Raw genomic sequence first — 288,358 nt, 5'->3', positions numbered from 1 at the left:
CTAATTTTCACTGCTGAAGCCTTGAAACGTTGATTGGCGGTATCGTAGCATACGAAACGTATGGTACGAAGCTACGAAGGTTACTGGACGTAGCACATTTCCGAAGTCTTGATTATACCACAAAGTTGTCACCAAGTGGAATGAAATCGGTATGGTCGGAAAAATACCAAATTATCATTTATGAAATGGATAAAAGGCATTATATTCCTTGTGGGGGCATAAACGGTACATGACGTATTACATTCTTTTATGACGTCATAATGAGTGATACAATCAGTTGTCACAAAATGAATACTCACAGATATTTATAGGGGATTTCAAGGTTGGATTGGTATCGATCGATTTCTTGAGCCGAGCTGCCATTTCTGCCATAGGAAAGTCTGTTGATTGGCTTGTCACCTACAGGTTTCCGTGTATCATCTGTATTAGCAGCACCTGTCGAGTAAAATAATTAACTGATACAATTAATCCACAATAGCAATACATTTGTGTTGAGTTGGAAAAAAATCAATCCTTTGCAAGCGTGCATTAGGTTGAAATGTGGATTGGTCGGTTTTCTTCCTCCATATGACCACATAAAAAGTAGTACTTTACTCTCAGAATAAAACCAGTCAATCACTCGAATTTGTATAGCTAGTTGGCGACCTCCTGATGTGGTACAAATCATCATCGGCAATAAATCAACGATCAAGTTACAGTACAAAACTCTTGAATAAGGCCCCAAAAAGTAATTTTCACAAGTCACAATGAAGGGATTTGACAAGACTGTTGGAGGCGCGGAACTACATTATATGATTGAATCATGTATAGTTATTTAAATCAGGGTTGTGATGACTCGACTCGAGTCTGACTCGAGTCATTTTTTTATGACTCCTTTTAAATACCAAGTTCAATGTTGAGAAATAATGACGAAACCCAACTAGGTGTCCACTCCCAACCCATGTCCATTCTTGTCATAAATTTCCGGGGATATTTATTTGGGTGTGGCTCAAAATGCATTCTTAGTTTGGCTGTCAAAGTCGACGTTTGTGGCTGGACTCAAATCTACAATCTTGTTGGTTTTCAGAAATAGGTTTTCGAGTTGTCAAGACAAATTTCTCATTCAGTTCAACATGTAGGCAATATAGCTAAACTAATAATGTAGTTAGTTGAAGGTCAACTAACTATTGTTAACTTGACTAGTTCCAGTTCTAATTCTAGTTGCAGAGTTTCAAAAAATTTAGTTGCCAAACAGCTACAAAACATGTGCCAACGTTTGGCGTGAATCGCGATACCGGTGTTCTGTTGTTTGATGTTCTTGCAGCCATTGCTAGATCAGAGACATAACTCCTATAAGTGAGGGAGGCTGGGGGTGAATTTCTGGGGTCAAAATCAGTGCATTCAGAAGTCGAAATGCCGATTCTATCTCCAATATTTCTCAGCTCATTTACAATACAGTAATTTGCATTATACGTTATTAGTTAGTTGTATGTATGTTTGTTAGTTGCAGATTCTTAATGTTCGTTACGGTAATTATAGCTCTTATCGCGCGTTTTGAAAATAGAGTAGTTTGTACATATCTGGTTCCTGCAACGCTGCAAGCCATGTTACCTTGATATCTCTGTGAATGATCTTACAATCATGAAGGTAAACAACTCAAAGCACAATCTGGTCTATATAAGAACGAGTATCTGGTTCTGTGATGGCGCGCCTTCATTTGTTGAGTTCCATCAGCGACAAAAATCAACACTCATGGGATTGCTAGAATGCAAACAACTACAGTATTTGTCAGGCACATTCAAAGCTGCACTTCTCAACCTGTTTCGACAATTAGCGTATACTTTCAGTGTTGCACGAAAAAATAATCTCTCACTACTCAACTCGAATCATTATAGTACATACACGATTCAGTTCGAGTCCTGAAATCAGAGTGCCCAGCCCTTGACAAGTGATCAGAGTAATGTAACTAGAAAATTTTCGGACATTCCAAACTAGATAACAATTACAATTATAGCTACACATTTTCCTCAAATTAGAAAAGAATAACGGATTGGTGGTAGAGAACCTGAACACAGCGATTCGGTTTCAAATCTAACCTGTTTTATGTCCTTTATCATGCCGGTCGCTCTTGATAAGAGGAACGCGGTAAGTTTTCCGAGTCAATACACGTTACTGTGAATGCATAGTTGAAAGTTGTGAATTAGATTAGAATTGCTTAATTCATGAAAGCAACACAACAAAAATCAAGGTAACTTGACATCAGTTCTATATTCCCTGTCATAAAGTAACGGAATACAAAATGTATGTACACCAAGCTTTGCTAGTTACGTACTATAAAATTCTCCTGCAGCATTTTCAGGAAACCAGAAAATTAATCACAATAGAATTAAGAGCTTAGAAACATTCAACAAATTAGATTACAAGTAGATTACCAGTATTTGGTTCTAATTAGTATTATTAGACAACAATAATTGTCTAGTTGTTCAAGTCTGCTAGTAGGCCTAATGAACGTTACAGGGCTGATGAATTGTGACCTCCACCGTTTGGAGACATTACAGTTATATCATGGAAATACTTTTACCTTTCTTTTGTACAACTCGAGAGCGATGTAGACATAATCATTGTCTTGAAAAAATCCATGAAATCCAGCAACATGCTTGTGATTCAAACTGCGATGAAGATTAAATCTCTTGACACATTTTGTCTTTCTCATGCTCATTCACGAGCAGTGCCTGAAATACAGTTTTGTCCAAATTACCGAGCTCGATAGTAGACGGTCAAATAACCAACTGTTTTTGAGTACGGCTAGTTTTAGTTAGTTTTGAAAACTGAGTAGTTCTAGTTCTATTTCTAGTTTCTAGCATTCTGATGTACAGCAGTTTGCACAAGTCAGATGAAATTTGCATTGTATTCAGATACTGTTTTATATGCGGAATGAGTTTTGAACTAGGAAGAAGCTGAAATGTACAATCAGGAGATATTACCAGTTCACGAATGTTCACCTGTTATTTTAATAAGGTACCATGTAATGAGAGCACGACTGATTATATGGATTGGCCAAAAATGTCGAGTCTATCGTAGAGTTTGAAAGGTATTGCCCATTATAGGTAAAAATATCGACAATTTTCGTGACGTGACAACATGGTAGCGTGCAGTCAGAGGACTGAAATCTGCACTAACGTGGAATATTCTTATAACTTACAAGTGGTTAAAATAGTCGTCGTTCGAACTCGAGTATAGAAGTAATGTCGTAATTTCTACTCTATTATAAGCAGAAGTTGCGATTTACAAGGAAGGTAATCAAGTAAATATTATACGCCTAGTTTTGCATGAACACTGAACTGTTACATAGGAAGTACACAAGTCGTCTAAAATCATTTGAGTGACTTGAGTAAATAATGCAAGTATATGGCAAAACCTACTTGAGTACTCTGAGTAAGTATAAGTAGTATTGTTACTGACTGCCTCTGCTTACAAGCGTCCTTTGTTGTTTAATTCATGTCTTATCATAGTAACAGCCGCCAGTTGTTTGAATAAATGATCTGAAGGTTTGAAAATGTGCCTTAAGCTAGTTGCCATATTATTTCAATAACAGATGAATACGTCGGAGATATCAGTGAAAGTGGTACTTATCGCTATTATCTTAAAAATACGATATAGGTTGGGCTCATGTTATCATGAATGAGACTCGATTCAGAATCGAATCACTTAGGAACTCGATTTTGCAAAGACCTGCGAAAAAATCTTATTGATCAAACTCTGCAGAGGACTCCTTTGCTGTAGTTGGCTTTCTGAAAGTATGGGCAAGCAAGCTGTTCAAGCAGTTTGTGGGTAGCTTCTGTGGAATGAAGCCCTTGAAATATTCACTGGCCCGCACTTTCTTTACAGAGGATTGTTGAGATGGGTCGCTCGCCAACATTCTGGTGAAAATCACAAATAGTAATAAAATCACAGACATTAACTCACATTTTGTAAGATTGTTTGGTAACCAGGATTTATGGATTTAAAACTATCATATGAATCAAAATTTTAATTTCAAATAGGGAACTGTTTCCTTATTTGGATAGGAAGAGATTCAAGTATCATGATTGGAACCACACTGACCATTGAACTTGGCCCTCGATGAATTCATCCTTCGGTAAACTAGGTCTATAGTGAATTTGGTAATATAAATCATTATAAACGTTGTGAATTGCATTAGGGTAATTTGTTATTGGAGACAATGGTGAATTGGTGTTGGTGGACATGTCGTATGAATGCCATTATATTCAAGCTCCAAGGAAGTTTTGTTTTGCACACACTGTGGTAGATCCCGTGGAGACGTCGCACTTTCATGGAGGTGTGCCATGCTGAGGCAAGGTGAGTGTCTGATTAAAAGACTTCACCAAGTCGTTTCGGTCCCCTCCTATCTTGTGATGCATTGATTTGATAGAAATTTTAATAAATTGATGTCTGAAACATGGGTGGCCATACCAAACACGACTTTATCCGTATAATCCACCCATTTGCTAATCAAAATACTGGTAGTGGTACGGCTGCTGTGGCTCTTCCGCCTCATCTGTTGAAGTGAAAGCATTTTTGATATACATAAATTACACATTGGTCCAGTGCTAACAATCTTAATGACAATGTCATTTAAGAGCGAGAGCAGTTACTTGCATCTATGATATTAGAGGAAACCGATATGGACCGAGGATACCTAATAACTTTGAATTTCAACATTAGTTTTGACTTTTACTGACATTTGTAAACGGGAATATTCAATGGACTATTCTCTAATATCTGTCAACTTGATAAGAGAATGGAATTCCTAATCATTTTACCATTTGGTAAAATTTCAGACAATTCTGCAATTATACATCAGCCATCTTCATGCCACACAGTAAAGACTGTTCGTGAGGTTATCAGGGGTTAGCTCCAAGCGACGTCCATTGTTAATAATCACTTATATGTAGCATCTTGTCATTTCTGAATCAGGTGTTAGGTTTCTAGTCGAGATTCTCTCATTATCACGTCGTAACAGTATGGATGACGTGGAAAGTTTATGTATCTGCTTTTTATACGACCACATACAATATAACGCCATTTTACAGCACATTAAAATCACTGGTTTGTAGAAGTAGCTTACATTTCATATGGCAATTCAACTTAAAATCAAACCTTGTCAGTGGTTATAATATAGGCCTAAATACCAACTTATATTTACAGCAGACTTCTGCCTGGGATTGGCATCAATCAATTTCTTGAGCAGAGCTTGAAAGTCTGGTGATTGGTTGCTGCATATGATAGTCGCTCTGGCTTGTCACCAACAGGTTTGTGTCTCTGTAGTAGCGCGCCTGCAAAATGAAATACGAGGTACTTTAAAATATACAATAAACAGTATAGTAAAATATAAGAAATTCACAATGAAGGTAATTCCTATCAAACGAGTTCTTGCAAGCCTGGGCCGCTTGGTTTCTTACAAGATTGCTAGCGCCAGAGTTGCATAACTAGAGAATTTTCAGCTTTTTTTGCTTCGGTTAGAATTAAAAATATAGCTACACATTCATTTCAAAGATGGATTAGAATTTGACGATTTTGTGATAGCTACAAAGCTTTTTTCCAAACCAGAGCACATTTAGATTCGTAACTATGCAGCTTTTCCTAATTAGATTAGAATTGGAATGAGTGAGATCATGAAAATTTGGAAATTGAATCAATATAACTTCTTATCAGGTTAAAGTTGATTCTCGTATATGTGAGAATGGAAAATGTCGGTACTGCAAGTTTGGTTCATTTTGCATGATATGATACAGTTCTCTGGTAGCATTTTAAGGATAACCCAGAAATTAGATTAGGCTTGATATGAGAGCATAGCAACATGTCATAAATTAAATGAGAATCTGATTACCAACATTTCGCTCTTCTAAATAAACTTACACAACTACAATTACCTGATTGAACCAATTGGCTGATGCTTTAGAGATAAACAAATGGAGGTTAATTGAAAACCGATCCAGGAATTATGACACGACAGTCTCATGCATAAGTCACTTTGAGAGAGAGAGAAAATACCAAAAATTTACAAAGTAGCCTACTTTCGGGGACCACAAGATAACATCAATGAGTAGGGCTGGCCACAACTATCCACAACTTCAATTCGACTTCAATATCAAATGCAATGATTCTGCGCCAAGCAGTGAGAGCCGATTTTTCGAGTAAAAAGCTGATCAACATTCACTTTATTTCTACTTTCCGAGTTCGCATAAACTCAGTTAGCCATATCTTGGCATAAAAAAAGGCTGCTCTTATTCTAATGCTTATCTTATTCGGAAAAGAAGAAAATCTTTTATTTGTCCGACTTCGCTTATCGGTGAAGGTGCTATAGCTATCGATTTTATCGGTATTGGCTCAAAAATCCAATTTTGGTTAAGATCTAATCGTAAACTTGCTGTGGAATTGTAAAAACTCACCGGTGAAGATTGTCTCGCGTTGACATTTGTGATAGGCAAGCAGATGGTCTGTAGTTTTTGAGGTATGTAGAGGTATGTAGCTGGACGCAACTCGATTGCGCAGAAGGTCGTTGAGATGGGTCAATAGACAACATGCTGTGGACAAAAAAAATCATGGTAGGTTAGTGTTGGTATCGTGTCGCTATATTCGTATATCTACTGAAAATATACACTTGTTGTCAGTAACAGTTACGGTAATTTATCAATGAGAATTATAGTTTCAATGGCATTTCCACTGTGCAAGGCTGTAAACCTCGATAGGCGGTATTGCCTACATTGTGATCAAGCCACAGCATTGTCACAGAGTACAGTGAAATAGATATGGTCGAAAAATGACTAAATTATCTTTATAATGAGATGTAGTACCGGCATTATATTCACAGTGGCAGGGCTGTAATGGCTAGATTCATGACTCGAAACCAGTCCTTATTTTCTAGTGACACGACTCGAGTCAAATTGTGTATTGACTCAAACCAAGAGTATTACGGTTCGAGAGCACCCCTGTTTCAAACTCGAAACCCCACAAATTTGAGATGTCAATTCTATCCCCGATACAGCTCAGCTTATTTGTAAATTAGCAACCTAAAAATCATTAGCAAGTTGTGTATTACAGTAAGCTAGTAGCAGATTTTCAATGGTCGTTGGTTCTAGTGGAGAATTATGAAAAGTGAGCAGTTCTCATTCTTGTTGCGTATGTTGAAAATACAGTAGTTTGTACAAGATCACTTTAGAGAGCTTGTAGCGCAATCAATGATTTACGTTAGTGGTATATAAGGTGCATAGTTTTATCCCCAAATTGACAAACCAATAATCGGTCGGCTCTGGTACTGACATAATTTTCGAAGATTATTTACGAAAGCACGACTGCATACAATGTTACCTTGATATCTCTGTGAATGATTTTACAATCGTGACGATAAACAACACCAAGCAGAATCTGTTGCGTGTGATAACGAGTCTCTGGTTCTGTGATGACGCATCTTTTTTTGTGAACTTTCATCAGCGACTGACAACAAAAATAAAAGGTAATTGGATCGCTGGAATGTGAAAAACAATAATATTTGTTAGACACATCATCTAAATCAGTGGTTCGCAACCTTTCTGAGTTAGAGGGACAGTCAAATTTGAAGACAGTTTTTGCAGACCGGTGAACCTTCCAAACTTTATTTAATCCTTGCTTTTTGATACTGAACGTGAAATAAATCGGGCTGGCTAAAATAAAGTACCTGAGTGATTTGCTTCTGAATCGAGTAACGAGTTTGAGTCACTCATGTTAACTTCATAGCAACACCACAAAGAATATGATACCTATTCTAGTCATATTATAAAGATTATTTTGCACTTTTTTTACCATTACTATTTCATCACACTATGGGACAATGCTTTAGGTTGCTCACAACTTCACAGACATGTCATTTTCAGCAACGTGCATAGCTTTGTATTACATATTTCGTATACTGCGATACGACCAATCAAGGTTCACAACTTTTCACAGTAAGAAATATAATTCTCAATTGTTCAATTCAGCTCATGGTTAATATAATTTTTCCATTTTGAGACATGGAGCGTATATTGTCAGCACTCGAAACAGTCATTTCTTACTACTCGACTCAAATTATTTGAATTGATACTCGATTCAGATTTGAGTCATCAAATCATTGTGCCCAGCCCTAGTGATCACAGTTGTGTCACCAGAAAATTATCACATTATTCAAAGTAGATTAGAAATATATTGAACACCCATCCAAATTAGATTAGAATTTAATTACTCAGTTGGGAAAAGAAATCATCAAGTTCAGTTCATGTCAAATTGGATTTGATTATCATAAGCATGAGAATAGTTCACCAATCCTGACTCGTTTCACACTATATATAAAGAATTAGTTGATTAATTAGATTGGAATTACATTACAAGTACTTTGCCATATTTAGCCCAATACATTATAGAAAAACAATTATCTGGTTATCCAAGTCTGCTCGTAATGAACATGACAGATCTAATGCATTTTCGACTGGCGCCGTTAGAGGTACATTACGTTTATAATGAGGAAATACTTTTACCCTTCTTCTGCACTACTCAAGAACGACGTCGACAAAAACATCCTTGGGTAGAAAGTGCATTCCCTTACTAAGACGCTTGCTAAGAATGGAGAAAGAACGTTCAACAGCAGCAGTTGTTGGCTGCGTACACTGTTGGTGACACACCGTGTTGCTTCATTCTGAAAATGTAGTCTACATAACAATTTTTCATCATGCGCTCCTTAATATAAGAATGATGCAATGCCCAAGAAGTCTTTCTTCACTTAGGATATTGCGGTACCATGATCAAAACACCATGTTTACCTATTTGTTTTATTTGACCGTTAATAATTCACAATGTGCAAACGATTGGCCGTTTACAACGGTAGGCCTATAAAGTAGGCTACAAGTTGTAAAATATCAAATGTTAAGTTCACCAACAGTGCAAAATCTATGATACAAATGAACTGCATACGTCAAAAATTTTTCGACTTTGTGAACAATTTTGACAAATTTTGACATGTCGAAAAAAATCGCCTTATTACTGATTATTCATATCACGATTTACCTCAGTTTGCCTCCTTAGTGAACAGGGCTCATGAGTTCGTCGTAGCAGCTTCAAGGTTTCATCAAACAAAACAAGGTCAAGAGCAATGCGGTGCAGTGTTGTAGCAATATGAATTACAAATAATCTGAACGAAACAAAATCATATATAGGAACGAAATTGTTGACAACATGCAGCGAGTGCATCACAGAAATACACACAAAATTTATCGGGTATTCAATATATTTTAAAGCGAAACAGAATAAAAATAATATGTGATGCGGCTGACTGTTCATACGGTAATCATATATCACAAAGGATAGATATCAATGATGTGCTAATGACCTGTATCACAAATATACGGGGATCCATTTCACGTCGTCTTTGCATGGATGCTGGCATGCTGCTGGAATTAGGAGATACTACTAGTAAAAAGCTGACAGAACATCATATCAGACTATAAGGAGCTTATTGCAGCTCCATGATTATCCATAAATATGAACGGATTGAAAATGAGGAAGTGAAAATGTCGACAAATTGCCTGAAATGAATGACAGGAAGAAACACATATTTACAAAATGGCCACAACATTACAATTTGAAACGAAATCGAAAATAATATGCGCAGATTGCTAATTACCCGAGAATGTGACAAAGGATAATGCGCACAAAGCCTAAAATTTAGGTGACATAAACTATAGTATTAGCTCATCGCACTGTGATACAAAGATTTGAATATCCAAATCAAACATCGCTGACCAATATACCCCGCGCAAATTCCCACAAAGAAGTCTTCATTGAAACTGATTCAGGCAGTACCGTAATTTTCCATGTATAATGCGCAAAATTTTCCCGAATTTTTGGCCTAAAATCGGGAGTGCGTATTATGTATGGGTACAAAAAGCCTTGAAAATAATCTACCTCTAAACATAACTTGAAATCTCCCTTTCTTCATGTTTGTTTTAATCGCGCAACACATTCAGCCAACATACCCGGTAATTAGTATTATCAGTGGTACGCGCTGCCAATTAGCGAGAAGCCTGTTGCCGATTAGCGTCTGCGCTGTTCCGCTGTGCAACAGCAAGCGATCTCCTGGTGAGTTGGTTGCCGTTTGTACGCGAGCGAAATTAGGTCACCGGATTGCTGCACCCGCACGCAGCAATTCTCGCTAATTGATCGCGTCAACTACAGGCCTGAACAATCGCATTAACAGCACGCCATGTGCGCAAGACGTAACCGCTGGCCTACCCACTAGTCGCATCTCCAACAGGCCTAATGCGCACGACATAACCGTTTGCCTGAACAGTCGCATCTACAGTAGGCCTTGTGCGCAAGATATCGTCCTGGCCTGAACTATCGCTTCGCGGGCCTCGCAGGCATTGGCTGCTATCATCGTTAGAGACAATGCCGTTAAGTGTATAATGATTAGCGATGGTTATGTCATGATTGTTCAACAGTGACATCGCAAAACAGAATGACATCGAATACTAAAACATAACTATTCGTGTACTGCGAATGCAGGGTGCGTACTATACATGGGTACAGGCTTTTCCCCAGAATTTAAACGCCAGTTTAAGGGTGCGTATTATACATGGGGGCGCACTATATTCGGAAAATTACGGTAATTAAAATATGAAGCTAGGAGAAACATTTTGAAACTGAAAAAAATCAAATGAGAAAAACAACATATACAGAAATTTGTTGTGGCAGTAATAAATGGATATGTGCAAGAGTCTCAATAACAATAAGCCCATTTACATGGCCGTTTGGGTCAGCTTCGAAGCTGACTCGTCAATCCAACTCTCTCGTTTTTGAAAAAGAGAAAAAGGCAGACGGCTTCAATCCGTCTTGAGCTCAATCCGTTCCGCAGAGTCGCTTGGAGACGACTTGAACAGTACCGGTACTTGAAAACGAATCCAGACTACAGCAACATACCAACATTTCATGTTCATATTTCACGAGACCGGGACGTATTTCAACTGGGTGAATATGAAAGCTCTATCAGTACATGATACTGCTTTTATAATATGCACGTGGTCTTATTTGTTCAGCGTCACAACTTATGAAGCGAGTACAGCCAACAATATAACTTGCCCAACTCACTATCAGAAAGAATGTATACACGGTGTATTTGGTCATTCTAGAATTGTATTGAAGTATTTCTGGATCTCTCAACTGCCGTAGCATATTCCCGAGCTGAATCCCAAAGTGCTGTGTATCACTCGAGCTGCGATAAACATGACCATGTTGTACACTATGTAAACTCGATCAATTTGGCAAGCCGTCTCATGACGTCACTCCAAGACGACTTGGCTTCAAGACGACTTGACCATGTAAATGGGCTTACTGAGATACAAGTCCACCGCCATTTTTACACACACCCGACACATTAAACATTTAGCCGTAAAGGTGATTCAAAGATATATGTGTTGAGTACTCGTAGAGATTTGATCGCAATATTAAATCGTATTGTCAATACTCTTGATATGATAGCAGAGTGAATAGACGTCCACTCTAAGTAACAGCATATTTTGGTATTTCTGTCAATATCACTGCATCATGTTCGAGATCATCTTTGTGAGAAGAAAAAGACATGCGTTCCGCTATTCTCCTGTATGTGTATTTCCATCTCTTTCCAAGGCGCCAAGGTGGGTAAACGCTTTTCCGCATGTCTGCCATGCAAATTTTTGAGTCCCTAATGTGTATGTCCATGGTTTTTGTGGTCACCAAGCTGGGAAAAAACATTTCTGCCGATCTGACATGCATAGTTTTTGACTCCAGTATGTGTATTCTCATGCGTTTTCAAGTCACGAAGCCGGGTAAACGCTTTTCCGCATATCTGACATGCATAGTTTCCGACTCCAGTATGTGTATTTTCATGTTGTTTCAAGTTACCAAGACGGGTAAACGCTTTTCCGCAGATCTGACATGCATAGTTTTTGACTTCAGTATGAGTATTTCCATGTCTTTTTAAGTAACCAGGCAGGGTAAACGCTTTTCCGCAAATCTGACATGCATAGTTTTTGACTCCAGTATGTGCATCTCCATGTCTTTTTAAGTCACCAAGCCGGGCAAAAAGTTTTCCGCAGATCTGACATGCATAGTTTTTGACTCCAGTATGTGTATTTTCATGTCGTTTTAAGTTACCAAGATGGATAAACGCTTTTCCACAGATCTGACACTCATAGTTTTTGACTCCAGTATGTGTATTTCCATGATCTTTCAAGTGACCAAGCTGGGTAAACGCTTTTCCGCAGACCTGACATCCATAGTTTTTGACTCCAGTATGTGTATTCCCATGTCTTTTTAAGTCACCAAGCTGGGTAAACGCTTTTCCGCAGACCTGACATGCATAGTTTTTGACTCCAGCATGTGTATTCCCATGTCTTTTCAAGTCACCAAGCCGGGCAAAAACTTTGCCGCAGATCTGACACTTATAGTTTTTGATTCCAGTATGTGTATTCTCATGTGTCTTCAAGTGGCCGATCTGAGCAAACGCTTTTCCGCAGATCTCACATGCATAGTTTTTGACTCCAGTATGTGTATTTTCATGTCTTTTCAAGCCACGAAGCTGGGTAAACGCTTTTGTGCATATCTGACATGCATGGTTTTTGACTCCAGTATGTGTATTTTCATGTTGTTTTAAGTTACCAAGATGGATAAACGCTTTTCCACAGATCTGACAGTCATGGTTTTTGACTCCAGTATGTGTATTTTCATGTGTTTTCAAGTCTCCGATCCGAGCAAACGCTTTTCCGCAGATCTGACATGCATATCTTCCAGTATGTATATTTCCATGCATTTTCAGGTCGCCAACCCGCACAAACGACTTTCCACAGATGTCACAGTCGTGGTTTTTGACTCCAAGGTGAACAGTACGTGTATCCGCATGTCTTTTCAAGTGACCGATCGGATTATACCCTTTGCCAATGCCCTTGCGTTCATGATTTTTCAAATAAGTGTGCGATATTAAATGTTTTTTCAATAAAGTGATTGCAGCAAAGGTTTTTCCGCAGATCTCACATTCGGTATTTCTGTCTATATGGTGGAATCCCAAGTGAGCTTTCAATCCGTCCTTACAATGGATGTTCTTTCCACAGATCCAGCACATCTTCCTTGTCATTCTTCTGGATTATCTGTATATTACTTTACTTCTTCAAGCATCACACATCAAACGCTCTCTGCTTGAAAACGAGTATTCAACGATAGCTTGGAATGAGCTATTACATGGTAATATAATTCCTATATTATAGCAACCCGGTCTAAAATACAGGAGGTATTAGCAAAAACGGACCAGTGTAATAAATAGCAATACCCCATACGATAATCTGCAAGCCTTCAGCAAATCACAAATTTTGCATAATCACGAACACCAAAATCTATCACGTTACACAACTGATGAATTATTATAGAATACTGGTGCACCAAAATCAACTGTGCATAAACAACAGCGTCAAAATTACAAAAATATTACACTGGTCAACACATTTTTAGGCAGACAAACGTAAGAGTGGTTTTGGGGGTTCTGAAGGGCACTGATTCCAAATATGACCTTGGTTTTTTTCAAATTGGCTATTGTTGTGGAGATAACCCATGGGGCTATTTTGACCAAAATCTCCCATTTTCGCGGTAATGACCTGATATAAAATCGGCTCAGTCGTACTATCAAGTTTAGAAAATCAATTTACTTGTTATTTTTACACGCAGAAGACTATTTTAAATCACAATACAGCAACATCACTATATTTAGGGGTAATAGATTCATCATAGTTACAGATTTCCAAGGATATCATCATGTACATAAATAAACTCCAATCATGTACATAAGTATTCACCTATATACTCAAATAACGTGGCATTAATTCAATCAGTTTTACGTCAACCACCTATTCTAAATTTCAATTAATCAGTTGGAAGATAATATTACTGATATATTTCAAATCAAAATTGTTTTTTTGTAAGATTTTCGCCTGTAAGCTATTTCAATACAATATCCATTGTATAATACTATTTATTAACTCAAAGACTTTTCAGGTGCCTCTTTTCAAGAGTTAACGGCACACTAAAGGGATTTAAACAGATTTAAAACCAAAACCAAGAAGGCAAAGTATGACGCAACAATCAAAATCACAAACACTGAAATTTGCATTGTACTAATGGCAGAATAACAAAATATGAAGTATACGGACATACAGTACTATAGGGTTGCCAGTAAACTCGGCCCGCGGAAAATTCAGCCAGATAAATTCGGCCCATGACATCAGTAAATTCGGCCCTCCGAGAATACTGTATTAAAATGTATTACCAACCGTTAACATGAATTAATTACATAATTATATTATTATTAACTGATTTGGATGTCAGGGTATGCGTAGATCGCGTAATCACGGGAGATAGCGCGGATATTCACGGGGACCGAATTTACCGACGGCCGAATTCACTCGGTCAATTCGTTCCTCGGAGAATTTTTTATAATAAAACTATTAATGTGATGTAATTTCATAATTATATTATTATCAAGTGATTTGGAGAACAGGGTATGCGTATAAATATGTATATGTATATATATATGCCGATGTTTACGGGGCGGAATTTACCGACAGCCGAATTCAATCGGTATATTCGGCCCTCGGAGAACTTTGTGTGAAATTGTATTACGAACTAATTATGTGTATTAGATTACATAATTATAATATTATCAAGTGATTTCGAGGTTAGGGGTTAGGTTTAGGGTTAGGATTAGGGTTCAGGTTAGGTAATGGTATTGTAACTTTTATTGTTACTCTGGCCCTGGCCGAATTCACCGACGGTCGAAGTGACCGGGGGCCGAGTTTACTGGAAATCGTACTATAGTAGCAATGCAATTCGTAAATAAACAGTTACACGCACAAAACACATGCACTAATGAGAAATTTGTAGGTTATAGAGGAAATCTTTTTGTCTACATAGAATAGGTTTGTTCAACTGAATAATAGTAGACTCCAGCACTTTTAGATGAAACAAAGACCTACCACGCGCAATGACAGTGAACATATTGTCATCATAGTGCTGTGCACAGGCGAGATTTTCAATCAAATGCTGACCGATTGACGAAACATATGCTTGGTAACCGTCATAGCAGTCTATTTTGGCAGTCAATTCGCACTGACGTGTAAGCTCCGTGCGAGTATTTACGCATGCTTTTGACCGAATCAATTTTGGGATATGCTGCTTAATACGCTTAAACAATCTTTGAGATGTACGTCCTACCTACATACCTACTATCACAGTGGCACTTGTATTGGTAAACAACGAGCGTTATCTTAGCAGCATGGAAATATCAACCCAATTTTCAAATAGCAATAGCTCTCCTAATTAGATAGATACATGACAAGGAAGTGTTTGCATTTTCAGAAGAAAATTTAGCTCACAATGACTGATTGCTTTACTCACAACAAATAGAATCAGCTATATATGGTAGTGATAATATATCTATTAATATCAAGGAGTGTACGATTACTGTACTTGAAAAATGATCTTTCACTACTTGACTTCGAATCATTACCAAAATACCCGATTAGGATTCGGGTACTCGAACCATTGTACCCAGACACGCTAATGACATTTGTACAGTATAAATAAATGAATATATGAACCAACGATAAAAAGACAGTAATCAAACAGCTCTATGTTGGTGTATAATACAAATCACAATGTGACTTTACCCAAACAAAATGTGAGACGAACATCAATACTTCCTGACACCGGACTGAGATGCAAACTTTACGGAACAATAATTAATTCAGCGACTGCGACTAATTAGTGTTCCCTATGAACATACCGACACGTATGGTGTTTTGTGGGATTGAAAGACTTTTCACTATTTCAGCTATACTCACTACACCCGGACATTTCTCGCAGTTGACATGACAATTTCTGGCGTGTATCTCGTCGAGTGAGTGGCCGTTGGTGTGATCTTGAGAACAGACTCGGATAGCTACATTATTCTAGTTGACTAATTGGAGAAAAAAGCCGGTAATATAGTTCTTATCTAATTTGTAAAATATGTTTGTATCATCTTATTTTAATTCCCATCTAATGTCTGGTTTTCTTGAAAATACTACAGGAGAAATGTATCATGCGGAACGAGGCAAGCTTAGTGTACAGACGTTAGCCATTCTCGTGCCTGAACTCTTGATTTGGTATGAACTGAACTTGATTATGGTTGCAGTTTGATTCAATTCCATTAGGCTACTAATTTTTTTTCAAAGTCAGACATTCTAATTCTAGTCAAATTTGGATATAACTGTTAGTATATTTCTGATTTTAATCTCATTGGGAAAAGCCTTAAATTTTCTAGTCGTCGAAATCACGTTGTGAACATACAATGCACCTTTTCGAATTTCTTTAAAAACAATACAGCATTTCCGATTGCCACACAAGATTGTGATAGTAACACATATTTCGTGTAGCGAGTTACAAATTCAAAAGTCACTGTATTTTGGCCGGAAACACGGCAGACACCGATTAGTGATCAGGGAGAACACTTCTCAATGTCAGGGGCATACCGATGAATTGCTGAAGACTGTCAGTGAAATTATCATTTTTGTGACTTGACTCGTGACTTTTGACTGAAAATTTTCTTAATGGCAAACACAAATTGAGTTCAAAATAGCAGTGACTCGAAATGACTTTTGACTTGATCCCAATGCTATGTCGACAACTGATAGCAGGACTAACTATCAACACTCTGCCATACCCACACAAATTACAAAATAAACAAGCAAAATATGGTGGCCTACTGGTACGATAACATGAAAAACTATCTCTCAAATTACAAAATCCGATTGCACCGTGCATTGTATTCCAAAGGTCTTAAGATATCACTGCTCGAAAACATCACACAGAATCGGCTGATTGCGTCAAAAGTATATCAGGCCAGCATAAACAATAAATCGCTGTTATTTTATAATCGTGTTCATTGTAACTCTACAGAATGTGCCAGACTTGTACGAACAACCATCCTGGTTAGTTGACGGAAACTGATTTATGTTTTAGGCAGTTCTTATTCCAGTTCTAGTTGCGGCATTTCAAAGTGAGTAGTTCTAGTTGCGGATTTTGAAAAGCCAGTAAACAGACAGATGGCAATTTAACACTCATCACAGATAAATGAATATGAATGAAGATGATGATATAACCTGTAAAGACCGTATTACTCATCTAAACATAACAGTGGAGTGACACAGTGCACTCATGTTACCGTAATAGAAGAAACACAAATAAATAACAAGACAGCAGTCGTGTCAACGTGCTAGTCATAGCAATATAATGTTGACATCACTAATCAGAGGCAAAAGCATGGAACACTGTACCTGGCAGGAATTAAGATATTCAAGATATGGTATTTTTAATCCGTGCCCAGCCAGAACTTTGATAATATCATACTATCAGGAACAATGTTCCGAATTGTTGATCCCATATAGCATATTCAATTGACTGTTGATTCAATCTAGAGTTAATGCAGTGTACCGTACATAAACGCTGAGTCAGCTGACTAGATTACATTCTTGTGATGCAGTGGAATAACAGGCAAACAGGCACAGTACCAGATTGTCTTGGTACACGACTGGAAAGCACTGTATCACAATGCAAAACGTTCCACAACAAGCTATCAAGATCAGCCTGACTACTATTTACTGACAACTTCCCATAATACCCACATACCAATGTCTGTGCTAATTTCCAAACCTTGCCTACAGCCATTACTACACGCATCGAGCGCATTCGTCGGGCAACTCAAAATGGCGGAACGAGCGGACTGCGGAACTAGTGGAACTTGCGATACTAAACGGCGGACCAAGCAGAACTGCGGACCAAGCGGACCAAAACGAAATGGCTTAATACTAAACGGCGGACCACGGAACATGTAATACTAAACAGCGGACCGAGCGGGCGGACCATACCAAAATAGCTCAATCATAGTGTCCTATCTGGTGTCGACACAAGCAAATCGCACGGTTCAATGAAATTGTATCACGTCACAGTTTCCATTTGGGTACAGGCAATTTGACGGTGATTTTTGACCGACTTGGCCGAGCATTTAATTTGATGAATCGGGTTTCAATCGGAAGCTGACGCTGTACTGCTTGCGAAAATATAAATTTTATTCCACTCATGGCCCTGGAACCCCCACAATCTGCCCCAAATTATTCATTGTCGAGTAGATTGGCAGTGTGACGCAACAATGATGTCTGGCGAAACGAGAGACTAGCTCAAGAGCAAGGATGCGGCCGAGCGGCGAGAGTGGGATCAGCTGACGTCGCGGCAATAGCAATGTGCAACCGCGCCACAGAGAAACGCTGCGCTGTTGATACTTTTTCTCTGCGTTTCGGTACAATGTGAGCACACACCAGCCTTTCCTTGACTTGTAAGGGTAGAACTGGGTCCACGGAATGTATTAGGGCCCTACCAATATTCGCGCAATATCCTTCAGCTGATAGAGGTATGTAGGCTACGTCTAAGTAGTCTACATTGGATATGTCAGATTGTTATGATATGGATTGCCTTAGCCCGCTTGTTGCGTAGGGCTCCAGAGATGCGTGGCGCTGTTGATACTTTTTCTATGCGCTTCGCTAAAAGCGAGCACACACCAGCCTTTCCTTGACTTGTAATGGTAGAACTGGGTCCACAGAATGTATTTGGTCCCTACCAATTTTCGCGCAATCCTTCAGCTGTTAGAGATATTTCTAGTAAGAAAAATATACTTTCATGTAATAAGATTCACTCAAGACAGCAAATTTAGGTAAAATGTAAATATATCATATTGTAGTAATACAACTACAGTGTTGAGTTTTCACTCTAGTCCCCATAAGCACCACGTCGGTGACCTTGCCAAATGCCGAGAAGGCGAAAAAGTGCTTGTAATGTATGCTCATTAGGGCTGTTCAGAATTGATCGACTTTCAAAATGTCGTGGTTTTCAGTCCGATTCCCATGCCTTATACCATAAAAACATATTCTAGGTATTTTTTTCGTAATTCATCCCTTGCATCCGTGTGCTCATTGAGCTGGAAGAATATCGGCTAAAAATAGGGGATTCGCCCAAAATTTGACTGTCGCTATTCGGACTAGGCTAGTAAAACGTCATATATAAGCTGGTTTTATGTAGCTATTGCGGTTGGAGTGCTACATGACCTCACTATAGAAAGTATTGTCAGTTCAGGACACCATTTTCATGTCCCACACTGCCTTAGAACTCCTCACAACTGCCTAAGACTGATAGTCATTTTGTTGGATCACCTATCCTTGGGTCTTGGGTTTGGTTTATCACCCTTTGGGGGCCCAAGACCAACGTTTTTTGGGGGGGTGGGACTGACGAAGTGTTGTTACGGTCCTGATTGGAGTGAAGTCGAAAAAATCACTTTTTTTAGTCAAATCATGAAAATTTAGCTGTAAAAGTGTAATATCGAGTTCGAGCCGAAAAGTTGACCTTTTTTTATTAGTCAACTCGCCAGTGATACCAGTTTGTATGCCCATTTTTCGGTTCGCAATATTTGGGGGGCGATGATCGGCGTGGAGCTTCAAAAGGGGGCGATGAGTCGAAAAAGGTTTGGAACCACTGATATATACCATGTCTGTGGTGTGTTAGTAGAATACTGCATTGCAACCAGGACATCATGTCAGGGGAATTTTTGGGGTGTGTTCGTACTGTGGTACAACCCGGACATCATGTTTGAGGTGTGGTCGTACTGCATTGCAACCTGTCTGGGGTATGTTTGGGGGTGTTGGTACTACGTTGCCACACTTGAAGACACCCCATAGTTACCCTATACACCATGTCCTTATGTTCTGTTTGCTCCTTATTGCCAAAATGAAAGGCACCCTTTCAGAAATTAGGAGTATTGCGACATTTGCGAGTTGCGCCTGAGCCACGGTCCGCTGTTTACATTGTGGTCTTTGTAGTGGTTCGCTCGGTCCGCCGTTTAGTATTGCAAGTTCCGCTGTTTAGTATTGAGCTATTTTGTTACGGTCCGCTCGGTCCGCACTCCGCAGTTCCGCTCGGTCCGCCGTTTAGTATTGCAAGTTCCACTAGTTCCGCGGTCCGCTCGTTCCGCCGTTTAGTATTGAGCTTTTTTCTTATGGCCCGCTCGGTCCGCACTCCGCAGCTCCGCTTGGTCCATCGTTTAGTATTACATGTTCTGCTTTTCCGCGGTCCGCCGTTTAGAGTTGCCCCATTCGTATCGCTTTCGAAAGTGATGTTTGTCGACTGTCGAGCCGAGTTTATAACCAGGCCGTTTTACGCTTAGTGAATGGGTGTGATGGAGGTGTGTCTGTGCCCGGCAGTCAATTAGAAATACGGCGCTTTCGGAAGCTTTACCACCGTGCCTTGCTTCTTGGTTGCTCCATTGTTCAATTGTGGCATTATTAGCTAAGCTTTGGACTTTAGCACAGATGTTGTGGGAATTTGTCAGTCAGTACTGTAGTCAGGCTCATTCAGATAATTTAGTATGTGGTGTATTTTGCATTGGGATAATAGTGCTTTCCAGACATGTAGCCTACGTACTAATTAACTGAGCACGGGATTTTGAAAATACGCAACTTGAAGTGGAACTAGAATTACTGAGTCTCGATTAGAACTAGACTTTATTCAGTAAAATCCGTAATCAGTTGACCATCAACTAACTAGAATTGTAGTTCCTGCAATCTACAAGTCTTGAGCTTTATATAAAATTCAAGTGATCGTGATTTCAGAAGGTCGCCTATCAAACAGACGTATGGCTCACGGAGGCCTCACCCATATATACTTTTGCTGGAACCTGCCCATTTTTTGTGATAATCATATTCCGACATTGTCATCATAATCATTTATTAAAATACACCACAAATTTGCGATATACTGAAAAGATACGAGGGTGGCGGAACTACTATAGGAGCAATCCTTCAGTCAGACACCCACCTCGGCCTTTATCATGTAAATAAATGACATGTACAATGAACTTTAGGAAGGATATCCAATGATACCTTCAAAATATCATGTTAGATAAAACCTGATATTGTGTTGTGACAGACAGTTTGTATATTCTCGTAGTTGTAGCATATTTGCTGTTTGATTGTTTGCATTTTTATTATTATTTTCTCAATGACTGTGTAAAGTGTGCTAAAATCTTGAAGTTCAGTCTTACCATCCTTTGTAGCCAGTGCTGGGATCAAGTCAATATCTCCGAGCCTTTTCCTATTCATACCTACTTGATATCCATCACCAATCAGTGCTCCCCACAAATTAGTCGAAGTCATGGGGTATTTATAATTGGTTTAGGGCAGTCTTGGACAACCAGAGAACTTTCAGCTTTTCTAAATAGACTAGAATTGAATTATAGCTAAGCCGTCACATTTCTTTCCATATAAGATCAGAATTAGTATTTCTGAATTCGCAAAAACTTGAAAATTGAATCAAGTTAGTTCAGTTCATATAATTCAGAATTGATTCTCATGAGCATGTGAAGGCCGAATGTTTTTACAGCAAACTTGAATTGTGTCGCACTATACAGTTCTCCTGCAGTAATTTCGAAGAACCTTGAAATTAAGTCAAAAAAATGAGAGCATAGAAACATTTCACATATTCATTTAGAATTATAATTATAGCGAACAAATTAGATGAAAAATTAAATTACCGGCATTTCGCTCTAATGACTGTAATCAGACAGCTAGAATTATGTAGGGGTCCAGGTCTGCTTTAGCGATAGGGAGCTGCATTAGTCAAATGAGACCTGCCGAGGAAAATAATGAGCCCCCGTGTCGAAATGCAAATTTGGAATGATGTTCATCTCTCAGAAGGGGATATTTTTCAGTTTCGACTGGTGGCAAGGGATTCCAAGATATCTGGAGCAATGACAATCTTTACCTCGCACGGAAAAGCAGCTTTTCTTCGCCTCGCACGGCTACGCGCTTTCGTGACATAGTTGTTACGGATTTTGATACTTATTGAGATAAGTTTTGTTTTTACCGCGACGATATCCAGCTCACTTCTAGGTTGCGACTTGCTGGTCACAACACTAAACACTAGGGGAGTAGAGAGTGGGAAGAATTGCAGAACTTTCTGCCCCTTTCCAAGCTCGAATCTAACCCCTTTTAAAAGCCCCAATAAAGCCCGATATCGCCAAATTTCAATTTGCTACGAAGGACGTCGATCGAACGATGCGAGTACTGTAGTTCATTGTTTTCTCGTCGTGACCGCGAGAGTAATAAATTCAATCAGCTCATCCTCTTATATTCTGAGCGTATCGCACAAGCAATAATTACATTTGTCACGCGCTCGCCGAGTTGGTTTTATTATCAACAGTTTATTGTAAGGGAACATGTAGCCTATAACATGAAAGTAACACCTGATTGAAAGTATATTTCAAAGCAATCACACATCAATCCTTAATCTGCGAAAAGATTTGTAGACGAAATCCCTCAAAACATCCGACTTGGATATTTCGATGCCCCGATGTCAAAGCCACGCAGATGTCCGTCGATGAGGTCTCCACCTGATGACCAGATATGCCCCTGGCCTGATGTTAATCGCTAAGGTGCTTTGCCTAACTCAAAGAATGAAGAAGTAGCCTGCAAGCCCGGAGAAACAATACCTTCGATTAACATTTTATTTGTTGACGCCATTGATGTGCCGTGTGCACTCTCTTAACGACCTCAATCTTTAAAATTGACCATTTGTCATACTAGACTAGACTATACCATTCGTGATGGGTATCCCACCGGGACCCATTCAGCCACGAATAGCCGCACCGAAACTTGTTCGCGATTTCCTCACTTTGCGAATAAGTCATTATTCACATGCCGGTATAATTAGTATATGCCCCATGTTCGAAATCAATTGAATTAAAACGCCGAACAGACGTTACTCACAGGCGAACTGAATCACTTCAAAATTCGTCACAATATCTGTAGATTGTTAGTTATGAAATGGTGTTCTTGCATTGTTTCAAGGCCGATTACTTATTTGAATGCGAATGAGATCTGCTGCACTTGCGCTTTGCAACATGATCCCCGTTCAAGTTGTTGATTGCTAAGAATGCTAACTCGCATTGAGTAATTAGATTCGCCTATTAGTCAGGCTTTCCAAAGCTTTATTCAGTTCTGCCCCTTTTTTCTTGGCTGGCTACGAACCTGGTTACATGTATGTTGTATAATATGGTGTGCGTTGTTATTAGTTGACCTACATATATATTTGTTATAGTTGAGAACAGGGTGTGGTATTCCGGCTTTATTACCTAACTAAATTCAATGTAAGCATACACCCTAGATTTACTAGTCGCATAAAGCAAAACAAAACCCAATACAACTTCACCGCATCGCCAACAGCAGGGATCGAATCGAAATGTGTAGCCTGTACAATGTATAGTACAGTGTACATACATTGAGCTCGAACCCGATGTATGAGCATGAGCCCGTAGGCCTACCCAACAGACCACGGCCGCATCGTCTTTAGGACAACTCCCAACCCCAACATGTGGGAAGGAGACGTCAAAATCTATTTAAAAAAAGGATTAGACGTGCAGGATAGAGTGAGTGAGAGAGGGAGAAAGAGCTTTGGTGTCTGACATGCTGAGGTTAAGCCACTGTCCACTGATATCACAATAACGTCTATCAACTAACTCAGTGCTTTCAACCTGTGAGACGGTTCATACTTGTGCGAATGAAAAAAATTGCAGCGCGAATGATAAAGGTGGTGCGAACGGTGCGAATGAAAATCCCGGATGAGTGCGAATGAAAATCGTGGATGATAATTGTTAATTTTTCTGACCTGTAATAATTCAAATAAACCTTACAGGAAATTCAAGGGCAGTGTAACTTTTGTTGTTAAGACGCGACCGTAAAAACTTGTTTAACTTACGACGCACCATTAGTCGTAGCCGTAGTGCATTAATATCTTCGCACTACAATTATTACGTAACCAAAAGCCTGGTTTGGAAGATGGTGTAGTGGCAGACATATAGTATATCAGCCAGTCTGAGCCTCTGACAGGCTGGGAAAATGACGTTGAATTGACTTTCTGCTTACTTTGGCAAAATAATCATCATACTTCCGTGAGAAAGCGAGACTATGAGACTCATTCATTTCGAGGCCAAACCCTTCAACATGAAGACGGAAAGTTTTGGCCAACAAACGGCTGATAAAATGTGGTGCCAAACATAAGCGTCGACAAAACCTTGGCCAAAAATGACCGATACTGGATGGCCAAACCATTCGATATGGATATGCTCCATTGTCGGCACGGAATAGTCCCGTTATCGCAATCTGAGTAGAGGAGACAGTAGTAGGCCTACAACTGCGACAAAGGAATTTAATTTACCCTAATTTGAAATGGCGTGCGTCAGACATATTTTGTAGAGCTGTGTTGGATAGAATTGTGGTGTGCTCATTCTGTATGTCATGCATGTCCGTAAAATCATAGCAACTACTGTAATATTAAAAATGAATTCCTTTTCATGGGTGAGGCTCGGATCGTGAGATGCCACAAGAACTCAGATTTTGGCTGTAGTATTAAAACTGCTTTAACGCTATTGAAATGTCATGAATTCTCAGGTTAGATTGAGCTAAAGAGCAGAACACACAGTGTCGTAACTTAATTTCCTCTTACCACATACTTGCGAGACAGAAAATGGGAAATCGAAAAAGCAGTTGGAGCAACGTATCATAAAGTAGCGAACTCTAATGTGCCTACTCTCCGTGATCATTTGTCCCTTATTTTCCAAGACATAGGGCAAAAACCTCAACACAGACAGGTGGGGTTTCACCCTTTCGACACACTGGAGCCTCCTAGACCTTTTTGTCGGCTCTCAAAATAGATTTTTTTTCCAGCAAGCATTTTTCACTCGTGAAAAATACACTCTATGTTGGATAGGAGTGCAGAACAGACTTCGAGACCTGGCCCTCCCAGCACTAGTAAAATGGTTTTAGTAAAATAATTGAAATCAAAACGATTCGAGAATAGCAGCTTTTTCAACAGGGTTGTAATCAAGTCAAGGCTTCGAGTCACAAGTAAACCTCACTTTTATAGTTTTGACTTCGAGTCAAGTCGAGTCATTTTCAATTCACCACCGAGTCCAAGTCAGCGAGCATAGGTTCGAGTCCGAGTCAAAGTCATTGTGTTGACTGCTCGGTTTCCAGTTAAAGTCCTGTTAAACCCACTTGCTATATCTCTGTTTGGTGATATCAAATGGTTCGCATTCATAATATACTACACAATAGAAGAAATCCCAATAGTGTGGTTATTTTCTTTTCTTCGAAATTACATGGAAATATCAGTCTTGGCCGTATGAGTCTCGAGTCATACGCAATGACTCGAGTCCAAGTCGAGTCAACACACAGATTAACTCGATTCGAGTCATTTCTGTATTTGGATAAAATGACTCGAGTCCTCAGAAAATCGAGACACTTAATAGCTTAAGATACATAGTAGCCAATTTGTTGCAAATCAAAGCAAATAAATGTTGTATTTTCATCTTCTTTTTGTATAACAATAGTCGGTTAGTTTGTGCGAATAAAATTTATTTTACAAAAAAGTGCGAATGAAGCTCAAAAAGGTTGAGAAGCACTGCACTAGCTAAACCTTTTTTGGCTGTTTCCCATTTTCCGGTTTGAAAATGTTCTGTGGCCCACCTCATATCCTAGAGTCATAGTCCTGTTCAACGTGTGGTAATCGCCGCTGCCGATATGCCTATTTCTCTAAGATATGCGCAATTTCCTGTTAATGATCATATTCATATGCAGACCTACAAGCACGGGAAATCGCGCGAAGCGCTAAATAAATTTTCAAGTTGAGTAAATCTCCTCCAACAAACAAACAACCAGCCAACGAAATAATTTTGGGCCCGTTTGAGCTCCCCGCAATTGAGGGTTGTGGGTACGACAGTTACGGCTTTGGAAGATCGTATAACTCTTGTGTATATCCGCTGTTTCACTCATGTCGCGAAACCCAATGATCCAATCCCAACTATGGTTGGGAATAATATAGCCATTCTGGGCCCGCTTCAAACAATTCTTTGGTGAATGGGATACTTAGGGAAGTGGAGGAAGAATTTTGTAATATGCAACATAGTATGTCTTGTACCTGTTGAAGCTGCGGTGTTAGCACATTAAATCCAATGATACAATCAATTCATGTGACTCTTACATTATCTACAATGATTACAAGACCAGACAATTTTAGACCTACTCCAAAGATAATGTGTTGCTCTAAATCAGAGGTCTCAAACTCGAATGTGCTCGCGGGCCAATTTCATAGTTTTGATGACGCCGCGGGCCGCATCACCAATAATAGGGATATTTAACGCAGAATTTCCAAGTATGCCTTGTTTGACGGGAGCTTGAAGACAGGCATTCCACAAACTTCATGAAAATGTAATTTACTATCGTGTTATTCACGCTTGACACGAAAAAATCATATTTTCAAATATTTGAATAAAATTGTTTTTATGCCGGGCATTATTTGTTCAAATATTGAGTTCTAGACATCATGCGAGAGGACGAATCATGATCATCACATCGTCAAAATGTCGGGTTATAATATTGCAGCTAGTGGACCTTTGACCTGCCACAATTATATGTAGAATATTCTAAAATCTATACTGAAGATTGTTCTGATAGCAGAGCATTTGAGCGGTGGAGCCTAATCCGGGTTATGATATAGTCGTGATAAGTTGGATATTGTTACTTTGCCATTGCCGAAGTCAAGAACTCATGGAATAGAAATGTCCAATCGCCGATGAATTCATTGGTGTTAGGGCTGTGGAGCGTACTACTACCTTACTCGACACCAATAATAACAAGGATAAAGAGATCGGACAACACCCAGCATGTAACCAACTATGCGTCGCGGGAGTAACATAATGCCGATGGTTGCCATACTGTCCTGATTAGATAGCTATATACACCCTACGCAACGCAATCTACGATCTTTTGATAGATTACTATTCCCCATGACAGTTTCATAGATTGTTGCATCCGTAGAACTGCCAAGTCACCGTTCCAAGTCACAAGTCCTTCTCCGATTTTAACGTTTGATTCGACTCGAGTAATTTTTGTTTAATCACCCAGTCAATCCGAAATCGAGTAATTTTACGAAAGATCGCACAAAATCAATTCACAATTTCCAGTCACGAATCATTAACGGATCATGTTTTATCATCATAATCTAGATATGTGACGTAATAGCTGATCTTCTACCGCATGGTAGCTTTTAAAAGTGATGTGATAGTGAAGTTTGTTGAGATTTCAATGTTTTCAAAGCAGTTTTAGGGTGAACTTCAAGTTCTTATATCTAAAAAGATATGTGGCACTGGAATATATTGTCGAATACTTGACATTCCAAAATGCCGTCGCGGGCCGCACAAAATACTCTTGCGGGCCGCATGCGGCCCGCGGCCCGCGTGTTTGAGACCTCTGCTCTAAATCCTCGATCCATTTCGATTCGTTGCAATGGAGCCGTATATTTCCACAAGTAGAAAATTGATAATAAATTACAATTGTGGCAATTTTTATGTTACTATAATACGACCTACCGAATTACGTAAATCTATATCAAATGCACTTTAGTGTGAGTTTAATGCATATCGAGATCGCATCCTTTTCAAGGTAATGCGACATATACCACGACCAAAAGACTTGATCACTTCAGCATCAACTTCCAGTTATTATATATTCGAAAATAATTTCAGTGCTTTTGGCTGTAGGTTGTCATAGCTGCCATTTCCCCTCCCATTTTCGAGTTGTACATTGTGAATCTGTACGAAGTCTCATCAGAGTCAAATGAAGAGCTTTATGTAGCATATGCATAATTCGATAATTGAATATATTTTCCAATAACTGAGCATAACATATATAAATTAACTCTCACTGCGGTAATTCTACAATTTTCCAAATAGTTCTGTAGCCCACCTCAAAATACTCCTGGGGCCCACCCTTTGAGAACCCCTGCGACTAGCTTGTCATCAGTTGATGCTGAAGTGATTGCGATTGTGGGATACGAATGTGGCAAGCAGACAATAATTATCAAACAAACGAGAAAGCAGGCACCCAATCAGTGATTGTTCCCATGACCAAGACAATAGGTGTCTTACTTCGTATTGAGTAGGTCGCATCGCTGCAATTGTTTGCTGATCAAAATGGTGATTTTGTCGTCTCTAACATTGTCTTGTCTTTATCTTGTTGCATCGGTTTGTTTAATTATTATTGATTACGCTGATGTGGAAATTCGATGTATGCCGCATAGCCACAATAATCACGCCTATGTGCTCTTTCTTTAGATTAGTATACTGTTTAATACATATGGGGTGTGGGCTGTTGCCATATCGCTAAGCTTTATGTTCTGAATGCACCTTGTGACAATTTTTTGAGAATTGTGAAGTGTGTGCTAGAGCATCTAGTCAGAAAGTTCACGTCAAGGTTCATATGGATATGCATGCTGGCATCAAAAATCATGAATGTGATATATGCGGAAAAGCATTTATACAAAAGGGTCATCTGAAGGGTCATTATAGTATACATGCTGGTCTTGAACATCACAAATGTGACGTATGTGCAAAAGCATTTATTCGGAAGGGTGACCTCCAGATGCATTCCAAGATACATACTGGTGTCAAGAGTCATAAGTGTGATATATGTGGAAAGTCATTTAAACTAAAGAGCAATCTGAAGTGTCATTATAATATGCATGCTGGTCTCAAACATCACAAATGTGAAGTATGTGGAAAAGCATTTATTCGGAAGGGGGACCTCCAGAAGCATACAAATATACATACTGGTGTCAAAAATCATGAGTGCGATATATGCGGAAAAGCATTTATGCAAAAGAGTAATCTCAAGTGTCATTATAATATACATGCTGGTCTCAAAAATCACAAATGTGATGTATGCGGTAAAGCGTTTACTGTGAAAGCCCGACTGAAGAGTCACATGCATATACATGCCGGCATCGAAAATCATGTTTGTGAGTTATGTGGGAAAACATTTACCTTAAAAAGTGGCCTTGCGCGTCATATGGATGTGCATGCAGGAGTCAAAAATCATGTGTGTGACATATGTGGGAAAGCATTTACTGAAAATTGTAGCCTCAATCGTCATATGGATGTGCATGCTGGAATAAAAATTCATGAATGTGAAGTATGTGGAAAAGCATTTTCACAAACGCGTCAGCTCAAGCTTCATTCTAATATACATGCTGGCATCAGAAATCATGTTTGTGATATATGCGGGAAAGCATTTACTGGAAAGAGGAGCCTCAAGCGTCATGTGGAGATGCATGCTGACATCAAAAATCATGAATGTGATATATGTGGAAAAGCATTTACACTGAAGAGCTATCTCAAGCTTCATGCTAATATGCATGCTGGCATTAAAAATCATGAATGTGATATATGTGGGAAAGATTTTATTGCGAGAACAAGCCTAAGGAGTCATATTTATATGCATGCTGGCATCAACAATCATCAATGTGATATATGTGGAAAAGCATTTACAGTGAAGAGCGACCTCAAGGATCATATGAATATGCATGCTGGTATCAAAAATCATAAATGTGATATATGTGGGAAGGCATTTACACAGAGGAGTAATCTCAGGCTTCATTCCCACATGCATGCTCGCATCAGAAATCATAAATGTCATATATGCGGAAAAGCATTTACACAGAAGAGTCATCTCAACTTTCATTCTGATATACATGCTGATATCAAAAATCATGTTCATGAAATATGTGAGAAATCAATTCCTGACAAGAGGAGCCTCAAGCGTCATGTGGATATGCATGCTGGCAACAAAAATCAATAGTGTGATATATGTGGAAAAGCATATTTTCAGAAGAAACATATCAGGCTTCATTCTATCATACATGCTGGCATCAAATAATATATTTGTGATATAAGCGGGCAAGCATTTACTAAGAACACCAACTAACTACAAGCGTCATATGGTTCTGCATCCCGGTATCAAAATAGGAAATGTAAAACTTCTTGAAACGGCTACCATCAAGCAATATATGGATTGACATGATCAGTTCAAACGTGAGGTGTTTATGGAAAAGAACGGCCCTTGAAAGAATAGTAAAGTGTCATATATATATATGGTGACGTTGATTGAAAATGTGGTGTTTGTACAAAATGTGTAGATTGACTCGCAACATCAGGATTCATACCGATATGCAAACTGGAATGATCACATCCGAATGCAAAATGTGTATGGAAGTATTTACTCTGAACATATGATGCTAGTGTCATGTCACTGACATGTTTAGTTCAGGTAATTAATAATATCATCATTTGAAAACATCACGCAAGGTATCGATGAAGTGAAAAAAAGTTCGGAAGAATTCGAAATGACCTACAGTATCCTTCTAATCAAAAACTCTCTTTTGCTAGAACATGTAAAAATGATCAATCACCAATGTGTTAATGTAGGAAAGCATTCTTGGTGACTTATCGAATCTTAAATAGATGACTGTCATTGTAAATTTATTGAGTTGCTGAATTATGTATATTTCAAGAAGACAACGGGAGAGGGACATGATCTAGTACCTGAGGTAATATGAATAATGTATGTGCTGTGCAGTAGGTAGCAACCTAATCATTTTTACGATGCCAGCTGTGCTAGGTGATTGTCCTGGAGTGACTGTATTACTACATCTGTCTGACTATCATCATACTATATGAGCCCCATATTTTCGTGCACATTTTATGATATTTATCCGACCTATTGCATTAACTCGGCCAATCTGAAAGAGACAGCTATAGTTTTACATTTGTTGAGTATTGATGTAGCCTACATTTGTTGACTGTCGTATATTTTTTGAATATCGACGTGATCAGTGTTCTTTCATGTGATGGTCTTGCGGCCATTGATAATTGCTTAGTTTATCCAGTATTATGTTAGTTCTGTCTATCTGATTCTTCAGTAATTTGATACTGATGTTCGTGTTGAAATTCCGGTTATACATAGTTGATGAGTTGCTTAGGAATTGATTATATTTCGTTGTGTTTTCGTTAGATGCGGATTTTTAAATGTCGTTCGTTCTAGTTTAGTTGTGCATTTTGAAATCCAGTAGCTTGTGCAAGTCTTGTGCACATGTGGTAATATGCGATATTTCACTTTGCCGATTTGATATCATGATAATGCTGAAAGAATAGACGTCACTACTAGAAAGATCTTCGAACTCCTGTTGGATGACTGTACTGGGGAACTACACACGAGGGGTCCATTTTTGTTGAAAGGCAGACAAACTTTCGCTTGTAAAATTGTACCAAAGGTGAGCAAAGTTTGTAGACATAAGGACTTTATGTGACTGATTATATTTGTTGCTCTTACCATTGCCTTTTTGGAAATACTCATGTGAAATCATAAATATTGACAAGAACTTGCAAGTTGCCATTCTTACATGCCTATTATAAATAGAGCCTGACCGATATCAAGTTTCTGAGCTGGCGCTGATAAAACCGATACCTAGTACCTTCACCGATAACCTCAATATTCTTCTAGCGTTGGGCACATTTTCAAAAAAAGAACAGGTTCGCGGTCATTACTTTGATTGATCATGAAGTAAACTAGAAAGACTGCAGCTACACACTTGTAAGCTATCAGAGGTCTATCAATATCCCCAGTCTAGCAGTCGTAAATTATAGTTCTCTGACTCCCTACTACTATGTTCGGGCATCACGAAAATAGCTGACATCTTCTTGTCTCTCATAGTGAGATGCCGATATGTAAGATATCGGAGTGTGATATTGACACGGTGTTATCGGCAAGCCTACAATGGGCGGTGCTGTGATTTCATGTTAATTTCAGGTACTGCTCGTGAATGATCACGAGACACTAAATGTGTCAAGAGATCAGTCTCCATCGCAGTTTGAATCACACTCATTTCCTTACTACAACGGCAATGTCTCTCAAGTTTATTACTAACAGCTCGCACAAATATTTAATTCTTGTTCTCCAATTAGACTAATTGAAGTGAAATGCTGTTGATCTATTTCTAATCTGATTAGAGAGATATTTCTGTGCTCGTTGTAATTCTAATCTCAATTCTGGTTTTCCTGAAAATTCTACAGGAGAACTTCATCGTGCGAAATGAGTCAAGCTTGCTGTACAGGCATTTGTCATTTTCGTGCTTATTAGAAATGGCCCTGTTTTATTATTAGGTACATACTTTTCCCATTATCCGTACTGGCATGGCCCCATAATAACTGACACTCAACTACAGAAGCCTAATACTCGATGCGCAATCGAATCACTCAATCATTCGATTTTGCCAGCGGTACGTTTATCGTGTCTAATATCAATAAGGCAGCATTAAATGAAGTATCAAACTTGGAATATTCACCGATCTGCTAAATTTGTTGTCAAATTCTACCTGTCCGGGAATTCGAAGAGCTTGAGAACCACTGATTCAGATGTGTCCAACAAATATTGGTATTGGTTTCATTCCCTCAATCCAATAAGCTTCAATTTTTGTTACCAGTTGGAGGTTTACAAAAGAAGGTGCTTCATCACCCAAGCAGAGACTCGTTATAACATACAACAGATTCGGCTTGGAGTTGCTTATCTGCAAAATTGTTCAACTCAGTATTACTGTAATCAATAATCAGACACCCTCTGATACCAAGAGTTATATTATTACTGCCATACGCCAGTGATTGAATTTGTTGCAAGTAACACAATCAGCTATTATTGCAAGCTGAATTTCATTTGAAATACAAACAGCTCCTTATTGTGAATCTGTATAATTATGAGGGCTATATCTATTTGATGGTACTATTTTTCATATTGACAAGACCATTCTTGTAAAAATGATGAATTGAAATGCAAATGAATTCACAGCGAGTTTTAACCTCAACTCATTAGGTTGGCTTACTTGGGTGACTGCTTGTTTATTAGCGCTACGGCCGACTTAGACAACTAGATAATTCCAGTTGTCTGACTAGATCTAGTCTATAACCTAGTATATGACCTACATGCAGGGTTGTGCTTCCGGGCGCTAATATAAAATCATCCACTATAGTACGACTAGGAAGTTATATTGTAGCTCACTAATGCATGGATTTAGTACCAGTTTATCATTATGTCCAAAAGGCTTCAGAGGGCTCTCCCTGAAGTGATGCCGTGCCGATTTCGAATCATTCTGCGCGGCAGATTCAATTACTAGTTCGAAACATGTCGACGAAACAACCCTATTTTGTGTGACCGAAGTGTGCTCAAGCCGAATTTGCGATTAAAAGCAGGAGCATGATGTACGTTATCTTCATTTTACATCAATGCAGTGTTGGGATCAAGGCGCTACCCTCGACACGAGTCACAAGTCATTTTGAGTCATTTCACATTTTGTCTCGAGTGAAGTCAAGTCAATCGATTTTTGAAAGTGAATCGAGTCAAGTGAAGTCACCCGATTTTTGGAGGTTATTCGAGTCAAGTCGAGTCAAGTCACAATTCAAGTCAAGTTGTCTTTTCGAAATACGACGCAAGAATATGTCAACTTGCATTTTGCTAGCTGGTAGATTAAATCGCCATTTCAAATCGAGGAACAAATATAGAATTAAATATACATGCAAAAAAGCATTGTATAGCATAGCTCACTCATGCTTAAAAATGCTGAAGTAAGTAAGTAACTATTGTATATCTTCAGTCTATAATAGATTGGTCGTTGGTGCTGGGTTCTCACCTTAACTAAGCCGCATGTATGGTTGAAGTGGAATCCGAATATAGTTTACAAGTCGACCATTGGCGCAGGCGTAAAGTGTATCCCATTGATATCTAAATGGGTAGTGCATCTCATAAATTAGTTTCTGAGGTTTCGTATTTATTCTCTATTTTGGCGGATAATCATATAGAGAGGATAGAGATATATACTTCGCTGTTTTTTTACTTTACTACTAGTTACCGTCAACGTGGGCTGTAGGCTCCGACCACTACGTTAGCGGTCAATTGATTTGTGATCGAACGATGGAGGTTCAGTAAAACGCTAAACCACTGCGCTATCTCGCCACTATCAACGAGCTTTCATCTTGTTCACTTCTCTAACAACATCCTGCAGAGTCTCATGTAATCTGTCGCGGAGGTGCTTTGCCGCTAGATGTTGTCTGTGAACGACGCACTGTATCGTGAATATGTTCGGAACTTCGGAACTTTTCAAATGTGCAATGAATCCTCGACGCCGTCCAACCATTGATGGTGCGCCATTTGTTGCACACGTAATGATATTCGACATGGGGATATGTTTCTGCTTGAAAAAATTTTCGACGGTCTTATAAATCAATCAACCAATTCAATTGATTTTCGAAGGTGACACGAGTCAACTCAAGTCTAGGGCTGGGCACAATGATTCGAGTACTCGAATCTGAATCGAGTATTGATTTTGATGATTGGAGTCGAGTAGTAAAATACGATTTTATCGAGTACTGAAATTATATGCTCCTGACAATTAAGAGGTAATTTACTAACGACAATTATACTTTCGATATTATTTTTCACTGAGGAAGCCTTGAAATCTTGATAAGCGGTGTCGCTACAGACGAGGCATAGTGCAAAGATACGGACGTTAACGGAAATAACATATTTTCGAAGTCATGATCATCCCACAACATTGTTACAAAGTACAATGAGCTCGGTGTGGTCGGAAAAATACCGAAGTATCTTTATTGTGACGGATAACAGGCATTATATTCTTTGTGGTGGCATAAAACGTACATATTTTAACTTTGACATAATATATTCTGTTGTGACGTCATAATGAGTGATACTCAAATACTCGACTCGACTCGAAGCGAAATACGTGATTCAGAATCGAATCACTCAGGTACTCGATTTTGCCCAGCCCTACTCAAGTCACTCGATTTTTGGAAGGGACTCGAGTCAAGTCGAATCAAGTCAAGTCACAAACTGCAACAGAAGGAACTCGTGTACCACCTAGGAATAGTGCCCTGAACGCTCTCTCATTCGAAGTTTCATGCTGGTGACGTCATTTTTTGTGATACGATTGTTGATATACAATGTTCTTTCTTATTCTCTATTAGTTGCTGACGATTACCCCTGACGAGTGTCAGCCGAAAATATTCGGGTTCATTTCAATACGAATATACCATTCCATTTTCAAACAATATAAAAAGTAAAAGTAGCATTGTTAATGTGAATTTTATTACCGAGCAAACTACTTCAAGGCATATTGATTGAAGCTGCTCAATGTTTATGGTCAGAGGTATATATATAACTTTTTTATGGTTCTAGAAAAATTCAACTAATAATCCAATTGCAGATATGCATCAAAGTGCGCTATTGTCACTCAGCGCTGTGTTTTATTTCTCGTGTTATGAATTATTTGTTACTAAAATGATCGAAACTTGTTATACCAATCCAATAGTGCTATTGATGATGTCCGACTAAATGATACAATAAGACTACATTAAAATCCGGGTATCGTGATTGCTCTGTCTACAATCTTATAATGATCTTTGTTTAAAATAGTTCTACACTTTCATGCATTGCAGATGTGGCCATACTATAATTGTACTGAGTTTATATGCTGAAAATATGTAGGTCTTTTTTTAGTGTCATAAAGAAAAGCCTGCTGTGGATCTAGTATTAACTATTGATCACGACTTGAAAAAACGCCGATTCGAAATATATTGGAAACTGGAAAGCATTTACCGGGAACAGTTACCTCAAGCATCTTATGGATATGCATGCTGGCGTCAACAACGTTGAATGTGATGTATGTGGTAAAGCATTCACTCGGAAGGCTGCCCTCAAGCGTCATGTGGATATGCATGTTGGTATCAAAAATCATACATGTACTATATGTGGTAAAGCATTCACTCGAAAGAGTCACCTCAAGCGTCATGTGGATATGCATGCTGGCAGTAAAAATCATGAATGTGCTATATGTGGTAAAGCATTCACCCGACAGGGTGTCCTCAAGCTTCATATGGATATGCATGCTGGCATCAAAAATCATACATGTGCTATATGTGGTAAAGCATTCACTCGAAGTAGTCACCTCAAGTTTCATATGGATACGCATGCTGGCATTAAAAATCATACATGTGCTATATGTGATAAAGAATTCACTGAGAAGGGTACCTTCAAGCTTCATATGGCTATGCATGCTGGCATCAAAAATCATGAATGTGCTATATGTGGTAAAGCATTCACTGAAAAGGGTGCCCTCAGACATCATATGGATGTGCATGCTGGAATAAAAGATCATGAATGCGATGTATGTGGTAAAGCATTCACTTGGAAGGGTCATCTCAAGCGTCATATGGATATGCATGCTGGCATTAAAAATCATACATGTGCTATATGTGGTAAAGCCTTCACTGAGAAGCTTGCCCTCAAGCGTCATCTGGATATGCATGCTGGCATTAAAAATCATACATGTGCTATATGTGGTAAAGCATTCACTCGAAAGAGTTACCTCAAGATTCATATGGATATGCATGCTGGCATCAAAAATCATGAAGGTGCTATATGTGGTAAAGCATTCAATGCAAATGGTTCCATCAGACATCATATGGCTGTGCATGCTGGAATAAAAAAATCATGAATGTAGGTATATGGTAAAGTATTTACTTGGTAGGGTCACCTCAAGCGTCATATGGATATGCATGCTGACATTAAAATCATACATGTGCTATATGTGGTAAAGCCTTCACTGAGAAGCGTACCCTCAAGTGCCATATGGATAAGCATGCCGGAGTCAAAAATCATGTTTGTGCTATATGTGGTAAAACCTTCACTGAGAAGTGGACCCTCAATTTGCATATGGATAAGCATGCTGGAATCAAAAATCATACATGTGCTATATGTTGTAAAGCATTCACTTGGAAGGGTGCCCTCGAGCGTCATATGGATATGCATGCTGGAATCAAAAATCATGTTTGTGCTATATGCGGTAAAGCCTTCACTGAGAAGTGGACCCTCAAGTGTCATATGGGTGTGCATGCTCAAATAAAAAATCGTGAATGTGATGTGTGTGGTAAAGCATTCACTAGGAAGGCTCACCTCAAGCTTCATTTGTATATGCATGCTGGAATCAAAAATCATAAATGTGATATCTGTGGGAAAGCATTCACTCAGAAGAGTACCCTCAAGCTTCATATGGATATGCATGCGGGTATCAAAAATCATACATGTGTTATATGTGGTGAAGCCGTGACTGAAAAGCGTACACTCAATTTGCATATGAATAAGCATGCTGGAATCAAAAATCATTCATGTGATTGGGATATATGTGGAAAAGCATTTACTCGGAAGGACCACCTCAAGCATCATATGGCTGAGCATGCTGGCACCACAATATAGTCCAACGATTAGGCCTATATCATGCGCACCAGGCATGTTGAAGATGCGACTGTTACTGCTAGCGATTATATCTTGCGCAGATGTCCTGTTGGAGATGCGATTGTTCAAGCCTGACGTTGACGCTATAAATTAGCGATGATTGCTAGCGCGCGCGCGCGCATGCATCACCTCTCTCTTCGATAATTGGCAACACGCACCACTTATATCACAAATTACTGGGTACGGTGGCTGAATGTGATGGGTTATTGACAAAAAACATGTAAAAAAGTGTGATTTCAAGTTTCATTCCGAGATAGATTTTTCAAGACTTCTACCAATGCGTGAAGTGCATCCCCAGATTTTTGGACAGAAAATAGGTTAAATTTTGGGCAATATACATGTCAAATTACGGTATGTGGTGAAGCATGTACTAAGAAGACTAACTGCAAGCGTCATATGCTTCTGCGTGTTGGTATCAAAAATCTTAAATGTGATACTTTCTGAAACAAGCATCATATCCATATGGATTAGCATGCTGAGTTTGAAAGTCACGCAAAATCACGATCAAGGGGAAAAAAGGTTGGAAGAATTCGAAATGACCTCCAGTACCGGTGTCCTTTCAATGAAAAACTCATTTTTGCCTAGAACATGTTCATTGTTCAATCACCAATGTGCTGATGTAGAAAGGCATACTTGGTGACTTATCGAATCTGAACGAGTTGAAAATTTATATACTTGCTGAATTATATGTATTTCAAGTCGACAACTGTAGCTAGGCATGATCCAGTACCTACCTGAGTGATTCGAGTCATGCATGATGCAGATACCTCAGCGTTGTTTCGCTGCTAGCGGTGGCAAATGATTGCCCTGAAGGGTGAACCAATTACTACATCTCTCTGACTATGATACTGTATGAGCCCACATATTTTTCATGTACATTTTATGCAACCTATTGCATTAACACTGGACAATATGAAAGAGACAGCTATTGTTCTACATTTTGTGAGTATTGATGTACATTTGTTGACAAGCGTTTGATTTCACGATTATGTCTGAAAAAGTATACCTTGCCACGAAAGAGATGACTCTTCTGCAGGGATTCTCAAAGGATGGGCCACAGGAGTAAATGGAGGTGGGCCACAGGGCTATTTGAAGAATTGTAGATTTATAGTGAAAGTTTAATCTTTGGAGGTGGTCTGAAAATCTCCGGCCTTGAAGTCATTGTACATAATGTACAATTGTACATGAATTGATTGTATCATTGGATTTAATGTTCTGACACTGCAACTTCAATAGGTACAATACTTACTATCAAATTGTACAGCTAGTATAATGAAAGTTCTTTTTCCGCATCTCTGTAGTATCCCAGAATGGTTATATTATTTCCCACCATAGTGGAACTAAAACACCAATCACAGAGTGGATGCAGAGATTAGACATTGGATTGTTGGGTTTCGCTACGTGAGTGGAACAGCTGAGGTACACAAGATTACCGTAACTGTCGCACCCTAAACCCCCGAATGAGGGTGATCTCCAAGGGGCCCAAAATTACATCGTCGGTTGTTTGTTGGAAGATATCTATTTAACTGGAAATTTGCGTCGCGCTTGGCGCGATTTCTTGTCCCTACAGGCCCACATTTAGATACGATTATTAAGAGAAAATGCGCAAATTTTACAGAAATTGGTGGCGATTACCACTCATTGAACAGGAATATGACTCTGGGATAAGAGGTGAGCCACATAACAATTTCAAACCCGAAAATTGGCCACAGCCAAAAGAAGGTTGGGGATCCCTGCTCTACTGGGAACCATACACGAGAGGTCCATTTCTCGGCAAAGGCGTAGTTGCCAAATGCTTTAAACTCACTGGAGTCGGAACAAAGCAAGCTTTCGCTTGTTAAAATGTGCCAGAGGTTAGTCGTCTTTATCGACACTTCAGAATCTGTGTGAAGGATTATATTTGTCACGTGTCTGTACTAAAACCATTTTACAAATACAGTTGTGAAAAACAAGTATGGTCAAGAACTTCAAGTTGCGATGTCTTGCATCCTTTTTCAGTAGGGGTCTCAGCTTTCCCGTGGCCACTTACGGCCACGAATATCTCGTGGCTGGCCATGAAAAAGCGTTGTCTTGTGGCCGGCCACAGTGAATTTCATGGCCGGCCATACGAATTCATCGTGGCCAGCCACGAGTTCATGGCCAGTTCGTGATTTTGGCACATCTAGTTGGATCAAAATTCGCCCCTTGCATCCACTTTGACTATACTCCAATATATCTTCTTCTTTTGCTCTACGAACTTGCTGGCGGTTAGGTTTGTAGACGACTTCCACTATTATTGCAGGTACTTAAGTTACGTTATTGCTTTATTGAGTAGTTCGTGTATGGGTTGTAAATTACCATGACTTCACACATGTTTATTGTCTGTGTTCCTTCATTTTTTACATAAGGAAACCGTCATATTTTGCTTCAAAAAGTTCGTTTATTCCGTTACCAATTTCACAAAATCGAAAGCAACTGAAGATATGATCGCAATCATTCATATACAAGTATAGTTAAATGCAATATGTCGAATATATGCTTTTCACAGAACACGTCAAGGGCCCTCCATATGATGATAAACCGAAATTCTCGGGGGCTTTGCTCCCCAGCCCCCCTCACGCTAGACGCTGTTTACCGCTACTTATTTTCTACATTGGGCTCCGTTTAATAGGTCGGCTTTTCCCGTGTAAACGCGCCAAGCGCGAAAATTTTTATAATTCATGATTGAATCTGTCAATATGACCGGGAATTGCATATATATTGCTATCATTTTTTATCCTCTCTCCGTTCACGTAATCAGATTTACAGGCAGAGTGGAGGGAGGCGTGTTTGAAAAGGTAGGATCCCTCAATAATAATTAAACATCTCCGGGCGATACCCGTTGGCAGGAACGGAACAGCACTTCGTCAGCCCCCCCCCCCAAAAAAAACTACAAGTTGGGTCAATTTAGTCTCGGGCTCCCATAGGGTGGTAAACCTACCCCCAACCCATTGTTTGCGAAAATCTTCGATAATTCATGATAAAATCGGTCAATAAGATCGAGAATTGCATATATATTGCTATCAATTTCTTGTCCTCTCTACTCAAGTAATCAATTTACCGGAAGAGCTGAGTGAGGTGTCTTGGAAACTGTAGGGCCCGTTGGTATGACTCCGTGACACGGTGTTATTTTGAGACCTCCAGTCTGCTATATCAAAACATAAAGAATCGGCCAAACGTAGGCTACTAAACTAAAAGACTGGTATATAACTTTTTTCTGCGGTATGCTATTTGTCTTGTGAGGTTCAGATTGCCAATACAGTATTTTATATATACAACGAAGTTTTGGGTCAGCATAAGGGCAGTCCTTTTCGGCCAAGGTTTTCTCGCTGCCGCTCGTTCTGGCACACTTCTTGGAGTAGCATGTTACATGGCCTAAAACTCTATATATGGCTTTGTCCGTCGTGTCGCGGTAATGGCCAACGCCGATCTGCTCATTTCTATAAATCGTGCGTATTTTTTCTTGGGGAAGAGTACCCCAAAATTAAGATATTTAGCAGCTCAAAATTTTCAAAAAATACTCTGTGTTTTATCCTAATTCACGAAATAATTTTGGGTCCCTTCGACTTCGCCCCTCCCCCAATTAGGGGTTTGGGGTGCGGCAGTTACGATCCTGGATGCACTTTAGACGACGATAAGTGTTTGCACTGCATTCAGATGTTGAACTATCATTAACGATTGTAACTTGTCCGTGTCATTAAGATTGTTCCTGAACATTGATTGGGGGAAACATTCCATTGTTGTTCGCATCAACGACAAAAACACCATGACTATTATTCAATCGGAAGGCTTGACATGGGCATTTTTTATCGATCGATGCACCTATATGGATATATATATATATATATGAACAAATTATATGTGATCGGAAACGTGATCAAACTCGAATTTCTGCGAAAAAAGCTCCACATTTCATCAATAGTACCGGTAGTTTAGGCTACATCGTTGCCTTTTTCTCATATGCAGCAAGTCTGCAGTGTGTCCAGTTCAAGTGCTGCATGCATATATGCATGGAAATATTCATAGATTCATCGACACAATTCTTATTGTCCAGCAATATGAGTGCTAGCTCCATTGATGTTGAGGATAGCGAATGTCGTATGTATCGCAGTATGAAAATCAAATATGTATCAGGGTTGTAACCAAGTCACAAGGCTCCGAGTCACAAGTCAATCTCATTTTCATATTTTTGACTCGAGTCAAGTCGAGTCATTATCAATTCCCACCGAGTCAAGTCCAAGTCCAAGTCAGCAAACAGAGGATCGAATCCGAGTCATGGTATTATGACTCGAGTCCGAGTCCAAGTCATTGTGTTGACTGCTCAGTTTCCAGTTAAAGTCTTCTTAAACCCACTTTTTTAACTCTGTTTGGTGATATTGAATGGTTCGCATTTATAATATATCAATTTTCCTCACTTTTAGCACTTTCTGGTCGCATTTTCAAGCACCAGTACCAACAAACGAAATCCCAATAGTGTGTTGGCTTTGAGATTACGATGAGATGTCGGTCTTGGCCGTCTGAATCTCGAGTCAATAGGCCTGGTTACATGTTCGACTCGACTTGGCGTTCAAGTCGTCTCCAGTGACGTCACATCTCATCTACAAGCTGACTCGTTAAAGGGCACTGTTTACATGATCCTTCAGGAAGCTGTATCGTGGACGACCCGGTGTCGCTTTACCCTAACAAATATATATTCGTAGTAAGTTTGGTGGGCAAAGGTACAACGACAATGTGTGTTTGGTGGTACTCTGAAACGTTTCTTATCCTCGAAATTAACGAGGATGATGAGATACTCATAATAACGATATTTGTAGAGGAAAATAATCTTGTTCATATCATGTTTGTAGAGGAAAACAAAAAATATAAGTGTGGCGAGATAGCGCAGTGGTATGATCCGCGGCTGCAACACCAATGGGTGCGGGTTCGAGTCCGACTTCCGAAACCTAAGTGTTGGAGGTTTACCTAGGCTCCTCCTCGCCACCTCATCCGCGACAGTGGTGTCTTACAAAAGCCTGGAGGTGGGCCGTGCTATAAGTCGGCAGTTACGGAAAATATGAATAATATCGGCCTGGTGTAAATGACCATAGCAGTCGACAAACACCATGAATACCCTACAAAAAAACAAATATAAGTTATCAGCTAGCTTTTTCGGCGTCAACGAAGATGAGTATAGGCGGGAGTAACGACTGTTTTGATATCCCTTGTCGATGCGATTAAAATAAGGTCATCAACACTCAAGTGACCCACTTGCAAACTCCAAGTTGTTCGGCCGCTCCTCTGTAACAGACTACCCCATGTATGCCGGTGACTTAAGCGTCAGTCACGATACAGCAGTGGTTCCCAACCTGTGGTACGCGTACCACCGGTGGTACGCGAAGGTCTTCCAGGTGGTACGCGAGTGGATTCTGTTTTTTTTTGACTGAAGGAAGTTAATAGTTCTGGTGGGGTTGATTTTGAATTTTTTGATGTTTTTTGACATGCGCTGAAAAAAGAATTCCATGCATCTCATCAACCCGGGCTTATAATACCAATTTCAATATAATTTATCGATACTAGGGCAATTTTTTGAAAAAGTCGAAGAGCTTCAGTGTTGTCAGCGATCAACTGCTGCTGTTGAACGGTGTTTCTCCAATCTTGGCAAGCTACTTAGTAAGGAAATACATTTTCTACCCGAGAATGTAGGAAAGTATCTTTTGTTGTACTACAACAAATTTTAATTAACTTTACCATAATACGTGGTATAACTACTGGGCCAGATATCGTTGAAATAAAGTTTTTTCATGTAAAAATTTTTCATTTTTCAATCAAAAACGCTTTTTCAGGGCAAACTACTTCGTAAGGACAGACAGTCACAACCAGAAATGAACATAAGTAGTGCAATTTTAACAGTATGTGCGAAAACACCTAATTTGCGTATACGTGAGGTCAAAATGTGGTCAAAATTATTTTTTTAGGTCGAAACCCTCCGATTTATAGGTAAAAAAATCGTCCTATTTCAATGGTGTCAAATTCAAATTACGTCGCGGGCCGGATTCGAGCCATCTGATCGCTCGCAGGCCAGACCAATCAAATTATTGAAATTCCATACCCTTGTTTTTCGCTTGAATACTATATTATTAAGCCCACACAATAAGATATTACATTATAACGGTCGTAGGGTTCTGCTCTAGCAACACCTTTATGAGCGAACACTGGAATTTGCAAAATTGAAATTATGGCCGGTTAAACACGGTAATATAAACTGATAAAAGAGTAGCTTTAACGACGATATACCTCATGCGTACGCGTTATGAAGAATACGGTATGAAGAATACTGGTTCAACTATTTTATCGCGATTCTAGTTTCTCCGTATGCAGAGGTGCTGGTAAATCATAAGCGAAATTGGGGGTGCGTCCACGGATATTGGAATTATATTTTAAGTAACAATTATATTCTCCGATATCCATGTAACTTGCATATACCGGTTTCTCACTATAAAGGGGGTTCCGTTTCGGTGAATAACTACTTTTAATCCATTTTTCCGTTAAACTCGGAACTGAGAGTGCATTTTATCCCCTCTCAGAATTGGGCGTAAATTATGGCTCTTACTTGCTGGTGGTGACTAAAGTGAAACCACGACACCACTTTCGGATGGTTATAATGTGGCCTATGAACAATTAAACATACTCGACATTTTGCTATCGAGGTATAATTTGGTGATAATATTTCGTACAAAATCTCAACATTTGTAGGAAATGTGCTGGATAATACAGTCATTTTCAAAATAGCATCGCGGGCAGGATGAAATGGTCTGGCGGGCCTGATGTTTGACACATCTGCCCTAGTTATTACACGACACATATGTCAAATACGTGATTATGACGTCATAAATGATGAAAAGATTTTTGACCGCCCACGGCGTGCGTAACTTATGTAGCTGGTACGCTAACATTGCATAAAACCTCGAAGTGGTACGTGGGTGGAAAAAGGTTGGGAACCACTGCGATACAGGAACTACTGCAGAGATTTTATTGAAGCATCTTGTCGGCATGATATACCAAATAGGAAGTTAACATTACCAAGAATGTCGATAAAAACTGTCTTAAAGAGCAATATGGAGCACTACTACTAAATTTCTACCCACCAATTAAACTTTGAGAAGTGCCAATTTCAGCACCCTCACAAACACGCTACCATGAATACAATATCAAAACGGCAAGCTGAAAATCGTGAACACCCGCACGACCGCATCATATCAGCAGAACACTATAACCCACAACTAAAAACAAAGTAATAATCCTAACACCGCTGCGCTTCATCGTCACCAGGAGAGTCACAAAGCTCCATATCATCCACCTGGGAGAGACACCAGCTCGATCCCATCACATGCGCGCTCACACCAGTTTATCCAGTGGAACAGTAGGCCTATGTACGAAATGCAGCAATCGTCCCCGTATTCCCGTGTCGATATAGCACACTGCAAGGCCGCTTCTTCCAAAAGTTCACTATGCATGTCGTAGTCGAATTGTAGTACCGGTACAATCCACATCCCTTCCGAACTGTAGTCTGAGAAGTTGAAACACAGATGCAACGTTTTACCTTGTTAGCCATTTTATGTAGCTGATGACAGCAACTAGGCTTCTACAGATCGAAGCGTCGCGGCCAAATATCAAATATAAAACTGCCCTTAAAGAGCATGGTTGCTACTCCGGTCCTGGTGTACTACATATGATATTCCATCGTAAACAAGCGAGCACTTACAAAGTAACCCACTTTTCCTTGCCATGTTTGCCCAGTTTCTCAACATCAGATGAAAAACATGAATTACGATGCCAAGAGCCCGCGCGGCAAAAAACAGCGCAGTCGAACGAAAATCGCCGGACGCCGATGACTAAATACTCAAGCCGATCGTAAACCACATTACACAACAGCTTGAGGCTCGAGTCGACTTGAAGCAGTTTGCCTTTCACTTTTCATCGAATACGAGAGAGTCGGATCGACGAGTCAGCTTCGAAGCTGACTTAAACCGTCATGTAAATGGGCCTAATGACTTGCTTCGAGTAATGCGCAATGACTCGAGTCCAAGTCGAGTCAATACACAGATTGACTCGAGTCGAGTCGAGTCATTTCCGTATTTTGAGAAAAATGACTCGAGTCGAGACGAGTCATCCGAAAATCGTGACTCGAGTCGAGTCATGACTCGAGTCATTACAACCCTGATATGTATATTACTGTATATCACGGACTTCTCATAGACCCGATACAGAAAGGAAGGATTGTATCAGCCCAGCATTATTCAATTCGCAGCTATTCAGCTATACGAAAGATGACAAAGTATGGACTTGTTTGCAACTATACACATCATGTCTATACCGTTGAAAAGAGATATCAGTTCGGGGGAAGCACCGGCCACAGCGAGCTGCTCTGTGGCCGGCCACAGAATGTTATGCGATCGAGTTTCATAGCTTTTCTGGAACTTAGAGAGTATTTTCTACATATTATTTGCTCTTTGATTCCATAATTGTTTCGTTCGGGTACTATATGCAGGGTTGTAACCAAGTCACATGGTTCCGAGTCACGAGTCAATCATACTTTTGTGGTTTTGACTCGAGTCGAGTCGAGTCATTTTCAATTCATCACAGACTCGAGTCCGAGTCCAAGTCACCGTTTAAAGGGTCAAGTCCGAGTCATGGTGTTATGACTCGAGTCGAGTCCAAGTCACAGTATTGAAGTCATGTTCAACTCATGTTTTCAATCCTGCTTGGGTGATATCGAATTCCCTGTTTGCGAAACATGCTCATTTTGTCCCTATCAGAGTCTTGGCACGTGCATGTTTATTTAGGCAGATAACGGACAGGTCCTGGCCTCATTTACCGATGCTAAAGATAACTTTACTAATCTTAGAACTTAAAATCAAATATCTCTCTTGTCAGTCTGATACATCACCAATACAAGCATTCAGTTTTTATTATGAACACATCGACGATAGCTCACGAATAGCTGATAGAGAACCAATGAATTCACGTCTAAATACTATCTGATAGAGAACCAACAAATTCACGTCAAGATACTAGTTGATAGAGAATCAATAGATGCATGTTTATGTAGAGGTATTTACAACAGGCCAGCATGCTGTTAAAGCGTGCATGCAACTATGTGCATTGTGCAGTGACAACAGAACAGATACCTTTTGATTATACTAAAGGTTTTCCCAATTGCATTACCGACTACATCGCAGTTACAGCATTGGAGAAATAATTGTACAATGTGGCTGTTCAAAAACATTTGTTCAAATTTTCTGGCTACTTCTTAGAATTGCTAGATTGCCTAAAAATCAAATTTGGCTCAATTCCAACCAGTAGAAAGCAATGCTATGAAAGAAAAATTTAGACTAATTACAAATAGAGGTTTTCGAATTTTACCGGCTATCTCATGATATTGTTACATTGTGTAAAAATATGATTCATAGCAAATTTGACTCAATTCCAACTAGAAAAAGTGAAGTTATTAGAGTAGAATGTTTTGGATATGAAAAAATAGTCGGCTTACTACTATGTAAATATATTATATGAAAGAATTTCTTACTAAAATACTCCATTTATTTTCAAATCCAGAATATTCTCCTCTCAGATCATTGATTCCACTTTTTTCAAATTAAGCCAGATTCAGTGTTCCTTTTATGCAACATAACAATTTTATCATGTAACCACTCAGTAAAATAAAAAGAAGTTATTTTAGAACAGCCATATTGTACAAACATCACACAACATTAGCCATTCATTATTACTCACGTGCACAATGCACATACCTAACAAAACGTCAAATGGACGAAGGGCATTGTGTGTTTTCACAGACAGCAGATCAAATCAATGAGTTGCACCTCAAAAATACTAATGTGGACAGGAGATCCTCAAATATGTTAAAGCGGCATGGCCGTAGAATGAATCCACATCTACTGAATACACGTTCCACTAGTGCACTGGATGCAGGAATTGACAAGCATTTTTAAACCACACTGAAGAGCATTGAATACTCATTCTTTCTAGTCGCCCAAAAATGCAAAGAATCATCGCCTTCAAATCTACACATGAGCTTATCAGTCTCTTCACCATCTGAGTCATTTCATTGGCTCTAATTGAACTTTGATTCAATTGTTTGCTTGTATAATTGAAAAGTCTTGAGTACTTTAATTGCGGAGGATCTATTACCTCTTCATCACTGAACGATTTTGTACAATGCATTGCTACTATGTATCATTTTCTGTTGTTTTTACGGCGGCATATCTGATATATCAGACAAGTGCAACGAAAGCAATGGTGACAAATAGCGATGTCGGCAGAATTCGTCGGATGCGTTGATCTAGCCATTATGATTCGCAAATTTCTTCATCTTCAAGTCATATAAAATAAGCCGAGTCAATGACTTGGGTCGAGTCATGCGTAATGACTCGAGTACAAGTCGAGTCAATCCAAATATTGACTCGAGTCGAGTCGAGTCATTTTCCCATTTCAAGAAAATGACTCGAGTCAAGTCGAGTCATAAAAAAATCGTGACTCGAGTCTGACTCGAGTCGAGTCATGACTCGAGTCATTACAACCCTGACTATATGGTTACCGGATTTAGTACTGAGAACGAGAAAAGAGGTAAAATGACCGCATAATATTGACAGATCAAGTACTTCGATGAAACATACGCCTACATATGCATTCTAGGACCAATAGTTGAGTCTACTTAAGCGTAAATCGAAAAAAATCTGCAGTGAATTAAGACAAATTTCCTGTAGAGCATTGTTTTATTGATAAATTCATCAGGGCAATTCACGAAAGATTGTAAACTGCCCCTAAATCCTTAGCTACATGATCAAATATGTATGAATAACTTCGCATAGCAGACTTATCATAAACGATTAACATGGTTGAAAATGAAGGATATTATCAGTCTCATATTATATATTCGCAGGTATGCATATTTACACAATAAAACCAACCATACAATCGATTGCAACCGCACAATGCACATCAAACCGTAGAAAATCAATATCAGAACGGGGGAAGCACCGGCCACAGCGAGCTTCGAGCTGTTCTGTGGCCGGCCACAGAATGTCATGTGAATTTCACAGCTTTTGGGAACTTAAAGAGATTTTCTGACATGTATTTGGTATAAATTTTGCTTTCCAATCCTACACAGTAGCTGACGAATAACCGTGGCGAGTGTCAACCAAATATTCGGGTCTATTTCTACATAAAAAAAACATCCAAATCAACACTTACCAGTTACCAGTTCTGATACTGTCTTCATTGCTTCTAGCTTTCTATGCCATTATTTCCTGTTTTATTTAGAGCGTATCCCCCTTTTATATATGCTCTTCACATCATTTTGTGTGGTTTTATATGATATAGAGACGCTGCCAGATCGTTTCGACCTCTTCCTATCGTTTCATTGTATCGCTGTTCTTATGGTATTTCGGATGAAAATGCTTATAAACTAAGCTTATAAAATGAGCCGTCTCGTGAGCTAAGCTCAAAAATTTCTCACCAGTAGTCAATATCTTAGTAGTACTTGTTATGACTAGTCGAAGTCTCACCCATAAGCGAACACACATTACACTTTTTATTCACGATTGAATGAAGGCAAAAAGCACTTGTGCATTGTCAGGCACAAGTTGCAGATTGCAGACTTTTGATTAGAGTTGACTTCCTGGCCTTCTTGCTGTCTCCAACTGTCTTCCTATGCTGTTCCAAAGCAAGAAGCAGACTGTCTCTTTGTTGTTCATTGTCAGTCAAGATTGCAGCATAGTATGTGCTTAGCTTTACTCCTCGTTCTGCGGCATCATTAACGACTTTGACGGAACTGATGTAGGAGCTCATTCTGGTGTAGTTGAGTTAGCTACGCCCCGTAGCATTCAAAAACATAAAATATGTACCACGACTATGGCCCAGTAAAATCAGACAAAGTAGTGTCCTTGTTGATCTGTTCAGTTGCATTAACGAGGGCGGGCCCCTTATGAAACTTGAATTTCGCTCTACCTGCAGGAGCGTATTTGCCTTATTTTTTCGGGTTACATTGCTTTCAATCGGTGAAAACAAGGCATATACAGCAGAGATGGATCAATTACATTATTTCAGTTCAATTACAATTACAATTACAATTACTTTCATCCCAGCAAACACCCGATCTCCCACGGACTTACGGGTACGTCCACAATTGTGCCCAATCGTCCCACGTCCCACGTTTAGTGACTGAGGACTTGCTAAGTAAGTCACAAATTGACGTCCAATTATGTAACTCCAAGTGACCCCCAGAGGAAGTAAATTTTAGAGTGCTCCTATGCCAGTCACCAATGACCATTCCAGTGGATGTCATAATAGTGTGATGCCTGGATGCCACCTACACAGGAGTTGATTTGGATGTCCCTGCTGGGAAATCGTTTCTAACTCAAATGTGCATTATTCTGCATGCAGTCAATGCTAAATAAGTTGTGTGAATACACTCATGATACATGTGAAATCTAGTGGAGTGAAGCCGTGAATGTTGATATGGTGATGACTTTCCCATCGCGTGGAACTTCACAAGCCCGGCTATCGATCATTGCGGTCGCACAGTGCTAAAGAGACTCTCTGTAATGTGCGATACAGAGACACAGCAGCTTATTTTATCATGACATTACTGGGACGAAAATGCCCACATCAGAACTTGATCATCGTCATGATGGGATTGTGATGACTATTCCAATCGCGGAACTACGCAGTATGCAATCCTCACGGCTATTTCGATAATGGAGTCGAACACGCCTGTTGTTTGAGATTCATTCGACCATAAAACAAGAAGTCTGCCTTCTTCTATTTGGCGAGCATCGCGCATGCGCGTGTAATTCAAGTTGATCAGCGTATGTAGCAATGGCGGAGGGACGAATTTATCACAGTAATGGTTTAGTTCATAATTGGAAACGTTAACAGCGTGGATTGTGAGATTTCTTTATCATGAGTACCGGAAGGGCAGGAAGCTTGGTATTTGAGTGCTATATTTATTAAACAGCAACGGTCTCGATCATCATGAACTGCTGATGCGATATTATGAATTCGACTATATGATTATATAGTGACACGGCTGTAATATCACCTACAAACGAAATTGATCGACCTGCTGCTAATCGGTAACTCATGCAAGCCGATAATTCTTGTAGTACATTTGATACTATACGATAATGTATTGATCATAGAAGTCTGATTTATTGTGCTCTGTTGCATAATGTCTCACAAGCAATAACTTGACATTTTATGTGCATCCTGTGAAAAGTTTTACAAGGATTTCCTAGGGCTGCAGGATCCAATCAGCAAACCAGATGCCGCTATATACTGAATTTTGAAATGTTATGTAGGCTAATAGAAATGTGGAATGTTCCTTTATGGAATGTGAGATTGCTGCATGAATTTGTGGATGCATGAAGATTATTGTAGCATCACATTAACATTTATTTTCGTATTTTTGTGACCACAACAGTATAAAAGTAGGCTGTGGATGGGCCCTAAGGAAGGCTGATTGCTCATGGTCATCTTGCCATCGATAAGAAAACGCAACCTTATTATCAATGGATTATACTATATGGATGGGACATATCTGTGTTTGTGTATACAAAGTTACTTCATTTCTACCAGGAGACTAGATATTGAACAGGCAATGTTATGTAGTTCTAAACTTCAGAGGAAGGCGCCGCAGTGGTGCATTGTTCATGGATCAAGATGTTGAATTATGTAAGTTGAAGTTACGAACTATATATGATGATTTATGATTGTTCATTAATAAGCAATTTATTACCCTGAAAAAAGTGCCATCGATGATGCGGGAATATACTATTGATGGTGGTTCGCAATCGGGCTGCTCAAACGTGCTGGGTGAAACTATAATTTTATTATCAACTGCATTCTTATAGTGGCAAAGAGCGTGTAATTTCAGTAGGCTGTCTTGAAAATAGTCACATACTTGGCTCGAATCATAAGAATTGATACTCGTTCGAGATTTGAGTAACCATACCAATGTGCTCAGCCCTACTGATTAGTCATTATAGTGAGTAGAATGTGGGAATAGTCTAGCTTGAACTTCATTGTCTTTGTTTTTTTTACAGGATATTCTAGATTCCTATGGCTTGGCTTCTTGACAAATGGCTTCACTACAAACATTATAATAATTTTGATTATTTAGATCGGCAATGTCTTCAATTGATAGTGTTCAACAACGTCAAGAACACGGTACAAAGAATGTCTTGTTGACTGGAACCGAAAACATTCGGAAGAACTATTGCCACATGGAACAACCATTGCTGCAAAATCGGTGCTGCGTCATCCTCGGGGAAAAAGTCAAAAAACTATTGAAGGTATAAAACATTGAATGCACTTCATGGAAACCAGAGGCTGTGAAAGTAATCTTCTTTTGAACTGAAGTAGATGTAATGTTATGGATTTATACACACCTACAGGTAACAAATTTGAAGTTGCGTCAAATCTACTCGAAATGGAAGTAGATTATTTTATATGAAACAAAGACCTACCACGCGCAATTGGTCAGCATCTGAGTGAAAACCTCGCCTGTGCACAGCACTATGATGACAATATGTTCACTGTCATTGCGCGTGGTAGGTCTTTGTTTCATCTTAAAGTGCTGGAGTCTACTATTATTCAGTTGAACAAACCTATTTTATGTAGACAAAAAATTTTCTCTATAACCTACAAATTTCTCATTAGTGCGTGTTGTCTCGTGCGTGTAACTGTTTATTCATGAATTGCGCTGTTACTATAGTACTGTATGTCTGTATACTTCATAGTTTGTTATTGTTGCCATTGGTACAATGCGAATTTCATGGTCTGTGATTTTCATTGTTGCATCATACTTTACCTTTTTGGTTTTGCTTTTAAATCTGTTCAAATCCCTTTAGTGTGCCGTTAACTCTTGAAAAGAGGCACCCTAAAAGTCTTCGAGTTCAATAAATATTATTTTACAATGGATATTGTATTGAAAAAATTTAAGCTGTTATTGATATGTTCCAATAATAATCGAAGGCAACATCCTAATTCTGAATTAATTTGACTTCGGCGATGACAGTAGCAACAGCCTACTTATCACGACTATATCAAAACCCGGATTAGGCTACACCGCTCAAATGCACTGTTATCAGATCAATCTTCAGTAGATTTTAAAATACTCCACATTAAACTGTGACACGTCAAAGGTCCACTAGCTGCAACATTAACTCAAAGTTTGACGATGTCATGATGCATCCTATTTCATTATCTCTATAACTCATTATTTTAACAAATTATGCCCAGCACAAAAATAATTTTATTGAAATATTCAAATATGTGATTTAGTGAATAATACAATAGTAAATTACATTCTCGAGATGTTTGTGGAATGCCTGTCTGCAAGCTCCCGTCAAATAAGGCCTACTTAAAAATTATACATTGAATATCCCTATTTTGCTGCGTCGTCAAAAATTCGGAAATTGACCCGCGACCACATTTGAATTTGAAACCTCTGCTGTATATGATGTGACAACAGTATGAATAAGTAAAAGTTGAAATATCTATCTCGTATGCGACTTCAAACAAAATGAATACCAGCTCTACCTCACATCGAAGAATATTTTTTTAGATTTGAGATAATTCCTATTTTATTGTACTTTGAGACAATACATTTGTCATTCACACGATCGTGCGTAGCTACGTCCTGCATGTGCCGTGTTCTGCGATATTACCAATCGATGTTTTTAGGCCTCGCAGTGGTACATAGAATCAAAATTCTAATTCTTGTTGATGAATTAGCGTACAATTTATGTACCCGAAAATATCATCTGTCTTGACTTATCGTTACTCTATTCAGATTCGTGGCAAGCCCTAGTTGTACGTGGTAACTTCCAAATAAAGATGGTCAAAGTATTCATCGTTAGTATCTTACTAGACAGTATAAATAGCGATTTACAAGACATCAAACTACTTCCAACTGTCGACATGGTCAAAATATGGAGACTTGTGGAATGTCGTAGTTGTATGCTGTTAAACAGAGATAGGGAAAGTAATCATTTTCAGCACTCAAGTAGAAATATTTGTAGTGTCAGTAGTCTAGTAGAAGTAAGAGTAACGCAATGTATTTCTACTTGGGTGCAATCACTCAAACAGCGATATACACGGCTTATCAAAACTATTTTAGGTGAAAGTAGAAGTTCTGGAAAGTACTGAAGTATGTACTTGAGGTGTTTCCACAATTTAATTTGATTGACGGGTTGCATACTCCGTATCACAACGTCAGAAGCTCTCCGCACGCAAGTAGACATGGTAGTATCGTCATAAATTATCACTCGAGCACAAGTAGAAGTAGCAGTTCACAAGACATGTCACAATTAATGCATGAGGAAATAGAAATTGAAGCTCTGACGCAAATTATGTCAGCAGAGTGGCTCTACAAATGATTTGCTGACATTGTTGTATATGTTTCAGGTAATACAAAGACCAAGAAGAAAACTGTTGTTGCAACCAAGTTTATTGCGAATACGCGCTTCCGCTCTTAACATGATGCGGTGCAAATGATGCATCGTTTTGTAATATGCAAAGTAAATGATTACTTATGATTGCTCCATGCTTATCCCTGTTTTAGTTGTATTAGCAGTTGTACTTTTTCAAATTCTTGTGACACGTTTCCTTCTAATTTCTCGTATGCACTTCAATTGAAATGTTTGTAATGGTAATTTAAAATTGACTTAGAACTTGCTGTTATATTCAAAATCCCACTGACACATTTATTGATAGTGATTTCCAGATCGATATTTCACGTAAGCCTGAACTTTGTTAACGAATAATAGTTCATTAGTTAATGTTGTACATTGTACTTGTATTTTGGAATTGTCGTTTTCCAGTAACCCAATATAAACAGTTTGTTAGCTTATATGATGTTGAATTCCATGTAGTTGCACCAGGTGTGGAGGAGGTCGTCATGAAGATGATAAAGCGGTCTCCATAGGGAGTCCTGATTTGGTAATCCTGAGGAATAGAACAGGTGGCAAATGACATGTCCATAGGGAGTCACGTCACGTCCACAGTAGGTCTGACGCATCCATAGGGAGCCACGTCACGTTCACAGTAGATCCGTATGGAGTCACTTCACGTCCACAGTAGGTCATTTTAGACGAACTCAGGAAGTGTTTAGGACGCTCCTAGTTGTCGACAAATCCACTCCAGGGAAGTAACACTGGGCGCCCTGCGGCTATTCCGCAGGAAGTCAACTGGAAATCGAGTGTTTGCTGGGATGCATGTTTCAATTACATTACAATTACAATTACTCCATGCTAAAAATATCCAATTACAATTACAATTATAATTACTCCTTGCATGCTTCAATTACATTACAATTACAATTACAATTGCTGCTGTTGAACATGTAATTGGATAATCATAAATTCAACCATGCTCCTTGACAACTGTAGCGTCGTATTTAACAACAATTCAAGTCTAGTTCAGATTGTGTAGTAATAAATGCGTTTATGTGCGTACATAGTATGCTATGTAAGATGTCATTGTGACGTAATATAAGCGTGTTTTGTATGCTCGGTAATTATGGCTCACGTAATTGGAAATGTAAAATGTTATTTACCTAATTTCCTATGGGTTCGGATTAAGGATAGGGTGTAGTATGTCGTTGAAAAAGTATTATAATATATGCACGTGTTGGATTTGCGTATATAGTATATAATTAAAGAAATAATATTATTTTTATCGAGGGACGTAGGAATTAGGATGAGGAGTAAAAACAAAACCGTGCTTTGTCAGATAAGACGTTATATAATATCCAGTGGTCTGGTTAGTTAGCCAGACGAAGTAACGATGCAGCATCGTGATCTGAAATCGTATTGTAGATTGCCAACCCACGGATAGATGCGCAAGATGTGAGTCACGGATGAATGCACCGACAAACCTACTGCAGAGCCGGCTAAAGGCAGCAAACTTTGTAGTCCTAGAGCTGGCGATCCATGCGTCCAAATTTGATGCATCTGGTCTTTATCGTAAGCTATTGATGTACTAATTCCGAAAATACAAAATAAAATCTCGTCAAGACAACGTAACTGCTCCAAAATAGCCGTTTAAGGCCGACTGTTCTGAAAAGTGAGAGCGCTGCAGCAGCATGACCACAACAATTACCAATTACGCCCAGCGATTGTTCAGAACAATGCCGATTCCCAGACTTTCACGACTATTTTGGGATGGTACCATTGCCTGGAAATATACTTTTATTGCGGAATCAGTGCGACACTAGCTTTCGATTAGGACCATACATATCAAATTTCGACGCTTGGATCGCCAGCTATGGGACTATCAATTCTGCTGCTTTTAGCCGGCTCAGCAGTTCGCTTCTAGGCGTATTCAATCGTGAGTCACGTGTTGCGAATCCATCCGTTGGTTAGTAATCTAAATATTGTATACAATGGCAACCGAGGCCAGCATAGCGGTAAAAATAAAAAAAAAACTTCGCCCGCAAGGGCGCAGTCAAGGGCTTCCGCGAATGGATCCACCAAATTCCTTGTCGACATTTAAAGAGAATGCATTATAAGTCAATTATTTTATGTTGTGCTTGTCAGGTCTCAATAGCAATTTAATGTAATTGAAATTGTAATTGAGCAAAATTTTTGTCAAATTAGAATTACAATTACAATTACACAAAATAAAAATGCTTCAATTACAATTACATTACAATTACATTGAAAAATGTAATTAATTACATTCAATTACAATTACAAATTACAATTGATCCAACTCTGATATACAGTCGGGCTATTCGAAAATAACTTTTTGTTCGGATTCCAGCCATTTCACTGATTAAATTGTCAGGTTACAATAACAAAACTTGCATACCAAATTTGATTCAATTCTAACAAGTCTAAGCTTCTGCATAGCCAATTAGGTTTTTTAATTTGTTACGTAAAATTAAAAAAAAATCAATTTTTTTTGTCAACTCCATGAAATTGTCGAGTTGTCTTTAAAAAGGATGCAAAACGAATTTGTCTCGATTCCAACCCGTACAAGCGGAGTTATTTGAGTTTTTCGTTGGTAATCCTCGGATTATCCTTGATCGGTGATAATCCGAGGATTATCAACGAAAAAATCAAATAACTCCGCTGCTACGTGATGGAATTGAGTCATATTTGTTTTGCATCATCTCTGAAGACAGCTCAACAATTTAATCGGGCTGACGAAAAAATTTAAAATTATTTGTTTTTAAATTTTTTATTGTAAATTAAAAATTTTAATTGGATCTGCGGAGCCTTATACTTGTTAGAATTGAACCAAATTTGGTGCGCAGCGTTTGTTAGGGTAACCTGGCAATTCTAATGCCTGAATGGCTGGAATCCAGATGGAAAAGTTATTTTTGAACAGCCCTAATATACAGCAGTTTCCTCCTCAATAAACCAGTCATGCTTTAAAAGCTTTCGTGAAGCAGCTTTGAAAACTTGTTCATCATGCTCCTTGTAACTCAACATGTCCTGGATTAATCTTAAGTCATTACCGGCTGCATCACGACCCAGGCAAGGATATAAAAGAACTAAAAATAAATTGAAGCGATGCAGTAGTACCACTTCTTCAGATTTGTAATGTAACTGATAAGCCCACATGAACATCTGAGCATAAAGGATTGCTGTCATCCATGTAGCATGGTGTGTTGCACCATGTTTGTGATGATGTATATCTTCACCTGCACCGAAAAGAGCAAGAGCATTAGTCACACCGGGGCCTACGATATTTACGGCCTTATCTGGTACATTTCACTTGCAAGAGCTAACAGGCCGATGCTCACAAAACAGAAATTCGCTATTACTCTTGACGTAATAATGGGCGAAAGTTTTGACAGGACGATTGCTCTCAACGTGACAATCGGCGATTGTCTCTATTTCGCTTCTCACTCCGGACTCTTCGCATTTTGAAGCGAGTTTTCGAGTTGAAGGTTGACAGCTATGTTTAAGCTGCTGTTTTACCGTCTTGTACTATTAGGCAGGCTATAGTAATGCGATTGAAATACTCTGTAGCAGACCCCTCAAGTTTGAGTTGAAGTTTTTGAGCTCGTCGCCGCGTTTGAATTGTTACAGGATGATGCCGTGATTTGCTAAATGCTCCAGGAACGATATTCCGTATAGTGGAAAACGTTTAGCTGTCGTTTTGATCGGATTACAGCGAGACGTAGGATACCGCTATGCAGTGGTTTAATAATTCTTTACGGTGCGTATTATGTATGTGGTGAAGAATTGGTGGCGAGCTTCATGTGGCGTTTCTTCCAGTTACTGTTTGTATGTATTGTATATACTTGGTGACTCAGGTTTAGCTTAAAGTATAATAATTGATAATGGTCAATAAATGCTATGTTTATGGTTGTATGGCTGGATATTTGACAACTAAACAAAAAGTTTCAATTTCCATTTGAGGATTTGGAGGTACAAAAATGGATATCTTTCGTGGATGGACGTGATTGGAAGCCAACGAAGAATTCTGTAATTTGTGCGTTGCACTTCGAAGAATCAAAATACATAAAGACTGTGGCTTTCGAAAAAAAACTCCTCTTGGATAGAAAACCAGTTCCTATCATCCGATCGGAGCCTGAGCTGCAACGGCCTTCATTGATCCCTACTATGACCCCTTGCAGAAAACCACCGAAGAGAAGGATATTTCAGAATGATCAGTAGAAAGATTTTGAGCTGTCTGATAAAATGAGGAGTTTATAAGATTTGACCGTGTCCCACACTCCAGAAAGCTATATACCGTATACAGAAGAGGGTAATCAATATGTAATTTTCTACCTTATGGACTTCCCGAAATATCTCAAAAATGTATTATTAGACAAATCCGAGCACAATTTACTGGAAGAACTTTTCGAGCCAACTTTTTAGGTGCATCATCACCCGGCGGATTTATTGCATGGAGCGATCTTCACAAAATCAGGGAATCTCATGATAATGATTCGAATTTGCGGAAAGCGCCAAAAGTGATATATATGCCTCGTTACATCCAAGCAATAACAAGCAGAATGTCAACTTAGCTCTTGCTCCATTCTATGAGTCGACTATTGCAGCTTGCAAAAGTTACTTGCCTCTCACGGAAGATATGGCTTCATTCTTGAACCTGATTAATGTGTGGGGGGAGGTTTCTGGTTGGGCAACAGAAGTTACCAATTCTGAACAGCTCTGTTCCATCCTAAAAATTGACGTCAAGCTCAAGTCATTTTTACCATTTCAAAAAAGTTATTGAAGAAGTGGCTATTGAAATTACCGAATCATTTCTATCTCCTTACAGTGAGACGGTGTCGTGCGTAGTTGCTGGGTAAATTGTAAGCAAGTTCATGCTATTCCGACTTACTCGATCGTGGGGGACTGCTTACTCCCGCAGAACCACTTGCTGTGTTTGTTTCATCCAGTTTTTCTTATCCTAGATTGCTCTGATAAAATCATCTTCCCTCACCCTAAGTCACAGTGAATAAGTTTTGCATCGTTTTTTTTTTTTTTTTTTTTTTTTTTTTTTGGAGGGGGGGGGGGCTTTGCACTTTGCATGTTATGATCATCGAGATCAAGCTTTGAAATTGACGACAAAATCATTGCAATAACAAGCAGAAGCTAGTTAATGCCTCTGTGAGAAAAATGCTTTAAAAACGGACTTTAAAACAACGACAGTTGAGCAAGACGTTGCTTGCATTCTTCGGTGATGCATTTTATTCTCATTACCGGTACTTATGGCCGTAGCTTGTATTCTGCAAGTTTGTTTTTGATACAAGTTGGTTATTGCAAGTAGTTTCTAATATGACATGTGTACCAATTATTCTTCACGTGCTTGAATTGATTTTACAATGCAATAAAATGGTTTACATGAGCAATGAGCATGTCGGTGTATTCTCACTACTTAGCCTACTTCTGCAATCGGTGGATAACTGCATCCACGAGGCTCTCTCTTGTCACTTTCTGACGGTAAGGTACTGATTTGACCTGTTGTACGAATATACATACAGCTTATCTGAGGCGATGCGTCTGGTAGCGAGAAGCGAAATCGCGCAGAATCGCGATTTTACGTTTTGTGAGCAGCAGCGTGTTAGCTCTTGCAAGCATAATGTACCAGATAGGGCCGTGAATATCGTAGGCCCCGGTCACACATTGTCTGTAGTTGTCCCGTGTGAAGAAATCTTTTCTGGTCAGTAGTAGCTTGAAATCAACATTCATTGCTGCTCATTCTTTAAGACATATAGGAATAGTCAGAGTCTTGAATTGCTGTTTTCCGTCAGTACTGCTCAAGCTCTTCTTAATGTGGGCATACCATGTGATCACGCCATCTTTCGTGCAGGCTTTGAAGTGATCGCACCAAATGTGATTTCTGCATTTTCGCAATTTTAGCTATTTTCCACACTTCCATTACATCATCCACCTCCACATTGCATAATTCGCGAGTAGGGGATGACTGAGGACAATGCTCTTTCAGATCAGGGATATATAGAACTCTATACATCCCTGTTTCAGATGCAGAAAGTAACTCATTACTGCTCGTATAGTAGGTAATCTCGAGCCACAGATGTAATCGCCAAGTATATCCGACCAAGTACCGGTACATGCTCAGATTTAGATCTTGTTCTTCGCTGCGGCACGTGTACAATCTCTCACCGTTTTACCCCTGCCATGACTGCAATATTGTTGCTCCAAATCATAAACTACTGCTAACGACTCTAAAGCATTCGAAGAACACGTGTTACTGTAGTACTAATGATTGCTGTGATATAGCCAATCAAGGTTTACAGATTTCTGCATTGAGAAATAATATCAAAACTATAATTCTCAATAAATTACCTCTGTTCAGTTGTGTTCAGTTTATTGTTAATCCTTTATCGTCAGCAAGGATCGTATCATACCAGTACTCAAAAAAATTATGTCTGGCTACTCGACTGGGATCATTGTGCCAAGTCCTAGTGGTCAAAGCTTTGTAATTAAAAAACGTTCTTATTTTCTAGACTAGGGGGAGATGTGGTACCGATGGATCAAAAATTGCAAAATGATCTCTGGCCCTCAAATCTTCAGCCGAGAATAGCAGATCTTTTGCTGTCTCAACACTTCGATACAAGCTCTACCTATCGCGGACATTTGCATGAATATCCGCCGTTTCCAAAAATATTTATAAACGTTTAAAATTTGTTGCTCGAGCGTGTCATCGGTCCCCACCCGGTGGGTCCAAAGGCACACGACCATGGGACCTATAAGACATACGCTCAAAAACTCAAATTTGTTAACTTGTTTTGTTGTGTACCATAAGCTAAGCTACAGCAAGCGAATGAAGAATGTTTCGTCACGACCTTCAAGAATAAAATAGATTATATCAACTCAAATGTTGGCATAAATCATGTTTTGATTTACGCCCGAACTTACAAAATTAATTCCACATACATATTACCCGCAAATCGACATTTTGACTTTCAAATACCTCGTAATAGCGACAAAACACCACAGGTAACTATATGATTTACAGCCTATATATATATGTAGGAGAGTTTCTGTTTGTTAATCGATTAGTTGTTCCATCTATTTTGCTTTATTTGGCTATGGTGGCATAGGTCCCCCTCCCCATAAATATTGTAATTGAATTGAAAATAGTCCACTCGACGATGGTATTGATTCAAAAAATATGTGCCATTATATACCCTGATACAAACCCTATACTTCACATCAAAAATTATGGCGGGTTTGTTAGTCTGAAAGGTGATATAGAAAAATGCAAATGTCGATCCGAATTTACTTTACACCCCCTAAAACGTAAATCATTCGTCACAGACCCCATAAATCACGCAGGTCGAATTTTTGTGCATGTGAGGAAAGATTCTGTCAGCATGTAATTGAAGACAAATTCCCGGAGTGTGATGATCGAATTATCATGGAGAATTTCTCAAGTATTTTCGGTCCCAGTGATCCATCGGTACCACATCTCCCCTACATGTACGATGTAGTTTTTTTCCTAACTAAATTGAAATGATAGTTTTTCAAAATTATATTAAAATTAGGATTACTCGATTCGCTAAAGAGATAGAGCAAAAATCTAGTACAGTGCATATCATATCTGAGTTCATTCTTATATGAACGAGAATAGCAAATGTCTGCACAACAAGCTTGGTTAGTTTTTCACGGTACAATTCTCCTTTAATATATTCAGGGACAGCAGGAATGGGATTATAATTAAAATGAGAGCAAATGACATTTCACAAATTGGTTCGAATTAAATTACTGGCATTCTGCTATAATTAGTCTAATAAGACCACAAGAATTATCTAGTTGTCGAATTCTGCTGGTAATGAACATGGCAGAGCTTATGCCATTTTCAACACCACACTTTGTGAGACATTACAGTTGTTAAAAAAATTGCTTTTACCCTTCTTTTGCTCAACTCTAGAGCGATATAGACAAACTTCCTGCCTTTGAAAAATTCATGAAATCAAATGACTTGTTTGTGACTCAAACCGCGATGAAGACTGGTCTCTGACGCATTTTGACTTTCTGATGCTTATTCACAAGTGCCTGGAATGAACGCCAAATTAATGCTCGCATTTACTGCCGTGCCCGTGATACGTCTGCCATCGTATCGATATCACATTTCGAAAGATATACCAGCATCAGCCATGAGAGGCGAAAAATATCGACAATATCTGCATGGACACAACGTGGTCACTGAAAACGATGCTACTGCTACACTGGAAATATTGATAGGCTTCTTATATCTTACAGGTATCCATATGTACCCTTTCTAGTTTATTTCATGTCCAGGCATAACATTGACTGGAAGCTGTTGTTTTAGAAATATGACCTAATCTAGAAGAATAACGAAGTTATCAGTGAAGGTGCTCGGTATCAGTTTTGGATCAAAATCCCGAAATTGGGCTAGCTCTAGCTATAAAAAGGAGAGACGGACTTTCAGCATTCCCGTGGCCACTTACTGGCCACAGATATTGCGTGGCCGGCCATGCAAAGTGCTATTCCTTGGCCGGTGCAGGAGCTCGTGCTCTTTCTCTTCTATCTGTTATTGAACAATATTACATCACGTTACTTATCGCATAGTTATAACCCAGTGGGTTCTAAAATTGTCATAAGAACTGGACGAAACACCTGCATCACGGTAACAGAATATCTCCCAAAAGTTGCAACTATTCGTCATTTTGCGTTTTCCCGAAAATAGAAACTGCACATAACTGCTCATTAGTAGACTACTGGGTACCTCCATCAAATCAACTTTCCGAAACCACAGAATTAACTGGACTACTTTTCAGGTCTGTGAGTTGTCTTCAAAATCGCTAGCTCCACTCGCAACTCGGTGGAGATTTATCTCGTCACTTCTACTTCAAATCGAGTAGCAAGATCGGACCACTTTTTATCGCTCTGCAATCATCACGCCTCGGAACTGTCAAACCAAACACTATGTTTGTTGTACAAATTCAATTCGACACATGATCTATTTCGATAAATACTATTAGCTCGATTCACAAGAGAACGGCTTTCCTGCCAAACAGACACAACCACCCGAAGACATTTTACACAAATTCAAATAGTCTGCATCAGCTCCACGTGATACAGAGTTGGCAACGAACAATACATTCCTATCATGCATTCATTTATAGACTCTAAGCTCAAAAAGAGTGAATTGAAAAGCTAGGATGATTTAATTTGTAGAAAATAGATACAAATGCATTGCTCGTTGTATCACGCGTATAGTCTTCATCTTCAAACACGAGTGTTTACAACATACAATCTTTGTATCGCAATCCAGCAGCCACACTTTGATTGCATCCATATTGTTGTAGGTTGGGATTAGGAATTTTCGCTGCTGGTCGATGTAAGTCACGGCTTCCATCAGAGGACACAGAATCACTTTGGTGAGTTCCTGCTGTCCTGCATGTTTAAAAAATATATTAAATCTTTCGCACAAGTGATCAAAGTAATCAGAGTTGCTGGTCAAATAGAAGGTACCTCATAATTTATCTAAATTGCGATCAGAAGTAGTAGGTGGTCAAAGTAGTTACCGGTGTTACTCAAGTAAAAGTGACATAGTTCATTTCTACTCAATTGCCAGCAGAAGTAACTTCGTTCATTTATATTCACTTTCTTCTCAATTACAAGCAAAAGTAGAGATTTCAAAGTCAGGTCAAAATTACTTGGCATTATTCAAGTATAATCAACTCGTCCATTTCTACTCAAATACAGGTAGAAGTGTCCGTTGCAAATAGGAGTGACGCAACCGAGCCGTCTGGGAGCAGGTGAGGAGCAGCGCGACCGCAAGCATATTGGTGATTGTTGCGCAACCGATTGAGCATTCACACTTACTCTTGTGCGGACTTGCTTCCGAGCTGCTCAGACGCCATGGTTGCGTCACAATACCTAATGCCATTACAATGCAACATTCGATGCTGATTTTGGGGGTTCCGGGACCACGAGCAGATTAAAATTTATATTTTCGCAATCGGTACCGTCGTAGCTTTCGATTGATACCCGTTTTATCAAGTTTAATGCTCGGCAAGCCGGCCACACATCAATTATGGCCGAATGGAAATAGTGACGTAGATCAATTTCACTGGGCCGTGAGATTTTCTTGTTTCTACACCATATAGGACACTATGATAAAACATACCCATCGCTGCTTAGTTTTCATACGCGCAAGTTTATCAATACGAGAATCTTTTATAATCAGCATTTACGCATGTACTCTACATGTGATGCAAATGCAGGGTGTTGGCTTTTCCCCCCATAATCTACCTGTCATTTTTATAATGCGTATCATACATGTGGGCGTATTATACATGACAAATTACGGTAGTTTCAGTTAAGTTACGCATAGTGAAAAGTGAGCAGTGCTAGTTCTAGTTGTGGAATTTGAAAATTGAGTAATTTCAGTTGTCGTTGCAAATTTTGAGAATCCGGTAGTTTGTACAAGACACAAAGATTCCCATACCCAACCCCGCTTTATCCGTTAAATCCACCTATTTGCTAATCCAATGCATCGACACCGTGGCTGGATCTTCTGCCTCATCTGTCAAATTAAATAGAGTTTTCAAATACAGAAATGTTACATAGACCAACTGGCAACAATATTTATACTAACGTCATATACCGGCAAGAGTCCTAATCTGTATCTATGATATCTGCTTAACACGATGTGCATATGGAATTCAGAATTACTCAAGATGTTAAGATTAGCACAGATTTGAATTTCGCGATATTGGCCAGATTAGTGTCGATGTCATTTTACAAATCAGATTTCAACACGAAATTTCTGATGTTCTTTAGAGCGGACTTGGACAGCCAAATAATTTTATTCTAATTTGTGGAATGTTTTATGGCATCATTCCAATTCTTATCTAATTTCTGTTGTTCCTGAAAATGCTACATGAGAACTGTACCGCATGAAACGCGCCGAGCTCGGTGTTCAGACATTTGTCATTCTCATGCCTACGAGTATGAACCCTGATTAGGTCGATATTAAACTTCGTGATATGTCCTAGTTTTTGCAAACTCAGTAATTTTAATGTTAATCTATATTTGGAAAAATTGTGCTGCTGTAATACTAGCGATAATCCCAATTTTTTTGAAATATGCAGCTATAATTCCAATTGTAACTAATTTGGAATAAACTTTGTAGCTATCCCAATTGTAGCAGTGTTGGGATCAAGTCACTACCTTCGAGTCACGAGTCATTTCGAGTCATTGCACATTTTGACTCGAGTCAAGTCAAGTCATTCGATTTTCAAAGGTTACTCGAGTCAAGTCAAGTCACTCGATTTTTAGAGGTGACTCGAGTCAAGTCGAGTCAAGTCAAGTCACATTTCAAGTCAAGTTGCCTTTTCGAAGTATGATGCATGATTACGTCATTGCAATTAGCTAGATGTCTGAAATACAGATTGAGCGGCCATTAATTCCTAACAGTTGAACGAATATAGAGTTGAATATACTCGCAAGAAGACACTGTATCGCTCACATATGTGTAGAACTGGTGAACCTCGTATTGGCATAGCCTCAGTTTAAAGTTACCAGCCAAAATAGAGAATAGACAAACGAATTGATAAGATACAACACGTTACCCATTTACCAATTGATGATACAATTCGAGCCTGTGCGAATGGTTGATAACTATATTCACCATATTCGATTTCAAAAAGACAAGAGGTTTGGTTAAGGTAAGAACAGAGAACAGAAATAGACATTTCGCTATTATATTACTTTACTGCACGTCAAGTTAAGACAATGTAAGCTGTAAGCATCGATCACTGCGTTTGCGGTCAATTTATTTGTGAGAGAACAATCGAGACTCAGTGAAATGCATAATATTTGAATGATTATTCGTTCTCACGGGTTACACCAGCGTTTCGCGAACAATCCGAATATATGCAAGATACAGTGATTTTTATCCACACCGATTACTTGATGACTTGAAATTGATTCGTGAATTTTGGTCAGAGTCACGAGTCATTCCACATTTCTGATACGCCGAGTCAAGTCAAGTCATTTCAGCAAAGTGACTTGAGTCAAGTCAAGTCATGCGAAGAAGGTGACTCGAGTCATCCCAACACTGAATTGTAGAGTCCAACTTGGAGAAACCATGTGAAGCTTTGATTCTACTCATAATCCAATTTGGAAAAACTGTGCAGCTATAATTCTAATTCTAGTCAAACATGACAAAAACTGTGTAGATTCAATTGTAATTCTATTCTAATTCGAATAATCTGAAAATTTTATCATTGTCCAAGTCTGCTTCAGAGTTGTCGCAACACTCTAGAATGGATTCGAGTCATTAGCCAATGTCTATTTTAAAAAACCGAATCTCTGACTTGTAGAAATCTACTCAAAATCAAAACAATTAGTGATTATATCGGAACTCACCATATTTATAGCAGACTTTTGGTATTGCTCAATTTCCCGAGTAGTATATTCAATTATGCCGCCTGTCTGGTGATTGATTACTGCTGATGATGGTTGGCTTTAGCTTGTCACTTAATGGTATTCAGTGTATCTGTGTTATCAGGACCTGCATCATACATCATCTCGTCTCGATAACAACACTATGTTTTTGATAACGAGAGTGGAAATATCACTGGCGATAGAAAACTGGAACATTTTCAGCTTGTACAATTTAGGAATCTTTTTCAAGTTGAACTAAAATTAGAATTATGACTACAGTTTTCTTACAAATTATATTAGAATTATTAAATTCAGGCAAACTTGGAAATTTAATAAATTTCACTTGATGTCATATAAAATCAGGTTGGCATGAGATTACCAAATGTCTGTACAGTGTACAACAGGATTTCGCACCATACAATTCTCCTTTATCATTTTCAGGAAAATTAGAAATCACAATTGAAATGAAAGCATAGACAAATTTCATGAATTGAATAATTTGTAATTAGTTATAAAATGACCTATTGGTCCAGGTCTTGCTGATGCATCAACCCAAGGGGGGTTGATTTAAAACCGATCCAGGAATTACGGAGCAACAGTTTCGAGTACAAATGACTTTAAGATTGTCTCAAGCTACATACATGTCTGCAAATTACAATGCTTTACGAAGTAACACTGGGTGCCGCAAGATAAAACTACAGGCTTGAAGGATAGCGCCAAATAGTCGGGTCGGACGAAATCATCACACAACTTGAATTCAACTCTATTACCAACTGTAATGATTTGAGTATTGAGATCATATCACTTTGAGTTAAGTATTGAACGCCTTTCACGTCACACTAAGATACATAAATGCAGAGCAAAATCATAGTGTCAATAGCCTAATTTACTTATACTTTCGGAGTCCACAAAACCTCTGCCGCATCACAGCATCGGAATAAAATGTTGCATAAGGCTATACATATGCACCAAATACAGATTTTAGTCAAATGGTTATCAATCCCAACAATGGTCATCTATTTCCCTAAAGTGCAATGAAATAGGTAAAGTCGAAAAAATAGAAAACAATCTTCAATGTGACGTGGAACCGCGTAATATTGTTTGTGGTCGCAAAAAGGTACATATTTGAACTTTGCACATCTTTTACACTGTTGTGAATTCTTGAACCAGTCAGGCGCTTGGTTTTGTCCAGCCCCACTGATTAGCAAGGTTGTCCCTGCAATCAGACTGGGACAAGTGCATAATGATAAATATCCAATTACACTGATTGGAGTGAAATGAAATTTGTGAAATGTTTCTATCTCATTTTAATCCTAATTCAATTTCTAGTTTTCCTGAAATTGATACAGAAAAACTGTACAGTGAGAAACGAGTCAAGCTTGCTGTACAGACATTTGCCATTCTCATGCTTATTAGAATGAACCATGATTTCATGTGAATTTAAATTCAAATTCCAATTTTCGCATATTCCGTACTGTAAAATTAATTCTAATTGAATTTCGAAGAAACTGTGTTTCTAATTCCAATTGTAATCTAACTTGAAAAACTGCAAATTATCTAGTTGTCCAGTCTACACGCAACTTCGTCTTTGAATTGTAAAAATCTCACCGTTGAAAGTGGTTCTGAGTTGAAGTGTTGTGAATATATGGTTGTAATATGCAAGCAGGTGGTCGGCGGTGGTTGAGGAATGGAGTCCTGCAAAAAATCAATATTTGAAGGGCAATCGAGTCAAGTAAGTCAATTTGTCTAGTTGACACATTCTGATATCGACTCGTGTCAATCAAGGTCACCCGATTTTCATAGGAGACTCGAGTAAAGTAAAGTCACTCAATTTTTGTACGATAGGTGAGTCAAGTCTTTAGATTTTTAAGGTTACTCGAATCAAGTCGAGTCGCTCAATCTATAAAGACTCGATTTCTGTAGCTTACTCGAGCAAATCAAGTCACTGGCTTCCAGTTACAAGTCGTATCGAGTTATTATACACTCCGACTCAAGTCAAGTCACTTGAAAAAGTAGATTCGAGTTATCGCATCGCTACGGTACACATGAGAGAAAAAGCAAAATATCAAATCCAATTCGCAGATATAACACACCTTTTGATAAGATCACAAGTTGGTGGTAATAATTATGTGGAATATCGTATTCGTTCTTCTCCTTTCCGGAGAATGTTTCCAGCAACGTCTGGACTTCGAACGGTAGTTTACCCAGCAACAATTCCTACCTACAAATAAAAAAACATGCACCAAGTTATCAACTGGGATGTTTTGCTCAGATAACTCTGATGGCAGTAGTTATCAGTGGCGCTGGGTACAATGATTCTAGTTAATTTATCAAAGAAACATGGTTGCGATAGTATTTTCCCTTGCGTAATGTTGGAAACTACAATTGTTGATATCGCAGCATACAAAGCATGTAGTAGAAAGCTACACGTCAGTGGAAATGGCATTTCCGTGAAGCCATGGTCAGCCCGAAGCATTGTCAATGTCACCTACTGCAAGTGGATAGGTATGGTCAAAAAATACATAATTATCTTTTTAATGTGACGTAGAACTGGTAATATAGATTCTTCAGCTGTCAATACAACTTTCACATTCATTATCACAAGTAGGCCAATACAAAATTGTACCAACTAATAATGTAGTTATTTGATGGCCACCTAAGTCATTCTTTTTGTTCTAGTTTTAGTTGTAGTTGCGGATTGGAAAAGTGAATAGTACTAGTTCTGGGTATGCATTTCCAATACAATTAGTTGCCGCCTAACTAGAAAACGAGTGTCGTCGTTTGCCATGAATCTTAATACCTGTGTTCTGTTGTTTGATGTTCTCAGAGTCATCAATACAAAAATGGACGTAGTCAGGGGTGAGATTTTGGGGTCGTTTCACATTTCCAGGATTAGCTACGAGTTGTACAGAGTAAGTAGTTCTAGTTCTAGTTGCGAGTTTTGAAAAGTGATTCGCTGTAGTTCTAGTCGTAATTTCGAAGAGTCAGTAATTCTAGTTGTAGTTGCGCATTTTGAAACTCCAGTAGCGTGTACGAGTCTGCTTCCACCCCTAAAATGTTACCTTGATATCTCTGTGAATGATCTTACAGTCGTTATGATGAATGACATCCAGCACAATCTGTTGCATGTATTAACGAGTTTCTGGTTCCGGGACGACGCGTCTTCTTTACTAAGTTCCATCAGCGACTGAGAATAAATATAAAAGATAATTGTGTGGCTAGAATAAGAAAAACAATACTATTTATTGGACAATTCTAAATCAGTGATTCTCAACTATGGACTAGCAGGTCGGAAAAATCCGACAAGAAATTTTGCAGAGTGGTGAACCTTCCCAATTAACATAGTTCGTAATACTAGCCTTTTGCAAAGTTGCAAAGTATTTTCTACCAATACACCACTACTAAGTTACAGTGCATAACTTGAATTAGGCTTCTAATAGTACTTTTCACAATGACAGTAATTCATATTTAAGTATTTGCTGAAAGTTTTGCTTTTTTAAATATCGCCGGCGTAATACCGAAAAACTAATAAAGGTTTATTTGGAACCAGTCAAGAAATGATGACGCAGTAGTTTCAATTGATTGACTTGCCAACGTTGCAGCGTGGTCTTTCCTCACAAATTCCATTCTACTCTGAACATCCCTGCATACAAGTGTATGGGTGCAGCTTTACTAGTTTATTTCATGCAAAAACTTAACAGTGGCTGTAAAGCCGTTCAAATCAATGTTCTGAATTTTTGAAAATGCACATTATGCTAGATGCCATATCTAATGAATATCGACTGAATATAGCCGCTTCATTGGTGAAGATACTTGTTATCGGTTTTATCGGAATCGGTCAGGATTGTAACCAAGTCACAAGATTCTGAGTTACGAGTCAATCTTACTCCTATGGTTTCTACTCGAATCATATTCAATTCCCAAACAAGTCAAGACTGAGTCAACGTGCAAATGGTCAAGTCCGAGTCATAGTGTCTATACTCAAGTTCGACCCCGAGTCATTCCGTTTATTACCACTGTTCAGTTTCGAGTTCAAGTCATGTTCGACTCATTTATCTGACACTGCTCGATTGAAACGGACAACTGGGATTGATAAAATAGTTGTGTGTCTCCCTCTTAACCAGAGAGGGTCAGTAAAAAAGTACTTTTGCTTTGTAAAAAGTACTCGTGTAGGTTTCGTCTACTGGCACTAATTAAACAAGCGGTTATGATTGTAGACGATTTCTGCTTCTACATCACTTTTTCGAGTTTCCAAGCCGAAACTAGGCCTGGGATGATGAATACTTTACCTACTAGGAAATCACTACTTTTAACTTTACTTCAGTGAGAATTTACATCGTATCATAGTTCAAGTTTCCACTTCTTTCTTCCCGTTATGATGTCATTATTGATGGTACTCGCATACTTGACTCAAAGTCTAATACTCGATCCAGAATCGCTCCACTTAGGTTCTCGATTTTGACCAGTCGTAACCATATTATACAAACGTGAAAATCTCACCAATGAAAGTTGGATCCAGTTGAGTTTCCGATATCTGGTTGTGATAGCCAAGCAGGTTGTCTGTAGTTCTTTTGGAATGGAGCCTTGGAAGAGCACACTGGACGGTGCTTGCTTTATGCTGGGTCGTTCTGATGATCAATGGACAACATTCTGTAAAAAATCACGGTGGGTCAGTGTTGGAAACGAGTCACTATGTTCGAGTTACAAGTCATATCGAGTCACTGCATATTTTGAATCGAGTCAAGTTATTCGATTTTTCCAGGCCATGTCAACAGTAGGAGGTCTAGAGGTCGGAGAAAGTCACTCATTTTTTATTGTGACTTGAGTCAAGGTAAGGCTCTCAATAGTTCAAGGAGACTTGGGTCAGATGAAGTCACTGGAGTTGAGTCAAAACACTTAAAATTTCTCACCAAGAGTTAAATTATTAACGAGAATTATCGCTTTGATATTATTTTCCACTTAGGAAAGCTGTAAACCTTGATTAGTGGTATCGTAGCGTAAGAACCATGTGGTATAAAGGCAAAGCATTACTGGTAATGACATATCGAAGTTTAATACCTCGATCAGGATAGAATCTGCCCGCCACTTGATTCCGCCAAGCCCTACACCTAATACCCTTGCAGCCTCCTTTTATAAAAATCCCTTATCAATGTTGGCTGATATACACAAAACACAACTCAGTGACCAGGTGTTCACTTTGAAAGTGTGTCTATATTTGCCGACAACTTCCGGGGCAATATACTTACTTATGTGTGCTGCAAAAAGTATTCTTTGTGTGGCTGTCAAAGTCGACCTTGGCAGCTTGAGCGAACTCTCCAATCTTCACATCCATATTATTCAGGGATAGGCTCTCCAGCTGTCAATACAAATTTCACATTCAGATACACAAGTTTACGAACTTGTACAAACTAATAATCGAGCTACTTTATGACCAACTGAGTACTTTTTTTGAGTAGTTCTAGTTTTAGTCGCTGATATGAAAAGCGAGTAGTTCTAGTAGGGTAATTCCATGTCTGATCAACCAAAAAAATGGATTTTGTCACCACATAGTGTCAGATTTTGCTGAAATTTGGTTCAAAACATCATGAAGTATAGCTCACTAAATCGCAATTTATTTGAAATCAATTACTTTAGTAGTTTTGAAGTTATCGCATGATGAAAAACATGCTTTTCATGCCCATTCAACCGTGAAATTGAAGGGCTGTTTTTAAGTATATTTGGAATTGTCTGTAAATGAGCTACTTTGACCTGAAAATGTTGTTCACTTTGTTATGTTGTAAAAATTGATCTATTCTATCATTCAAGTGCGAAATTAATGATTTTTGGTGCACGCCCCAAAATTTAGCTCAAGTTGAAAGACGGTGCCTCTGGAAATCACTCAAGCATGACAATATTTCAGGAGTCTCCCTCTCATTTCTGTCTACTTGAAAAAAGTTATGAAGGGTGGCATATGAAAGCTGTTGTAGTATAGATTCCTTAGAAAATAAGTTTTTATGTAATATTTACTTACGAAGTTTTGAAAACAGGGTATATTTCAGGTCATGAAAATGTAGTGATTTTCCTAAAAATTGATTTTGATATTGTAGTTGCTGTGTTACCTTGAGACAAACTCCAGCATGTTACTCATTTTCTAGATATTCATTTTTCTAACAGCTTTCATATGACACCATTTACAAAAATTTTGAAGTAGACAGAAATGAGAGAGACCCCTGAAATATTGTTGTTACGCTTCAGTGGTTTCTGGGGTTAATGAGTGACATTTTGGGATGTCAATCAAAAATCAGTAATTTTTGTCCGGCATGATAGAATAGATCAATTTATACAACATAACAAATAGAACAACTCTTTAATTGTCAAAATAGCTTATTTACAGAAAATTTCAAATCAGCCTAAAAAATCACTTGAATTTCGCGGTTGGATGAGCATAAAAAGCTTGTTTTTTATCATGCAATAACTTGAAAACTACATATGTAATTCATTTAAAATAAATTGATATTTACTTGGATGTACTTCATGGTGTTTTAAGCCAAATTTCAGCAAAATCTGAAATTTAAGAGATACCCAATCTCTCTTTTGATTAATCTCAAATTGAATTACCCCATGCATTCAGAAATATTTATGTAAAGTTAATTTAGAGCTACTATCTGTCAAATATTAGTTAGCAAAACATGTCAACCATGTTCCTTTCCAAACAAGCTTTCATATGATATGTTACTTTCCAATTTTCGTGTAGACAGAATTACGCTAGATATAATTCAAGTTCATGTTACGCATGAACGATTTTGAAAAGTGTCGGTTTATGAGGTGGGTTTTAACCCCTGTCCCCATTTGATTAAATGACAATTTCCCTTCAATAGCAAGAGTTTCTTCTATTCTATCATTAGACATCATGATCCACTCTCAAGTACTTGACTATGCTGTTTTATAAGCGTTACTGTAACAGGTAATGTAAAAGTAATTAAATTTCATGGTTGGGTGAGCACAAAATGGCCATTTTTTAAAATGCGATAACTTTGTGATGGGTGGACCAATTTTGACAAAATTAAGTTTGCTGCAGTCAGAATTGGTTACCTGATTTACCCCTCCATTTTCATTGCAATCTGGTGACGAGTGCGGTTAATTTGACGTGGACTTACTCAGTAGTAGTTATGAAAAGTGCATGGTTATTGATATGCGTTTCCAAAGCAATTTCCGTACATCTAGAAAACATGCGTTGTTGTTTGGCGTGAATCGTGATACCGTTGTTCAGTTGTTTGACATTGCAGCCATTGCTAGATCACAGTCATAACTAGAAACAGTGGCGTAGGCAGTAAGTGCGTTCTGGGGGTTGACACACCTGTCATTTTTAAACAAACCGCCTGATACTGATTCTATCTCCGATATTTCCTAGCTCATTTGTAATTCAGTAATTTGTGTCATCAGTTATTAATTACTTGCAGACTCTTCATGGGTATTAACTCCGGTTTAGAATTTTGAAAAATGAGTAGTTTGTAGAAGTCTGACAATACTGCCAGAAATGTGGTCTTGATATCCATATGTGAACGATCTTACAATCGTGAAGATGAAAAACTACAAGCAGAATTTGTTGCACTTAGTAACGAGTCCCTGGTTCTGTGATGGCACACTTTCTTTTGTCAACTTTATATAGTATTGATAGCAGCAAAACAACAATATTATCTGTTGGACACATCTAAATCAGTGGTTTTCAAACCTTTTTGTGGTCGCGGGCCAGCGCGCAAAGTTGTTCAAATAAATGCTCTGAAGCTTTAGGAAATGTGACTTAAGCTAGATGACATAATATTTCAATATCGGCTGAACATATCGGGGTTATCGGTGAAGGTGCTACTTTTCGTTTTCGACTCAAAGTACGATATCGACCGGGCTCAACTTATAATGTGTGAGACTCGACTACGCGGCTGGAAATGCAATACTCGATTCAGAATTGAATTAATCAGGAACTCGAGCTTGCTAAGCCCCACGAAAAAAATCTTACCGTCCAAACTTTGCAAAGGACGCTTTGGTGACGACTTTCCGATAACCTGGGCGTCATGGTCAGTCCGGTCGTGCGCAGTTTCTGTGGCATGTAGCCGTTGACGAATTCGGTCGCCGGAGGTTTAATGAAACGGGTCGCTTGCCAACATTCTAGTGAGAAATGCACAGATAATAATCAAATCACAGATACTAACTCACATATATTTTCCAAATATATTTAGAAATCAAGAATTGTGGAGTTAGAACTATAATAAGAATCTACATTTGGATCGGATATTGTGAACGTATTCCGTGGATGGGAAGAGATTCAAGATTCAGAGCTTGGTTATTTTTGCACGATACAGTTCTCCTGTAGCAATTTCAGGAGAACTAGAAATGAGATTAATCAGAACATAGAAAGATTTGACCAATTAGATTACAGGCAGCCTCTCTAATTAGTTTTATTAGACAACTACACTACAATTATTACCTTGATACCTCTGTGAATGATCTTACAATCGTGAAGATAACGACGCCAATCACAATCTGTCGCATGCAATAACGAGTCTCTGCTTCTGTGATGACGCGTCTTTTCTGTAAACTTCCATCACCGACTGAAACATAAATTAAAGGTAATCAGATTGCTAGGATGAAAAAAACACAAGATTATTTGTTGGGAACATCTAAATCAGAGAATCTCAACCTACTTGAGATAGCGGTCCGGTAAAATCTGAATAAAATTTTTTGAACCGATGAACTCTCAAATTGAAAACTGCCTTTCATGATGCCTTTTTGATATTTGAGTTGTCATACGTAGGGTATGGTGAAATCGAGTGCTTCACTGATTTGAAATTAAATTGAGTATCAGGCTTCGAGTCGAGTATCCGAGTATCACTCACTAATTATGATGTCATACCGGTATGGATGATGCGGAAAGTTAAAATGTGTAGACTACCTTTTAAGCTTTACGATAATTTGTAAATTCTGTAGAGCATACCTATTTCATTGCACTTTGTTACAATACCGTGAGTTTATCACGACTTTAAAGATATGTCCATTCTAGTAACTAGTTCATCTTTGTGCTACATGTTTCGTATGCTCTGTTACGACCTATTAAGGTTCACAGCTTTCCGCAGTGGGAAATACTATCGAAGCCATAGTTCTCATTGCTGAATTTACCCTCACTTCAGTTTAGTTCAGTTTATTGTTAATAATTTACCACTTGGGGCAAGGAGCATATTATTTCAGTACTACAATAAAAATCGTATTTCACTACTCGACTCTGACTATTAGAATAAATACTCAACTCAGATCCGAGTACTCGAATCATTGTGACCCTCCCTAATGTTCAAAGTCGTGTAACTAAATTTCCAGCTTTTCAATGCTAGATTAGAATTAAAATTATAGCTACACAGCTTTTTTTCTACGTTAGATGAGAATTACAATTGTAGCCACTGTGTCTTCCAAAGTGTGATTGAAATAAGAGTTACAGCTTCATAGAGTTTTTACAAATTAGACTAGAATTACGGAATCCGCAAATGAAACACACCAAAATCAGTTTACTTGATATCAATTGGTTGTCCATGTCTACCAGTAATAAACGTTACAGAGCTGATGCATTTGCGACCGGCACAGTTTGAGAGACATTACATTCGTAACAATGAAATACTTTTACCTTTCGTTTGCACAACTCGAGAACGATGTCGACAAACTCCGTGAAATCCAACGACGTACTTGAGAGATCAACCTCCATCGCAGTTTCAATCACGACACATTCTGTCTTTCTGGTGATCATCCACGAGCAATGCCTGGAATTCAGATACCGGGTACTAGATTTAGTTGCGGATTTTGAAAAGTGAGTAGTTCTAGTCCTAATTCTATTTGTGAATTTAAAATAATTTCAGCTGCCAATCAACTAGAAAACACACGTCTTCATTTTGAGTGAATCATGACATTATAGACTTGACCAGAATTAGCATGATAGCTATACAAGCCTTTCCAAATTAGATTAGAATTTTAATTACTCTATTCATCATAGAAATAGTGCGAAAATCAAGTTTACTTGATAATAATTCCAGATTTATTCTCATATAGCAGGAGAATAGAAAATAGCTGCACACCAAGCTTGGCCTGTTTCATACGATACAGTTATGCTATATGAAATTAAAATGTGGACGTAAAAGCTTTGATAAACCAGGTTAAAACTAGATTACCAAGATTTGGTTCTAATTAAGATAATTCGATAAGAATGTTCTAGCTGTCCAAGTCTGCTAGAAATGAACATTAGGGCTGATGCAATTGCGCCACAGTTTGGAAGACATTACAATTGTAACGTGGGAATGCTTTTACCCTGCTTGAGCACAACTCAATAACGATGTCGACAAATTCTTGTCTTGGAACAATCTGTGAAATCCAATGAAGTGCTTGTGATTCAAAACGTGATGTAGATGATCTCTCGACACATATTGTCTTTCTGGTGATCATTGCCTGAAATTGAGATTCGTACAAATACCAATCTAGTTTCGTGACGTGCAACTCACTACGTCTTTCTCTGACTAGTTCTATTTCTAATTGTGGACTTGGGAAAGTAAGTAGTTGTAGTAGTAGTATATACGATCGCTCGCGAACGGCTATGGGACTCTTATGGCGGGGTGGCACGGTGCCGAGAAAACCGGGGGTGGCACGGTGACCCTTATCTCTTATGGCGGGGGTGGCACGGTGCCATTGTGTCTTATGGCGGGGGTCGCATGGTTACCTTTTCGGGTATAGGCTGCGGCGGCACGGTGCCGTGAAAACTCGTGGTGGCATGGTTACCTTTTCAGGTATAGGCGCGGTGACAGGGTGACCTTTCAGGAGAGATGATTTGACTAACGTTGTGGGTATAGGCGCGGCGGCACGGTGTTGAATATGTATCAAGTAAATAGTCACGTGATTGATTCTTAGTTAATGTGTATATTACAAATTAATATATATGACCGATTCGAGTTGATCCCAACGTTTACGGCGAGTGCGACTTTAATATATCGTTATTCTTATGGGCGCCGCGATGATTCGTACTTTCGTTGATAGAATGCTAGCGGCATGTCGTACTTTCACCAAAAAGGGTGTGAAATAGTTTGCTGAATCTAGGAATCAGTCGCTTGGTTATTAGTTTACCACGGAACCGGCGTAGACGGCGATTCCAATACCAACAATTGCCGCGTTCACATATTAACACTCCAAATAGGTGTGAAATAGTTTGCAAACCCTGCGTTCGCTGACAAGATAATGTCTCAGACATACGCGACTTGATGTTACAGGCATATCGATCGCTCACGCGGTGAAATTTTCGTAAGCAGTTTGGCACAGAGCTTGATTTCACTCGTACGATTTAATAAGTAACGAATAACAGACCGCCAGTGTCGGTAACTTGAATAGCGACAAATTGTCACTTATTTCCGCTCTAACCCTAATCCTTTGTGAAGTGAACGCTTATTCAAAAGGGTGTGATATCATTTTAAAATCCTACGACACTCACAGGGTAATGCTTCAGACAAAGCGATCCCTCATGCCCGCTCACAAGGTAATATTTCCGTAATTAGTTTGTCACAGAGTCGTCGCAGACGGTGATTCGTAAACCAACAATTTGACACTTTCTGGTATGGTCGCTATATGTTTTTGACACTTTGTCCGTGTTTGACTTTAGTTGTATGATAAGAATCATGCGAATATTCAAGCAATGTATCAATCGAATGGAATGAAACTTACTACACAGCTCAAGTTGATTCGTATCTGAATGTGTTAATTCGGTACAATTCTAATTAATTTGAGAAATCTTTTTAATGTGATCTTTTGATTCGACCGTAATCTGAATATTACTGACACCGACTTTCAGCCACATTGAATTATTCACACATTCCACGCCGCTGTTTTAACAGTTATAGAATCAATACCAACTATCTCTAACCCGATAATATTCAATCATTTTGGTAATTTACCAACTTTAAATCCATTCGCGGATGTACTAAAGGTAAATCCAAATAATCCAAAATGAAATATTTGGACTTTGACATAGTCTGAATTGAAATAGATTGACAAACATGACTACCAACTTTCCCGCAGTCCCATTTCGATATTATATGCACATTGATTTGAAACAAGTAATGAAACATTGCAACTCTATTCGCGATCCCGCTTTCCGTTTGTCAAAGAGATATTTTAGCATCTTACCATACTCAAAAGAATTCTTCACAACATTAACAATTGTTAAAAATCTAGTTTTCACTTACTTGATTATATCACTACAACTCACAAACTTGAATTAATTCATCCTGGCTGTATTCGTATGATCGGTCTTTTTTATTCGATTGTAAAGGTCGTTACTATTCTGAAGACAAAGTATTTACTAATCGGTACATATACGATTTGACTTGGACATATTATATTTTGAGTATACGAGATTTGAATGTCCGAACAATAACTGAGAATTAATTTATCACAATTAAATCCGTATATTACAGCGTAAAAGATATTGGGGTGTCAGCAACTCTGTACGGTCGTAGTTACAACCACATTAACTAATCTACCCAGGCAACTCGTCATGATCATTCCTGAAATCAACACAAACACGACCACTGACTTGAGTTAACCACGAAACAGCATCAAGTTTTAAATCCGCTTGCAGCTGACGGATTATTCGAATGCATCGATGGAGAATATTATTGAACTCGTCGGTATTGTTACTTCAACAAATTACACCGACTGCGAAAGTTAATATCGAATGGTAAGACTTGATCACATATTTGTTGATCACAGACATGACAAAAAAAACATTACCGAGATTTTATAAACTAGTCATATTACTCTACACATCTATCAATATCAAAATGCGAGTCATCCAATTTTTCTACTAAAGTAACATTGCACTTTCGGATTCGGATTCGGTATAGTCATACAAATTGTATTAAATCCAACATCAAAACAAAAGGAATTTTTTTAGTTTATTGAAATCAAATCATTCGTCTTCGACTTGTGCTTTTCTAGATTGCACGCAACAATTCGTTACGAATGAGCTGTAACCAAAGTTAAGAATTCTTTGTGTCCACAGATATAGAAGATGAATATAGCTAACACAATCACGAATCGACGTTTCAGAGTATTTCACGGATGTAATAAACTTGTTAGTGTCGCCTATCTAAAAGTATGCATGCGTTCGATTTCCATACCGACTGTTGCGATGTTTAGGATTCGCTTACAATGACAAAGAGTGAGGATTTAACATCAATGTCGTTACTGGAGGTATTCACAACAGAGAATCGAAACATTACACAGTGTGAAAATATATCTTTGATATCAAAGCACTATCCCAAGTACACGATTAATACTCAACTCCGTTCACACTTTCTATAGAACGTGCTAAATGTAAAATATCACGAGGTTGCACTCTAAGACTTTGATCATTACAAAAGTAAATTGAATATGTTTGCTCGACGCATTCAATTCAACTAGAAATGTCTAGTGCACAACAATCGTAATATTAAGGAAGTACTTGCTACACTGTAATTCACTAAACGTGTTTTGCATTGTTGTTCATTTGTAGCATTGATTGAAATTGTTTTTTGAACCCTCAAATAATAATTCCCGACATGAAACCAAACCGCTGAAAGTCGTTACCAACACAAAGAAACACTTTGTACGATGTTTGCCAAATGTACCCTATGGTTAGGTGTACTAGAATTATTTGTGTAACACATACACCGACAATGTAATCGAGAATTTTTCCGTTGTCATTCGCTAAAGTAAATGTCATCACAATACTCTGTCACTAAAGATCTTACTTGTATCTGATTGAATCACCGATAATTAACTCGCTAAATCAAACCATAAGGAAATTTCACTCACTCATCAGATATGAAACAGCGTCGCTTAATCGGTGTAGATCGTTTTTCTAAATGCAAATCATACCTGACCAACAGAAAACAATTTTCACTCACCTTGTAATGAAACCAAGTGGTGGACCTTCGTTCAATATTTTGTTTGTGTCAAATACTTTGCAATAAACACAGTGGAGTGGTCGAGCTTTACATCAGCAGACTGTAATCTGTAAATCAAGCTTACATCCGACTTGTAACTGTATCGTTTACCTAACCGAGTTGTATGCACAGTTTGATATTTTTTGTTATTTGGTAATTGCTGAATATACTACTTCGAAATACTCCCTTGAACGTAATTTCCATCATCGTAATAATCGAAGTACATTTGTGTCGAATTCGTAACAGCCGACTATGACATGATAAATTTTTGACAAGTTATGCTTGGAAGATTGGTGCATCTCTCGAAAAATAATATACCACTCATATTGATACTGTTACTCCATTGACCGGTATTTTCAAACGAGTCGATTTTCAACCGAGCAAAATTTATTACTTGAGTTGTCCCGCTTACTATATTTAAATGTAAACTCACCCGTCTTTCAACAACAAACAATGATAAAAAGTACACAAGCAAACACAACAAGTTTTACTTTTGTTGGAGACTAATTATTATTCCACACATCTCATTTCATACTATGTGTTTATGAAAGATATTCACGGCACACGAAAATATTCGATATTCCATGCTACGAACATACGCAATGATTGGTGACGCTTTCACACTATTTCGATTTAGTGTAACAAAAACAACAACAACAATTTTCACTCTCTTGACTTATGAAAACAACAGACGAACCTTCATTCAATATTTTGTTTTTGTCAACTAGTTACTTTTTCATGAGACCCCCACAACTCTTACAAAAGTACGAAAGATATTTACATCGCACAAAGTAATCAACTTTACTCGATATTCTCACATTACGAAACTAAAGAATGGTTGGTTTGACTCTACAAACTGTTTCGTTACCTCAAGAACTTTATTGTCTGAATGGTTGTTCATGTGTCTTAAGAACCAAATAGTTCAACACAGCACTAGTACCAACAGAAACACCAGAGTTGTTAACACAAAAGTTTGCATGTGCGCAGTATGCGAATACCGCGTGTAAGTCCAGCACAATTGCAGTATCCAACCGAGATTAGTTAACACCAATTTATTACAACGGAGCCACGTAAACTTTCGTGAATGTAAGGCATACTCACTTCTCGAGATTCTGTCAATGTCATAGCAATAAACCAGCTACTCCAACAACAGAGTACATACGTTTTCTAGTGACGACTCTCGAATCTTTCACATAGATCAAACTACTTTGCTAACGAAAAGTGCTGAGTCATCATATGGTTATCCTCACTAGTAAAACATACTATCATACAAAATGGTCGTTATAGTTTGCACACCAACGGTACATCGTACAAGTAACAAGTCTCGAGAATCCAGTTATTCAAAAAACGTGAAAGTATTTCTACACCAAGTCGTTATGTTGACGAAAGCGTATATTGTAATATCATGATCGATTTGCATTCGTTGGCCACAAACTGTCACTACTCTAAATAATTCTTTTTCACTCAAACACAAACGCATATTTGTCACCATTCGTTTTCATCAAGCACGGGTTCAGGAAACTTACTTACTACGACATGAATTTTTATGTTGTGTAAATAGGTAATAATTAAATCAAGTAACGCTATATCAACATCATCGACTTGTGCTAATAGATTTACATGCGGTCTTGTGGTTTTCGTCGGGACATACAGCACGAACTAACTGTAGACTCCTCTCTGTTGTACAACTACTCGGTAATCGAAATGCATTAACATGTAAACAACGATCTTGTTTCGTCACACCAAAAATATGTTCACTGTCGCGATACTCCGCACAAGACGTGCATAACCTTTTCACACTCGTAATAGTATACCAACGTCAAGCGATAACGTTTAACAAGACCAACGACACTGAACCCACAACGTTTACCTATGTAAAATTAGCACTTTCACTTGCCAGTCCATCGTTTACCTGACTAAACATATTATTTTCCTTTGGAGATCTGACGTTTACCCAGAGTAAGAAACCATTTTCACTTGGAAATATATTTTTTCTCTGGTTAACAAACCTTTTTTCACTTGGAAATATATTTTTTCTCTGGTTAACAAACCTTTTTCCCTGAGCAACACACCATTTTGACTTGGTGGTCGTCGTTTACCCGAGTAAAAATATCATTTTCTTTGGAGATCCGGCGTTTACCCAGTGTAACAATACATTTTCACTTGGAAAAACACTTTTACCTAGAGTAACTAATCATTTCTCCTGTGTAACAAACCCTTTTCGTCTGGAAAACTATCATTTGCCTGAGTACCAATACAGTTTTCACTTGGAAATCTATCTTTCACCTGGGTAACAATACCATTTTCGTTTTGAAAATTGACAACCACACCGAACAATTTGATATTTTTGTATATTGTTACAACGGGCAGTGACAAAATATACACCAACAACGACTCCGATACATTTGTCTAATCAAATATTCACTTGCTCTGATGCATCCCATCGAAATCATTGGTTACTCGCATGCAATAACAATGTGCTGTTGTACATCGACATGTATGTTTTCGTAATTGGGGAATAAAGGGGTTTCCGATATGGCCGCGATATGGTTCGCGCTTTGGATTTTCCAGAGTCAAAATGTCTGAATAAAACACCTCCTCGACTTTGGTAACTGGTTGGTACACGGATAATGATGTTCGGAAAACGGATGAATTTATGTTCCCCATCGCGCTGACAACTCCGGGTTACTTGTGAGTTTCCTCAGGTCTGTTTACTATATTGTGTCTTTACCGGTCAATACATGTCGCTCCAGTCAGCTGAAACCGGATCACTAATATGAGAAAGTGTGTGGGCCTGATCCGGATATTCACTCATGAACCAACGACCAATATTCAAGTAAACATGTTACAGACCGTGTTTTGTCTCCATGAAAAATACCAATGCATACACCATCACATACAAGTAACGTCACGATTGTTCACAAGTATTCGCGTAAACGAGGTGTACATACAATGTGTCGGTGTACAAACATCATGGAAAACAAATTCATGTTCTCAAGTATCATCATGCGACGACTCTGTACATTCAATGTGGGCATAGATGACTTGGAGACAGGCAAGCAGCCATATTTGGACGTAACATGGTCTTAGTATGAACCGACCTCCACCCAACTTGTGAAAAATCAATCTCACACGAGTACAGTCCTTTCACGGGTTCACACCTTGATTTTGCAAGATTGTTCGGATTCTCAGGTAGACTTGTATCGTGATCCAGACTTCGACATATAGTAAAATTGGGTTGCGTAACTCGCTCAATCCCACCACGTATTGTTCGTGCTAACCTGCGAACTTTTTTGCTGAGGCCGCAGTGTTTCACATGGTATAATGTATTTGGCGATCACCGTCGTTATCAATCTTTCACGCGATGAATATGTCAGATGTCGCTACTCCCACATAACGACTACAGATAAACATCGTGAGCAGTGACTCCGGATTGAAATCGTAAACAGGGACTCTGTGTGTGTGTGAATCTCGAGTTCGATTACGATTAGATAATGTAATCCAAGGTGTGTCTCTGTGAGTTGAAGGCTTATTTCGTGTTAATCACACCGCAAGAGGGTGCTATCTCGTAACTCGACAGGTCAACATAAATCACTGTTGGAAACTTTTGGTCTAGTTGATCCAGCTACGTATTGAAACGGTTCACCCACGCAGACCACTGAGAAAGCGTTGTCGTTACCTGAGTATACCCACGAGTAAATATGGGACTACGCGTAACTGTCCATAGATTCCTCTGGCCCCACACCGTTGTTTTACGACACAGACAAGATGCAGCGGTGGAAATATTGAAAATGAAAAACGATACCTTGGTGACATTTGATTTGGATTTTACACCTGATGAACCATACACTCGATAGGTACATTGGGATGATAACTCTATCGTCGAGGTCGAGGGAAAAGAAATGTACAGATTTGTTGGTGTTGTGGATATTCAGCGAAAATCGGGATGCGCGATAGTACACGGTTCGCATATTTGACTGAGAATATATCGGTATGCATAATGCACTGTCCATTGTATCATGTCGTGTGTCATCTATGCCAACATTGAATGTACAGAGTCGTCGCATGATGATACTTGAGAACATGAATTTGTTTTCCATGATGTTTGTACACCGACACATTGTATGTACACCTCGTTTACGCGAATACTTGTGAACAATCGTGACGTTACTTGTATGTGATGGTGTATGCATTGGTATTTTTCATGGAGACAAAACACGGTCTGTAACATGTTTACTTGAATATTGGTCGTTGGTTCATGAGTGAATATCCGGATCAGGCCCACACACTTTCTCATATTAGTGATCCGGTTTCAGCTGACTGGAGCGACATGTATTGACCGGTAAAGACACAATATAGTAAACAGACCTGAGGAAACTCACAAGTAACCCGGAGTTGTTAGCGCGATGGGGAACATAAATTCATCCGTTTTCCGAACATCATTATCCGTGTACCAACCAGTTACCAAAGTCGAGGAGGTGTTTTATTCAGACATTTTGACTCTGGAAAATCCAAAGCGCGAACCATATCGCGGCCATATCGGAAACCCCTTTATTCCCCAATTACGAAAACATACATGTCGATGTACAACAGCACATTGTTATTGCATGCGAGTAACCAATGATTTCGATGGGATGCATCAGAGCAAGTGAATATTTGATTAGACAAATGTATCGGAGTCGTTGTTGGTGTATATTTTGTCACTGCCCGTTGTAACAATATACAAAAATATCAAATTGTTCGGTGTGGTTGTCAATTTTCAAAACGAAAATGGTATTGTTACCCAGGTGAAAGATAGATTTCCAAGTGAAAACTGTATTGGTACTCAGGCAAATGATAGTTTTCCAGACGAAAAGGGTTTGTTACACAGGAGAAATGATTAGTTACTCTAGGTAAAAGTGTTTTTCCAAGTGAAAATGTATTGTTACACTGGGTAAACGCCGGATCTCCAAAGAAAATGATATTTTTACTCGGGTAAACGACGACCACCAAGTCAAAATGGTGTGTTGCTCAGGGAAAAAGGTTTGTTAACCAGAGAAAAAATATATTTCCAAGTGAAAAAAGGTTTGTTAACCAGAGAAAAAATATATTTCCAAGTGAAAATGGTTTCTTACTCTGGGTAAACGTCAGATCTCCAAAGGAAAATAATATGTTTAGTCAGGTAAACGATGGACTGGCAAGTGAAAGTGCTAATTTTACATAGGTAAACGTTGTGGGTTCAGTGTCGTTGGTCTTGTTAAACGTTATCGCTTGACGTTGGTATACTATTACGAGTGTGAAAAGGTTATGCACGTCTTGTGCGGAGTATCGCGACAGTGAACATATTTTTGGTGTGACGAAACAAGATCGTTGTTTACATGTTAATGCATTTCGATTACCGAGTAGTTGTACAACAGAGAGGAGTCTACAGTTAGTTCGTGCTGTATGTCCCGACGAAAACCACAAGACCGCATGTAAATCTATTAGCACAAGTCGATGATGTTGATATAGCGTTACTTGATTTAATTATTACCTATTTACACAACATAAAAATTCATGTCGTAGTAAGTAAGTTTCCTGAACCCGTGCTTGATGAAAACGAATGGTGACAAATATGCGTTTGTGTTTGAGTGAAAAAGAATTATTTAGAGTAGTGACAGTTTGTGGCCAACGAATGCAAATCGATCATGATATTACAATATACGCTTTCGTCAACATAACGACTTGGTGTAGAAATACTTTCACGTTTTTTGAATAACTGGATTCTCGAGACTTGTTACTTGTACGATGTACCGTTGGTGTGCAAACTATAACGACCATTTTGTATGATAGTATGTTTTACTAGTGAGGATAACCATATGATGACTCAGCACTTTTCGTTAGCAAAGTAGTTTGATCTATGTGAAAGATTCGAGAGTCGTCACTAGAAAACGTATGTACTCTGTTGTTGGAGTAGCTGGTTTATTGCTATGACATTGACAGAATCTCGAGAAGTGAGTATGCCTTACATTCACGAAAGTTTACGTGGCTCCGTTGTAATAAATTGGTGTTAACTAATCTCGGTTGGATACTGCAATTGTGCTGGACTTACACGCGGTATTCGCATACTGCGCACATGCAAACTTTTGTGTTAACAACTCTGGTGTTTCTGTTGGTACTAGTGCTGTGTTGAACTATTTGGTTCTTAAGACACATGAACAACCATTCAGACAATAAAGTTCTTGAGGTAACGAAACAGTTTGTAGAGTCAAACCAACCATTCTTTAGTTTCGTAATGTGAGAATATCGAGTAAAGTTGATTACTTTGTGCGATGTAAATATCTTTCGTACTTTTGTAAGAGTTGTGGGGGTCTCATGAAAAAGTAACTAGTTGACAAAAACAAAATATTGAATGAAGGTTCGTCTGTTGTTTTCATAAGTCAAGAGAGTGAAAATTGTTGTTGTTGTTTTTGTTACACTAAATCGAAATAGTGTGAAAGCGTCACCAATCATTGCGTATGTTCGTAGCATGGAATATCGAATATTTTCGTGTGCCGTGAATATCTTTCATAAACACATAGTATGAAATGAGATGTGTGGAATAATAATTAGTCTCCAACAAAAGTAAAACTTGTTGTGTTTGCTTGTGTACTTTTTATCATTGTTTGTTGTTGAAAGACGGGTGAGTTTACATTTAAATATAGTAAGCGGGACAACTCAAGTAATAAATTTTGCTCGGTTGAAAATCGACTCGTTTGAAAATACCGGTCAATGGAGTAACAGTATCAATATGAGTGGTATATTATTTTTCGAGAGATGCACCAATCTTCCAAGCATAACTTGTCAAAAATTTATCATGTCATAGTCGGCTGTTACGAATTCGACACAAATGTACTTCGATTATTACGATGATGGAAATTACGTTCAAGGGAGTATTTCGAAGTAGTATATTCAGCAATTACCAAATAACAAAAAATATCAAACTGTGCATACAACTCGGTTAGGTAAACGATACAGTTACAAGTCGGATGTAAGCTTGATTTACAGATTACAGTCTGCTGATGTAAAGCTCGACCACTCCACTGTGTTTATTGCAAAGTATTTGACACAAACAAAATATTGAACGAAGGTCCACCACTTGGTTTCATTACAAGGTGAGTGAAAATTGTTTTCTGTTGGTCAGGTATGATTTGCATTTAGAAAAACGATCTACACCGATTAAGCGACGCTGTTTCATATCTGATGAGTGAGTGAAATTTCCTTATGGTTTGATTTAGCGAGTTAATTATCGGTGATTCAATCAGATACAAGTAAGATCTTTAGTGACAGAGTATTGTGATGACATTTACTTTAGCGAATGACAACGGAAATATTCTCGATTACATTGTCGGTGTATGTGTTACACAAATAATTCTAGTACACCTAACCATAGGGTACATTTGGCAAACATCGTACAAAGTGTTTCTTTGTGTTGGTAACGACTTTCAGCGGTTTGGTTTCATGTCGGGAATTATTATTTGAGGGTTCAAAAAACAATTTCAATCAATGCTACAAATGAACAACAATGCAAAACACGTTTAGTGAATTACAGTGTAGCAAGTACTTCCTTAATATTACGATTGTTGTGCACTAGACATTTCTAGTTGAATTGAATGCGTCGAGCAAACATATTCAATTTACTTTTGTAATGATCAAAGTCTTAGAGTGCAACCTCGTGATATTTTACATTTAGCACGTTCTATAGAAAGTGTGAACGGAGTTGAGTATTAATCGTGTACTTGGGATAGTGCTTTGATATCAAAGATATATTTTCACACTGTGTAATGTTTCGATTCTCTGTTGTGAATACCTCCAGTAACGACATTGATGTTAAATCCTCACTCTTTGTCATTGTAAGCGAATCCTAAACATCGCAACAGTCGGTATGGAAATCGAACGCATGCATACTTTTAGATAGGCGACACTAACAAGTTTATTACATCCGTGAAATACTCTGAAACGTCGATTCGTGATTGTGTTAGCTATATTCATCTTCTATATCTGTGGACACAAAGAATTCTTAACTTTGGTTACAGCTCATTCGTAACGAATTGTTGCGTGCAATCTAGAAAAGCACAAGTCGAAGACGAATGATTTGATTTCAATAAACTAAAAAAATTCCTTTTGTTTTGATGTTGGATTTAATACAATTTGTATGACTATACCGAATCCGAATCCGAAAGTGCAATGTTACTTTAGTAGAAAAATTGGATGACTCGCATTTTGATATTGATAGATGTGTAGAGTAATATGACTAGTTTATAAAATCTCGGTAATGTTTTTTTTGTCATGTCTGTGATCAACAAATATGTGATCAAGTCTTACCATTCGATATTAACTTTCGCAGTCGGTGTAATTTGTTGAAGTAACAATACCGACGAGTTCAATAATATTCTCCATCGATGCATTCGAATAATCCGTCAGCTGCAAGCGGATTTAAAACTTGATGCTGTTTCGTGGTTAACTCAAGTCAGTGGTCGTGTTTGTGTTGATTTCAGGAATGATCATGACGAGTTGCCTGGGTAGATTAGTTAATGTGGTTGTAACTACGACCGTACAGAGTTGCTGACACCCCAATATCTTTTACGCTGTAATATACGGATTTAATTGTGATAAATTAATTCTCAGTTATTGTTCGGACATTCAAATCTCGTATACTCAAAATATAATATGTCCAAGTCAAATCGTATATGTACCGATTAGTAAATACTTTGTCTTCAGAATAGTAACGACCTTTACAATCGAATAAAAAAGACCGATCATACGAATACAGCCAGGATGAATTAATTCAAGTTTGTGAGTTGTAGTGATATAATCAAGTAAGTGAAAACTAGATTTTTAACAATTGTTAATGTTGTGAAGAATTCTTTTGAGTATGGTAAGATGCTAAAATATCTCTTTGACAAACGGAAAGCGGGATCGCGAATAGAGTTGCAATGTTTCATTACTTGTTTCAAATCAATGTGCATATAATATCGAAATGGGACTGCGGGAAAGTTGGTAGTCATGTTTGTCAATCTATTTCAATTCAGACTATGTCAAAGTCCAAATATTTCATTTTGGATTATTTGGATTTACCTTTAGTACATCCGCGAATGGATTTAAAGTTGGTAAATTACCAAAATGATTGAATATTATCGGGTTAGAGATAGTTGGTATTGATTCTATAACTGTTAAAACAGCGGCGTGGAATGTGTGAATAATTCAATGTGGCTGAAAGTCGGTGTCAGTAATATTCAGATTACGGTCGAATCAAAAGATCACATTAAAAAGATTTCTCAAATTAATTAGAATTGTACCGAATTAACACATTCAGATACGAATCAACTTGAGCTGTGTAGTAAGTTTCATTCCATTCGATTGATACATTGCTTGAATATTCGCATGATTCTTATCATACAACTAAAGTCAAACACGGACAAAGTGTCAAAAACATATAGCGACCATACCAGAAAGTGTCAAATTGTTGGTTTACGAATCACCGTCTGCGACGACTCTGTGACAAACTAATTACGGAAATATTACCTTGTGAGCGGGCATGAGGGATCGCTTTGTCTGAAGCATTACCCTGTGAGTGTCGTAGGATTTTAAAATGATATCACACCCTTTTGAATAAGCGTTCACTTCACAAAGGATTAGGGTTAGAGCGGAAATAAGTGACAATTTGTCGCTATTCAAGTTACCGACACTGGCGGTCTGTTATTCGTTACTTATTAAATCGTACGAGTGAAATCAAGCTCTGTGCCAAACTGCTTACGAAAATTTCACCGCGTGAGCGATCGATATGCCTGTAACATCAAGTCGCGTATGTCTGAGACATTATCTTGTCAGCGAACGCAGGGTTTGCAAACTATTTCACACCTATTTGGAGTGTTAATATGTGAACGCGGCAATTGTTGGTATTGGAATCGCCGTCTACGCCGGTTCCGTGGTAAACTAATAACCAAGCGACTGATTCCTAGATTCAGCAAACTATTTCACACCCTTTTTGGTGAAAGTACGACATGCCGCTAGCATTCTATCAACGAAAGTACGAATCATCGCGGCGCCCATAAGAATAACGATATATTAAAGTCGCACTCGCCGTAAACGTTGGGATCAACTCGAATCGGTCATATATATTAATTTGTAATATACACATTAACTAAGAATCAATCACGTGACTATTTACTTGATACATATTCAACACCGTGCCGCCGCGCCTATACCCACAACGTTAGTCAAATCATCTCTCCTGAAAGGTCACCCTGTCACCGCGCCTATACCTGAAAAGGTAACCATGCCACCACGAGTTTTCACGGCACCGTGCCGCCGCAGCCTATACCCGAAAAGGTAACCATGCGACCCCCGCCATAAGACACAATGGCACCGTGCCACCCCCGCCATAAGAGATAAGGGTCACCGTGCCACCCCCGCCATAAGAGATAAGGGTCACCGTGCCACCCCCGGTTTTCTCGGCACCGTGCCACCCCGCCATAAGAGTCCCATAGCCGTTCGCGAGCGATCGTATATACTACTTGTAGTTGCACATTTTGGAAAGCGAGTCGTGCTATGGTTGCACAGTTTGAAAATCCAGTACGGCGCCTTACCGACCAACCATGTCTGCATACCTAGGGCAGTGGTTTTCAACCTTTTTGTCTTCGCAGACCCGCTCTGGACCTTCATGGACCCCCGTGGACCCCCAAGTGTTAGTTTAAATTGACCTCTATTATCATGCAACCGTCATCTGCCGGGGGAAATATATTTACTGTAGGCTAGTATTAAGAAAGGGAAAAGTGACTTTTCTTGAAAATATATTATAGGCTTACTATTTATATAGAAATTGGGAAGGTTTTTTTATATTATTTCAAAGCGAATTATGTAGATGCATTTTTTAAATACGGGGTCGTGTCTTGAAAATCCGCGACGTTGTTTTGATAACACTGGGTGCCGAAATTTCATTTCCACAAGTACGTATGGGTATGGGTGGCAGCTAATGCAATGATAATTTCTGATGACACCTTTTGGTTAAGATCGCAATATACGTGGACCAATCCAACATCCAGTCTAGTCATTTCAATCTAGCAGCTCATCTTGACGTTATTCTAGAATAGCGGTCATGCATAACAAGGAAAAAAATCTTTCCACGCCACTTTTTTCCAAAACCCCAACAAAACACCCCCAACAGTGAATTGTTAGTTTTAGTATTCCGTTGATAATTTGCCAATTACAATGAGTTTGCACAGTGGAATAATTCATCACAGACAGCCGTTCTGTTTATGTGATCCTGAAATTTTAGCAGTTATGTAGCGAAAGTGCTTCGTGATTTCTCTGATTTAAATCCAAATAAAGAAAAAAAGTTATCAACCCTTTTGCAAATTCGGACGCTTCGCGGACCCCCGGTTGAGAACCGATGACCTAGAGTAAACAAAAAATGCATCAAGTTATCAAGTGGGACGCTTGTGGCTAGGACTGTCATAGTGATTCGGATATTGGTAAACTGAGTGAGTATCAATTCTAAGGATGGAAGTCGAAAATATTTTTAGATTTAAAATGATACATTCCTGGCCAGTGAGAGGAAATCTATCAACGAGAATTATAGTTTTGACATCATTTCCCGCTGTCAAAGCCATGAAATATTGATTGGTCATATCGCATCATACGAGTTATGTCGTACAAAACTACACACATTTGTGGAAATGACATATCTCTGAAGGAATCAACCCACAGCATTGTCACCAAGTGTAATGAAATTGGTATGGTCGAAAAAATATAAAATCATCTTTACTATGATGTAGAACTGGCATTATATTCTTTGTGGTTGCATAAAAGGTACATATTTCAATTCTGCACTTCAATCATAATGTTGTTAACACTGTCATGAATGCGACTCAAATACTCGACTCGATTCAGATTTGAATTACTCAAGTGCGCGATATTTTCCAGCTCTACATCTAAGACCCTTACACCCCAATGCTGCATCATACTCACATAAAACAACACATCGACCGGGTGTCCACTTTAAAATTGTGTCTTTATTTCCTTAGAACTTCCGGGGCAATTTAGTTGGATGTGCCGCAAAACGTGTTCTTTGTTCGGCTGTCAAACTCAACTTAGGTAGCTAGGTCAAATCTCCAATCTTCATGTTGTTGCTCAGGAATTGGTTCTCCTGTCAATACAAATTTCACATTTAGTTACACAAGCATCCAGACCTGTACGAATTACCAATCTAGTTGGTTGATGGCCAACAAACGACTGCTTTTTTAGTGGTTCTAGTTGCAGATTTAAAATGTGAAGTTGTCGGGCAAGTAAAAACACGTTTGGTGTGAATCGTGATACCATTGTTCTGTTGTGTGATGTTCTTATTTCTTAGTTCATTGCAATTCAGTAATTCATCTGTTAGTTGAGTAGTTAGTTGTGGATTCCTAATGGGCATTAGTTCTAGTTGAAAATTTTGGAAATTGCGTAAGTCTAGTTGTAGTACTAGTAGCACATCTCAATGAATCCAGTAGTTTGTACAAGTCTGGTATCACAGCAACCCCGACTCCAAGCAGAATCTGTGGCATGTAATAACGAGACTCTGGTTCTGTGATGACGCGCCGTCTTTTGTGAAGCTCCATCAGCGACTGGCAATAAAAATCAAAAAATTGAATTGTCCTAGTGAAATCACCAATATTATTCGTTGGGAACATCTGAATCAGTGGTTGTCAACCTGATTGAGCTAGTGGGACGGTCAAATTTGACAACAAATGTTGCATAGCGGTGAACCTTCCCAATAAAAAATTACAGGAAATGCTGCTATTTTCATGTTCTATGTAGGTCTGGGAGAAATCGAGCACCCAATTGATTCGATTATAAATCGGCAATCAGTCTTTTAATAGAGTATCACTCATTACGGCATGACAACGATATGGAATAAGTTTAATGTTCAATTTATCTACCTTTTTTGCGGCCACTACAAGAATTATTCTTTCGATGCAGTTTTACACCGTAGAAGGATGTAAACCTTGATGACATATCTGTGATTCGTGATCGCGGCATGATCAACCCTCAGCATTGTCACAAAGTGTAACTGGCAACTTTCCACGTCTTTCATACTATTATGACATTATTTTCGACGTTACTCCCATACTCATCTCAAAGACTAAATACTCGATCCAGAATCGAGTCTCTCAGGAACTCGATTTAGCCCAGCCGTAACCAGATTATAAAATGGTAAAAACCATACCGTTGAAACTAGGCTCCAGTCCACTTTCCGAAAATCTGGGCGTGATAGCCAAGCAGGTGGTCGATAGTTTTTGTGGAATGCAGCCTGGAAAATCTCACTGGACAGTGCTTGCTTTGCAGTGACTTATTGTGACTAGTCAATACACAACCTGCTGCGAAAAGCATGGTATAGCAACGTTGGAAATGTGTCACTGTGTTCGAGTCACACGTCATATCGAATCACTCCATATTTGATTTTTCGAGGAAAGTCATGTTACTCGATTTTTTAATGTGACTCGAGTCAAGTTTAAAGTCACTCGATATTTGAAGGACACGAAATGATACGATTCTTGCCACAAAAAGTTAATATGAATACAAGATTTATAATTTCGGTACAATTTTCCACTGCAAAGGCCAGTGTATACCTCGATTGGTCGTATCGCAGCATATGAAATATGTAGTATAAAGGTACAATGTTAGTGGAAATCATATTTCTGTGAAATCGTGATCAATACACAGCCTTGTCACAAAGTGCAAGGAAATAGGAATGGTCGAAAAAATAACAAATCATCCTTAATGTGATCTGGCATTCTATTCTTTGTGGTCGCATAAAAGGTACATATGGCAATTTTCACACCTTTCATACTATTATGGCGTCATAATGAGTAATACTTGAAAACCCGAGTCGAAGACTAATACTTGATTCAAAATCGAATTACTCATGCACTCGATCTGACAACTTCTACACCTAATGCCCTTGCAACCACTTTTATTAGGTCCCAGAGTAGTGTTAAATCATACTCACAAAATACATCTCAGTGACCAGGTTCCATTTCGAAACTGTGTCCATTGTTACTGGGACCTTCCAGGGCAATATATTTAGGTTTGACCCAAAAAGAGGTCTTTGTTTTGGTGTGAAAGTTGGCTTTGGTAGTTAGGCCAAAACTTGCAATCTTCCTCTCCATGCTGTTGTTGAGGAAGAGGTTCTCCAGCTGTCAAGACAAATCCAGTCACACAACTATTGAGACATGTACCAAGTACCAACCTAGTTGGTTGATGGTCTACTAGCTATTGTATTTGTGAGTAGTTCTAGTTCTAGATGGGCATTTCTAAAAAATTAGTTTACGAACAACTAGTTGACACAAATCTTGACACTGGTGCTTTGTTGTGTGCTGTTCTTGCAGCCATTGCCAGGCCAGAGTCATCAATACTAACAGAGGCTTAGTCATGGGGAGGGTTTTGGGCTCGAAAGCTCTCTCATTTTAAACTGGAAATCCTGTCCTTTTGAAATACTGATGCCATGTGTGATATTTCTTAGTACGGTCGCCCGTTTGCAAATCCGTTATTCCTTATTCGTACTGTCAATTGTTATTATTATCTAGCAATGTTTCTAGTTAAGTTAGTTGCACATATTTTAATTAGCTAGACGACAGATTTCGCATGCTCGGAAAGGGTCATTCACACTTTCATTTGTGTGCCTTGGAGTCGACTTTTATCAAAATACACCAGCCAAGGCTGTGTCAACAAAAAGAGTTCGTGCATCATCTAAAATAGTACATTGAATGCTCTCGTATTCGACATTTCATTCTGGTGACGTCATATTTTGTGATGCGATTGTTGACATACGATGTTCTTTTCAATTCTCTACTAGTTGATGACGATTACCCCTATAAGTGTCAGACGAAAATATTCGGGTTCACTTCAATATGAATATACTACTCAATTATATTAGGATTAGATTGACAGCTACAAAGTTTCTTCGAAATTAGATTAAATTAGAATGATAGTTTAAAAGTTTATGACGAATTAGATTATACTTATAATTGAAGCTAAACAGTATATCTCCAAATTAGACTATAATTAGAAAGGTTTTTCAAAATTAGATTATAATTGGAATTACTGAATTAGCGAAACCTTGGACATTCAATGAAGTTCGGGTAATATCAAATCGGAGTAAGCACGATAATAGCAGATGCCTGTAAACCAAACTTGGCTCGTTTCGCACGATACAGCTCTCCTGTGGCAATTTCAGGGAAACTTAAATTATATTAGAATTACAATGAGAGTACATTTGCAATTACATTAGAATTAGGTTACTGGCTTTCGCTCGAATTAGTTAAATTAGGCAACTACAATTATCTAGTTGTCCAAATCTGACTTGATGCTGTGAAAAACCAGAAGCACTTCATTACGGACCACCTCTGACAAAGTACTCTGCACTACTGCAAGCAATGTTACCTTGATATCTCTGTGAATGATCATATAGTTGTGAAGATAAACCACTCCAAGCAGAGTTTGTTGCATGTAAGAACGAGTCTCAGCTTCCGTGATGGCGCGTCTTCTTATGTAAACTTCCATCAGCGACTGACAATCAAAAATCAAAGCTCATTGGACTTTTAGAATCAAATCAAGAGCAATATTTGTTGGGTACATATAAATCAGTGGTTCTGAGCTTGGAGGCAGGTAAAAATCGACAACAAATTTTGCAGATCGGTGAACCTTTCAAGTTAGAAAGGTTATTTCATGGTGCTAACTTGATATTTCGACTATTGGGCTTCGAGTTAGAACTCGTTATGTCGTACTAACACCAGGAATGATGTATAAAGTTCAAATATGTACTTTTCATGTGACCACAAATAATGCAATCCCAGTTTTGCAGCTTTTTGGACCACACCTATTTCATTGCACTTTTTGACGATGCTGTGGCTTGATCACGACTTCACAGCTATGTCATTTCCACTAACGTCAGTAGCTTCGTACTACATATTTCGTATGCTAAGATACGATCAATCGAGATTTGCATCATTCCACAGTGAGAAATCCTTTCGAAAACACAATTCTCATTGGTAAATTACCTCTCAGGTAGGTTTAGCTAGGTTTATTGTTGATAATTTTTGACTCTTATGGTAAGGAGCATATCATTTCAGTACCGTTTTAAAAACCATATCCCCCTACTCGACTCGAATCATTTGATAAATTACTCGATTTAGATTTGAGTACTCAAATCATTGCGACCAGCCCTTGTGATCAGAGTTGTCTAACAGCTTTTCTTAACTAGCTTACAGTCACACAATCTTTATTTAAATTTGATTAGAATTAGTATTATAGCTGAACAAGTTTTTTCCTAATTAGATTAGAATTATTGCATCGTTTTTCCAAATGTGCTTCGAGTTAGAATTGCAGCTTTTTACATAAGAAATGCTGTAAGTCAAAATCCGTTTACTTGATATCAGTTAACAACATAGTCAAGCTTTTACCCTTCTTTTGCACAACTCGAGAACGATGTCGTCAAAATCCTCGTCTTGGAAATATACGTGAAACCCACCGACGTGTTTGTGATCCAAACTGCGATGGAGACGATCTCTCTACACATTTTGTCTTTCTGATGCTCATTCATGAGCAATGCCTGAAATGAAGATACTAGTTTGAGTTGCGAATCTTGAAAAGTGAGGACCAACTAGTACTAGTTCGAATTGCACATTTTGCGTCAATCCTGATACCAGTGATCTGTTAGGTGATGCTCTTGCAGTCAGCTAAACAGAATAAAAATATTATGTGCTGCGGCTGACTGTTTACAATCTCATCATCACAAATGATAGCGAACAATGATGGGCTAATCACCTGTATCACAAATCATACAGGGATCCATTTCACATTGTCTTTGTAAGGATGCTGTATACTGCTGGAATTGGAAGATACTACTAGCAAAAAGCTGACAGAATATCATATCAGACTATAAGGAGCTTATTGTAGCCAGGGATATCTTGAAACTCCGGGATTGGACACCTCTTTTCAAGGTGCCCTGAAGTAGGCCTATGTTGATGCAACCAAGCAGCTGCAAAAGACTTCGCAAAACATCAAGGACGTGTCTTTTGTACATATTTATTAGGAAATAACACAATAAATAACAATAGGGATGTCAGTTGTCACGGTGACGTCACAGTCAGTTGTCGTGGCGACGTCAATATGACACCATTTAGCATTTTGCAGAAGCCTTCGAAGTCAGTTTGCAGATCTTGCGAAAGTTTTTCTTCGGTGCCTCTTCAAGCATCGGTCTGGCATTCAAACGCTTGAGGTGATTTTTTGCAAAACAATTGAAAGCACTTTGCACAATAAGGTTGAAGTTCAAATGGCTAGATTTACATTTGACATGCATGAGGTGACGAAAACGAGATGTAGAAGACACAACATAACGCATTGCATTCAAAAAAACGTTGCGCTGATTCATACAGCACATAAACTTTTTTAACGTGTCTTCATCTGCTGAAACAGCTGAGAAATACTGCACAGCCAATAATGTAATGGCAAAGCAAATTTCAGTTGGTTCAGCAAGTCCTCCACGATCTGCCATGTCAAAAATCGTTTTATATCTCTCAGGAATGCAGCCATTAATATCTGGAACATTATTAATACCGGATATGAGCACGCCTCTGCAGTCGTCACAACGCCTACGGCGGAAAATTGAGCGACCAATATATCCACTAACAAAGACTACAACAGATGCATCAGTATCGTCCACATCATTTGTGACGACAGTTTTCATGAAGTCAGCAAGCCACTGGAAATCTTCGTGGTTTGCTGATGCATCTTCCTCGCCCGGTTCACAACTGATAATTGCTCTGGACAGTCCATCCCGCTGCAGCAGGCTTAGACACCGAATTTTTTTTTCCGCCAGCAGCAATTGCTTCACAGACATGAAGAAATTACCGCCATTGCTCTGCCGATACATCCCAAATCGGGCTTCGATTGGGTCGGACATTATTTTCCCGGATAATAAATATTCCACATTCTGAGTTACTTGCAGATGCTCCGTCAACGATAGCACAGCCCCCATTGTCTGAATACAGGCCATGAATGTTTCATTGCTGAGACCAGCACAGCCCGACTTTTGCCAATTCTTGAAAATGTTGATGGCTCTTCTCAAATAGGTAACACCGGGATGATCCTCACCAATTTGCAGTGGCGTGAAAAATGAATTTCTTTTCCGCACGGCTGAAATGAATATTTTGTCGCATCAGATAAAAGTCAAATTGCAGCAAGAAACCTATGTAATGGAAGTTTTACCTTTACTTGGGCTTTTAACAGACATGATATTCCAAATGGTTTGGATGAATTCAACATATTTTGCAGTTTGCAGAAATTCTGGATGTCCTTCCTTTGCGAAGTGCTTTAGTCCCACTACTGTTGAATCACTAAACACACCTGAAGAAAAGGGCAGCAATCAGGTCATGATCTTTACCAAGGATTGTTCAAAGTCGAGACGGCGAGCTAACATTGATATGATACTTACTCAAAGCGTGCTGAGGTGAAGTTCGGGCGATGCTGCTGGGATTAAGAGAAACTTTTTTGAGTTGATGTGCAACTTTCAATGTCTTGCCTTCTTCCAGAGCATAGAGGGTTTTGATATGAAGGAACTTTGCATGGCATGACACTCCCAGTATATCCTCATTGTCTTTAGTAGGGGGGTGCATCTGCTTCTTATTCACAAAATGGTTGAAGATGTTTTTGAAGTTGTGAGTGAAATCGAAAATCAAAAATAATTTTTCTCGGTGTCGATATGGATGTTCGATGCTATGACGAAGTTCTCCATTACAGAGATCCATGAATAATTTCCTAAAAATAAGTATTAAATGCCTGTTTAACAACTTCAAAAACCAACAAGGATATAAAAACTCACCGGTTACAGACATGGTTGTCTGTTGATATTGCTACCACCCGTAGTATATCGTTGATCTTTTCCATCACTTCATCAAACCATGTTCGCAGCGTCTCAGTGTCAAGTTTGTCAACCGGAATGAGACAAACCACATCCTTGTACTTCCCAAAAAGTGATTGCACCATGAATGTTAACACCGTCTTAGCGGGATTGCCACTTTCCGTTAACCCGATGAAAGAACCATTTGTATATTCCACGCGCTGTGCGGTATAAACCTCGTCTATCATTAAGGTTACAATTTTTTCTCGGTCGGATAAAGATTTAGTCCTTTCCTTCAAATACGTCATATCAAGTTTGCCTGGCGACACTGTCATATCTTCACATAATCTGCGAAGGTGGCGTACTGATGGCAAAGCAAAAATGTTCAGAAGCTGTGTATAGAGAGCTGGACTTGTAAATTTCCACATGAATGCAGTGGTTAGAAGATCTGTCGAGTATCTCCGGGAATTGCGGGTCACTTGACAGAGTGACAATTGCTCAATAATAAATCTGATCAACATTGGGTTGAAATCTGCACAGTTAGTAGATGACATCTGCACAGTCAGGTACTCCTCCAATAGAGATACAGTAAATTCTATGTGGTTGAAATTACTATCGCCGCTGGACAACGACTTGCATCTGGCAAGAATGTTGTTCAATTCAGATGTCTTCTGAACGTAACTTGCACTCAATAAATCGTCATAATTGGAAGGCGGAACAGGGGCGCCTTTAATGAATGCACGAATCTTCATGTCCTTCGATACTATCACAGAAGCTGTGAGTATGGGCGTCTGATGAATATCATTTGACGAAGTTATAAGGTGGAACTGCAATGTTTCATCATCAGTAGAATAGACATACCCAGCAGGTAGAAGCTCTTTCTGAAACTTTTCTTTCAAAGAGAGTAGGTCAACCACACATTCTTGCTGAATAAACTCCTCATTGCATTTTTCTCTGCGGGAATTCTCGGTGGAAAGGCGAGCAGAGGAGGAGCAGTTCTTACTTCGAGGTCTCGGATTGGGGCTTGTTAGATAATTTGGCAAAGTTGAAAAAATATGAGGCACAGCAGTAGATTTGAGCCGTTGTCTCGATAATGCTACACAACCACGATGTTTCAAGCGCCGAGACTTCTTGTCACTTGAAGTATATTCGAAATCGTCATCCGAAAAGTGTAAACGGCAAACTTTTTGTCCAGATGAAGCAACTAGAGCTTTTCTTGGGATTGTTTTAATCCATTTTTTGCGCATGATGGGATCAGATGGAAAGCTATAGCATGAAACAACAGTGCTGTTGCTGCTTTCCGATTCATCTTTTGTCTTTTTATATCCAGATCTGCATCCCGGAACACAACATTTATAGCCCATTTCTATACTGTATCATTTAGCTCGTATAGTATAGTGCTGCAATAAAATGTGCCAATGATAAATAATCTAGCGCGAGTTCAGACGGCAGAAGACTTCCCTGATGCAAACTGCTCTAAAATAGCACGTTGTTTAGACATCTAAACACCACAAACCTACACCTACGTACCGGAAATTGTACAACATACCGGTACATCTAAACTCCACCAAGCTACAAGATCGCGGAAATTGTACACCGCATAAGCACTTCCTTCGCTTCTGACAGCTGATCGCATGTGAATCGGCCGACTTTTGTCCCTATCTACAGCAAACACGGAAGCGCTTCTCACGGCTGATCGCAGACTGTCGGCCTACTCCGGGCCGCGTTGTCTGACGTCACGCGCATATTGTCCAATCCCGAGCTTCTAGATATCCCTGATTGTAGCTCCATAATTAACCATTAATATGAACGAATTGAAAATGAGGAAGTGAAAATGTCGACAAATTGCATGAAATGAATGGCAGGAAGAGACACATATTTACAAAATGGCCACAACATTACAATTTGAAATGAAATAAAAAATAATATGCGCAGACCGCTAATTACCCGAGAATATGACAAAGGATAATGCGCACAAAGCTTAAAATTTAGGTGACATAAACTATAGTATTAGCTCATCACACGGTGATACAAAGATTTGAATATCCACATCAAACTTCTCTGAACAACAGACCCAGCGCAAATTACCACAAAAAAGTGTTCATTGAAACTGATTAGGGCAGTGAGAAACAAGTTTTCAGACAGTAATCATACGGTGTGATTAAAATATGAAACGGGAGAAACATTTTCAAACAGAAAAAAATTAGGTGGAAAAAACAACGTGAACATAAATTTTATTGTGGCAGCGATAAATGGACATGGGCAAGAGGCTTAGTAACACGAACATACAAGTCAACCACCATTTATTTCTACACACCCGGCACACACAGAAATCATTTAGCCGGAAAGGTGATTCAAAGATATATGTGCTGAGTATTCGCATAGATTTGATCGCAATATGAAATCGTATCGATATGATAGCGGAGTTATAGCATATTTTAGTATATGGTATTTCTGTCAATATTGCTGCATCATGTTCAAGATCATCATCGCGAGAAGAAAAGACTATTCTACTGTATGTGTATTCCCATGCCTTTTCAAGTTACCAAGCCGGGTAAAGGCTTTTCCGCAGATCTGACATGCATAATTTTTGAATCCGGTATGTGTATTCACATGGGTTTTCAAGATACTAACCGGGTAAACACTCTTCCGCAGATCTGACATGCATAATTTTTGACTCCAGTATGTGTATGTCAATGTCTATTCAAGGTACCAAGCTGGGTAAACACTTTTCCGCAGATCTGACATGCATAATTTTTGACTCCCGTATGTGTATGTCCATGTCTATTCAAGGTACCAAGATGGGTAAACGCTTTTCCGCACATCTGACATGCATAATTTTTGACTCCCGTATGTGTATGTCCATGTCTATTCAAGGTACCAAGCTGGGTAAACACTTTTCCGCAGATCTGACACGCATAATTTTTCACTCCAGTATGTGTATTTTCATGTGTTTTCAAGTCACCAAACCGACCAAAAGCTTTTCCGCAGATCTGACATGCATAGTTTTTGACTCCGGCATGTGCATGTTCATGTTTTTTCAAGTCACCAAGCCGATTAAAAGCTTTTCCACATATCTGACACTCATAATATTTGACTCCGGTATGTGTATTCACATGTGTTCTCAAGTTACTGAGATAAACAAACTCTTTCCCGCAGATCTGACACTCATAGTTTTTTACTCCAGTATGTGTATTCTCATGTGTTTTCAAGTCACCAAGCCGATTAAAAGCTTTTCCACAGATCTGACATACATAGTTTTTTACACCAGTATGTGTATGTCCATGTGTTTTCAAGCGACTCAGTTGTGCAAACGTTTTTCCACAGATCTGACATACATAGCTTTTGCTTCCAGTATGTATATTTCCATGCGTTTTCAGGTCGCCAACCCGCATAAACGATTTTCCACATATCTGACAGTCCTTGTTTTTGACTTCACGACGAGGAGTACGTGTATCCGCATGTCTTTTCAAGTGACCGATCAGACTAAACTCTTTGCCATTGCCCGTGCGTTCATGATTTTTCAAAATGTGGGATAGTAAATGTTGTTTCAATAAAGTGATTGCAGCAAAGGTTTTTCCGCAGATCTCACATTCGGTATTTTTATCTATAAGGTGGAATCGCAAGTGAGCTTTCAATCCGTCTTTGCGATGGAAGCTCTCTTCACAGATGTTCCTTGTCCTTCTTCTGGATTAGCTATATATTACTTTACTTCTTCAAGCATGACACATCAACCGCTCTCTTCTTGAAAACGAGTTTTCAACAATAGCTTGGAATGAGCTATTACACAGTATTATAATTCTTATATTATGACACAGTCTGAAATACAGAAGGAATTAGCAAAAACGGAGCAGTGTGATAAACAACAATATACAAGATCACAATTACATTTCAGAGTCCTTTATGGAGATTGGCTGCGGATAGAACATTTGGGACGTTTATAGCAGTGGTTCTTGACCTTTTCCAAATAACCTGGCGAGCCCATACAATAATCTGCAAGCCTTCGACAAACCACAAATTTTCACCTAGTCACGAAGACCAAAATCCATCACATCACACAACTGATGTATTACTATACAAAACTTGTGCACAAAATCAACTGTGCATAAACAACAGCGTCAAAATTACAGAACCAGGCGCGTAGCCAGGGAGGGGGTTTCGGGGGTCGAAACCCCCTCCTTTAGAAACGCGAAACCCCCTCCTTTAACGCGAAACCTTGCTCTTTTTAAATGACCGCTCTGACGCTAATACTCGTTTGCAATTCAATAAGTCATATTATCTAGGCTTACCATATTTCGGGAATGAAAAAAGAGGACACTTTTTCAGAAATTTCAGACATGCAAAACTGGAGAAGAATTCTCAAAAACCGGTAAATTTTTCCCACTTCATGATCGGTTGACTAAAAAAAAAAAAAAAAGGTCATCACTTCCACTCAGAGCTCAAAAACACGTTTTTCACTCCACATTACCAGGTGGATGACTAAACAAAAAAAAAAAAAAAAAAAAAAAAAAGGTCTTCTTTTCGCTCAGAGCTGAAATCACCACTTTTCCCTCCGAAATACCCGCCGGAGCTTCACTTCTGCGCTAGTTTGCGGCATATCACTCGCAATTTCCTCTAAATCTGACCTAAATTTTCAAAAAAGAGGACAAAATCTCAAAAAAGAGGACAAAAGGGCGTCCTCCGAGGACACTTTCAAAAAAGTCAAAAAAGAGGACAAATCCTCTTAAAAGAGGACGTATGGTAAGCCTAATATTATCAGTATTGCGCGCGGCGAATTAACTTAAGGCGCGGCCAATTAACGAAAGACGTGTTGCTAATTAGCGAGATTCGTCTGTGCGCATTGCACTGCACAGTGTAACGGTGCTCTGGACTAGCAAATGGGTGGATTATACGGATAAGTACGGCCTAGGTATGGAAATCTTGGAATCCTAAATATCCCTGCCTGTATGCACAGTAGCGATGCCAGATGTGCCTTTTCTGTATTATAAAATGGCTGCAGAATGAAAATAATTGGTCTCTAAAAATTGGTTCATTATATCGCCTGAAGTGGCAACTCTAATATTTCTATCTGACGCTAATACTTGGTTGCAATTCAATAAGTCGTAATATCAGTACTGCGCGCGGTCAATTAACGAAAGACATGTTTCTAATTAGCGAGATTCGTCCTGTGCATTGCACTGCACAATGTAATGCGACACGATCTCCCGTTTAGATGATTGGCGAAATCAGGTCATTTATTGTCGCGCGTTCGGCAATCATTACTAGCCTGATTTACCGCGTCTCCAACAAGCCGAACTCCGCTGGCTTGAATGATCACATCTGCAATAGGCCCGCGGCGCACGATATAGTCACTGGCCTTCACAATCACATCTGCAGTGGCATTGTGCACGATATCTTCGTAGGCCTACACAATCGCATCTGGAATAGGCCTCGTACTAAAGATATCGCTAGCCTAACTGCCGCGTCTTGGGCCTACCATGCTTTGCCTCGTATTTCTAGATGACTTAGATAAAATGCTATTAAGTATATGCTGATTAGCGATTGTGATTAAAGAGTTACATCTCGTAACTGAATGACATCGAATGTCCGCAATCATGTTCGACGCGTGCGTACATGCGTAATTGATTTCCACTAGTCTTCAGCTATAGTCCAGTAAGCTTGAGTTATAAGAGGTGAAGGTTTGAACCACCTGAAATCGGCGTCATTATAGCACATATTCCATAAAAACTCGTACATTTTTACTTGCCTAAATCGTCGCCGAGGCTACGTAAGACGCAAGACGCATTGATGAGCGGGCGTATTTAATTGTTGGACGCCTTGACAAGCGCGCGAATTTAATTGTTCAGCGCGTTGATAAGCCGCGTATTCAAATGTTCGACGCGTGCGTATTTCATTGTTCACGACAGATCAGGGAGTCGCTAATTAACAGCACTTCCGGACTCGTCGAAAAGCTTATCGTACGCCTATAATCGCCAACACGGGGATGTTGTATAATCGTTATTTACGCATCGCATGTACTTAACCCTAATGAGTCAATGCTACGTTACTAAATTCTGAAAAAATCGAAACCCCCCCCCCTTTTATTTCAAACCCCTCCCTTATTTTTCGGCTGGCTACGCGCCTGTACAGAACCATTATTAAATGATTTTCACATAAAACAAAAAATGTTAATGAAGATTCAGTGCAAATAAGGGTGACTTCTGCTTTTCAGGCTCTTGAATATTCCGTCAAGAATATCATGTAGAGATAGAATACAGATATTTCAGTATTTATTCAATTCTATAAACCAACTTGTGCTAATCTTAAACCTGTCCACACACAATTCGAAATTAGCAACTCTTCGTAGGTTTTACGGCACCTGTACTAAAGCTGATTTAGGCTTGGTCCCAGACTTGGACATTGCTTAGCGAAAATGGAAAATTAATTTCAAATACTGTTCATTAGGAGTAATTAAAATGTGCTATGTAATAAAGAGTGGCATTCTACAAAATGTGTCCTCGCCAGGCTTTGTGATTTTTCAGAAAATATCTCAACAGATAACAGGCAGACTTGAACACATAGATTTTCAGGTTTTTAAAATTAGATTAAAATCAGAATTCTAGTAACACATTTCTTTCCAAAATAAATTACATTTATCTTAATTCGTGAATACTTGAACCAAGCTCACTTCATATCAGAGTCCATTCTCATAAGTTAGAGAATAGCAAATATGCCTGTCCGTCAAGCTTGACTCGTTTTACATTAAACAGAACTACTATACCTGTAGTCAAAATCAGTCAAAATCAAACATCGTTAATGATCGATGGATGTTGCGACACAATGACGACATTTTAAATCAAAATAATATTGGGATGATTGCCATTGAAGAATTTCAGAACAACACAAATTATGTTTCCAAATTAAATAAGAATTACTGAATTTGCAAAAGCTTCAAACTTGAATTAATTTCCACATCACAACGAAATGAAGTTCAGTAGATATCAAATCAGAATTCAGTCCCATAAAATCGAGAATATGAAATGTCTGTAAATAGAGTTTAGTCGATTTCGAACAACATGGATTTCTTGTAGCATTTTCAGGAACAGCAAAAACTTGAGTAGAATTAGAATACATTAACATTTCACAAATTAGATTCCAATTATATAACTACCATACTATTTTGCTCTATTTAGTCTAATAATACAACTAGAATTATTTAGTTATCCAAGTCTGATGTAGTGCTAATAAACATAGGCTGTTACCCAGTATCTCGGCAGCAGTCGTTTGTAAGTCTCGCTATGAATTTATTTGCATTTCCACTTATCATTTTTACGGGCGTTGTGTTGGCAGCATGAAAAATACCAAACCAATTTTCAAATAGTAATAACCCTCCTAATTAGATATAAACATGATAAGGAAGTGTTTGCATTTTAAAAAGAGAAATTCAGCTCATCATAACTGATTGCTTTACTTCCAACAAATTCAATCACCGATGGCAGTAATAATACAACCCTAAGGGCGGAGATAATAAAGTTAGCTGATCCGGAATAATGCTAATCATGTGATTAAAAACTGCTCATCTGGATGCATTTTAGGTGGAGATAATAAAGTTAGCTGATACGGCAGAACGCTAATTGTGTGATTAATCACTGCAAATCGCGACGCATAAAGTTGGGAAAGGTTACGCGCGATGGATAGTCGAGATGCCGCGAGTTTTCAATCAAGTAACGTTATCTGTTGCATCATAATGCGAAAACGAGTTATACGCTGTCAGTTGTTAATATGTTGAATTATAGAATGTACAGTTGAATGAAACAGCAGCCTCGGTTGATAACGATACTTCAATTGCAGGTAGAATTATCATCATCGCGAAATGAAAGTCTTGTCCAATTCGAATGGTACAGCTACCAAACGGATTATAGAATATTGATATCGCTCTGCAATGGCGGGTACATGTTTCGTTGATTGTTTAGTGAAGCCATTACCTAGGAGATAGTCGGGTTGACATGGTCATTATCGGAATTATTTCTGCGTAGGAATGGTATGCAGCGTCCGCAGTTGCTATAGATAACTAGTTATCTATAGTTTGTTCGTTTTTTTTAAATCATGAGATTAACACTAACTTTATGCGTTGCGATCAACCGGTTTCCTTAATCCTGGGTTGATAAATCCTGACAAACGCGATAATCGACTTTGTTGCTAATCGAACTTTATTATCTCTGCCCTTAGTATCGCATCAAGGAGTGTATGATTACAGTACCGTACTTGAAAAAATCATCTTTAAATACTCAACTTGAATTATCACAATTAATACTACATTCGTGTACGTTACTGGAATCATTGTGCCTGTGCCCATCGGTACTAGTGACATTTTCAACAGTGAAAATATGAATATAGGAAGTTAGGAACCAACAATAAGAGACCATAATTAAGCAGCTCTATATGCTTCTAACACAAATCATAATGCAACTTGAACCAAACAACATGAGACAAACATCAATACTTCCAGGGATACAAGCTTTATACAAAAACAATAAGTTTGAAGATTTTGACAATTAGCCAACTTATGCACGTGCTGCAATATTTTCTTCGGTATACAGCACACATTGGGAAATGTTCCCCATGATTACCTCCGATCAATATACCCCATGGACATGCTGACAGTTATGGTTTTTGCGTGATATTTAAGTGCTCCCTATTTTCATCTCTTCTGTCTTTACCTGGATATCTCTTTCAATCGATACGACAATTGAGTTGCATTTGACTTGCGAAATACAATGCACCTTTGGAATGTGCGCAAACAATACATCATTTTCGATCGCCAAAACGAAAATGTGACAGTGTCAGATATTTCATTTGCGTTTGTGTACCATAGTCTGGTATTTTTGGGAACGCTGATAGGTGTGATCATGGGGATCACTTCTGAATGTGTAAAGGCGTACTGAACAAGTGCTGGAGAATGTCAATACTCGGTATCATAACCTTTTCGGAGATATATCTTCATGCAAACTCTATTACAGGCCATAGTTAAGATATGGATGCATGCATGGAAAAAGCACCGTTCTCCATCAGACTTGTCCAACTACTGGATTTTCAAATTGAGTAACCAAAATTCGAATCACTCACTTTTAGACACGCTAGAAAAAACTCTTCCAAGTTCCAACTATAAAACACAACCATATTCAATCCCGAATAGACATCATCTCTACGGTATCTTATTAGAATCGGCTTTCTGCATGAACAATGACCATCAGTGCAAGTTTGTTGATAGATGAGAACAGACTACTCCGTTGGATTGGTATCGTTAAATCTGATTACGTGGGCAGAGAGAGGATAATAATTGATAACAATATATCTTCAGTTCCCGATCATATTGACCGGTTACATCATGTATTTTGAAATTTTTTGCGCTTTGCGCGTGTGGACGACCAAAGCTGCCCCACTAAATGGACGGTGAACACAGATGATGAGTAGCGGTACACAGCGGTACACAACTCAAAATCACCCACACCTGTACTACTAACTACCTTCGATCGAAAATAAAACAGAATCTACTTGTGTACCACCTGGAAGGTTGGGAACCACTGCTCTATTGTTACATCACAAAGACATCGAGCTATTGACCACAAATGAAATGATCACAGCTTACGTTGTCGTAGTAGCAGTATAGATTAATCCAATACAAAGATTATGAATCGAGGGTCCACCAAACATTTTCGGGGGGTCCGCAAATCCTCCAAATTTGCAAAATGGTTGAAAACCAAATTTGTATTTTTCAATTAGAGAAATCACGAGGTAGTTTCGCTTCATAACTGTTCAAACTTCCGGACTGACATAAACAGAATTACGGTCTTAGACGAAATATTCTACTAGGGAAAATCATTTTGGTAACCATTAGTCTACTCAATGATACAAAGATATTGCTGGTTAGAGATGTGTTGTAGGGTTTTCAAAACATTCTATTTGCAAAAACCCTTTTCCATCTGGGATATAAATAACCGCTATTCCATATTAACTTCAAGATGAGCTGCTAGATAAAAATGAATAGGCTGGACCTTGTATGTTCTGTTTCTCAATATTGATGCAATATATATCATAACAAAAACTTGTCTTGTGAAGCGCTACAGTTATTACATCAGTCACCAGCTATTATTGTAGAAATTGATTTTTGGCACTCGGTCATGTCAAATCAAAGGTGTGGATTTTCAAGCGCGACAGCGTGTTCCAAGAAATGCAGCTACAAGATTCGCTACAGAAAGTCCTCCCAATTTGTACATCATTGGTATGATGTTATTTTTGATGATCTTTATTACTAGCCTACAATTGATATTTGAGTCATGGTAGATTAGGGTTGCACGATATTTGAGGTAAATTTGAACTAAAAGTCGGCGCATGTTGTCAGTCTAGTACGGTATTCTATGACTAGTTGCGGTCGAATCACATCGTATATGTTGAGCTAATTTGTGAAAAAACGATATAGGCTGAGTAGAAGCACGCATCAAAATTGTCAAATGAGTGGTTGGTACCGCAGGTCGCACCAGCTGGTGACAAGGATTAGCTGGCGGCTATTTTCATATGCAAAGGATGAAGTTCGGGAACACGTTGTTTCTAAAAATAACGAGCTGTATGTATGATACCGACGGACTCAAAATCTGATATACTGGATTTTATTAGCTTCCATAACAATGAGGCATTGCTGGATGAATAATCCCCTCGTGACTACTGTTACAGTGAGGCTTTTCCGCAAATAACATATCTTAAAACTTCACCCGCATAGTGATGAAATTATCAGGTTGCCTAACAACGTTAGAAACCAAATTTCGGTCGATTTCGACCAGCAAAAGTAATGCAATCAATATTTCGGCCATTTTTTCAAGTAATAGTATGTACTGAGCTAATTCCGACACTAAGCCGTAATCAAACATCACGTTCCAAGCATTCCTGAATATAGTAGAGTGATGTTTTTTTCCTAATAAACGTGTTCTGGGTGATTTCTAACAGATCGGTGCATCAATTGCAGCACTGTGATGACGATTTAAAAAAAAAGAAGGCGGTGTTCTAGTTCTGTAGTTAATAAACAATACTCCCACCTCTTACATTTTCTGATTACGAAGACATCAAATATATATTTATTCAGCCAACTGGAAATTTAACGCAGACTGGCAGTCGAGAGCCACTGATGAATGTGATGCAATTTACAGACAGCCAAAAAGCATTACAATACTACTATGGAGAAATGTTTCATGGTGCCTTACACACTTCTTCCCAAAGGGCATTCTATGTGGCCCGCAATTTTGATAAAATCAAAGTAAAAATGAATGACGATTTTAAGCCATTATGTGCCTCCATAGTGTCGATTGCCACATAAGATTAGTGCTATGTTGTCAGTACAATTATTCATCACAAGTTCCACGCAGAATATCATTTCTTACCCAATCATGTTGGCTAGGAAGTGAGACTGGTTTTGCTCTACAGTTTCTGAGTTATTGGAGAAGCAACCGTTACGAATCAAACAATAAATATCTGGCGTGGTGGGAGAGAGGTGAAACCACCGACCAAAAGTGATTTTCCGAACAGCCTGCAGCTATAATCGAGCTCTCGCTAACAGTGTCGGTAATGTCAGTAGCTCCGGGTAGTTCAATTGATATGCCTAATGATTATTGATATCACGATTTACCTCAATTTGCCTCTTTAGTAAACAGGGTTCATGAGTTCGTCGTCGCAGCTTCAAGGTTTCATCAAACAAAACAAGGTAAAGAGCACTGTGGTGCGGTGTTGTAGCACTATGAATTACAAATAATCTGAATGAAACAAAATCTTATGAAGGAACGAAATTGCTGACAAGATACAGCGAGTGTATAACAGAAATACAGACAGAATTTATCAGATATTCAATATATTTTAATGCGAAACAGAATACAAAATAATATGTGCTGCGCCTGACTGTTTATAATCACATTATCAAAAAGGATAGCGATCAATGATGTGCTCAGCTTGTCACCTGTATCACAAATCATACGGGATCCATTCACGTCGACTTTGTAAATTGTAAGATGCTGCATATTGCTGTAATTAGGATATACTAATAGCAAAAAGCTGGTTGAACATCATATCAGACTATACCGAGCTACTTATTGTAGCTCGATGATTAACCATTAATATGAACGGATTGAAATCTCATGAGGAAGTGAAAATGTCAACAAATTGCATAAAACGGATGGCAGGAAGAAACACATATTTACAGAATGGTCACAACATTACAATTTGAAAACGATATGCGCAGACTGCTAATTACCGGATAATGTGACAAACTGACAAAGGATAATGTACACTAAGCTTAAAGGTCAACTGCATCTTCATAGACAACTTTGCGGAATCATGTTCAGAATTTTTTTTCATACCGAAATGGCCGACTTTCCGTATTTCAAACTAATCGGAAATTGCCGTAATTTGGACCGAAAGTCCCAATATTGGTATGTTTACAGAAAAAGCGGAATGTTCATTGTGACGTCATGTAGTTGACATCTCTTCTGGCCGCTGCAGATGTATGCTATAGGGTTGGCGGTCTTGCAGTAGCAGGGCGCTTATTTTAGTTAGTTATGGCGGAGGTTTCGCTTGTAATGGATTCACCAGGCGAGTCCGAGTATTCAGATGTCGAATGTAAGTATGCTTTTTCCTCTCACTTACGAAAGTAATGTTGAAACGAGGATACGTTTCAAGTGTTGATGTGCTCGATCCCATATCAGTGGAACTTCTTGCTGCTCCGAAAACGAGGGGTCGTTTGAGTATGATTATTGATGACTATAACCTAAGGATGTTAGTGATATATAGTATGATCAGCCTAGCTTGTTCAGCTTAAGCCGCTTGTATAGACCAAATGAAATACACCGGTATGTGTAATGTGGTGGAGAACCTCCTTCAGTTATTAATCTTGGTATTATCAATTACAGTTGAGAGGATGGAGGTTGCCAACTTATGCAAACTATCAGGGGAGAGTTGAAGTGCTGCAAACAGGTCCCTCGAGCAACGAATGAATTATTAGTGCATCACAGCATTATCAGGATTTCGATCAAGAGTATGTATTGGAGATTGTCTCGCTATAGATATCAACAGGAATATTGTCATATAATTATAACATCCAGTTTGATGCATGAGCGAATGAGTCTCATTCACATAAAATTTTGAGTCGGGTGCCAAATAATTACCCGTCAGTAATACAACAATTACGCTTTTCAGGAAGCTGAGAAAAACTGTACACGGAAATTTTGTTGGCTGGCCACTGGGATTCTGCAACAAAAGCCAACAAAAAATCCTGTCTGCGCATCCGATCAAATCCAGTACTTTCAAAGGATTTCAATTTTACAATGCTTCGTGAAGGAATAGTTGTATTGAAAATAATAAATGCAACATAACCAATCCATCAACAGTACTACTGTGTCAGGGAGAGAAATATAGAGTTTTGTGTCCAGCAATAGCTTCTTTACACTAATTTTGACGATGCCGTTTGTCGAATGAGGATGAATCATCACAATAGACTTGGTCGACTCGGCCGTTTCTGGTCTTGCTTTAATGAATGCGTCAACTTCATCATTGCAGGAATCTAGAGCAGGAGTAAAAATATCACTGAGTTTTATAACAAAGTCGCACCGAAGGCAGTAGACCTATATCAAATGCTGTTCGGAAGTATCATAAAAATGAAGGATTGCCAACTGCATCCTACCTAACTTTACGACTATTATGATGATAGTGATAAGTTTTTATCTTTTACTGAGCGGTCAATATTGATAGGCTCAGTCACAGATATCTGACACTCCTCATTCAATAACTAAAGTAACTAATATGATTACATGACCGCACATGTACCGTACACAAAAAGAAGTGTATTGTCAAAAGTAATAGCAACTCTTCCATTAATAGGAGGTCAGCGATATATAACCATTATACGTCATGAAGTCAGCAGGTTATGAACTCCCTTTATAGTAACTAATGCATTTATAGATCTTTTTTTCTTAATTGATTTTCAAGTGTTTTTATTTCAGACTATGTACACTTCTACTTACAAGTTTTTCAAGGCATACATATTTCAGTTATTTGCACATGCACGTGAGTGTAAAGAATAATAATACTTCGATGACTACCATACCACAGTCAATACTATTATAAGCGGTTAGTTACACTCTTACAAAACTATAGCTGACACAGTACATTTTCACTTACCGATTTCGGACACTTTGTATAGCTTTAGAAGTGCGTTCCTCTGACATTACCACAATTTCACTGGTGCGTGGAAATAAAATATGAACGGCACTACTGCAGTACGTCGGCAAGAGTTGCCCGTGTTCAGTAGTCAGTTTTCTTGCGTGTTGCGTATCTCGGATACTTCATTGAAGCAAGATACTTGTTAGTGATTCGCATTTGAAAATGACTCTGCCTTTGGTTGTCTATAAGTCCGCACTTTTGGTCTTAATGGCGTCCGGTCGTCTGTCGGTATATGGATGGGTTTTGGCAGCGATGTCAATGCAATGTAGGTACGGCATATTGCGTATTGGACCAACCATACGCGACATAACATCTGACTCTATGAATTATCTCCTTCACAGCTTTCATGATCCCACTCAAAGACCCAAATCCACAGCAAATCTAAGCAATAATCCCACCTAACAGCCAACAGAAATAACAAGGACTTTTGTTGTGTCAACTACTTGACGTCATTTCACGGCTGGGTGATTTCGTTTCCGTTTTCCGGAATTTCGATTTGTAATTCAAATTACTTGAAAACTATCAGGTAATTTCAATTTTCATTATTTTATTCATATTCCTAACCACATATAATGTACGAAATAAGGTGAAGTCATTTTGAAGATGCAGTTGACCTTTAATATGCAGGTGACATAAACTTAAGTATTAGCTCATCACACTGTGATACAAAGATTTGAATATTCCCATCAAACTTCTCTGAACAACAGACCCAGCGCAAAGTACCACAAAGAAGTGTTCATTGAAACTGATTCAGGCAGTGAGAAACAAATTTTCAGAACTATTCATATTCTGTAATTGAAATATGAAACTGGGAGAAACATTTTAAAACTGAAAAAAAATAGACGAGAAAAACAACGTACAAAAATTTTATTGTGACAGCAATTCATGGACATGTAACACGAAGATCACCACCACCACCATTTCTACACACCCGGCACAGAGATCATTTAGCCGGAAAGGTGATTCAAAGATATATGTGTTGCTGTTGAGTACTCGTACAGATTCGATCGCTATATTCAATCGTATTGATATGATAACAGAGTGAATGGACGTCTACTCTAAGTAACAGCATATTTTAGTATAAGGTATTTCTGTCAATATTACTGCATCATGTTCAAGATCATCATCGCGAGAAGAAAAAGATATGCGTTCCGCTATTCTACTGCATGTGTACTTTCATGTCTTTTCAAGCCACCAAGCCGGGTAAACGCTTTTCCGCACGTCTGACATGCATAATTTTTGACTCCTGTATGTGCATTCACATGGGTTTCCAAGTTACTAAGCTGACTAAACGCTTTACCACAGATCTGACACTCTAGTTTTTGACTCCAGTATGTGTATTTCCATGTCTTTCCAAGTCACCAAGCTGCGTAAACACTTTTCCGCAAATCTGACATGGATAGTTTTTGACTCCAGTATGTGTATTTCCGTGTCTTTTCAAGTTACTGAGCTTAATAAACGCTTTTCCACAAATTTGACATGCATAGTTTTGGCCTCCAGTATGTGTTTTCTCATGTGTTTTCAAGTGTCCGATCAGAGCAAACGCTTTTCCGCAAATCTGACATGCATAGTTTTTGACTCCAGTATGTGTATTTTCATGTTGTTTTAAGTTACCAAGATGGGTAAACGCTTTTCCACAGACCTGACATGCATGGTTTTTGACTCCAGTATGTGTATTTCCATGTCTTTTCAAGTTACCAGGCAGGGTAAACGCTTTTCCGCAAATCTGACATGCATAGTTTTTGACTCCAGTATGTGTAATTTCATGTTGTTTTAAGTTACCAAGATGGGTAAACGCTTTTCCACAGACCTGGCATGCATAGTTTTTGACTCCAGTATGTGTATTTCCATGTCTTTCAGAGTCACGAAGCTGGGTAAACGCTTTTCCGCATATCTGACATGCATAGTTTCTGACTCCAGTATGTGTATTTCCATGTTCTTTCAAGTTACCAAGCCGGGCAAAAACTTTTCCGCAAATCTGACATGGATAGTTTTTGACTCCAGTATGTGTATTTCCATGTTCTTTCAAGTTACCAAGCCGGGCAAAAACTTTTCCGCAAATCTGACATGCATAGTTTTTGACTCCAGTATGTGTATTTTCATGTTGTCTCAAGTTACCAAGACGGGTAAACGCTTTTTCGCAGACCTGACATGCATAGTTTTTGACTCCGGTATGTGTATTTCCATGTCTTTTCAAGGTACCAGGCTGGGTAAACGCTTTTCCGCATATCTGACATGCATAGTTTCTGAATCCAGTATGTGTATTTTCATGACTTTTCAAGACACTAAGATGGGTAAACGCTTTTCCGCAGATCTGACATGCATAGTTTTTGCCTCCAGTATGTGTTTTCTCATGTGTTTTCAAGTGTCCGATCAGAGCAAACGCTTTTCTGCTAATCTGACATGCATAGTTTTTGACTCCAGTATGTGTATGTACATGTCTTTTCAAGGTACCAGGCTGGGTAAACGCTTTTCCGCATATCTGACATGCATAGTTTTTGCCTCCAGTATGTGTTTTCTCATGTGTTTTCAAGTGTCCGATCAGAGCAAACGCTTTTCCGCAAATCTGACATGCATAGTTTTTGACTCCAGTATGTGTATTTTCATGTTCTTTCAAGTTACCAAGCCGGGTAAACGCTTTTCCGCAGACCTGACATGCATAGCTTCCAGTGTGTATATTTCCATGCGATTTCAGGTCGCCAACCCGCACAAACGATTTTCCACGGATCTCACAGTCCTGGTTTTTGACTCCAACGTGAGCAGTATGTGTATCCGCATGTATTTTCAAGTGAACGATCGGATTATACTTTTTGCCAATGCCCTTGCATTCATGATTTTTCAAAAAAGTGTGTGATATTGAATGTATTTTCAATAAAGTGATTGCAGCAAAGGTTTTTCCGCAGATCTCACATTCGGTATTTCTTTCTATGAGGTGGGATTGCAAGTGAGCTTTCAATCCGTCCTTACGATGGAAGCTCTTTCCACAGATCGAGCACATCTTCTTTGTCATTCTTGTGGATTATCTGTATATTACTTTACTCCTTCAAGCATCACACACCAACCGCTCTCTGCTTGGAAACAAGTATTCAACGATAGCTTATAATATGGCAACCCAGTCTGAAATACGGAAAGAATTAGCAAAAACGGAGCACTGTGATAAATAACAATATCCAAGAATAACAAACTTACGATCTAATAATACCAGTTTAGTAGAATTATTAGGCATTGTGATGATCGGCAACCTGACAATTCAGACGAGTAGTTCCTTACAGATGTTTCGCACATACTTTTGCAGATCACTATTACATTTCAGAGTCGCTTTCGGATATTGGCTGCGGGTAGAAGATTTGGGACGTTCAGGTTTCAACTTGATCGTCCGAAAGATTTCAGCTCCAAGACACCATACTGGTAATTTACTGTGTCTTCAACAAGTCAATGGAAGAACTGAATATTAGATTCAAAACAATTTTGGAACAAGTGTGACACCAGGCGATTAGGGACGGGTATCTGGTTCGGAGTAGGCACTAGGGTTGGATGATCCGGATAACGGTTAACCGCAGGTATTTTTAATATCTGATATCCGGATATAATTCTGCAGGTTAACCAGATAAAAGAGTATCGTTGTTAATGCGTTTTACACTTTTTAGTAAGCTTCAATAAGTCGTATTAGCAAGAAGCGTGTTGCCAATTAGCGAGATGAGTCCGTGCACATTGCACAATGTAACGCGACGCGATCTCCCGCTGATAAGATCGTTAAATTAGGTCAAGGTCATTGATTTTTGAAGACTCGGCTATCGCGTCTTTAACCAGCCTATAGTTCAGCTGGATACAAGAATCGCCTATGCAATAGGCCCTGTGCAGTGTGCACACTATACCATTGCTGGCCTGTACAATCACATCTGCATTGGCTTGTTGCTCATGATATTATCGCTGACCTACACAATCGCATCTGCAATAGGCCTACGAAAGATATAATCGCTGGCCTAACCATCGCGTCTCGGGCCTAGCATGCGTTGGCTTCTCTCTCGATGGCTTGGTGACAATATGCCGTTAAGCGTATTCTGATTAGCGATTGTGATAGTGACATCGCGAAACTGGATGACATCGAATGTTCGTAAACATGTGTGTGCGTGCAAGCGTAATTGATTCCCGCTGACACTTAATTCGAAAAAAATTCGAAACCCCTCATTTTATTTCAAACAACCCCCTTAATTTTCTGGCTGCATTCCTGATCACGTGAATTTCTCACGGAGGAATCAGAGCGAGGTATCATGTCGGCATCAATTCCAGTATCAGTTACTCGTCCTTCTAGTACTCCAATCCTAAACGGAAGAATGGTCAAATGCAATGTAAAGTCGTTGGAATTTCCTGTAGGTTTAGATTCTCTACGAAGCGCTGCTTACTATTCAGCCCACTTCTGTGGAAGCTGAAAGAGCATTCAATGCATGTGGACTCGTTGTTACAAGATTCCGGTCCCAGCTACAGGATGCCACAATTGATTCGTTGTGCCTTATAAGGACGGCGTTGCAGAAGCAGTGAACATTAAATTTGCATGGTTTTTCTGGTATTCGCTCGTACTGCGCGTGTAGCCTACGTATAGGTCTACTCTATAATAACACTGTGTAATGATTTCGCGATACGTTTTTCATGCTGACCTCGTGAAATCGATTGTCTCACCTAGCAGTTATTGTCCGCTCAACCGGTTAGATAAATTCCAAATATCCGGATATATCCGTTATCCGGATAGTGAAAATTTTTGATATCCGAACTAACCCTAGTAGGCACCATGGCCTTGGTCGCGACCAGCTCCGATAGCACTAGCCGACAGAGGAATGTGTTCGACAATCTTTTGGAGACCAGTGGTTCTTCCACGTTTACGACCACTACCCGAATCTGAGTGGCATTACCATTACGCGACTTAAGCCTCACTTATCGAAATGAATGCATGTCTAATGCTAGAATGCTTCACTTTTCATAGGCATGTCCGAAATGGTGAAGATGCCGACAAGCAGCTGTACGCAACGGAGTTCTATGAAACATGATTATGATTAATTACAATACCAATAATACCGTAATTTTCCATGCATAATGCGCAGAATTTTACCGATTTTTTCCCTAAAATAGGGGCGTGCGTATTATACATGGGTACAGCAAGCCTTGAAAAAAATCTTCCTCAATCAAAAACTTGAAATCACACTTTTCTTCATGTTTGTTTCCGATCGCGCATCACCTATACCCATCGTGTCTCGTAATTCGTATTATAGAGTGTAACTCGCTGCCAAATAGAGAAGCATGTTGCCAACTAACGAAAAGCGTGTTGCCAATTAAGGAGAGTCGTCTGCACAGCGCCTGCTGAGTTAGTTAGCCGTTTGTACGCGAGCGGAATTAGGTCGCTGATTGCTAAAAGCGTCCACGACAATCCTTGCCGATTCATCCCGTCAACAACAGGCCTTAACAATCGCATACACAAGAGGCCATTTGCGCAAGATATAATCGCTTGCGTAATCAGTCGCATCTCCAACAGGACTGGTGCGCCCGACATAACCGTTGGCCTGAGCAATCGCATCTGTCATTGTAATAGGCCTTGTGCGCAAGATATCGTGTGTTGCTAGCTTGAGCTATCGCGTCGCCGACCTCACAGGCTTTGACTACGATCTACTCTCGTTTAGAGACAATGCCGTTATTTGTATTATGATTAGCAATCATTATGTCATGATTGTTCGACAGTGACATCGCAAAACAGAACAACATCGAATACTAAACCGCAACTATTCATGTACTGCGAATGCAGGGTGCGTACTATACATGGGTACAGGCTCTTTCCCAGTAATTTACACGCTATTTTAAGGGTGCGTATTATACACAGGGCATGGTATGGTATGGGAATCTTCCATACTCCATACCCGCCCAATCGTTCCATACCATACTTGACAATTTTCCATACCATAGCAACATTCTTGCATACGGTACCATATTTGATACTTTTTCCATACTTTCGCAACTTGACCAACCTCTCAAGTGTTATTCTATTTTTGATGTATGGAAATGTTCGGTGTTTATATTCTAATTATTTTGGAAGAGATTATCCATTAAAACAGCCCTGATGCACCAATTATATCCCCAGTTTCTTTATATCATATGTCGTCAGCGATATGGGAACGTATAATATAGGCCTATATACACGGGATTATTTGGAAATCAAAACAGAATCTCATGACATGTATATCTGGTGTGGTAACGCACTTCTAGCAGTAACCTCATCTACAGAATTACATAAAACTAAGGTACTGTCAAATTATAAGATAGGTTCCCAACCTTTTTGGCTTCATTCCTCACTTCAGATTTATTCCGAGTCTTCATTTCCCACTACCCAAAACTCCTGAATACCCTCTAAAAATGTCCCTCGATAACGTTTAGCCAGAAGTTTAGCAGGGACTTGATATTGGAAAACCACACCAGTACGCAAGACAATCGCATATTAACTGCAACATAATACGCATTGTGAACCGATACCGGTAACTCTCAAAATTTAGCGAAAGCGTTATTTCACGTCATACTGGTCGTGCTGGATGCGTTTATAACGCCATCATTGGTTATATAGAGTTAAATACCGTAATGAGTTTTTGCGAGCAACACGCAATATACTTTTCGACACATACATTCCAGAGCAGTTAACTGGTAACCATAATCGCACATGTGTCTCCGTGAAGATGTGAACTATCCTGTATATAATGTTTAACAAATGCGTCTATATTCCCCACCAGAATCCATTAAATTCCCCATCAGTGGGGAATTCCCCACCAGTTCGGAACCACTGCTTTCTACACTTTAAAATTGCTCCTCCAATAAAATTTAGTAATACTTTCTTTTGTGAAGACTTGCTACTGGTGCAAGTTAAGACCCCCAGAATGGAACAGCACGGAATAAAATTAATGAGCAGTGAACTGGTAACCGTACATGAAATGTTGTGAGGTAAGCCGACAGAAAAATAGGAAGGGTTTGAAATTTTTCCGAATGTACCAAGGCAGCATCAATTTACATCGAGTAAATGCCGAATATATTGCATGGGTCAGATAAACTTCCTGGTGTTGACGAACTTATGCGTATGGTAGATATAAGCCACCATAACCTACACTGTCGCACGCTACTATAGCTCGAGCAGTAAGAAATGTGTCATTTCATCTGTAACGAGTCCGGCTATGCTATCAATTAGCGATTCCACGATCTCCCGTGAATACCTATATGCATATGAACGTTTATTTTAACGAATTAGGTGGTTTCAATCACACCATTTCACATACGAATGAACAGCAACCTATATGAGGGAGATCGCGTGCCGCTGTCCAATCGATTCTCGCTAATTGGAAGCACTGATAATACGAATTTCTGAATTGCAAATGAGCGAAGAAATATCAGAGATATATATACGATCGGCATTTCATACAGACGTTTAACAAACGAAGTTAATAATGTAAAGAATTTGTTTTCCAAGTGTGTCTATTCCCAACCAGAAGTCCCTAAATTTCCCACAATTGGGGTATTTCCCGCCAGTTGGAAACATCTGCATTAGAATATATCTTTAAGTATAATTTTTCATCACTACAATCTTTGCGACAGCTCCTCAAATGTCTATATTTCCCGCCAATCTGTGGATCACACTCGTTAGTTTCATTAGCCAACATTATATCAGAAATGTCCATTATATCAGAAATACCCAGATTTCATGAAATTAGAATGCGTTTTGTAGACTGGCATATCGTAACGTCGCTCTAAAACAAGCTACATATTTTTTAATTACAATGATGGTTATGTCGAATAGATATTGTGTGGTGATCATCCTCCCAAAGCGCAGAAAATCATTTCCAAGTTCAACAAATTGATCAGAATATTCATGTAACTTCTACATTCTCAGAGTCTACGATTTTAAAACTCCATTGGTTATTTACGTAGTGGAAGTTACGATAAGCAAAATGCAATTGTAACGCAACAGCGGTCGAATATCATTCATTTTTATGCTATTTAAATTGAAATAATTATCAATAATATTATTTACATTCATAAGCGCGTCGCGAAACTTTATTGTCTTCAAATAGGAGTCGACCGGTATGGGTGAGTCATGAATCGCAATATGAACAATATGAACATAGACAGTGAGCGATTTTATGTGCTATGCAATCAATTTGACAAAGCGAAAGTAGGATAATTGTCATGGTTCTGGCAAAACTGACAAAGTATGGAAGTATGGAAAGCACGTTCAATACCATACTTGGGAAATTTCCATACCATACCATACTTGCACTTTTCCATATTCCATACCGAAATTTCGCTCCATACCATACCATACTTCCATACCATCCCATACCCTGATTATACATGGGGGCGCACTATATTCGGAAAACCACGGTAGTCGTTGATGTCGCATGATATTCATCATTCAGGGTATTCTTTATGCACAACTCCACTTTATCAGCATTTTTCTACACGCGAACTAATTGCAGCCAATTCTCAAGATCAGGGTCACTATGCTCAGTCCTGTCGTTGATATGTGGAGATTTCTTATGAAATCCGTAAATGTCACCGTCTCGTTTTGAAGGCTCCGAGTTGAAATTCATTTGAAGTTAATTTAACTGATTTGCCGACAAGAAAGGCACTGGTATCAATCCACCAAAGATGCATCTGTATGAGGGGTACCATATCAATTTGTTTCAACATCTCGAAGCTTCGTATTCGATCCGCTATTTTGGCTGATAATAACAGACTAGCATGTAGCTATACAGTTACTCACATATTTTTTTAGCAGTTTTTTAGCAATACAACACAACACCTTTCTGTATGTATGGTTAACTTTATATTCGTTATTCGATTCAAGATAAATGGTCATTTTGGTCAATTAATCTGGATTTCACACAGTCAGCAAAATGTAATGACTTTTCATCATCACTCATTCACTCATACTTCGAAAATTCAATCCGACTTGAATCGTGAATTGACTTGACTAGAGTCGAGTCACCTTCGAAAATCGATTGGCCTGACATGATTCGAAGGTAGAGACTTGATCCCAACACTGGTTCAAATACAGATTCCAATCAAATCTGTGAAATCTGTCAAATCTCATTTTATTTCTTATCTGACATTTGATTTTATTGATAATGCTAGAGGAGAACTTGCTGCACACACATTCTCATGTGAGAATGAACTCTAATTTGATATGAGATTAAATTGATTCGACTACCAAGTTTTCACGAATTCACTATCAGTAAGTCTAAGTCTAACCTAATTCGGAAATTTAAAATATGTGTAGCTAGCTAGCTAACTTTAAAAAGGCTGAAAGTTTTCTAGTTGTCCAAGTCTGCCCTAAACCTATTACGAACACGATAAATTTTAACATGTTCGCCGAAACTTTTATTGGTGATGGTCATAAGGGTTGTCCAAAATTTGGAAAATCTTACAAATCCTCCGTTGTAATGTCTTATTCTTTAGATTATTGATAAAAAACGACAATGGGCCTAAAAGAAGCTCACAGGAAGGCCGTTAAGATTTCGTGCACAGCGTTCGAAAGTAGCTGCCGAAGAATGGGCGTGCCACCGACCATAGAACGGCGAGAAGACTAGTAATCACGAAACCACGGCTCTTGATTGGCTAATCGGCTATGCCTAAATGACCACAACAGCAGCAGCTTGCTGATCAGCTGATCAAGGAGTCTGCTACCGGCGGCGATTCTGAAAGCGCATCGTATATAGGTTGACATATAATCATTTGGGATTGATTCAGGGTATAGTGAGGTACGAAATACATGATGAACGAACAACAGCTGCTTCACAAAAACGTCTAAAGCAGGGGTCGGCAACCTTTTGCTAGTCACGGGCCGAATTCCGAGTGCACAACTTTTTGGCTGGCCGGATTTTTTCTTAATACTATATTTAACTCTGACGTCGATATAGTGCCCTACATTGATGCAATCTCAATCATACAAATCACAAAAAGGCAAAACACGTGTATTTACACTTCAACAACGCAGGATAAATGTGACACTTGGCTCAGCTCGTTTTGTGAAAGGTTTCCAACTTCTGGTAACAAGTCAGATGAAGCAAGAATCAGACGATATTCTAAATGTGCGTTGGAATACGTGATCTTAGCTTGTTCTTCGTGAATTTCATTCTTGAAAACTATTGTTCACATGCGTACGCGCTACCAAATGACGATGCCATTTCTTTTGCATTGTTGGTCAAGCTGGGATAAAGACCCATTTCAATAACGGACTCTTTGTCAAAGTCGTGCAGCGATATGCTCTTTGTATGAAATTTGTCATTCAATTCAACTGCATCCCATTTCAAAAGGGCCCATTTGAAATTTCCAGGCAATGCTATTGGCGTTCACATTAAACGGGGTACTGAGCAATAGTCAGAATTTATTTTGTACGGAACGAATGTTGTAAAAGCGGGTGGCAATTCAGTGATTAAATTTCCTATCACAGTTACAAATGTATAGTGCTGGTACCAGGTTTACTCTCCTCCAGTATAGGAAAGTGAGCATAATTTTTTTTTTACGGTTGTAATTCCCAGAGTCGCAGTTTTGTTTCGAATGCACCTCAACATCTCATGTATTCAGTTATTTCCCCATGAAGTTGCAAATTCAATTTGTTCAGATGTGACGTTTAATGTACTACGAAAGCAAGATTAGATACCCACTTCGATGACAAGATTATGAGTCGGCGATGTTGGTTTTTTCAAGGAAAGTTGCTAATTCGTTTCTCAGTTCATACACTCGTGTAAGCATAGCTGCTTGACTTAATGCGCGAACATGGCAGATATACAGGACATCGCCATATTGATTCTCTGCTTCTAGCAATATATGGGGTAGGCTATCTGTCGGTGAATAAGTTTGTGAGACCAAAATCAGCTTTCAACACTGTGTCCAAAACACTATTCAGGTTTGTTGTCTTGGCGTACAATGTCCTCTGGTGAACTAAACTGCAGATGACTAACGTATGCGGAAAGGAAAGGACGTATAAAGGAAAGGAAAGGATCTGATAAGTGCTGAGCCTATAACCCGCTGATTCAGCCGATCCTTACAGCTTTCAAAACTTTAACTATGTACTACAACCTGAGCCCAATAAGATCACACACATTATCGTGTAATTGTTAAGCTTTATATTTGTATTCAATATTAATATATCCTTTCTAAAACTAGAAATCGGTCACCTCTTGCATAAGCGCCTATGCTTCCTCTCGTTGAAAATAAGGCATATAGGCTACGGCGGTTTCCTTCACAATAAAGCGGTCATTCTTTAGACGTTTTTGTGAAGTAGCTGTTGTTTGTTCATTATGTATTTCGTACCTCAACATACCATGAATCAGTCGTAATTCATTATCTGTCAACCTACATACAGTGCGCTTTCAGAATCGCCGCCGGTAGCAGACTCCTTGATCACCTGATCAGCAAGCTGCTGCTGCTGCAGTGGTCACTGGAGCATAGCCGATTAGCCAATCAAGAGCCGTGGTTTCGTGATTACTAGTCTTCTCGCCGCTATATGGTCGGTGGCATGCCCATTCTTCGGCAGCTACTTTCAAACGCTTTGCACAAAATCTTAACGGCCTTCATGTGAGCTACTTTTTGGCCCATTGTCGTTTTTTACCAATAATCTATAGAATAAGACATTACAACTGAGGATTTGTAAGATTTTCCAAATTTTGGACAACCCTGATGGTCATATTGTCGTGGATAGAAAAGGACCCAAAGGTGGTGAATTGATTCCAACACTGGGTACAATTGACGGCAGGACTAAACTTCAAGATTTTAGCATGCACTGTACACATAGTCGACACTGCCTGAGAATCCTAGTTTCCACATTGGTTCCTTTTATAGACCTCATTTTATTTTGAAATTCTGCAATCAAAATGAAATGGAAGAATTTAGTATGGCATTTTACCATATTTTTGAAAATAGGTAATGAAATGCTATTTATATGACTTTTAGAATTCCCGGAGCCATTCAATATCACCTCAACATGTTTCATTCCAATTTTAGACCGTTTAACGTAGTGCCAGCATGTGTTCCCCTTTTGTAATCAGTAGATCTGTTTCGGGTATTAGGCTTCAAGTCAAGTTGGGTATTAGAGTATCCTTCATTGTGACGACATAACTATAAGAAAGATGTGTTAAGTTCAGACATGTACCGTTTATACCAGGGGCAGGCAACTTCTCCAGTCTGTGGGCCGGATATCTGGAATTTAAGTACTTGGCGGGCCGCATTGCTGAATCGATACATTATTTGCTCATTTATTCACATATACAAGGAATAAATCGTTTTTAATGAATGTATGGCAGGTCAGGGGTAATCGTCACCAACTAGTAGAGAACGCTGTTCTGTTCTTTTGAATTCTCCACTAGTTGCTGACAATTAACCCTGATGAGTGTCAGCCGAAAATATCCGGGTTCATTTCAATATGAACATACTATTCAATGAGATATTGAAAATCAAAATAATATTAGGATGATTGTCGTTGAAGAATTTCAGAACAACACATAACTCAATTGAACCAAATTAAATAAGAATTACTGAATTCGGAAAAGCTTCAAACTTGAATTATTAAATAATAAAAAATTCCACATCACAAAGAAATACAAAAACATGAAGCTCAGTCCATAAAAGATCATAATTCAGACCCATAAAATCAAGAATAAGAATTGTCTGTAAACAGAGCTTAGTCGATTTCACACAACACGGATCTCTTGTAGCATTTTCAGGAAGAGCATGAATTTGATAGGAAGTAGAGCACATTAACATTTCACAAATTAGATTTTAATTATATAAATACCGTATCATTTCCCTCTAATTAGTCTAATAACACAACTGGAATGTCCAGTTGTCAAGTCTGCTGTAGCGCTAATAAACATACGGCTGTCACCCACGATCTCCATCTCGTGAGTAGTTGTTTGTAAGTCTCGCTATGAATTAATTTGCATTTCCACTTATTATTTTTACGAGTGTTGTCTTGGCAGCATGAAAAATACCAACCCAATTTTCAAATAGTAATGACCCTCCTAATTAGATAGAAACATGATAAAACATTTTAAAAAGAGAAATTCAGCTCACAATAGCTGATTGCTTTACTTCCAACAAATTCAATCACCGATGTATGGCAGTAATAATATAACTCTTAGTATCATATCAAAGAGTGTATGATTATAGTACCGTACTTGAAATCATCTCTTACTACTCAACTTGAATTTTTGCAATTAATACTACATTCGAGTACGGTACTGTAATCATTGTGCCCATCGGTACTAGTGACATTTTCATCAGTGAAAATATTAATATAGGAACCAACCATAAGAGACCATAATCAAGTAGCTCTATATTCTTGTCACACAAATCATAATGCGACTTTAAGCAAAAACATGAGACGAATATCAATACTTCAGGGGATGCAAGCTTTCTACAACAATTATCAGTTTGAAGATTTTGAAAATTAGCTAACTTATGCAAAATTGCACGTGCTGCAATACCTTCCTTGGTATACTCCACACACTGAGAAATGTTCCCCGTGATAACCAACAGTCAATGTTCCCATGAGCATGCCAACATTTATGGTTTTGCGTGAGATTATAACTTCACCTGGATATCTCTCTTTATCGATACAAACATACAATTGACATGCATTTTGTTTGTGAAATGCAATGCACCTTATGAATGTGCGCTAACAATACATCATTTCCGATCGCAAAAACAAAAATGTGACAAGGTGTCAGATATTTCATTCGTGTTTGCGTACTACAGTCATGGTATATTTGGGAACGCCGATAGGTGGTGCAGACCAGATATGGCGTCTGATAACCTGCTAGAGTTGCAACCTGAGTCCCACGTAATGGGTGGCTGGGTAGATATACTTAGCTCAGGGTAGTAGGCGCACGTTCCTGCGTTAGTCCTGGATCTGACAACTTCAACGTGGATGCAACGACAGTATTGCCTCAGATAGATATATTGGTCGAATAGGTATGGAGTATACAGTAGGATATCGCGTATGAGTCTAGCTTGTAAAAATGAGATGCACGAGCTGATAAATGGCAAGTCACGTGGTAGCGAGAAGAAAGATATAAGTCACGTGATATACAGATATGGGCGATGTTCCGATGTACCATAATGATGTTGTATCTTACAAAGTGTATGAACCGTGAGAGGGCGCAGGGCGTCCCACATCGCCTCCTGCTAAAAAGGCGTGATTATAGCGACAATACAAAATGAAATTTACATGCATTGGATAGCAGTACAATTACGAGACGTAATAATTGCAACGGATATCACATAGTGTGTGGTTTAACGTGGTAAGGCCGAAGTGTGTAGTTAATAAAGTATTGGTAGAAAGGCGATAACACCAATTTAAAATGCAATATTGTAGCCTGATGTTGCAATATTTATACAACATGATAGCAATGAAACCATATATGAGATAGTGTATTGATAACACGTTAAGGGTTAGATTAAATATAGTCAAAATGGCGAATTGGTCATATCTGAGGCAATTTTTGTGTTTTATTAAAAGAACAATAAACGAAAGAAGAAAAAAATATGTACACAAAGGAATTGACATTAGGTATGGCGAATGCGTCATACGCTAGAACAAATTGGTGGTAAGTCGAAATGAGTGTATGTTATTTGTAAATGCAAAATCCTAAAAGCGGAATCTAGTGTATGGTTTGGGAGCATATTAAAGTCAAAACTACTTTTGAAAGTAATCGAAACACGAGGTATTAGAAGATAGGAAGTAACGAAAGTAGGAAACTGATGTCTGGGTTTTCTAGCGACCAGAGACTGCTTTTATGAGTCAATGGAGTTGAATAGAAAAAATTACTTAAATGATGGTCTGGTAGTCAAACCGCTTAAAATGGCGAGATTTGTGGGAAATTTCCTGAACCATTAAGATTAACGACCATTGAAATAGTCACAAAGACCGGGGCCCGAAATTATGCGAGCCGTATATATTTTCGGCAAGAACAGTCGTATTGACGCATTCGCTAATGGGTAGCCTATACGAATGAATCTTGAAATGCTAATAAGTCCGCGTGGGGAGATAGATAAAAGTCATGAATCATAATCGAGTCTATAGGGATTACGAAATTCGCCGCGTTTGAAAAGTGAACAGTCCATCAGTCTTTTGGAAGACCGAATAATTATTTATATACAGTTAAGCCATGCACCGGGGGCCGCGAACCTGCCTGGAATAATTAACAGTCAATGCTCATTGCTCATTAAGGGTTGTATTTAGATCCAATTAGTTCACTCCGCCAAGGTTAAAACGCGTATCGCCTGCTGTGCGAATATTCTTCACGACTGTTCAAGTCGGCTTTAAAATGCGTATAATACGTGGTTTTACCAAAGCGCCATACGGAACTTGAAATTCCCGTAATGTCTGATAGGGCGGCGTCGGCTTAGCAGAGATTGTTGTGTAGTAGAGAGCATTTCGGCGGTTCGCGATAGACCCGTGGCAGGCGACGACGAATTCTAGAATGCATTATAAGCAATATCGGCAGCAAGATGATAGTTCACAAGGTGGTAATTAGCATAATATCATAGCAATAATGGCGATGACAAATTGAAAGAAAGTAAAATACAAAAACACATCGTTCGTCAGTGAACCAGATATGAGGTGGTGAAAATCTGCACCGATAGGGAGTATACGCTATAATGTGAGCGTAAGTACTAAGTATTGAATCGATTCCATACGTGACGGAGCGACGCAAGGCGGTTATATAAGCCTTGTGAGTAATTTGAGCTTTCAAGTAGAAGTTAATAAAAATTTACGGAATCTCGAAGTGAATGGAAATTATGCCGGGTTATCCGGGTGTTTTGATCGGTTCAAAAGTATAGTAATGGAATATTTAGCATCAAAGCATGTAAAGATGAATGTAATCGTAGCGTAACGCGGGGAATTCGTCATTTAATTATATGACAAAGTAAGTCGTGAAAGTATAGTGTAAAAATTATAAAGAGAATGTAATAGCAATAGCCGAAGGCATGACAAATGTGTGTATTGTTAGGTAGCCTAATGGCATGTACGAATTTAGTGCTGCGAACACGCAGTCATGTCAAGAAAAGTCCCTAGCGATATGTACACCGCATGGTATACCACAAATCCAGACATATCGCTGAATCTGCGCGCCATATGCTATCCAGGTATAAAAAGGTTTCCGGAAATAAATTGACGTGTGCCGTTAAACACGTCGCGACAGTTAATGCACAATTGCGTAAGTAAGAATCGTGCTTCACATTAAAAGTATATATATAATATACAGTGACTGTAACGCTTTTGTAAGTACGGACTTCCTAGTTGATCGAAGAAATGACTCAGAATGCGGTGCGAACGTCAGCATCAGATTTCGTAATATCGCGAGTCTCAGCGCTGGAGACCACGAGTCTAATTACAACACTGACCCCGCCCAACCGCTTGATCAGGGCGGAAGTTCCGGGCCAGCGTATGCAATCCCGTGGCCGACGCTTTGAGAAGACTCGGATACCCCCGGGTCGAAATTTGTGCCTTAGATCGCAACACATAAGCCGAAACAATTCTTGATTTCCTAGTCGGAGTAGCATATATAAAACGGGAAATGTCCGTGGCCAAAATAAATCACGGGGTGTTTAGATAATATTGCGTCCAAATGGCATTGGGGGTAAAATAAATGTATCGTTAATCGCATGTAACTAGGTTGTAAAATCTGAGTATGTTCAGATGACATTATCGCGGGTAAGTATGTAAAGACGCAATTTACGAAGAAAAATGACAATTTGTCACCGTGTTAAAGAGGCCTTATTTAAGTATTGGTAATTAGAAGTAAGCGAATATGTCAAAGACCTAGTATAAAGAAAGTAAGGTAGTCAATGTTTAAAGAAAATTGGGAAATTAATTCCATATTCACAAATTCCAGCATAAGGCTGAGTTTTAAGTTACGCAAATATGTGATTAAAATCAAATAACCATTATGAGAAGTTGTAGCAAAAGCGAGGCTATGCGAATACGCGTAATTAGATAAGATGAAGAGACGTTATGAAAAATAAAGTTAATTATAAAATCCCAATTCCCAGTGCTACTGGTATATCTTAATAGTTCATAGCCGAGATAGAAACTGTCGGTTAAAAAGATTCGATTTTGCCGCGGAATTATCATATAGACTCCCGGTGAAATGTTATGCTATAGTCGGGCGAAAAGCCGCGTCAATATTTTTATCGAAGACACATTGACGGTATAGTTACGGTAGGTAAAAAAAAGACAGCGCTCAAATACGCGCAAAAGTCAATGTCGCATGAATGACATATGAAATCACAATAATCAATGTATGAATTAGGTTAAAAGAAATATTCCGAATTTAACATAATGGGATTGGTAGTTATGTTACACGGAAATGCCGTGAATATAACAAAACGAACAAAAACAGATTGGTGAATAACCACGGTGATTGGTAGTGATTTACGCGGTAATATGAGGGTAGGAAAACCGCAAAATTTATAATAAAAATCGAAATGGAGTTGTTGAACAATTAAACAACTGTAAGCAAATGGTTTGGTAAACGAGTCAGGTAGGCTAATCGTGCGAAAGTGAAGTTCTATATAAAAATATTGAATAGTGGATCGGTGGTTATTATTAGATTTCGCGGGGTAGAGAAGCGATTTTATCGGGCGGCCAACAGTGAAATTCCCGACGCATAATGTATGTGATAATTTCGTTAGAAAGCCATACGCTAAGATTCAAATAATAGTTTTTAAGGCCGTAATATAAAAACGAAACCGATGAAAAACGTTTTGTCAGTGTCAGAGTATCACTCAAATCTGGTTCTCTGAATGTCATGGCATTGAATACAGAAACACAAACAACTAAAATAATTATGTAGAAAGCACGAATCGAGCAATAACGAGGAAATTTGCTGCTAGCCGATAAAGCCAAGTAAGATAAATCATTCTCACTGCAAAATGCATTCCCGAAATTCGAAGTCAAGTAAACGGGTTTACCGTGTAAGTCTGGAAAAGTCCTGGATGGCTCCATAGCAGTTGTAAGTCCAATTTTGTAGGAGGCGATTCGTCCTTCGTTGAAGCTGAAATCATCTCACGAGTTGGCACCATGCAGACCAGATATGGCGTCTGATAACCTGCTAGAGTTGCAACCTGAGTCCCACGTAATGGGTGGCTGGGTAGATATACTTAGCTCAGGGTAGTAGGCGCACGTTCCTGCGTTAGTCCTGGATCTGACAACTTCAACGTGGATGCAACGACAGTATTGCCTCAGATGGATATATTGGTCGAATAGGTATGGAGTATACAGTAGGATATCGCGTATGAGTCTAGCTTGTAAAAATGAGATGCACGAGCTGATAAATGGCAAGTCACGTGGTAGCGAGAAGAAAGATATAAGTCACGTGATATACAGATATGGGCGATGTTCCGATGTACCATAATGATGTTGTATCTTACAAAGTGTATGAACCGTGAGAGGGCGCAGGGCGTCCCACAGTGGTGATCATGGGGGTCACTTCCCAATGTGTGAAGGCGTACCGAACAAGTGCCTAGATTTTCAAATTGAGTAAACTAAACTCGAATTACTCACTTTTAGACACCATAGAAAAGACTGAACTATATCTGCCTTCGCAACTATGAATCACAAGTTTAGATTCAATTCAATCTTGAATCGACTTCATCTTTATCTTATTAGAATCGGCTTTCCGCATGAACAATGAACATCAGTGCAAGTTTGAAATGGGATGGGTTTTGACCCTCGAAAACCACCCCTTAGCTGCTCAACCGTTACTAGTGAATATTCTGAGCTATAGCAATGGCTGCACTGCAAGCACATCACTCAATAAAACACAGGCATCACAATTTACGTTAGATGATAACACGTTTTCTACTTCTGATTCAAGTTTCAGTTTATCGGCAGCTAATTTTCTCTAACTATAACCAGAACCTTTTCAAAATCACGAACTAGAATTAAAACTACTTGGTAATTAGACCTACAACTAACAACTAAACTGAACTGAGCACTGAGCACTGAGGTCTCGCATACCCAATCATTTGGGGGTCCGTCTATTTTGTGCATGTCGGCTATGTCGGCTATGTCGACTATGTCGACTATGTCGGCTATGTCGCAGCTATGTAGCGGCTATGTCGACTATGTAACAGATATGTCGGAGCTATTTGGACTTCGTTGCAGCTATAGGTCGACTATGTGACAGATGTCGCAGATATATGTCGAGTATGTCAACTATGTCGGCTATGTCGCAGCTATGTAGCGGTTATGTCGGCTATGTCGCAGCTATGTCGGCTATGTCACAGATAGTCGGAGCTATTCGGACTTTGTCGCAGCTATAGGTCGACTATGACAAATGTCGCAGATATGTTGCGGTTACGTCGTAGCTATGTCGCAGCTATGTCGGCTATGTAGCAGCTATATGCCGCCTACGTAATCAACCCCGGGCATGCAGAAGTGGATTTTGCAATAATTTTAATTTTGACATAGGCTTACATATGTTTCAGGCAAAGTATTAAATGCCGAAGTCTGATCCAGAAGCAGATGCTAGTTGTCTTTATACGTTGCAATGTCATAATATTTTTCATGCAAATACACTAGACCAGTGGTTCTTAACCTTGCCCCCAGCGCCCCCCAGGGGGCGCTGGCGATCTTGAAGGGGGCGGAAACGCTCAGGGGGCGATATGGGGGGCGCTGGGCTCAGGGGGGCGGTATGGGAGGCGCTGGAGAAAAATGGCTTCGCAGTAGATGATGTGGTGATAGGACATATCCTTAATGAGTATTCAGAGCAAATTAACACCAAAAACGTCGTTACATATAGCCTTCAAAATACATATAGGTTTACTTGTTCATTGGCGCCTAAATGACTGACACCGAATGTTCCTGTCTCGGCAATCAGAACCCCAGAAGACAAATTCCATCTGGCAGGGAAAAATTATACGTCAGCAAAGAAATACCAATCTGAAATCGTGTGCGTCTTTCAGTTTAGTACGATTGAGCGTCAGGGATATTCCTGTTGGGCGATATCCCCGTTGAGCGATTCCATATTTTTTGATATTGCAGACAGGGGGTCACGAAATAACATCATGCAACGAAGTCATACCAACGGGTTCGCGCGCCCGAATATGTTTAATTATTAGTAACGGGCCCTACAGTTTCCAAGAAACCTCACAATGTTCGCTTTAAGTTTTGATGAGTCTGCGCACACTCAACAACTCACTGCGCTGACCCTTGGACAACAGTGCGTAACGACTAAAAAAAGGTAATAACTCCGGATTTGTTGTGCGCAACGTAGATTTTCTGTGTGCAGAGACCGTGTCAGCAGTGCGCACGTGCGCAGCTTAGAGGTAACATTGCACCTCACTCAGCTCTACCGGTAAATGTGTTGACGTGAGCAGAGAGAGGATAAAAATTGATCTCAATTTACATGCAATTCCCGATGATATTGACTCATTCAATCATTAATTAGTGAAATTTTTCGCACTTCGCGCGAATAGGCGAGAATAGCTGCCTCAGTAAATGGACACCCAATGTAGATACCTAATAGGCTATCAGTAAATAGCGGACAGTCTAATGGGGGTCTTGGAGTGAAGTCCCCCGGAAGTTTGGTTTATCACCCGATGGGGGCCCAGGACCAACGTTTTTTGTTGGGGGGGGGGGTGACGAAGTGCTGTTACGGCCCTGGTAACGAATAATTGTACCTGCGGGCACGCCCGAATATGTTTACTTATTAATTACGTGCCCTTTATTTTCCTATACAACAGCTCACTCAGTGCTACTGGTAAAGCTGATTACGTGGGCTGAGAGGATAAAAAGTTTATATAGCGACTTATATATGTAATTACCACCTATTCATTCATGCATTATGGAAAATTTTGGTACCTAGGGCGACCAAGCCACAGAAACTTTGCTGACCATCAAAATCACGATATGTGGTTCGTGGGGGCGAAGCCCTCAGAAGTTCGGTTTATCACGATATGGCGCGAGGCGCAAGGCAATCGTTTTTAGGTGGGTTAACGAAGTGCTGTTACGGCCCTCCCTCTTACTCATTTTATTTATTACACTACTTACAATATGAAGTTGGGGGGCGCTGGAGCACGATAATTTTTGAAAGGGGGCGCTGGAAGAATAAGGTTAAGAACCACTGCACTAGACGAAAAAAGATTGGGTTCTCGTGTTGTCTAGCTTTCCTGGGGGTCAGTTATAAGTATTTGAATAAAAAGTATATTCTACGGCAGTGGTTCCAAACCGCTTAATTGGAATTGACTCAAATTTGTTTTGCATCGTCTTTGGAGACAGCTCGACAATTTCATGGGGTTTACAGAAATTCTTCTTTTTTTTTATCATTTTCTCTAATAAATTCAAAATTTTAATTGGATCTGCGGAGTCTCATACTTGTTGGAATTTAACCAAATTTGGTGTGCAGCGTTTTTAGGGTAACCTGACAATTTAATGAATGAATGGCTGGAATCCGGGAAAAAAGTTATTTTTGAACAGCCCTACCTATATTGCTGCGATATCATCGACATTCTTCATATTAATTCGAACGAGCAGCATGCAATTCATCCACGGATAAGGCTAGATCTGAACTCTAATGCCCGGACCAGGAGTGTTAAGCTCAGTTATTAGTAGCCCTACAATAAAACACCCACCGAATACAATCATTATCTCCTTCTCTCGCTACAATTCATACCAACCAACTGCGAAATTATACAATTCAATATGGAATAACGAAACTGATTATATTTGGCGACTTGCGGCAACCATTGCCATGTCATCAACATACAAAATACATCAAAGATTGTACAGCAAAACCGTAATCACATGAACTTTCTTCTTGTTTTTTGTTTGATCGCAGATCGCGGATATTGACCTAGCTTACTCCCACTTTGCTTTGATGGGGTGTTTGTAATCAACTTGGAATCGGTTGAGACAGAAGTCTTTTTATTATTTGGCAAAGTTACTCGAGGAATAAACTTCAAGAAATCCTGGTAAATCTATTCCTGTCGCTTACTGGTCATGCCGGACCAATCCCAGTGCTGGACAACAAATTTGTCGCATAAACTGATCACTTGATACGGTCCAGTTCTAGTTAAACTGCGTCGAGCATCAGCATATTGCGAAGAAACTGGTCTATGTAAATCTGGATTGCCATTATTGCAATCACGATTTAAAAATCCCTATTTGGAATCGAATACCGAGACAATGGTCTCACAATGAAATTCGAATCTGAATTAATTTACCTCATGTTTTATAAGTTTCATAAGTTTCATAAGTTATCTTAAGTTTCATAAGTTTCTATAAGTTTAATAAGTTTCCTAGCACAAAATAAAGGCACCCCTTCTGGATCCGACTTCGACCCTTAATACTTTTCCTGAAAAATATGTAAGCCAATGTCAAAATTAATATTATTGCAAAATCCATTCCTGCATGCCCGGAGTTGATTACGTAGGCGACACAGCCGACATAGCCGACATGCACAAAATAGATGGACCCATCATTGGCCATACCTTATGGAGTCATAGCGACACCTTAGGGTTGTACGGCAGCAAACAGTAGAAAGCAGAACTGCCTGGCAGGAAATATTATTTGTAATATTTTTTTTCGTGTGACAATCATAGGGTGTCGTTCTTTTGATGTACTCTTGACTATAGGTACCAATATTTTATAGTGATGTATCAGACGTGTAAGGAGGTAGATTTTAGCCATAGAAGGCTTGCTGATTAACGCAAGAGTTCGTCATGTTAGAGCGAGATAGTGTAATGGTTATGCGTCCGGCTTCTCGAGCGGTAGGTCGTGGGTTCGATCCCCGGTCGGGTCATACCAAAGACTCGAAAAATGGTATCCGCAGCTATCCTGCTAGGCGCTCAGCAATCACGGATAGCATGGAGGAGAAAAAAACGGGGGCGCAGACTAGATGACCTCATGGGGCCGTATCGCAACTCCGTCGCCAAAGCATCTCGATGGTGCAGGCGAGAAAGAATATCATATCTCTCTCTCTCTCTCTCTGTTAGTAAAGGTTGAAAACCACTGATCTAATATCAGTTTCGCAGAATATTAAATCTATTATTACACATCTTGCATGGTTGATAACATTACCTTTGTATGATCAACGAAATAAAAAAAACTGTCGTCTGTTTGTTATCCCGGTGTCATTCGTTTACGGCTCATTGACCTCGGCCGCAATATAGATGGTGATTCCCGTCTGTCTAAGTTAGGCTTACCATACGTCCTCTTTTAAGAGGATTTGTCCTCTTTTTTGACTTTTTTGAAAGTGTCCTCGGAGGACGCCCTTTTGTCCTCTTTTTTGAGATTTTGTCCTCTTTTTTGAAAATTTAGGTCAGATTTAGAGGAAATTGCGAGTGATATGCCACAAATTAGCGCAGAAGTGAAGCTCCGGCGGGTATTTCGGAGGGAAAAGTGGTGATTCTAGCTCTGAGCGAAAAGAAGACCTTTTTTTTTTAGTCATCCATCTAGCAATGTGGAGTGAAAAACGTGTTTTTGAGCTCTGAGCGGAAGTGATGACCTTTTTTTTTTTTTTTTTTAGTCAACCGTTCATGAAGCGGGTGAAATTTACCTGTTTTTGAGAATTCTTCTCCAGTTTTGCTTGTCTGAAATTTCTGAAAAAGTGTCCTCTTTTTTCATTTCCGAAATATGGTAAGCCTACATTTTGGAGAATGCCCCACTAGGATCCTTTTTAGTTACCAATAGACTTTTGCCATTCTTTTGAGTAGTAAATCTGGATTTCCAACTCCTCCAGCAACCCATGGTAACAGTATTATACCAATGCCAGTGTCACGGCAATACACAGAGCTATACCGAAAGTAGCCCTACGATGAAAGCGCCGTTTCTCATGATCAAAAGTGAGATATCATCTCTCTTGCCAAGTAATCTTTTCTCAATTCGCAAGGATGCTGAAAATTCCGAATATTCGTCTTCCAAATCCCAAAGCCTATGTCAGATCATTTAACCTGTGTTGATGGACTACTCTACGTTCAGAATCATCTTCGATTTCAAAATTTTCATCATTAGGCCTGCTATCCTCAAGACCTTCATCTTGATCCGATCCCAATTATCGAGCGTGGAAGAGTTTCAAGGTACACTGGATAAGCTGAATGGGGCATTGGACCAATAGCTGATAGTATATGTAATGTTTATTTTTCTTTCCATATCCTGCAGTTTGCATCAAATATGTGTCTGTAATGTCCTCGGATGATTGCATCTTCCAACCAAAAATGTATGAAAGCATCGGAAAAGATCGATACCAGTACCTTTTTTCCTAGTAATTCAATTGACGCATTGGATATATAACTTATTCTATGATAAAAGTGTGGATTTCTATATGGTATGAAAAATTAATATGGATAAATTCGTGAAAATTTGCATATTTTGGACATAAGTCGTAGAGCAAAACCTGACGTGATAAAAGAAAACCAGCGGCATTTTTGGAATCAGCACGCCTAACCCAGGTAGCACGCCTACTTGGGTACCACAAGGTATCAAGGTAAGATGAATTGTGGTAACCAGCTGGGGAAACCAAGCGGGAACCGTACATTTTTGGCCCCATATTACAGAGGTTTTTCTGGGGGACCATGTGGGTAACCCACTTAGCTGGCAGCGAAGACAATATTACGACCCAGGTCCTTGTAGCAGTGGCAGTAGCAGTGTTAGTGGGCCGAGACGTCGACGTAGAGATATGCTAGGAGATGTTAGGTAAACCCTACACGTTAGTTAACTTAACATTGTATACTGTACAGTACATACCTGAAACCTGCTACCTCCGATCACGCAAACCAATATATACGGTAATCTGAGTATATAATAACCTTTACGGTGGGTGAGTGAGGCCGTCATCACTGTTTAAGTGTAATCGTTGAGTTATATTTTCAACTGAACCAGACACACACAATGTACAATACGATAAGATAGAAAGCGATGTAATGGACAGATAGGAGGATGCCGACCGACGCGCAGTTGCCGTCTTTTAGACTGACATCTAGCTCGGCTTAGAGTGCCCGCCGTCACAGTTACTCTCGATGTTGATCATTTTCGAGGCCAGGGCCCTTGCTAGCGATTTCCATAACTTGTGTGTGAGTGCATTCTTTCGTCGAGTCATTCTCGGGTCTCATGTCGCAAGAAGAGGAGCCCGGACAAACCTCCGACGGGAGTCGAATCGAGGCCGCCCGATTCTTAGGCGCTTATCGTCACCAGTACCCGAATTCAATTCATATGGAGGTGGAATTCAATTTGGAAATGTCCCAGCGACCAGCATCGCAAATGAATAAATCGGAAACCGATTATAATATGACTTTACTCTATAGATGAACAAACCTTGCTGTAGGAAAATATAAAAGAAGGATCTCTTTCGGAAAACTACTCGGTCACATGTGGGAGCCCTATGAAAAGTCGACCATTCTTCATTGACGAAAATAACAAGTTCCAATTATTTGATCACATATATTTTACGAGTAAAATTAATCCTGAGTTAAAAATAATAGATACAGATAAGGGATAAAGGTAATGGGATCTACGCAAGAAAATTATAACGCACGCTGTGAGGAATTGAGTACTCTAGCAACGGAAATTTAAGTTCACTTCAGTGTGACAAACGGTCAATTTGAAATAGTTCAAATCACATTGACGAGGTAAAGCATGGTAGGGGTTTTAATGTTCGAGGTTCGAGCAACCAACAGGGATAGCATAGTAGCTAGAAAACTTTACTACATACGGAACCACCTTTATTATTCGATGAAATAAACCAAATGACATTGATGGAAAATAAGGTTGGTTCCTGTGTGGGTGATATATGGGAAATCTGAGCTCCTCTATAAGTGGGTTTCTCATGTTTCAAGATGATTTGATATCAAAAACTCAACAAGTAAACCTTCCCCGAGTTCAAATTGATAGGTACAATTAGAAGAGACTTATTGCAATCTACCTGGGATTGGTATGGTATAACCACGCATCTTTATGGATGGAAATCCCGCTTGGTTTCGATGTGGGCTACATGTTACTAACCCATTCCGATCATCCATCCCACCTAACCACTTAAATTCCACCTGGATACCAAGTGGGCGTGCTAGCTGGGAAATTAGCCCAAATCAAGTCCAAAATCGAAGTCAACAAATTTTTCGTTCAAAATTGTTGCCCAGTTTAATCGAACCCTCTGATTTTAAACTCATAAACCTGTCATTTTGAAATGCCGATTCTATCTCCAATGTTCATTAGCTCATATGAAATACAGTATTTAGTATCATCAGTTAAACCTATTAGTTAGTTAATAAGGGATGTTTACTATGCTTTAACCCGGACTTGAGAAGAATTGAGTTACTAAAACTAATCAAAAATGGTCATTCTATTTCAGCAGTTCCATATGCGGCCCTATGCGAAATGTGTTAAGAACTAGGACTAGAGATGAATTTTACAATCAGGATATATTGACAGTACAAGAGTGCCAGGAGATTAGGTTTATTTGAATAATTTGTAATTATAGCCGGACCGATGATACCGTTTGGCCAGTCACATCGAGTCTATATTAGAGTTAGAACTATATCGGCCATGAGAGGTAAAAATATCGGCAAATTTAGTGACGTCATGACAGGGTAGCAGGGAAAAGTATCATTTGTGATTGTTACATTGGGAATAATCATCTATTTTTCGTGACTTGCAAGTGGTCACGTTGGTACTCGAGTATTGAAGTAGAAGTAGCATTGTAAATGTGTACTCGAGCATAAGCAGAAGCAGCATTTTGAAAGTAGGTACAGTAATAAAGCGAGTATTCTAGACCAGGTATTGCCGAAAAGCTGAAGTGTTACATAGGAGGTTCACAAGTCGTCTGAAATATTGGGTGACTTAAGTATTGGTGCAAGTATACGGAAAAACCTACTTGAGTGTTATGAAAAATCGAAGTAGGCTACTATTGCTACTGACTGCCTCTGCATACAAGATGCAGTCTTTCTAGTTTATTTAATGTTCAATCTAGCAACGGCCGCAAAACGCAAAGTTGTTCATATCAATGCTCCTAAGGTTCGGAAATGTGCCTTACGCTAGTTGGCATATTGTTTCGATATAGGTCGAATATATCGGGGTTATCGGTGAAAGTGCTACTTATCGGTATTGGCTCAAAAATACGATATCAATTGAATAAATGAGACTCGAGACGTTATACTCGATTCAGAATCGAATCAAACACAAACTCTAATTTGCTCGGAGATACAAAAAAATCTCACCGTTAAAACTCTATAAAGGTCGCCTTCGCTGTACTTCACTTTCAGAGAACCTGGGAGCCATGGTCACGCAGGTTGTGGGCAGTTTCTGTGAAATGTGGCCGTTGAAATACTCGCTCTCCAGCACTTTCTTTACAGAGGGTCGTTGGGAGAGGTCGCATGCCAATATTCTAGTGAAAAAAATCAAAAACAGTAACAAAATCACAGCTACTAACTCATATTTTTATGAGAATGTTTGCGAATCATGATTTGTGGATTTAAAACCATAATATCAATCAAGATTTGGATTTGAAATAGTAAACTACTTGCATAGTTCAATAGGCAGAGATCCAAGTATCAGGATAAACCTATTTGTAGACTTGATCAACTGAAAAATTCTTAGCTTTTCCAAATTAGCTTACAATTGAAATCACAGCTGTCAAGTTTTATTTTATCCATATTAGAGTAAAATTAGAATTATTGCCACACAGCTTTTTCCAAATCACAGTTTTTTTTTACGAATCAGATTTGAATTTGAGTTAAAGCTAATCATCGGAGTAAAATGATAGCTCTATACATTTTTCAAAATTAGATTAGAATTACTGAATTGACAAAACCTTGGACATCGAAAGAAGTTCAGTTCATATCAAGTCAGAGTCCATTCTAATAGGCACAAGAATGGCAAATGTCTGTACATCGAGTTTGGTTGGTTTCACAAGATACAGTTCTCCTGTAGCAGTTTCAGGAAAACCAGAAATTAGATATATGAGAGCATAGAAAAATGTGACAAATTAGGTTAGAATTAGATTACAGCCTCGCTCTGTTTAGTTTTATTAGACAACTACACAACAATTATTATCTTGATATCTCTGTGAATGATCTTACAATCGTAAAGATAACGATGTTAATCAGAATCAGTCGCATGCAATAACGAGACTCCGCTTCGGTGATGACTCCTCTTTTTTGTAAACTTCCATCAGCGACTGAAAACATAAAGTAAAGGTAATCGTAGTGACACGATGAAAACAAGAAAATTACTTGTGGGAAACATCAAAATCAGTGGTTCTCAACCTTTCTTGTAAAATTTGATAACGATGTTTTGAACCAATAAACCAGGGTCGTCAAACTCAAATTATGTCGCAGGCCGGATTCAAGCCTTGAAATCACTCGCGGGCCGGACTAGTTAACTGATTCCGAAGTGTTGCCTCGTGCTCTTGCTTTTCACCAGAATACCATAAAAGCATATATAGACGATACAGGGATCATAGCGTTTTTTAAAGACGATATATAAGTTAGTATATTTTTTGCTCCCTTTGATTTAGTCGTAATCTGGCGTTAGCCATGCATATGCGTCGTGAGGAATACAAGATATTAATTGGAAACGCGGACGTTATAAGTGGGTTTGTTATTACTAAACCGCTATTCCGGTTTCTCTCGTGTCTGGGGTTCTATTGGGTCAAAAGTGGCACAGCAGTGCGACCACAGATATTTCAATTATATATTTGCGCAACTAATATATTTACTAAGTAAACTGCATGTAACGGTCCCGCATTGGCGTTTTTGCTCCTGTGAATAACTACTTTTTGGTCCATATTTGTGTAAACTCTGAACTCAGTGTGTACTTAGGGCCTTCCTGAAATTGGATGTAAATTTCAGCAGTGGTCACTATAGTGGAACCGACACGCCGTAGTCGGGTGGTTATAATGGGGCCTATGAACATGGAACTATTTCCTGCAAAAATTCTCAACATTTGCAACAAATTGCTGGAGAATATAAGAATTTTTCAATCTACTCAGAATTGCTTCGCAGGCTGGATGAAATCGTCTGACGGGTCTCATGTTTGACACCCCTTCCTTATTCAAAATTTCATTTTATGGTGCCATTTGGATATCGGGTACCTGGGTGATTTGATATTGAATCCGAGTAATAGGCTTCGAGTCGAGTGTTCAACAAGCGCTTATTATGATGCCATACCCGTGTTGATGACGTGGAAAGTTCAAATATGTAACTACCACCAATATAACGCCAGTCCTATATCACATTAAAGACGATTTTGTATCCCTTTGACCATACCTATTTCATTGCACTTTGCGGCAATGTTGTGGGTAGATCACGGCTTCACAGATATGTCATTTCCAGTAATATGCGTCATGCGTGTACCACATGTTAAGTATGTTGCGATACGACCAATCGAGGTTTACAGCTTTGCACAGTGGACATGAGTATGGAAGCAATCATTTTCATCGATCAATCAACTCTGAATGATAAGGAGCGCAGGATTACAGTGACGGAACGGATCGTTTCTCACTATTCAACTGGATTCAATGACAATAATGCGCGATTCAGTTTTAAGAACCCACCCGCTTCATTCTACACAGCTGAAGTGCCAACAATCTTCTCGGCAACGTCACATACGAGCAAGAGCCGTAATTTGGATATATGATATCTCTATAATTTGACATCAATTTGAGATTAGCATGGATTTCAAGATATCGGCCAGATTTACGTTAATGTCATTTGAAAAACTGGATTTACACAGATAATTTATGATATTTTTCAGTTGTCGCGGTAGTCATGAATGCTATAAAATCACAGATTTGTACAAGTAGGCCTACATGTAAGAGGGAAGTCGATTCAAAATGAAGTCAATTACTGATTATATAAATACCAACCCATATTTATAGCAGACTTCAAAGTTAGATTGGTATGCATCAATTTCTTGAATTGAGCTTCCAACTTTGGCTTTCCAACTTGTCACATATGTTTCTGTGTCTCTGTATTAGTAACACCTGTCAAGTAAAGAAATTAGATGATACAACTTTGAGATAATAGCGCCGCAATTGTGATGAGGGCTGGAAAAATTCATTTTCACTGCAAACCCATAATAGGCTAAAATGCGGATTGGTAGGTTTTATGACCTCAAAAAAACACGTGTTCTATACTCAGCATGGAACCAGGCGAGAACTCGAATTCACACAGCTTGTTGGCAGGATACAGGCTACAAGAACACCCGGCTTCACGCTGAATACTTATCACGTAATCCAATCACCAAGACGCTGGCCTAGCCCCTCGCTGATAATAACGTTAGAACTCTCTGCAATATGCAATAGCTAAGGCTAGGCACAATGATTCGTGTCAAATAATGAGAAGTGATTTTTTCGTGCACCGAGATGATACGATCCTTGCTACTCGACATAAATTATAGATTTTATAGCACTGTCTACTAGGGTTGGTCATACATATCTTACTTTTCCAGATTCCAGCAATTCACTGATCAAATTGCTAGGTTGCATGAAAAGGCTGCACACCAAATTTGACCTCAATTCCAACCAACTGCCACCAAGTCACAACAGAGTCAATTGAAGTTTATGATTTCATTTTAATTTATTTTTTCAAATTCCTCTGTCATCCCCATGAAATTGTTTAAGCTGTCTAAAAAAATGATGCAAAAGAAATTTGACACAATTCCAAACCGTAAAAGGAAAGTTGTTTGAGTTTTTCATCAATAATTGTGGGATTACCCACCATCAATGCTATTTTTGCAAAAGTATAACTACAATAACTTCGCTACTACCAACTGGAAGTGAGCAAAAATTGTTGCACATCATTCTTTTAAGCAACTTAGCAATTTCATTGGATTACCAATAAAATTTAAAAAATTCGCACATTTTTTAATAAATTGAAAAATTCCAATTGGCTCTGCTGCGGCTTTGGCTGTTTGGAATTGAGCCGAATTTGGTGGGCAGCCTCTGTGAAGTCACAAAGTGCAATGGAATTGGCGTTGTCAAAAAGATACGAAATGATCTTCAATGTGATGAAGAATTGCAGATCTGTCATTATATTCTTTGTGCTCGCGTAAAACGTACGTATCTGTACGAACCACATCATTCATACTGTTATGACATCATATTGAGTGATACTCGAAAAGTCGTCTCAAAATTCGAATACAGCATCAAGATTCAAATCACTCAGTTTCTCGAATTTTCCCAGTCCTACCACTGAGACACGCAAGAATCCATTTTAATAAAGTTTCACATGACTGTTCTTATATACTCACAAAACACAACCCAGCGACCAGGTCTCCACATCGAAACCGTGCCCATTCTTTCCGATAACTTCAAGGGCAATATAGTTGGGGGTGCGGCAATAAGAACTTTTGTTTGGCCGTCGAAGTCGACTTTGGTAGCCAGGATGATATCTCGTCGAAATATTCAAACCTCAACTCCATATTGTTCAGAGAATAGATTCCAAACTGTCAATACAAATTTTACATTCAATTACTCGGCTATACAGATTTGTATAAACTACCAACAAACTACTAACTGCCATTACTGCCATTATGAGGAATTATGGTTTCCGTTACGTAATATAATAGCAAGTTGTTCTGGTAGTAGCTGCGGATCTTGAATAGTGAATGGTTCTAGTTCAAGTTGTGAATTTAAAAAAATGTAGCCGTCTACTAGGGATGGTGTGAACGCGAGGTTCACGTTCGCGTTCCGTGTGTGAACCTCAGAAATTTAGAGGTTAACGTTCACAAACGAACCTCTGTAGGTTCTGCACTGTGAACCTTTTTGATATATTACAATTTTCACTTCATTATAACATCTTTGGTTGAAATTTATTGCATTTCAACTGCGAACCACACTATGCATGGCGCTGGCAGCATAAAAGAAGCAACACTAAACGGGAATGCACCTCGACAATCTCAAAATTTTTATCTGCTTCGTTACAAAAGTTTGCTCGAAATATACAGCTTTCCGTTTGTGAATATTTAGTGACTCTCTGCCGCGAGGTTGACCCGCAATCACACAACATCAAGAGCGAAATACACTACATTTAGGTAGTCAGCGAAGGATGCTTATTCAACCAATCAATGAAATTGATATCATTGTCTGATGTAAGAAATATAACAGGCGTACGGGGTCAATTTTGATTTCCTATGTTTATTGTATCATAAAAACCAAATCCATGCGATTGGGGTGTTGGCTACAGATGTATAACTTGTTAAAATAAGATCGGTAGCAAGTACAGTCTGCTCAATATCAACGTAGCAATACTCACACGCCGAATACATTGTCACGTCTGGCCTATCGTTAAGGCGTAAGCTTATATTCCCTTGCAAGCCCTTGACGAAATTGTCGGCAAAGCGACGAAAGATATTGATTTTATAGGATTATTATATCAGTTGATACATTTTGCGATTTTTAAAACGTCAATATGTACTTTAGCATTGTGACATTATGTGGCCCGAGTCGTCGCTAGATATCGTGTAAAACTGTACAGTGTACATTAAAATAGGCTCTAACTTCTCTGAAATGTAGACTTGGAATTAGCAATATAGCGTCACGTGACGTCATGAGGTTCACGTTCGCATTCACACAGAACCTTTCAAAAAGGTTCGCGTTCACACGAACCTGAACCTTTCAGAGGTTAACACCATCCCTACCGTCCACAACTAGAAAACGTATGTCGTCATGATACCGTCGTTCTGTTGCATGATATCATTGCAGCCTTTGCTAGCTCAGAGCAGGGCTGTAACCAAGTCACAAAGTTTTGAGTCACAAGTCAATCTCACTTTTACAGTTTTGACTCGAGTCAAATCGAGTCATTTTCAATTCACCACAGAGTCAAGCCCTAATTCAAGTTAGCTAGTACAGAGTCGAGTTTCAGTCATAATGTTTTGACTTGAGCTTGAGCTTGAGTCCAAGTCATTATGTTCACTGTTCAGTTATCAGTCCAATCTGGTTCAATTCACTTTTTCCAACTCTCCTTGAGTGATATAGATTGACTCGCATTCAAAATATCGTTATTTTCCTCAGTTCTAACAGTTTCTGGCCTATTTTCAAAGCATCAGGACTGATATGCGAAATACCAATCATGTCGTGACTCAACTATTCTTCAAAGTTACAGTTACAGTGACAGTCATAGACATGAGTCATATGACTCGAGTCAAGTCGAGTCACCAAATAAACGTGACTGAGTCTGACTCCAGTCGTGTCATGACTTGAGTCATTACAACCCTGGCCCAGAGTGATCACGCCAAACAGTGGTATAGGCAGGGCTGAGGATTGAGGGTCGAAACCAATCCCGTTTCAAACTCGAACCCCCGTCAATTTGAGATAGCAATTCTTCGATATTTCTCAGCGCATTTGTAATTTAATAACCAAACAGCCATTATTGAGTTGCGTATTAGTTAGTTAGTAGCGGATTTTCAATGTCCGTTGGTTATGTAGGGAATTTGGAAAAGTGAGCAGGTCTAATTCTTGTTGCGCATGTTGAAAATCCAGTAGTTGGTCCAAGTCCGCTTTCAAGAGCTTGCAGCGCCATCAATCATTTTACGTTAGTGGTACATATCATAATGTGCATAGTTCTATCCCCAAATTGACAAACCAATGATCGGTCGGCTCTGGTTCATGACATAATTTTCGAAGAATATTTACGAACGCACGACTGCATACAATGTTACCTTGATATCTCTGTGAATGATTTTACAATTGCGGCAATAAACAACTCGAAGCAGAATCCGTTGCGTGCGATAACGGGTCTCTGGTTCTGTGATGGAACGTCTTCTTGTGAAAACTTCCATCAGCGACTGGAAACAAAAATCACTGGTAATTAGTTTGCTAGAATGAGAAAAAAGTATAATTTGTTGGACACACCTAAATCAGTGGTTCTCAACCTTTCTGAGGCTGGTCAAATTTTACAACAGTCTTTGCAGACCGGTGCACCTTCCAAACTATAAAGTTCATTTATTACTTGCTTTTTGATACTGAACGTGTAATAGAGCTAGGGCTGGCTAAGCTGAGTGATTTGATTCTGAATCGAGTAATGAGTTTGAGTCACTCATGTCAACGTCACAGCAACACCACAAAGAATATAATGCCGATTCCCATCACATTATAAAGATTATTTTGCACTTTTATGACCATACCTATTCATCACAATCAGCACTATGGGATGGCACTTTTGGTTGATCACGACTTCACAGATATGTCATTTTCAGTAACATGAGTAGTTTTGTGCTACATGATGCGATACGACCAATCCTGGTTTACAGATTTTCACAGTGAGAAATATTATCGAAAGTATAATTCCCATTAGTTAAGTGCAGCTTATAGTTAATATAATTTTTCCATTTTGAGGCATGGAGCGTATATTGTCAGTACTTGAAACAATCATTTCCTACTACTCGACTCAAATGATCAGAATTGATACTAAATTCAGATTTGAGTCATCAAATCATTGTGCCTAGCCTTAGTGATCACAGTTGTGTCACTAGAAAAGGATCACATTATCCAAACTAGATTAGAGTTTGAATTATATTAAACACATTTTCCAAATTAGATTAGAATTACAATTACTTAGTTGGGAAGAAAAATCAAGTTCAGTTCATATCAATTCGAACTTGATTATCATAAGTATGAGAATAGTAAATGAGTGGTCACCAATCTTGACTTGTTTCAAACTATAGAGTTCTCCTGTAGCATTTGCAGGAAAACCAGAAAATACACCAGCTTTAAAAAGACAGTATAGAATTAGTTGACTAATTAGATTGGAATTACATTACAAGTACTTCGCCCTATTTAGCCAAATCTATTATAGAACAATAATGACCTGGTTGTCCAAGTATGCTAGTCATGAGCATTACGCATCTAATGCATTTTCGACCGGCGCAGTTAGATGTACATTACATTTGTAATGAGGAAATACTTTTACCCTTCTTTTTCACAACTCGAGAACAATGTAGATGAAATACTTGTCTTGAAAAATCCGTGAAATCCAACGACGTGCTTGTGATTCAAACTGCGATGGAGACTGATCTCTTGACACATTTTGTCTTTTGTTACTTCACAAGCAATGCCTGAAATTCAGATACTAGCTTTAGTTGTGGATTTTAAAAATGAGTATGTGGAATTCTAATCGTGTATGTAAAAATATTTTTGTTGCCGATCAACAAGAAAACAGAAGTCTTCGTTTGTCGTGAATCGTGATACCGGTTTCCGTTGTGTGATGTTCTTGCAGCCGTCTCAGAATCATCACTACTAATAATAGTGAAGCCACAGGCAAATCCTTATGAGTATTCTGTACAAGTAGAAGTACTACTGTTACGGACTGACTCTGCTTAAATGCGTTCAGTTGCATTCTTTCTAGTTTATTTCATGTCCAAGTATAGCAACGCCCGCAAAGTGGTTCAAATAAATACTATGAAGGCCTGGAAATATGTCTTAAGCTAGTGTCCATATTGTTTCAATATAGGTCGAATATATCGAGGTTGTCGGTGAAGGTGCTACTTATCGGTATTGGCTCAAAAATAAGATAAATGTCGTGTCGGGCTCTAGTTATGATGAGACTCGAGCACACGACTCGTAACGTAATACTCGATTCAGAATCCAATAAATCAGGTACTCGATTTTGTAAAGACTTACGAAAAAACTCAGCGCTGAAACTGTAGTTGGCTTTCCGAAATTCTAGGCGCCATCGTCATGCAGGTTATGGGCAGTTTCTGAGGAATGCAGCCGTTGAAATACTTGATCGCGAGCACTTCCTTTACAGGAGTCGATTTCTAACATTCTAATGAGAAGATCACAGATATGAACGAAATCACAGATAGCACCGAACATTTTCATAACATTGTTTGTTAATCGGGATTTGTGAATTCAAACCAATTAAGATTTGTAATTGGATAGAAATAGATTCAAGTATCAGATCCGCAGATTTGCAGACTTGGGCAACTAGAAAATTTTCAGCTTCTCCAAATTAGTCTAAAATTAGCATTACAGATACAGAGTTAATCTCCATATTAGAACAAAATTTTAATATCTATACAGTTATTTCCCAATTTTATATCAACATCAGAATGATAGCTACCCAATTTTTTTCCGCATTAGATTAGAATACAAGTTACACAGTTTTTATAATAGTTGATTTCGTGAAACCTTTGAACATGGAATCAAGTTAAGTTGATATCAAATCAGAATCCATTCTCATATGCTCAAGAATGACAAATGTCTGTGGCAGGCGCGAGCCAGAGGGGGGGTTCGGGGGTCGGAACCCCCGACTATTGCAACGCGAAACCCCTTCTATTTACGCGAAACCCCTCTCGATCATTTCAATATTTCGTCGGTCGGTAGCACTAGCTAATTTGTAGCACGCTCTTGCGCAATGATATGACCGATACATAGGATGGCTTTTTTCTTGCGTCTTCTCTCGTGTGCACAGTAGACGAGAGAGGGCTTTTTTCATGTGCGTGCAAGGGAGACAAGGTCGTTACTCGTTATATCGTATAATGTAGTCACAGTCACAGTGTAGCTACAACTCGTCGCGTCGCTTTTCCGAACGCGCGTAATCAATATTAATAATATCGGATTTATTGCAGTATTCACCTCACTGGCGACGCGTAATTCATATTTGTTGCGTGGTCCGCGATCTACTCAAATCTAGAACTCTATTAGGTCTATGCTTCAACAATTGGATGCTTAATCTCATGCATTCACCGATACACGGCAACGCAACTTTGATCTAGAATTTGACGGCTTAATATCAACAAAGAGCAAAGAGATAGAAACAGGTTATCTGAAGAACACTGTATTCAAACGGCATTCTTCAACCTACGCTAACATTTTTTTGCTAAAATCCTTTAACACAGCCAAGCCAGGCTTGCGCGCGGCCGGGCCTATTGCATATGCGGTTTTTCAAGCCAGTAGAACTAGGGTTGTTAGTGACGTGATAAATCGGGCTAGCAACGATTGCACCCAGCACGGCAAAAACTAACGAGAATCGATGTCGCTGAGATGATTGCGAAATTAAGTCATCGATTGGCGCGCGCTCGGCAATCGTTGCTAGCCTGATTGATCACGTCTGTAACAAGCCTAGTTCTACTGGCTTGAAGAAGCGCATCTGCAATAGGTCCGGTGCGAACTATACCACCACCTGCACAATCGCATCTGCTTTGCCTGTCCCGCACCATATCATCGTTGGATTACACAACAATCGCATCCGCAATATGCCTGATACGAAAGATATCATCGCTAGCCTAACGATCGCGTCTCAGGCCGAGCATGCTTTGGCTCCTATCTCTCGATGGATTGTATGCGGATTTGCGATTGTGATTAATGAGTGACATCGCTAAACTGAATGACATCGAATGTCCGTAAACGACCTCAAACATGTACGTGCGTACTGCCGTACATAATTGATTGATTTTCGCTAATATTTAAACATAACCGAATTGATGCTATAAAAATCGAAACCCCGCCCTCTTCATTTCAAACCCCTCGCATATTTTTCGTCTGGCTACGCGCACAGACTCTGTGCAGTAGGCTTGGCTCGTTTCGAGCTACACATTTCTCCTGTAGCAATTGTACATCAATGGTATGATGCTATTTTCTGGAAAAGTCATTTTGATGATCTTGCATTAATAGCCTACAGTTGATATTTGCACATGGTAGATGACGGTTGCACAATATTTGAAATTTGAAATAAAAATCGGGGTATGGGGTCTGTCTACTACGGTATTCTACGACTACGTACGGTTGAGTCACATCGCTTATGTTCAGTTAATTTGTGACAAAACAATGTAGGCTGGGTAAAAGCAGGCATCAAAATTGTAAAATGATTGGTTGGTATCGCAGGTCACACCAGCCGGTGACACGGTCAAGCTGGCGGAAAAAGGATTGATTCATCAAGTTACAGAGTTGCTTAACTTGACCAGCACAAAACACAATTAATTATTTTCAGATGTAAAGGATGAAGTTCGGAAACACATTGTTTCTAGAAATAACAAGCTGTCTGTATGATCTTTACAAGTTGACAAAACAACCGACGGCCAAAATCGCAACTACTTGATTTTATTCGCTTCAATAACAATGAGACATTGGTGGATGAATAATCCCCTCGTGACGACTGTTACAATAAGGCTGTTCCGGAAATAACTTCACTCGCATATTGATGAAATTGACAGGTTGCCTAACAACTTTGAACACCAAAGTATGGTCGATTTCGACCAGCAAAATTTATACAATCTGAAATCGACATTGCGGCCATTTTTCCAAATAACAGTATGTACGGGGCCAATTTCGACACTGAACCATAATCAGACATCACCCCGTACCCAGCATGCCTGAAAATAGAGTGATGTTTTTTCTAAATAAACCTGTTTCTGGGTGATTTCAAACAGATCGGTTACGTCAATTGCTGCGCTGTGACGACGGATAAAAAAGTAGGCGATGTTCTAGTTCCGTAATTAATGAACAAGACTCCCACCTCTCTAAATAAACGTGTTTCTGGGTGATTTCAAACAGATCGGTGCATTAATTGCAGGGCTGTGATGACGGATAAAAAGAAAGCGGTGTTCTATTTCTGAACAAGACTACCACCTCTCACATTTTCCGATTACGAAGACAGAAATATATATATGTTCAGCCGACTGGATATTTAACACAAAGAGGCACAAGTCTGGGGACTGGCAGTCGAGAACCACTGGTTTAGGTGATGCAATTTACAGACAGCCAAAAATCATTACAGTCCTACTATTGCGCAATGTTTCATAGTGCCCTGCACACTTCTATCAAAAGGGCATTCTATGTAGCCCGCAATTTTGATAAAATCAAAGTAAAAGTGAATGACGATTTTAGGCCATTATGTGCCTCCATGGTGTCGGATTGCCACAGATGATTAATGCTATGTTGTCAGTACAATTATTCATCACAAGTTTCACGCAGAATATCATTCCTTACCCAATCATATTGGCTAGGGAGTGACATTGGTTTTGCTCTACAGCTGCTGAGTTCTCGGAGAAGCAACCGTCACGAATCAAACCACAAATATCTGGTCTGCTGGGCCAGAGGTGAAACAACCAACCAAAAGTGATTTTCCGTAGAGTCTGCAGCTATATTCGAGCTCTCGCAAGCAGTGTCTGTAATGTCGGTAGCTCTGGGTACTTCCATTGATATGGCTAATGATTTATGTAGGAATGAAATTGTTGACAAGATGCAGCGAGTGTATCACAGAAATACACACAGAATTTATCAGACATTCAATAGATTTCAAAGCGAAACAGAATACAAAATAATATGTGACTGTTTATAATCACATTATCACAAAGGATAGCAATCAATTATGTGCTTATCACCTGTATCACAAATCATACGGGATCCATTTCACGTCTTCTTTGTAAATTGTAAGATTCTGCATACTGCTGTAATTAGGAGATACTACTAGCAAAAACCTGGAAGAATATCATGTCCGACTATAAGGAGCATCTTATTGTAGTTCCATGATTAAATATGAGCTACGGTAATTGAAATCTCATGATAAAGTGAAAATGTCGACAAATTGCATGAAATGGATGGCAGCAAGAAACACATATTTACAGAATGACCACAACATTACAATTTGAAACGAAATTGTAAACCATATGCGCAGACTGCTAATTACCAGAAAATATGACAAAGGATAATGCACACGAAGCTTAAAATGTAGGTGAAATAAACTATAGCATTAGCTCATCACCAGGGCAAGTTTTTGCTGCAGTTAAATCCGCGAAAAGTTACTTTCATTTATTTATTTTTGACAAAAGTTGCACTAAAAAAACACATTTTGCTCAGTTGACTAAAAAAATGTCAATTTACCGTATCAGCTACCGAAATACCCGTACTTCGGTGCTGATTTACGGTGTTTCAGTCGAATTTGGCCGTGTATATCACCAGAATAGAAAATACTTTTATGAATAATCGAAAAAATTGCAAAATGTTGCAAAGAGTTGCATGAAAAAAATGGACAGTTGCAAAAAGTTGCACCATAAGATTCCTTCAAACAGCTTAAAACAGCATTCTACATATCTTAGGAGTATTTAGGAAGCTGCCGGAAGCTGTAAAAATAAGTTGCAAAAGTTGCAAACTTGCCCTACTCATCACACTGTGATACAAAGATTTGAATATCCGCATCAAACGTCTCTGAACAACAGACCCAGCGCAAATTACCACAAAGAAATGTTCATTGAAACTGATTCAGGCAGTGAGAAACAAATTTCAGGCACTAATCATAAGCCGTAACCAAATTATGAAACTGGGAGAAACAACACGCAAAAATGATTGCCAAGTGCATAAAAATCAGCCATCTGCACTGAAATTGGGGACCGGAGAGTAGACAATACTATGAGGCCAACCATATTATCACATTAATTTAGTAAAACGCAATGACCAAGTGTACCATGCTTGGCACTGTTTCGGATACTTGACGAGATCCATCGGAGTATCTCGGAGTCTAGGATTGAGCTCTTCGGAGTCGGAGGGAGTTTTCCGCAGACACTAAAGTTGTCGGAGGGATTCGGAGTCTCGAAAAGCACTATCCGCTCATCACTAAAACTTATGCAGTACTTGTAATACTAGCGATGAGCATGATCATGATAATATTTAATTATATGTAATCATTGAAGTTCGATTTGCAGCACAGTGGGTTTCATGTTGTTGTAATATCCAACTTACTGTTTGATGTGTACGGTATATACTATGAAAAGTTTGACATGAATTTCCAAAGACTGCAAGATCCATGCAGCAAACCCTGCAGCATTGATGGATGTATTATAGCCAGTGGTTAGGTTTATATAGCTACATAATTTGAAAGTGTATTATAGGATGTTCCTTTACGGAATGTGAGATTGCTGAATTTGTGGCTGAAAACTATAGTTGCGCCTATGCTAATGAATATTAGCATCCCATTGACTGACATACTCCCGCATATGTATATTCTCGTATTTGTCGTAATTTTGTGTTGTGTCCACAACAACATTAAAACCATTGATACTAGTCGAGGCTTTCGGTGAACATGTCAAAATGTATGGCTTTATTATTAGTTTAATGTTAGGGTATTCTAGGAACAATCATTATATTTACCCCAACTTTAACCTCAGCCTAATTTAATGATACCCCAACGCTAAACCAATTATAAACTACATGGATTTTAACATGTTCATGGGGAAGACGGGTTGTCGCAATGTCGGCAATGTCGCCGTGCAACATACTTAAAATGCTTACTTATAACTTGCAATATAACGATAACTTATAATTTATATACATATAACTTAGCTATACGATATCTTGAAATCCCTGGTAAGAAATAGTAGTCGCAAAAATTATAGTCGCATTTAGCTCATTGGATATCTTGCACGTTCCTCGTCATATATTATGAAAGTTTAAAATTGGTGAAAGTAGATAATTATTCCATTTGAATTCTCACTTCTTCTTGGACCTTGAGTTGACATTGATCTTTAGATATTTCGCCCATTACCTTCCAATAAGTAGGCCTATATTGCACGGAGACATTGTGCCAACATTCACAAAATATATTAACATTGCCTACATTACAGCGACATTCACAAAGTAGATGGGCCTTAGGGAAGACTGATTGCTTTGCTGATAGTCATGTTGTCTTGAATAAGAAAGCACACTATTGACCCTTATTATCAATGGATTCTTCATGCGGATGAGGCAGGGGCATACCTGGGTCTGCGTATACAACATTGCTTCATTTTTAGCAGGAGTCTAATTATGGAACAGGCAATGTTATATAGTACTTTTCAACTTTGGAGCAACGCATCGCAGTCGTGCATTGTCTATGGATTAAGAAGTTGAATCATGTAAGTTGGAGTGATGATTTATGATTGTTCATTTTCATTGATCAGCGATTTATTAGCCCGAAAAAAGTGTCATAAATGATGCGCAAATAGACTCTGTGACGGTGGTTCCCGATCAGGATTTTGCCAGTGGTGCTCAAAATTGCTGCATGATATTTTGATATTATATCGATGTTTCGTTGAATCCAAGTGTGCCATAATTCACAGTGACGCTGATCTGGTATGCATGATTTCTATAAATATCTCAGCTTGGCCGCATCACTTCTGTTCTGATTAGTAGGGCTTGGCAAAATCGAGCACCTGAGTGAAGAGTGATTGATACTGAATCTGGTGTTAAGTGTCAAGTATTCGATAATCACTCATCATGTTATACTCATAACAGTATGAGTATTATGGAAGGTTGAAAACGTATCTTTTATGTTTTCTCTAAGAACATACAATGATGCCATGCAAGTTTTACATCAGACTAAATTACAGATAATTTGGTGTATTTTCGCCCGATACCTATTTCATTGCACTTTGTGACTATGCATCATTGGGTTAATCATGACTTCACAGATATGTCATTTCCACTAAAGTGACTAGCTTTGTACTACGTATTTTGTATGCTACTTCCACATTGGAAAATGGTATCAAAATTATAAGTTTATTGATAACTGTACTCTTGGTGGCAAAGAGCGTATAATTTCAGAAGGCCTACTTGAAAAAGTCATCTACTTCGCTTAAATCAATAGAATTAATGGTGACCAGTGAACTCGACCCATTGAACTCGGTCTTCGGTGAACTGGGCCCATGATGACTTTGTCAATACAAATTATTATAAATGTCGTGAATTGTATTATTAATTGAAGGCAATGGCGATTGACGAATTGGTGGTGGTGGATATGTCGTGTGAATGTTATTCCCTCTGGGGGGACGGTATCGTATGTCGGATGTATAAAATGTTCTATTAGGCGTACGGAGCTGTATAATGTTGAAGAAGAGTGCAGAACATCAAGGATCAGATCGCACATGGTGAATTTGGTGTATCCCAAGATTAGGGTTGGAGGGGCTTAGGTTTAGGCCGAGTTCACCGAAGGCCGAGTTTACCGTAGGCTGAGTTCAATGGGCCGAATTCACCATGGCCCGAGTGCATTGGTAATTGAATTAATACTCGATTTAGATTCGAGTACTCATGTGCCAAGCTTGTACACCATTGTTTTTGTTTTTTAACAGGATGTCATGGATACCTGCCTTGAGTTCTTGACAAATGCCTTCACTAAACCTACTCTAATCATGTAAAATTTCTAGATCGACAATGTCTTCAATTGATGGCAACAACGTCAAGCAGGCTGTACAAAGAATGCCATCTAGAACTACTGCCACCTAGAACAAGCGTTGCTTTTACTCTACAAAATTGGTGCTGCGCCATGCTCGGGAAAAACTCAGAAAGCAATCGAAGGTAAAACGTTGAACACAATCATGGAAACCAGAGGTGGTCACAGTAATCATCTTTTGTACTGAAGTTGAAGTAATGTCATGAATTTATTATACACACGTAGATGTAACAAGTTACAAGGTGTGTCAAATCTATTTGAAATGGAAGTCGAGAATGAAGTTCTGAAATATGCTCTAGTAATTACTTTTGAAAAGTAGATTTGGTCGATGTGTTGCATACGATTGCCCGACATATGAGCATGCGACACAATGGAAAACGACAGTTAAGCATGGAACACTTTAGCATGCGTCACTTCAGTATGTGACTTCATAACCCCAAAACTAACCCTAACCCGTAATTTAACTCGCATGCTCATGTGTCGCATGCCCGTATGTCCACAGACCGTTGCATACTCAATAGTTGGTGGGTGATCAAAGCAATCATTGTTTGCACTTGAGTAGAAGTAGTAGCAACGCTGTTAACATCTACTCCAGTATAATTAGCGATTCACAAGGCTTGTGAAAATCACTTTAAAGAAACAGGAAAGTTCTGAAAAGTAGGCCTACACAAGTTGTATATAAGAAGTTTCAAAAACTATATTTATTGGAGGTATTACATACTTTTAGCGAGTTGTTATTAGGGCTAGGCAAAATCGAGTACCCGGTGATTCGATGCTGAATCGAGTATTTAGCTTCGATTCGATTATCTCATTATGACGTCACAACAGTATGAATGATGATAAGTTGTATGCAACTTCAAAGACAAAATTTCCAGTTCTACATCACATCGAAGATTGCTTGGTGAATTTTCGATCATACCTAGCTCATTGTACTATGTGACAACACATGTGTCATTTACACGAACGTGCGTAGCTATGTCCTACGTGTTTCGTATTCTGCGATTCGACCAATCACGGTGTGGTGAATTCTTGTGCGCAATTGTCTCGTCCTTTACATTTAGTTAAATCAATTATTACGTGATTACCTGTCTTTTCCTCTATATATTGTCTCGCTTCTAATTTGTCATTTCTTGGTACGTTATAGTTACTGGCCTAGCTGTGTTGCGTATAGTGCTCGTTTTCAGTTAATAAAAGCCTTGGTTACTCTGTGAAATAAAGGTCATCACACACGGTTTTAAGGCCTCACAGTGATATATAGAATCGAAATTCCAATTCTCGGTAAAGTATTATATAGTTTCGAATACTGAAAATATATAATACTTTACTGAGAATTAGAATTTCGATTCTATATTTGTACTCGAAACTTACTTTCTCTTACTCGACTCGAATCATTGGAATTGATACTCAATTCAGATTCAAGTACTCAAATCATTGTGGCCAGCCCTAGTTATTGTAGGTGGTCACTTCCAAACAAAGATGGTCAGAGTAGTCGTAGTTAGTACTTAAGTATCAATAGCGATTTACAAGACATCAAACTACCTTTCAAGTATAAGTAGAAAGTGAAGTTTGAAAAAGTAGGCTACTGGGGTGAGTAGTTTCAAAAAGTGGACTGGACATAGTCGAAATGTTGAGACTTATTGCATGTAGTCGTAGCAGGGTTGTAATGACTCGCGTCATGACTCGACTCGTGTCACGATTTTCTGATGACTTGACTTGACTCGACTCGAGTCAATCGGTGTATTGACTCGACTTGGACTCGAGTCATTGCGCATGACTCGAACCAAGTCATATGACTCGAGACGGTCGAGACCAACATTTCATTGCAATTTTGAAGTATAGTAAAGTGACCACATTATTGGGAATTCGTCTATTGGTACTTGTATTCGAAAATGCAACCAGGAATTAGTAGGCTATATTATGAATGAGAACCATTCAATATCACCAAACAGCGGTATAAAAAGTGGGTTAATAAGGCTTTAACTGGAAACTAAGCGGTCAACACAATGACTTGGACTTGACTCGGTGGTGAATTGAAAATGACTCGACCTGACTCGAGTCAAAACTATAAAATTGAGATTGACTTGTGACTCGGCTACAACCCTAAGTCGTAGGTGCATGCTTCTGAACAGAGATGGTCAAAAACGTGATTGTTTTCAGCACTCAAGTAGAAGTATTTGTTGTGTCACCAATGGAGTAGAAGTAGTAATAACGCCATGTATTTCCACTCTGGTACAAGCAGTGATTTACAAGTCTTGTCCAAACTAATTGATGTGAAAGTATAATTTCTGAAAAGTACTTAAGTATGTACTTTAGATGTTTCCAGGGTTGTAACCAAGTCACAAGTCAATCTCACTTATATAGTTTTGACTCGAGTCAAGTCGAGTCATTTTCAATCCACCACCGAGTCAAGTCCAAGTCAACGAGTATAGGGCCGAGTCCGAGTCATGGTGTTATGACTCAAGTTCAGGCCATTGCGTTGACTGCTCAGTTTCCTGTTGAATTCTCGTTTAATCCACGTTTTATAACTCTGTTCGGTGATATCAACGGTTCAAATTTATAATATAGATAGGCTACTGATTTTTCTCACCTTTAACGGTTTCTGGTCGCATTTTCAAGTACCGCTACCATTAGACGAAATACCAATAGTGTGGTTACTTTACTATTTTTCGAAATTACAAGGTAATATCGGTCTTGGCCGTCTGAGTCTCGATTCATATGACTTGGTCCGAGTCATTACATAGATTGACTCGAGTCGAGTCATTTCCAAATTTTGAGAAAATGACTGAGTCATCAGAAAATCGTAACCCGACTCATTACAATTACAGCCCTGGGTGTTTCCACAAGTTGATTTGATTGGCTGGTTGCATACTTCGTATCGCTAGTTCAGAAGCTCTCCACACTCAAGTAGACGCAGTAGTCATAGTATCGTCATAAATTTTCACTCAAGTACAGATAGAAGTAGCGATTTACAAGACATATTACAATTAATGCAAGTGGAAATATATAATGAAGTTCTGATACATATTTCATGTGCTATGAAGAGTGGATCTACATACGATTTGCTGACATTGTTTTCTGTGCTTCAGACAAAACAAGGACTGAGAAGAAACCTGTTGTTGCAACCAAAGTTTATTGCCAAAGACGAATACGCGCTCGCGCTCTTAACATGATGCGGTGCAGCCGATGCATCGTTTTACGTCTTGCAATGGTAGTTTCTACTTATGATTGCTTATGTCTGTTTTTAATTGTCTTATTTCTCGTATGCACCTCAATTGGAATGTTTGTCATGTTAGTTGGTTAGAACTAGCTGATATTTCCAAAATTCATATGACACATTTATTTCATATATTTGTAATTTTGTGATCGAATTTTCACTTAATCCTCAACTTTGTTAAATAATAAGAGTTCCTTAATTATTGTTTTACTTGTAATTTGCAATTGTCGTTTTCCAGTAACCCAATATAAACAGTTTGTGAGCTTATATGATGTTGGATTCCATGTAGTTGGAGCAGGTATCGAAGTGGAGGAGGTAAACATGGAGATCATGAAGTATTTCACAGGGAGTCCTGAGATGGTAATCCTGAGGACTTGAACAGGGGCGAATAACACGTCCACAGTACGTGGACTGGCGTCCATAGGGAGTGGCGTCAAGTCCACAGTACGTGGACTGGCGTCCATAGGGAGTGGCGTCACGTCCACAGTACGTGGACTGGCGTCAATAGGGAGTGGCGTCACGTCCACAGTACGTCAGGCGCGTCCATAGGGAACCACGTGACGTCCAGGCTAGGTCAGCCGCGTCCATGAGGAGTCGTTTCATGTCCACAACACGTCATTGCGGACGTACTCAGGGGGCAGACAGGACGTCTCTAGTTGTCGACAAACCCACTCCAGGGAGGTGACGGCCGTAAGTTACCGGACGTCCTGCCGGCAATTCCACCGGAAGTCAACTGGACATCGAGTGTTTGCTGGGATGATACTGCGGTACGAGACTCAAGCTTGCTGTCAGCTGTCTTAATACAATACGAATGATTTTTAGGCCCGAGGAACAAAACCTGGAAAACCCAGGAGAGTTGCAGGATAACTGATCGAGTGAGAAGAAGTGAAGGCTCTTTCCTCCAAAACTTTTCTTGTTGATGTTTCATTAAAATAGTGCCATGCACAATTAACCAATAATAAATGTTTTTTAATTATTCTGCGGCAATTCATGTAGCAGTCCAGTTTGATATAACTACCACTAATGAACTCAGAACTATGGTAGAGTTAAGAAATCTCTCAGAGCGTCTCGCACATTCGCTCCTGATACTTCATCGTCCTCGTATGTCGGCACTGGCTCATCAAGTATGACATCGTCCATGTCGTCCCCTAGGGCGTCGCAGAAATTGTGAAGTATGATGCAAGACGAAATCATCATTCTAGCGTTCATTGGGCAGGCGTCACAGGATTTGAATAGGCATCGCCATCGCATCTTCAGTTTACCAAATGCTCTCTCCACCACCATCCTGGATTTGCTGAGTATATGATTAAAATGACTGCTGTCCCTATCATTTTGAGCATAGGGCTTCATTAGCCATCACGGTAGTAGAGGATATGCAGCATCACCAATGATGTAAAACGGTATGTTTGCCCACCAATTGAAAGTTCACTATGGGGAAAGAGAGCCCCACTCTGAGCTTTTGAGAATAGTTCAGATCTTCTCAGTACCCTTGCGTCATGCACTTTGCCAGGCCAGCCAATAACAACATCGATAAACCTCCCCTTGTAGTCGACCACTGCTTGTATGTTTATCGAATATTGACCTTTCCGATTCCAGTAATCTTCACCGTCTTCAACAGGCTTTGGAATCGGGATGTGACATCCGTCAATTGCTCCAATACAATTTGGCAAGCCATTTTTGACACTGAAATTGTGAGCGGCAAGATGTATGTTCTCGGGTATTTTTACGTGCCTGGAAATACGGTGTGACAAGACTGAGCACACTTCCATAGTGACCATGAAGACGGTAGATTTCCCCAATCCAAAGGTCTCTCCAATGTGGCGGTAGCAACTACCACCAGCAATTCTCCATAATGCGATAGCAATTCTGCAGTCCGGTGATATTGGCTCTTTGTATCGTGTAGTTTGTTTGATAACATCCTGTCGCAAATCATCGCACAAGATATCAAAGGTGGACCTGGAGAAGGAAATATGTAACATCACAATTCATTCTTCACACAAAATATAATAGATGAATTTATAAGAGGTATGCCAACTTTTTCAGGAATGATCAATATGATTGTTAGTTGTAGGTGGTGGTACTACTATTACTAGGAGAGCAGTCATTTGTTAATTTTCACTGCAATATTTCTATTCATCAGTGAGGCACTGTGATGCTTTTTGAGCCTGGAAAGTTTCTTATCTAGGCCTACTACCAATTAGCTGCCCTGTGAAACTGAGCACTTGGATCTGCATACAGAATCAGGACTAGCAATAGCAAGATAATTCAGGGCCGCCGTTAGTCGGTACAGCAGCTAGTGCATTACGATAACGACAGAAACTGTGATTTCGACTACAAAACCCCCATTAATGCATCATACAAAAAGTTGTTTCGGCGACAGTTACGCTATAGAATGTAAGTAGAATGTATAGTTACGCTACCGTTACATTTTATGCAAGAAACGCGACTGGCTCACTATTATAGAACAGAGAATGACTGGGTCTTGAATGTATGTACGACTAAACTATAATAACAATAGTACTCCAACACGTTTAAAGAACTTTCTGACCACAATAGCTTCTGGCTCACTTACCTATTTAGACGAAGATGCCTCTTGTATAGTCAAGCGACGTCCAACATTGCAAGACCCTCTCCCAATAGTTTTCGTTGGCCTTCAAAACGCTATACACTCGTCGCGGAGTTGGAGTATGATTCCACAGCCACCAAGTACAAATCAAGTCAAGAAACTCAGGTTCATCGGCCAACACAGAAACAAGATGAAGTTGTCGAGTTTTCATGGCCCTTCTACGTTGCCGTTTATTACGCAACAGCAATTTATATAGAGCAACACTTATCAAGCTACCATCCATCTGAGTTGAAAACAATTGTTGTTAATTCACTGCATCACTCATCGCAATCCTTATACTGCACCAGGCCTATGGTGCCCCTTTATTGGCCATTGTAACGCTCAGCCGTAACACAACGCAGTCTGTTATCAACGATGGGAACACCTCGGCGAGGTGATCTCATAACAGCGCTACCTTACGAGGAACGTCGTTCAGACTTCACGATGATCCCGAGAAAAACCGACTGGTGTGAACGCACAATCGCGGAAATTGCGGACTGGTTTGAACGCTCACATTTCTGGGAAAATTCTGAGGATTTTTGTCCTGATATGAACGGAGTAAGTTCTGAGAACATTTCTCGGAATATTATCAGAATTCATGTATGAACGCACCCTTTAGTACATTGGAAAAGTATTTGAGTCTAAAAATATTAATCCCCATAAAACGTACTGGATGTGGGGTTCGAAGCCTAGGCTAATAAGAGGAGCGTGATTGAAAATAGACGGAGGATCACTGGATTAAAGTTTACTGAATACCCCGCAATGTAAAATTATTATATACTATACAAAATCCGGAGTGTAAAAGTCTTTAGTGCATCGGAATAGTGTCGTTTTCTTTCTACTTTACAAAAGTCATACGATTTTTCGTGTTGCGTTCCGGGATAAAATGTAATTTTCGCGCTTTTTAATTTTTTAATTTTATTTTTTATTATTTTCAGTTATCAGGCATAGTTTTCTATCTACTTTACAAAACTCATACGATTTTTCTTGTTGCGTTCCGGGATAAAATGTAATATTTCGCGCTTTTTAATTTTTTAATTTTATTTATTATTTTCAGTTATCTGGCAAACTATACCTTTAATACGTACTTTCTCACTTGTTCGAGATCTGCACTTCCTGTACTTTAGTAGAAATTTAGTGATAATAAAATGTTGGAATGTACTTTTTTCATTGCTCTAGATGAGAGGTGTCAGTTTCATAAACTTATCCGACAGCATCAGGTATTGGCGATGGAGAAAGCTAGGCACTATCTAGTAGAGAACCTCTCGAATTGGTATTTTCTAATACCTCATTCCCATAGGCGAAATTGCAAACCTTGGTATCAGCTACGGGGAGAACATTAGCTTTACGCAACTCTAGACTATTATATTTCGAGCGATCTGACTTATTTTCCACTTGCGAACTCGCGCTTTCACTCATTAGGTGATCATCTGTTATGCTTGCTAATTGAAATAATCAATCATAGTGTAATGTTTATGTGAGTTTTAGTCATATTCAAGCGTGTTTACATTTAAGCTGAATTTCTAAACTCAATCTTGTAAAGTAGATAGACGAGGAAAACTATTAACATAAGGTAAGCGCAAACACCATAAACTGTGCTACTTGTACTTCTTCAGAGTACTCAATTAGGTTTTTAGGTGCATGCAACAAATTCTGTCAAGTGTTTATGATATTGGACTGCTTCAACACTATGATAATTATCGTATTAAGCAGAAATGGACCTAAAATACTAACGTTTTACTTACTCGGAAATGGCTGCTTCTACCTTAATTTAAAAAACTCAAGTAAAGCTTACGAACCCCATAGTGTAAACGTCTCTAATGCGCTGAAAAAGTACTCAATACGCTATATTTGAATCTAGAACTGTTAATTCTCGTAAAACGCACTGGGTGTGGGATTCGAATCTACGTGAACACTTGTTCATTGTAACTTAAGTCCATCACCAAAAAGCTCTATTTTACAAAATTTTCGGAGTACGACTTTTTTCGGTGAATTCTGTTATGCGCTTTGTTACTAACTTTGAAAGCAAGCAAAGTTTGTGGTATTTGATCAACATGGAAATTTTGGAACTTTGCGTTTAGGTGATATTGAAAACATGAGTTACTTAAGAACATTTCGTCTCATAGGTGTGGGTAATTTAAAATACAGAGTATTAAAGTCATTAATGCATCGGTCACAATTCTGCTCCAATTCAAGTACATTATCAAAACATAGTGATCAAAATTATCGCAGAGCAATTCCGATTTTGCGTAAATTCCGTTATGCGTCTTACTACGTTACTAAGGATGATGTAGTTAGTTACGAAATCAGGTGTGCTATCTTCCCAATCGGCATGGAACAACAGCAAAATCATCACAAGGCAATATCGAAAAACGACATCTCGACTCATGTGGATTAGTAATTTAGAAAAAATTTAAAATATTGGTGAAGTTAGTTCGAATCCCTAATAATGAATGTTATTTATTGAGTTAGAAATCGCGTACCTGCAGCGAATAGTTTGATTAATTGTAACGCCGAGAATTGTGCGCCTGCGGCTAGTCCGCTGGCGTTTTAGTGCTGATTAAATTATCCTCATACTCGACGTGCAAAGTAAATTTGCAGGTATTCGAATGAATTCAGTTGTAGTGTGCGTTCATATTAGGTCATGAAATGCGGAGACCTCGGCAATCGAAACCGCGATCTGTCTGCACTCAAAATCGCATTTTATATTAAATAATTAATTAATTAGTGATGATGTGTATAATTTTGATATATCATCATAAAACCCCGAGCCTAGTTCAACGTTGATGAGTGGTATCTGTGAATATCTGGCAAATATAGTATTCTATTCACATCATAGTTTTCGAAATTTATGTGTAATGTGAATGTTATTTATATATATTTAATCATCTAACGTAATCATCATAAAACCGCGGCAATAGTTCAACGTTGATGAGGGAGGGGGGGAGTCTTTATTTTCATCGAACCAAAATACATAACAAACGGCAGTGATGGTGGTACAGAAAATATGCGTGCACAGTATTCGGTATTAGATAGGAATGATCGATAAGACCGTGAAGGTCATCTAGTCTGATCACACCAGCATCAAACAGGTACACTTGACTCTGAACAGTCTGGCTGTGAAGAAATGTTTAGTTAAAGGAAAACAGAAAAAAATTAAACAATGGTGGCAAATGATCAATGAAGCAATGTCTGGGCGAGGTAGGGCAACAGTGTTAGTGTAACGACAAGAGGTGATCAACTATAGGGCTTTTTTGAATCTATTATAAGGCAATTCACGGATATGTGGTGGTAATGCATTACAGATGATAGGTCCCGAGTAGTCGATAGATCTCTTAGTTAGGTTGATATTGGGTGGGGGTAAGTAGATGTTTCCTTTAGACGAGGATCTCGTGTAATGGGAATGGACATGTTTAGCAGGTATGAAAAAGTCATCAAACACAGGAGGCAGACTATTGGAAAAATATTTGTGAACAACTTTTGATACTTCGAAGCGATATAGTTCATCAACTCGCAAAATTCGATGCTTACGGTAGTAAGGCGATAAATTGGTACGTAAAGGTACAAATGAGATCAGCCGTATCGCACGGTTTTGCAGGGTTCCAATTCTGCACAAAAATGTTGTGCATGCATTTCCCCATCCTACGATTCCATATTGCAGATGAGAGTGGAAAAGAGAGAAGTAGATGGTTCGTAGCACTGATCTGGAAACCAGAGATTGGAGACGGGTCATTATTCCCACACACCGAGCTAGTTTTGATATTGTGCATTCAATATGCTGCTTCCAAGACAATTTGGAAGCAATGGTGACGCCGAGATATTTTGCTGAGTCACATATTGAGATTTGTTTATGATTGATGTTCACAGTGAAATTATGACTGGCATTATTTAAAACGAGCATCTCGGTCTTATCTGCATTCAAACTTAGTTTGTATGCTTGGAGCCATCTCGACACTTTTGGGAGTTCCATATTCACAGATGCATGCAAACCATCGACAGTGTTGGAGGTTATGAAGAGGTGAGTATCATCAGCAAATAGCGTTGTGCGGAATAAAGATGCATTAACAATGTCGTTAATATAAATGAGCAAAAAAGTCGGTCCAAGGACTAACCTTTGTGGCACTCCACAAGTTATATCTCTGGTAGTCGTTCTTAATGACCCCAGTTTAACAAATTGTTTGCGGTTTGCCAGGTAGCTTTCAAGTAGAGTTGCTGCAATACCCCGGATTCCATAGTGTTCTAGCTTGTATCTTAAGATTCTGTGGTTATGATGAGTATGATCTGATTGTGACGTTAACGCTATTACTGATATATTATGCTCTTTTTTCGAAATTAATGAACATTATTTAATTATTGATCTGCGAAAATACAAAGTTCTAAATTCACATAAGAATAAGCGACAATTCATATTCCCAAAAACAGCGCAGTACGCGTTTTCGAAGTAGTCGCATTAGTCCTAAATACACATATTAGAATATTAGTCCTAAATGCACATAATAGAATATCTAAGGAAAGTATAATCTAACGTATAATGAATGTTATTTATTTCTCGGAAGCATGGACCGGCCATAGTCCGACGTTAATTATATTATGAGAGTGTTTACATTCTAAATAGCCTGAGGGGCGGGGCGCCAAACGATTCAATCCTTACTACTATTATTTCACACATATTTGAGTATGCGGTAACCTCACGAAGGATTAGGGTTAGAACAGAAATAAGTGACAATTTGTTGGTATTCAAGTCCCCACCGGTGGCGGTTCTGGTATTTGTTACTTATTATACTATTATTCTTCCAGTGAAAGCGGATTCTGTGACAACTAAATACCTAAATATTACCTTGTGAGCAGGGCTTTGGAGCAGCTGTAAATTTGCATTGCTCCAGCTCCGGCTTCGGAGCTTTCATCTCTCATACATTAGCTCCGGCTCCAGCTCCGGAGCCGCATTATTACCACTGCTCCGGCTCCAGCTCCGGCTCCGGCTCTGAAAACTATTGAATGTGTCTGTCTATATCAGGGGTGGGCAACCCGCGGCCTGCAGGCCATATGTGGCCAGCGAGAAGGTTTTGAGTAGCCCGCGAGCTAATTTCCCATTATATTATCGAAATTCTGTTATATTATCGAAATTGAATTGCTCAGATTGTGAACTTGCAAGGCCAACCAAAAGAGAAAGCATATTCGCGTTTGCGCTTGCAGAAAACTCGTCGACGATGAAATGTAGGCACAAAATGATTGTCGTATGTTAGCGGAAATTTTCGATATCGATATGTCCATAGATGCCGAATAGTCCTGTCCTTGCAAACTGAGCCCAGCGGGCGGTATACAGTCGACCCGCAATATACCCAAGTAATATTAATATTACCTTTGAAAATTCGACGCACCTGGCTCGGCTAGTGGACCGCGCTCTCGTTCGTCAATTTCATGTGGCCCTTCAGCCGAAAAGGTTGGCCACCTCTGGTCTATATAGATTACTAATTTACCCGTAGTTTAGTTATCTATAGTAATCTAGAGTCTGTCAGCCGTCAGTTACATCGAATGCAGCAACAAAGACAAAGGTGCCGCCGTGCCGGCTTGTGACGACATAACGTGTACTTGTCAATTGTCGATAACATCATAGTTGCACAAGAACGCACTATACTCCGTGCCATTGCCGTGCACGGCATTAAAATTCTGATGCGGCGTTTTAGCACTGGCACTGTACTCGTTAACAGCCATACAGCTCAATTCAATCTTTAAATGTGCGATTATTATTCAACTGTAACTGTAGTAAGAGCAATATGGGCGGATATAACGACGTGATCAAAAGAAGTTCGATTTGTACCAAATGGCCAATGGTTTGACGTTCGATATTGGTGAACTCGTTACCAGTCCATCCGGTGTTGATCAAGTTTATCGGAATATAATATTTTCCCGTTGAAACGAATCGAATAATCGAATTAAACACTGTGTCATGCACATTGCGCCATGCTCATTACGAATTAAACTATGCAGTATGCACATTGCGCATTAACAAGTTTACGAAACAGATGATTACAAATTAGAAATCGCGTATCAAATCTTTTGATTGCGGTGTTTTGTAATAATGAAAATGATTCATAAACTGATATTGATATGCAACAAATGTGGTCAAAATAGGACGTCGTGTGTATCAAATCAGTTGGCGCGCCATGAAAAATCATGTCGCCGTCTCGCCGACTCCTGCCCGTGTTCATTCAATCTCGGCGCTGGTTTACGCAGTCAATGGGTGTGATGGAGGTGTGTCTGTAGCCTGTCTTGGATTGTAAAATCGATATGTGGCACTTCCGAAAGCGATACAAAAGCGCGCTTGCAGTAATAACAGTAGCACACGTTATTTTGGGAAATTGTCGGTCAGTGCTAGTCAGCCTCGTCGAGATAGTTTAGTATTTGGTTGGTATATTATGCATTGGGATAATGATGCCTTGTACGATTCAAGCTGTCATGATTTCAGAACCTCGTCTTTGACATCTACATGAAAATCATAACCCAATGTATTGTATTGTATTGTATAACGATTCTTGCCATACACTGATTGCTAATTTGTTGAGTTCGTCACGACCTAAGATTGTGTTTCCATTCCAGGCAAGCCAGAAGACAGCGAGCAGGCTTGTGCAAGCTACCGATCTTGTTAGTTACGCTCAAGCTAAATACTGTCCTTTTCAGTTGTTCTAGTTCTAGTTGCGCATTTTAAAAAGCGAGTAGTTATAATTGTCTTGTATTTCTAAACTCGTTCAGAAAATCCGAGTTTTCGACAGCATTGAAATGATTTAACTCTGCAATTGTTCTCGGTCAAGTAACATTTTGTATTCATTTGTATTGTCTAAAGTCAGTTAGCTCTGTATCGTGCATAGATATTGCATGTTCTGTTCATGTTCAAAGTGCATATTTTTCAGTGTTGGCATTATTAGCTCAGCTTGTGAGGTGACATTAACACATATATTGGTGCGTGAGCATTATGGGAAGTAGTCAGTCAGTACTCAGTACTATAGTTAGACTCATCTTAGTATATAGCAGGGCTCTTCAACCGGGTGTTTCGTACACCCTAGAGCAGACCTGGGCAAAGTGCGGCCCGCAAAAGGTTGCTTGGAATTCATAACATTAAACCTGTTTTTTGAATGTTGATGAGCGGACTAAAACCATAGGCTGTATCAACTAAACAGGAAATTCGTTGACTTTGAAGCCTGTACGAGTGTACATTAATATGCCACGATCACGCTGCATGTACGTACCTCGCATGCGTAGTCGGATTCAGAATAAAGGCAATGTGGCGAAGTAGGAGTAGTAATTAAAGTGACAAGAAATCACTCTTTCCGTAGTTTAGGTCAAACCTTCTTTGTTGCCATTGTCACATCACGCATTAAAATGTACTTGTTTCAAATTGTTACGCGAGGCGTTTCAAATCCCCAATTCGTAAAACCGGTCAATCAGTGCTCGCAATTACTATATGACTCATCATATCTAATATCTATCACCCATATACAGGCCGTGTTATTTTTGGCATTTCAGGAGCCAGATGCCAAAACTGCCAAAAATAAAAATTTGAAAATGCCAAAAATAAGCAATTTTTGGCATATGCCAAAAATAACACGGCCTGCCAAATAGTGTATTTCGTTCATGGTGTTGTGTTAACAGGACCGCGTTACAAGCGAGAAGAGCGTTTGTGAAAGGCAGGTTTCTTAATCTGGGTTCAGCCCACCCATTAGGGGTGAAAGCATGGTGTCCTAAATGGTGTGGGCACAGCGAGATTGAACGGTTGACTGCATTTGGTTTATATCATACTTTCCATTTGTTCTAAGGCAATTTTACGACCATTTTTGACCGGCTTGCCGAGCGCTAAATTTGATAAAAACGGGTATCAATGAGAAGCTACCGCAGTACTGATTATTAAAATATATATTATATTCTGCTCATGGAACTGGAACCCCCAAAATCAACCACGATTTTTGCATTGTGATCGAGTTGAACATTGTGACGCAACAAACTGTCTGGCTATTTCTGAGCTGCATAGTGTCGTTTTGCCAGACAGTCTTGTTGCGTCAATGTTCTGAAAATAGCTAACCTTCCCAGGACTCTTCCATGCGAGTTGGTAATATTAAAGCCACCTGAAGTGACAAAAGTCCTCCGAAAATATATCGGTAGACTGAAAGAGAAACGATAGTCGGGCTACTAAATAGAATGTGTTAAGAGACAACACAGGAAACTCCTGGAAAAGGATCGGGAAGAAAATTCTTTCCGCGATGAGATCGATGGCACTGGCGAAGTGATCTATTTTCATGATGCATGGAAGCCGGTTCGGCCCTCCAAAGATTTTGAAGCTCTGAAAACCTTTTGTGGATGACTGGCAACATTCTTTCCCTCAACATTTACTGTTGAAGCCGATATTTCCCAGATTCGCTGGGCGAGAAATTAATTCAGGAGAAACTTGGCTGACCTGAGTTTGGAAGCACTGTTACAGTGCAAACGATTTAAGTCTATTCAAAAGCTGTAACAATCAGCTGTTGAGCGTGTTTGTTAGGATTTTCTTTCTTTTTTTTTTGCTTATTGGCATCGATTCCGATGGATACTGTACATTTTGTGGTTTCGTTTGATATTATTAACCTATGAAATCGTTAGGTTTTTTTCTTCTTCTTATTGTTTGTAGGCACTGATTATACGTGGATGCTGCAAATTTTGGGGTGTCTTTTGACAAACTGGCCCAAATAAAGCGTTTTTGTGACTAATTCGAGGCTGAAACTATCTATTTAGAGGACGATGCCAAAACTGCCAAAAATAAAAATCGAAAAATGCCAAAAATAAGTTATTTTTGGCAGTTTTGGCATATGCCAAAAATAACACGGCCTGCCCATATAGGATGAGCATGCATGTCAAAAAGAGAAAGTCGAAAGCTGAAATTCAAAGAAGGTTTAGAGCACTAAATATTTGTATACTGCAGTTAGGGGTGAATCCGCCCCTTTAGTTTTTGCCGAGCATGTCGCCGCGATTAAGGATTTCAATTATGACAAAAACACGAAACACTCGGTTAAGGGCGGGCGAATTTTAGAAAAACTGCAAATTTCGCCCAACATCAAGGCTATTTGAGTTGCGCAGTGCTCGTAATGCAGCGACCAAGTCAAGCTTTGTACTACCCCATATACATTTCAGTGCAGTGGTTGTCGAACTGGGGGTTGGGCGCGAAAATTTTCACTATCATGAAGCGGGGCGTGCCTAAAATAAGTTTGAGAAGCACTGTTCTAGTGTCCTAATAGAAGAACGTGGATAAGGGTTTAAAAAGAGTTAAAATGTATCATGTTTAACATTGTTTCGAATTATGACGGCAAATAAATATTTTATTAATCACTCGCCACTTTCTTATTACCTAACATCAACACATTCACTGATCCGGATTTATTAACAATGTAATTTAGAAATATAATTAAAATACGCTGGAGAATATAGCTAAAAAATTTCACTCGGCCCGCCAGCGTATTTTCTACTTCTCATTTGGCATACGCATGATTTATATGCATTTCGGCGTCAGCCATTACCGCGCCATGACGTACTAACACATAAGGAAATTTAGGTTAACATGGGACTCCGAACAGTGGGCCAAAAATTCGGCCGCGAGAAAACCCCTTCAGTCGTGAATGATCGAAAATTTTCGCTATTGGCGCGATTAAGCTATATACGTAAACTCTCTGCTTAGGCTGAGTAGAATAGATGTGCTCACAAGCAATGTTCCCTCTAATTTTTCACGAGTCTGCGCAAATACGCCAACTCACTGCGCAGGCCCTTGAACAACAGTGCGCAACCAGGCCCCCCATAGGATAATAAACCGAACTTATGGGGGGCTTCGCCCCCAAGACCCCCCTCAGGCTACGCGCTTTTCACCGCTACTAATCATCTATGCCTGGTCTTCGTTTAGTGGTGTTCCGACTAGACGCGCGAAGCGCGAAAATTTTCTATTATTCATGATCAAATCGGTCAATATCATCGGGAATTGCATATAATGCTATCAATTTTAATCCTGTCCCTGCTCACGTAATCACATTTACAGGTAAAGCTGATCGAGTGAGAAAAGGTAGGACCCCTAAATATAATTAAACATCTTCGGGCGTACCCGTTGTTATGACTTCCTTACATCTTGCTATTTCGTGACCTCCTATCTGCTATGCCAAAAGATATTTAAATCTAGACATAAGTCACTTTGATTCCACTGCGACGATATGGTGACATACTATGGATTACTAGAAGACAGACATACACGCACGAGAACGCACTTGAAATCAAGACATGCCATCGATGTAGGCCTATCGCGTTAAAACACTGATGTGACGTCTTAATACCGACAATGCACTCATTACTATCAAGATATAATATACGAATATATAATGACACGAATATTCATGTCTGATTGAAGCAAGAACAAGATCAGCGTATGACCTTATCGACAGACGATACCCGTTCAAACGAATCGAATAAAATCACAAAATTGTGCTGCTGAGAAGCTGAAGGCACGAAGTGCACAGTGCATATAATTGCTGCATTTCCGATCAATGTTTGCCAAGGGATGGATTTTTTCAACAATATTGGTGCTTGTACTTGCATATTCTGCATATTATCCTATATCACCATACGTGATCAGATTCGCCTGATGGAAGTGATGACTTCGAAAATTCGCGGCATGTAATTGTACAGTAAATCTTACACAATATTCATGCCACGCGGAGAAGACTATTCGTTAGTTTCTCGCAGTTAACTTCGAGCTAGCCCATTGTTATTTATAACTTTGTTAAACCATGTTATTTCGCCATTCCCACAAAGGATTGCGCTATTGATATGATATCAGTATCGCTCACGCGTACGATACCATAATAAAAGAAAAATCTCTTTCTTGAGTCGCACACGATTGCAAATTCTCATTGCTTCGCCGAGCGCAATATTTGCCTTTTCGGGCCGCTCTTGTAGGCCTACCTCGGTTTCAGACTTCAGCGATATCATTATGTACCCCTGGCAATGTTCCCTCTCATTTTTCTCGAGTCTGAGCGCCTGCGCAGTGCTTTGGACAAGAGTGCGCAACGATTAAAAAAAAAAGTCATCACTTCGGATTTTTTGTGCGCAGCCTGGATTTTCTGTGCGCAGAGACCGTTTCAGCACTGCGCATTTGCGCACGTGCGCAGCTTAGAGGTAACATTGCTCACAAGTACAGGTGAAAACATCCACCCAACTGTAGGGTCAGGGGGCGAAGCCTCCGGAAGTTTGGCTTATCGACCTGTGGGGGCCTGAATACCAATCTTTTCAGGAGTGGGCTGACGAAGTGTTTTTTTCGGCCCGGATTTGCCGATGGCCGGTATAGCTGCCGTAATGTGTTTTTTTGCGGCAAGCATTGCATTCGTAGTTGCCAAAGTAGCCTGCGTCTGGTGGCAGTGGACAATGAGCAAGGTAGCTTGACAAGGTCCTTGGTTTGACTCCGATACGTTTCATCTCTCGATATTGTCAAAGAGAAGAATATTATTAGAGTTGGCGTGGTCGGTTAAATCCACGGCCTTCGGCGCGAAAGACTGTAAATGACTCTCGGCGGAAGCACGTTTATCTGAACAGGACAATTTTACCTCGACTCGGCAGACTCACTACCATAAAAGCACATAGATGCAATCATGAATATAATTAGATCAAAACCCTCTAAATGTCACTCTCTAGCACCATATAATGCAAAAAACGGTTGCATACTGTACATTTTGGCTTCATTTCAATTTTGAAAGTTCACCGTTCCGCTAGACATTTTTTTTTAATTTTACCGGTCCGCGAGGTGAAAAAGGTTGAGAACCATTGATATAGACAACATTGTCAGAATGAAGCAACACGGTGCATCACCAGCAAGCAGTGTGCACACAACTTCAGTGTTGTCAGCTAACAACTGCTGCTGTTGAACGTTCTTTCTCCATTCTTGGCAAGCTACTTAGTAAGAACAGACACTTTCTACCCGAGATAGCGCAGTGGTATAATCCGCGGCTGCAACACCAATGGGCGTGGGTTCGATTCCGACCGAGGTCGACTTCATAATTCCGATAGCTAAGTGTTGGAGGTTTACCTAGGCTCCGCCTCGCCACCTCATAATGGTATTTAGACAATCATTGCTCCAGTCGTTTTCATGTTATTGATATTTTGGTATTTCTTACAATATCCCGAAATAGCGATTGCTCTGTCTACAATCTAATGGTGCTTATTGTTTAGATTAATACCACAATATATAATTGAGCTACGGTTTATTTGCTTAAATGATGAAAATCTGTTGAAAGACGTCATCTTTGGTGTTACCTCTACTGCCATAAAGAAAAGAGTTCTGTGGCGCTGTGAAGTTCATTCTCACAAAACGGAGGATGTCGTGCTGATGCGATATTTTTGAGGCAGAGACTTCTCGAAACATTATTCTCTATCCTCTGATCTTGAATCAAAAATAATAACTGTGATATAGGAGGGAAAGCATTTACAATGAAGTGTAGCATGAAACTTCGCGGTGATGTACATGCTGGCATCAAAAACCACAATTGTGATATTTGTGGCAAAGCATTTACCGGAAAGGGTGACCTCAAGCGTCATAAGGATATACATGCTAGCCGTAAAAATTATACAGGTGATACTTGTGGGAAAACATTTGCTAAGAGGTCTTACCTCAAGATTCATACAGATATGCACGCTGGCGTCGGTAATCATAACTGTGAAGTATGTGGGAAAACATTCACAGGGAAGAGGAATCTCAAGCATCATATGGATATGCATGCTGGAATAAAAAATCATGAATGCGATGTATGTGGGAAAGCATTTATTCAGAAAAACCATTTCAAGCGTCATATGGATATGCATGCTGGCATCACCAATTATAAATGTGATGTATGCGGGAAAGCATTTACTAAGAAAGGTATCCTCAAGCGTCATATGGATACGCATGCTGGCGTCAAAAATCATGAATGTGATGTATGTCAGAAAGCATTCACTCAGAAAGTTAGCCTCAAGCGTCATATGGATGTGCATGCTGGAATCAAAAATCATGAATGTGATGTATGTGGGAAAGCATTTACTGGGAAAGGTAGCCTCAAGCGTCATAAAGATATCCATACTGGCGTCAAAAATCAAATATGTGAAGTATGTGGAAAAGCATTCATTAGGAAAGAGGATCTCAAGAATCATATGGATTCGCATGCTGGCATCAAAAATCACGTTTGTGATATATGTGGTAAAGTATTTGCGAGGACGGGCAACCTCATGCGTCATAAGGATATCCATGCTAGCGATAAAAATTATACATGCGATATATGTGGAGAAGCATATACTAGGAAGAGTTACCTCAAGTGTCATATGGATACGCATCCTGGAATCAATAATCATGAATGTGATGTATGTGGCAAAGCATTTACCTTGAAGGGTAACTTCAAGCGTCACATGGACATCCATACTGGCGTCGAAAATCAAAAATGTGAAGTATGTGGAAAAGCATTCACTAGGAAAGGAGATCTGAAGCATCATATGGATATACATGCTGGCATCAGAAATCATGAATGTGAAGTATGTGGGAAAGAATTCATTCAGAAAGGTCACCTCAAGGTTCATATGGATATGCATGATGGCATTAAAAGTCAGAATTGTGAAATATGTTGGAAAGCATTTAATCATTCAAGTAACCTCAAGCGTCATATGGATTGGCATGCTGGCGTCGAAAATCATGAATGTGCAATATGTGGGAAAGCATTTATTCACAAAGTTAGCCTCAAGTTTCATATGGATACGCATGCTGGAATCAAAAATCATGCATGTCATGTGTGTGGGAAGGCATTCATTAAGAAAGGTCATCTCAAGCTTCATATGGATATCCATGTTGGAATCAAAAATCATAAATGTGACGTATGTGGGAAAGCATTCATTTTGAAGTATAGCCTCAGTCTTCATATGGATATTCATTCTGAAATCAAAAATCATGGATGTGAAATATGTGGGAGAGCATTCATTTGGAAAAGTAGCCTCAACGTTCATATGGATATGCATGCTGGAATCAAAAATCATAAATGTGAATTATGTGGGAAGGCATTTACTGAGAAGGCTAGCCTCAAGCTTCATATAGATAGGCATGTTGGCATTAAAAGTCATGGCTGCAATGTATGTGGGATAGCAGTTACTGGAAAGGCCAGCCTCATGCGTCATATGGATATGCATATTGGCATCAGAAGTCATAATTGCGAAATATGTTGGAAAGCATTTAATCGGAAAAGTAGTCTCAAGCATCATATCGATACGCATGCTGGCATCAAAAATCATGAATGTGCTATATGCGGGAAGGCATTCGCCTGGAAGAGTAGTCTCAAGCATCATATGAACATACATGCTGTCGTCTAAACTCGTAAAAGTGACATATGTGGGAAATCATTTACGAGAAAGGAAGGTCTCAAGCATCATATCGATACGCATGCTGGCATCGAAAAGCATGAATGTGGTATATGTGGGGAGGCATTCGGTTGGATTAGTAGTCTCAAGTATTATATGAACGTATATGCTGTCGTCTAAACTCATAAATGTGGCAAATGTTGGAAATCATTTACTAGAAAAGGAAGTCTCAAACGCCATATGGATATGCATGCTGACATCAGAAACCACGAATGCGACATCTGTGTGAAATCATTTACTCAAAAAGATGACCTCAAAAATTATATAGATATTCGCACAGACGTCAAAAATGATGTAGGAAATATTGTTGATATATGTTGATGTCAATAATTAAAATGAGGTAGTGCGAAAATTTATTTAGTCGGGTAAAGGACTGGGCGAAATCGAGTACCTGAGTGATTCGATTCTGAATCACGTAATATGCGTCGAGTAGAATAATCGAGTATCACTCATTATGACGTCATAACAAAATATAATTTGTTAACGTTCAAATATGTACCTTTTATGCCACCACAAAGAATATGATGCCTGTTATCCTTCACATTAAAGATACTTTACTATTTTTTCGACCATACCGATTTCATTTCACTTCGTGACAATATTGTGGGATGACTCTGACTTCGGATATGTTCTATTTCCAGTAACATTCGTAGCTTTATACTATATTTTTCGTATGCTACTATGCGAAAAATAAAGGTTTCAAGGCTTCAAGAGTGAAAATTACTATCGAAACTATAATTCTCGTTGATAAATTAAGTTTCAGTGACGAAGAGCGTATAATAACAACACTCGAAAAAAAATGCCTTTCACTACTCGACTCGAATCATTAAAATTAATACTCGATTCAGATTCGAGTACTCGAATCATTGTGTCCAGCCCTAGTCGGGTATACATAACACAGGCTCCATACGGCGCTGCATGCTGGTATATATATTTGCGCAATCCTGGCAAATACATTTAGTCCTAACAATTGTCTCAAGTGTCATTCCGATTAAAATGTCCGGTTCCGTGGATTAATAATTTCAGATGGTTGTGACAGAATTGAAAGAGGGGAAAGCGTCGAAGTAGATTGGTGTATTCTTGCGATCAAACCTTGGTCTCGAACATGTACATTAGGGTTGTTCAAAAAAACTTTTTTTTCCAAATCTCACTCGCCTAGTGACTAAATCGTCAGGTTGTCAGGTTGCCAGGTTAGTCCCCGGATCAAGGATAATCCGAGAATTATCAATGAAAAACTCGAGTAACTCCGCTTCTACAAGTCGGAATTGACTCAAATTTGTTTTGCTTCGTCTCTGAAGACAGCTCAACAATTTCATGGGGTTGACAGAAAAATTTGAAATTTTTTTTTTTTAATTTTTAATAATAAATTAAAAATTTCAATTCAAGATTGCACGGCCTCTACATGTTGGAATTGAGTCAAATTTGGTGTGCATCGTTTTCTTAGACAACCTGACGATTTAGTCATTAGGCGAGTGAGATTTGGAAAAAAAAGTTTTTTTTGAACAACCCTAATGTACATTGTACATTGTACACTAGGTACAGAGTATACCAGAGGTCTCAAACACGAGGCCCGCGGGCCGCATGCGGCCCGCGTCGGCATTTTGGATTTTGAAGTATTCGACAATATTCAACCGTATATATCTTTTTTTCGATTTGAGAACTTCAAATTCGCTCTAAAAACCGAAAATTATTCATTGCACGTCACTATCGTCTCCCTCTCAAAAGTTAGCCCGCAGTGGAAGATCAGATATTACGTCACATTACCTGTTTATGATGGTAAAACTTGACCTGCTGATGATTTGGGACTGAAATTAGATATTTGGACTTGAGCATAACCTTTTCGAGCCAATTCGAACTCGGACTGAATTGGTGATAAAATAAAAAGTGACTCAAGTTGAGTCGGGTCAAACGTTACAATCAAATAAATAGTTGGTATACAACCAGTCTAGATATCGGGATACTATCGTAGGCCCCGCGACAGCTTTTACGATGTCGTGATGCATTTATACGATCACATGGTGTCTATAACTAATTATTTTGACACACAATGCAATGTATAACAACAACAATTTTACTGAAATATTTAACCATGTAATTTTTCGTGCTGGGCGTGAATTCAAAATAGTAAATCAAATTTTCACGATGTGTATCAAATGCCACTCTTCAACGTACCGTTAAGAAGCGCCTATTCGCCAATACATTGATTACCGCTATTATTGGTGCTGCGGCCCGCGGCGCCATCAAAATCAAGGAAATTGGCCCGCGAACTCATTTGAGTTTGAGCATGGCCTACTAAAAACAAACTATTTTTAGTAGGCCATGGTTTGAGACATCTGGTATATACTGAGTTGAAAGTACAGCAGAGTATAACATAAAAAGATCAAGAAATGAGAACTATAAGACAATGTGTCGACAGGTGAAATGTATAAGTCTGAACATGGTTCAATAATCTTCGGGGCAGGTTTTAAAAATCATCAATGTCGTATATGCGGAAAAGAATGTTGTCGAATTGGTCACTGTAAATGTTATATATTCATCCTGGTGCTAATGCCAATAACCATGAATGTGACGAAATGTTAATTCTGAATAGAATCTCAAGTGAAAGCATTTAACTAGGGCTCGGCAAAATCGAGCATCCGGACGATTCGATTCGGAACCGAGTATCATGAGTAGGCCACACTGCACCGAAATTCACTAGCGACTTTGTTTCTTTCTTTGCTCCACTCCTTCGCTAGCGAGGTCGCTAGTGAAGTCGGATACGATGCGTATTAGGCCTACATCACAGCCACGAAAAAATTTATTGTGAAATATGGACAAGTTGTTCGGAGACCTCCGCCATGTACGGACCTAGTAGGCAATACAATGATGTATGGCATTTGCAATAACAAAAAAATAATGATATTCGAATATGTGTATATATTGGCTCTTGCAACCACAATAATTCAAATGTTTAAATTAGAACACAAGATATGTCCAACGATAACGACACGGGCCGTGTAATGATTGACAGGGAGATTACAAGATCTGATGAAAAACTACCACTGATACACAACCCATGCTTGATATCAAGGGACTGGATATTTTATTGCACCGATTTTCCGATTTGATCATCGTGATCACTTCATCCATCAATCAGCTGTTGTGCCCAGCCCTACAAAGCTCTCTGCAACTTACCAACACCAAAAGCCAATAGCAGATCAATAAATCACTACGATACACCACATTTGGCTTGTTGAAATAAGTGTTCATTTATTGTATGCCACTGCCAATCAAAGTATATTGCAGCTACAGATAGCTGTCAGCAATGTCTTGGACTGTGTGTGCAATGTGCATATAGCATTTTATTCTTGTTTTCAGCTTCTATCATATCATCCGGCCAGCCAACATATCTTTAACGGCAGGCAGAATACCTTTTCGAATGATGGCCAACGTTGAAGCATTGTACTAAATACCGTACCGGTGCAGTTTCTCACTCCAAGAAAGACGTACTTATTTTGCCTAGCTTTACACCTAACCCAGTCGGCAAAAATGAGACTTTATGACTGGCACTGTTTAACATCGCCGAAACGCATTAGTACAGTGATACTTTGTTTCGATGCTTCCTGTGCCCCGTGATTCTCTTGGACATTGATCGTATTTTACTACATATCTCTCGCTATCCTGCTTTGTATCTCTGGTCAACATCTGCGAGACTCCATTCAACTCGTTGCAGTAACTTATACGATCAATACATGTGGAAGAGGCACATAGGCCTATGTCGTTGTACACTGTACGTACCGTCGTGCAGTCGTTGAAACAGTCACGGCAAGAACTAACGTAGGATTGCTGCATCTGATCCATGCGGACAAACGACCAAGCAGCGGTTTTTGAAGTATCTATCACGAAGTGTTTAAGTATGGGTTGCGACCGCACCGCAACAGACTTGTACGAACTACCAATTATGTTGGTGCGCGGTCAACCAACTACTTATTTTCGAGTAGCTCTAGTTCTATTGAAGGATTTTGAAAAGTTTTGGTTGCGCATGTCAATGGAAAATTATTTGTCGAACAACTAGAAAACACATGTCGTCGTTTGTCGTGAATCGTGATATCGGTGTTCCGTTGTGTGTTGTGTGATGTCATTGCTAGATCAGAGTCATCACTACCAACAGTGACGCAGAGAAGGTTTTTGGGGTCGGTATCCCTCCGCATTGCAATCTCTTACTCAAACCGCCGTCATTTGAAATTCAGATTCCATCTCCAATATTTCGTAGCTCTTTTACAGGTCGGTTATTCGTTTTTCATATTTATATGTGTTTGACGTCATCAGAACACATGGCGACTCACCACCGAGAGGGGGGTCTAAAAAGGCGAGTCACCACCACGAGTTTCCAGGCGAATCACCGCCGCGCCCATAAGAACCAATAGCCGCATGCGAGCGATCATAATAACCACTGTGGCATTTACTTTGGCGAATGACAACGGAAAAATTTCCGATTTCTTTGTCGGTGTATGTGTTACACAAATAATTCCAGTACGCCTAACTATAGGACACATTTGGCAAACATAGTACACATTTTTTTTTGTAATGGTAACGACTTTCAGCGGCTTGGTTTCATGTCGGGAATTATTATTTGAGGGTTCAAAAACAATTTTAATCAATACTATGAACAACAATACAAAACACGTTTAGCAAATTACAGTGTAGCGAGTACTTCCTTGATATTACGAGTGTAGTGCACTAGACACTTCTAGTTAATTGGGTGCGTCTAGCAAACATATCCCAATTTACTTTTGTAATGATCACAAAGTCTTAGAGTGTAACCTCGCGATATTTTACATTTAGTACGTTCTATAGAAAGTGTGAACGGAGTTGTGAATTAATCGTGTGCTTGGGATAGTGCTTTGATATCAAAGATATATTTTCACACTGTGTAATGTTTCAATTGTCTGTTGCAAATTCCGACAGTGACGACATTGATGTTAAATCCTCACACTTGGTTATTGTAAGTGAATCCTAAACAGCGCAACAGCCGGTCTGGAAATCGAACGCATATGCCTACTTTTAGATAGGCGACACTAACAAGTTTATTACATCCGTGAAATACTCAGAAACGTCGATTCGTGGTTGTGTTACCTTGATTCATCCGCTATACCCGTGGAAACAAAGATATCTTAACTTTGGTTACAACTCATTCGAAACGAATTGTCGCGTGCAATCTAAAAAAGCACAAGTCGGAGACGAATGATTTGATTTGATTCAACTAAAAAGTTCTTTTGTTTTGATGTTGAGTTCACTACAATTTGTATGTCTATAACGAACCAGATTCCAGAAGTGAAATGTTACTTTAAACAAAAAGTTTGACGACTCGCAGTGTGATATTGATAGATGTGTAGAGTAATATGATCATCATCATCATCATCATTGGTTTATTAGCAATTTTATCAGTTCAATACACCACAAAAAATGCGATACAATGAAAAGACAGGAAGATGTCGAAGCGACAAGGAGTAGTCTATGGAATCTGACACCCACCTTGGCCTAGGCGATGTAAAGAGGCATGCACACTGAATGAAAGTAAAGAAGATAGTATAGAAAAAAGAAAGCGACAAGAAATAGGGCGGCATGTCATGGGAAGCGAGATCGATAGGTCAGCCGAGGTCCGGTAATCTTGAGGATGGACTGTATTTACTTAGTAGTAATTGCTTGTATTTCGACTTGAATGTGGACATGCTCGTCGACTGTCGGATGGCCGGCGGGATACTGTTCCACACATCAGGTCCGGCATATTTGATAGAGCGATGATCTTTTCGGTCGATCATATGATATTTTGACGACGTGGACGCGCGTGTGTTGTACTTGTGCGCTTTTGATTCCGAGGTAAAGAAGTCATTGAAATATTCGGGGCAACGACCGCAGTGGAACTGATACATAAACTTGGCGATTTCTAGTTTCCGCATATCGTCTATGTTTAGGACGCCGAATCTCTTCAGCAGCGACTTGTTGGATGGGCAGCCAGGCCCCTTTGGGGCCCTAGCTATGATTCGGAGTACTTTATGTTGTAGTTTTTGCAGTGGCTTGAGTGCAGTTTTACTGGCAGCCCCCCAACAGAGGATGCCATAGTGTAACTTCGATTGGATTAAGGATTTAAAGAGTATCAGAAGAACCCATGCTGGCATGAAGCGCCTAAGGCTGTAGAACAGGCCGCACTTCGGTGATAATTTAGTTTCTAGGGACTGAGTATGACTCTTCCAGGACATGTTCGAGTCCAGTAAAACCCCGAGATATTTGGCATTATCTGTGTTGGAAACGGGCTGACCAGCGATATTAACGGTTAGGTTATTTTTTGAATTCACTGTCAGCAATTGCGATTTCGACGCGTTTATGCAAAGGTTGTTCTGGGCCGTCCACTCATGGACTTTGGGCATTTGGTCACCAGTCAGGGCATCCAGCTCTGCCGTCGAAGATGCGGAAGAGAGGAGGTGAGTATCATCAGCGAACAGTGTGGTGTTCAATGAGGAGGTTTCAAAAATGTCGTTGACATATAAGGTGAAAAGGACGGGTCCAAGTACTGAGCCTTGGGGCACACCACAGGTCACCAGGTGAGGAGAGGACAAGGTGTCTGAGATCGCAACCATTTGTTGGCGTCCAGTGAGGTAACTTTTCATGAGCTCAAGTTGTGGGCCCCGAAGTCCGTAACGCGCCAATTTCGAGATGAGAATTTTATGATCTACGCAGTCAAACGCTTTTTTTAGATCGAGAAAAATGCTACATCCCACATTTCGCTTCTCTGAGATATCATAATACTGTTCGGCCACTGTTAGGAGGGCATGTGCGGTTTGGTGTTTGTTTCGGAAGCCAAATTGTTGAGGGGAAATGACAGACATTTTGGCGAGGAATGAGGACAGGCGGGAGAGGAGCAACTTTTCGAATACAACCCCGATGCATGGGAGAACGGATATCGGACGGTAGTTGGTGACATTAGTTCTATCCCCAGCTTTGTGTACAGGGACTACTCTGGCTTTTTTTAGATAGCTTGGGTAGACTCCATTTTCTATCATGAAGTTGAAAAAATGGGCCATATATTGACCGATATGCAGGCTTATCATTTTTAGAAACCATGATGGGATTTGGTCATAGCCGTCGGCCTTGTGCGATTTCAGTTTGTGGATGGCTACTTCTACTTCGTATTTGGTCGTAGGTTCAAGCACAATTGACTGGGATATCGATCTCACCTCTGACCTGGCCGACACAGGTTTTGTAATAGAAGAAGCAATATTTGGGCCTACGTTACAAAAATATTCATTGAAGTGATTCGCGATGGCCGCCGGGTCTGAAAGTTTGTTTCCGGTATCCGAATTCACAATTTCCGAAACAGACTTATGGCCTTTTTTCCGATGTAGGAGAGAGTTAAGTCCTGACCATGTTTTTCGAGTGTCCTTTATGTGTCTGTTGAAAAATCTCTCATTGTACTTTGCTTTTGCCTTGGAAATGAGATGCACGGTGCGATTCCTGAAACGTCGAAATCTTTCTCGTTCATGTTCTGGGCAGTTCTTGGTGTCTAATCGGTTATGCCATCGATTACGTTTACGAATAAGTTGAATCAGCTTTGTGGTCATCCACGGATTTCGCTTCAATTTTCTTTGACTTCTCGAAAGGCGCCGTAGAGGTGACTAGTTTATAAAATCTCGGTAATGTTTTTTGTCATGTCTGTGTTATCATCAAACAAATATGTGATTTGTTTCAAGTCTTACGATTCGATATTAACTTTCGCAGTCGGTATAAAAAACGAAAGTTCATTGAAATAGAATACTCACGAGTTCAACAATATTCTCTATCGATGCATTCAAATAATCCGTCAGCTACAAGCGGATTTAAAACTTGATGCTGTTTTATGGTTAACTCAAGTCAGTGGTCATGTTTGTGTTGATTTCAGGAATGATCATGACGAGTTGGCCGGGTAAATTAGTTAATGTGGTAGTAACTATGACCGTAAAGAGTTGCTGACATTCCAATATCTTTTACGCTGTAATTTATGGATTCACTTGTGATAATTTAATTCTCAGTTATTGTTCAGACATTCAAATCTACAATTAAATAGTATATTCATATTGAAATGAACCCGAATATTTTCGGCTGACACTCGTCAGGGGTAATCGTCAGCAACTAGTAGAGAATTGGAAAGAACATTGTATATCAACAATCGTATCACAAAATATGACGTCACCAGCATGAAATTTCGAATGAGAGAGCGTTCAATGTACTATTTTTAGGTGATACACGAACTCCTTTTGTTGACAGAGTTTTGGTTGGTGTATTTTGATAAAAGTTGATTCCAAGGCACACAAATGCAATTGTGAACGGCCTCGACCTACGATTCGAAATCGGTCGTCTCGATAATTATTCGCACAAATCGGATTATCCAACAGATGTTTGCCGATGGCAGAATTAATGGCTTTCGATCTACAGGGTTGGTTCGATTGGTTTGAAATAAGGTCAAATTTGTTTGAAATTCGGAGAGTCTCATGTTTGAAATGAGGATAGTCATGTCAGAAATAAGGATAGTCATGTTTGAAATAAGGATAGTCGCTGTATTCACTATAAAGTCAGTTGCAGTACCAGGCACGACTTCCCAGTGGTAACCCAGTCCGAACACATCCCAGACATGATGTCCGAACACGCCCCAGACACGATGTCCTAGCGTCAACACAGTCCTAACATACCCCAGACATGATGTTCAAACACGTGCCAGACACGATGTACGAGTGTCAATACAGGCCTAACACGCCCAAGACACCATTTCTGAATGGCAACACAGACCGAACACGCCCCAGACACGATGTCCTAGTGTCAACTCAGATCCGAAAACAACCCAGACACCATGTTTGAATGGCCGAACATGCCCCAGACACGATGTTCGATTGGCAGCACAGGCCGAACACACCCCTGACATGATGTCCAAACACGCGCCAGACACGATGTCCTAGTGTCAATACAGGCCTAACACGCCCAAGACACCATGTGTGAATGGCAACACAGACCGGGCACGCCCCAGACACAATGTCCGAGTGTCAACTCAGACCGAACACAACCCAGATACCATGTTCGAATGGCTGAACATGGCCCAGACACGATGTCCGATTGGCAGCACAGGCCGAACACACCCCAGACATGATGTCCGAACACGCCCCAGACACGATGTCCTAGCGTCAACACAGTCCTAACATACCCCAGACATGATGTCCAAACACGCCCAAGACACCATGTCCGAATGGCAACACGGACCGAACACGCCCCAGACACGATGTCCGATTGGCAGCACAGGCCGAACACACCCCAGACATGATGTCCGAACTCGCCGCAGACACAATGTCCGAGTGTCAACACAGGCCGACACGCCCCAGACATAATGTCTGAATGGCAGCACATGCCGAACACAACCCAGACATGATGTCGGAACACGCCCCAGACACGATGTGTGATTGGCAACACAGTCCCAACACCCCTCCCCCCCCTTCAGACACGATGTTAATAAGGTTGGTCATGTTTGAAATAAGGTCAGTCTCGTGTTTGAAATAAGGATAGTCATGTTAGAAATGAGGATAGTCATGTTTGATATAAGGATAGTCATGTTTGAAATAAGGTTAGTCTCATGTTTGAAATGAGGATAGTCATGTTAGAAATAAGGATAGTCATGTTTGAAATAAGGATAGTCGCTATATTCACTATAAAGTCAGTTGCAGTACCAGGCACGACTTCCCAGTGGTAACCCAGTCCGAACACATCCCAGACATGATGTCCGAACACGCCCCAGACACGATGTCCTAGCGTCAACACAGTCCTAACATACCCCAGACATGATGTCCGAACACTCCCCAGACACGATATCCGATTGGCAGCACAGGCCGAACACACCCCAGACATGATGTCCAAACACGCCCCAGACACGATGTCCGGGTATCAACGCAGGCCGAACACGCCCAAGACACCATGTCCGGATGGCAGCACATGCCGAACACACCTCAAACATGATGTTCGAACACGCCCCAGACACGATTCCTAGTGTCAACACAGGCCGAACACACCCCAGACGTGATGTCCGAACACGCCTCAGACACAATGTCCGAGTGTCAACACAGGCCGAACACGCCCAAGACACCATGTCTGAATGGCAGCACAGGCCGAACACCCCCCAAACAAGATGTCCGAACACTCCCCAGACACGATGTCCGAGTGCATGTCAAGACAGGCCTAACACGCCCAAGACACCATGCTGAATGGCAACACAGACCGAACACGCCCCAGATACGGTGTCCGAGTGTCATCTCAGTCTGAACACAAACCAGACACCATGTTTGAATGGCCGAACACACCCCAGACATGATGTCCGAACACGCGCCAGACACGATGTCCGAGTATCAACACAGGCCGAACACGCCGAAGGCACCATGTCCGAATGGCAACACAAACCGAACACGCCCCAATAACTTCGCTATCTTGTGTCGCAAATTTATAAGGTTGAACTTACTTAATACAGCCATAATGCACATTTTACCTCATTTTTACGTGTCGCAAGCAATAAAGCACAAGTATGTTTTGGAATGTAATCAAATGTATTGCAAACAAGAATATTCATGAATGCTAGCTAGAAAAAATCTCAAGATCATGCGTTGTCGTGCATATTTCTCTGTAGTCTGTAGGAGTCGACACCATGTGAGTGCGTCTGGGCCGTGTTCCGACATCATGTCTGGGTTGTGTTCGGCCTGTGCTGCCATTCAGACATTATGTCTGGGGCGTGTCGGCCTGTGTTGACACTCGGACATCGTGTCTGCGGCGAGTTCGGACATCATGTCTGGGGCGTGTTCGGCCTGTGCTATTGCCATTCAAACATGGTGTCTGGGGCGTGTTCGGTCTGTGTTGCCGTTCGGACATGGTGTCTTGGGCGTGTTCGGCCTGTGTTGATACTCGGACATCGTGTCTGAAGCGTGTTCGGACATCATGTCCGGGGTGTGTTCGGCCTGTGTTGCCAATCAGACATCATGTCTGGGGTATGTTCGGCCTGTGTTGCCATTCGGACATGATGTCTTGGGTGTGTTCGGCCTGTATTGATACCCGGACAACGTATCTGGGGCGTGTTTGGACATCATGTCTGGGGTGTGTTCGGCCTGTGCTGCCAATCGGACATCGTGTCTGGGGCGTGTTCGGCCATTCAAACATGGTATCTGGGTTGTGTTCGGACTGAGTTGACACTCGGACATTGTGTCTGGGGCGTGCTCGGTCTGTGTTGCCATTCAGACATGGTGTCTTGGGCGTGTTAGGCCTGTCTTGACACTCGGACATCGTGTCTGAAGCGTGTTCGGACATCATGTCCGGGGTTTGTTCGGCCTGTGTTGCCAATCAGACATCGTGTCTGGGGCGTGTTCGGTCTGTGTTGTCATTCGGACATGGTGTCTTCGGCGTGTCTGGTGCGTGGTCGGACATTATGTCAGGGGTGAGATCGGCCATTCAAACATGGTGTCTGGGTTGTGTTCGCACTGAGTTGACACTCATCGGACATCGTGTCTGGGGCGTGTTCGGTCTGTGTTGCCATTCAGACATGGTGTCTTGGGCGTGTTAGGCCTGTGTTGACACTCGGACATCGTGTCTGGAGCGTGTTCGGACATCATGTCCGGGGTGTGTTCGGCCTGTGTTGCCAATCAGACATCGTGTTTGGGGCGTGTTCGGTCTGTGTTGTCATTCGGACATGGTGTCTTGGGCATGTTCGGCCTGTGTTGATACTCGGACATCGTGTCTGGCGCGTGTTCGGATATCATGTCTGGGTCGAGATCGGCCATTCAAACATGGTGTCTGGGTTGTGTTCGGACTGAGTTGACACTCGGACATTGTGTCTGCGGCGAGTTCGGGCATCATGTCTGGGATGTGTTTGGACTGGATCTGGGATGTGTTCGGACTGGGTTACCACTGGGAAATCGTGCCTGGTACTACAACTGACCTCATAGTGAATATATAGCGACTATCTTTATTTCAAACATGACTATCCTCATTTCTAACATGACTATCCTCATTTCAAACATGAGACTAACCTTATTTCAAACATGATTATCCTTATATCAAACATGACTATCCTCATTTCTAACATGACTATCCTTATTTCAAACACGAGACTGACCTTATTTCAAACATGACCAACCTTATTAACATCGTGTCTGGAGGGGGGGGTGTTGGGACTGTGTTGCCAATCGCACATCGTGTCTGGGGCGTGTTCCGACATCATGTCTTGGTTGTGTTCGGCATGTGCTGCCATTCAGACATTATGTCTGGGGCGTGTCGGCCTGTGTTGACACTCGGACATCGTGTCTGGCGCGTGTTTGGACATCATGTCAGGGGTGTGTTCGGCCTGTGCTGCCAATCGGACATCGTGTCTGGGGCGTGTTCGGCCATTCAAACATGGTGTCTGGGTTGTGTTCGGACTGAGTTGACACTCGGATATCGTGTCTGAGGCGTGTTCGGTCTGTATTGTCATTCGGACATGGTGTCTTGGGCGTGTTCGGCCTGTGTTGATACTCGGACATCGTTTCTGGGGCGTGTTTGGACATCATGTCTGGGGTATGTTCGGCCTGTGTTGCCATTCGGACATGATGTCTTGGGTGTGTTCGGCCTGTGTTGATACCCGGACAACGTATCTGGGGCGTGTTTGGACATCACGTCTGGGGTGAGTTCGGCCTGTGCTGCCAATCGGACATCGTGTCTGGGGCGTGTTCGGCCATTCAAACATGGTGTCTGGGTTGTGTTCGGACTGAGTTGACACTCGGATATCGTGTCTGGGGCGTGTTCGGTCTGTATTGTCATTCGGACATGGTGTCTTGGGCGTGTTCGGCCTGTGTTGATACTCGGACATCGTTTCTGGGGCGTGTTTGGACATCATGTCTGGGGTATGTTCGGCCTGTGTTGCCATTCGGACATGATGTCTTGGGTGTGTTCGGCCTGTGTTGATACCCGGACAACGTATCTGGGGCGTGTTTGGACATCACGTCTGGGGTGTGTTCGGCCTGTGCTGCCAATCGGACATCGTGTCTGGGGCGTGTTCGGCCATTCAAACATGGTGTCTGGGTTGTGTTCGGACTGAGTTGACACTCGGATATCGTGTCTGGGGCGTGTTCGGTCTGTATTGTCATTCGGACATGGTGTCTTAGGCGTGTTCGGCCTGTGTTGATACTCGGACATCGTGTCTGGGGCGTGTTTGGACATCATGTCTGGGGTATGTTCGGCCTGTGTTGCCATTCGGACATGATGTCTTGGGTGTGTTCGGCCTATGTTGATACCCGGACAACGTATCTGGGGCGTGTTTGGACATCACGTCTGGGGTGTGTTCGGCCTGTGCTGCCAATCGGACATCGTGTCTGGGGCATGTTCGGCCATTCAAGCATGGTGTCTGGGTTGTTTTCGGATCTGAGTTGACACTCGGACATCGTGTCTGGGGCGTGTTCGGTCTGTGTTGCCATTCATACATGGTGTCTTGGGCGTGTTGGGCCTGTATTGACACTGGTACATCGTGTCTGGCGCGTGTTTGAACATCATGTCTGGGGTGTGTTCGGCCTGTGCTGCCAATCGGACATCGGGTCTGGGGCGAGTTCGGACATCATGTCTGGGGTGTGTTAGGACTGTGTTGACGCTAGGACATCGTGTCTGGGGCGTGTTCGGACATCATGTCTGGGATGTGTTCGGACTGGGTTACCTCTGGGACGTCGTGCCTGGTACTGTAACTGACTTTATAGTGAATATAGCGACTATCCTTATTTCAAACATGACTATCCTTATTTCTGACATGACTATCCTCATTTCAAACATGAGACTCTCCTCATTTCAAACAAATCTGTCCTTATTTCAAACCAATCGAACCAACCTTCCTCCTTTCGATCGATCAGCATCAATCTTGAGTGGATGAGTTAAGGGTGAGCTTTTCACATCGCGTGACGCACGTGTTCTGATAAATCTGGGGACATGTTGGTTTATGCGGTCCTGCAGACGTCTTGACAACAGGGGTTAAACCCGCTCAGAGGCCAAACGCCAGACGCCAAACGCCGCGCGGCGGCCGAATGTCTATACGGCGTTTGGCGTCTGGTTTTCTGAAACGCCGAGTAGCTATACGGCGTTTGGCGTCTGTTACGTTCAGACGCCGAATAGCTATACGGCGTTTGGTGTCTGTTCAGACGCCGACTAGCTATACGGCGTTCGGCATCTGGTATGTTGAGAATAGGGTTTGATTTGAAGGTTGAGGCTTGAACAGGAGTTTTCTGCAGCTAAATCTAAGCAAAGCATGTCATATCATTGGCCAGGGGGCAAGTGATTTGATGGTTGTTTCGTGTGTACCTGTACACTTACACGCTACTAAGTGACGACATCGCGTGTGCTTCGGTGCTGGGTCGACACTGAAGATCTGGCAGCTTGAGAACATACACGTTTCGCATTAGACAGATCGTCAGTCACGTTACTACAGATACTGCATGATTTGTTGCTGGGAACTTAACTACCGCAAGAAGATTACAGTATGTGACGTGTAGTAACAAGATATTTTATTGTTTTCTAGTAGGCCCATAGGGTCAGTCCATCCCAAATCAACTTTAGTTAGTTGGTGATTGATTCTAGACTATACTGAAACAGCTGCAAAATCCTTTGTATCTCCACTTCACGTATGCTGTGGTAAATCAACAGTTCGCGTCACTGAGATCGTGTTCAAGACACACCTAAAATTTCGTTTCCATATTTCTCCGTAAAATTCTTCACAAGTATACTCCAAATGATCTTCGGTTGTGAGAAGTTCAAGGTTAAAGACCAGGATTGATGTTCAAAAAGATGGATGAAATTGTGGAATACTTGCTTTGAAGGTTTGTGATGCGTTCACGTATTGAGATTTGAGAAAATTGATTTGCAATCTACTTTCACGTAATAGGCCGCCGAACTCTACCCGATGCAAACCTGGATTTTGATCATTCTCGACGAGCTTGCGAAAGCTACCGCCAGCAGTTTGGTCAAATCTTACTGGATGCGACGGGTATGTTAGTCAATGTTGGATTAAAACTATTTTAAATACGTAGTATGTTTTAATTGAATAGTATATTCAGTGGCGGCTCGTCCTATAGGGCAACTGGGGCATTGCCCCACCTAAAATTCTGTTCAATAACAGTTCTTTACCATTTAGAGACGCACAGCAATCTATATATACCGAAATCACAGCGAAAATCGTATTCTTCTTGTCCTTTCGCTTGTAAATGCCCAGCCCATATATAGCGAAGTCTCTGCGAAAATCGAATTCTCTTCCGTGTTTTCGCTTTGCGAATGCCTAGCCGGGGCATGCCCCGGTAGCGCTCATAACAAGCTTTCACTGTCTATTCTCTCAAAGCCGCGCACAATAAAGAAACAGTGATTTACTTTCTCCTATTCATAAAATTACCGAGCAACCGGGGCAACATAGCCTAGTCGCCCTCAAGGTGTGATGTAACAATCGTATCTATATCTGAACTCGGTTACCGTCATATGCGTTTAGTCGACCTTTGCTGGTATAGGTCGATTTTGATGGTGTTTCACACCATGATAATTCTTGAAACTTGGTATGTCATGTCGTGATGGTGGTATTTAACACTGTCCCAAGTTACAGGGTTTCTACTTAAAGTTTAGGGTAGTAATTCCGTTTCCGAAGTTGAGTGTGTGCTGACCGTCATGTATCGCAAACAGATTTTACTCAAAAGCCGGAATTGGTATCCATTGATTTTGACGATGTTCCATACCGAGATCGGTCATGACATTTGGTACGGTAAGTCTTAATGTTAGTATCGAACGCTGTACCAAGTTTCAAGTTTGTCACTGTACTGTGTTTGTGGTAATTTCGTTTCCTAAGTCGAGTGAGAGCTGACTCGTCATTTATCGCAAACATATTTTACGTAAAGCCGGTATTGGTCTCCATTGATTTTAACGATGCTCCTTACCTAGATCCGTCATGAGCTTTTGCATGGTATGTCTTGATTTTAGTATCGAACGCTGTACCTAGTCTCAAGGTTGGCACTCAATGATTAGGGCAGCAATTTCGTTATCAAGGTCGAGTATGGTAGAGATGTGCGCTGATCTGACACTTAGCCCACCTAACGCATTGCGGATTTCACGCAAAAGCCGGTGTATCTGTGTTAACGCTAACTGTGTTCCATACTGAGATAGGTGATGAGATGATGATATCATGAAACAGTTTACTAACATCCTCGGTTTGCATTCAAATATTTACTTTTATTTTATATTCTCCAATGTCAATTTCACCATGAAATTGTGGCCTTCAGGCCATTTGCTTACAATTACAACCCCTGTCAAGCGCGATAGCTGTTTCGTTTTCGATGGCGGCTAAGAGCTGATCGCTTGATCAGCCTATTCCTCAGTAAATTTTACGCAAAATTCGGTGTTGTCTGTTCGTATTAATTTTGACAGTGTACCATACCGAAAACGGTCATGAGGCTATTTCTCGATGATTTCATGTAACAGTGTACCAAGTTTTCGGCTTTCATCCACGTATTTATTCGGTAATATATTTTCCCAAGGCGATTGTGCAGCAGACATATAGACACTATAGACCGCGTAAGCCGTATGTGTCGTGTGACAGTCTCCAGCCTCAAGGCCAAAATCTCCTATGCTGTACCGGGACCGAATTTCCGAGGCCGCTATCCGTAGTTCTTCAGAATTATGTTTTGGATTCAATATGACATGTCCAATCTATGAGATAACAATTGCGTATGTGTCCGAACTCGTTGACCTTTCCAGTTAGGCTTACGCAATCTCTCGAGTTATAGTCATTTCCATTGCTGCAGATAATTAGTCAGGTATAGTGCGAACATGAACCGTGTCGAATCTTTGTTCCGTACGCCGTTTACGCAGTTACCACACTTCAAGTCACAGCTCACCGGCAGACCTCTCGCGGCACATACGTTAAAATCACTGTTGTCGGGAAGTTCGTGTTACCGTAGTCCGTACCACCAAGTTACTTGTTTACGTTGGAAAACGCCATTGTGACGTCATCTTGATAAAAAGTCGCTTGCAGCCCTTGCCCCACCACCCGATATTGTCACGAGCCGCCACTGAGTATATTCATATTAAAATGAACCCGAATATTTTCGGCTGACACTCGTCAGGGGTAATCGTCAGCAACTAGTAGAGAATTCGAAAGAACAGCGTATATCAACAATCGTAACACAAAATATGACGTCACCAGCACGAAATGTCGAATACGAGAGCGTTCAATGTACTATTTTTAGATGATACACGAACTCTTTTTGTTGACACAGCCTTGGCTGGTGTATTTTGATAAAAGTCGACTCCAAGGCGCACAAATGAAAGTGTGAGCGACCCTTTCCGAGTATGCGAAATCTGTCGTCTCGATAATTTTTCGCACAGGCGGGATTATCCAACAAGTGTTTGCCAATTGCAGAATTCATGGCCTTTGATTGTTCCGCATCAATCTTGAGCGGGTGAGTTAAGGGTGAGCTTTTCATCGAGCGTGTTCTAATGAATCTAGGGACATGCTGATTTATGCGTTCCTGCAATCGCTTTGACGTTCTTCCCACGTAGCCACAATCACAGTGACACTTAAATTCGTAAACTACATTGCTTTGTTGAAGTGCGGGTAGTATGTTTTGCATGCAGATGAATAAGAATTGGGAGATTATTGCATTGAATGCAGTGGTCAAAACCCAAAAAAACATGAAATGGGTAGGGGAGATGTGGTACCGATGAGACAGTGGGACCGAAAATACTTGAAAAATTATCTGAGATAATCCTATGATTACAGTATGCGAATTTGTCTACAAATGCATTCTGGCAGAATCTTTCACACTAACAAACCAGCCGTTATTTTTAATGTGAAGTGTAGGGCTTGTATCATGGTATATAATGTCACGTCTTTTTTAATTCAATACCATCCTCGAGTTGACTATTTTCAATTCAATTACCATATTTATAGGGTGGGGGGCCTATGGTACCATAACCAAATCAAGCAAAATGTTTGAATCAACTAATCACTTAACAACAGAAACACGCCTACACATATAGAGGCTGCAAATCATAGTCTCCTGTGGTGCTTTATCGCTATAACGAGGTAATTGAAAGTCAAAATGTCGATTTACGGGTAATATGTATGTGCCAATAATTTTGTTGTTTTGGGCGTAAATCGAAACGTGATTTTACTCCAACATTTGAGTTGATATAATCAAATAATCTATTTTATTCTTGAAGGTGGTCCCATGGTTGTGTCACTCGTGTGCCTTAGGACCTACCGAGTGGGGACCAATCATGCGTTCGAGCAACAAATTTTGAACGTTCATGAATATTTTTTGAAAAAGTGGATATTCATGTACGTAGAGCTTGGATCAAAGTGTTGAGCCAGCAAAAGATATATTCTCGGCTGAAGATTTGAGGGCCAGAGATCATTTTGCAATTTTTGATCCATCGCGGGGTTGTAACCAAGTCACAAGGCTGCGAGTCACAAGTCAATCTCACTTTTATAGTTTTGACTCGAGTCAAGTCGAGTCATTTTCAATTTACCACCGAGTCAAGTCCGAGTCCAAGTCATCGAGCAGAGGTTCGAGTCCGAGTCATGGTGTTATGACTCGAGTCCAAGTCATTGTGTTGACTGCTCAGTTTCCAGTTAAGGTCATGTTAGACCCACTTTTATGACTCTATTTGGTGATATCGAATGGTTCGTATTCATAATATACTAATTTTCCTCACATTTAACCGTTTCTGGTCGCATTTTCAAGTACCAGTACCAATATACGAAATCCCAATACGGTGGTTACTTTACTATTCTTTGAAATCACAATGAAATGTCGGTCTTGCCGTCTGAGTCTCGAGTCATATGACTTGGTTCGAGTCATGAGCAATGACTCGAGTCCAAGTCGAGTCAATACGCGGATTGACTCGAGTCGAGTCATTTCCGTATTTTAAGAAAATGACTCGAGTCAAGTCGAGTCATCAAAAAATCGTGACTCGAGTCGAGTCATTACAACCCTGATCCATCAGTACCACATCTTTCCTAAGCAATTACGAGATTACATTTGTTAGGTATATTGATTCTAACTTGTTTCCAGGATGCGTGTGACGGCTGTGGTCGATGGACGCACGAGCACTGTTGGCCGGGACAGCAGATACCTGATCCTGATTTTTATTGCATGCTATGTACCCAGATGTAAATTCTGATGTTGATATATTTATTGGGGACATTTTACTGTGGTTTCGTTGCGTATTTACTAATGACTTTTACTGTGGTTTCGTTGCTTGTTTCAAAGTGATTTTTACTGTGGTTTCATTGCTGATTTCTCAATGACGTTTGCTGTGGTTCCATTGCTTATTTTTCTGTGACTTCTACTGTGGTTCCACTGCTGATTTCTTTGTGACTTTTACTGTGGTTTTGTTGCTTGTTTCTTGATAATTTTTACTGTGGTATTCGTTGCATATTTCTTATTGTGGTTTCATTACATACTGTATCTACAGACTTGGGTCTGAAATTCATTGCAAGTGTACAAATAAAGGGTTGGGTTCAAGTAACTACCTTCGAGTCACGAGTCATTGCACATTTTGACTCACTCGAATCAAGTCATTTTAGCGTCATTTAGAGTCATTTTAGCGAGTCATCCCAACACTGATATGGGGTGGTGACAGGGTTGTAACCAAGTCAATTTGACTCGAGTCATTTTCAATTCACCACCGAGTCAATTCCGAGAGCACTGAGTTGAGTCCAAGTCATGGTGTTTAATGTTCCCCCATCCAGTTCTGCTTCAGGTCACTTCTGTGGAACTCTCGGGGGTGATATCGAAGGCCTCGGATAATTCATATGTTCATTTTTCCCACTCTGAACATGTTTATTGTAACAGATAAAAGGCAGGTTTAGGGCCTATTTTTCATTTATCAGTCCTGATATACTATTCTTGAATAAGCCATAGAATGAGTAAATCCATTTTTAAGAAGATAACTCAGGTCAGCAAAACAATTGTGAGTCGAGTAAGTAGTATAACGACAGGAGGTGATCAAGTAGGTCTTTTTTGAATCCGAGCATACAATCATTTGGGATTCTGCCAACGCTTATTATGAAAAAAATGTAACAATATGCAATCTTCGGTGTCATATAGTTGCGAGAACTCAATAGTCGCGCCATGAAAGGATTTAGCCTCTGCTCAGTTTACCGAGACACCGAACGCCGTGTAGCTATTAGCTATTCGGCGTCTCAACATACCAGACGCCGAACGCCGTATAGCTACTCGGCGTCTGAACATAGCAGACGCCAAACGCCGTATAGCTACTCGGCGTCTCACCATATCAGACGCCAAACGCCGTATAGCTACTCGGCGTCTCACGATATCAGACGCCAAACGCCGTATAGCTACTCGGCGTCTGAACATAACAGACGCCAAACGCCGTATAGCTACTTGGCGTCTCGGAAAACCAGACGCCAAACGCCGTATAGACATTCGGCCGCCGCTCGGCGTTTGGCCTCTGAGCGGGTTTAACCCCTACTCCGTCTTGACGTTCTTCCCACGTAGCCACAATCACAGTGGCACCTATATTCGTACACTACATTACTTTGTTGAAGTGCAGGAAGCACGTCTTTGCGTGTTGAAGGGAGCAGTTGTGTTGTTGTAAAAATCACATTGGTTTTGACTGTATCGTAACATTTACCGACAGCAGAAATCAATTGTTTTTCAAAGCGGGTGGAAATGGGGCCAATCCAAGGTACTTGTACAAGTACCATACATAATTGGGAAGTGTTCCCCATTATCTCCACTAATCTGTGTTCCCAAAAATACTATAACTATAGTGCGAAAAAGCGATTGAAATATCTGACACTGTCAAATATTTGTTTTTGCGATTGGAAGTGATGTATTTGTCTATGCAGATTCAAAAGGTGCATTGCATTTTCACAAGCCAAAAATACAACTCAATCGGCGAGGTATACGCTACAGGTTGTTGTATCGATTAGGAGAGATATCCGGGTGTATAGGTACAATAGGGTTGGATTGAAATAACTTCTTTTTTTCAAATTTACTGGCTGAAGATGCTACTAGTCGAATTACAACCGGTGTAGGTGAATTCATTGAAGTGGAAAATTTTGGGCTAGAAAAATAGTGTTGAATCTGAATAGTATATTCATATTGGAATGAACCCGGATATTTTCGGTTGACATATTTTGTGATACGATTGTTGATATACAATGTTCTTACCAATTATCCACTAGTTGCTGATGATTACCAGTATGGTACCCTTGACGAGTGTCTGTCGAAACTATTCGGGTTCTTTTCAATAATAATATACTATTCAATTGTATAATAAAGTGCTGTACCTCCAAGAAGCTCTTCAAAATAGTGTTGTAGCTCAATAATTATTGATTGAAGAATTTCCCAGAGTAAATACCATGTTTTTAACGCTTCCATTGGTCGGAATTGAATCAAATTTGTAATGCACCATTTTCTTACAAAACTTCATAGGGATGGGCAGCCAGTATAATTTGAAAAAAATGTGTATACTTCTTAGTATATTGAAAATTCTCCAGTTGTAATAACTTCGCTTTTACAGGCTGGAATTGAATCGAATTTGATGCGTAGCGTTTGTTCATTGAACCGACCTAACAATTTTATCAACTAGTCAGTCAAATTTATAAAAATAAAACCTATTATAATCAACCCTGATGTACATGCGCATTGTTCATGATGTGATGATTAAGGTATTGATAGCCATCTTGCTAATTTAGTCATTTGCATTCGTGTTGCTAAAATGTGAAATGAAAATTGTTGTTTCATGTAGGCCTACTGTTGTTTCGAGTGTAGGCAAACAATGGAATTATACATCTTGTCACAAACCAGAGTTATATTTCAGAGAGCCTAATTATTCTCTGTAACATGTTCTTCTGTTATTTCAGTTATCGAATGGGACTTTCGATTTTGAAAATATTTTTGAATCAGGATGGAGTAGGACTGAATTGAAAATTTTCAGGATCGGACTTTGACCGAAAAATATCACAGTCCCCTCATCACTGGTCTCCATGCCAGCTACGTTGCGAATTGCTATGGTAGAAGTGTTGCGTTATAGAGAGTACAAGAAAAGATATATATGGAAGAAACTACGTCTGCTAATGCAGCAGGATCTGTGTCGCCCATAGACAGAACATGCGACATGAAAATTAAAATGGGATGCCAACCATGAAGATTGATATCACTTTCCGAGAAAGAAGAATGGCTATCGAAGCAGACCGAAACATGGCACAGAAGAAAAAAGGTATAGAGATGCCAGCACACTGGCTCTACGTGACAGAGAACGGTATTGAGATGACTTCAAGATTGTCCCCGTTGATATATGAATGAAATAGCGGTACTAATCCCAGTGCCGACTTAATTATGGTGGGATTTATCAACTAATATGTGTTGCTTGATTTTGTTGCAAATATTTGTTCTGTCATTAACTGTTATTGCCTAATTTAACCGCATGTCTGCATCCAAAAGTTTACGTTTAAATATGTTTATATGCTTGTGTAATGGGACCATGAACTCATGATGGAGGCATACCGAGTTAACGGTATTACATACAATATACTGCAATGAATGTAGTCTCGAAATAAATATACGTCCCCTGTACTGCAGTTGTATCAGCATTTTCTGGAAAACCAGAAACTGGATGATTAAAATAAAGGTATAGGACAGTGGTTCTCAACCGGGGGTACGCGAAGCGTTTTCAGGGGGTCCGCAAAGCCTCAAAATAGTTGATAACCTAATTTGTATTTTTTTTAATTCGGAAAATCACGAGTCACTTTCGTTCATTACTAAGTAAAATTCCAGTGCTCACATCAACAGAATGACACTCTGAGATGAAATGTCCGACTATGCAGACTCATTTTCATTGCTAAATTGTCAAAAGCCTGCTGATATCGTAAAAACAGCTTTCTGTTTAGAGTTGTTTTGTTGGGTATTGTGAAAAAATCTTGGATGAGTGAGGTCAATCACGGTGAATTCAACATGTTTACAAAAATACATTTTCTCCTGTGATATGCAAAACCCTTTTTCCATAATAACTTCAAGATATGCTGCTAGATAGAAATGACTGCACGCTTGACGTTATACGTTCATTAAAGAAATGTTTGTCAATTTTGGTACCATTTTGCGTTGATTTTCAAGACACGGCCGCATATTTCAAGAAATGCAGTTGCAGAATTCGCTGAAAAATAATAGAAGTCCACCAATTTTCTACATAAATAGAATGATCTTATTTTCAAGAAAAGTCATTTTGTTGCGGTTTAACACAAAGCCTAAAGCTATCATTTGCTTGAGCCAGATGACGATAGCACGATAATTGAGCTAAATTGGAACTGAAAACAGGGGGGGGTGGGTCAGTGAAGACAAAGGATGAGAACCACTGGCATAGGAGTATTTTGTGAATCATATTACCGGATCTAACTAGAAGCGAGACGAGAGAAGAGTTACCTGGACATTGAAGTCTGATTGAAGAATATAAAAAAGTTGAAGCACACCGTCACTACAGACTTCTTCAAGCTACTGTATTTCACTTTTCAAAACTGGCAACTAGATATTAGAGGAGGCATTACAGCCACCAAACCCACCACTTGTCATGCCACTGTAGTAGTTGGCTGGTGAAGGCTGCATGTTCTCTAAAAGTTTTACAACTAGGTTTCTACTGCACAATGTGCTATGCAACTAGAAATAATCAATAAACAAATAGATATTCGTCAACTCACTAGCTCGCTTATTTGTACAAGCCTCGTCTCTGCCAAAAGCCCAGCCCAGTGACTTATGATGTCAGTCCGACGCATGATATTTATTGATAAGTATAATTAACTCGCGTTACAAGGGAAAGGTAAGAAACTCCTGCCAGAGAGAGGCAAAGTCAAATTCAAACGCTATGCCACGCCTTTCAAACTGCTGTTCACAAAATCCTGGTCCAGCACATTCGTGATCACCAAATCATTTCCATCGGAAATCGTACACAAAGTTAGCAAGTCGTATTTTGTCAAACAATGTTAGTTTTGCGCAGCAGACGAATGGTTGGACATGAGTTTTTCCAGCATGGTCCTGGCATACCGCAAACGATGGCCCAGTTCGCGACTGCATCCGTATTTCTCGATCAGGTTCAGCTTGTACGTGCGAAAGTTTCTTTCACGGTCGATGTAACTCACGGCGCTCATTAGAGGACACAGAATCACTTTGGTGTGGTCCTGTACCATAGAAAAATACATTGAAGCAGTCGCACAAGTGTTCATAGTAGTCAGTGTTGCTACTCAAGTAGAAGTAAGCTAGTATATTTCTAATCCCTCACCAGTGGAAGATGCTCAAAGTAGTCAGGGTCATAAGTAGGGCTGAGAATATTGATTCAAGGACTCCAATCTGTATCAAGAATAAATTCGAGTCGTGAGAGATGTTTTTCCGCATTGAAATTATACATTCCTTTGATTCTATTTTCCTATGTAAACTTCGATTGGTCGTATCTAGGGATGGGAAATATCGAGTACCTGCCATATCCCAAACACAATCTCATATTACCTCAAAGAAGTTGATCTGCATGGTACCGTTACTGAGATGCAGCACGATGGCGCTTCTCGTCCGAAACCACGTTCTGAGGAAGGGCAAACGAGCGTACTGGTCACCTTCCTTTGGTGCCATGGATGCCCCGGCCTGAAACGCAAGTCCACAGTCAAGGAAGTGTGTGCCGGTATTCAAAGTTCAAACCTACACAGCTTAGTTGAAATGTAGATGTACATGTGATATAAATAACGATTATACAACATCCCCGTGTTCGCGATTACAGGCATATGATAAGCTTGTCGGCGAGTCTGGAAGTGCCGTTAATTAGAGACTCCCTGATCGGTCGTTAACAATGAAATACGCACGCGTCGAACATTCGAATACGCGTGCTTATCAACGCGTCGAACAAGTAAATTCGTGCGCCAAGCGTCCAACAACTGAATACGCCCGCTCATCAATGCGTCTTACGTAGCATCGAGATTTGCGCAAGTAAAAATGTACGAGATTTTATCCGTGCTATAATGACACCGATTTCAGGTGGTTCAAACCTTACCTCTTTTATAACTCAAGCCTACTGGACTATGACTGGAGACTAGTGGAAATCAAGTACGCATGTGCGCACGCGTCGAACATGATTGCGGACATTCAATGTCATTCAGTTACGAGACGTCACTCTTTAATCACAATCGCTAATCAGCATATACTTAATAGCATTTTATCCAAGCCATCGAGAAATAGTAGCCAAAGCAAGGTAGGCCCAAGACGCGGTAGTTAGGCTAGCGATTTCTTGAGTACTAGGCCTCTTCCAGATGCGATTGTGTAGGACAGCGAAGATATTGTGCACACCAAGCCAATGCAGATGTGATTGTGAACGCCAGTGACGATATCGTGCGCACTGCGCACAGGGCCTATTGCAGATGTGATTATGCAAGCCAGCGGAATTAGGTTTGTTGGAGCACAGTAAATCAGGCTAGTAATGATTGTCGAACGCGCGACAGTGAATGACCTGATTTCGCAATCAGCTCAGCGGAGATCGTGTCGCATTACATTGTGCAGTGCAATGCACAGGACGAATCTCGCTAATTAGAAACATGTCTTTCGTTAATTGACCGCGCGCAGTACTGATATTACGACTTATTGAATTGCAACCAAGTATTAGCGTCAGATAGAAATATTAGAGTTGCCACTTCAGGCGATATAATGAACCAATTTTTAGAGACCAATTATTTTCATTCTGCAGCCATTTTATAATACAGAAAAGGCACATCTGGCATCGCTACTGTGCATACAGGCAGGGATATTTAGGATTCCAAGATTTCCATACCTAGGCCGTACTTATCCGTATAATCCACCCATTTGCTAGTCCAGAGCACCGGGACAGCTGCTGGGTCTTCCGCCTCATCTGTAAAACAAAATCATTTGTAAAAAATTTCACATGTAAGCAGATTATCTGAATGCTATCGTTTCCTATTCAATTTTTCAAATATGCCAAAACCTTGTCTTCTCATGTTAGATCAGCAAATAGCGTCAAATCTAAATTACATTATTTCATACCCATAAGTAAGTGCCATAAACTACAATCCCGTGCTCACAATAAATCGTCATTTTGATTGGAGAAAACAGTGGAGTGTAATTTTTTACATGCCTTAAAATTTGGGATTTATTCCCAGGGTCATAATGACTCGAGTCGCAATTTTTTGGTTACTCGACTTATTCGAGTCACTTTGGGTATTGACTCGGCTTGTACTCAAGTCGTTGTGCAGTACTCGAAGCAAGTCGTATGACTCGATACCATGGTCGTAATGACTCGAGTCACGATTTTTCGGTGACTCGACTTGACTCGAGTCACTTTTTGTATTGACTCGGCTTGTACTGAAGTCATTGTGTGCGTGACTCGAAGCAAGTCATATGACTCGATAATAGGGTTGCAATGACTCGAGTCACTTTTAGTATTGACTCGGCTTGTACTCGAGTCATTCTACATGACTCAATACTAGGGTTGTAATGACTCAAGTCGCATTTTTTTTGGGTGACTCGACTTGACTCTAGATTAGGATGGCCAAGACAGACATTTCATGGTCACTTCGAAGAATATTTAAGTCACCACATTATTGTGAATTCGTCCATCCGTCCTGATACGATACTTGGAAATAGGGCCAGTAACTGTTAGGACCGAGAGAACCTGTGTACTATTTCATTGTACATAAATAGGTTGTTAATCTCGCAATACAAACTCGAACAAACTACCAATCTCGCAAGTTGATGGCCAATTAACTGTTAATTTTTTGAGTCCTTCAGGTTCTAGATGCGGATTTGAAAAGGGGCTGACAGTTCTAGTTGGGTTATCAAATAAATTAGCTGCAACAAGAACTGCTAGCTGCTAGCAACTAGAAATCACGTCTGCCATGAATCGGTGATTCATGAAACTGGTGACTTTTAAAATGTGAGTAGTTCTAGTTGCAGTTGCCCATTTTGAAAACTAAGTATAGTTGCAGTTCTGGTTCCGAGTATTTAAAAGTGCCTGGATTTTTTTCTGAAGAGCGACTAGTCTAGTTCTAGTTGTCAGTTTTGAAAAGCGAGTAGTTCTAGTTGTGAGTTCTGAAAAGCTAGTAGTTGTAGTTGCACATATTGAATATTCAGTAGTTTGTACGAGCCTGGTAACACTGCAGGCGATGTTACCTTGATATCCGTGAATAATCTTACAATCGTGAAGATAAAAGACTCGAAGCAGAATCTGTTGCATGTAAGAACAAGTCTCTGGTACAGTGATGGCGCGTCTTTGTGTTTCTTTAGCTGCAATATGATAAATCGGGGTTTGTACCGTAGAAAATGGTATCGAAACCATATTTTTTGTTGATCAATTAATTCTTGGTGGCAAGGAGCGCATAATTTCAGCAGTGGAAAAACTCATTCTCACTACCGACTCAAATCATTGGAAATAATACCGTACTTTTCCATGTAAAATACGGCTACAAGTATAATACGCACCCTTGAAATGGCATGTAAATTCTGGTCAAAGCCTGTACCCATGCATAGTACGCACCCTGCATTTGCAGTACATGAATAGTGCATGCGCAAAACCAAGCTTCTCGTGTTGACAAAGTTGCGCGTATGACGAGTTACCAGCAACGGTTATGCTTCAGTGTTCATTGTCACTCTGTTGATCAAACATGAAAAACGATTGCTAATCATTATACACTCAACGGCATTGTCTCTAAACGATCGTAGATACCAGCCAAAGCCTGCGAGGCCCGTGACGCAATTAAAGGTCTATCAATATCACAGAAGCGATTGCTCCCTCGAACAAATGCAGCAATGAATGACCTAATTTTGCTCGCTTACAAACAGCAAACCGACTCAGCAGGATACACTACAAAAAAAAATAAGACAAATTTGGTCTCAAATTTAAGAAATGAGGATGATTTCGTCTCATTTTCAGCAATTTCAGTCTAACTGATGAATTGAGGTCTTAAAATTGAGACAGATTCAGCTGTTTAAGACCATATATAATTGTCACAATTATTTGGTCTTAAAAATAAGACGAATAAAACACATCTCATGAGACATATTGTGCTTATTAAGACAGTTTTTGATGTGTCAATATTTTTGGTCTTGGTTTCAAGACAAATTTCGCTAATCAAGAAACGACATGATTTGCGGTCTTAAAAATGAGACCGAAAAGTTGACATGGGTCAGGAGCTCTAAGACATAACTAGCTTAATCAGACAATTTCTGATGTGTCAGTATTTTTGGTCTTGTTTTTAAGACAAATTTCGCTAATCAAGAAACGACATGATTTGTGGTCTTCAAAATGAGACCGGAAAGTTGACATGGGTCAGGAGCTTCAAGACATAACAAGCTTATTAAGACAGTTTATGATGTGTCATTATTTTTGGTTTTGTTTCTAAGACAAATTTCACTAATCAAGGAATGACATGATTTGTGGTCTTAAAAATGAGACCGGAAAGTTGACATGGGCCAAGAGCATGAGACATAACTGGCTTTTTGAGACAGTTTTTGATGTGTCAGTATTTTTGGTCTTGTTTTCAAGTAGGATTTCGCTAATCAAGAAACAACATGGTTTGTGGTCTTAAAAATGAGACCGGTAAGTTGACATTGGCCAAGAGCATAAAATTAGACAAATTTGGTCTCAAATCGATTTTTTAGAAAAAGAAGTCTCAAAACCAATTAGTCTTACCAAGTACATTCTGTCTGAAATCGTTTTTTTAGCAAAAAAAGTCTTGAAGACCAATTAGTTTTACCAAGTACTTTCCGTCTCAAAAGTAAGACCCAACTTGAGGCATCCTTTTCAATGTTAGGTTCTGAGTGAAGGGGAGAGTGAGAGAGACCAGGGAATATTACTTTTCTAAGGACTTTACAGACACAGCGAGCATATTGAGATAATTTTTGATGCTTCAGTTTTTTTAGTCTTGTTTTTAAGACGAATTGCCAGTATTTTTGGTCTGATTTAACCCACTCACCATAAATGCAATTTTCGACTCAGAAAACCATATATATATTGATCTGAATAGTACATGGAGTAGTAAGTGGCATGTACCTTGATGACTATATCTAGTGATAATAATGTCTTATGACCGTGAGACATCATTTGTCTTGTTAAGACCGATTGGTCTTTAAGACATTTTTTCATAAAAAGTCACTTTAAGATAATAAGATCAAATTTTTCTTATTTTTTTTGTAGTATATGGAGTGCTGTTGTGTAGCGTAGACAACTCACGCTAACTGGCAACAGCTTTGTGCTAGTTGGTAGCGTGTAACACCTGATAATACGAATTACTGGGCAGGATACAATGGCTGAATGTGATACGCGATTGAAAACAAACATGAAGGTATCATTTCAAGTGTTATTTCAAGAGAGATTTATTCAAGGCTTGTTGTACCCATGCAAAATGCAAACCCCGAATATTAGGACAAAAAGTTTGCGCATTAGCCTATACATGGAAAATCATGGTCGAATTCGTGAAATGCAATGACGTGCAATTGTGTTTCAAACTGTAATGGAAACTGATCTCATTCACGAACAGTGTCTGAAATTCAGACTTGTTCTAATTACCAATCCAGGTAGTTGACGGTCAGCTAACTAGGCTATCGTTTTTTAGTTTTGTTTAATGATTAGTTCTAGCTTTAGTTGGAGTTGCTAGTTTTGAAAAGTGAGCAGTTCTCCTCCTGGTTGATTTTTGAAAAATTAGTAATGATATATACTTCTACTTCTAGCTGCTGGTTTAGAGAACTGAGTAGCTCTATTTCTTAGATCGAGTTGCGGATTTTTAAAATTGTTCACCGGTAGCTTAGTTCTAGTTCCTAGTTTTGAATAATGAGTAGCCCCATTCTATATCAATACGGATTTATTAACTTGAAACTATGTGAGAATGACAACTTGTAAGCATTTCACCGAATCCTTGTTTCCACCGTCAGGGTTTTCACAAAAGAAAGCATTGGTCCATACTCCAGATACAACAACAAATGTCCGACACATAGATTCCTTGTGTCAACAAACTTTGCTTACCTTTGGTACAATTTTACAAGTGAGAACTTGTTTGATCCCGACATCCGTGATATCAAAGCATTTCACATTTATATTTTCGGAGTCAGTATGTCAGTAGCTTTCGATCAAGACCACATTCGTTAAATTCTGCTCTCCGGAAGATAACTTTTGGATTGCTTGAAATCCAGTGTTGCTGCTCCAAATCAAGTCTGAATAAAGCCTCAGCGAAGCGGAACGAAGCAGTGTTGCCAACTCCGGATGGTAGAAAATCGCTAAAACTGGTGTCAAAAATCGCTAGATGTCGCTAAATATTGAGAAAAAAGCGCTAAAAAATAGCGCTAAATCTTCATTAATCGCTAAAGGTGTTAAATTGAACCATAATATCAATACATTCTTCTCAGCTATATTTTACTCGTCTGGGACCAAAGTCACTTATCATATTTCTAGTTCATAATACGTAATAGTCATCTCTAAGCGTGACAAAACGTGCAGTGCATTTCGATAACGCAGATCGCTTTGCGCAATGATCGCTCTGCGTGACCACTGACCAGGTTTGCAGGCATAACCGCTCACTATATAAGCGTGCCTTGCTCGATGCGTCCGTAAAGGTGTGATGCGATGTTCCGTGGAAATGCGCTTGACTTCTCTGAACTGTGTTGGAATACTTGGAAACTACTGCGATTTGACCCGACACAACACGACTTGAACCAGGTTTGCCAGCAAGTATAAGTAGAGATCTTAAATAATCCGAGGACCAACCCGGGGTATGAAATTTATTAAATCTGGTCTTAAACGAAAGCTAGTGTCACACTGATTCCAACAATACGAATTAAATTCTTGTTAAGGCAATGAAATGACCTCAAAAAAGTCCCTAAAGTCTGAAAATCGGCATTGATCGGAACAATCGCTGGACGAAATTGGTCATTGTTATGTTCATTGTGTAGCGGCGGTGCCATTGTTGGAGCAACGCCGGTTTTCAGACTTTAAGGGCTGTTTCAGGGTGCATGGTTCCATTGTTCTGACGAGATTTTAATTTGTATTTTCGAAATCACTGCGACACTAGCTTTCGATCAAGGCCAATTATATATTAAATTTTAGCGCTCTGGTTGTCAGAAATAGCACTGTCAATTATGCTACAGATTACTCAGTAAGAAGAGACACTCTTTGCCCATGCGTAACCGTCGAGAGTTGCGCATTTATCCGTAGGTTAGTAATCTATAATTATATATCATCGAAGTTCGCACTCTTGTGGCCGGTATAGCCAATGCAGTCGTCGGTCAGAACTGATCTTTGTTAGTGATTTTCGGCAAAAAAGCGCTAAATTATCGCTAAATACTTTTCAAAAATCGCTAGAAATATCGCTAGGCGCTAGATCCATATTTTTTGGCGCTAAACCGGATGAAAAATCGCTAGATCTAGCGCGAAAATCGCTAAATTGGCAACACTGTTGAAATCCTACAGTCGCTGCTCCAAATCAAGTCTGAATAAAGCCTCAGCGAAGCGGAACGAGGCTGCAAAAGCGGTCGTTGCTACTCCATGTTAACATTCGATATACCTTGACACATGACATCACATCTTAAAGTTGAAGGACACCTAGTTACCTGTTATAAATGGATTCTGTGATTGATCATTAATTAATTATACATGTGCACTTGAACTTGAGGTGATCAAAAATGACTTTTTTCTCAATGTTAGGTTACCTAATTGAAGCCTGCACACCAAATTTGGCTCATTCCAACCAGTAGCCACTATAGAAATGATTCAGTTTCTTTTTCAAAATACCAGATGGCGTAATTTCTGCTTACAATCTGTCTTAATTTTCCAATCTTATGCGGTCATACCACTGAGCTATATAAACACATACACAGATGCCAAAAAATCCGAATCCTTATCCATAACTTTTGTATATCTAATCCTAATCTGGGTCCAACTTGAAATTCGAAAAAATTGCTAAAAATTTCATAAATCCGTTTTTTTTCAAATCCGAATCCTAATCCATGCTCATTTGGTACTGTTTGACCATAGTGTCCTATAAGGTGTCGACACAAGCAAATCTCACGGTTCAATGAAATTGTATCACGTCACAATTTCCATTTGGCTACAGGCAATTTGACGGTTATTTTTGACCGGCTTGCCGAGCAATAAATTTGATGAATTGGGTATCAATCGAAAGCTAACTTTGCACTGATTACGAAAATATAAATTTTATTCCACTCATGGCCCTGGAACCCCCACAATCAGCCCCAAATTATTCATTGTTGAGTAGATTGGCAGTGTGACGCAACAATGCTGTCTGGCGAAACGAGAGAGAAACTCAAGAGGAAGGATGCGGCCGAGCGGCGGGAGTGGGATCAGCTGACGTCGCGGCAATAGCGATGTGCAGAGATCTATCAGGATGAAAAGATAAATTGAACACCGATATCTCGAATTATTTCAATAAATATTTAGCAGTCGCTATCTAGTAAAATCCATATATCCACGAATTATCTGAACTACAAATCTGTTCACCCCACGCCACGTTTATATAGCTCAGTGACCCATCGGCAAAATCTGCACAGCAGCAATGGTTTCGTCATATTGGGTTATCTACCCACTTGGGAGAGCTGCAAACCACTAGTTCCTAGATCCATACTCCACTCCGTGCCATCTACGTTGTAAATTGCTATGGTAGGAGTGTTACATGAGAGTGAATTAAAGGAAAGCTATGGAAGAAACTACGTCTGCCAATGCAGCAGGATCTGTGTCGTCCATAGACAGAACATGCGACATGAGAATTAAAATGGGATGCATACCTGGAAGAGAAGAACTGATGAAATTTTTCGAAATTACCGGAATCGATAAGGAAAACATAGAAGGACTGATCAGATTTCCGGACGGCCAGATTGATATCACTTTCCGAGAAAGATGGATAGCGATCGAAGCAGACCGAAACATGGTACAGAAGAAAAAAGAAGGTGTAGATTTGCCAGCCCACTGGCTCTACGTGACAGAAAACGGTATTGAGATGACTTCAAGATTGCCACAGATCATGTACGAATTAAATAGCGTTAATGATTCGTATGTAACCGGTACTAATCCCAGTGACGACTTGATTGTGGAGGGATTCATCAACTAATATGTGTTGCTTGATTTTGTTGAAAATATTTGTTCTGTCACTAACTGTTATTGCATCCAAAACTTTGTTTAAATATGTTTATATGCTTGTGTAATGGGACCATGAACTCATGATGAAGGCATACCTAAAGTCTTCTGAGTTATTACATACAATATACTGCGATGAACGTGGTCTCGAAATAAATATACGCCCCCCTCTTTACTAGAGTTGTATTAGCATTTTCAGGAAAACCAGAAACTGGATGATTAAATTGAAGGCATAGGAGCATTTCGTGAAATATATTACTGGATCCAATTGGAAGACAGGAGATACCTGGACAGTGGACATTCAAGTCTGACTGGGTAATATAAAAAATTTGAAGCACGCCGGCACTACAGACTTCTACCGTATTTCACTTTTCAAAACTGGCAACTAGATATTTGAGGGGGCATTACGGCCATCAAACCCACCCCTTGTCATGCCACTCTTTAGTAGTTGGCTAGAAGTTTTACAACTAGATTTTTACTGTAGAATGTGCTGTGCAACTAGAAATAGTCAATAAACAAATAGATATTCGTCAACTGACTAGCCTGGTAAATTGTACAAGTCACGTCTCTGCCAAAAGCGAAGCACTGTGACACACGATGTCAATCCGACGCATGATATTTATTGATAAGTATAATTAACTCGCGTTACAAGGGAAAGGTAAGAAACTCCTGCCAGAGAGAGGCAGTGGAGATAAAGTAGGAAAGAGACGTCAAGTCAAATTCAAACGCTATGCCACGCCTTTCAAACTGCTGTTCACAAAGCCCTGGTTTTGATCCAGCACATACGTGATCACCCAAATCATTTCCATCGGAAATCGTACACAAAGTTAGCAAGTCGTATTTTGTCATACAATGTTAGTTTTGCGCAGCAGACGAATGGTTGGACATGAGTTTTTCCAGCATGGTCCTGGCATACCGCAAACGATGGCCCAGTTCGCGACTGCATCCGTATTTCTCGATCAGGCTAAGCTTGTACGTGCGAAAGTTTCGTTCACGGTCGATGTAAGTCACGGCGCCCATCAGAGGACACAGAATCACTTTGGTGTGGTCCTGGATCATAGAAAAATACATTGAAGCAGTCGCACAATTGTTCATAGTAGTCAGTGCTGATACTCAAGTAGAAGTAAGCTAGTATATCTCTAATCTATCACCAGTAAAAGATGCTTAAAATAGTCAGGGTCATAAGTAGTGCTGGCAATAATGATTCAAGGACTCCAATCTCAATCGAGTATTCACTCTTATGATTCAAGTATTGCAAGAGATGATTTTTTTCAACACTGAAATTATGCATTCCTTGCTATAAACGGAAATTATAGTTTTGATTATGTTTTCAAATGCAAACTTCGATTGGTCATATCTAGGGTTGGGCAAAATGGAGTACCTGAGTGGTTCTATTCAGAACCACGTAATATGCTTCGAGTCGAGTAATCGAGGATCACTCATGATGACGTCAATGTCGAGATTATTAGGCCACACGGTTGAACTACGACGCTATCTCGTTACCTACTCTACCCTAATGAGTTGATATATTTGTAAATTTGGGGTACTGGACTTATCGAACGCCTTGAAATCTTAATTAATAATTGCACCGTGTGTTGATTAATCAGAGAGAACCAGGCATGGCGGCGCCTGTATGACAACTCTATTCTAAAATCCACATTGTCCTTGAAATGGCTTTGAAGTGACAATGCCGTCGTTAAAACACATTCATTAAATACGATTACTTGTATAAGTGGATAAATGGGCGAATAATATATCGATTCAGCAATCCGGCCCACCAAGTAGGCCTACGTAATATTCCTATATCCAGCCCGCCGACTTGAGAAGTTGCCCGCCCCTGGTTCAGATTGTCGGTAAGTGGATAAATATGCAATTAATGTATCGATTGAAGAATCTGGCCGGTCAAGCACTTAGTTTCCCGCATGCGGCCTTGCCGACTGGAGAAGTTTCCCGCCCCTGCCATATCCCGAACACAATCTCATATTACCTCGAAGAAGTTGATCTGCATGGTCCCGTTGCTGAGATGCAGCACGATGGCGCTTCTCGTCCGAAACCACGTTCTGAGGAAGGGCAGACGAGCGTACTGGTCACCTTCCTTTGGCGCCATGGACGCCCCGGCCTGAAACGCAAATCCACGGTCAAGAAAGTGTGCCGGTATTCGCAGTTCAGACCTACACTTCTTAGTTGAAACGCAGCCACTCATTTCAAGTGTTGCGATGTAATCGGTACCTTCGAGTCGAACGTCATTTCGAGTGACTCTGGACATTGGATTTTTTTAGCAATACAGTTTGTTTCCAAAATTAGAACGATTACTAGCTTTTTTCAAATTATACAAGAATTATAATTATAGCTACACAGTTTTTTTCAAATTAAATTAAATTTATAGCAACATGGTTTTTTCCAAATTATTTTACAATTAGATTGATAGATGTACTGTTGATTTCTGAATTAGATTAGAATTAGAATTGTAGCAACACTGTTTTTCTGACAAAGTTGATTATAATTACCGAACCCACGAAAACTTGAACGAGAGTGGCAAATAGTTGTATAGCAAGCTTGGTTGGCTTCACACTATACAGCTACCCTGTAGCATTTTCAGGAAAAACGTAAATTAGATCAGAATTAGAGCAAATTAACATTTCACAAATTAGACTATAAATCCAATTTCCAGCATTCCGCTCTATTCAGTCCAATTTAACAACTAGAATCATCCAGTTGTATAAGTCTGCTATAAAGGCAGTAGTGAAGAAAATCATGCTTGAGAGTGTAGACGAAATTTGTCACCCTATCTTGTCAAAATTGCCAAAAGATACCAACTTGAGAGTTTTTATGCACCTGATTTACGAATGGTTGTGAATACACTTTTATTCCAAATGAGATCACGATAAACTCGACCCACCTTGAGCAAATGCTCGCACATGTAGTTGCGAAAATACTTGAGCAGGGTTACTTTCTTGGTTAGCGTGTTCGGATATTGTTGGAGCGTGTAATAAGATTCCGCCATGTCTCTGTCGATGTACTCCACTTGCTCGTCGTTAGCGTACAGAAGTATTCGCGTGCTATCGTTGAACAAAACCCCATTGCTGTTGTCACATAGTTGGTAGCCTGAAATTTGAAGCGAATTTATCAAAATTTGGACAATATTTTGGACCACAACAAGTTCTATATCGTTGCTGGCAAGCTTATCATACGCTCAAAATCGTCAATACGAAGAGATCATATGATCATCATTTACACATGTGCTTGACCAGAATTGAATTAATGCTATATTGGTAAATTGAAAAAAATCAAAATCCCAATAATTTGGCGCCTAGCCTGTGCCGAGAAGCACCATCCTAGATCTCCTCAACCAGCCAGGCGCCGACATAGCTAGCTAGCTTGTGATAGTCTTGGTAATCGGAGCGCGAAGTTGAAGGGTGTGTGTGCTTGCAAATTGGAATTCAAGTCATGATTTGGCCTTCAATTACTGATTGGCTGCGCGATTTCGCGTTTGTAATCATCATTATCGACTGCTTGAAATATTCAAGAGGTGTGGTGTTACTTGCCAGGCTAGTGCGTGGTGTACTTCGTTACTCACACGGCGCATTGCGCGTGAATAACATTAATGCAACTCCAGATTCCTAATGACGTAAAACCTGATATTTGTTCGATGCATTCCGTCGGACAGGTTGGTTGCGTAGTTACTCTTTCGAATGATCGTACCGTCTTAAGATTCCATTTAATGACTCGACTGCATGGTTTGATATTCAATAGTGCAGGGCCGATATTAAAACGTCACGCGAATCGTTACACGCCAGCGGCATGTAGTAAAGTACGTTTTAGTGCGACGATGACATCATCAATATGGAACAATTATGACGTTACAAGACTCCGCCACCTCGCAAAATAATAAAAGTCGGCGCCTATGGTGAAGTGGACATATGAACTTCCATTTTCAAGGTAAATCGAAAACAAAACTGGTTTAGGTCCAAATTGTATGGTCAAAGTCAAAATTTCCAAAAATGGACACAAGATATAAGGACCATTGTTGCACAGCTAGAAAACTTTTTCCAATTTACATTACAATTGGAAAGACCTCCAAAGTTTCAGTTTTGCAAATTAAATTAGAATTAGTACTACCAGTAGTGAATTTGCAACAACTTGGCAATTGAATAAAATTCCGAATTAGATTAAAATTGGATTAGAGCAGCGATTATCAACTTTGTAGCGAAAAACTCACTTCGTACTACAAGAAGTCATCAATATATGATAAAAATTTCAACCCAAAATCATGATAGAAATATTAGAGTTGCCACTTCAGGCCATATTCTAGAGACCAATTATTTTCATTTTTCAGCCATTTTATTATATACAGAAAAGACGCATCTGGCATCGCTTCTGTGCACACAAGCAGGGATATTTAGGATTCCAAGATTTCCATACCTAGCCCGTACTTATCCGTATAATCCACCCATTTGCTAATCCAGAGCACCGGGACAGCTGCTGGGTCTTCCGCCTCATCTGTAAAACAAAAATATTTGTAAAAATAAACAAATTTCACATGTAAGCAGATTATCTCAATGCTATCGTTTCCTATTCAATTTTTCGAATATGCCAAAACCTTGTCTTCTCACGTTAGATCAGCAAATACCGTCAAATCTTAATTACATTATTTCATACCCATAAGTAAGTGCCATAAACTACAATCCCGTGCTCACAATAAATCGTCATTCTGATTGGAGCAAACATTGGAGTGTAATTTTCACATGCCTTAAAATTGGAATTTATTCCGGTCGTAATGACTCGAGTCGCGATTTTTTGGTGACTCGACTTATTCGAGTCACTTTTGGTAATGACTCGGCTTGTACTGAAGTCATTGTGCATGACTTGAAGCATGTCATATGACTCAATACTAGGGTCGTAATGACTCGAGTCGCAATTTTTTGTGACTCGACTTATTCGAGTCACTTTCGGTATGAACTCGGCTTGTACTGAAGTCATTGTGCATGACTCGAGTCTCAATTTTTGGGTGACTCGACTTATTCGAGTCGCTTTTGGTATTCACTCGGCTTGTACTCGAGTCATTGTGCATGACTCGAACAGAGTTGTAATGACTCGAGTCGCGATTTTTTGGTGACTCGACTTATTCGAGTCAATTTTTGTATTGACTCGGCTTGTACTAGAGTCATTGTGCATGACTCGAAGCAAGTCATATGACTCAATACTAGGGTCGTAATGACTCGAGTCGCAATTTTTTGTGACTCGACTTATTCGAGTCGCTTTTGGTATTCACTCGGCTTGTACTCGAGTCATTGTGCATGACTCGAACAGAGTTGTAATGACTCGAGTCGCGATTTTTTGGTGACTCGACTTATTCGAGTCAATTTTTGTATTGACTCGGCTTGTACTAGAGTCATTGTGCATGACTCAAACTACGATATCATGAATGTGAGCCATTTCATATCACTCGAGCAGAATTGAAAAAGTGGGTTGGAACGGATTCAACTCAAAAAAATCAGTGGTAAAAATATGAAAACCAACCCATATTTATAGCCGACTTCAAAGTTGGATTGGTATCGATCAATTTCTTGAGTTGTGCTTCCAATTCTGCCATGTGGAAGTCTGGCGATTCGTTACTGCATATGCCGGTAGCCTGTGGTTTGTCACCCACTGTTTTCTGCGACTCTGTATTAGCGCCACCTGAAAAAAATGAATCAAGAATAACAAGGTTTAACAGCTTGACAATATTGCGGTATTTGTAATAAAAGGTTGAACAAATATATTTTATTGGCAGCGTAGGCCTATAATAGATTGAAATTTGAAATATTGGGTTCCCTTTTTCTTTATAACTTCACAAAAAAATGGTACTCTATACTCGGAATGAAATCAATTAAGTAAGCATTCGAATCGGCCACTCGGTGATGTGGTGCAAGATATTGCTGATATAAGTTCATCGATAGTGCTGGACAAAATGGAGTAGCTGGGTCGTGCTAAAAAGACATTACTACATCGGAGATTCTCCGTTACCGGGGACATGAAGCTACACTGCATCACTTGTACCTTATCTAGTTTGGCAAGGCCCAATGTTACTTGAATACAAAGAAAATTAAAAATATTGATCCAAACATTTTTTTTAAATTCATAATTGAGTAACACTTGAGATGTTCCCACTGTAGATTACTAACCTAGTCCTACATACAGATACGTAACTGCTGATGGTCACGCATGGGCAAGCAGTGTCTCTTATTGCTGATAAACCTAAAAGTAGCATAATTGGTACTGCTATAGGGACCTGAACGCTGTAATTCAATATGATTGGATTAATCGAAAGCTAGTGTCATAGGTAATGATTTCGAAATTATAAACTAAAATCTTGTCAGGGCTATTGTACCCCGAAATAATCCTCAAATTCTGAAAATCGGCATTGTTCCAACAATGGCACCGCCGCAACACAATGAACATAACAATGGCCAATTTCGTCAAGCGATCGTGTAGAACAATGTCGATTTTCATACTTTGAGGGCTGTTTTAAGGTGGTTCCATCTTCTTGACAAGATTCAATTGGTATTGTCGGAATCAGTGTGACGCTGGCTTTCTATCAAGACCAGTTTTATTGAATTGCAGCCCTCGGTTTGCCAGCGATAGCACTAGCAATTATGATGCTTTTAGATTGCTCAGCAATATGAGACTGCGTGCTCGAGCGTAACAATGGGTTTTGCGAGAGTTGCGTATCTATCTCGGTAGGTTAGTAATCCATACTACCCCATACTAGTGGTAAACTGACCACAGTTTGGGAACCAGTGATTTATACCCTCATAATGAGTGCTAATCGAATACTCCAAGTCTACATGATCCAGAATCAAAACACCCAGGCACTGGATTTTGCCGAGCCAGACTGTGACCCAACGCCATGTTTGAACCCAGTACAAAAAACTCACTGTTCAGACTCTGCAGCGGACGTCTCTGTTGTAGTTGGCTTTCCGAGAACCTGGGCGCCATGGTCAAGCAGGTTGTGGGCAGTTTCTGTGGAATGTAGCCGTTGAAAAACTCGCTGGCCAGCACTTCCTTTACAGAGGGTCGTTGGGACGGGTCGCTCGCCAACATTCTGGTGATAAAACCACAGATATTAAGTCACATTTTTAAAAGATTGTTTGGGAATCAGGATTTTTGGATAAAAAACTATATTACAAATCAAGATTTTTATTAAATATATCAAAATATTAACGGACGTGGATGAGAAGAGGTTCATGTATCAGGATAAGCCTATTTTCACACTTGGAAAACTAGAAATTGTCAACTATTCCAAATTACATTAGAATCATAGATAAACAATATTTCAGATTAGATTAGAATTATATTACTGTCATCTTGTTCTGATTAACAACTAGAATTATTTAGGTTTCCAAGTCAGCCTATTTCGATTTGAAATTATTATACAAATGAAGATAATGATTTGAAAAATCAAACCACTCAGCAGGGTTGTAATGACTCGAGTCATGACTCTACTCGAGTCACGATTTTATCGTGACTAGAACCAAATCATATGACTCAGGACTCAAAACGGCCAAGTCTATTGGTACTGGTACTTGAAAAACTGCTAAAAGTTAGGAAAATTAGTATATTATAAATGCGAACCATTCAATATCGCCAAACAGAGTTTGAAAAAGTGAATTTAACAAGACTTTAACTGGAAACTTGGAAGTCAACACAATGACTCGGACTCGAGTCATAATACCATGACTTGAACTCGACCCGCTGCTCGCTGACTTGGACTTGACTCAGTGGTGAATTGAAAATGACTCGACTTGACTCGAGTCAAAACTAGAAAAGTCAGATTGACTTGCGACTCCGAGCCTTGTGACTTGGTTACAGCCTATGGATTTTGGGGTCCTCATTTTTTGGATTTTCAAATCTAATATGAATCAATATTGTGATTTGAAATAATTGAATCGATACCGAATATGTGTTTTACACTAGATTTGGACTATATAATTCTAGTTGCTGAAGTGGACTAATTCAAAGCGAATTCCCGACAATCTTTTTAATTCCTGTATGGTGTGAAACGAGGCAAGCTTGCTGTGCAGATATTTGCCATCCTCGCTTATGGCGATCAAACTATGATTTGATATGAAGTGAAATTCATTCAATGTCCAAGTTTTTTGCAATTTCAGTAATTCTAATTCAAATCTAGTTGAGAAAAACCTATGTAGTTATAATTTAATTCTAATTCTGAAACACTGAAATTTGTCTCGTCGACGATGTCTGTTTGAAGTGACCAGCATCAACTCACTTTTTGATAAGAACACACGCAGCAGGCGATACGTAAGCCGGGACTCTGTAATCGTTCTTCTTGATTCTCGAGTAGGTTTCCTTCAACGTCTGAGTCTCAAACGGAGGCTTGCCCACTAACAAAGTATACCTGAAATATGAAATAACATGCACGTTCAACTTGACATGCAAAAGTCTCACTGGTCAGCAAACGTTAACTTTGAACTATTTACACTTGTACGAATCACCTGTCTGATTGGTTGATGTTTACCTTAACCATTTTTTTCGGTAGTGTTAGCTGTAGATTTTCAAGTGTGGAGAGAGTTCGGAAAAGTCAGTAGTTCTATTTCTAGTTATGGCTCTTGAAAAGTGACTAGATGTAGTTGCTAGTATAGAAAAGTGAGTAGTTCTAGTCATGGCTATTGAAAATTGAATAGTTCTAGTTGTGGCTTCTAAAATGCGAGTGGTTCTAGTTAAAAAAAGTGACTAGTTCTAGTTCTCGTTGCTATTTTACAAAAGTGAGTACCGGTAGTTGTAGTAGATATTTCCCAATGCAGTAAGCGCAGACTATAGTTTTCTGCCCTTCTACTACCACGGTGTGACGTCACGAAAATGACCCAGCAGATATACTCAGGTATGACTCTGCTTTATATGTCTGGCGGGTGTTCACCTGTGTATGTGGTTCTGGCACTCCCATATCAAGTCTGCGGTGTGTTTGATTGCCGCAGGCAGCAAATGTAGAATTTCTGGCCATTTGATAGCTGGCATCACGGAGCGTAGGATTTAAGAAACCGAATTGATTGAGAGATATCACCGCATTAATTCGAGAAATACAATTTAAAATAGAATCAGGGCACTAGAACCACCCCAGCGTCTGACATATAGGCGTTGTCCAAACAATCGGAGTGCCGCAACTGGTCATTGTGTCACGACAATCTGATAGTTCTGAAATATGCAGGTTTCTGATGTCAAGGATGATTTTGGGTGCGATTCTGATGTGAAACTAGCTTTCGATCAAGACCAGTTATACAGTTACGGCAGCTATATGATCGCCAGAAATTCTGCATCTGCTGCCACGTGGCGAACAAACAAACCCCACACATGATGCCTGATCAGTAGATAAACTTGAACACGCCCCGGAAACGCTCCAGAGATGATACACGAGTTCTAGAACAACGTGAACACACCCCAGACACCCTCCAGATATGATGCAAAGTGATGTCCGGTGATATCCGCAGGGCCCAAGAAAATACACGATGTTTTCTTTACCCGTACTGGTCGATAGCGTTTCTTTCAAAATGTCATGGCTTGATTTGATATTACTGGCGATTACGATCTAGCTACAACTCCGCCTCATACTTACAAAACGCAACCCAGCGACCAGGTGTCCACTTCGAAACTGTGGCCCTTCTTTCCGAGAACTTCCGGGGCGATATAGTTGGGCGTGCCGCACAGAGTGTTCTTTCTTTCCCCGTCAAAATCGACTTTGGTGGCCAGGCCGAAATCTCCAATCTTCACCTCCATGTCGTTGTTTAGGAATAGATTACCAAGCTGTCAATACAAGAATTTCGTATTCAGGCATCTACAAACTACCAATCTAGTTACTCAATGTAACTAACTACTGCTATTTTGAGTACTTCTAGTACAGGGGTCACCAGCACGGGTCATATTTTGTGGTCCATGATCTGATTCGAGATTTCGAAGAACTCGCTTTTAAATGATGAAATCGATTTAAGTTGCCAAATATTGTGGTATATGTTCCAAACTCAGCTATTCTCTTGTGCCCAACATCACTAACTCCTTACTAACTGAGCCGCTTTCGGCGATGTTAAGAGCATTCCATTGAGCGAGAATCAGCTGATATGAATGGGCAAATTGCCTTAACGTGCAATCGCACGATTGAGACGCTCGAGAATGGGTTACCGCACAAGATCGCGCTTGACGAGGAGATAGTAGTCTATCACCCCAATATCGATTCCTTAGTTGATGTAAAGTTTTGTCAGGCATCGTGCGCAGCACATAGTAAAAAGCAAAATGAAAGTAATCCTACTAATATTTTTGTCGTTATTGTATTTCTCTTAAAACCTATTACTTTTGTGGTAACTCTGACCGACGTAAAGTTATAAAACTGTGAGGCCTCTTTTGTCTCGATATTACATTCTTGCGGCTCAAAAGTGTACCGATACTAATTTTGAGTTGGCAACCCCTGTTCTAGGATCATTTCTAGTTGCACAGTTTGAATGGTAAACAGTCGTAGTTCCAGTAGTCAGTATTGAAAAGTGAGTGTTTGCGAGTCTTTAAAATGAGTAGTTCTACTAGTTGCGAATTATGAAAATTAAGTAAGCTGCCAATAGTTCCAGTTGCGAGTTAAAAAAGTAATCAGTGACTATCACACGAAGCCAATCAGTTCAACCACTACTTGATATAAAAACAGACCCACTCTTTGCATTGTGTTTAACTTGGATTATAATACCGGTACATCTAATCTAATCATTGCATCTATATGAATGCCAAATTGCCAACTATCTGTAGCTATATGTCAGTGTTGTGAAGCTGACGTTACTGTTTTCAACACGCACTACAGCAAACAATTACCTCATCGCCTAGGCAAGTCACACTTTTCATGTACGGTGTATTAGAATATCATGTTGAAGATCACCTATATCTTAGACATAGGGTCGGATGATAGATCATATCCAGAATTTTCAAAATGCACAACTACAGCTAGAACTACCCACTTTTCAAAATTCGCAACTACAACTAGAACCCATGCAACCAACCAAAACTGATGATACAAATTGCTGATTTGCAAAATATTAGAGATAAAATCGGCATTTGAAAAGAATGGGGCTTTGACCCCTAAAACCCACCCCATGGCTACGCCGTTCTGTGTGTGACATGCGACTCTGAGCTAGCAATGGCTGCGAGAACACCACACAATGAAACACCGGTGCCACTATTCACGCCAACTGATGACATGTTTTCTAGTTGATGTGCAACAATAAATATTTTGAAATGTAAATCAATAACTAGGCTTACTCACTTTTGAAAATCTACAACTAGAGCTAGAACTACTTCAAAAGCATTAGTTAGTTGACAGCCAACGAACCAGATTGGTACCGCAGTGTAAAAGTCAGTTAACATGTACAAGGAACATGACATAGCCAATGGTCTCTCGAACAGCAAGACGGTCAACCGCAAGTTCTATTCGGAGTTTTGATAATTTCCAAATCATAACATTACCTTAATATCCCTGTGAATGATCTTACAATCGTGAAGATAAACAACGCCAAGCAGAATCTGTTGCATGTAGTAACGAGTCTCCGGCTCTGTGATGGCGCGCCGTCTTTTGTAAAGTTCCATCAGCGACTGGCAACAAAAACCAAAGCTAATTGGATTGATAGAATAAGAAAAACAAAAATATAGGCTAATATGTGTTGAGCACATTTTAATCAGTCGTATTATAAACAAACTTTTGATACAATGTCAAGCTCTATAACTACATGGAAAATCCTTGAATGCATGGCCTCCTAAAACAGAAAATATTTATGATAATCTTGCTAGTAAAAAAGCATAAGCAGTGCGCAATAGGGCTGTTCTTTTGGTACCAGTAGCTATAATTGACAAGTTGATAAAATTGTCAGGTTGGTTAGAATAATGATGAACATCAAATTTGTCTCAGTTCCAACCCCTAGAAGTGAAGATAAAGAAGCATAAAATTCTGATTTAAAGAAAAATGGTAGTTAAGGTAGGAAACGCAATCATTATCAATTATAAAATTACCCACCAATAGTTCACGATACTATGCTAGTAGATTCATAGTCGTTTCAAGAATCAGATCAGAGGTAATTACGAACAAAGACTTGGTACTTGAAATAGGCTTTCAAGTAGGTTGCCTGGATTGATATCAGACTGCTGTGAACAGTGTCCCAGGACCAAGTACGCTATTATAATTCTATGTTTATACAAGTACATATTTCAAGTACCAAGTCTTTGATCATGATCATGAATTGAGGTTGAAAGCTTATACAGGAAATTTTTGGCGTAAGTTACTGTACAACATGCGGTAGCAGTAAATTTCATCACTCGATATAAAGTTCACCACATTCACATTCATAAATTAACTCTTAGTAGCAAAAAATATAATTTCAGTAGGCCTACCACAAAAAATTATCTTTCAACACCCTGTACGAATCATTAGAATCAATCCTCGAATCAAGATTCACAAACTTAAACCATTTTGCTCAGCCCTCACTGTCACTGAAACAGTCAAGAGATGCAGTCATGTTTTACCCTTCTTTTGCACAACTCGAGAACGATGTAGACGAAATCCTTGTCTTCAAAGAATCCGTGAAATCCAACGACGTGCTTGTGATTCAAACTGCGATGGAGACTGATCTCTTGAGCCATTTTGTCTTTCTGATGCTGCTTCACGAGAAGTGCCTGAAATTAAAACAGAATTGCGGTAGGCCTACGCAATTGTATCAATAGCCTACTTATAGGCCTCCAAAAATTGGAATATTAGAATGCGAAGCTGTAAATGAGGAAAGAGATATATATTGGAGATAGACTCGTCATTTCAAGGACAGGCGTTTCTAGTTTGAAATGAGATGGGTTTCAACCCACAAAATTCCACCCCTGACATCACTGTTAGTAGCGAATACTCCTCTATGATTATATCATATATATACATTAGTTGTTATTCACATGATACTATACACTTTGTTTTGGAATTTTACATTATCCCGGTTGTATTTTTATTGACATTTCATTTCTGAAACGTATGGTCCACCGAATTGTCTAATTTTGTTTATTAGATATGCTATTTTGTCGCAATGTATGCATAATTAATTTGCACATCAATTTTTTAAAGACTAACTTGTGATAGCTGCAAAACACAAGCAGACTATATCGGACTAATTTATTTGCAACTCCCACAATGGTACAAACTAATGGATCTTTTAAACTAGCAAGTATAGAACTAGATCTATATATAACTGCATTTAAGAATCCGCAACTACCGTACTAAAAAAAAACCACCTCAATTCATTTATGAAGCAGTTTAATAATTTTCATTTTACCGGTATCGAATCAGCTTTCCACATGAACATCAATACATGTTTGAAATGACAGGTTTCGACCCCTGAAAATCATCCCTTGGCTGCACCGCTGTTATAGTAGCAGTGATGACTCTTGAGCTAGCAATGATTGCAAGAGCATCACACAACAGAACACTGATATCACAATTCACGCCAACGACAAAAAATGTTTTCCAGTTGTTCTAATTCATAATTTTTTTTGCTATGCGCAACGATAAGTTGAACTACAACCACTCACTCTTCAAAATCAGGAATTAGACCTAAAACTACTAAAAAAAAAACATTAATTAGTTGACCATTAACCAACCAGATTGGTATAGCTAGTACAAGTCTGATTAGATATATCAATGAAGGTAGCTTACCTTTGGTACAATTTTACCGGCTAAAACCTGCTTCGTTCCTACTTCTGTGATCTCGAAGCATTTTGCAAATCCGCCTTTGCCAAGAAACCGACCTCTCGTGTATCGTTTCCCAGTTGAGTCATCGCACAGGACTTCCGGGATTTCTTTTGTAGCAACGTCAACTTTTTTCGACATTATCGTTTAATCAAATGCAAAGCAAACTGAAAAAATGTTCACAAATGATCTGGATGTATGCTGTGCTGTTACTGTCATGGAATAACTTATGTCTATTTCAATTTCAATTTATATTTCAAGGAAATATACCCTCATACAGTAATAGAAAGGTATTGGTCCAGTATAGACCAGTCCAGTATCATACCATCGTAGAAAGTTATAAATATATAACAGTGTACAATGCAAAATGAAGCATTCAGTAATATATAATCCATAAGTATAAACCATTCAAAACTAATCTAGAATTGCGCTTGGTGGTTAAAAGCGAGAACATCACGCATATAGATAATATGATATATCATATAATTTCAAAACGAATCAAGCAACGGCAGCAGTGATTTCTTTGAAATTGTTAGCTATAACAAATTACTAATGCTTCTTCATTCGAAAGGAGTCTCTATTCGTCAATTTAAAATACCGATGCGAAAGAATTTCTGGCTTCTCGCTTTGAAACAACGTATGAATACTCAAATACCAAGCATAAATATCTCCTAAAAATTGGTACCTTTGTCGTCACTGCGAGACTGCGGCGATTCGAAAACTTGTACCAGAAAATCTGTTGTCACCTGATTGGCCGAACTCGGTTACGCTCCAATGAACATGAATGGCTCGTAAACCCGGAGGCGATGTATGATGTTCTGTTGATTTAGCACGAATCAGTTTATATTGAAATTTATCAAATCAAACGATTTTAGCAGATTAATCACCACAATATTTAATATACGACCTTTTTGCATGTTAGGGTTACATGTGGCGAAATTGAGATTAACATCCAAATCCAAATTTAATTTCATATCGAATTTTAATTTTTCTTTTTTATTTCCTTTTTTTACCGAACATTTGTCACAACCAGACTGTACAGAGACAAGTACACCTGTTTGATGCAGGTGTGATCAGACTAGTTGACCTCCAGCAATAACGTCGTCTCGATCATTCCTATATCTGATATCGAATATTGTGCATGTGTATTTTCTGTACCACCATTATTGCCGTCGGCTTGTTATGTATTTCGGTTGGGTGCCCATTATAACGGAATATATTGTTTAACGCCATTTTATTATTTAATCAATGGGGAGTCTTGTGAAACATTACCTAATTCCCTGATATGAAAACCTCTGGTAGGACATTTGTGATACCTAGTCATCGTATGAAAAGGGAAATAAATCGTACGATGTTTTGCGCATATAATCTCTAGTGGCTATGATATATATACACCAGTGTTGGGATGACTCGAGTCATGACTTGACTCGAGTCACCTTTTTCTTATGACTTGACTTGACTCGAGTCACTTTGCTAAAATGACTTGACTTGACTTGACTCGGCGATTCAGAAATACGGATTGACTCGTGACTCGGAGCAAAATTCACGAGTCAATTTCAAGTCATCAAGTAAACGGGGTCGATAAAAATCACAGCAACTTGCATATGTTCGTATTGTTTGCGAAACGCTGGTTTAACCCGTGAATGCGTTCAATCATTCAATGATCGTGCGTTTTACTGGGCCTCCATTGTTCTCTCACAAATAAATTGACCGCAAACGAAGTGATCGAATCTTAGAGCTTACGTTATCGTAAACTAGTGTAGTGAAGTCATTCGATAGCAAAATGTCTATTTCTGTTTTCTATTCTTACCTTAACCAAACCTCCTGTTTTATTGAAATTGAATTCGAATATAGTTTATTTAGTCCTCAACCATTGTCGCAGGCTCGATTTGTATCATATCAATATGTGAATGGGTAATGTAATGTATTGCATCTTATCAATTCGTTTCTCTGTTCTCTATTTTAGCTGGTAACTACAAACTAAAGATATGCTTACGTATTTTAGCGATACAGTGACTTCTTGCGTGTATATATTTAACTCTATTTAACTCTATTCATAATCAATGAACACTCAATCTGTATTTCAGACAGCTAACATAATGCAATGACGCAATCATGCCTCATACTTCGAAAAGGCAACTTGACTTGAATTGTGACTTGACTCGTGACTTGACTTGACTTGACTCGACTTGACTCGAGTCACCTCCAAAAATGGAGTGACTTGACTTGACTCGAGTCACCTTCGAAAATCGATTGACTTGACTTGACTCGAGTCAAAATGTGCAATGACTCGAAATGACTCGTGACTCGAAGGTAGTGACTTGATCCCAACACTGATATACACACACATATATATATGCGTGTAATACAACCAGGGCTGTGGAGTCGGTAAATTTTACCACCGACTCCGGCTCCGACTCCGACTCCACACATTTTCAATATGCCGACTCCGACTCCGACTCCTGAATCTTTAAACGTACCGACTCCGACTCCGACTCCGACTCCTGGGCCTTCAAACGTACCGACTCCGACTCCGACTCCCGACTCCGACTCTAGCATTATTACCAATTTACTTCGAAAATTATATGCCACATTGTCGGTTGAATGACTATCATACAACCATTAAACATATGCAAACATATGATTAACGGTGGCATGCTAAATTGTTTCATTGTGGCACAGCTCGAATTATCCACTATGCAATTAACATGAAAGAAAGATTTGCTAAATATCCTTCCTTTTTCAAGTTTTTATAACATGGACTCTCTAATATATCCTGAAATGTATGAATCATTCAAATATGGCAGATATCCCATCCTGTATAATAAAAATGTAGATAAAAAATCCAAGTGTACCTCTTGTGTATGAGTCAGCAACTAATAAAGAGATTGAACTTACAAACTTGGTTATTGCACGCTATCCTGATTACAAGCACACACACTCCTACTTACTAATAGACATGGGTCATAAATGGAATTTAGTTAAGTAGTCAAAGACCATAGCCTATGTCTAGTCTACATGTACTTAATCAAGTATTCAAGGATTGGGGCTTGCAGTCTTTCTTGATCATTTGTTCGACCCAAACAGCTAAGCTGCACTACAAATATTTTTTAATTTCGTCAAGTGGGTAGCATCGTTTCGTCATATTTAGCCTACATCATTTTTACAATTTTACAAAACCACAGCCGATGCATTTGCTCTGTCACAGTATCATGGTATAATTCCAAAAATTGCATCAATTTTGACTGTATCGCGAAAACTCATCTTGCGATTTTCTTCCCTCTGCAACTGAGTTGTAATTTGCAAGTAATGTCTAATTATATCTATATCAAGGGTGGGCAACTTTTTCGGCGGAAGGGACACCTGAAATTTACGAACCATTGCGCGGGCAACTGGAATGTTGATAACCTTTTTTTAGTCGTCGATAGGAGCGAACCGAATTAGGTTACATTGCAAACAGGACTTATATTAATATGCTCTAAATTGATCACAATATGTCATGCAACTGTGCAGTGCGTAAGCAGGCCCTGGTCGCGCGAACACGAAAATTTTTTGCAAGATAAAGACTGAATTAGGCTATATCAATAAATATGTCGCTAACATACATTGGGGGTCGCATCTGTATACTACTGGGCTCATTTAGCAAGGACAGGATTATTCGACGTTTAGACATAGCCAAATCGACGGTATCAGTGAACATGCCTCTATCATTTTGTGCAAATGTTTTGTCGACGATCTAGCTGCGAGTGCACAAGCGAAGCCGCATGTTGTACGACACGTTATCTCCTAATTGCTATAGTTAGACTCAATTCGGTGAATAATATGTATTTATAATTTTCAGAAGGGGGCTCAAATACTGAATGCAGAAATCTAGTGACAATGAATCATGCGAAGTACCGGGAAAAATTTCAAGTCAAATAAATCAGCTATGAAATAATTCTACTTTATGGTCGTATACGAAGATCTGGGATAAATGTCGCTGGCCCCTGGATACGTCAATGCGTCAGAACTGTTTTTTTAGTCATCATCAAATTTCGCGGTCATGCTAATCAAATTTTGGTTGGCCTTGCAATTGTACCTGATGTCATAAATAATTTCGAGAATTACCTCGCAGGCCACACCTAACCTTCTCCTCTGCCAAATTTGGCCTTCATGCCACGGGCTGGCCGCACCTGATATGTATGGTTATTAATAACAGTGATTGGTGGTTCATAAAAATTATATTGAAAATTCTTTGAAAGCAAATGTTTTCACGATAGAGAAGTTGGAGTCGGAGTCGGAGTCGAAGTCAGGGTCATTCTTACAAACTCCGACTCCAGTCAGTATTTTCCCACCGACTCCGACTCCGACTCCAGCTATTATAGTTTTCACGACTCCGACTCCGACTCCATCAACCGAAAATTACCCCGACTCCGACTCCGACTCCACCGACTCCGACTCCGACTCCACAGCCCTGAATACAACGTAGCCTATTCATTCAATTCAATTTCACGATTCGCAAGAACCGTTACGTCGCCGTACGTTGATTCAATAAATTTACAAGTCGTGGAGACAGAAACAAAATATAATAAATAAGCCCGAACATCACACAGCAATTCATCGGTATCACGATTCGCGCCAAACGACGACACGGCTATTTTAATTCCTTGGCAATTAATTTCTCTTTTAAATGCGAAACTCTAACTCTAACTACTCACTTTGCAAAACTAGAACCAGAATTACTATAAAAAACAGTAGAGAAGCGAAATGTGGGATGTAGCATTTTTCTCGACCTAAAAAAAGCGTTTGACTGCGTAGATCATAAAATTCTCATCTCGAAATTGGCGCGTTACGGACTTCGGGGCCCACAACTTGAGCTCATGAAAAGTTACCTCACTGGACGCCAACAAATGGTTGCGATCTCAGACACCTTGTCCTCTCCTCACCCGGTGACCTGTGGTGTGCCCCAGGGCTCAGTACTTGGACCGGTCCTTTTCACCTTATATGTCAACGACATTTTTGAAACCTCCTCATTGAACACCACACTGTTCGCTGATGATACTCACCTCCTCTCTTCCGCATCTTCGACGGCAGAGCTGGATGCCCTGACTGGTGACCAAATGCCCAAAGTCCATGAGTGGACGGCCCAGAACAACCTTTGCATAAACGCCTCGAAATCGCAATTGCTGACAGTAAATTCAAAAAATAACCTAACCGTTAATATCGCTGGTCAGCCCGTTTCCAACACAGATAATGCCAAATATCTCGGAGTTTTACTGGACTCGAACATGTCCTGGAAGAGTCATATTCAGTCCCTAGAAACTAAATTATCACCGAAGTGCGGCCTGTTCTACAGCCTTGGGCGCTTCGTGCCAGCATGGGTTCTTCTGATACTCTTTAAATCCTTAATCCAATCGAAGTTACATTATGGCATCCTCTGTTGGGGGGCTGCCAGTAAAACTGCACTCAAGCCACTGCAGAAACTACAGCATAAAGTACTCCGAATCATAGCTAGGGCTCCAAAGGGGCCTGGCTGCCCATCCAATAAGTCGCTGCTGAAGAGATTTGGCGTCCTAAACATAGAAGATATGCGGAAACTAGAAATCGCCAAGTTTATGTATCAGTTTCACTGCGGTCGTTGCCCCGAATATTTCAATGACTTCTTTACCTCTGAATCAAAAGCGCACAAGTACAACCAGGGCTGTGGAGTCGGAGTCGGAGTCGGGGTAATTTTCGCTTGATGGAGTCGGAGTCGCGAAAACTATAATAGCTGGAGTCGGAGTCGGAGTCGGTGGGAAAATACTGACTGGAGTCGTAGTCGGAGTTTGTGAGAATGACAATGACTTCGACTCCGACTCCAACTTCTCCATCATGAAAACATTTGCTTTCAAAGAATTTTCAATAGAATTTTTTTTTGTACCACGAATCCAGGGATATATAGAACTCCGGGATGGCTGACTTCTTTTTGGCCTATACATAAGTAGGGCTATATATCAAGCTGCAATCTACCTCGAAATCTTCACTTTTTTCGCAAGTTAGCGATGTAGGTGTTTATACAATCAGGTTCCTTCACCTTTTGCCGCCTTCCTGGTGAGTAAGCAAGACATTCTAGAAAACATGGGTCTTCCCATACCTCATTCTTTATGCTATATAGACAAATAAGCAAACTCTTACAACGTTGAATTTCATTAATTTCATACAGTTTACCCAGAGGTAATACATAGAAAGGTGGATAATGAAGAAAATCAGCATTTTCTAAACGTTCAATACATTGTTTTCCAATCTTTTTCAGTGCGGATGATATTTTTGAAAAGTATTTGGGAGAAGTAATATAAGTCAATCAGGGAGGAGTAAATATATGATGACTGAGACTTTTTGAATTGTACGGGCTCTTTCGAATACTACAACACGCCAAATATTTCTCCACTTTTTCAGCAATAGACATTCCTGAGCTTTATCGTCATTGGGTGTGCAGTACATCCCGAATCAAGCTTCTGGAGGGTTCGATACTAATTCACAAGTATTGGAAATTATGTGTAATGGTGATGCGTCCGGCTTCTCGATCAATAGGTTGTAGGTTCGATTCCTGGTCGGGTCATACAAAAGACTCGAAAACTGGTATCCGCGGCTATCCGGGTAGGCACTCAGCATTCCCGGATAGCATGGAGAAGAAAAAGAAACGGGTGCAGACTAGGTGACCTTACGGTCGTATAGCATCTCGATGGTGCAGGCCAAACAGAATATCATCTCTATCTCTAAGCGTCGCTGCTGAGACTCAAGACACAAATTTCCAGATGGTAACGCAAGTATAGTATAGCAGGATATCCACTGATGATGTGCTGTACAGGATGGAACGTAGCATTTTGTTTCAGGAATCTGCAACAAAAATTAATAACTTAGAGATACAAATCAACCATAAGCCCAATCATTAAGAATAGCTTGATGTGGGGATTCAACCCAGTGGTTCTCAACCGCCAAATATGTTATATTTTTCCAATTATAAATGCATGAAGCTGGACACTTGTCCATTAGAGAATGAAACATCAAATTTCAGATTGAATCGGATTTTTCTGCATGGTGTTGTAATATAGAGCTCATAGTCTACTTTGGTCTTGACGCACGTCACAATGCTGCAAGTTTACGGAACGAAATACCCTACACCTCTTTTAGCAAAAGTTATATGGGAAAGCTATAAGGCTATTACAAAAAGATATTTAAATTTGGACAGTACAATTTAGCAATCTTTAGCAGAGGAATAGAGGGACTAGATAACTGATAAGCTGCTGGTATTTCTTTCAAAAGCAATCAAACTGGCAGTACCCTTGCAGAAACTTCATTAGCACCACATATAATATCAAAATACATTAAATGTTGTTTCCAATATTTAGTTTTTATTTGCGTACATTAGTCCTATATGCAATTTAAGTTCCAAGGTGTGCAAGATCAAATAGGACGAGAAGTGCCAACCGCTGATTTAACTGCCATAATATTCCAGCTATGAGTATAATGTCAACAAAATGCACAGTTGATAAAATGGCAGGATGATCTTTACTGTAGCATAGTACCTCAAGTCATAAGCAGTTGATTCGCTCAACACACACACAACAATATATTTAGATGGATTTCAATCCTTCATATGATATAGCTCACCAGAATCAGACAAACTTACCCATGCATGCTGAGGAGAGGTCCTGGCTGTGTTGCAAGGATTTGACAAAACCTTTTAAACTTTGATGTAGTTTCCAGAGTTTTTCCCACAGCTTTTCCCAATTGCCACATCCTGACGATACAGTTAACTTATCCATCATGAGGGAGTGGCCGACATCAAGTCGATTTATGTGATGAATAGTCCTGTTTTGTATCTTCAAAAGTTTCAGTGGCCAGCAAATGCTATATTTTGTGTCCGTCATTCAGTTCACTGCAACGGTGGTTTCTTTCCAGTATAGTGGCATTTGATTGCCAGTCATTACCAAACATATTTATGTGTCACTAGTAGCCTTATCGGCACCGTATCTGTAAAAAGAGATTCAATTTAAATGGTGCCTGGACTTTTATACAATTATGTAAACTTCTAACTACCATTTATTGTATTCTAACACTACCATGCTCCTAGGGTTTGTATTTTACGTAAAATTCTAAAAACCATCCTGACTGTCTGACTGAAATGCAACTTGCATACTGGTACAGGCTACAATTTTCGGTCATTTCAAGCTATACAACTATATAACTGTCTTATGGCAAACCATGGGTAGGTATAGAATCGTTAGGCTCGTTCGATAGGCCTACTCCTTCCTTTCCTTTGTTCTGCATCATGTTAACTACAAATAGGAGCGCAGCATGGATACACTCTAATCATCGATTAACCTATTACATAAAATCCTAACAGACGAAGTCACTCTAAACTGGCGGCTGCCACTTTAAGGACTTTAAGGCTTATTATGCAGTTCTATAGCATCAGATCAGTCATTAATGCATAACGTAATCAATATTAGAATCATCCTGAAATGTAATTCTGCTACATCCTGATATACACTAACGCTCATCAATGTAGCAAAACATACTCGATAAGCAGAGATATTCCGAATACCAGCGATATATCGTACGGTACTGACATACCGGTAGCGCCGTTCATAACCTGCAGCTGAAGCTCCATACCGCTAACCAATACTGCTAAAATTATCAACTACCTGAACATTACATGTGTCCTCTAGCTTTATAAACAATTAAAAATATTGATATCATACGCATCTACCAGCAATCACAAACCAGAAAGGTAATGCCAGGTCTCCAAGTTACGCACAGACTAAGCACTGTCAACAATCCTATCTGAAGTGAGTGCGCGAAAATGACCCTACTTGTGTATGACCGTGATGACGCAATCGACGGAGTCAGCCATCCCGGAGTTCTATATATCCCTGCACGAATCACTGTTATTATTAACCACACAGATCAGGTGCGGCCATCCCGTGGCACGCAGGCTAAATTTGGCACACGAGAAGGTTAAGTGTGGCCTGCGAGGTAATTCTCGAAATTATTTATGACATCAGGTCCAATTGCAAGGCCAACCAAAATTTGATTAGCATGACCGCGAAATTTGTTGATGACTAAAACAACAGTTCTAACGCATTGACGTATCCAGGGGCCAGCCACATTTATCCCAGATCTTCGTAGATGACCATAAAGTAGAATATTTCATAGCAGATTTATTTGACTTGAAATTTTTCTCGGTACTTCGGATGATTCATTGTCACTAGATTTCTTGCATTCAGTATTTGAGCCCCGGTCTGAAAATTATAAATACATATTATTCACTGAATTGATTCTAACTATATTCGCAATTAGGAGATGCGGCTTCGCTTGTGCATTCGCAGCGAGATCGTCGACAAAACATTTACACGAAATGATAGAGGCATGTTCACTGATACCGTCGATTTTGCTATGTCTAAACGTCGAATAATCCTGTCCTTGCCAAATGAGCCCAGTGGTATACAGATGCAACCCCCAATGTATGTTAGCGACATATTTATTGATATAGCTATAGCCTAATTCAGTCGTTATCTTGCAAAAAAATTTCGCGCTTCGCGCGAACAGGGCCTGATTGCGCACTGCACAGTTGCATGACATATTGTAATCAATTTTAGAGCGTATTAATATAAGACTACTTTGCAATGTTACCTAATTAGGTTCGCTCCTATCGACGACAAAAAAAGGTTATCAACATTCCAGTTGCCCGCGCAATGGTTCGCAAATCTCAGGTGTCCCTTGCGCCGAAAAAGTTGCCCACCCCTGATATAGATAAAATTAGATATAACTTGCAAATTACAATTCAGTTGCAGAGAGGAAGAAAATCGCAAGATGTGTTTTCGCGATGTAGTCAAAATTGATGCAATTTTTGGAATGATACCATGATACTGTGACAGAGAAAATGCATCGGCTGGTTTTGTAAAATTGTAAAAATGATGTAAATATGACCAAACGGTGCTTCCCACTTGTCAAAATTAAAAATATTTGTAGTGTAGCTTAGCTGTTTGGGTGAACAAATGATTAAGAAAGACTGCAAGTCCCAATCCTTGAATACTTGATTAAGTACATGTAGACTAGACATAGGCTATGGTCTTTGACTACTTAATTAAATTCCATTAATGACCAATGTCTATTATTAGTAAGAGTGTGTGTGCTTGTAATCAGGATAGTGTGCAATGACAAAATTAGTAAGTTCAATCGCTTTATTAGTTGCTGACTCATACACAAGAGCTATACCCTTGGATTTTTTATCTATATTTTTATTATACAGGATTGGATATCTGCCATATTTGAATGATTCATACATTTCAGGATATTAGAGAGTCCATGTTATAAAAACTTGAATAAGGAAGGATATTTACCAAATCTTTATTTCATGGTAATTGGATAATTCGAGCTGTGCCACAATGAAACAATTTAGCATACCACAGTTAATCATATGTTTGCATATGTTTAATGGTTGTATGATAGTCATTCAACCGACAATGTGGCATATAATTTTCGAAGTAAATTGTTAATAATGCTGGAGTCGGAGTCGGTACGTTTAAAGACCCAGGAGTCGGAGTCGGAGTCGGAGTCGGTATATTGAAAATGTGTGGAGTCGGAGTCGGAGCCGGAGTCGGTGGTAAAATTTACCGACTTCACAGCCCTGAGTACAACACACGCGCGTCCACGTCGTCCAAATATCATATGATCGACCGAAAAGAATTTCAGGTCCTATTTTCCAGAGAGAGAGAGTCTTTATTTTCATCGAACCAAAATACACTAATACTAAATACTAAATACAAAATAATAATTTTCCTCAGTCTAAAGAATTTCAGGTCCTATTTTCCAAGTACCGGTATCAAATCAGGCTGAATACAGTCCATCCTCAAGATTACCGGACCACGACTGACCTATCGATCTCGCTTCCCATGACATGCCGCCCTATTTCTTGTCGCTTTCTTTTTCTATACTGTATTCTTTACTTTCATTCAGTGTGCATGCCTCCTCTTTACTACGCCTAGGCCAAGGTGGGTGTCAGATTCCATTGACAAATCCAAGTCGCTTCGACATCTTCCTGTCTATTCATTGTATCGCATTTTTTGTGGTGTATTGAACTGATAAAATTGCTAATAAACCAATGGTGATGATCGATCTCGCTTCCCATGACATGCCGCCCTATTTCTTGTCGCATTCTTCTTCTATACTATCTTCTTTACTTTCATTCAGTGTGCATGCCTCCTCTTTACATCGCCTAGGCCAAGGTGGGTGTCAGATTCCATTGACAAATCCAAGTCGCTTCGACATCTTCCTGTCTATTCATTGTATCGCATTTTTTGTGGTGTATTGAACTGATAAAATTGCTAATAAACCAATGGTGATGATGATGATGATGATAGTTGATTGACATCAAGTCTGGCGCGCAGCTCTTACCAAAGTCATAGTTGAGTGACTTTGGCTTTTACTAGGTCACGGCCATGGATAAAGGCAGATCTGTTATACGTAGTATATGAAAGTAGTCTGAATTAGTTATGTGGATATGAATCAATGCTGCACGACAATCAAATGCAGTCATTCCACCAGCAAATTGACTACTGATGAAAAAATAGTACGCATCGTCAACAGCTGTTCATCACGATATTTTGTTCAGACCAGCAACTGTGACGTAATAATGCATGTCCAAAAATATTTTTCGCCAACGCAATCTCTCATTACAAGCGCCACCAACGCGATAGCACATGAAGCCGGGCTAGGTCGTTAGTTGTTTCCACATGATAGGTTAGGGCCCAATGAGATGAATTTAATGTTCAAGGGAAAACTCCGTCAAGATGTGTCGTGCGATAACATAGACAGCTCCAAGCGAATAGGCCGTTACTGCAGAGTCAGTGATTGTGATAGGCCGTCTTGTTCTACTGGCATTCACGATTGTCAAGAGACGTCTACATCGTCAAGAATAAATGAATATGTCATCGAGCCGAGGTAAGCGATAAACCGTCGTGTGTTCTGATTTGTCTGGTGTGTCAGTAAAAGGGAGATATAGCATCAATAGGCCTATGCAGAGGTAAGAATTATTTCAACATGCTTTTCATGCTATATTTTTCAGGTTTGACTTAGATGGGAAGGCTACCTATGGCGATTATGGTAGCGTTCATTTGCCGCCGGGAAATCGTCATTTCATTCCACGAAGAGCTAAACTAAAAGCAGCTGGAGGTAAGCCTATGTTATGTGTGCCAATAGGCTAATCTACATTTATATTCTATAACTTGAATGCAATGCTTCCAAATGAAAACATATGATATTCCTTGGTAGATTTGGCATTGAGATGTGGTGGGAGTAGTCAGCGTCAGTACTCAAGTAGAAGTTGGATGAACGCCATAATTTTCTACACAAGCATAGAAGTCGTTACTCTTAGGACATGTCTAAACTACTTCAAGTGGGAGTAGAATTTGAAAGATCTGAAGAGTACTGAATTAAGCAGTTTCAAAACAGTAGATTTTATCAAGGGGTCGTACAAATTTAGCATTGAATTGGAGGTAACTACTTTTGAAATTGCAAGATATATCGTCAGGATTATCACATAAAATCCTAATGACACTAGAAATAGGTGCAATTTTAGCAAATATATTTAGATACTGTAATACACGGGCTATTTCAACCAGTTCCTATGACCATCTGTCTTTGATGCAAGCACGTCCCAAAGCTACGTTCTACTTTACCGAGTTTGGAGTGTAAAAGAATAGTTCTGTTTAAAAAAGTATATATCTGTAGTCTTAGTAGTGAAGGTAGTATGAAACATCACCACTTGAGTTAATAGCGAAAGTAGGCAAACCTACTTGAGTACTTCCAAAAAGTGATATATATATAAATATAGACGATTAGTCTCCTGACGGATATAATTTATGGTCGTTGTGGGTTGAGAAATGTATACTTTTCCTGGACAGGTCGGTCGATATCACTGTATGAGAAATGGCGTCTGATGCAATACCACACCAACTGCATAATGAAGCGATTCATGGACTCACATTCGGTGAATGTATCAGTTTTACCCCCGTGCATCAACTATGACTTGTGGAAGCATCCCAAGTGGAAGGTTATGTATGATAAGGTCAGTTACAGTGCAACATTATTGTTTGATTTCCCTGTTTCTTCGTATTTCTATTGGAGTCAATTATCTGAGACACTCTTGGAGGTACAGAACTTCAATATACAATTGCATAATATAAAATAGTAGAGAATTGAAAAGAACATTGTAGATCAGTGGTTCTCAAACTGGGCGGCGTGAAAGCATCTGAAGGGTGGCACGAAACTGCAGTCAGCTGAAATTTTTTCGCGCCGTGTGCAATTTACCCCCAATTCATAGGTAATTATCTGTGTACAGTCCGAATTTCATATTTGAGAATTCTCATCAACAGTCATCAGCTTCTGTCCCGTCGAACTATCCAATGGGATTGCTAGCATTCTGCTTTCATTTTGTGATATGACGATAAGGGGGGGCCAATGTGCAATTGTAAAAAACAGGGTCAAAAGTCAATCTAATTTTTATAGTATTGACTCGAGTCAAGGTGAGTCATTTTCAATTCACCCCCAAGTCAAGTCAGCTAGTAAAAGGTCGAGTCATAGTCTTTAGACTCGAGTCCGAGTCATTATGTTCACTGCTCATTTTCAGTTCAATTTGGTTCAACCCAGTGTTTATGTTTTCAACTCTGCTCGAATGATATAGAATAGCTCGCATTCATAATATCGTAATTTTGCTCAGTCTAAACACTTTCTGGTCCTATTTTCCAAGTATCAGTACTGACTACTGATAAACGAAATACCAATCATGTGGTGACTAGGTCTGGGCAAAATCGAGTACCTGAGTGATTCGATTCTGAATCACGTAAAATGCTTCGAGTCGAGTATTCGAGTATCACTCATTATGACGTCACAACATAATGTACCATGTCAAAGTTCAAATATGTACATTTTATGCCACCAACGAAGAAAATAATGCCTGTAACCCATCACATTAATGATAATTCGGTATTTTTTCGACCATATACCGACTTCATTGCACTTCTTGACAATGTTGTGGAACGATCATCACTTCGGAAATGTGTTATTTTCAGTAACGTTCGCAGCTTTGTACTATGTCTATTATGCTGCGACACAGCCAATCAAGGTTTCAAGGCTTCCTCAGTGGAAAATAGTATCAAAACTATAATTGTCGGTTGTAAATTAACTTTCAGTTACGAGGAGCGTATAATTTCAGTACTCGAAAAAATCCTCTTTTGCTACTCGACTCAAATCATTAAAATTAATACTCGATTCAGATTCAAGTACTCGAATCATTGTGCCCAGCCCTAGTGGTGACTTTACTATTCTTCGAAGTTACAATGAAATGTATGTGTCGGTCATCCTAGACTTGAGTCATTTGACTTCGTTCCAATCATGCACTCGTACAAGTCAAGTCAAGTGAAGTCAATACAATAATTGACTCGAGTCGAGTCATTTACCGTAGTTGAAAAAATGGCTCGAGTCAAGTCGAGTCACCAAAATAACGTGACTCGAGTCATTGCAACCGGTACAATATGAGTTCTTTTGAGTCAAGATCTGTTAGGTAGAATCGGAAGTAGTGTGAAAGAATAACCAATTTGGTAATGAAAGCATAAAAATGCTACTTGATTACCGCTAGCAGTCAAAAGTACTTTGTTATTGAACACCTCTATTGAGTATATAGCATGTTAAAGTTTTTGGCTTCCGATTATACCTCCATTGCTCTGTTGACAGCCACTGGATGAGGATCCGTGCCCAGACTGCGATGTTCGATTCAGCACCGATTCCGATGGAGTGTACAGGCCGAAAATAGCACCAGCGAGTATTTTGCTGCCAGGGAGATGGCGGCGAAGACTTTATTTAGTGCGTACATGATATTACATCAAGTTTGAATTTCGACCTCAATGATGCGTTCGTATTCCGCAGAACACAATCATCTTGATCGGTCTCCCGCAGCATATAACGGTCGCGTACATCAAGGAAACGCCTGCCCATATTTACGTGGAGTATGTCGACCCTGGTGAGCTCATACTTTCCATAATATCATCGCTGTTCCATGTTCATACAATACAAACCCTACTCTTTTCCAACAAAATTAGCTTTTCAAACAGCACGACTTTGTGATGTCGGCGGAATTAAATCAATTTTGAAATATTCCCTTTCCGTTTAGAAATCCGTTTATGTGGCACTACATAATCTCTACGCTGAAGCGCTAACCATTTCTTCAACTATACCTACTGTAACTACTATCTATAACCCCGTAATGCATATGCAGAGATGTCCAAAGTAGTCGGCCAAGTACAAGCAGCTCTATCGTTTTACATATCAACTCAATTCCATGTGGAAGTGGCAGGGTTGTAATGACTCGAGTCACGATTTTTTAATGACTAGACTTGACTCGAGTCATTTTCTCAAAATACGGAAATGACTTGACTCGACTTGAGTCAATTTGTGTATTGACTCGACTTGGACTTGAGTCATTGCGCATGACTCGAACCAAGTCAAATGACTCGAGATTCAGACGGCCAAGACCGACATTTCATTGTATTTTCGACGAACAGTAAAGTAACCACTCTATTGGGATTACGTCTGTTGGTACTGGTACTTGAAAATGCGACCAGAAACTGTTAAAAGTGAGGAAAATTAGTATATATATTATAAATGCGAACCATTTGATTTCACCAAACAGAGTTATAAGAGTGGCTCCAGTAATTGGTGCTGGCAAGACTTGAACAATACGCAGTACTCAGACTCAGTATAATAATAATAATAGGTGGCTGCTTTCGAAATGGAAAGATGCATAATCACGACTAACAAAAATGACTAATGAGGCTCTGCATTGGTGCATTGTTCAGCATTAGTCAATAATTGGATGACTCGATGAGCATGACCTAGTGTGAGTCTGATGTGACATAACCGAACAATCATTAATACTTCGCAGATGTGATGATCTAAAGTACTAATGCAGTGGTTCTCAAACTTGTTTAGACACGACGCCCTTGATGATATTTTTTCGTGCCCCCTTATCGTAATATCAAAAAATTAATAAAAGAGCAACCAGAATGCTTGCAATCATAAAGCATAGTTTGATGTCATAGACGGTTATATTAACTGGTGAGAGACTCTACATGGGGCAATAATTAATTATATAGTTGATGAATACCGCTGTGCATATGTTGTACGCTTCTTGAAAGAATAGCATATCATAAAGTTGAGTTGTTTTATTCACAGCAGGACCATCCGGAGATCGACGGGGTTCTGAAGAAGTCCGTATGTGGATGCATCATTATTTGAGTCCTCGGCTGGGACGTCCGATCAAATTCTTCCAGGCGGCCAAAGGCATCAACTTTCAAGTGATTACTTCAACTTAGCGATATTCCGGAGCATGTAGAGATGTTATTTTATTTTGTAGACGGACAAGAACGACGTCATGTGCCAGACGTGGATCTGGTATTGGGTGTACTTTCGATTAGTGAGAAACGTAACAGCGGATGCACTCGCACGACATATCTATCAGTAAGTTGGAAACTATTCATTCTGCCGTTCAGGATACTCTCTATCAGCTTGTTATTCGTAAACACTTCCGCCAGTATCGTCATTTGGACTATTGGTATTTGAAGAGGTAATCATCATTGGTTTATTAGCAATTTTATCAGTTCAATACACCACAAAAAATGCGATACAATGAATAGACAGGAAGATGTCGAAGCGACTTGGATTTGTCAATGGAATCGGACACCCACCTTGGCCTAGGCGTAGTAAAGAGGAGGCATGCACACTGAATGAAAGTAAAGAATACAGTATAGAAAAAAGAAAGCGACAAGAAATAGGGCGGCATGTCATTGGAAGCGAGATCGATAGGTCAGTCGTGGTCCGGTAATCTTGAGGATGGACTGTATCAGTTACAAGTAGGTTACTTATACCTTTTGGGTGCACTGAAAGTAGCTTTGACTGCTTGCTCTTGCCTAGCCCAAGTGCGTATGTCGTATAAATTCACGGCGTTACTACTTCCACTCGAGTAACAACCATGAATACTTTGACCTCTCTTACCGGGTTGAATGCAAAGGGTGAGCGATCAGGAGAGACAGTGGTCCTCATTGCAGGTCGGCTGGGTCTATACCCCATTTAAAAGTTCCATGCTAGTTAGAAGCAGGGTTGTAATGACTCGAGTCATTTTCTCAAAATACCGAAATGACTGAACTCGACTAGAGTTCAATCTGTGAATTTACTCGACTTGGACTCGAGTCATTGTGGATAACTCGAATGCAATCATATGACTCGAGACTCAGACAGACATTTCATGGTCATTTTGAAGAATTCTAAAGTAACCACACTATTGGGATTTCGTCTATTGGTACTAGTACTTGAAAATTCGATCAGAAACTGTGAAAATGAGGAAAATTAGTATGTTATAAATTCGAACCATCCGATATCACGAAACAGAGTTATAAAAAGTGGGTTTAAGAAGACTTTTGCTGAAAACTGAGCAGTCAACACAATGACTTGGACTTGAGTCATAATACCGTGACTCCTCTGCTCGCTGACTTGGACTTGGTGGTGAATTGAAAATGACTCGACTTGACTCGAGTCAACACTATAAAAGTCAGATTGACCCTGGTCAGAAGTAACCTCATGCTGATCATCAAACTTTGTTGTACAGTTTAGGTCTGCAAGGAAAAAGCTTACAGCGTATCCACCGGTACAATTGCTGGCTCTCCGATCTGCACAAGCTGGGTTTCTATACGAGCGAGACAGCATCTCAAACCAAAGTCGCAATCGACAACACACCAGCCAAACCCGCCACCAGCGGAAGCAAAACGGAGAAAAAGCGCAGCAGGATGCAGGTTGCATTGAAGAACATGATCAGGAAGACGTCGACGACGTGCTTCTCCAAGACTTACGCTTACGAGTCCACTGAGTCCGAATCCGAAACAGACAGGAATGACGTCAGTAGTACGACGTCATCGTGTACATCGGACGAATTTGGAGTTTTATCTGCTGACGACGAGACAGCATGTTCGCGGTCATCTTGAGAATTGATCATACATTAATTGATGTGGTAATTTAATGGTGCACTACTTGACGATTGTAATAGTGGTTGGCTTGGCTGGTTTATGTGTATCATGATAACTTTGCTATTTAAAAACGGCAGCATTCATTTGACTGTGACGATGCTATCGATTTAATATCAATTGAGTAAGTTTGGACGAAGGTGCCGCAGCCTTGTTTAGTAATGACCAGTGTTGGGACGACTCAGTCCGATGACATGACTTAGTCACTTTGCAAAACTGACTCGTCGTCTCAAATACTTGGATTGGATTGAATTGACTCGCATTCATGGATGTGTAGGTGAATTGTGGATTGCAACATATACGATATGATGTCATTGCAAGGTTTCATAATATATCAGTTACCGAATTGGTCTAATAGTTCTGTGTACATGTAAAGGCCTTACAACACCCTGTTATAGGTGTAATCAACTCGATATTTGTTTCTCCATTCATAATTATTGTAAATCCATCCCGCAAAATGCAACGGGTTTGATCATGTATCGAAAATTTGACATGACATTGTGACTTGGCTGGGGCCCGAATGTGCAATTACTCGAATTGACTTGTGACTCGAAGGTATTTTCTATTTTTACTGCAACTTATTACTGAAACTTTTATCAGGTTTTGTGCTAAGCGTAAAGAATTGATTTAAAAAACATGCCATAAAACTATATCTAGTTTCGTTATATTCTGTTTGATTTGCATAACAAAGAGCTATGTGATGGATTAGCCGCATCTCAACGTTATAGATGACGCAGTGGCTTGCAAGCTAGATGTTAAGCAACCCCAGCCAAGCACGACAGTGCCCGAACTAGATGCAAATAGAACACTTGATTAATTCTATCGAGGTATTTTTACATTTCATGGACGCCCAACAATATCCGAAAAATACATTCTCACTAGGTCACTTTTTTCAAGGCTACTGATTTTGTTAGTAGCCAAAACAGAGCTCACTTTGTCAGGTGAACGTTGTCGCAGAAGGACAATCAAAGTGGATCCATTTTTTCTGAATCATGGATACAATTAATATTAGTTGCTGATGATGTAATTTAACGGTCTTGGTGGGTGCATTATGAAATCGCCATCCATTGCATCCTTGCATTTTAAAATGGAGTCCGTCTCAATGGTCGAACTCTACCGTACCATATCAAGTTTTCATCAGTAAATCTTGGAAATATGTAATCACATTTTTATGTCGTGATTTACTGGTAGGAAAATTCCCTACCATCCTAAAATGTAGCGTATATTTTGATTTTCCCATTATGGCAATAGAAACATATTGATCGAATTATTCTCGTTTTCTATGAGGCGATGGCCCGAAATTTTAGTTGAACTTGTTGCTACACTACTGATCAGTTATTTCATGTCATTGCAAGCGAAATTCCCCATCCTAACTCTTCACTACAGTTGCCTCAAGCGTGGAACTGTATTTTTGCCTTTGTAGCCTACTCAACTGCTGCAAACATAGTCTTCCGGTCTCACAAATGACAGGAACACTTTACACAGTAATCAAGAGTATGAAGCTTGTATTTTCTGAATTGTTTATTGGTTTACTCAGGTTCTTTCGCTGACGTAGACAGGATTGCCTTGCCAGTGAACCTAGAGGTAGTGGACGTCAACAAAGACAGGTTATAAATTATTCGCATATCCCTGTATAATACATGTATATGAACCCGTAAAAATATTATTCAGAATCATGTGACTCTTATAAATATCCCACATCCAACAAGCCCCATCCACCATTGATATTTTAGAATATTCACCAGGGTTGCCAACAAGAAATTTGCGAAATAATTTTGACTTTTCTCCTATCTCCCAAGCTAGTAAATTCACATCCATCCATCCATCCATCGCTCTAACACTAGGACGGTGAAAAAGAATACTAGACTGCAAAGTGCCTCTTCTCTGCTTGCCATCGTCCCAAAATAAATTGTACAGCAAAGTACAAGTAAATGGTAACAAATTGCTTTGTAATAAAAACGCACAGTTTACGATCATTTTCAGCCGCAAGTTCAGTTTCACACCCCCGTGCTTTAGAACAACCATTGTACAATAGTTTGCAATGACAAAATAAGATACTTTAAGATTAAGCAGTCTGACGACACAATAGTAAAACGAGTGATTTTTCTACTATTTTCAACATTATTGGTATAATATATATATTAAAATCCTCGCTCATGAACCAACTGTTCATTTGCTACATCGGTTACAGTGAGACAACGCAGTGTCCAAGATCCGATGTCTTCTTCACCAGCTGAGCTTGCCATTCCAAAATCCATACTTTGAAAGTCCCAGATAGCATTGTGGCTAAGGTCTTGGTCTGGCAGAAAGCTTATCAATAGTTGGCCAAGATCTTTTGTCAGATATCACCAAGTTCGAGAAGATAGAATAAATCCGCAACTATTTCAAGAGGCAAGTCTTCTTCTATTTGGTGTTGCTGCTTGGACCAGGGCATTCTTCTGTATGAAGCTCTCTGAAAATACAATTGGATGGATAGGGTGGAGTGTTACCAGTATGTCAATTACTTCAAGACAGACAGACAGTTTTGAGTGAAAAAAAGTGTTGGTAAAGTTGAGTCTCGAGTCAAGAGATAAATTAAAAACAAGTCGTACAGTGGTAAGCCAGAACAATAACAAAGTAACAGTAAGAAAGAAGTAAACAAAAGAGTTGAATGCAATGAAAAGGAAAGATAAATACAAGATGAGTAAATGTATAGAGCTGTCAGTTCGAATTGTAAATAGAAAAAAAACAATTTGGCAATAATAAGCCACTTCAAGATCATAGAACAAATATGTCTTATTATTTTTGTAGTGTATCTGTGACATGTCTTGAAATAAGACCAATAAAGCGCATCTTATAAGACATATTGTTCTTATTAAGACAGTGTTTGATTCATCCAATTTTATGGTCTTGTATTGAAGTCGGATTTCGCTAATCATGAAACAACATTGTTTGTGGTCTTAAATGAGACCGGAAAGTTGTCATGGCCCAAGAGCATAAAATTATACAAATTTGGTCTCAAATCGTTTTTTTAGAACAAAAAGTCTTGAAGAAAAGACCAATTATTGTTACCAAGTACTTTACGTCTCAAAAGTATCACCCAACTTGATCGATAATAGAAGCACTGCTTTGGGGGCATCCTTTTCAATGTTAGGTTCTGAGTGAAGGGGGATAGTAAGAGAGACCATGGGACAATACTTTAAGGACTTTACAGACACAGCTAGCTTATTGAGATAATTTTTGATGCTTCAGTTTTTTGGGCTTGTTTTCAAGACGAATTGTGCAGTATTTTTGGTCTCATTTTACTCACTCACTCACCATAAATGCTATTTTCGACTCAGACAACCATATATATATTGATCTGAATAGTTCATGTGAGTAGTAAGTGGCATGTACCTGTTTGGAATCGGTGTCCTGTGCTCACACTATATTATATTTTTTTATTAAATTACTTCAACTTGGATAATCATCGCTGCTCACCTGATATATCAGGCAAAAAGGCCAGCGATTCCAATCAGGGGCATGTACCTTGATAACTATATCTGCTGAATATCTTGTAAACTCCTTAGTACAGTATCATCCCAACACTGCAAATTCTGGTCTCTCTCATGCTTCTCTTTTGCTCAGACCTTGAAAGGATGCCCCCCTCCGAAGCAGCAGTACTATTTTCGATCAATTTGTGTCTTACTTTTGAGATATGAAGTACTTGGTAACACTAATTGGTCTTTTAGACTTTTTTTGTAAAAAATCGATTTGAGATCAAATTCGTCTAATTATTTTTTTGTAGTGATGTCTGTTAGCATGGCTCTGGTACCAGACTTGTATTGGATAAATATTGGATTTTCAAAAAGCATAGCACAGCTATGTAACTAGAACTAGTCAATTTTTAAAACGCAAAACTAGAACTACCCGATTTTCATAACCTGCAACTAGAACTAGAACTCTACAAGTACTCAATCAGCAACTATAAAACGACTCAAAAAACTGTTACTGAGATGACCATCATTCAACTAAATATTTAGTTTGTACAAAATTTGTCAGTCTGGGTCATGTCAGCATCTTTCTACTCACCTCTGGTGTTCGTGTTATAATTTTTGTTGTTTTTATTTCCAAATCTTCTTTCAACTTGAAACAAGCGGAACTCCACAACGGCTGTGGGATTTTCCCTTCGCAGTCTAGGGCTCGTTATCAGCAGTCATATATGTCATTATATATAAGCTATTTATTTATTACCATATGTAGAGGTAGGCTATAAAACTTGCCTTCGGCTAATTCCATTATAACTTAACAGGGGCTGTAATGCATACCTTCGACCGAAAAAAAATTATCTTTGGATTCAGTGATTGATTATAATAGTAGTTACGGTGAGCAGATTTGTACTGCTGCCCACCACAACTACTATTAAAACCAATCACTTAATGCAAAGATAATTTTTTTCATTATTTCCTTGAGGAATAGAGATTAATTTAAAAACCCTATTTTTTATCAATCACACTGCTTCAAGAGTACATTTTGCAATAATTTTTTTTGTGTAAACGGAATCCTACATGGATTTTCAAGTCCGCTCCCCCCAATTTTGTTTTGTCCGTAACTTTTTTTTCTTCGAGTTTAGAGCGAAAATGTTGATTTTTTTCAATTCCTTGGCCTCAAAATTGTATAATTAGACATTGTAATTGATTCTTCACCATCATCATTACAGCAAAAAATATGGATTTTAAAGATTTTTGCGTGCAGCGCCACCAATTGATGAGAATTTCGAATCGCATTATCTTTCGAACCGCTGGAAATTTTTCCATCTTATTTTTTTTAATGTACCCAGAATTGAAAAAAGAATAACATTTGTAAATATTGGACAATTCTGAGGGTATGCATTACAAATGTCAGAAAATTTGCTAAATTATAATGGAATGAGTCCTTTGTCAAAAAATCAAATGTATTTGTCATATAAATTCAGCGATGAATGATGCCTCACAGGATGATAGAAACTGTCTAAGGCACACCAAAAATATAACGCTTAACGTACCAGGACTCCCACATGACTGTAAATCTGTAGACTATTAACCTACGGATAGATACGCAACTCCTGTCATTATGCTTGTGCAACCAGTCGGTGAAATGATTTGCTCAGCGAAGGTCAAAGTATACGTAAAGCAAGCACCAGATAAAGATGAAAAGGATTTTTATCCTCCAGATCTGTTCGAGTCGTTCGAGTGAAATTTCAGTAACAGAATCCGCTATTTTCTGGGGCTTTGGGGACTGTCCTGAATCCGTTTATTATGGGAATTTCCACTGCGACCTTCAGACAAGTAAATTCCAAAATATCTGGCCGTTTGTTAAAAAAACGATTCCATACAGCGACAGGCAGAACCTCAGAAATTATGGAAGAGTCAAATCAGCAATTAAAGATTATGAGAATGGATGGACGAAACTTTTGTTCAACTCGGCCAAAATTGCAAAAGTCTAGACTAGACTAGACTAGTCTAGACTAGACGTTCGAATATAGGTTTGCTTTTTTCCTCTGCTGTTTCCATGAGCATTGCATTCCTGTAGTTCTCCTTTATACTCCACAAGAGCTACTGGAGGCGCATTTTCGTCTTCGATCCATGACACTCTTTTTGCTAACTTATTCCCTTTTAGATTAGCATAATACCTCCCAATTTTGATGATGTCTTTGGGATCTGGTTGGGGCGAAATATCATGATATCCTACCGAATTTGTTTCGTGCACCTTTTTTCTTATGCAGAAAATCCCGTTTTTTTTCGGGGTGTAAACCAAGGTAGGTTTTATCCGACTTGACGTATTGGGAAGATGTCTGCTTCGTGTTGATCCATGCTCCCATATCATCCCAAAATATGCGTGGTTTCTTGGCTTTCCTTCTAAGTATGTTATTGGAATTATCAACTAAAAAGTAAACATTATTTTTTCTACCTATCGGAACACCTTTCATCGGTGTACGGCAGTTTTGCAAAAGGCACCACACTTCTTCGATCCCCATAAATTCCCCCCAAACTAGCTGATTACCGCCTATGGGCAATTCTTCCGAGGATCCGCTTGCTTTTGCGCTAGTTGTGGTTTCTGCCTCCTCGTAATCATTGTTCGGCTGATCAAAGATGTCAGGCTTCTCCCCAGTACCAACGGAATCTGCTACCTTTTGATGCTGTGCCTCCAAATAATTTACTCCAGGTTCGAAGCTTCTTGACATTTGTTCCGCATCAATTGAATCCGGTATATCCTGACCATGATCCGCTGAATTATTTTTTGATGGAATAAGCGCGCTGCTTTCAGTCAGGGTGATATAATTGCAGTATTTTCATAGCAACCTTGTCCACAGGAGTGCTATGAGGGTCAACTGAAGCAACAGCCGGCTCTGGTACCGCGTACAGCTCCATTAGATGCCTGATGGATTACGAATTTCTTGGTGATTGTGCCAAATAATCGAGTGCCAATTCGTAATTAAAATGTCCATCTTTAAGAATACAGCTCGAACAAACATATAGCAGCTTGGACCATTTGCGCAAGTCAACTATTTTGGTGCAGGAAGAATGAACCCATAATTTGCAATTGTCGCATTTAATGCATTCGTCCGTGCAAACATTTGTGCAAACGACGCATTGCGCGGATATCGCGCGAACATTCATACCCGAATTCAGATTGTTGTTTACAATAAATTTCTGTAATCCTCCAAAAGGTAGTGCGAAAGGTTATTAATCACAACACGGCATAATAATTCCGATGATAATTGCGCGATGTACCCGGCCTGGAATCTTCTATCATTTCAAAATAATTATGCGTTAGTCGCAGATACCAGCAAAACCTGCCACTTCCACTTGAAGAAGGCTACCATCCAATGCTTACTTCTTTGATAAACTATGCCTCTAAATATCGACTTATACATACAGTCCCCAAAATCAAAATTATCACGTGAGCTGGTAAACGCTCCATACCACTGGAATTCTGCTAACGTACTCTATTCATTTTCCTTCCAATCAAAGATACGGTTGGTTGAGACATAACTAATGCAAGCTCTTTTTCCATTTCGTTTTAAAATTTATATTCTACTGCTCAGCACTTTTTTTTCTTGCAATGATTGCTCAACACTTCCTTGGCCAAACTCTGCCTTTAGCAAATACGAATTGAAGGACATTTTTCACCATTGTTAGCCCGAAACTGGGATTAATTATCAAGTTCATTATTGAACACAATGATGTACTTCATACATCATTGATTGATGACCATGCACCATTGTTGCGGGTTAAACGTTTATGTGAGCTCGATTTGAGAATTCAATTACAAACTTTTAACCCTGTAGGGCAGGGGTCGGCAACCTTTTGCTAGTCACGGGCCAAATTAAGAGTGTACAACTTTGGGCGGGCCGGAATTTTCCTTAATACAATATTTTACGCTCACTTCGGTACATTATCCTACATTGCTACAATCTCAATCATACCAATGATAAAACGCTAGTATCTAGCTAGCCTACACAGTTTTGCCCTGGTCGGGAAGCTCCATCCACCGTGTCTTCCAACGTTGGTTCACCTTCAGGTGAAGGAATTTGGTAAGACGACCCAAATCCTGACAGCAGTCGGCGCCTAGAGCCAACTGGTAGAGAAGGGTTGGTGCTCTCGCTTTACAAATGGGAAAAAAAGTTTGCAAATGGGCAAGGATTTACTTTACAAATGGGCAAGAAAGTTTGCAAATGGGAAAGTATTTACTTTGCAAATGGCCAAGAAGTTTGCAAATGGGCAAGGATTGATTTCACTTTGCAAATGGCCAAGAACGGTCAAAAATAACGACTTTTCATTGTATCGCATTTTTTGTGGTGTATTGAACTGATAAAATTGCTAATAAACCAATGATGATGGGTGGGGTCATCAGCACCCTCAGTTGAGCAAGAGCCAGATGGGTCCTCTCCCGCAAATTCGGCGAAATCCAAATCCAAATTAAAAAATCTAGATCTTCATCCAAAACTGACGTCAGTTAGTTCGTGCTACCATGTGACCCCCATCGCCAGATTCACCACCACTAATTCGGATAAATCCAGATTTAGTTGGTGCTGTCAAAACTCACGACATGGTGGGGTCGTCAGCCCCCCAGTTGAGCAAGACCCAGATGAGGCCTCACACATTCGGAGAAATCCAAATTCGAAAATCCAGATCTTCATCCAAAACTGGCGTCAGTTAGATCGTGCTGCCATGTGATCCCCCATCACCACCACCAATTTTGATAAATCCAAATCCAGAATTAGTTGGTGCGGTCAGCCCCCCAGTCGAGCAAGACCCAGATGAGTCCGCCTCCCACGTATTCGGCGAAATCCGATCGTGGTCAAAACTCACGACAATGTGGGGTCAGCGCCCCCCCCCCATACTTGGACACTACCCAAAAGGACCCTCATCCCCCAGAAATACGGCGACAAGGACACTCATCCCCCAGAAATACGGCGACCCATCGTCTATTTGACCAAATCCCGAACCCGAAAATCCATACTTTCATCAGAGTACACCCCTCCCGCACTTATTTTCTCTTAAGTTGCAAATGGGCAGGAATTTTTTCAAATGCGAAGGATTTACTTTGCAAATGGGCAAGCATTTACTTTTCAAATGGGTAAGCGTTTACTCTTCAAATAGGCAAGGATTTACTTTCCAAATGGGCAAGAAAGTTTTCAAATGGGCAAGGATTTACTTTGCAAATGGGCAAGAAAGTTTACAAATGGGCAAGGATTTACTTTGCAAATGGGCAAGAAAGTTTGCAAATGGGCAAGGATTTACTTTGCAAATGGGCAAGAAAGTTTGCAAATGGGTAAGGATTTACTTTGCAAATGGGCAAGAAAGTTTACAAATGGGCAAGGATTTACTTTGCAAATGGGCAAGAAAGTTTACAAATGGGCAAGGATTTACTTTGCAAATGGGCAAGAAAGTTTGCAAATGGGTAAGGATTTACTTTGCAAATGGCCAAGAAGTTTTCAAATGGGCAAGGATTGATTTCACATTGCAAATGGCCAAGAACGTTCAAAAATCACGACAGGGTTAGTTCGCCCTCTCCCCCATCACCACCACCACCAATTTGGATAAATCCAAATCCAGAAGTAGTTGGTGCGGTCAGCCCCCCCCCCAGTCGAGCAAGACCCAGATGAGTCTTCCTCCCCCAAATTCGGCTAAATCCAATCGTGGTCAAAACTCACGACAATGTTGGGTCACCGCACCAACTAATTCTGGATTTGGATTTATCAAAATTGGTGGTGGTGATGGGGGATCACATGGCAGCACGATCTAACTGACGCCAGTTTTGGATGAAGATCTGGATTTTCGAATTTGGATTTCTCCGAATGTGTGGAGGGAGGCCTCATCTGGGTCTTGCTCAACTGGGGGGCTGACGACCCCACCATGTCGTGAGTTTTGACAGCACCAACTAAATCTGGATTTATCCGAATTGGTGGTGGTGAATCTGGCGATGGGGGTCACATGGTAGCACGAACTAACTGACGTCAGTTTTGGATGAAGATCTAGATTTTTTAATTTGGATTTGGATTTCGCCGAATTTGCGGGAGAGGACCCATCTGGCTCTTGCTCAACTGAGGGTGCTGATGACCCCACCCATCATCATTGGTTTATTAGCAATTTTATCAGTTCAATACACCACAAAAAATGCGATACAATGAAAAGTCGTGATTTTTGACCGTTCTTGGCCATTTGCAAAGTGAAATCAATCCTTGCCCATTTGCAAACTTCTTGGCCATTTGCAAAGTAAATACTTTCCCATTTGCAAACTTTCTTGCCCATTTGTAAAGTAAATCCTTGCCCATTTGCAAACTTTTTTTCCCATTTGTAAAGTAAATCCTTGCCCATTTGCAAACTTTTTTTCCCATTTGTAAAGTGAGAGCACCAACCCTATCGAACTGGTAGAGCCCGTCTTCGGTCACGAACCAGCGAGCACCGAGACGCCTAGCAACGGGTCGGACCTCGGTCCAAAGCCCATAGGCGTCTCCGTACGCCCTGGAATAGTGCCCTGTTAGACTCACGCAGTTCAAAAACTCGACTGTCAGGGTCTCCGACGCCTCTGGGACTCGGCAAGTCCTCCGGACGACCAGCGCCAACCCTCCACGTGCAACCGCCCGCACAGAGGGGTCAGTGGAATTGACCATTTTGACGGCCTGGGAAAGCCTCAACACATCTGCTTCGCAGCAGAGGTTGGGAATCCCCAGACCGCCAGTCGTCAGCCCTGCATGGAAAAAGGGCTGACACGCTCTGTTAGGGAGGCGGAATTCCGCCTTCACCAACGTGCGGATACGCGCATCCAGGCGACGCAGATCGCTTCGGTAGAACTTGCGGATTCTCAACTGAAAAAGGATTCTTGGAATAACGAACCTCTTCAGTGCGAGCAGCTTCTGAAATGAGGTGAGATGTGACAGAAAAAGTCTGTCACAATAGGCCTCGAAAGAAAGGCGCCACTGCCTCGCAGCAGGATAATATTCACAACTCTGCCTAGTTTCGAATAGTAACGTACTATGTGTTGGTGTTTTGTTATGCTTAGGCAAACGCAATTTGATCGTTGCTGATTGCTGACAACGATTTGAAATTTTGTACTCGTCAAATTCAGCATGACAATTTCTACATGGAAGCATTAAAAGCCAACGGCTGATGACAAAACATTATAATCGAGCCGTTATTTTCCGTTACTCGTATAACGGCAGCTCGGAATATCCGTATTAATTTAGTGGATTGTAGGGAGAAGTTGATGTCTACCTTATCATATTCTCATACGGCCCTTCTTCAAACAGGCAAAAATGTCTATTTCGCAATTTTATACTAAACATTTGGATCTGTAACCACAGCCATCTGTAGCCATAGCCATCCGCTTACACACCGTGTTAGCTTGGATTGCAGCTAGAATCAGTACCGAAACAGCATCTCGCCACCCTTTTCTTACAAATGGTGATCTTGGGCCCCCATAAGGCGATCAATAAAACATCTAGCGGGCGAAGTCCCCCAGACCCCCTTTAACGACTGGGCTTATTTCACAAGAACTGGGAAACACGATTTGATGCGATGTAAATTCGCTGTGTATTTGCCGTCAAGTCGCCCAAAGCGCGAATATTTAGGCACGTAATTTACAACTATAACTTTATTGCATGTTATTAATTCGTGACCTCCTGTCTGCTATATAGTCAAAGGATAATGGAGTCGGCCAAACGTAGCAGACGATGAGAAAAATAAACGCAAAACTTTCGTGAGACGCACCCAGAAATTGTTAATTCTACATGGGGTTCATCATTTTCCTCAGTGAATGCCCCCGGTGCCATTTGTATGGCAGTGTTGGGATGACTCGAGTCGCCTTTTTCGTATGACTTGCATCTTGCATATGTTCGGATTGTACGCGAAACGCTGGTGTAACCCATGAGAGCGACCAATCATTCAATGATCGTGCGTTTTACTGAGCCTGCATTGTTCTCTCACAAATAAATTGATCCCAAACGAAGTGATCGAAGCTTACAGCTTACGTCAGTGGTTCCCAACCTTTTTATCCTAATTCCCCACTTCCGATTTATTCCGAGCTTTCATTCCCCACCTAAAATATCTATATCCATATCGACCCTTTAAAGTGCTACCTCCAATAAAATTTTGCAAGACTTTGCTTAGTAATTGGTACGTGCTATTGGTGATTGTTAAGATCCCCGGAATTGATCAGCACACAATTAAACGTACGCAGCGGTGAACTGGTAACCGTAAACGCACCTCCCTAAATATATCTATCTACCCCGGCGCGCAGCCAACGGAAAAATAGGAGGGGTTTGAAAATTTTCCAAATGTTGCGTAAACTTCCTGATGTTGACGAACTCATGCGTGCGATATATATATAAGCCGCCGTAAACTACCCTTTCGCACAATGCTAAAAGAACTTGAAATAACATAAATATGTAATTTCATTTGGAACGAGTCCGGATGTGCTATCAATTAGCAAGTCCACGATCTCCCTTGAATACATGTTCAGCAATATGAGCTCTTATTACAACGAATCATAATTTTTCTATCACCACGTTTCGTGACCGATGATGGTGTACAAATGAATAAAAACATTTCTGGAGATCACGTGTCGCTATCCAGGCGATTTTCGCTAATTGCGAGCACTGATAATATGAATCGCTGAATTGCAAATGAGCAATGAAATATTTGGTCGGCATTTCAAAACGACATTTAATAAATGAGAATATTACTGTAGAGATTTAGGAGAATATTACTGTAGAGATTTTTTCAAAAGTTCGGGAACCACTGGCTTACGTTGTCTTAAACTAGTATAGTCAAGTAATTTAATAGCAAAATGTCTATTTCTCTTCTCTGTTCTTAACTTAACCAAACCTCTTGTTTTATTGAAATTAAATTCCAACATAGTTTAGTCCTAAACCATCGGCGCAGGCTGGAATTGTATCATATCAATTTGTAAATGGGTAATGTATCAATCAAATCAGGTTTATTAATATTTTCCTCGTTTCAAAACATCACAAGACTGCGATACAATGAAAAGATAGGAAGGTGTCGAAACAACTTGGCGTAGCATTTAAGATCAGACACCCACCTTAGCCTACGTATTGCATCTTATCAATTCGTTCCTCTATTCTCTATTTTGGCTATTAACTATATTCCGATGCCATGCAATTACTTACGTAGTTAAGCATTTCTACGTATATGTGAGCAATAAAGCGCCTTCTTGCGTCTATATTCAACTCTATATTCGTTCATAGGTCCAGAATCAATAACCACTCAATCTGGATTTGAGACAGCTAGCAAAATGCGATGACGTAAGCATGCCTCATACTTCGAAAAGGCAACTTGACTTGAATTGTGACTTGACCCGTGACTTGACTTGACTTGACTCATCGACTTGACTCGAGTCACCTCCGAAATTCGAGTGACTTGACTTTACTCGAGTCACCTTCGAAAATCAATTGACTTGACTTGACTCGAGTCAAAATGTGCAATGACTCGTGACTCGAAGGTAGTGACTTGATCCCAACACTGTTGTATTGTGGGGCTGAGATTGAGAAGACTATTCATCGCTACCATCCAGCGCGGCTATGGACAACGGACAAATACACAATGTTTCGGCCGAGGTAGCATGTCTTGGTGTGTCGCGGAACGGTATTTGCCGGCACCGAATCTATCGCAACCAGGCCTCTAGTGAAGGTATTTATCTTATATTTCAAGTCAAAATTTTCAGACAGTGACAAAATATTCCAACGTCATCGATTCAAGTCAAACAGATCGCTATCCTTGCTTGATTTTTAGTGAACAGCTCCCCGATCGAAAAAAGACATGTTAAACTTGGTGCCACGTTGCCGAAACGTAATGGGTTTCCTAAATTTCAATGAGCTCCAGCAGGAAATCTCATCGCGTGTATGTTATATATCAGGGCTGTAACCTAGTCACGATGCTCCGAGTCACACAAGTCAATCTCACTTCCATAGTTTTGACTCGAGAGTCAAGTCAAGTCATTTTGAATTCAGGATTGAGTCATGTCCGACTCCAAATCACCGAGCAGAGGGATCGACTCCGAGTCATTGTAATGGTATTATGACTCGAGCCCGAGTCCAAGTCATTGTGTTGACTGCTCAGTTTCAAGTTGAAGTCTTGTTAAACCCACTTTTTATTACTCTGTTTGGTGATATTGACAACATATATTCCATTGCATTGGTACCGTTCGCAACCATCGTCATAGAATTTAGCACTCCCTATTTTCATTCCCTCTGGAAAACTTTGGAACCCAAGTAAGCCAGCATAACAATCTGGTATTGTTGAGGCCAAAATATTCTCAATGTTAATATTCGGTGGATTTGAAAAACCGGATTTGTTACAATTTTGTCAGATTTGGTTTGGATTATGATTGGAGTTTCTTTCTTAATGGATTCTGATTTGGATTGGATTTACCGATTTTCTGAGAGATTGAAATTTCGTGTCGCCAATGGCGACAAACTTTATTCAGATCAGCTAATAATGTACTTATGGTTTACTAAAATATGGAAAACTCGGTGCCAATGAACGTTGTGCACGAAAAGTTATCGAGTTAGTATATTTTATACCGCAATCAATGTATAGTCTCTAAAGCAATACGCTGGTTCAGTAACGTCAAACCCACATATTTACGACACAAGTAAACATTACGTTATATTTATATGTGTATGCATAAGACATAACGCAACCACTATTGATGTTCAACGTTACTTTTCATGGATAACTTGCCCGTCTCAACGCACATATAGACAACACATATTTATTCCGTCTAAAATTTCATAATATGACACCTAACAAATATGAATAGGAATTTGTGAAATTTTGCAAGATTTAGATGGGATTCGAATTTAAGATGTTTTTGTAATGGTTTTGGATCTGAACTTACCGATTAGAAATCCCCTCACCGTCATCACGTGCATGGTGAGGTTTTGAGGTGAAACATGAGGTGGAAATACATTTACTCCTATTTAAATAGGTGGATAATGGTATCCACCCTTAAAAATAGGTGGATCTGACGTTACACCTGTTAGTAAAGGTGTAAATGATATTTACACCCCTAGTCCACCCAAAAATCCACCTTTATTTTTTACAGTGTAGGTCGCATTGTCCGGTTTGTAGTCGGAACAAAATCTCTTTATACCTTTTCGGCAATCCGCAGTCACGTCTGCTCTGTAGTAAACGATTGGAAAACATTCCCCTTATTGATGCGACTTGTCCGATTGTGGTTAGCGGTTATTCCAAATTCGACGCACGCATGACTCGTCTGACGAAAAAAAGTTGTGACTCCAGTCATAAGCGGACCAAAAACCAGGGTTGTAACCGTTTTTGTGATTTTTATTCATTTATTTTATGTATACATAAAATATCAATAATTTCATAAATGCAATTCTTCCGGTTTGGTTCGTCCCCGTCATCGGGTCGTAGTAAAAGCCGCCACTAATTGGTGTTCGTACGCGTGTATTGTTCATATTAAGTCTTCGTAGTCGTAATTTTATCGTTTATGATTTTTGGTGGATAATGTGGGTGGTTATTGGTGGGGGAGTGATCTGGGTTGACGATGCTTGGGATAGGTTGTGGGTGAAATGGTTTGGTTTTGTGGGTCGATAAATACAATTTATCGCGCACTATCGGATAGCTTTCATTATTGTCGGAGCTTGTGGTCCGTCATATACGTTGCGCAAGATTTCGTCGGGTGTAGCGTCGACAGCCATTTGCAGGTCTGTATATATTGTTCCAGATCTTGTATTCTATTTGATAATCCATTTACGTTAATCGACGTTAGTATAATCTTTTGACAATGTCAAAGTCCTAATATTTCATTTTGGATTATCTGAATTTACTTTTAGTATATCCTGCAAATGGATTCGGATGCGGCACTATAACATTTTTGATAATAAGGACTCAAGGATTTTCAATCAACAATACCTGAATTTTTTGGCAATGCTAGAGTTTACAAATGATTAGTTGCGTGTTTTTGTTGAGAGTTTGATTTCATGTTGATAAAGGCCCTTTTCATACCGGATTTACGAAACTCTTTTGGGAACAAGTTCCGAAACAGGCGACGTTCACATAGAGAAAATATTACCGAAACAGTTCCGGGAAAAGAGCGCGTTCATACCTATTTAGAGTTACCGCGAACTTATGTTCACACAGGTCGTTTTTTCGGTAAATTCGCGGGAAATTATGGCCAGTATGAACGCGATTCTCCGTAAGTGTTGATAGTTACGAAACCATGTCTGTGGGGTGTTCCAGTTGTAATATGCTTGTGGAAAACGATGTGGGAGAGGCATATTCGTGGGATGCGGATAAGTTGGCTTCAACTTTTAGCTATGGGATGCTTCGGATATGCCTTCTCGGTGTGTATGGGGCTCTATACTCAATATACCAGTATCAGTAATAGAGCCCGAGCATGTTTCTGGCTTGTATATTATCAACCGAAGCTGAGAGCAGAAACTGAAAGCCAGCAAAGAGGATAGAGTCCTGGAATGAAAAGAACCACCAATCACATCTGCGTACGACAAAGTCAGTTTATCTTTGGCATTGCTGTATAATGGTTTGGGTAAATCTAATCTTATGTACACTGTACAGAGAAACCAGGGAATTCGAGAAATCCGTGAGAGAAACATTTGGTATACTCTGCGACGAGCTTCGAGACCATAACGAAAAGCAGCAAGCAAATTATCCGAACTCAATTTCTCTTGCTTGCTGAGTAGCTGTCGCTCTTTGGATGCTAGCCAATGAAGCCAATCGTTTATAGATCCAGGTAAACATCAGATGTATTTTAAGAAGGCAACTGTCACAAGTTGATTTTAATAAAAATTATTTGCTGGTGCCTAGTAGGGCTAGCCACAATGATTCGAGTACTCGAATCTGAATCAAGTATTAACTTTATTGATTCGAGTCGAGTAATAAAATACTACTTTTCGAGTAGGCTTCTGAAATATACTGAAAGTTGATTTTCTAACGAGAATTATACCGTAGTTTTAACAATATTTTCCACTGAGTTAGCCCTGAAACCTTGATTGGCAGTGTCGCAACATACGAGATATAGTACAAAGCTAAGAACGTTGCTGGAAATACCACATTTCCGAAGTCATGACCATCCCATAACACTGTCAAGCAGTGCAATGAAAACGGTATGGTCGAAAAAACATTAAAGTATCTTTAATGTGATGGACATTCGGACAATGGCCGTTGTGTTCTTTATGGTGGCATAAAAGATAGCCTGCACATTTGAATTTTGGCATACATTGTGTTGTGATGTCATCATGATGATACTCGACTCGAAGCGTAATAAGTGATTCAGAATCGAATCACTCAGGTACTCAATTTTGCCCAGCCCTAGTGCATAGTAATATTTCTATATTTGTCATGGCGGAATGTCAGCCAGTTTTTGCGTAGCATGCCATGGTCTTGAATCATTATGTCAGAAAAAGAAGTCTGAAAGACCAATTGTTCTTGCCAAGTAGGCTACTTTCTGTCTCAAAAGTAAGACCCAAATTGATGGAAAATAGACATAAACTGGAAACTGAACAGTCAACACAATGACTTGGACTCGAGTCATAAAACCATGAATCGAACTCGACGCTCTGCTCGATGAGTTGGACTCGGATTTGACTCGGTGGTAAATTGAAAATGACTCGACTTGAATCTAGTCAAAACTATTGAAGTGGGATCGACTTGTGACTTGGTTACGACCCTGCTCACTTGACTGAAATTGCTGAAAATGAGACCAAATTTGTATATTTTTTGTAGTGTAGTCAGACATGTACATCAACCTACTCATTTAGTTACTTTTAGTTACTAAAACCAAGTAGTTCCAGTTGTGGATTTGAAAAAGTGAATAGTTTCTGGTTCTAGTTGCATATATTTGAAGGTGAGGAGTTCTAGTTTTAATTGCAGATTTTGCAAAGTTGATAGTTCTAGTTCAGGGCCGGCCTGCCCGTGGCCTGCGAGTTAATTTCCGAAATTAGTAGTATTATCAAAAATGGATTGCACTGATTGTGAACTTGCAAGGTAATCAAAAATTTGATTAGTCTGGCCGCAGCACTTGAGATGTGATGACTGAAATATCAGTTCCGACGCATTTCAGATCTATGAGCCAGTCACATTTTGGTAGATCTTCGTACACTACAATAAAGCAGAATACTTTGCGATAGATTGATCAAAAGTAAAAGTTTTCTACACGCTTAGCGTAACATCTTGTCACTCGATTTCTTGCATTTAATATTGTTACCCCATTGTGAGAATGAAAGAACGCCTAATTTATCAGATTGAGACTAACTATACGTATATTCGCGACCTCCCGTTTGCGCTCGCAAAAAGACCGTCGACTATGAAACCTAGGCACAAAATGATTGCCGCATGTTGGACAAAGCTTTCGATATCGATATGTCATTCCAAGGCATTTTATTTCTCGGTGTGGATCAGGAAGACATTGTGTATTTGAAAACTGCATTGTCCTACAAGTGTTGCCATGTCTGCCATTTTCTTTCGCCAATCAAGGTAGCGTCCAATCCAAGATTTCTAGGCGCGCGATGGTTAGTAGATCGAAGTCGCTCGAGGCGTGAGTCGCCGGTGCGACAGTCACTTAAAGTTGGTGATTTTGAAAAGAGGGCGGTTCGAGCCCCTAAACCTTGATACCCCGCTGTCTTGACCTATCTAAGACATGCTTGCGCTGCCACGAGGATAATCACTCTTGCCGTCATGAAAATTTACTAACAGGTTGCTGCAATATTGATGAATTAAGTACAGAATTAAGAAATTCTCAAAGAGCCATATGTTATACCCAAAAGAGCCATAGGTTCCCGACCACTGATCTATAGCCTTCTGCTATGTAAGTATTGAATTTTTAGGGTAAGAGTCCCAGACATCGGGAATTGTTATTAAGCAGCTACATCCCTATATTCCTATCACTGTAGGTACATGCAGAAAGGCCCACGGCAAAGCAACACTGCAAGAAATAGAAACTGCAATTAGTGAAGTCCTGAAGTCGTACAATTGTTTTTTCAAGAAGGTACGTAGTTTGCTGTTGGTTAATCAATCTGTTATACCTTAACTATTACAAATTCATCAGTCGTGTCGTGTCGCGTGTGATACGTCTGTGACGCGGGTTTAGAGGAGGCAAGTGAGGCAAAACCAGAAAGGCGAAGTATGACGCAACAATCAGAAATTACATACCATGAAGTCCGCAATGTAACGATGGCAACAATAACAAACTCGAAGAGTATGATACAAGTAACATAGCATTTTGAAACCAAACAATAACAAACACGAATTAGAACGCACTAATGGGAAATTATACAGAGAATCTTTTTGTGTTGCGGAGAGGCAGGTACGGTATCATAGGTGGTCGCAAGGTGGCGACGTGAAGACGGTAGGAGCGGTGGTTACGTGAAGGGTCTGTAGATACGTGAATTTCAGTCACAAAGTTGTCGGGATGGGATGTGGCAGGACAGAAGCGGGATTTTATTAAGAATGGAATTTTGGTTAGTGAGTCAGAGCTAAGGACATCACTCTCTGCCGTGCTGCCAGCACTATCAAAGCAGATGTTACTAAATCCCCTTTTCAGTAGGCGTATATCCGTGGTTAGAAACTTGCCTTTGATGTAACAAATTTGGTAAGGGTTTAAGATCACCTACCAAATTAGTGTTGAAGTGCTAACGTTTTCAGGCAAGTCACCCAATGCTTCATCATTTGGAGATGGTGTTCTACCTTTTTAGCCGTGCTCTGTTTACAAAACCACAGAAAAAAGAAGCTGACTAGTAGTCAGTGACTACGTATTGTGAGCATACAGAATATAAATCCAAGAATAATGCATTTCCAACACCATTACACAAGTTCTAAACTTAGAAGATATGAGGAAGCTAGAAATTGCCAAGTTTATGTATCAGTTCCATTGCGGTCAATGTCCCTCAAATTTCAAGGACTACTTCACCTCGGAGACAAAAGCGCACAAGTACAGCACACGCGCGTCAACGAAGAACAACTACCATATGGTCAGGACTGAATACAAGAAAACGCATTGCTCTATCAAGTATGCCGGACCCCAATTGTGGAACAGCATCTCGCCGGCTATCCGTCAGTCGTCGAGCATGTCCGCATTCAAGTCGAAATACAAGCAATTTCTTCTAAATCAATACTAGTCAGTCTTCAGGGTTACCGGACCACGACCTAACATCGACCTCGCCCTCCGCCACATGCCACCTCATTTTGTCGCTTGCATCTTATATTCTCTGCATTACTTTTCATTCAGTGTGCATGCCTCTTATTTACTTCGCCTAGGCTAAGGTGGGTGTCTGATCTTAATGGCTACTCCAAGTTGTTTCGACACCCTCCTATCTTTTCATTGTATCGCAGTCTTGTGATGTTTTGAAACGATGAAAATATTAATAAACCTGCCTGACTGACCTCGAAATACAAGCAGCCTGAATGAACAGCGCGTTACCGTAACTAAAAGTTTGATTGGCGTCAGTAATCTTCAGGTTACGGTCGAATCAAAAGATCACGTTAAAAAGAGTTCTCAAACTAATTAGAATTGTACCGAATTAACACATTCAGATACGAATCAACTTGAGCTGTGTAGTAAGTTTCATTTCAAGTTGACAAATTGACACATTACTTGTATGTTCGCATAATTCTTATCCTACAACTAAAGTCAATCACGTTTCGAAGTGTCAAAACATATAGCGAACACCAGAAAGTGTCAAATTGTTGGTTTACGAATCACCGTCTACGACGGCTCTGTGACAAACTAATTACGAAATATTACCTTGTGAGCGATCGGTATGTCTGTAACACCAAATCATGAGCGATCGCTATGTCTGGAGCATTACCCTGTGAGCGGACGTAGGATTTTAAAATTATTTCACACCTTTCTGAATAAGCGTTAACTTCACAAAGGATTAGGGTTAGAGCAGAAATAAGTGACAATTTGTCACCATTCAAGTTACCGACACTGTGGTTCTGTTATTCGTTACTTATTAAATCTTACGAGTGAAATCAAGTTCTGTGACAAACTGCTTACGAAAATTTCACCGCGTGAGCGATCGGCATGCATGTAACACCAAGTCGCGAGAGATGGCTATGTCCGAGACATTATCTTGTCAGCGATCGCGGGGTTTTGCAAACTATTTCACACCTTTTTGAAGTGTTAATTTGTGAACGCGGTTATTGTTGGTATTCGAATCGCCGTCTACGCCGGCTCTGTGGTAAACTAATTACCAAAACATTACCATGCGAGTAATTCCTAGATTTTGCAAATTTTGACGCCTTTTTTGTTGAAAGTACGACATTCCGCCCGCAGCCTATACCCGAAAGTACGAATCACCGCCGCATCCATAAGAATAACGATATATCATTGTCGCGTCTATATCAGCTACGTTAACATATCGCCGCGGTCTATACCCGAAAGTACGAATGGCCGTATGGCCTTGCATGGCAAAATCAGAATACGACTTTTCCCCAGATTGCCGTCTTGGAAAACAGGAGTAATCTTTCACGTCAGCATGATCAGATTTTAGATTGTCTAGTATTTCAGTCCCGTATCCTTGTTGATCTCTTGAAACTGGTTCCGATATAGCACTCTCGTTAGAGGTTGCGGGACAAAATTTTTGCTTCAACGATCCTTGTATACCGAGCTGTGACGCAAATTAATTGCCGTACCAAACAAACATCTCGGTATTTGGCTTAATATCGCAGAATGACCGGTAATGAATCTCCCCTCGGTATTGAAAAGCAACGAGATTTTGGTCTTCCTGATACCTGACAGATGACAGCTGGGTTGAAAGTCAAGTCATTGAATCCCTTAATCATTCTAACCTTGCACAATTGATGAACCTCATCCAATTGCTTTTCGAAGCATCACTGCCGTCAATGTAGTGGGATAGCTGAGATTTCTTATGGACCTGATGCATAAAATAGTGTGCCTGATGCAGTTGCTACTGTAGCTGAAGTAAGTCTTTACCTCCCAAGAATATCCCCCGCTGCAGACTTTCATCAAATGCTTGACATCATACCTCCCAACAATACAGCCTTTGTAAGGTCCAAATACTGTATTCTTTGGAACAGCAACATCAGCCCACACTCCGTAGCCTGCGTTGTAGACTGACGATGGGTCGATACTTAGTCCCGGTGGGCAGGTACGTCTCGCATAGTCGTGAGAACCCTGTTAGAATGAGTCTGGATTTCACAAGTTAGATTGAAATTTGCATCTCTTGTCATCAGGACAATCGTCAAGGAACGATTTATGGCAATCTTCACAATCTGAATAAATCCACTTGCACTAATCGCAGCCTCACTGTCAGCTCGCAGAGCACTTACAGACAAAATGGTCATCTTCAGGCAGGTACGGCTCCGCACTGCGGAAGCAGTGACAGACTATGTTTCAGCATGGACTAAAACCATATATACTGAACCAGAAATTTGTTTACTTTAAAGACTGTTCAGTGTTCATTAATATGCCGCTGTTACGCAGCAAAGTATGCCATAACAATTATAGTCACACGTTCCACTAGGGCTGGGCAAAATCGAGTACCTGAGTGAATCGATTCTGAATCACGTAAAATGATTCGAGTCGAGTCGAGTAATCGAGTATCACTCATTATGACGTCATAGCAGAATATTATTTGTCAAAGTTCAAATATGTACCTTTTAAGCGACCACATAGAATATAATGCCTGTTATTCATCATATTAACGATACTTTGCTATTTTTTTCGACTATACCGATTTCATTGCACTTGGTGACAATATTGTGGGATGATCATGACCTCGGAAATGTGCTATTTCCAGTAACGTTGGGAGCTTTGTACTTCATGTTTCGCATGCTACGATACGGCCAATCAAGGTTTCAAGGCTTCAACAGTGAAATTAGCATAAACTCGTTGATAAACTCCTCGTTGATATATCAACTTTCAGTGGCTAGGAGCGTATAATTTCAGTCATCGAATCATCAACGGTTACAGTGATCGTCTATATAAATAGCTATTGTCAACACGCATACGACGAGCTATATGTAACCCGTTGCGTTATCACATAACTCGTTCAAAATGCAGATTGTTTACAGAAAAACGTTTCCTGCAAAGTACAATCTGTAGCTCAGAACGCCTGAATGAACGCTAATCATATAATCCCTTTATACCTTCTGTTCTACACGTCGTAAGCAGACACAGTTGTCGTTTTAGAGTAGTTGTTATCGCAAGAAGCTCTTAGAAACCATAATATCGGAAATGAGTGGGATAGAACACTCTTCAAGTTGGTGTGAAATGAAGCAATATTCTGTTACATGAAAAATGTTGCGCACGTGTGAGCATTGCCCCATCGCACGTGTGAGCATTGCCGCATAAGGCCATATACATTCACTTATGATTGCCTTATATACAGTTGAATGTCACACACATAGTTAGATGCAGTCCATAACACTTCAGCCGGATCAGTATCACAGAGGTTGGTCTTATAATAGTTACCCGACGCCAGTGTTAAACACTGCAGATATGGACGTGTAAGTTACGTTAGTAATCTAAGTATGGGACTCGTGTCTGTATAATAACAACATCATAAAGAATCATCGATTTTAGATGTTATACGAAGTTTTCAAAGGCAACGATGCGCGTCGGACGCACTGTTGCGTCACACACCTTGTCACTCATCGTAATTCGTCATCCGTGCGCGCGTAAAGCAATGCACTGCACCTGACTAAATATCTGCGGATGTGTAGTTGATGTCAGTAAAGTTGTTGTGAGGTTTAATCGTGTGCGTATAGAACCAAACTAAACTGTTGCCACTGCAAGGTTATGAACGCCAGCGTTTTGAAGTCATGAAAAGAGGTCATGTAGGAATACCCTACCAAGTTCATCGTCTTATACCGGTATTGCTATGCCAGAAACTCTACTACAAACTTCGTATATTGCAGAACATTTATCTCATTACTCAGGGATATCTAGAACTAGATAGGCTGTCCCTGTCATTACTTTTCAAATGGAATTTTAGTTTCCGTTTATTGGTGCGTTAGTTATAATAGCCGCTTCACCAATGTGAAGATTTACAAATTGAGTTCATACTAAACGTCCGTGTATATTCTGTAGAAAACACATTTGCATACGATTTTGATTTCTCCATATCAATGACAATTGGCTCTGCAGGAGTAAATTTCAGCCATTGCAAGGATCTAACTGTTGTGAAAATGTGCAATGTGACGATGTTATCATATAATAAGTCATATGCATTAGGGTTGTTCAGATTTGAAAAATTGTCAGGAAACTTCGATGCTTGTGACCAAAATGATGGTTTAGTACATAAAAACACTTTTATGAGCAATTTTGGTCATCTTCATCGTGATCTTCTATCCCCGAAAACCCCCCAAAGATCCACGGGGCAATTCTCCTTACTATTGGATATGTAATGTTGACCACGTCACCGGTGTATAGCTTTTGTGACGTTATCAGTTGAAAACGGCCGTGTAGGGATAATATATTGCAATAAAATAGCCATGTTTTCAAAATTGTACATGAATGCAGTCCTATAAAGGCCACATGCGCATCGATTTCATTCTGCACAACCTGTCTATCATGCTCATGGGAATCATGTATTGGTTGCACCATTGATATCGGCTTGATTTGGATCGTACATTGAAGAAGCGCCGTTGGGTTGCAATTCGTGAACAAATACTGATATTCCCAGCTACTTCAACTAAATTGCAGTCTACCATAAAATAATATAACTCGGTATTTTACAGATGATTTGAAGTTGAGAAAAGCATTACGGACATTACATACCTTTGAATAATACCTTATGACTGAAAACTAGCAGGGAATATCAGTATTTGTTCACGAATTGCAACCCAACGGCGCTTCTTCAATGTACGATCCAAATCAAGCCGATATCAATGGTGCAACCAATACATGATTCCCATGAGCATGATAGACAGGTTGTGCAGAATGAAATCGATGTGCATGTGGCCTTTACAGGACTTCAGTTAGAAATGAAGCTGCAGCGTCGCCTTCTCAAACTGAAGAAGGATGGAGTACTTCCTTCAAATCTGTACGAGTCTCTACGCCCAACGGGATCACAACGGCCGCGTATGTACGGTTTACCGAAAACACATAAAGATAACGTACCGCTTCGCCCCATATTGTCTATCTGGGGATCGGCACAGCATAATTTAGCCAAATGGCTTAACACCCTCATTGAGCCAGTTCGATCCTTGTATACGCACCACTGCGTCCGCGACTCGTTCACGTTTGTAGACGAAATAAAACGCGCCAAATTAAATCCGTCCAATGTATTTCTTAGCTCATTTGATGTGAAAAGTCTTTTTACTAACGTACCATTGTCGGAAACTTTCGAAATCTGCGCAGACGCGCTTTATGATGGCACGCTTGAACCTCCGAAACTACCGCGTGAAATATTTCTTGAATTGTTGCAAACCGCTACTAGTAGCGTTGAATTCAGCTTTAATGACACGATGTTCCGTCAATGCAATGGTATTTCGATGGGTTCACCGTTGGGACCTAGTCTGGCCGATATATTTGAAAACGTCACAAAACCTCTCCTCTATTTTAGATTTGTCGATGACACCTTTGTTGCCTTTAAAAATGAGCGAGAGTGTAATAATTTCTTCGAAAAATTGAATTGTCTCCATCCAGCTCTACAATTTACCGTGGAAAAGGAAACTGATGCTGCCCTTCCCTTTTTAGACGTCTTAGTAGAGAGATCAGGACAAACGTTTTTAACGTCGGTGTACAGAAAACCTACTTTCACTGGTCATTACATTCGTTGGGATTCATTCTGCCCGAAGCGGCGTAAATTAAACCTCATTTCATCTCTCGTTAATCGCGCCTTGCGCCTCTGCTCACCGGAAAAACTGTCACGCGAATTGGATGATATCCACTTGATTCTCTCCAAAAATGGCTATCCGGACCACATATTAAAATGCTCCATCTCTAGGGTATTGAAAAAGTCGTATAGAGCTCCAAAATATGGCCCAGAAAAATGTCCGGCATTTTTACACCTACCTTGGCTAGGTAACGTGTCTAGCCGATTTGAAAAGCTTATTAAATCGGCTGTTCACCGTTGCTACTACAGCGTTAACACGCATGTAGTGTACACGACGAAACCCTTGTTACTCAACTCTCGAAAAGATGTACTTCCTGCCTTTGATGCAAGTAATGTTGTTTACCAATACAAGTGCCACTGTGATAGTAGGTATGTAGGACGTACATCTCAAAGATTGTTTGAGCGTATCAAGCAGCATATCCCAAAATTGATTCGGTCAAAAACATGCGCAAATGAACGCACGGAGCTCGCACGTCAGTGCAAATTGGCTGCAAAAACAGATTGCTATGATGATTACCAAGCATATGCTTCGTCAATCGGTCAGCATCTGAGCGAAAACCTTGCCTGTGCACAGCACTATGATGACAATATGTTCACTGTCATTGCGCGTGGTAGGTCTGTGTTTCATTTAAAAGTGTTTAAAAGAGTCTACTATTATTCAGTTGAGCAAACCTATTTTATGCAGACAGAAAGATTTCCTCTATAACCTACAAATTTCTCATTAGTGCGTGTTGTTCCGTGCGTGTAATTGTTTATTTACAAATTGTGCTGCTACTATAGTACCGTATGTCCGTATACTTCGTAGTTTGTTATTGTTGCCATTGATACGATGCGAATTTCATGGTCTGTGATTTTGATTGTTGCGTCATACTCTGCCTTTTTGGTTTTGCTCTTAAATCTGTTTAAATCTCTTTAGTGTGCCGATAACTCTTGAAAAGAGGCACCCGAAAAGTCTTCGAGTTTATTAAATATACTGCTACAATGGATGTTGTATTGAAAGCAATAAAATTTTGAAAACATATCTATTTTATTGCAATATCTCGTCTCTACATGGCCGTTTTCGAATGATAACGTCACAAAAGCTACAAACCGGTGACATGGTCAACACTACAGATCAAGCAGTAAGGAGAATTGCCCCGTGGATCTTCGGGGATAGAAGATCACGATGAAGATGACCAAAATTGCTCATAAAAGTGTTTTTATGTACTAAACCACCATTAGGGTCACAAGCATCGAAGTTTCGTGACAATTTTTCAAATCTGAACAACCCTAATATGCATAAATGTGCTCATGTGCTGTAACAATAGTTATGCATTCATGTTACAATTTTGCAATGCAAGTTATCTGCTGTTACCCAATTGAGTAATCTTGTTTGTTGACAGCCAAACCTCACTTCAGTTTATCAAGAATTTGGTCAACTATAAAATTCAATACAACCTGTTTTATAGAGAGCTACATTAATATAGTGCAATATCGACTGAGAATAACAATGGATCCATACCTCAATGTTCTTGCTACTCTCCAAATGTTAGAGAGCCTAGCAGAAGAGAGAGTGGTCAGAGACATAGCAAATCCATTGGAATATACCCTGGAGGTTAGCGACACCGATAACGTGACAGCACAACCGAACACGACTTCGGCGCAGACAGATTGTTCAAAATCACTTCTCACTTCTCTGGAATGTCTTTAGTATTTCATCTCATGTTTGAACATCAATAACCAAACCACACATTCAATTCCTCGTCAATTATTTTTATTACGAGATCCAGTAGTCTATGCTGTAGTCAGAATTGGACAACTAGAAAATCAGCTTTTCAAAATTAGACTATAATTATAATTATTGCTACACATATTTTTCCAAATTATAATAGAATTATAGATACAGTAGTTATTTAAAAAAATTAGAATAGGGATTACTGAATATGTGAAAATTGAATCTGCACAACTCGCTCAGTATTGTAGAGTTATACTGTAGCATTTTCAGCAAAATCAGAAATTAGGATAGAATTATATTACCGGCACTAACTATTCTAATTATACAGCCAATTAACTAGTTGTCCAAGTCTGGTTTTTGTGCTATTTCGATTCGTTGCTGTATTATCTCAATTTTGCAGTTCTTTTGCCATCTCCAGTTTCTGCCTTTCGATTTCCAGTTTCTGGTATTTGACATGCATCTGTAATTCAAAATAACTCATTCTGATATCATGCTGCTCCTTTGCCATTTTCAGGACGCTCATTTCTGAACACCACATTTTGATCACCAACATTATAGTTAAAATAACACACCTGGTATTTCCAAACTTGGAATTCTGGCGCTCTTTTTCGAGACAATTGGTGTTGAGCATTTTGTGTTCTCCGTTTCATCTTGTATATCTGAATGTAGTAATGAATAAACTGTGGGTTGCATCACCATCATTGTATGCTAATGATAACACTTACTGGTCTGGTGTTCCATCCCGAAGTCTGTCGAGGGATTTTGAAGGAAGCGTCACATCACCATCAACAACGAAAAGGGCAGCAATTTCATTTGCTGCAAGAAAACTATGGTTAACAACAGTTGTATTGATTAAATAGAGTTCAAGTTCAATAGAGCAACGTTGATGACAATCAAAACAACCCGCAATATTCTATTTTAAGTATTCGTGTGGCTATGTTGGTACCAACATGATTCATATGGATTTCAAATTAGTACCTCAACTTACCATCGCTGTTGTGACATGAAGTCAGGAAGCGATCAAGATTGCAATACATAGGAGTGCGCATAACTTAGTGTCGAAAAGTCGCTGTTGACGAAACGGTAAATAACGCAAGTCTGAGTAAATTCAGCATAGGAACATAACACGGTAGTACACGGTCAAAAAACACGACACAAAAAAAAAACACAAATTCGGAACAACACACCGTGAATCCACAGCAGGGCGGCAAACAACCTTCACGGGAGAAATCATATTTTTTCAACCTAAATACATTCCCAACATTCCGCGAAACATTCCCAAATTGATTCGCTCAAAAACTTGCGCAAATGACCGTACGGAGTTCGCACGGCAAATCAGCCACCAAAACCGACTGTTACGACGATTACCAAGCATACGCTTCGTCAATTGACCAACATTTAAGTGAGAACCCTTCTTGTGCTCAAAACTATAATGACCAAATGTTTACAGTCATTGCGCGAGGCAGATCCTTGTTTCATTTTAAAGCCCTAGAATCAACAATCATCCAATTGACCAAGCCTATTTTATGTAGACAAAAAGATTTTCTGTATAACTTCCCATTAGTGCGTTCTAATTCGTGTTTGTTATTGTTTGGTTTCAAAAATGCTATGTTACTTGTATCATACTCTTCGAGTTTGTTATTGTTGCCATCGTTACATTGCGGGCTTCATGGTATGTAATTTCTGATTGTTGCGTCATACTTCGCCTTTCTGGTTTTGCCTTTCATTCTGTTTAAATCCCTTCAGTGTGCCGTTAACTCTTGAAAAGAGGCACCCGAAAAGTCTTCGAGTTGAATAAATTTTTTACTACAATGGATGTTGTATTGAAAGCTATCTTCAACTTCTGTACCACAAACCAACTGTTAATCAAATGTAATTGTCGCGTTGATTCTGAAAATCTAAGTATTGATCGACTCCTAAAATATTCGGCATAACGTAACGTTGCGTTACACACCTACATTTTACGGCGGTGCTAAAAAGCTAATAAACAATCAAAAATGTATAGGTATGGCGGTACTCCAAGTCGCTTCGACACCTTCCTATCGTTTCATTGTATCGCATTTTGTGGTGTATTGAACTGATAATATTTGCTAATAAACCAATGATGATGATGGCGTTGTTTTTAATTTGAATTTGTAATTGTGAATGTCATTCCAAGGCATTTTATTTCTCGGTGTGGATCAGGAAGACATTGTGTATTTGAAAACTGCATTGTCCTACAAGTGTTGCCATGTCTGCCATTTTCTTTCGCCAATCAAGGTAGCGTCCAATCCAAGATTTCTAGGCGCGCGATGGTTAGTAGCAGACTTGGACAACTAGAAAATTTTCAGCTTTTCTGAATTAGATTAGAATTAGAATTAGAGCTCCACAGTTTTTTTCAAACTAGATTAGAATTAGAATTAGAGCTGCGCAGTTTTTCCAAATTAGATTAGAATTAGAATTAGAGCTACGCAGCTTTTCTCAAATTAGATTAGAATTAGAATTAGAGCTACTAAGGATTTTCCAGATTAGATTAGAATTAGAATTAGAGCTATACTTAGTTCGCAAAAACTTGGAAATTGAATGAAATTGTATATGGGAAATGAATACAGCAAAATGCAGTTCACATCAAATCACAGTGCGTGGTGTAAAAGGCCGTGAGGCGATAAGCGCCACATATTTTTGTTTAATAAACAACAACAACAGTGCATTCCCATAAACATGAGAATGGTTAACTTCTGTTCACCAAGCTTGGCTCGATTTTTACTATAATTTAATAAAATATTACTTCTTTTATGGTTACCGTGGGCATCGCCCATGTTAGTCAGAATGGCGATGTACTAACGTAAAGTTTTAGAAACTAGAATGTTGTTCGCAGACTACAAGCTACTCTAGCAGGCTATATTCGTCATAATATCTACTATGACTCCACGGTGTAAGTAAGGCGATGGCGGCTTGGCACTGGATTTCCCTGCGCAAGCGGGATATTCGTTTTAACTCACTGCAATAGTGCAATATGCCTTGGACAAAGAGGCATTTTCAGGAAAACAATAATTAGATTAGAACTAGAATTAGAGAATACGGACATTTCACAAATTAGATTAGAATTAGAATTAGAGCATAAGAGCATTTCACAAATTAGATTAGAATTAGAATTAGAGCATGGAAGCATTTCACAAATTAGATTAGAATTAGATTACCGGCATTTCGCTCTAATTTAGTGAAATTAGACAACTAGAATTATCTAGTTGTCCAAGTCTGGTTAGTAGATCGAAGTCGCTCGAGGCGTGAGTCGCCGGTGCGACAGTCACTTAAAGTTGGTGATTTTGAAAAGAGGGCGGTTCGAGCCCCTAAACCTTGATACCCCGCTGTCTTGACCTATCTAAGACATGCTTGCGCTGCCACGAGGATAATCACTCTTGCCGTCATGAAAATTTACTAACAGGTTGCTGCAATATTGATAAATTAAGTACAGAATTAAGAAATTCTCAAAGAGCCATATGTTATACCCAAAAGAGCCATAGGTTCCCGACCACTGATCTATAGCCTTCTGCTATGTAAGTATTGAATTTTTAGGGTAAGAGTCCCAGACATCGGGAATTGTTATTAAGCAGCTACATCCCTATATTCCTATCACTGTAGGTACATGCAGAAAGGCCCACGGCAAAGCAACACTGCAAGAAATAGAAACTGCAATTAGTGAAGTCCTGAAGTCGTACAATTGTTTTTTCAAGAAGGTACGTAGTTTGCTGTTGGTTAATCAATCTGTTATACCTTAACTATTACAAATTCATCAGTCGTGTCGTGTCGCGTGTGATACGTCTGTGACGCGGGTTTAGAGGAGGCAAGTGAGGCAAAACCAGAAAGGCGAAGTATGACGCAACAATCAGAAATTACATACCATGAAGTCCGCAATGTAACGATGGCAACAATAACAAACTCGAAGAGTATGATACAAGTAACATAGCATTTTGAAACCAAACAATAACAAACACGAATTAGAACGCACTAATGGGAAATTATACAGAGAATCTTTTTGTGTTGCGGAGAGGCAGGTACGGTATCATAGGTGGTCGCAAGGTGGCGACGTGAAGACGGTAGGAGCGGTGGTTACGTGAAGGAAGGGTCTGTAGATACGTGAATTTCAGTCACAAAGTTGTCGGGATGGGATGTGGCAGGACAGAAGCGGGATTTTATTAAGAATGGAATTGCCTTGTGTAACCACAGATATCTAAATTCCATAAACAGAATCACAAGGACATGCGGCCAAATCATAGTCAGCATTGACTCTGAATATACATGCTCAAGTGAGAGTCGCGTATAAAGCGTATGAAAAGTATTGTAGGAATCAAATTTGACTAAGTATATTCGGTCGAGGCGTCGTAAAATTTTATTTCCGAAATGGCAAGGGGCATCATCGATGACAAAAATAACTGTAACTATAGTCACTACTTTCAGAAAAAAAATTCAGTAACACTGATAGATAAGTGATGATTGCACAAGTATATATTCATATTGAAATGAACCCGAATATTTTCGGCAGACACTCTTCGGAGGTAATCGTCAGCAACTAGCAGAGAATCGGAAGTTCTGTACCTCCTTAGTTGGTACATGGCAATTACACTCATTAAAGCGATGCAGTCGCATCAACTGCTTCATACCTTACAAAATGTGAAAAGTAGGTAGTTTAGACTCAAAAACCGTTACGTAGAAGTGAGGGTCAGTAACGAGGTACTATATTGTTGAGCACTCCAGTAGATTCCTTCTACTTGCACTACTTACTGAAATGGCTATAATTATAGACTATTTCCACTTGAATAGTTTGCGATTCTCAAGGTAAAACAAGGTCTAGAATACTTACTTCTACTTGTGCAGTTGCAAAAAAAACCTTATATTTGAGTACTTTGAATCAGTACAAGTACTTAATTACGGGCGCCCAGTAAGCGAGCTGGTTGAATCTGCGCGCGAACACGTCGATGTTCGAGGTGACGCTGTGGAACTTGTGCGAGCCGAACACCACGAATTCCATCTGAAACACGAAACGGAATGGAATAAGAAATAGAGACATGAGGCGAAATTCAATGCGTCAAGTCAGCGCAGGTGGTCGAAGACGTGATATAGCTGCTACCAATTGACTCAACAGTGCATTAGCACTTGAGTAATCCGAAAATGTGTGAAGTACTTTATGTTTACTACCTCACCAAGTAGGTAGATTACTGATGGAGCAGCTCAGAAAATAGAGGGTCAAGCGTGATCATGAATGTATCAAGTTAGTATAGGTGGTGAAATCAGTTTCGTTTTGGATAAGAAACTGAAAACCGTGAGGTAGAAGCAGCAGTGTAAAATCATATACATAAAACCTGCTCGAATACTCCAAAAAAGTAGACGTATTCTGTTATTGACGACCCTCTGGTCGCGTTGACGAGCTCCCAGTCGAACTGCGTCACGTGCTCGGCGATCTCCTGCGACCCGACCAGCTCCAGCACGGCGCCGTTGTTGCTCGGCACGGTGCGCTGTTCGTCGAGGGGCGAGATGTTGTCTTTCTCCTCTTTGGTGCACGCGAACAGGCGGCTGTTCACGCCCAGCGCGGTCGCGGCCGAGGTCATGTCGTCCGGGAAGCCGTACATGTCTGAACGGACAGACAGACAGAGTGAGAACGATGCTTGATATTGGTTTGGTGCACCAGTGTCAGGCACACATGAATTATCGCTGATTACTACTGAAAATAACATGATCAGCGCCGCGATATACGCAAGTGTGGTCGAAGCAATCATCGCTGCTAATCAAGTAGAAATAGAAGTATCGATTCAAAGTAAGTAAAAAAGCAAGTATTCTAATCCCATATTGAAATTTTTAAATTTATAAAAGAATAATCAAATTTTGAGCAACCCTATTGCACAGCTTACTTGAGTGGTCATGATTTTAGATGGCTTATGCTCAACAGATTTCAGTTGTTTAGACCAAGCTGAACGTGGAATACATAATATTTACTTCCGCTTACACTGGAGTAGGAATTTACGACGTTGCACCTATTTCTGCTTGGGTACCAACGATGGCTACCGACACAAGCCAGATACTAAATCTCACCTCCGTCAGATTGAACTTGAATCAACCGCAATTCCTGCGGATCGCGACCTTGCTTCTCCGCGACAGCGCTGATAATCTCAGACACCTGCACCGAAGAAAATAACATTAAACCCCCATACACTACACAAATAAACACGGCTTTCTTACCGTCGACAGCACGGGCAGCTTCACAGTGGTGTACGTATTGGCGACGTTGTAATCCTTCAACATGACATCGTCGGTCGCTCGGATGCCCTGGTGTGGCGTGCGGGTCGCGTCGCTGCTCGGGTATCTGTGTATGGTGGTCGAGTCTACAGTCAGCCAGCCGCGGTGGTTCGGGCTTTCCGAAGATCCGTATTCGTGCACGAATATCCGGGCGAGGTCTTCCTTTAAAGTGGGGTAGATCTTCTCGTCGTCCTGCACGGCTTGTTTCAGTTCCTGTTGATGGATGAAGAGGTTTGTTGGCTACCTGGGTATTCAGTGTAGAGGTTTGAATATTGTAGAGGAATGTTATAAGCACCAATATCCAGTAAAATCCTGATATCTCGTTGTAGTTTATAAGTGAGAAATGTAGGTTATCAAGACAAAATAAATGAAATTTATAAAGGAGTGCATATCAGATAACGAGAACTCAAGAAGACTTACTTTCAGGACTTATTTTCTATTAAAACTCTGCGATAATCAAGATCACACAATCTCTGTTTTCAGTCTAAAACTTGCCGATTCATAAACAATGCGAATGCCAGTTAATCGGAAGCAATTATACTTTCGACTTAATATGAATCTTTGATACTCCCACAAAATCACTAATGGCGCTACAAAGAATCTTAATTACGGTGATATGCTACCGACTTCTCGGAGCCATGGTAGAGGTTCATCAGGTACTTGCATATGTCTTGCGTGGACAGGAACACTTGGTACTTAGGATCAGGTCTTCCATAGCCTCGTCTGTCTGTTTCGCCGTGCTCCACGGCTTTAACGACTTCTAAACGTGCTCGACTATTTTCGACGGGGTACCTGTATGGAAGCAAGGTGATAAGTAGGGAAAGTTTTTGCAACTTTTGCAACTTTCTTTAAAAACTTTCGGCAGCTTCCTAAGCACTAAGAAGATATGTAGTATGGTGCTTTATTCTGTTCATTTTCATTTCATTCTCCACTTTTTCATGCAACTTGTACCAACTCTTTTTGCAGGTTTTTCCGATTTTTTCCGTAACTGACTTTTTACTAGAAATATTTGGAACTAGATGTAAATAGATCACTTGATTATTTCACTGCCGTTCGAATTTGATGCACTTTCTGATTCGACCTACATTCAGGCTGGATAGACCGCCGAAAATTGCAATTTCACTGGGTCAATATTTGTTTCAGGCTATTGATTTTGTTGGGGTCGCCAACATTGAGATTTGCTACAGTTTCTCGGATACGGAACGATTCAAGCATCAAATACGTTAATAATTTCAAGGAACTTGTCCGTAAATGCAACTTAGTGGTGCAACTTTCGTGAAATTTAAATGCAACTTTTCACAGCAACTCCTGTGAAAAAATGAGTGCAGCCTTCTGCGGATTTGACCGCAACAAAAACTTGCCCTAGTTATAAGATATTATTTCGGGGGGGGACACACGTATTGTTCTACAAAAATAATGAGGACGAAATCGCTGCGATACACAATAAATGTCACCAAACTGCTTTGCACCCAGAGGCGCCCCGAAACGAAATAGGCTATTTCTACTCTTCCTAATTACGTTACACAATTGGTAAACTAGATAGTTCTGTTTCGTAACTAACGACCTCTTGTAGCGACATCACAAGTGACCCTCTTGGGATTCTAAAAACTCGCTTACAATCTATTGAGTACCGGTAGAACACTACAATAGTCGATAGTGTAGTACAGCAATGATCTGGCTACCTGCGGAGATGGCGTATCTGTGGGCGTGGCGGCCACCGGTATTCTCGTGTCTGTCTTGGTGTTGTTGTTCGTGAATTTGTCGCGACAAAATGGATGGATGGAAAACGAGGCAGGTCGAATTGCGCTTTTTGATGCAGCCAACACGAAATCGCGCTATGGCACTGGTTGGTGAATTGTGAAAACACGAGTAGGACTGCAACAATGTTGGGAGAATCTATTCGCACCGATTTCACAGTGCAATGTACAATACGCAGGCGCTCCTGAACCGGCCAATGACATTCACTAATTAAATACCAATCTCGGTTCGGTTATGACGTCATAATAACGACTATGTCGCGCCAATCAAAGTCCAGTAATTAGTAAACTAAGTAAAGCGAAACCGCAGACAAGCCAGCGGTCAGAATAGCGGCGTTTCTATCACACCACAGCAGCATAAGAGCAGTTATGAACACACTGTAAAATTCGTCGGAATTTCAGTAACACCACGCCGATATCTCTTAGCTTACACAGATATGTGGACTCCTACAAGATAATGCCCTGCCGATTCGCAAACGTATCAGCAAGGAAGTACAAATACAAACCCACGCCGCTGTCCAATTCCAATTCCAACACTCCCAGCATCGCATAGAACTCAACAGGCGTGTTAACACCACAGCTCGCATTTGAAACACCAATGGTCAGATAAAGTTACAGACACGAGCATAAATACGGTGTCGGTTCAAGTACCTTTGCATTAACTAACCGCTGTAAAACATCAAACGCTGTTGCACTATACGATCAAACGTGGTTTCACTGCTCCGCACCAGCGTCTTAAATCTGTCAATTTCCGCAGCCTACTCCATAAAGTCCACATCGTCGTCATGAGTGCTTTTAAAAGCGCTGGTGAATAAATTGGGACTTTCGCTTTGCAGCAGCGCTTGGGGATTAAAAATCCAAAATTATCATTTAAGTGGTGAATGCCGGTAAACCTAGTTTCAGCTTCAAGTTTAAATCTGCTTCTGTATTTCTGCTTGTCTTGCTTCCTTCTTCTTTCTAAAGAAAGCTCCACTCTCTTGACACGTTTTATTTTCGAGTCTTAATTAACACTTGTATAAATTTAAGCGCAATCTGACAATTATTACCATCTTAAGAAATTCCTAGGACTGGTTTACCTTCACAGCTATCTCGGTCTGCTGTACCAAATCGTAACCCAGAGTAGAGATCACTAACCAACGAATAGATGCGCAACTTAGTTCTCACACTTCAATACGCAGACAAGCCTACTGCTGAGCCAGCTAAAAGCAGCATTATTTGTCTTGGTCATCCTATAGTTGGCAAGGCCCTCCGAGCGTTTAACTTTAACAATACTGATCTTAAAAGCTATTGGTGCCCTGATTCCGGAAATACAATTTACATGCTAGTCGGAAAATCGGCGTAGTTCCGAATAATCGCTCGATATAATTTCCATTATCATGGTCAATTGGTCATTGTGTTGCGATTGTCAGGAACAACCGGTCATGACGGCTATTTCGGAGTGGTTCCATTGCCATGTTAACTTATTAATTTGTGTTTTCGGAATCAGCGCAACACTAGCTTTCGATTGAGACCAGTTTGATTAAATTTAACTCGCGGGACGCCAGCTATAGGACTACCAATTACGCTGCTTTTAGCCGGCTGGTGCAGCCTCATTTTGCCGCCCCCTTCGACCCTGCCGCCCCTGGCGCAGAGCCAGAACCGCCAGGTGGCTGCTACGCCAGTGGGTGGGATTACACGCCATACACGCCACGCCACGAAGATTTATATGGCATTATAAACTCGCAGGAGAAATATATGCAAATGCATCAGTTATATTTAGCGCGCGGTTCAGTGCATCAGCCGGTTTGTCTGAAAATGCTGGAATGAGTGCAAATATATAATAAACAATAAGGTAATTAAGAGATCTTGGCAATATGGCTGGCCGTAAAGAAGAAGGACGTTGTTTTCTTCCAGGACATGTTCGAGTCCAGTAAAACTCCGAGATATTTGGCATTATCTGTGTTGGAAACGGGCTGACCAGCGATATTAACGGTTAGGTTATTTTTTGAATTTACTGTCAGCAATTGCGATTTCGAGGCGTTTATGCAAAGGTTGTTCTGGGCCGTCCACTCATGGACTTTGGGCATTTGGTCACCAGTCAGGGCATCCAGCTCTGCCGTCGAAGATGCGGAAGAGAGGAGGTGAGTATCATCAGCGAACAGTGTGGTGTTCAATGAGGAGGTTTCAAAAATGTCGTTGACATATAAGGTGAAAAGGACCGGTCCTTATGGTTACTAGGTTATCTTGAATCAAGTGAATCGTTGGTTGTGAAAGAAAATTTTCGAATCCCTCTATTGTAGAAATTAGCATTTTTTCGGAGTTTCCAGTCGGAATCGGCTTAGGATTGGACATGGACTTGAATATGAAAAAGTTATGGATTAGGATTTGGCTTTGGATTTGAAGGTTCGGATTTGGATTGGATTAGGACATAGAAATTTCAAGTCCGCTCATCTCTGTAGCGCAGAGCACGAAAATGTTGGTAGTTTCACAAATTATTGTCAAAAATTTATTCATTCTCAGCTCACGTGATAAGATTAGCCCGTAGAGCTGATGGAGGGTGTTTTCGAAAATATTGGGTACAATATTAATGATGCATCTTGCGGTTCTTATTAATCACCTAGTTGCATGTTGTTATTTCTTGGCCTCCCACCAGGATTGTCTGTATTGTTATTAATAATATTTTTATCACACATCAATGACAGGGGTAATAATCGCTTGTTTAGAATTTGTGCGCCACGACACTGCATTTCCTCAAGTTTAGTATTTTTGCTTTGGGTTTGTTTGTTTGTTTGTTTGTTTTGGGGTATTCATGGTGTTTGTCGACTACTATGGTCATTTACACCAGGCCGATATTCTTCTTATTTTCCGTAACTGCCGACTTATAGCACGGCCCACCTCTAGGCTTTTTGTAAGACACCGCTGGCGCGGATGAGATGGCGAGGAGGAGCCTAGGTAAACCTCCAACACTTAGCTATCGGAATTTGGAAGTCGACCTCGGTCGGACTCGAACCCGCACCCATTGGTGTTGTAGCCGCGGATTATACCACTGTGACGTGATACAATTTCATTGAACCGTGAGATTTGCTTGTGTCGACACCACATAGGACACTATGATGATACAATGCTACAACGCCGTGGAAAGTCTGACTAGCGGAAGAGAATTATTATTGAGTTACTCAGTTGAGGCCGTTAGAAAGAACACAGTTATGGTTGTCCTCGTTTATCAATCAATAGTTATCACACTCAACGTTTCATCTACAAATTGTCTGTAGGGTTGGTAGATATGCACACCGTTAATTAGAGTGTGCGCCTATCGTATCAAGGTGCTCGTAGGGCATAGCCATCTCAGTCGCCTTGTTGACCGCTTCAGCCACCTCTTTAGAGAGGGAAACGGCAAAGTGTCTGGCTAGCGACCATAGATGTCCAATCTTGCCTGTGATTGCAAAGGTGTTCGGTAACATCACCTGAGTGCTTCGGTTTGCATCTCTTAATTTGAACGTGATGCAATATTAATGATAACGGGAGAAGACACGTACTGCAGATACAACGTATCATATTCAGTTATTCACGGTAAGATTACGATCCAAAGACCATCTTGCGGTGCGTTGACCTAAGATTTTTATGCTTATGCATGCCAGCTAGTACCGTGTATCATACTTTACTGCAAGGGACGTCAAATGTCTTTCTGTATTTCACCATCTATGTTTTGCATATAGTAGTAGCTGTGCTGTAGTAGAGTTTAGGTAGGCCTCGCTATCTGGATTGGGATATATGCTTCTTACAAAAGCCTTGGTCCCGGCTGTATAAAAGATCTAGCCGACGACGAAGCCAACATGACTGTGAAACCATGCTGATGTCGCATAAACAGGTAATTTGCGCTATCGAAACTGCCACACAGAAACGCCTACACTACAAAAAAAAATTAGACAAATTTGGTCTCAAATTTAAGAAATGAGTATGATTTGGTCTCATTTTCAACAATTTCAGTCTCACTGATGGTCTCATTTTACCCGCTCACCATAAATGCTATTTTCGACTCAGACAACCATATATATATTGATCTGAATAGTACATGTGAGTAGTAAGTGGCATGTACCTTGATAACTATATCTAGTGAATATCTTGTAAACTTAGTACAGGATCATCTCAACACTGCAATTTCTGGTCTCTCTCATCCTTCCCCTCCTCTGCTCAGACCCCTAACACTGAAAAGGATGCCCTCAAGGCACTGCTACTATTTTCGATCAATTTCTGGCTTACTTTTGAGACATAAAGTTCTTGGTAAGACTAATTGGTCTTTAAGACTAATTGGTCTTTAAGACTTTTTTTTTGTAAAAAATCGATTTGAGACATTGAGACCAAATTTGTCTGATTTTTTTTTGTAGTGTACTCTGTATCTTGACCTCCTACTGCTCGAAATACTCGGCACGCGGACACGAGCTGGTCACGTAGCCGACGGTACGCAGGCTAGCTATTATCGTAACAGGCTTCGATGTTTCCCGAAACGTTATCGTTGAACTTCATTGCCGCGGTGTTGCTTAAAGATATTTATCGATCGGACCCACAAGTACCATGTAGAATGTACAGGATGATATGCGAAAGTACTGTGTTATTGTGGGCGAAATGTCAGCGATCAGTTGTGCAGAAATGAATGCGGATGTTAGCGACAGCGCGTTGTGACATTTCGGACGTACTGTGTGGTTGAGCGTTTTGTATACTGGGTACTGGATTTATTAGAAATTTGCTGGTGACACACCTATATCCTTGACTATGTATAAATAGCATTGCAAATATTATGATATTTTCATTCGTAAAATCGTGAGCGACGCGTCGTTCCCAACCCCGAAATTAAAGGCTTAGGTGCGCATCGATAGTTCGATACCGACGTAAACTTTTGTGTTCCGGTGATTTCACGGTGATCATATTTAGATATCCGTTTACCCTTAGGCGAGAAATAGTGTATTTTTCGTGAATCACCAAGAATATCGAGGCATTTGTTAGCGATGGGACAGAGTCACAATTGCCTGCATGGTGAGTGGCGTCGAAGCGATAGACAGGGCAGGGTTATGAGTAGGGCTGGGCAAAATGATTCGAGTACTCGAATCTGAATCGAGTACTAATTTTAATGATTCGAGTCGAGTAGTAAAAGACGATTTTTTCGAGTACTGAAATTATACGGTCCTCGCAACTGAAAGTTAATTTACTGACGAGAATTATAGTTTTGATACTATTTTCCACTGAGGAAGCCGTGAAACCTTGATTGGCCGTGTTTTAGCATACCAGGCACAGTACAAAGCTACGAACGTTACTGGAAATAACACATTTCCGAAGTCATTATCATCCAACAAAATTGTTAAGAAGTGCATTGAAATCGGTATGGTCGAAAAAATACCAAGGTATCTTTAATGTGATGGATAACATGCTTTACGTTCTTTGTGGTGGCATAAAAGGTTCATATTTGGACTTCGACATACTACATCCTGTTGTGACGTCATAATGAGTGATACTCGATTACTCGACTCGACTCGAAGCATATTACGTGATTCAGAATCGAATCACTCAGGTACTCGATTTTGCCCAGCCCTAGTTATGAGCAGAAGAAACAGCTGTCCACAGAGGAGGGTAATGCCTCGATTGCGGAACGCCTTTTCCACGTCGGTGAGTGAACCGTTTTTAACGCAAAGCCAGGTTATAGTCTATGGATATGATGTCATGTAGTAAGAAACTGCTGATGTGTCGGAGAGATCCCATAGTATAATGCGAAATCTGGGGACTTTAACATGAAATACAGAGTCAAGCTGTACCGTTATATTCCAGAATTGCTCAGCGCTGTCTACCGAACTATTTCTGTCAATGTCATTCGGACTAATTCCTATTTATCAAATTGTATCAATTAAATACACATTTATTCGTGATTGGTCATATCAGTGCGTGTTACTTACAGTTACAAACCATGAGTATGCCCGAGGCAGACTTGGAGAACTAGTTACCTAATTGTACTAATTACAGCGAAATCTAATCTAGTTTGTTAAATGTGTCTTTGCCCTAATTCTAATTCTAATCTACTTTAGAAAAGCTAAACATTTGTAGTAGAAATGTCGAATAATCAGCAGCACACAGCATATCACAAAAAGCCGTCCGTTTCCACTTTAGTAGGGAGGAAATAACGACACCATTCTCCCGCCAGTTTTTCTCAAAATTCGATCCGTCGCACCTGGCTTTGAGTCGCGAATAGTACCAGTTCAGGGTTTGTCATCGCGGGATAGGTGCAATCCTGTATTGCTAATTATTGCAAAACGTTTGGCCCTTGAATTGAAAATGTGGAAATGATCGTTCTGTTGACACGAATTCCATGAACTCTACATTTGTTGGATCTACGAAAAATTTGCATCCTATGTACCTATGGCCTCGGTAGATTGGGCGTTATAAGTGGCGGTGCTCCGTTGTCGGCCATATATGCTTTATATGAAAACTATCCAGCAGCTCATATAGACGTGGCGGTCAACTAACTAACGGTCGAGTAGTTCTAGTTCTAGTTGAGGATTTTGAAAAATGTGTACCGCAGTGAAATTGTTCTCATCTCCTTCCGTAATAATATCGGCCTGTGAGTGTGCCGATATATCGGTATCGGCATGTAAAAATCAATATCGGTCGATCACTACTTTGCAGGCGACACTCGTTAATTACAAACGTTACACTCTATAATACGAATTACTGGGCACGATGGCTGAAAGTGATCCGCGATTTAAACAAACATGAAGAAAGGTGTGAGTTCAAGTTTTTGATCGGGGGATTTCTTTTTCAAGGCTTACCGTACTCATGTATAATACGCACCCCCCTATTTTAGGGCAAAAATCGTTGAAATTTTGCGCATGATACATGGAAAATTACGGTAGTAGAGAATTGACGAGATCATTGTATTGTCGACGATCGTGTTATCGACTGAATAGAATATTGTATGTCGATCGTTGATATGTCGTATACAATACTCTCTCTGTGTATATTGCAATCTGTAACTCCAGGAGTCTGAAGTATTTAGCTTTTGTGTGCGTTTTAGGAGTGAAGCCGGCGGCGACCAAGCAGTCAAAGCTGAATTTCAAGCCGAAATCGGAAGCTAAAGAGAAGAAGAAGGAGCCTTGGGACACTTCCGAAGACGAATCGGACGGCAACATTGTCTTGTCGTCGAACGACAGCGACGATTTCAAACCTACCAAGAAAGGTTAGCAGTCTTTTTCGTCCCTATCGAGATCGCCATATCATCTTTATCTGTCGATTTCAGCGAAAAAGGCCGACGACTCTGACTTTGACAGCTCGCCGACAAAGAAAAGGTGAGCGCTTTGATTTCTCGTCCGTTTTCGCGCTAACTGACCCGCCGCGTTTGCGTTTCAGCCCCGCCAAAAAGACGTTGGTCCTCTCGTCGGACTCCGAAGATGATAATAAAGACAAGTGAGTTTTTGTTGCATTGCGATCTACTTGCATATAGTGCCAAATATTTCCTGCAGAAAATTAGTTCCATGAAAAATCGAAAAAGTTGCATGAAAGAAATGGAGAAAAGTTGCACTATAAGATTCCTTCAAACAGCTTGAAACGGCATTCTACACACCCTAATTTCCCGTGTATAATCTGCAATATTTTCTTGATTTTTTGCCATAAAATAGGGGGGTGCGTATTATACATGAGTACAACAAGCCTTGATAAATATCTCCCTCGGTAAAAAACTTGAAATCACACCTATCATCATGTTTGTTTTCAATCGTGCATCACTTTCAGCCAACGCGCTTAGTATTGGCACTCGCGCACGGCAATTCACCGCGTCAACGATAATGATTAGCAATCGCATCTGTAAAAGGTCTCCTCGTGCTCAAGATGTCGTGTCTCCCGCCTCGCAGGCTTTGGCTGCTATCTACTATCGTTTAAAGACAATCCCGCTAATTGCAGGATTAGCGATCGTTGTGTAATGATCGTTCAAGAGTGACATCGCAAAACAGAATGACATCGTGTACGAAATCGGAACTATTCATGTACTGAAATGCAGGGTGCGTACTATACATGGGTACAGGCTTTTCCCCAAAATTTGCATGCTATTTTAGGGGTGCGTAATATACATTGGGGCATACTATACTTGGAAAATGACGGTAACTTCCAAGTATTTAGGAAGCTGCCGGAAGATGTAAAAGTTGCAAAAACTTGTCCTAATCATGACTGATAGACGGAATGCGGGTAATATGGGGACTTACTATTCTTGGAAGTTACAATGAAGTCTATTGTCTCGAACGTCCTAGGATCGAGTCATGTGACTTGGTTCGAGTCGGGCACAGTGAGTGGAGTCGATACAGAAATTGACTCGAGTCGAGTCATGTTACGCACTTAAAAACGTGACCGCTAAAGAGACTGTCATTTGTGTCGGTAAATCAACTCTCAACGGGGAGGAGCGTGCAATTTCAGGGCTCGTAAAACCTCGTCTCTCGCTCTCACTAACCGACTCGGGTCGCTGTTCCTGGCCCTTGTCATAATTTGGGATGTTAGGTCCTAGTTTTATATTTTAGCCTGGCCTTTCTGTACAGGGAATCGGGAGACTTGGACGATATCGACCGTGGCGCGGAGGAGTCCTCCAAAAAGGCCGATCTCTCCTGGGACGAGATTATGGACCTGAAGCCGCCCTCTCCCGTCGCCAAGGTGTGACGAGACGATGTTTGCTGAATTTTTGGCCGCTTGATTGGCGCGATTATTTTTTGACTTGTCCAAAGAAGCAGAAATTGTGGTGTTAGGTCATATAGGATTGTTGAAAATGTCGAAATTTCTCTTGTCTTTGTGCCGTTAAGGTTGCACTTGTTCGATCAAATTCCAGTCCAAATTTTTGGGGTTTCCTGCAGACCCTGCATGATAACTGTACGATAGGCTGTTAAAAAAAAAACTTCTTTTTCAGATTTCACTGGCTACTTGATGAAATTGTTAGGTTGGTAAAAATCAACGTTACACACCAACTTTGGCTCAATTCCAACCAGTAGAAACGATTTTCTTGCAGCAGAACGTCTTGAATTTATCATTAATAAACAAGAATTATATTTTCTAAATTTTTCTATCAACCCCATAAAATTGTTAGGCTGTCAGTATATATGATGCACACCAAATTTGGTTCAATTCCAACCACTAGAAGCGAAGTTATTGCCGTTGAAAAATTTTGATTTGAGTGAAATAGTATTTACGGTCGCTAACTCTTGATTATTTATTATTAAATAATGGAATTGAAATTTTTCTACTGCCATAATCTCACTTCTGGTGGTAGGAATTGAGCCAAAGTTGGTGTGCTGCTTTGTTTTGCCCAACCCAACAATTTTAACGCATAGCCAGTCAAAATCTGAAGAAAAAGTTTATTTTTGAACAGCCCTATCATGCATGAATCTGGAGATATACTTTGTTGCTATCATTCTAAATCCCCCATTTTTGTCCTTGCAGAAAGCCCCGGCCAAGCGAAGGAAGCTGTAGGACACGGGGTCCAACGAAGACGTCGGCGCTTCTAAGCCTCCGAAAAGTGAGTGATGTCTTTGCCGGGGATGTTTAAGGATCGCGTCCCTTTTATGTGACCGCAAGGAAGAATCCAAGTTCTAAATCACAATAACAATAACGCCACTTGACTCGAGTCAAAACTAGAAAAGGGAGAATGACTTGTGACTCGGAGCCTTGCGACTTGGTTACAACTCTGGTTTTAAGGCTTCCGCATTGAAGAGCAGTATTGAAACGATAATTCTTGTTTATAAACTAACTCTTGGTGGTGTAGAGCGAAAAAAAGTTATCGTCATTGCAGCCAGCCTAGTTATCAGACTTTTCAAAAAACTTGTGCCATCTTCACCACTTGCCTTTTTAGAGCAACCCAAAAAGGCTCCTGCGGCGAAGAAGCCTGCTAAAACTTCCAAGGTTAGTCGATTTCTGTCTTTTTGCGTTCTTGTGAAATCAAAGAATGATTGATTTTTTGTCGCGAAAGATGTTCTCACGATGATCTTCGTAATACGATTTGACGATGTCTTTAATTTCATGGCTGACGCGACAAAAAATTCTGATTACAACTGATTTTTTATCGAACTAGGTGCGGTCGGGCGCTTTTAAAATTGTGCCTGTCATTTTTCAGCCCGCCCCTAAGAAGGCTAAGAAAAAAGACACGTGGGACTCGGACAGCTCCGGAGGGTCCGGCAAAATTTACGACTCTGGCAGCGTCCGGGAGGTGAAGGAATCTCCGCCCGCGAAAAAGACGGCCCTGAAAGCCCGTGCCAAGGTGAGCTTTTCCACAAGTCTCGTCAATTGTAGCGCACCATTTGTGGACAAGTGATATTTAGAATAGGCATTTGGTGAATTTTTCAGATTCTGCAAACTTCAGCTACTTGAATTATATATAGAAAATTATTGATATTGTAATGAACACTGATATTTTCGGCGGACACTCGTCAGGGGTAATCGTCAGCAACTGGTAGGAAATTTTAAAGAACATCATATTTCTACAATCGCACCACAAAATGTGAGGTCTGCGGCACGAAATTCCTAATGCTCAGAGCTTGAAAAGATCGGAATTTGACTCGAGTCGAGTCATCAAAATCCTGAGCAAATGCGTGTAACACTGCCTAGATCGACGACTGCTCGTGTAAATATGTCTTTCTCGAATAGCTATGTCGCGAATGATGTTCTCACGATGGTCTTCGTAATATCATATGACGATATCCTTTTATTTCATGGCTGACGCGACAAATTTGGATAGAATAACGATACGATGGTGTTTTTCACAATTTTTTTTCGACGCTGCGCTTGGTCAAGTGGTCACGCGCGTTCGAATTCGGTCCGTGTTTTTACAGCCCGCCCCTAAAAAGGCCAGGAGGAAAGAACCGTGGGGCTCGGACAGCCCCGGCGCCGCCGGTAAGATTCCGGAATCAGACGGCAGCGAGGCGGACAGATCTCCACCGGCTAAAAAGAAGGCGCCAAAGGCTCTGGTCAAGGTGGGTTTCGGAACGACGCTCGTAGATTAGTGGGAATCGCCGGTTTTACTTGTGGTCGAGTAGAAGTTTGCGACTTTGCTGCTTTAACCAGAGTCGAATGGCTGGAAAATTTCTGGCTTAACCAAAATAGATCAAAAGTAGAATGATAGCTACCGTTTTTTTTCCGAATTAGTTTGACTGGGCGATTTTTTTACCTAAAAAAGTGAAGAATTCGATCTAAAAAATCAAAATTTTCACGTTTTCGACTAAAAAATGTTAATTCTGACCAAATGTCGACCTTCTGTCTGATTCACAATGAGCAGACGATGGGTCGTCTACAACGGTAGGCCTATAAAGTAGGCTACAAGCTGTAAAATGTCAAATGATAAGTTCACCGACAGTGCTAAATCTACGATACAAACGAAATGCAGGTTGCAAAAAAAGTTTCTACTTTGTATACAAATTCGACGTAACGGTGCAATTTTCACAAGATTTTGACTTATTTGTCATGTCATTTAGAAGT

General features: G+C 39.7%; 10 protein-coding genes, 9 long non-coding RNA genes and 1 other non-coding gene across 34 annotated transcripts in view; 10 read left to right on the top strand and 10 right to left on the bottom strand.

Annotated features, from left to right (window-relative positions):
- The window catches only part of LOC145458417 (uncharacterized), a 19,646-nt gene extending 1,802 nt beyond the window's left edge, over nt 1–17,844 (bottom strand). Inside the window, exons 1-9 of one of the 6 annotated variants that reach the window (XM_080337197.1) lie at nt 9,380–17,844; nt 9,058–9,181; nt 7,351–8,689; nt 6,432–6,566; nt 5,176–5,315; nt 4,453–4,537; nt 2,561–2,711; nt 2,076–2,151; nt 300–435 (exon numbers count right to left, since the gene is read on the bottom strand). In XM_080337197.1, the coding sequence (XP_080193323.1) occupies nt 11,729–13,156 (1,428 nt within the window). In that variant the 5' untranslated portion in view covers nt 13,157–17,844 and the 3' untranslated portion in view covers nt 300–435; nt 2,076–2,151; nt 2,561–2,711; ... (4 more) ...; nt 9,058–9,181; nt 9,380–11,728. Of the gene's footprint in view, nt 1–299; nt 436–2,075; nt 2,152–2,560; nt 5,316–6,431; nt 6,567–7,350; nt 8,690–9,057; nt 9,182–9,379 lie in introns of all 6 variants that reach the window. The other 5 variants (XM_080337047.1, XM_080337124.1, XM_080336893.1 and 2 more) reach the window with 5 other exon arrangements.
- Nucleotides 17,845–29,135: 11,291 nt separating this feature from the next.
- LOC145438403 (uncharacterized) lies at nt 29,136–29,840 on the top strand. The gene has a single exon (XM_080315798.1). It carries the CDS (start codon nt 29,136–29,138, stop codon nt 29,838–29,840), a length of 705 nt encoding a protein of 234 aa, XP_080171924.1.
- Nucleotides 29,841–35,397: 5,557 nt separating this feature from the next.
- Nucleotides 35,398–38,372, top strand: LOC145432845 (uncharacterized). Its single transcript, XM_080309657.1, has one exon. It carries the CDS (start codon nt 35,725–35,727, stop codon nt 36,595–36,597), a length of 873 nt encoding a protein of 290 aa, XP_080165783.1. The 5' UTR covers nt 35,398–35,724; the 3' UTR covers nt 36,598–38,372.
- An 11,516-nt stretch (nt 38,373–49,888) lies between these two features.
- LOC145433503 (uncharacterized) lies at nt 49,889–54,324 on the top strand. Its single transcript, XR_013913120.1, has 3 exons — nt 49,889–51,143; nt 51,592–51,763; nt 53,880–54,324. It is a non-coding gene; the product is annotated as an uncharacterized LOC145433503 (long non-coding RNA).
- An 8,530-nt stretch (nt 54,325–62,854) lies between these two features.
- Nucleotides 62,855–76,445, bottom strand: LOC145433433 (uncharacterized). 3 transcript variants are annotated; one of them, XR_013913103.1, is made up of 11 exons: nt 75,857–76,445; nt 74,784–74,907; nt 74,316–74,464; nt 71,569–71,678; nt 70,823–70,972; nt 69,385–69,509; nt 68,416–68,543; nt 67,931–68,017; nt 65,839–66,449; nt 64,380–64,457; nt 62,855–63,322 (listed from the first exon to the last, which is right to left on the bottom strand). It is a non-coding gene; the product is annotated as an uncharacterized LOC145433433 (long non-coding RNA). The 3 variants fall into 3 exon arrangements; XR_013913104.1 differs by lacking the exons at nt 67,931–68,017; nt 75,857–76,445 and having other exon boundaries at nt 74,784–75,784; XR_013913105.1 differs by lacking the exons at nt 67,931–68,017; nt 68,416–68,543; nt 69,385–69,509; nt 75,857–76,445 and having other exon boundaries at nt 74,784–75,785.
- Nucleotides 76,446–86,395: 9,950 nt separating this feature from the next.
- On the top strand, nt 86,396–90,010 carry LOC145433642 (uncharacterized). The gene is made up of 2 exons (XR_013913161.1): nt 86,396–87,508; nt 89,023–90,010. It is a non-coding gene; the product is annotated as an uncharacterized LOC145433642 (long non-coding RNA).
- A 7,226-nt stretch (nt 90,011–97,236) lies between these two features.
- Nucleotides 97,237–100,848, bottom strand: LOC145452953 (uncharacterized). Its single transcript, XM_080331096.1, has 4 exons — nt 99,164–100,848; nt 98,777–99,099; nt 98,551–98,688; nt 97,237–98,478 (listed from the first exon to the last, which is right to left on the bottom strand). The coding sequence occupies exons 1-4, from the start codon at nt 100,543–100,545 to the stop codon at nt 97,463–97,465; spliced, it is 2,859 nt and encodes a 952-aa protein (XP_080187222.1). The 5' UTR covers nt 100,546–100,848; the 3' UTR covers nt 97,237–97,462.
- Nucleotides 100,849–101,692: 844 nt separating this feature from the next.
- Nucleotides 101,693–105,865, bottom strand: LOC145438389 (uncharacterized). Its single transcript, XM_080315796.1, has 2 exons — nt 105,849–105,865; nt 101,693–102,868 (listed from the first exon to the last, which is right to left on the bottom strand). The coding sequence occupies exons 1-2, from the start codon at nt 105,863–105,865 to the stop codon at nt 101,875–101,877; spliced, it is 1,011 nt and encodes a 336-aa protein (XP_080171922.1). The 3' UTR covers nt 101,693–101,874.
- An 8,176-nt stretch (nt 105,866–114,041) lies between these two features.
- Nucleotides 114,042–127,225, bottom strand: LOC145455258 (uncharacterized). The gene has a single exon (XM_080333242.1). The coding sequence runs from the start codon at nt 116,427–116,429 to the stop codon at nt 114,735–114,737; it is 1,695 nt and encodes a 564-aa protein (XP_080189368.1). The 5' UTR covers nt 116,430–127,225; the 3' UTR covers nt 114,042–114,734.
- A 16,171-nt stretch (nt 127,226–143,396) lies between these two features.
- On the bottom strand, nt 143,397–153,686 carry LOC145433596 (uncharacterized). Its single transcript, XR_013913148.1, has 4 exons — nt 152,766–153,686; nt 149,062–149,206; nt 147,102–147,227; nt 143,397–144,887 (listed from the first exon to the last, which is right to left on the bottom strand). It is a non-coding gene; the product is annotated as an uncharacterized LOC145433596 (long non-coding RNA).
- Nucleotides 153,687–154,002: 316 nt separating this feature from the next.
- LOC145433584 (uncharacterized) lies at nt 154,003–160,064 on the top strand. Its single transcript, XR_013913143.1, has 3 exons — nt 154,003–155,270; nt 156,558–156,708; nt 159,670–160,064. It is a non-coding gene; the product is annotated as an uncharacterized LOC145433584 (long non-coding RNA).
- Nucleotides 160,065–168,582: 8,518 nt separating this feature from the next.
- LOC145453518 (uncharacterized) lies at nt 168,583–177,999 on the top strand. The gene has a single exon (XM_080331520.1). It carries the CDS (start codon nt 174,886–174,888, stop codon nt 176,779–176,781), a length of 1,896 nt encoding a protein of 631 aa, XP_080187646.1. The 5' UTR covers nt 168,583–174,885; the 3' UTR covers nt 176,782–177,999.
- A 12,719-nt stretch (nt 178,000–190,718) lies between these two features.
- On the top strand, nt 190,719–199,463 carry LOC145433609 (uncharacterized). The gene is made up of 2 exons (XR_013913153.1): nt 190,719–190,760; nt 198,752–199,463. It is a non-coding gene; the product is annotated as an uncharacterized LOC145433609 (long non-coding RNA).
- LOC145433550 (uncharacterized) lies at nt 190,842–196,333 on the top strand. The gene is made up of 2 exons (XR_013913133.1): nt 190,842–191,860; nt 195,930–196,333. It is a non-coding gene; the product is annotated as an uncharacterized LOC145433550 (long non-coding RNA).
- A 1,174-nt stretch (nt 199,464–200,637) lies between the features above and the next one.
- LOC145433298 (serine/threonine-protein kinase PLK1-like) lies at nt 200,638–207,101 on the bottom strand. Of its 7 annotated transcripts, none has more exons than XM_080310403.1 (5): nt 206,890–207,096; nt 204,406–204,519; nt 204,042–204,155; nt 202,687–202,764; nt 200,638–201,055 (listed from the first exon to the last, which is right to left on the bottom strand). In XM_080310403.1, the coding sequence occupies exons 2-5, from the start codon at nt 204,410–204,412 to the stop codon at nt 200,997–200,999; spliced, it is 258 nt and encodes an 85-aa protein (XP_080166529.1). In that variant the 5' UTR covers nt 204,413–204,519; nt 206,890–207,096; the 3' UTR covers nt 200,638–200,996. The 7 variants fall into 7 exon arrangements, with proteins under 7 accessions (XP_080166529.1, XP_080166522.1, XP_080166497.1 ...); XM_080310387.1 differs by lacking the exon at nt 200,638–201,055 and adding an exon at nt 201,379–201,512 and having other exon boundaries at nt 204,351–204,519; nt 206,890–207,101; XM_080310396.1 differs by lacking the exon at nt 206,890–207,096 and having other exon boundaries at nt 204,406–206,883.
- Nucleotides 207,102–210,609: 3,508 nt separating this feature from the next.
- On the bottom strand, nt 210,610–223,917 carry LOC145455153 (serine/threonine-protein kinase PLK1-like). The gene is made up of 11 exons (XM_080333147.1): nt 223,718–223,917; nt 222,550–222,699; nt 221,500–221,625; nt 219,620–219,807; nt 218,279–218,407; nt 216,927–217,093; nt 215,530–215,688; nt 214,432–214,509; nt 212,909–213,114; nt 211,997–212,128; nt 210,610–211,059 (listed from the first exon to the last, which is right to left on the bottom strand). Exons 1-11 carry the CDS (start codon nt 223,889–223,891, stop codon nt 210,865–210,867), a joined length of 1,704 nt encoding a protein of 567 aa, XP_080189273.1. The 5' UTR covers nt 223,892–223,917; the 3' UTR covers nt 210,610–210,864.
- Nucleotides 223,918–229,899: 5,982 nt separating this feature from the next.
- On the bottom strand, nt 229,900–232,518 carry LOC145433449 (uncharacterized). The gene is made up of 2 exons (XR_013913106.1): nt 231,399–232,518; nt 229,900–230,605 (listed from the first exon to the last, which is right to left on the bottom strand). It is a non-coding gene; the product is annotated as an uncharacterized LOC145433449 (long non-coding RNA).
- Nucleotides 232,519–235,466: 2,948 nt separating this feature from the next.
- On the top strand, nt 235,467–242,197 carry LOC145459462 (uncharacterized). Of its 2 annotated transcripts, none has more exons than XM_080338175.1 (8): nt 235,467–235,714; nt 235,839–235,945; nt 236,677–236,840; nt 238,505–238,633; nt 238,697–238,790; nt 240,005–240,123; nt 240,183–240,286; nt 241,431–242,197. In XM_080338175.1, the coding sequence occupies exons 1-8, from the start codon at nt 235,530–235,532 to the stop codon at nt 241,801–241,803; spliced, it is 1,275 nt and encodes a 424-aa protein (XP_080194301.1). In that variant the 5' UTR covers nt 235,467–235,529; the 3' UTR covers nt 241,804–242,197. The 2 variants fall into 2 exon arrangements, with proteins under 2 accessions (XP_080194301.1, XP_080194267.1); XM_080338141.1 differs by having other exon boundaries at nt 235,470–235,714; nt 240,002–240,123.
- A 1,148-nt stretch (nt 242,198–243,345) lies between these two features.
- On the bottom strand, nt 243,346–246,793 carry LOC145433542 (uncharacterized). The gene is made up of 2 exons (XR_013913130.1): nt 245,893–246,793; nt 243,346–244,294 (listed from the first exon to the last, which is right to left on the bottom strand). It is a non-coding gene; the product is annotated as an uncharacterized LOC145433542 (long non-coding RNA).
- Nucleotides 246,794–287,536: 40,743 nt separating this feature from the next.
- Nucleotides 287,537–287,612, top strand: LOC145451733 (small nucleolar RNA SNORD35). Its single transcript, XR_013919017.1, has one exon. It is a non-coding gene; the product is annotated as a small nucleolar RNA SNORD35 (small nucleolar RNA).
- The last annotated feature ends 746 nt before the right edge of the window (nt 287,613–288,358 follow it).

The sequence above is a fragment of the Botryllus schlosseri genome, chromosome 1 (genome assembly GCF_051294905.1).
Source record: "Botryllus schlosseri isolate E-star chromosome 1, Bs_hap1, whole genome shotgun sequence".
In the NCBI taxonomy this organism is placed as follows: Eukaryota; Metazoa; Chordata; class Ascidiacea; order Stolidobranchia; family Styelidae; genus Botryllus; species Botryllus schlosseri.
Note: the sequence above shows the minus strand (reverse complement) of the source record. Positions and strands in the feature narration are given on the sequence as shown.

Excerpts from the sequence above, each read along its gene's own strand:
- LOC145438403 (XM_080315798.1), top strand. The coding sequence starts at position 29,136 with ATGGATGTGCATGCTGGAATAAAAATTCATGAATGTGAAGTATGTGGA.
- LOC145432845 (XM_080309657.1), top strand. The coding sequence starts at position 35,725 with ATGGATATGCATGCTGGCGTCAACAACGTTGAATGTGATGTATGTGGT.
- LOC145452953 (XM_080331096.1), bottom strand. The coding sequence starts at position 100,545 with ATGGGCTATAAATGTTGTGTTCCGGGATGCAGATCTGGATATAAAAAG. Across the intron at positions 98,689-98,776 it reads TTCACCTCAGCACGCTTTGA|GTGTGTTTAGTGATTCAACA; the intron begins GTAAGTATCATA and ends CCTTTTCTTCAG. Across the intron at positions 98,479-98,550 it reads TGTTAAAAGCCCAAGTAAAG|CCGTGCGGAAAAGAAATTCA; the intron begins GTAAAACTTCCA and ends TATTCATTTCAG.
- LOC145455258 (XM_080333242.1), bottom strand. The coding sequence starts at position 116,429 with ATGACAAAGAAGATGTGCTCGATCTGTGGAAAGAGCTTCCATCGTAAG.
- LOC145453518 (XM_080331520.1), top strand. The coding sequence starts at position 174,886 with ATGAAGTGTAGCATGAAACTTCGCGGTGATGTACATGCTGGCATCAAA.
- LOC145433298 (XM_080310363.1), bottom strand. The coding sequence starts at position 201,500 with ATGGCACCAAAGGAAGGTGACCAGTACGCTCGTTTGCCCTTCCTCAGA. Across the intron at positions 201,056-201,380 it reads TGCAGATCAACTTCTTTGAG|GACCACACCAAAGTGATTCT; the intron begins GTAATATGAGAT and ends TCTATGGTACAG.
- LOC145455153 (XM_080333147.1), bottom strand. The coding sequence starts at position 223,891 with ATGTCGAAAAAAGTTGACGTTGCTACAAAAGAAATCCCGGAAGTCCTG. Across the intron at positions 222,700-223,717 it reads CCGGTAAAATTGTACCAAAG|GCACTTCTCGTGAAGCAGCA; the intron begins GTAAGCTACCTT and ends TTTTAATTTCAG. Across the intron at positions 215,689-216,926 it reads TCCGCTGCAGAGTCTGAACA|GTGGCGCTAATACAGAGTCG; the intron begins GTGAGTTTTTTG and ends CATTTTTTTCAG.
- LOC145459462 (XM_080338141.1), top strand. The coding sequence starts at position 235,530 with ATGAATTTAATGTTCAAGGGAAAACTCCGTCAAGATGTGTCGTGCGAT. Across the intron at positions 238,791-240,001 it reads CGTGGAGTATGTCGACCCTG|CAGGACCATCCGGAGATCGA; the intron begins GTGAGCTCATAC and ends TTTTATTCACAG. Across the intron at positions 240,287-241,430 it reads CTCGCACGACATATCTATCA|TTTAGGTCTGCAAGGAAAAA; the intron begins GTAAGTTGGAAA and ends TTTGTTGTACAG.